Source organism: Stylophora pistillata, chromosome 10, assembly GCF_964205215.1.
Source record: "Stylophora pistillata chromosome 10, jaStyPist1.2, whole genome shotgun sequence".
Taxonomy (NCBI): Eukaryota; Metazoa; Cnidaria; class Anthozoa; order Scleractinia; family Pocilloporidae; genus Stylophora; species Stylophora pistillata.
This window is the reverse complement of record NC_142528.1, coordinates 11,494,790-11,782,158: the sequence shown is the minus strand read 5'-3', so window position 1 is coordinate 11,782,158 and position 287,369 is coordinate 11,494,790. Positions and strand designations below refer to the sequence as shown.

Below are 287,369 nucleotides of genomic sequence, written 5' to 3'. Positions count from 1 at the left end.
CGCTGGCCTCAAGGTTATAATCGCACTCTTCAGACTCAGCAACAACGTCATTAGGGACGGGAGCAATTGTCTCAGCTGTCACATCATTTTCTTGAGCTACAGACGAGGGTATGTCCATCTCTACTGATGTGTCTACAGCAGGTTGAGCACCCACGGTCGTCTGACAGTTCCTAGCTAGATGTCCACCTTGACGGCATCGGAAGCATTTGCCCCTAAGGGGACACTCCGCCGACTTATGACCAACTTTATGACAAGTAGTACACTGGAGGGGTTGCCCCCTATACCAAATTTTACAGCGGACGCCACGGATAGAAATAAACGGTGAAATGACATTCCTAATAACCATTTGGACAATGCGTGACCCGGTGGACACTGAAGGCCTTCCGGGCCAAACCTGATTGCGAACAGATTTGACCGTACCATATGCAGACAAAGCTGTGCTGATGGCGTCGTTTGATCCCTCAAAGGGAAACCAAGAGACTACAACAGTAGTAAGCTGGGGAGGAGGAGGAGGGGGTTTAACCACCCTACACTCTACATCACCCAACTTGATGACACCTAGCTCCTCAAAAAATAACTTAGCAGCATCGCCGTTCTCAGCAAAAGTGACTCTCGCAACACGGCCAGGACATGCCTGCACCGCAGCCACCCGATGGTCAGACTCACGGTCAAAAAAACCCAGCAACAAACCAACCGCTTCCGAGAAAAGTACCTCCTCAGGGAGCCCCTGACAGTCAACGTCGATGGTCCTATTAAAGGACACGACCATGCTGAAACTCGGACCCAACCCAAAGACAAGTCAGAGGGATGGGTGACCGAAACAGAGAAAAAGCAAAAAGGAAAGCAAGTTCAGATCGACCGAGAAATCCAAAAAAAGGGATGGGCGATCAAAACGGAACCAAAGAAAACAACCACTGCCAGGGAGGAAAAAGTCGCAAGTTTTCCCTCCCGGCAGGTACTCACTTATCCAACTCAGACCTCGAAAAACACCAGAACCAACTTCAAACTACAAGAGTATGAAGCAACACTTACCATGCGAGACCTGGGCCTCATCAGTGCAGTGCTAATGCTAGGATGGAGGAGAACCAATATGGTCACCCCAAACGATCCAACCTTTGTGGTATCGTCTAAGCCATGCCAGAGTGCTCAAACTAGAGTACACTAGCGAGCATGCGCAATTGCAGAGCAATGACTCATCCTAGTTAGAGTGCTCAATTTGGACATGAAAGCAAAGCTTTGTATGCCAAAGAGCTATATCTAACTGCAGACAGTACTGTTTCGGCCTTCTGGGCCTCATCAGTGCAGTGCTAATGCTAGGATGGAGGAGAAACAATATGGTCACCCCAAACGATCCAACCTTTGTGGTATCGTCTAAGCCATGCCAGAGTGCTCAAACTAGAGTACACTATATATATATATATATATATATATATATATATATATATATATATGAATGTGTTGCTTATGCAGTCTTAAGTAAATATCTTACCATTCTGTACTGAAGTTTCAGCATCATAGCTCGTTTAGAGTGCCTCTCGAACATTGACACACTCAAGCCAAGAGTCTTTGCAACGTGGTCTTGTATTACAGGCTGCAGTTGTTTGTGATCACCGATCAGAACCACTTGTTTTGCTCTAGAGCACGTGATAGGCACGAGTGATTCAGGCTCCATGCACATGCCACATTCATCGACAATGCATTGCTGGATGTTGTCGCAAGAAGAGACTATCCTAGGACTTCCCGAAGCTACGCAAGTACATAAAATGATTTGAACTCGAGACTCTTGAAGTGCCCACTTTTTAGCCAGTCCAATGGTCTTGGGGAAATAAATTGAAAAAGCCATCATTTATCTTAAGTGATAAAAGTAATTGGCTGGACATGAATAATTTGTCTTAATTCTAACATGGGACAACTAGGTCAAACCGTTTACAAATCTCTTACCTTGCAGTAATCGGTGACTTCCTTCTGGCCTATTGTTTCATTCATCTCTTTACAATAAGCGAATCCCTCTTCATATTTCCTTAGCTCCTCCGAATAAGGACATTCAGGATCTCTAATCACGTGATGAAGGGATACAGACCTTATTTGGTCACTGGAAATTTTCATTTCGTCATCACTCCTTGTTGTTCGAGCTGGCTTCAACTTGTTTGGAATTGGAAACTCTTTCTGCTCAACTTGATCACTGTAAACTCGGAGAACTTTCAAATCTGGTATTTTCAAAAGGAGCTCTGTTGGAGGAAGATAAATCTTAATGTCAGCTGTTGGGATTTGTCAGGGATTTATTTTCGATCGACCGAGAATTGATACCTTCTAAGCTAACTACTTATTACTCAAGTTTTGCGTAGCCAAATTGAAATTAAGTGATGGCGGACACCCACACTTTAAAGAGCGTCTCCATTGTCAGAATACGTTGTCGCTAAACGATTTAAACTTTTGTGCTAGACGACACTTTGGACCATATGACATCATGTGGCCTCCACAATTATCAACAGTTAGTTTTTTTGTTAGCGAGAGTTCTGGGGGATGGGGGCGGAAGCGGTCGTGCACACAAGAGCAACAATTGTGAAAGACTGATTTAACATAACGGCCGCAAAAAAATCATTTCCAAAACATCTAATATCTGTTTTAATTTTTTCGCATGCTAAATACGTTATTCCTAATGTCATACCTCAACATGAGGTTGGCCCTTTCATGTAAGCATAATCCAGGATGAAAAAACTAAATGACTTTATTAAAATTAAATTCGAAAGCGAACATGATAAAATTAAATGATACTAAAATCGAATTCGAAAGCAAACAACATCAGGCTGGTTTAGAGCATTTTCTGTTAGGATGAAATGTCGTTCCGGAGAAAATTACTCCGGAAACTCATGGAGTGCTAGCACAATTTGATTTCTCATGAGACAGAAGTCATGACTTTTTTTCTCGTCATAGCCTACCTGTAACCACATCCACAGACTTATTCGACGGTCCACAATAAATAACTTGAGGCGGTGATTTATGTGCTCCATCGTTTTCAGTTTCACCAGTCTCTTTTTCCAACAACTTGCAAGACTTCGTTTTGTTTTGCTCTGCAAACCAGTAGGCGATGTGCACTCCTGTTACGGTTTTCCCAGTACCTAAGCATAAGGGTTTTTGTTTGTTTGTTTGTAATTAACATTTACTTGTTAGTGTGTTGTCACGAGATTGTCCCTGGCATTGTAAGAAAATGTCTCTAAGCCGATAACTGACACTTTGATCCACGAAACTAAATTCTACACGCAGATGGTAGCTTTTTATTCCGTGACGACTCAGAACACACCTCGAAACAACAACTTCGTGGCCGAGACATACTTCGTATAAGAAAAACTATTCAGTCCTCCTCTTACAGCATCTTCTAGTACATTGTTACTTCGACATGTTCAGTTGAACTAAAAGTGCTTATCAGCCAGACAATTCGAAGGCCTCCTACCGATTTTCTTCGTTGATTATAAAAAACATGATTCTTACCTGGTGGACCCTGTATAAGTGTAAATGGATTACAAAGTGCTTGTTTGACTGCGGTCTTTTGATATGTATTCAACCTCTTAAATCCATACTGCGTCAAAAAAAAGCTGGTAGGGAGTTCACCATAATTTTCTGACCAAGACCGAAAAAGAAAAAAGAAATTACTTTGATTTAATATAGCGAGGACGCTAAAATCTAACAGTCCTGAAATAAAGTTAAAACTAATTAACAATTATTCCACGAGCGCGCGTTGGATATGAGATGATAGATAGCCAACGAGGCGCGTAGCGCCGAGTTGGCTATAATCATCTCATATCCAACAAGCTCGAGCGGAATAATTGTTTTATTAAAAACGTTAAATTAAATTATTAAGTTTTATTAAACCTTTAGCTCCCTTTTAATTTTAAGCTGACACGTACGCTTGCCATATTTGTAGATTATGGTATATTGGCTGATATACCATAATGGCTAAGCCAATAAAAAGTCTTGAATTGCATTATCCAATGATCTAGTTTTTAATAATCCCAAATAGCCATACCTTTTGACGGTTCGTCTCCTCTGCAAATAGCATGAACTACCTCAGATGAGTGTTCCAGACTGCACAGCGCCGCATACATTCGTCTGGAGAGTTCAAATGAAAGTTGATCATACCAAATACCCCAAAATGTAATAACATAAAATACGTAACGGATTGAACAAGGCAATTATAGCCTATAGTTGCCTAATTCAATCTGGGAAAAACAAATTTATCGTGATGAACGTTCGGTAGTTCTCCCTATGTTCAAAAACTGAGGTTGTTAGTTTCGTGTCATGCTTTATCTAAGTTCAGCATAGTTGTTTAAATACCTTTCACATTTCTTGTGAATTTAACACATAGCTAATCGAAATGCCTATAAGGTTTAAATTACTTCAACGATGAGATAAATAAAGCGCACTTCGTTACCAGGTATCTTAATAAAGTATTGTAATTCATTTACCTCTGAGGAAGTGTTCTGTGGATGAGCTCTAAAGTACATCTGTAACTTTGTTCGTTGGAAAGTCCTTCTGGTATGTTTGATGCCGATTGATGGAGGTCCATTTTAACTTTTATCTCCGATTTTTTTTTCAAAACGTTAACGTTTTTGATAATACAGTGTGCCACCCAAAAGTCACTTACTGTTCTATCTGTGTTTGAATGATGTAGATTGTCTTTGGAGGACTGTGGAAAGGGGAAAACCTAAAATCAGCATATCATGGCGATGGTATCAATGTAAAAGAGGTTGGTTAAATACCTTAACGCCGTTTTCACTTTCCCCTGAAGGAGGTGACGTTTCGCAGTAGGACATGCGGATACATACAAGATCTCCGTTATGAAAATCCAGCTGTCGACTATCACAGTAGCTTAAAGGTAGCTTAAACACTCCTCTTGCATTTTCAGCCTTGCGTTTCCATGCCACGTTAAGGTTCTCAATGGTGAAACCGTCATTCTCTCTGACCGCTTGCGTCGCTGCTTCCATTGAAAGAACTGGTTCCCAAGTCTGAATGTATTCTTCAATGCTCTCATACCGTTCCCTTGATGCCTGGTGTCTAGTTGTGCGCGAAAATGACTCCCTCGGATACTTCCGGTGTTCAATGCAAACATTAAGATGGTTATCCACCTTAAATATTTGGACGTTAGGTTGGAGAATTCCTCGTATCATGTGAGGACAGAGCTGTACCGACAGGAAATCGTATTTTCTCAGTATGACTTTCTTCTCGTAAAAATGGTCTACCATCCCCTCAGATGACGGCTGTGCCTTGTCATTTTGATGAGGATGCTGGTAATAGATACCACGCACTTGGTCAGATGAATTTGTTTCAGTTGAGGTGTCCTTCTCACGGTTAGAAGGCATGGTGCTTAGCTTCTCTTTCGCTTCCTTGATTGTAGATATTAGCTTGTCCTCATCTTTAGCTCTAACCATATTCAAAACAGAAACCCAAATATCAGGGGGAATTTCGATCACTTCGTCAATTCCTCTGTGTTTAGCACTGGATAACTCTGGGGTTTCTCCTTTGTAATCCGGCGCAACGTACTTTCTGATTTTCCATTTGAGAACGATCGATTGCTCTTTACCTTGAATTTCTTCTTTTTCATCCACGGTCAGTAAATTAAGGTGACTAAGGGCTATTCTTTTGTCCTTACTTGACAAGAGATCGTCTTCTTTATTCGAAATTTGAAGACAAATTGACTGATGCTGAATGGATTCAACGAAGACTCGTGTCTCACGACACCGTTGCTGAAGCTGGTTCGCCATGTGGATCTTCTTGCAATACTTTTCAAATTTTCGTGCGTTGTCTTGCATGAATGTATAGCGTCGACAAACCTTTAAAACTTCGTCTTTACTAGGGAGATTAACTGCGTTGCAGCTGGAAGATGTCAATACGAGACCAATGAGTAGGCGATGCACCACGATATCAATATACCGCCTTATTGGCGACGTGAATCGTGTGTATCGAGGTATTCTGAGAGAGTAGTGGTAAATGTTCTCAGGTGATTGATCTCCTTCACAAACGCATCGAGATTCAGCCTGCAGACGTCGAAAATGAGAAACAGCTGTAGCAATTTGTGGATAGTTGCTCTCGTTGCAAATCAGGTATTGAAGTGAGGGAAAATCGTTTGACTCGGCGGCTTGACATATTGCACACCAAACTTGCTTCTGAATCTTGAACTTGATGCTCTCATCATGAAGAGCCACGAATGATGTGGTGTTTGTTGTGTCTTCCGTGAACGTTGCGGATAACGTCAGTGACATTCTTGTATACTTTCCGTACATTTTAATCCATTCGGCCAATCTGTGATCTTTTGGTGGCAGCTGTATTCTGAGAAGTGCTAATTCAGAATTCCTATGTGACAAAAGTTTGGCGATTTCTTCGTTTGCAAGAATCATCCATTCTTCCACTAGCTCGTGGGCTTCGAAGTCATTTCCTCCGTTTTGCCAGTGATCAAATGCTCCATCTCCGAGGCGATGAATTCTTCTCTTTTGTGCTAAGGAACTTAACTGCCTAACTTTTCTCTTTATGCCTTCTGGTATTTCTAATGTACTCTCATCTATTTTATCAATAATCATCTGAGCCTCAACATAATTCAACCGACAACAGGATCGAACGATTGTGCGTTTTATCTGTGGGTCACCAATTTGTTTTCCTTCTTCGTCTAGAGTCACGAATACTGATACTGCTAGACGGTCCTCATTGGGAAGTAGGCTGCAAAAATTCTCACTTAGTGGGCGCGGAAGCATTGGGACATTTTCATGGCCGTGGCCAGGATAATATGAGGTACAGCGTGCGAATGCTTCATCATCTATTGGAGTGTTCGGTCTGACGAAGAAACTGACATCAGCAATGTGTATCCCCACTAGGAAAGTTGAGGAAGATATATCCTCTATCGTCAAGGCATCGTCAAGGTCTAGGGATGAAGGAGGATCAATTGTAATGGCTTCAGAAACCCGGGTGCGATTGTTAAGTTCTGCTTTTGGAATGGACCATCCTGGCGGAAAGTTTTCACCCACATACTTTAGGGTCTGTTCTTTAAATTTTTTTCTTACCCCATGCTCAGCATACGCAATTTCCATGCTACTTTTCAAATCTTCTCCTTTGGACAGTGCTCGCACAACGATACCGAGGGGGTTGCTAAAGTCCCTTCTCCACTGGAGGTATTTTACAACAAAAAGGTACTTCCCATTGAGGACTTTCTCTCTTTCCAACATTCTTACTTTTATGGCTCTTCCGTACTGATCCTTTTTGTATACCGGAATATTCTTACAACTCTTGTCTGTAAGGTTTACCAGTTTAGTGGCTGCTTTGTTGATGGGCACCATTACTGCAGGACTTTCGTAATCTGTTGTACATACAAACTGTCGTTCATGTGGACTTATTATATGTTCAAGTACACCTGAAGAAGAAGGAAAAATTCATATAAGTTTCAAGCCGGCCATGAGATCAGTAATAAGAATATGCTGATGTCATGTATTCATCAAGCTGTTAGCATACGTTTGTACATGATGAGAGAGAATTTCCCAGTCCCAAAGCAATGCTTTTGTCGATTCAGACAATCTCATGTCTTTTCATTGGCACCTATGACATGTTTTTCAACGAAACGTATTTTAATGGACCAATGCAACATTTACCAGTATCAACTAAGATTGCGGAGGGTATCTACGATAATTGTGGGGAGAAAATCGCGCCTCCTTACCAACAACTCTTCCTTGGACGGCTGGCTCATTTTCATCGGTCTTTGAATGGGCTTTCCTTTCACCTATCTCTACAACAACTTTGTCCCTATCAAATGCTTGACGAAGCTTTCCTTTGATTTGAATGGATGGCGTCTTGGTATCTTCAACCTCTGCATAACCCACGTGCAACTTTTCAGGACTTAGACGAAGATTACAGACAATATATTTCTCAGGTTCGTCCGCGATCAGTTTCATCAGGACAGAGGGATCAAGAAAATCCTGTTGCCTCGAGGAAATCATGACTCGTTTCGCTCTTTCGGAAGGAGAACTGTAAAAGCCAAGGTTAGTAAGGCGCACTTCAACACGGCCGTTTATGACTCGTACCTCTGGGAACAGATCTTTTATGTCGGCACCACCCTTGAATCCAGAGCGTTGCACATGCTCGATTGGTTGCTGTTTCAAGTCTCTCATCGTTTGGAGGGATGGGAATTCGGAGTCTTCAAAAACTGATCGGCGCTCTTCGTCTATTTTCAGTGTTTCTTCGCATTTTCGGACAAATGCCTGAATTATTTCGTCCATATCTTGAGGAAATACCGTTTCGTCCTCAAGAAGGCATTCTTGAAAGTAATTTGAGTCTGCATTGTCGTCGTCAGGCTCTTCTTCGTCCTGATCCCTATCCTGATCCTTAAGGTTGAGAATCGGTCGATCCCTGCCATCCAAGTCATCATTTTCCGCCGAGCCTTCATTTAGGATTTGCTGGCCACTTGCCCCTCGGCTGTCGCTCCTTGTTTCTATGACTTTCCCCACGTTTTGCTTCTCCACTTTCACCTTTACACACACGTCATCTTGGGTACTTTCTATTGTCTTGTCTTCAGGTGCTTTTGCATCTAAGCCTTTCTCAATCTTTGGTAAGAAACTGGGAATAAACGCCCTAGCTATAGGATTAAGCTGGACACTGGCAACAGAAGCCCTTATTTCTGATGTTAGCTCTTCCATTGTTGTTCCATGTAGGCCACCTGCCTTATAACATCTCTTGATGTAGTCTCTCCAGATTCCTCGACATTCTCCCATTGTGCAAAGAGAGACAGGATCACCAACTACTGCAATCATGCATCTCGCTCTCGTCACGGCTGTGTTAAGCAACTTTGGGTCTGACAAAAATTCCCAATAAAGTTGTCCATCTGATCCACTGTTAAGCAACTCTTCTTGCTGAGGCTTGCAAGTATGAAATGTACGCACAGTACTGATAAAAAGCACCCGGAATTCTTCCCCTGAAAAAAAAAGTTTGACGAAAGAGTGGGATGCAAAAGACTAAGTAGGTAGGTCAATTTATTTTTCTTGAATGATTTAAAATGCAGGAGACTTTACCTTGTACGTTATGGATTGTATCCACCGTTACATCTCTCAGATCTTTTTCCTTCCGCAAGCTTCTTCGTATGGCTTGCACCTAAGTATTAAGTTCACATCGTTCGCAGAAGATTAGGAAGGTGGATCTGAATCAAAAGGTTACTTTGCAAGTATCAAGAATAATTTTTGAAACATTTGAGTAATGTGGTGAAAATTAGTTAGGAAAGAGGTAAATTAGCATCGCTGTGAACCCATAGTAAACACAAAAGGACATGGTAGTAAGAAGAGGCACATATGTTTTAACAAGGTTTTAAAACTGATTTGAAAGAATGTGCAACGCTTCCGATGGAGCTTATTCTTTTAGATTAGATTCTCTTTATTTCGATTCAACTGCTCTCTTAAAAAGGATATTCATAATGAAAAAGAGGAGTCGTCTACAAGCTGATACTCTTAACTTGCAAGTTGTTATCATTATTAATAACGTTTCCTTAAGAGAGCAATCACTTACCTGGTAACGATAAGAAGACAGAACTGCGATATCAGATAGAATCTTGGGGCCCCAAACAGCAGGCCAATTGTCGGAAATCTCTTTGACTCTCTTCTCTACCTCATAAACCTCAGATAAATTGAGATAGGAATTGCCCTGCTCTTTTGTTTCCTTACCGCGTGCGGAGAAGAATAAAAGGGGGCCATAGTTCGGGTGCGCCGGTTGGGACTCATGTCCGCGAGCAATTAGCTTTTTACCATAAAAATTTTCAGAGGGAAACTTGAGAATATGTTCGTTACATCGGTAGTTTTCTCTCAGCCACAAAACATTGGATTCCTCATTTAATTTGGGATTACCCTTGGATGCCTCAGCCTCGTATTTTTCATAGAGGTCAAACAGCCTTTCAGCCAATGACTTTTGAAGTCCCAAACTTCGCGCTTGAGGTGAATAGACTTCTGGGCTCATCTATCGTAAATAAAGTGATCAACTTTAACGATTTGGGTTACGGCAAAAAATTCAACTGTCATTCTTTCAAGTATTCTCCAAGTCCATAAGTTATTTTTTTTCTTAAGTACAGTTTCTGTTAGCAATGATAATAATAATGATTTCGATAATAGTAATAATAATCATCATTATCATCATCATCATCATAACAGTAATGACGAACAAAAAACTTAAAAAACTTGGAAGTAAGCAATAAAATATGAGAGTAGCCGTCAATATAAAACTTTGGAAATATTACCCCTCAGTCCACATTTGTACCTGCATATGATCTCCCGTAAAGACAATTTTCGTGTTTGTTCCAGCAAACTTCAGTGGGTTTAAGGCCTCGGGTTCAAGCGCTTGAGCGGCTTCATCAATGAGGATATGAGTAAAGAATCCGTGCAACACTTCCAGATCAAGAAGCACTCGCGATGTGCCAAGTGTTGTAATCACTACGCGACGCTCAACGACGTCATCCCGACGGGGCAAAACGAACATACCTTCCTCGATTAAACAATACTTCCTTGCTATCGTAGATGCCGTTTCTAGTCTGAAATTAGAGAAATGAAAATTTATCAGTACTCACTGATACAGGTCTACACAATTAAATGAGCTATGCAATGTTAATGGCCATTTCCTTTAAATCAGATTCACATAATTCAGCTTTTTGTCTGAAAAAGCTCTCAGGTAGCCGTTATAGGTCCCTTGCGACGCAGTCGCTCACGAGAAGTAAAATACCTCAATGAAAACTGATCTGGTACTTTTAATTTTATCTCTTCACCTTCTCATTGGCTGATAAACCCTTAAAGGCCTTGCTGCAGGTGTTCCATTCTTCTCAGTAAGATACTCATGCAACAATTCCACGTGGAGGTCTGCCGCCCGATTTGAATGAGTGCATAACAGAATTCTGTTCGATTTGTCCAGTTGTACCAAGAGACGAACGGTTTGGTTAAGAGTAAATGTCTTTCCTGTCCCGAACGGACCAAAAACGACCAGAGGGAGGGCATTATCCTCATGGGAAGCAATTCTTTCGATGACTTTCTTTTGATTTAAATTTAACCGCTTGTCGAGAAGCCATTGCCAACGGATTTTTACCTGCAATTTCAACATTTCCCTCTGTTTAAGGCTACATATATTTAAAAAACGACTTAAGAATTCAGATCCATACCTAGAAACTATAATTGCTTACTTCTCTTCTGACAGTTCCAACAGTTGGATCCGGGAATATGAGGCGTAACTGTCCTGAGGTAAGTCTTTCAACAGCTTCGTGCAACTGACAAAGTGGCCAACGATTCAGCTGGAACTGAGCATTAACAGCAGTTTCACAAGTGTCGTGCAGCCTCAGTTCCGAGCACAATTTAGACGGTAGTCTTAAAACAACGCAATCACTCCCCACTTTCTCTACTGAAGCTTCGTAAACGGTTCTGGATTCACTATTGGCCGGTTGGAGCCAGACAGAATTGACATTGCGATAAAGGAGACGACCGGCGGCATCGTCTGGTTTGAGAGCGTCTTCTTGCAGACGGAAGACACCAAATAATTCGCCATTTACAGCACACTTCATTCCAGTCATATCGTCCTGAATATTTCTCTGTGCATGTAGCTGGGTATTACTTAAGGTGTAACTACATAAAATAAATAAACAAACAAAAACAAAAAAAAAAACAGGAAAAAGAAACTAAACAAAAACAGAACCAAATTTTATCATCCATTGAAAATCAAAAGGAACCCTCTATATCCACAAAAATAAAGGCGATATCAAATTAACGCTTTGTATACTATTTTATTTCTTATTTGATTATTATTATTCTCATTATTTATTTTATTTATAGACGGTAAAAAAATTCATCAGGCACATTAAATTCTAATACAATGACTAACATCCTAAAACCTTAAAATCCTAATCCTAACATTAACTTACGATATGTCACTTAAAAAACCTGATTTCCATGAATGCCTTGTTTAAAAATTATGATAGAGATGGCGTTTAAATATATATTTATATTAATTCTTGTGTTACAAGGCAAGCTGTTCCAAAGGGTTGCGCCGCTGTAACTAAAACTATTTTTCGTGTAGTTAGTTCTTGGAAAGGGGACAAGAATTTTGTTTACCGAGTCCCTCAGAGAATAGTTTGATTCATTTCGCTTTATGAATTTAGACCTGAGATATTCGGGAACCAGCCCATTTAAAGACTTGAAAACCATTAAGGCGTTCTGAATTTGACGTTGAGTTTCCAAGTCTTTCCAGCTGAGGTTCCAGTGAAACAAAGAATCAACACCTACGTCTTAGTTTGATGAAGTTATTACTTGTTTAGCACGGTTTTGTAGCTTTTCAAGGTTGTCAGACAATGTTTTGCCACAATTACCCCAGACTAAGCTGCAGTAATCAAGGTGAGATTGAACTAGTGAGTCGTGTAATTTAAGTAGGGTGGATTGGGACACAAACGGCTTAACTCGCTTTATGGCTCCAATTGCAGAAGCGATCTTTTTACACAGCTTATCAATGAAGGAATGCCATGTTAAATTTTCATCGATATACATTCCAAGTGATTTAGGAGAGGAAACTTGTTCAATCGGAACATTATCAATGGAGAGTTCTAGTGTATAAGATAGAGTAATTAATCTTTGCCTGGATCAACATATTCAGATTTTGTAGTGTTCAAGGTAAGTCTGTTAGACGCAAGCCATTTGCTTAGCATTTCAAGGTCGTGAGATATACTACACTGAATCAAATGCAAATCAGAATAAGCATATGTAACGTGGGTGTCATCAGCATACATATTAGGTATGCTGAACGAAAGACAGTTAGGCAAATCGTTAATGTAAATTAGAAATAAAAGAAGGCCAGGGATCGTTCTGAATGGCACACCACATTTAAAAGTGGTGAAGTCAGAGAAACAACCGTTGACTGAAACAAAACTCTCCGGGGGCCTTCTATCCTTCGAAATGGAATAGACACGACCCTATGTTTTTATTCCAGTTTTTTGGGAAAGTTCACTCGTAATATGTCAACATATTTTCAGACGCCTAATTCTGAATTTGTACCGACTGCTGGCCCCACTGGAGAAGAATGTATATTATAAAGGCATTGAGTTTAAAGTACAGCTACAACCTTACTTAAACGTACCGTGATATTTCTTCTCTCATGAACCTCTCCTCCGCAAATAGTAATTGGTGCATGACGTTTTTGTAGATCTTAGGGCTTAGGACCTTATCAGTAATTTCTACTTGTCTAGGAAGTATGTGCTTCCTTGACAAGTGTTCTGCCTGAAGAGCCTCTTTTGTCTCGTGGACGAATCTGACCACTTCTACTGACCTTTCGTCCCATATTGTAGACGCATGCGTAGCGAGATGTTCTGGTGCAGTGGGAAGCGTAACGGACTCACTTGTAACATCAGCAGTAAGTTTTTTTACAAGGTAAGGTTTCCTCCCAAAGTCGAATGAAACCAGCTGTTCAAAGCTTCCATACAGAGGAGATTCAAAGGAAACTTTGAGAACCACCTCCACTCGTCCAACAAGTCTTGCTGAGCTTGGAGACTTGTACCAGGGACCTTTCAGCTTGGCTGTGTAACAAAGCTTGTACGTTTCAGAACCATGCTTTTCTTCATAGCAGCCAACATGAATCTCTGATAAGTGATAGAAGCTATGGTATCGATGAAGGAGAAAGACATTTCGTAAGGTTCCTACCTCATGTGGCTGAAAAAGTGATGACACAATGCATTGCGTGAAAGAATTCCAAGGTACACTAATGAACTCTAAATTGCACCACCTGCATCTATCTACCAGAATAAAATGTTTGCAATTTGGCTACTAAAAATGTCCAATCACTTATCAATCACTTAAAACATCAGAGTAGTCATTTTTCAGTTTGATGTCATCGTTTTTTGTTTCTCTAATAAATAAACTATTGCATGTTAGGTGGAGTTAAGAATGAAATCGTAGTCTCAATAAATTTACGTAGGGATGATCCTTAATATTGTGACACGCTTTTAAAGTGTGTCCTGAGCTGAGACTAAAGTTTTTCGTTGCGGTATTTATGACTTCATCATCAGTACTTACCTGGAAGGTAAGAGTGAATGTCCACTTATATTGCTCTTTGTCCCGAAGTTTTACATTGAACTCGGGAGGTGAGCAAATAACCTCGACTCCAGCTAGATACTCCACTCGCTGTTAACGTTAAAGAAAAATAGGCTTTTAACAAATGAATAACTCAATCGAAACTAATATAATTCTTCTTCTAAAAACCATGGTTAATGAAGGTACTTATTATACACCTAGTTGAGACTTTCAGCAACTCAAACGCAATTTTAAATCAGAATATTTCCAAATCCACGAAAAATTGGATGAGTATTTCAGAAACACAAAATTTTCAACTGAGTTAATGTAAGTTTCGAGTTTTCCCCTATTTAAAGGTAGGGATAGAATTGGGTCTTCATTTATGTTGTATCTTTTCAAAATTTAGGTTATAGTTTGTTTATCATCTCTTTAGACATGAAAGTGTACAGTACCTGAGTTGCCAAGGTGATAACTGATAAAAGCAAATTTACCACAGTGTCTGTGGAATCTCACCATTAACGCCAACATAAACTAGGAGACTTACATCTTCCTGAGGGGCTTTTAAGATTTTTGATGCCATTTCAGAAGAAAACAGTTCTTCTCTTTCTTTAATATCTTTCTCTAGTTTCTCCTTTATTTTTCTGTCGTACTCCTTTTTCCATTCGTTCAGTTCGTGCTGGTTGTGAGCATAGATGCACCCTCTACCGAATCTGCACCTCTCACGCGTATAGCAACTGTTAATGAGGTAAGACGAAATAAATCTGTGAGAAAAGTTGTTGTTTCCAGGAAAAAGACTCGTGAGTCCAGTGACGTCGATAGATAAAACTTCTCGAAAAAAAACAACCATCTACATCATTCCTGATGTAACATTGTTCATTGCATTCAAAGTTGCAAATTGTTTTTGAATTCTTCTTTCTTAACTGGACTACCTATTTTTTGCATCGGGTGAGCATAAAAGTACACAATAAATCAGTATCAAAATTGTAATTATTCTACCTTCTACATAAGCGATAGGAGCCATTTGTTATTCCTGGTGGGGATGGTCTGTGTCGAAGCTGGGAGGTAGGCTGCATAGCTGAGGACCTCTGGGTTGAAGCAGATGGCATGCTACTAAATGACCCGGTAAAAGACTCCCGTGGCGTAGGAAGAACTAGATTAATGATAAAAAGTAGAAAAAATAATAGATTTTACATCTACCTCGTGACCCCGTGACTAAATAGAATCACGATGAAAAGATCATGTTTTTGTCTGCAAAATAAGCAACGTTGGAGACCACACCCTCAATTGATGAGGTATGTATTTCTAAGCTTTAGATGCATAGGCTATATGAACGTACATATTCTCCAGTGCAATCAAGTTTCGCAAGCTATAAATTAATAATGGTAGTTGGATAGAGTGGAGTGCAATTTGTATAAATAATCACATGATGTCAAGTACAATTTGAGATATATTCGAAAAAATAGATTTTTCAAAGGTAACCAAATTACAAATTCCAAGATTTAAAAACGCTGATATATCTCAAATTACACTCGGAATCACAAAAGTACTAGTCTGGGATAATTTTTTGGTTTTGATTTTTGACACCCTCGTATTCAAAAACTATCCAGTTGCGAAAATAAAGGCAATGAAGAGGATGAGTCCCTGCTGAATATAAGATAGTGAGAATCTTGATATCACTCACTTCCTTCTCTTTCCATTGTCCACATGGTTAACTCCAGCTCACTGTGGGCAAAAGAGCATGGTATCTTAAGACAACGGTCATGTTTGGAATACTGACGACATTTCTTGAATGCAACTTTGATATTCACATCTTTGGGATACGGTCTTATTTCTTCCCATTGTTTCCAAGTAACACTCCAGAAAGCGTACTTGAACTTTGACCGGTTCTCGCAGCCTTTACATGGTTTGGCTTCAGGGGAAACTCTGGCTGCCCGCCTGAGATTTTCCTTAAGAAAATGGTCGCACACGACGTATACACCAGTAGGGACTTTTCTATAGTCTTTAGGAGAGTTTTTCGAAGGGATATCATTCGTCTTTTGAATCGGTGTTGACGGTCCTCCAGCAGCCTTAAGTACGTTAGACCAAGTGGACGACTGAGAATTTGTAGAGTGTTCCGAAGCAGGACTTTGAGAGGGAATACTGCTTTGAATAATCTCCTCACAAGTCTGTGTGGATGTCTGTGCGGAAGATGTAACTGGAGTAGAAATTATCTCATTACTCTCCAAAGGTGAAGACCAAGTAGAAGGGTTGGAAACTTCTGCCCTCAGTGTATCAGACAAGACTGTCCCTTCATGTTTCACTTTTGACATCAAATCAGTAGGTTTCACAAAGGCTTCGATGGGTGCAATGGGATTTTCCTTCTCTTCTGCAAGGAAGCCTGTGGATGATGTATTTCCTTTGGAACTCGCCTCTTGAATCCCCATGTCAGATGTTGGTAAAAATTGGGGTCGCAGAGAGGGATCACTAGAGGCTATAGGTGTTGTGCAGGAGAAAAGAGGAGATGCAATGTGAACTCCGTCTTTATTGGGGCCTTGATAGGGAATGGGTCCTGACGGAACTGCTTTGGGTGTAGCAATTACAGTTGTAGCTCGGATATGGCTAAATGTAGAGGGTTTGCTCGACTGAACGTCGATGGCAGTGCTCGGTTGAAGACTTGTAATAGTGCTTTGAGTTACGACAGCATCAAAGCCAGGGCACTTATTTACTAAGGAAGTTGTGAACGAAGCCATCGTAACACATTCCGTTATAGTGACCGTCGTCTGGAGCGGCAGGGAATCAGTATCCCTCTCCTGTGTAATGAGCTGCGTGGGTGCTGTGGCGTTGATAGATCGTAACAACCGTAGACTCTCATTCGGAGTGTGAAGGCCTATTTATGAAATAATTATGATAATAAACAAATAAACCAATCGAGTTGGAAAATGAGGCATGCATAACCAGGGGGAAATCTGGCATCCTTTGTAAATTCTCCTAGTTCCCGAGCTTTAATTCTACAAATGAATTAAGTATACTTACTGCCTTCTCGCTGCTTTTCCCATAGATGCCTCTCTATTTCCCCATGAGCATACGTGCACGGTTCCTTTCGACAGGACGTTTTAGCAGCAAAGTGCCTGCATACATTAAGAGGGGCGTCGGGAGGAATCTTACCAGCAGGAAATGGCCTTATCACTTGCCAGTAACGGTAGATGTCATTCCAGACGGCGTAGTTTAACAAGCTACGATCCTCACACCATTGACAGGTCTTAGCCTGCACGTAATCGCACGTTGGCCTTTGGCTCAAAAAGTGGCCACAAACAACAAAAACCTTTTCAGGAATGGGTACACGCGATGCCACAATCGTTTGAGATTTCGGCTGTAGGCTAACAGCAAGAACAGATGACTGACGATTCTCGTCGGATGGGCCAATCCAATCAAGACAGGAAACTTTCTCTAAAAACATCTGTTGACAACCTTGGGAGGGCGATGATGGAGAGCGGCGAGTATTCGGTACAGGAATAAACTCTTCACCGTGGGATACCTCGTATCCATCGAATTCGATAACATTAAGTGTAGACGATAAGAAATAGCCAGAACCGAGATGTGGATCTCCAATAACAGAATCCGTCGCTTGCGAATCATCTTCGTCCAGGATTTCGTCAGATGGTCTATTTGCGTCGTTGCTCGCCGGTGGTAGATCTGATAATGTAGTGACAAAATCGCTTAGCTACAGGTTAGCTTAGATTAAAACATACAAAGGGCACAAAATAATCCAAATCTACCCTTAGGAATTTGACTAAAATAAATTGACAAGTAAGTAGATGAATGAATGAAAGAGATAAGGTGACCCATGAGTCAAGGAATGTCCACTTTTAATTCATTTCTTTGGTTATGTTAACACTAACATAGCTTAAAAGCGTAAATGTCATTCACATATTGAAAACACGTTAGTGAAGTGACTTACCTATTAAGGAACTTTCACTTTTCTTCTGAGCCTTTTTCTTCGCCTTTTTTTTCTTTTTCCTTTTCTTTTTCTTCTCTCTATTTCCAATCTTTCTCCTTTGACTATTTCCTTTGATGTAAATAATACATAATGAACTATAAAGCAACCCTTTAAGCAAGAACGAAATCATTAACATAGGATGGTTTTCTGTTGTTACACTATCATTAAGAGCGGAATTTTAGTGGAGTTTCTAATATAATTGCAAACTAACAAAAAGAAAGCTAGATGAATTAATTCTATTTTAGTTCTCCCTTTTGTCTAACTGTAGGAGTAGAAATTGTGATTGTATAATAAATACTTTAATCCATACATAAGTAGTATTTAAACAGGATGAGTGGCCCAGTTAAAAAATGCTGATTTAATGGGGACCTGTATAAACGATCTAAATATATTAATATATCTATATAAATATAGAACAGACAAACGAACCCACAAAACATGTACAACTGCAACGCATGAATGGCTGAAATATGTCCTGTGCCAACTACGTGGCATTACATTTGATTACCAAAATAAGACAAGGTTTACACTAGAGGAGAGTTTTCCGGATTCGTAAATGTTTCCGGATTCATCAATTTTGGAGTATTCGGATTCGTAGGCGTTTACACTGAAAGGATATTCGGATTCCTGACCGTTTACACACAACGACAACTCCGGGAACATTCGAAATGGAATGGTTACCAAGCCCAGTGTTGTTTCGTCGTTCGATCGACAAAGTGAAAATGCCTCCCCCAAAAAAGGCTAGAGTAGATCCAGATGCCACTGAGGCAAATTTGAGTTGGACAGATGCCAAGCAGTCTACGTCGTCGGCGATTAAGTGTGGCTGACGTTAAACTTCCTTGCAATAATAATTTGCGTTTCTTCAGAAATACTGCGGTACACATGATAACATTTATCGCCTGAACCTGCAACAAGATTAGGCAACCGAAGACCGCCAGCAATGTCTGCACTAGATCCATTTTGGTTTGACCGCAAACTCAAAAGATTGCAGGTGGAAATAATATCCGGATTCGAGAAAAAAAGCGGTTACACGACAAAACTTTCCGGATTCAAAAGTTATCGGATTCAAAGTTCCCACTTTAAATTCCGGATTCGAAATCTCCGGAGACACGACCAAACCGGGAAGGTTTTATTTCGGATTCGTCCACTTTCGTGTAAACGGCAGAATGAATCCGGTACTAAAACGTTTCGGATTCATCACGAATACGGAACGATTTCCTCTTGTGTAAACCTAGTCTAAAGTTGAAGTAGCTTCTTAGATTTAGAGAGTGTAGTTTCTTTTCTTATTCTTCTAGGCGGTATAGTATTGCACGCTTTAGCGTCGTTGAAGAAGGACGATTTTCTAAATATATAGCAAATGAAACTGTCTCAAGATATACCTCTTTCACTGTCCTGAATAGCGTCTAGATAATTGCCCTGTAAGATAATATAGAGATTTAGCCAAGCCTAAAAGCGAGCTCCCACTTAGTGAAAAGTTTGCAATAAAACTTCTTTACATATATTAAAAATTTTTAGCCAAAAATTCAGTATAGATTAAACCCATTGACACTTTTACCATTTACACTTACATGTAACACGCGCCTGTGAAAAGTCAAAATTTTGGAGAAACCAAGAAGGCAAACACAATGCGCGCTAAATTTTTAAAAATCATCTTTTCCAAAAAACAAGCTTCAGCGAAAGAAGACTAATTAAAGAACTTATTTCCGACGAAAAAAGCAATAGGTGCATATTACGTTTTAACTCAAAAATAAAGATGAAAGATAAAAATCGCTAAATATTTTCGCATGTGTGCAAATGGGGATGTGGATCATATTTCAAATTGGAATATGTGAATTTGTCCGCGAGTGAAGAGATCTCAAGTTCCATGGAAGCAAGACTAAAATGGCCAAGAAATATTTCGGGACGACAGATTTATTCAAAACAGTTTTCGATTTGTTTGCGAAAAATGTACGAATTTCTTACGTGTACAAAGCCCACGCGGTAAATTTAACCATGCTTAGATCGTTGTTTACTTGCCTGCAAGGTCAGAAATTGCGCACCGTTATGTTGAAAATTCTGGAAAAACTTCAATTTGACACAAAATCTTCTATTAAACAATACCTTTTGAACACATTGTTATTCGCACATAATATTTACTGGGTCATCGAATCGTCAAATTGTCGCTAGGCCCTGCTTGAAGTCCGGAAGTTCGGTTTCCAATTTACGTCCATAATTCGCATCGCCTCAGAGAATCGTAGTGTCGACTCGAGAGCTTATTCTGTCACCTTTAAGACCTTGAAATCCATTCTTTTCTAAGAAGAGTATTCTATAGCATTGTTACTTTACATTCTGAGTTCCCCAAGGTCTAACTCGATCGCAAATGAACGAAAAATCCAACCTGAAAATTTTGAGGGTGGGCTGCGCGGACGTCATTTTCAAATTTGATCATATAGTACATTCGTGATAGCATACATGACAGAGGGCACAAACGTAAGCTCGTTCAGTCACGTGACAACCAAACGAAAAGAGGTTGACAATATTCCATGGGTATGGGGCTCTGCCTCACGCGCGAGAAGCGCGCGTGGGAGCCCCGCTAAAATTTGAATATTTTGTATGGATTGAGAGAGAGGAAAAGCGCAAAGTACAAAAGAACTGAACTTCAATCTACGAAATTGCACTAACCATTTTAAAGAAACACTCTGCTCTCTTTCGAAAGAGCTTTTCGGAAATGATAGAGATATCCACAAAGGTCGTGACTGGCTGTTCCATCGCTGCTGTATAAAGTACTGAAGCCTCTTCATACATCTTTGCTCGGAATTTTTCGTCACCCCGATTCTTAAAGAACGTGACAGCTGGATTCTGTGATCATTTCAAAATATGTAGCAGATATAAATAAGAAACAGGAAAAGAGAGCCTTTTTGAGGCCTATACCTCAGACCGAACAGGTCTACTCATTTAATTACTCCTAATAATAACAAGCAGGAAATGAGTAGAACGTATAGGTAATCTGAGTCAGAAAAGCTCGTTGTTTACGTTTTTCAGTTATTTTTGGATGATCAGAAAAAAAGAGTCTCGAGAAGTATCGGTTGGCTTCTTTCAAGTAGCATAACTGATGTTTGTATTCGTCGTTGTTATTTTCTTTTAATCTAAAGACTTTTTTTCCCTACACGAAAAAATGGAAAAAACATAGCGAGTGAGTATGTTCATCTTACCATATAAGGAAGCATAAAGGAGTCATCGATGTCTTCGCTGCAATAGCAGAAGAGAGCAAACATAAATTCCTATATGTCCCTGAATAGATTTTTAAAGCACTACCTAAAGCTTCTGTCATGTTACTAACCTTTCTTCCTCATCTAAAGTAGAGGAATATCCACCTTGTGCCATCTTCTAGATGTTGACGAATTTCAAGTCGAAACTACAACTTAGAAAAAATGTAAAAAAACTGAAACGTGTCCAAATTTTGTCTGCTCTGTTTTGCTTTCGATACTATATATCTTAATATTATAGGGAATCGGTTATTAGTCGTGTTGAAGCGAGTTCTGACTTGCTGACTTTGAAGGCACTGAGCATAAATGGGATTTGCACAACTGTAAATACATTGCAAAGAACAAATGCTTCAAGATTGTTAGTTGAAATGTATCATTTCAAATGATTACTCTTGATCTTGCAGACTGTTTACAAGCCAAGGTTTCTACATTTATCTCCGGCAGCTTATTTAATTCATTGATATACATCTGATTGCGAGAGCGTCGACAATGTATTACCCTTTCTTTAAATGAAAACTCTGCCTTTAACTCAACTCGGCTGTTTTGATAATCACTACAATGATGTGTAAAGACACTGTGATAGGGTGTGGAGCTGTGTTTCAATTCAACCTGGAGGCTAAAACTGACACGAAAGATCATCATCTTATCATTGTGCATTTGATGATTCAAATGTGCAATTTTGAGGCAGTAAATTAGTAAACTGAGAGATCTACAACTTCATAGTTTTCGTTCAGACTTCAGCTCATCATTAAGGTTTTTAGTTTTCGTTCCTATTTACGTAAGTGGGCTGAATACTTATCTGACAAACAGCGGACACTGCATATCGACTTTATTTTGATATCACCGTATGCCAGCTCTTACTGAGCCCTTTTACCTCTAAGATACAATGTACTGTGAAAGCCGTGTTCGAACCATCGAAGCCATATTTGAAGAAAACTCGATCCTTACTTTGAGTAATGGAAAAAAGATCCTAAATGCAGACACGTTCTTGATGAAGCCAGATGACTTAAGAACCAGGAATTAGGCTTTTAGAGCTTTGATCATTAAAATTCAAGGTACAAAGGCTCCTCAAAGTATTAATCAATCCATCAGGCATTTAAACTCCTGGCTATGCACATTCACATGTTACTTTGATGGATTAGCTGTCCATTAAAAATCATTTGAGTATTAGATGTAAAGTATAAAAACGCACCAGACAGCAAGAATAGGTTAAACAAGGAACTCCGTAATCTATGTGTATAGTGTCACATGAAATAGCTGACTAAAAATTCCCGGAGATTTTAATTAAAGCACATACTGCGGAGATTGAGAAAGCGTCGATGTAAAGGTTATATATGCAGACAAATGAAAGTGTCCATTCATAACAAAGATGAGCTAAGGCTTCTTTGAGAGCGCTAACACTGTGGCTTGCAAAGCGCTCGATGTTATTCGGCGATATTTGCCTATCAGAGAAAATATTGGTTTATCAAGCTGACGCTCTTTTGGTTCAAAACATCAGTGTACCATTTCTGTGATAGATCATACTAAAAGAAAAGAATAATATCTGATTATTTTCTCGTAGTCAGCAACTAACTTATGGTCTTTTAGATGTAATTTGTATCGCAAACGTTGCCCTTCAAGCTAAATAGTTCTAATTGACATTGCGTGATTACATACAAGGAATCCAAAGGACTCAGTCATAACAACAACTTATTTATATTATCATACCTTTCGATTTAGATTCCTTCATCCGAGCTCTTCTGATTTAGACAAACTATACTATCAATGGCGCAAAAGGGCTTTGCTATTGGTCACAACAACAAAAATGGCCTTATCGAGGAAAAATTTTTAGTCTTGCTTATTTTCCGAGAAAAAAAATGTATTTCCGGTATCTTTTCTGGGAACTTGCTTCTTGACCTAATTAATATGCATGTCTTAGCATGTTTTGTCTCAGAGAAACCGCATTTGAATAATTTCAATATGTTATAGAATTCGATATTATTATTGAGGGATGGCAACTTTCGCTAGACAGCGATATTATTCTTGTTTCCGGACACTTTGGACAAAGTTCAGTATTGGATGAGTCACACTTTAGCGGGTTATCAAAGCGTAACGTTAACCTGTGGTTGGTGAAGAAACAATAAAAACTATGAAATAATTCCGAAAATGTCTTTTGAGGGATGTTTCACCCGTGAAGTAGGTTATTAAATCCAAGGCTATGTTGCTGAACATAGAACTAAGCTAGCCCAGGGTTAATGTCAATTTCTAATTTAGATTTGTCCCCTTGCATTCAGTTTTATTTTGAGTATATTTTTAAGTCATTCAGCTTTGCTCAAAATTGTAGCTCGCTAGCGCCTTGAAAACTAATGGCCCATATACACGCTCTCAGACAGAAAAGAGCCTAAACTAGCCGCGGCAAACCATCTGTCGAACAAGTGACCCATCGGTGTAGGGAAGGAAGACATCATGTGTTATTGCCACAACAAAATGATTTTCATTCGTATACCATGCACGTTGGTTGGGAAAATATTCTCCATAAACCAGGATGACATTTGATGGTATTTTCATGTATTGGGAATTGTAAACCTTAGATGAGTGGGAGTGGGGGTGAGAATCAGAGGGGGGAGGGAAAGAAGTGAAGAGAAGAATGAAGATACCAAAGCAAAAGCGCTGGTAAGCGGAACAACGAAATGGCAACAAACAAACCCGTTTCCTTGTACGTTGCTCTGCAATACAGCTTGGTTAGCACATTTGGCTTCGTATCTTTTTCTCCCAAACTCAAATTGCTGTTGAGCTAATCTTTCTATGGTTCTGTTGATATGATTTATATGAAAGTAGATTGAACACAAATTAGATAAAGGTATAAAAATTGGAAGAGTGGACTTTCCTGCAGAAATCATCATTAAATAAAGGTTTATTCAAAGCAGACGGGTGACCTAAACAATGAAATGGCGGCCATATTGGCGTACCGTGTCATTCCTGAGGGATTTTAGCACTTTTCATGTCTAAACACTTTCTTTTATTGCAATAAATCCACTTACTCGTTCACCATGTAATGATACGCTCTCTGTAGGTAGAATAAGCATACCGTTGGCAATTTGTTCCTGTATGTAAGTTGATTTTCCTTTATAACGGACAGAAGTTTTCTCCGAGGAGTGCATTCAAACCAATTCATAGAGGCTTTAAATGCATTGTATATTACTAACTCCCAAGTCTCCAAAAACCGGACACCTTATCGTAAACTTGCTCCGCCGAGGCTTTTCATCTAAAAATAGATTGTCACAGACAGATATTGAATCGTAGATATGATTTTAATTATCGAACTAGCAATTACAAGTGTGCCTAAAGTGTTTATCTCAAGTTAAGTGAATCTAGGAAAATCCAGGAGAAGGTGATTAGTGCAGCACCGCGTTTGCCCTGACCACTCGACCAGACAGCGCACTATAAGCTTATAATCGTGGCATTGTGAAAACATTTATGCAATTTCAGTGAACCCTGACTAGATATTAACAATCAATCATCACAAGACCGAATTCTCGTCCGTTTTATTTTTGAAAACCTAAAAAAAATATATATGCGTGCATATTTACTTATTAGTTATGGCCTAACGCAAATAAAAAATACAGTGAAAGCATTCCTTTTTTTAACTCTCTGTCTAACTGATTTCTAATAAATTCTCGAATAGATTAACCTTACTGCCTGGATTAATCTCCCTCTTATTCTTTATTGTCAATGCTTTGAATCATCTATGTTGTGATCTGCACACCCTTAACTTCCCTGAACCGAACAGATGTTGAAACGTTTCTCATACAAAACCCCTTGTTCCCTAAGGACCGGAAAGTGCGGTTTAGAATTGAGTAATTGTCAGATTAACGTAGCTTCAGCTTTTAGGCCAGGCAGATTCATTTACGATGCACTTTTTCTTTACGTAGAAATCTATCAACTTTTCCCACATGGGATGGTACATTAGTAGGTTCTTGTTACCTAAATGAAAAAAATAAGAAAGATCACAAAAAAGATGAGTATGAAAATAAAAATTAGAAAATTGGCAGGCCCTTTTGAAGTAGTGACGTTGGGTGTGGTTTAATTTACCAGATTTTATAAAAATCAATGAATGTGTTTGTCTGCCAAAGCCTGCTTGATCTTGCGTTATCCAAAATTTTTGGTACAGGTTTCAGAAGCAAATTATTTTTAAAGAAATATTTTCACTCGAATTTTAAGAACTTTGTAAAAATTTTGAATTACAACTTGAAGTCGGTGTTAATTCCTTGGATCGTTTAATCTCACTGAATAATTTACATTGTACCTGCTTTATAGCTGTTTTAGTTACAAGCTATGACCTGAGTATGATATATCTCTTTCTCACCAATGATGCAGAGCCCTTTACGTGCTCTCGTGAGCCCCACGTTCATTTGATGCTCATCCGTCAAAAACCCCAAATGTTCACGTAACCAATGCAGAGAAGGATCTGGTTCGAGATCGTCTTTATTCAGCGAGCGCACCAGAGATAAGATCACATAGTCCCATTCACTTCCTGCATGACATGAAATTTGTCAAATATTAGGAGTGAAAATACAATTCTAAAAATTTCGCAGCGTTCAAAATGTAAGGAGTATCTAACTCTTAAAATTGGTTTACTACATATTTATTATTGATTTAGCCAAGCCTAAAATCGGAGCTCCAGTTTATTCATTAATTGTACTTCCCTACACTTTGTTAAATTTCTTCAAAGGTTTTTGAAGGGTTTGCTTACAGCAATATGAGATCAGTCATTACTCATTTGGGAGGGGAAAGGGGAATGGGGATGGGGGTTGAGAAGGAAAATTTTGGGTCAAGGGTTTGTCAATTAAGTCGCAAGGTGCCAAATTTCGATGTAATTGAACCCACAAGTTTATGGTGTATGTTTTAAGTCCTACTTCTGAATACTCTGAGTCAATTTCAGTTGGTAATGAAATGCTCTTGGCTCTTTTTTGCGTAATTCTAAACCTGTTTAGATAAATCGCGAAATGAAAAGACTTGCATCATTATCTTTTATTGAATGAGAGTATTGTAAAAAATCGTATTTTGGTGATAATTTGTATGCTTGAGCAACAAAAGTAGGTAAAAATTAATCTTGTTTTTGTTTTTATACTTGGAATTCTTCTAGAAGACAAACTATTTAAAATGTGGGAATACAGACAACACGTAACAACATATTTTAATTCTCAAAGAGGCAAAACAGTATAGAAGCGTTTAAGATGCACGGTCAATTTTAAGGATGAAGCCCAAAAGTCCTCAAGTTTACAATTCCGTTAAAAGATTAAATTAAAGTAAAATATAATCGTTGAGTACAAGCATTCTAAATTGCTACTAAGATTTACCTTGGCTTTTTGTGATGGTTGTGACGAGAATCTTTTTGGATATTATATTTCCTTCCAATGCCTTGCTTATTCTTTCGCGTTGTTCTCTGTAAGGCGATAAGATAACGACATCTGACGGGGACACACCATTCTTGAAAACCAAGCATCTGGCAACGTGGACCTGACGTTAAGAAAAAGTATTAGTATACCGCATTTAAATAATTTCAGTTTTTTAATTGCTAATGCATTTCCATCAGTTGCACTTGCAGAGACTTTTAAAATGCAATACGTTGTTAGGAGCACATAGCTTCTAGGGAAAACGGAGGGGGGATCAAACAGGCGATAAATAATGACCGGTCCCTTAATACAATTTCATTAGTTCAAGAGGCCGTTGATTCTTCATTTATCGAAGGTCTTTCTTATGTTTTTTCTTTTCCCGCACGTTCCTTTATTTTCATTTAGAAGCGAAATCTAGAAACGCTTTAAAGTCGTTTTGAATTTTATCATCCCTTTAAGTTAAGGGGTTATCAACTATTTTAATTCTTGGCTTATATAATATGTTTGCAACCTGCCGTCGAGAACCGCTTATTAAGTTAAACCAGAATAAAAGTAATGTCAACGGTTCATTGAAATTGATCTAGTTTGAAACAATATACGGCCTAAAATATTGTACTTTATACCGATTGTGACATATATCTTATTAACCAAGCGCGAGGGCCGTACTGGGAGAATATCGGCCCGAGGTCTTGACAGTACGGACCGAGCGCAGCGAGGTCCGTACAAAAAAGACCAAGGGCCGATATTCTTCCAGTACGGTCCCGAGCAAGCTTGGTTAATAAGAGATTTATTATACGACTGAAGTTCAAAGGGACACAAGTGTGGTATCATTCGGGACCGTGCGGGACAGTGCCCGGTCCAATACTGGAGAATATTGGACCGGCAATAGAGCATTTTGATTGGTTGATTTTAGTTATTGGCCCTCTGCCCGAGTCGTGTAATAATGAATACTACTTACCACTTTTCGGACTTCTTTCTGATTTGACTTTGAGTCCTCACCGCTATGTGTTGTCTTGATAGGGGTACTTTCCTCTTCGCCCTCGACGTGGCAAAATGCCAGTGGAACACTTGGATCAGGCCAAAAAGACTGCGGCAATTTTGGGTCATTAGTCGGCACAGATTCGTCTGTTTTTAACTTTCCTTCGTAAAAATAGTTTGAAGGAAAACTGCAAATATCTTTTTGCTAGAAGAACAGTAAAAAGGTTTAACTTGAATAATACGCTTTTGAAAAAGGAAAGAAAAGAAAAAGAAAAGAAAATAGGGGGAAGGAGTGAAAGCTTTCGGCACTATGTGTACTTGTACACTAGGAAAGGGTTGCAATAAAAAGTTCTATTCAGATATAGCTTAGTCCTTAATGCTATCTTATTAGGAACAACTGTTGTTTCAGAGAAATATCTCAAGAGGTCAAAATTATTTCTGGTTTTTTTTGTTGTTTTTGAAACTTTGTTTTTTTGTTTTATTTTTTGTTTTGCTTTGTTTTTTTTTTTACAATGCAGGAATCGATATTGGGGAAAAACTTGGCTAAAATACTTTTATGTTTTTTGACTATAGTCTTTAGACTCTAAATCATTCTTCAAGCTAGTACCAGAGTCTAAATTTCTGATAGGCAGGAAGGTAGGTAGGTAGGTAGGAGCGATTATTAAGGCCAGCCTGAAAAGAGATTGCTAAATGTATGGGCTCATAATTTATTCTCTAATTCGTAAAAAGAGACCCAAGGTTTTAAAATGTTCGATTACCATTCTGTACTGAATTTCCAGCATTTGGGCTCGGTCAGAAAGCCTCTCGAACATTGATATGTTCAAGCCAAGGGTCATTGCCTGTTGGTCTTTAACGATGGGCTGTAACTGTTTATGATCTCCGATCAAAACCACTTGCTTGGCCTTTGAGAAAGTGATTGGCACAAGAGATTCAAGTTCCATGCACATGCCGCATTCATCAATGATACATTGTTGGGTGTTATCACAGGAAGCTACCATCCTACGGTTACCAGCAACTGAGCAGGTGCACAGGATAATCTGGGCTCCTGATGATTGAAGTGCCCAAACCTCAGCTTTTCCAATCAACTGAGCATGAGAGAATCAGTGAACAACAAACTCATGAGTTAATAAAGAAATGACGATGTAATTGTAGATAGATCATTGAACTAAACAATCAGTCCAAAGAAAAAATCAATTTACCGACCGACTCACCCACTTGCTGAAAGAAAGAAAAAAGAAGAATGAATGAATGGATGTATGCATGAGACAGAGGCTCACCTTGCAATATGTTTCTACATCTTGATCGCTGGTTCTCTGCTTTTCCTTCCTATTATCCTCAAACTTCTGTTCATACATTCTAAGTAGATCGGCATATGGACAGGGATGTTTTCGAATAATGTGATGTAGCGAAACGTTTTTCAGTTTCTCAGGTATTTCGGTTCCATCATCACTGGACTGCTTAAGATACTGACTTTGGTTAGGGATTGGAAACTCTGCTTGTTCCCTCAGGTCACCATAGACACGAATGATCTTGAGGCCAGGAATTCTGATCATATATTCTTTACAGAAATAAATCGAGTAAAGAGGAAGTAGTTTTCAAAATACTGGGTAGTCATTTTAGGACCATAAATCTTAAGGATAGACTGCTTTATGATCGAATCTTCTTCCTCAGTTTAATGCACACAACTCCTCTTTTCTTATCTTGTCCGGCAATTGAGCTAACACCACTTTTATTTGGGATAATGCCAATAACTATTTTGAGCTTTGATTTCCCATGCGGTGCTCTAAAAATATGCAAGTTTAATTGCACGACGTAAAACGATATGATACTTGTTATCCAGATCTCTCCGCGATTATAATGACTACAGAAAAAAAATAGGCTAATCTACTCTCATGGAAACTTACCAGCAACAACGTCTACTGATCTGTTAGATGGACCACAGTAAATAACTTGCGGGGGTGCTCCCGGTTTGTCTGGATTATCAGGATCAATAGCATCCTGAGAACTGAGACATCGATACCCTTGCTTGTTTTGTTTCGCGAACCAGAAGGCGATGTGGACGCCTGTTACCGTTTTACCCGTACCTACACATAGACGAAATCGAACACAAAATTGTTACAACAAAAGAAGGCTGTGTCATTTATTATACAACATAATTTGATTTTATTATCTGAGTTTAAAGTGTAAATTAGGTACCCTAAAGAGGTTCTAAGCCTGATGTTTCGAGCTTTAGCCCTTCGTTGGAGAAGATATATAAATATCCAAGCAGATAGCTGGACAGACTTCTGGGTATAGACAGACGCGATCATAATTTTTTTTACATCACGAAAACTTTTACCTCAACTGCAATTCAATAAATAAATTTCACAGAGAAATTGGATTTATTCATTTGAAAAGAGTCCTCCCCTTACTTTATGGTGTTATTAAAAAAAAAAAGAAAGAAAAGTAAATACCTGGAGGTCCTTGGATTAGGGTAAATGGCTTAACAAGTGCTTCTTTAACAGCGGCTTGTTGGTACCTATTCAGTGGGTTAAATCTGCACTCGGGATGCTCTGTCACAATTGAGTGGTTAGGTGGAAGCCAAGACTCAACATTAAACCTCCCTGATAAAGTTTCAAACACAGAGAACTTCTTTGGAGTTAATCATGCCAGCACGTTTTTATTTAGGGTAGTTTTGAGTTATGAAAAGATAAGATGTTAATTCAAATATGTGAGTTTATAGATATCATTTTTGTCGTTTTCCATGAGCCCTTGAGTGTCTTTGACCAGGTACCAGGTGGCGGTAACCTGTCAAAGGTTGCCAAGGTTTCATTTTCCACATGATTAATTCACCTTTCTCCTGTGTTTCAGCAATGCTTATTATTAAACTAGTGATGGATATAATCCTGATAAGCCAACTCTCAATCATCTAACTACTGACCTTCAATTCGCTCCTTCCCCATACATATGTCGTGAGTTAGTTTGGACGCATTTTTTAGCTCTTCGAGAGCTGCGAACATCCGTCTAAAAACGAAGAAAAAAAAAAAGAAAAGAATTTAACAATGAATTCTAGCGAGAGATTTTTGCTAGTAAAGTCCCACTTTTCTATCTTTGGATGCAAATCTAAATTACCAATTTTTAATTCGTAGTCGCATTCGTAGATGATGGTTCAAGTTCTTACTTAGTTTGTACACGAAATCTGAATTCGAAATGTTTCCTATTTTGTGTTAATCACAAGCAAGGTTGGATAAAAGGAAAAATAACATCTCAATCTTACATTGGGATTAATCATTCACTTCTCCTTTGTTAAAGTTACATATTGCAATCAAGGGCACATGTACGGGTAATTGAAGAATCTCTTCTGAATCAGCAATATCAGCCAAGACAATGGGAAGAAGGCGTCTAACCCAAGAGCAGAATAAATAGGCCTTTACATCAACTTTAGAATTGCTATTTTTATTTGCTAATGTACGGCAGTATGCAAACCGTTAACAAGTTAAAGAATTGTCAAAGCATTTGAAGTGTCTGAGATCACTTAGCCAGTTTGATTCTTACTGATTTGATTTACCTGTGAGGAAGGGATCTGTGGATGACGCTTAATGTACTCAGATGGTTGTTATCCAACAGCTCTTTCGGAAAATCTGATGCTGATTGATGAAAATCCATTTCAACCTTCCAAATGGGCCCATTGGACTTTTCAACATGTTTGACAACGCAATGTCCCACCCAAATACTCGATGAGGCTACTGAGTTTCCTTTCATGGATGACGTAGCGCATGCATTCGTGAAGCCAGGTTGCTCTTCAACAGCGGAATCCATCTTCTATTCGGGGAAAGAGAGTTAAAATTCGTTTTGAATATACCCACTATTCAAAAAGCTAAACTGATATGTCTTAAATAGATATTAAGTGTGAGTTGATACTGAGACAATCCATGTGACAAACTTTCCCTCGATGATCTTGCATTGCGAAGGGTAGCACTTTGGCTAACAAGGACTCAGTATAGATACTAATCAAAAGCAGGACAGCGCGAGAAATGTGCTAAATATGATGATTTATTACGACGGAATAAAAAGTGCCATTTTTAAAAAAAAATCCAAATCCTTCTAAATCCGTACGGGCAGACAATAGAATCAGACAGAAAATCATTAATAAAAGTAATATTTGCCGCTAGCCGCCAAGCCGCCGATCGCGGAAATATGGCGACAAAGTGTGTTGTAGGAGGACGTAGCAACGTGCGAAATTTGCAAGAGGGTATCGCGCTTCATACATTCTTCATACAACACACCTAGTCGGCATATTTCGGAAAATATCGACGACAACCTTCCCAAACAAGTGAAAATGTGTGAAATGCAGACTTTCGTGTTCTCCATTTGACAACACATTACCCGCTAGAGCCATTCCTCTTTAAACTGAGCCATTGAAGATTTGAAAAATTAAAAAAAATTTACACAGAAATACTCTAAAAAATACGCTTATTTCGTTCCGCGAAAAAAAATTTTGGGTTTGGTTGCACTTTAAAGCAAAACAGCTTTTATTCTCTTTCTTATCAATGTCTTCTGTTGTTTCTACCTAACAGCGCTTGCCCATTTGAACAATGTAAGAACACACGAAGATGAAACCGAATTGCTTGCATTACGTTGTCTATTTCTTATTGTAATGCCTCGAAAGAGGAGTTTCGAACACGGTAAGGCAAACTGGCACTAGGTTTAAGCACCTTTCATTTTCTTAAGGATAAACAACTGAGAGCGAATTTGAGCAGTGAATCACTTTTTAAAGTATGAATTCCTGTAAAAGATTTTCCTACAAAACATCTAGAGATTAATGTTTATCAGTCATTTTGAAAACAAATGAATACGTATGTAGTTACCTGATATTTCCCTATGTCACTGGAAAAAGAATGTGTTTTCGAATTCTTAATGTGAGTGTCATCTCGGACGCGGATACAGACAAAATCCCCTGGGTGGAACTCGATTTGACGAGTTGTGCAGTACTCGTTTTTGAGGCTAAAAGAACCTCGTGGCATTTCCTTGACCTCTTCCCTCCAAAGGACGTCTAAATCGTAAATGGTGAACTCGTTAGCTTCGTCTACAGCTACTGTAGCGGCTTCCATGGCAAGAACAGGTTCCCACGCGGCGATGTACCGATCTAAACTCGAGTATTCTCTCTGAGATGCTCTGTATCTCGTTGTGGTCGCAAAGCACATTCTTGGATGTTTGCGATGCTCGATGCAAATATGGACGTTGGCACTGATCTTGAAAAGCTGAATTTGGGGGTGTAACATTCCATTTGTCATGAGTGCACTCAGCTGAACCTGCACTACATCAAACGTCCTCAGAGATACTTGCTTTTCATAAAAGTGTTCCATCCTTGGATCACATTTTTCCCTTTTGCCCAGGTTTTGTTGGTTCCCGAAAACCTCTTGGCGCTCTGCTTCAATTTCTTCAGTCAAGATTTTTGCTTTTACGTAATCACTCCCTTGAGCTGCCTTCACGAGTTTCTGCCAATTTTTCACGGGTAAGTTTAGGACTCCCCTCGTTCCATTATATCCACCAGATAAAAGAAGAAGTACTTTCTCTCTTTCTTTTTCGAGGATCTCAACATTTCCATTATCGTTCACTTTCGGAGCAATGTATAGCCTTAATTTCCACGTAAGAAATATTTCTGAACTATCCGGATTGATAGAGAATTCGAATGGATTAAGGCTGCTAAATTTAAGCACAGTCTCTTTCTTTGGCACATGCTGGCATTCTCGGCCTGTTATTTCGAGTCTCATTCTCTTGTCCTCGATCATGGCAATAATTGCTTTTGTTTCGCGGCTTGCTTTCTTCAGCTTCTCAGCCAGATGACCTCTACCGCATGCTCTGTCAAACTTCCTGGAGTTCACCTGAGAAAAAGTAGAACGACGACACGCATGTGCAATCCGATCCTTTGAAGGTCGTTCTGCACCGTGATCTTTGGAGATTAAATTCAAAACGAGCCTGTGTACTTGGATGTCGATGTACCGTCGAATGGGTGACGTGAAATGCGTATACTTGCGCTTCCTCAGGGAAAAGTGGAAAATGTTTTCGCATGGTTGATCTTTCTCACAAACGTATTGAGCCTTCTGCTGAATACGTTGAAACTCTGACTTTGCCACAGCCAACTGAGGAAAATTGCTTTCGTTGCAAATCAGTCGCTTTAGCTCCGTTATGTCTCCAAATTCTGCAGCGTTGCAGACATTTGACCAAACTGAATGTGGAACTTTGAAATCCGCGACGTCTCTTATTTGAGCATCTTTCGTCATCTGCTCCAACTCTAGATCCGAATAAAAGCCACGAAGGAACATAGAATACTTGATAACTTGTCCATTCTTCTTAACCCATTCCTTTAATCTGTGATCTTTGGGTGGCAGTTGAATGCGTAAGGATGCTAATTCTGGAGCTTGGGAAGAAATAAGTTCTCCTATTTTCTCATTGACCAAGATCATCATCTCCTCCACTAACTCGTGCGCTTCATAATCATCTGGTTCATTGCTGTTGGACCAATGATCAAAGCTAGCTTCCCTAAGCCTCAGCTTTCTTCTTTTTTGTGCAAGGGCACTTAAGGTCCGAATATCCCTTTCAACTTTTTTCGGTATTTGCAGGTCTAAGCTTTGTTGACCATCAATGATCTTTTGGGCATGAGAGTAAGTGAGCTGACAAGTGGACCTTACAATTGTGCGTTCTATTTGTGGCCGACCCACCAGTTCTCCATCTGCTGACATGTCAAGAAACACTGATAAACATAATCTATCTTTACCAGGAAGAAGGCTGCAATGATTCTCACTGAGCTCACATGGTAGCATTGGAACACTTTGGTAGTCGCCTCCTGGGTAGTAGGATGTACAACGAAAGAGTGCCTCTTTATCCAAAGAGCTCCCAGGCTTCACAAAATAACTTACATCTGCTATATGAATTCCAATCCGATAGAGGGAATCTGAGAGGAACTCCAAGGAGAGTGCATCATCAAGATCCTTGGAGTTTTCAGGATCAATAGTAAACGCGCCATCAATTACCATATTTGATCGCCTCTCCCGTTCCTGTCCTGGTATTGACCAAGAAGATGGAAACCTCCTCGACACTTCTTCCATACAGCTCTTGTTGAATGACTTTCTAATTCCATGCTCTGCAAACAAAATCTCCATGCTAGTCTTCAAAGTGTACTGTTGTGGTAGTTTTCGAATAAGGATGCCTAAAGGGTTAATGCAATCTTGTCTCCATTGTAGATACTGTACGAGGAACAAATATTTCCCACTAAGGAATTCTTTGTGGTCCATCTCGTCAACTTTGACTTTCCTCTCATTACCCTCGCGCATTTCCTTGTAGAGGGGTACACCTCTCACACCTTCTGCTGACAGTATTACAATTCTTGGAATGGACTTATTGATTGGACGCATTAGGTCAGGATTCTCATAATCAACCTTGCAGACAAACTGACGTTCGTGAGGGCTGATTATGTGGTGAAGCACACCTATCAAGGAAAAAGGAGGAAAAATAAGAGCCCAAAACATTCTCAGGTTAATCCATAACACATATTTAGTTCGTACGAAAGCGGAATGCTGATGCCATTGACTGACAATAGACCTTTATTCAACGATTTAGATTGCATCCAAATACTATCATTTTCCATTGCCCAGCAGTGATTTGAACCCATGGGAAAAATAAAGCCAAATACATAAAATGGGCTTACCCTCGATTTTTCCTCGGCGGCTGGGAAGTTCATCAACGGACTGCTTTTCTTCAACTTTCACAACAACATAATCCATGTCGAACACTCTCTTAACTCTTCCCTTGATTTTGATGTCGGGGGTTTTTGTGTCTGATACCATAGCATAAGCATTGTGAAAAGCCTCAGAATCAAGACGAAGTGTAGAAACAAGGTAAGTGAGAGGTTGATCACTCACTAAATTCAAAAGAACTTCTGCATCGAGGAAATAATCCTGCTTAACTGGTCTGGTAAGTCGTTTCAGTCGTTCAGATTTTTTCTGATGAAATCCAGGATCTACCAGGCGAGCCTTTTGCCTGCCTTTAGAGTCGAAATAGATTTGGTAGTCTTCTGAAGAAAGGCCAGAAAAAGTTAACTTCATTTGATAGCTAGGTTTGTCCGGATGATCCATCACTTGAGATCTCTTTGGTTGCAGAGTTGCAGCATCCTGCAAGGAAGGAAATTCTTCATTCTGTATTGAATTTTCGAGTGCTCTCGCCTCAGTTTCTCTGCACTTTTGTACAAGTGCCTGTATTATCTCGTCAAAGTACCGCGAAAAGACCGTTTCATCTTCAAAACTTTCTCGACGAAAGTCTTCAAAATCTTCCAAAGTACCCTGGTCGATGCTACTTTCATCGTTCTCAAGCTTCGCGGTTTTTCGGACTTCTGAAATCACCATAAGTTCATCTTGTTGTGAAGACGAATCACCTTGCATAGCGTCCACACAGGGTTGGTGTGTTGCTTGCTGTTCCTCCTCTCCTTCTTCAGCCGTAAACCTTCCTGGCCCAAAATCTACCTGCGCGCTAGATCTTTCAAACTCTGACATAGTAATATGATTATCCAGGCTCGTTTCCATCGCATTTTCATCTTGCAACCCCACAGTATTCTTTTCATTCTCTTCCTTAGGAGGTTTCAGTTCGCTGTTGGCACTTGGAACGAACACTGCTGCTGCAGGGTTTAAAGTAATGTTGAGGAGAGGGGCATCTAACACTTTCCTTATTTCTCTATATGTTGCTCCAAACAGAGATCCTAGTTGATCACATCGTCTGATGTAGTCTCTCCAGTTTCCTCTACACTCACCAACACTGCACAGCGAAACAGCATCTCCAATGACGGCTACTAAGGACATCGCTCTGGTTACAGCCGTGTTCAAGAGTTTAGGGTCAGAAAAGAATTCCCAGTAAAGTTGCTGAGTTTTATCCTTGGGACTGTGGAGCTTTGGGTAGGTGAGGGATGTGCGAACAGTGCTTATGAATAAGGCGCGAAATTCCTTTCCTGTAGAAATAAACGAGTTTCGTGAGCCGAGTCACCAATCTGACGTCACGTAAAGCCGAAAAGTGGCTAAAGTTTTGATTGTTCTTAGAAAAATGACAATTTCTGAACTCATTTCCTCAGAGTGAGACCTATCAAAATTAATTTAGAGTCATAGATACAAGTATTAATTAAAACTAACATTCCAAGCCCTAATAATTTAATTATTCATGAAGAATTTAAACTAGATGAACATCTTATTATCACACCTTAAAAATAACCAGAAAAAAAAACAACAAAAATAACCAGAAAAAGCAACAACAACAGCAACGACAAAAGAAAGTTAAAAGAATCACATCCTATAAAGTTTCAATAAAACATTTCAGCTTCAATACGGTTAAAAGTTCACTAAGCTCAGTTAACTTTCGCATGAACACTTTAAGTACGTATACCAAGGTAGCCTTTCAATATCACTTGTATCTCACTTCAATCTCAGCTCACTTCAATCTCAGCTCACTTCTAATAGGATCATGGCCTTCTAATCTTCTTTTTACGGCTCGTACAGTACGATCGTTTTAATATTTTGAAACACTTAGGGCTCACCTTGGACGTTGTATATACTTTCCACTGTTACATTTGCCAGTTCCTTGCTTTCTTTCCTTAGGAGAGTTCGAATTGCTCGCACCTACATATTATAAATTGTGCAATTATTCTTAAATATGTTACGAACTATTTTGTATAAGAATGTTGTTATTAACTAGAGAAGGAATTATTAAAGTTAGGTGATTGCCAAGTTCAATGACACGATGTAGTGACACTGAAATCAACTTAGGTGTAGGAATGGTTTTGTACAAAACAAACAGCTAAGTTAAATACCTGACTCGTATAAGCAGATATGACTCCAATCCGAGAAAGATCCTTATATTTCCACTCTATTGGCCAATCATCTGCAAGCTCCTTGACCCTCTTTACAACTTCTTTAACTTCCGTTTCGTTGATGTACGAATTTTCTCTGGCTTCTTCCATACCGTAGACAGAAAAGAACAACAGTGGCTGTAACCTTGGGTGTGGAGGTTGTTCGCTGCTGGCTTTCAGCCCTTCTCCGTAGAAGTTATACGAGGAAAATTGTAGTATTTCCGAGTGACAACGGTAATTCTCGGTCAGAAACATTATCTCGTTGTTCCTCTCTGGTTTTTCTTTGTACATAACATCAAACAATCGCTCTGGCAACGACTTTTGCAGACCCCATTCTCGAGCATAAGGTGAGTACACTTCTGGACTCATCTGAAAAAAGAAAAATTAATATATGGATCCGGCAGTAGGACTCATTGTCTTCCGGTAGGAATGCAAAGGAGTGAACAACAAAGATCATATATCTGCATAGTTAAAACAATTTTCCAAGGGAAAATATTCATTTTCATGATTCCCTATAAAATGATTTAAAATCTGCGGAAGCATAATAACAGAAAGAGAAGCCCCCGAAAAGCTTCTCCTTACGTTAATCGTTGAATTCTTTGGTTCATCGCAGTATCCTAGTAGTCTCTCCTTTTTTCCCAAATGCTAACAGTTTTTGGGTCATTACAATACTTTTACATCATGTTTGATATTTTTTTGAATAAAAAATGTGAGCTCACAATTACCATCTCGCCTTTCTTCCTTGCATATCATACCTACTATATCTTCACATTTGAGTCAATCACAATGTCTCTGTTAACAATGTTTCACCTGCATATGATCTCCGGTAAAAACAACTTTTGTGTTTGGTCCGGCTAGCGCGAGTGGTATGAGTGCCTCGGGTTCCATGGCTTGGGCAGCCTCATCGATCAAAATGTGTGTAAAGAAGCCATGGTTTAGATGTAGCTCAAGCAGATTCCTTGATACAGCCAATGTGGTGATTATTACACGATGTCTCATAACCTGTTCTCTTGTGGGAAGTATGTAGGCGCCGTTTTCGATTAGGCAATACTTTTTAGCAATTTCTGAATCAGCGTTCAGTCTGAAATTTCGCAAAGGGACAATTTTTTGTTAGTAATGCCAGCAACTCTCACAAGCTCCAAACTATAAATCAATCATCTCAAGCGTTAGGCAGTTATTCAATAGTTTAACTATTGTACAGGCCAAAAAGTAACTCAAGGTTTGCTGCTTACGTCTAAACTACAAACAGCCCCTCTCCGCGCTTATTCCGTCGCGTGAGTCCAAAAAGACAACACAATTTGGGTCAAGATATTACGCGTAGTATAGCTTACGTAGGCACAAAAACACTTCAGACATGTACATATCATGGCGTCCAGCAGTAAACCTTTTGTAAAGAACTCTGAAAAAGTCGCATCAATCTTGCTCGAAAATTTTCCACCAACCGGTGACCCTCTCACACTCTAATGCATAAAATAGTGGGAAAAGGATTCTTTTACTATCACCTTCTCTCCGTGTGATAAATCCTTAAAGGCTTGGTTGCTTTAAGTCCTTTTTGTTTTGTTAAGTACTCGTGTAACAGTTCAACATGTATATTAGCGGCACTGTTTGTATGCGTACACAGGAGGATGTGGTTGCTTCTCCTTGTCACCAACTGACGGATTGCTTGATTTAGGGTGAATGTCTTTCCGGTACCGAATGGTCCGAAGACAACTATAGGTGGCGATGAATTTCCAGGTGATAAAATGCGCTTTATCACATCTTTTTGATTGTCATTGAGTTTGGAGTCCAAAGGAGGCCAGTTTTGTAAATGAATATCCTTTAAGGCAAGAGGGTCTCACTTAGTTCAATATGTTATTTCTAACTTTGTTGTTCCTTTCTATATAAGTGAAGTTTATATGTCGCCCTCGCAGGAAATGGTTCCCTCCAGAGTATGAACTTGACAAAGGAGAAACAATTTTGTAACGCGGTGAGCTTCCAGCAACGACCCTTACAATAAAGTTTCCCTTAAACATGGTGGCAGTCTGATAAAGCTAGAGAATCTTCTATTCAATAACACCATAAATTTGTTTCTCCAACCTCGCTTTCATGATAAAAGATGTTACTCATGCCATGAAGAGTTTGTACCACTTCTTCAAATGATCTCGACGGACCATGCATCTACGCAATTTACAAAAATACATGATTACATGAAAACGTTTTGCATCAATAGTAATACACCCACCTCCCGTCGACTGACTTTAGCTATATTCCTGTCTGGAAACAACAAATTGAGATGGACGGGACCCAGTTTATCGATTGTGCCATGCCATTCGCAGAGGGTTTGCCGATTGAGCTGTAATTGAACATCAACTGATACACAGGAATCTTCTTTTAGGAACAGTTCAGAGCAAACTCGAGGAGAAAGTTTCAGGGTTAAAAACCCTGATTGGAACTCGACATGTTCTACCTTCACCTCGTACACTTTCTTTGAATCGCTATTTCTTGGTTTAAGCCAGGAATATTGCACATTTCTGGTAAGGAGCCTTCTCGCACAGCCTTCTAGTTGATGGAATCCATGCTCCTGGAAACTCACAATGCCAAAAACCTCGCCCTTTTCAGCATATATAAATCCAGATCTTCCGTCAGAGACACTACTTTTGCATTGCAAAAACACATTATCAAGAGCGTAGCTATAAAACAAAATCGTTTCCATTTTTCTTAGAGTTACAAATGCATAACCTCCTGCCAAACACATTTCCATACATCTAATTTTTCTATTTAACTCGTGATTATTTCCAAAAAATGACCTATTGGCAAATTAAAGCATTCTCTTATTATATATTTCTCTCCCGAGGCTGAGAAGGAGGAGACTTCATTTCCAAAACAGCAACTAATTATCGACCTATGAGCCGATGTGATTGCAAGCAAAATAAAAAATGTCTGAATGAATGCAGTAAATGGATCGATTGTTGATTTTAATGATAAAACTGCTAAACCGAAATTATTGTACTCATTTCCTCTGGGATAAACTAATTGCGGCCACAAAAACAGATTTTAATAACTTTTTTTTTAAATGATAATAATGATAAGAAATGTTGATGATAATGACAACAGTTTTTCAAGATAATGATAACTATGTTTTAGACATATTTTGGGCATAGTCAAAAGCTGTTGGCGTCATTTTGTGTTAGCACCGCCCGCAAAACTGAGAAAAGGCCTAAACATCCCTATTTTTTAGTTTTTCAAATACCGAAACAGGGTTGGCAAAGGAAAGGAATAAGCAAAACTGTATGGCCAGGGCCTTAGCTAGCATGAGGCAAGACGAGGCAATTACCTCGTCTTGAGTTTGGCCTTTTCCTTTTCTTTCTCTTGCACAAAGTGAACTTCCACACTTGCCCAAGATTGACTTTTCTAAAGAAAAGTGCCTCGGAAAATGCTTGAAAGAGCATTTCTGAGCCTCTAGATTTCAAAATTTTCTCGGGGAGGCATGCCAGACCCGAAACTTGTCTCGTCTTGTTCTAAAGTCTGGGTACGCCCTTGCTGGCTATCTCAAAAAGGGATTTCATGACGTAAGAAATACAAAGTTCGTCTCGTCTATTTGAACACACCTTGAAATAGCCTTTTTCCTGAAAAGCTCCTCCGTGAACAACAGTTGATGCATTACTCGTTTGTAGTTTTCCATGCTAAGGCCTCTTTCGACTATTTGCAACGAAATGACATTCTCAATTCTCTCCGGCAGTCGGTATTTCTCCAGCAACAGCACATTATGATCCCCCGTGTCAGTAGTCTTTGGCCAAGGTACGATGTCTATTGACCCTTCTGTCCACACAATGGGATCCAGCCTGAGTTGCTGTCGTATCTCTGAGATTCCCCTCAGGGCATCCCTTTTTGCTATGTCCACGTTTAAACCTTGTAATAAGTACGGTTTTTTCCCAAAGTCAAACCTGAGGCACTGTGTAAACGTCTGATTGAGCTTTGTGGTATTGAAGGAGACGGTGATGACTACTTCCATACGGCCCTCTCTCTCATCAGAATCGCAAGGAATGGAGTAAGACCAACGCTGTTTAGGCAACTCATGGAAAATGCATTCGTTGTTTACAAAACCTTTAACCTCAGTTAGCCGATAGTACTCGTGATAGCGATGAAGGAGGTCAATTTCGCGCAACTTTCCAACTTCACTTATCTGATTACGATTAAAAAAAAACATTTATTGAAAATCATGATAATCAAAGTAATAGTAATCAAAGCGACAATGCATTATTGCGCATTTCGTTATTAGTTATTTTACCTCAAATGTGACAGAAAATATCCAGTAAAGTTTACAGCTGGCGCCGTCATCATCATCAGGTAGTACGATCTTCACCACTGGGTCATTATTGCAAGAGACTGTGACACCAGGGAGGCTATAAACCATCTACCGAGGAGAGGAAATGAGTAGTTATTGAGTTGATTGGAGCCAGTTTGTCACTAAAAATCATTAGAATTTAAAAAGACTATGTTCGATAAGTTTTAAAAGCGAACCTTTAAAGAATATGCAAATGAGGGTTATTGGTTTACTTGACCATGCTGTCTGTACTCCACCCGTTTTTACTTTTTTGGACGGAGGGAGACAAAGACATGTTTCGACATTCTCGTGTTGTCTTAATTTCCAAATGGCAATTGCGCAATTAGAATTCTCACTTTATATATACATTTTCAAATTACGAAGTTATATTGTGCTGGTCAGTTTCGTAAACACTTATGCAATAGCAGTATCGTGAAGTATGCCAGACAAAACCAGCGGCATTAACGATGACAATGGCAATGACAGTGGCAATGACAGTGGCAATGACAACGGCTCTGACAGAGACAAAGGCAATAACAACGACAGAGACAGTGACAAGGACGGGGACAGCGACAGAGGATTACCAGTAACAGTAACGACGAAAATGGCAATGACAATGGCAAAGACGATGGCAGTAACAGTGACAGTGACAGTGACAAGGACAACGATAACAACAGCGGCATCGACAGCGATGACGACAGTGACAGCGACAGTGACAGGGAAAGGGACAGCGACAACGACATCGAGAGTGACAAAGAAGATGACAATGACAATGATAGTGTTGATAGAGGCACCTCGCTTCTTGGTATGGCTTCATCCCTTTCTGCTTTCTCCGTGGTTTGTTCCTCGTCACTTTCATTTTCCTGGCCCTCATCATTGTATTCCATCCATGACTTCAGTTCTTCTTCTCCGTGAGCATAGGTACAAAATTTTCCATATCTACACCGCTCACCAGAACTCCACCTTTGAAGAATTCAATTAAAAAAACGACTCAGTGAGAGAGAGTTACCTTTCGCCAATACTAGTTTGTTCAAGACTGTCACTAACTGTGAATATATGAAAACGATATCTAGGGACTGCGGATTAAGAAATGAATATCAAAGCGATCTTTGCAGTAATGAGGTTAACATTACTTGAGTAGTATTAAAAATAAGGCCTGAAACTTGTTTTGAATCTAGACCCGAGAATTACGAAGCAGGCCCTTAATGGAATAACGGTGTCTCAGTTGGAGGAAAGTTGACAACGGACTTTACAAGATCCTGAACAATTGTTGGAGGTTTCCTCCAACTTGTATTAAGCAAAAGAGACAAATACGAGAGAGAGCAAGGAAAGCTTTGATCTACGACGGTTCATAGAGTGTTAACGTGCAACAGAAGGAGTGAGTTGTCAAGGTCACATGTCAATCTTTAGTTTTGATTCCGGAAAAAAAAGTTCAGTTGATCTTCTCTTATGTAAATCCTGCCATTCACCGTTGCTGAAAATAAACGGAGCACTTGCAAAATTTATAGCATCATATTCAACGTTTAACTGTATGCTGTCGATAGAGATGTGTATTCGACTTACCATTTACACAATTGAAATTTCCCTGGGTAAACTTTTGTTGGAGGAGGTCTTGGGTGACTAGGAATGATGGACGATTCCTCAAGTCGTTCCCGAGGGTTAGCCAAGTTTGCGAGATAATCTTTGCTTTGCGTCTTTTGAACCATAGAGGTCTTTCGAAAGGAGACTTGGTCTGCGACGAAAATATCAACGTGGAGTCAAAAGTAATGCATGGAATTAAATTGAAACAATTTATTCGTTTATAACGATACGGGAAGAATATTACTGAGGAGATTTCATTGAACATAAGGCAATGTTTAGCATGAACTGTTAACCTACCTGATTTTCTTTCCATAGTCCAAAACTGTAGCTCCTTCTGGCCATGGGCAAAAGTACAAGGATCGTTTCGACACTTAAGGCCCTCAATGAAGTACCAACATGGTCGGAAAGGAGTTTTCGAGCTCACCTCATTTGGATAAGGTCTCATTACTTGCCATTCTTTTTTGGAACTTCTCCAAACTCCGTAGAAATGTTTTGACGAATCCTTTGAACACCTAAGACAAAGTTTCGGACGCTGGAAGGCTCGCCCTCTTCTATTATCTTGCAGAAAGTGTGCGCACATGGTAAACACACCCTCTGGAAGCATCTTTGTCGACTGACCTGATCTATTGTTACACAATGTGTCAGGGGTAACGCTTTGAGCTGCTTTTTCTGTACTCTCTGTCTTTGCTGTCAGAGGCCCTTCTTCCGAAGCCTTTCCGAACTGTAAGGCACGATGAATTTGCAAAGGAGAAATTTCCTCAAGACGTTCCCATTGAGATTTTGAGGGTTTCGTTACGACAGATGTTTCTGAATTAGCTTTGGTGGAGAGGGTACTTACTATTGCTGCTTTAGCACGACCTTGAGTTGAGCAGTCTTTTCTGGATGTCTGCCTGGCTTTCGTCGCTTTCCATTGGCTTTCATTTACCTGCCCTTCCTCCTTCTGCTTTTGTCCTCGGTAAATGTTTAAGTTCCAGTCTTTGCAATGCCCGATGGCGCCGACGGCTGAGCTCGTGTTCTGGCCTTTTGAGGACTCTTGATGTATCATGGCCTTGGGGTTCTTTTTACGACCTTTATCGCCTTCAGCTGTTCAAAGATAAGTTATGACAATAAAGTGATGGCCAGTTATGTCCTGTCTATCTTAATATGCTCAGTAGATAAATTTCTAAGCGTGAACAAGAAGTAACTAATTAGAGAGCTGGCGTTTAGACTTCGACCACATCATTTACAACTCTCGACCCCAGCCCCGTAAACCATTCGTTTAACTAGTTCAATGGGTCTTTTACATATTTTTTTTTTATAAAACCACTCGCTCGTATTTATGATTATATGTTTCAAAAGCAAGAGGAAACGGGAGAATCTATTTCTCATCAATATTCACCAGTGGCAACCTTGGACGTTCTAGATCTTTCGCTGACTTTTCGCTGTTTTGGTCTTGCGCCTGATGCAATGGCAGCTGAGAAAAGGAAAAAAAGATTATATGACTTTTTTTGTATGCCTAAATTACCTTTTCTTCCTAATTGAAGAAGTGCTGATGTCACACGAAGGAAGAGAAAAATGACTTAGGCGAGTTAAATTTTCACCAGTCTTGTGATGAATTAAGTAAAAGAAAAAAATCATAACACTCAGAGTGACTGTTTGAACATCATCAGAACTACCAGTTACAGCTTAATCTACAGAATAGTTATGTTATGGACAGCACATCAACGGTTAAATAATTAGATATAAAAAATCTGCGAAGAACTTTGGTGCGCATTCCTGACAGGTTTGCGACATATAATTATTGGAAATTACAGTATACGTACCCTGAAGATTAGGCTTTTCATCACTACTGATTCTTTTAAAACTTGTCGCTTCCATAGCTTTTGTACAATAACAAACAAACAATTGCAAAATTTAAATTCACGATAAAACAATTAATAGCATTGCAATCATATGCCAGTGATTAAAGTAGCAAGTTATTCGAACAAGTAATCGGAGCAGGCTAAGACTCAAAAGGTAATTCAGACCCTTATCTGGCTCCTGCTCGTGACAAATATTTCACATCTCCTTTCATTCTCTGACTTGACCAGTTGTTAAAGAAATGCGCGAACAACTTTTAGGCTCTGACAGGATTCAAAATCTTGACCCCAAAAGACTTATGCAGCCGTTTAGCCAAATTTTTTTTCTGCCCCCTCCTGCTATACCCTTGAATGATGACACCGAAAGTGAATAAAAACGTTTTGATTTAGCTGAGTGGTGTTCCCGGAAGCTACCATACTACTATCCGAAAAAGGGTCAATAAATTAACAAATACTAGATGAATTTATTACATCCATTTGAAATCACTGGTAATCCTTGCAATCTGATTAGCTCTCATTGGAGCAGTTTTTTCCCAAATCGCAGCCTTTTTTGCTCTTAATCGCATATTTTCCCAGCCAATAAGAAATCTTTACTTTAACGCGACAACCACTCAGATTTCAAGGTTTATTTAAAGAAGCCAATAATGTTGAAGGAAAATGAAAGACAGCTTTTGCAACTTTTTATCCTACAGCTCAGTTTTAGATCAATAAACTATTTCTACTCACTGAGAAATCCCGTATTTTAGCGACTGAATTGTGGGATTTAAAAAAGGGTGCAATAAAGTGATAATTCACAACCTCATGTCCTGAAATTTTGGTCTGAAATCAAATTGTGATTTCAAATCAAACTCGCGTTATGCACTCGTTCGAGTTTGAAATCACTCGTATGATTTCAGACCAAATTGCACTCCACTCAACTCAATTGCCATTAGAAATCAAGTAGGCAGCCTTAAGGGAACAACCTAGGAAAACAGATAGTGGTACTTAACTATCATCGAACTAAACAGATATGAATAGCTACAGCTAGTTTCGAACGATTTTCACCTGATTTTACATCGTACGAGGGAAGTAGTTTTTCTTCATCCAAGGCACTCTCTTTCTGTGGTGAAAAAATGAATAGAAAAGTAAAATACCTATCACCATATAATAAATTTGGCCTGGATTGAGAATATCGCGAGCTTTTCTTTTCTTTTGTAAAAGATTATTCTTAGGAGAGTACAAGGAAACGGAAAAAAACCAACAGCCAAGACTAAGTCAAGTTGAAGGGCCATAGAAAAGGGCAAATCCTCCCAAATGGTAGCCAACTGAACATACGTACCAAATCCATACTGTAACAGTGAAGAGCTATAATATGATGGATGCATGTGCCACTTACTAGCTAACTATTAATAATAACATAAGGACATCTGTTTAGGAAAGACTAACCCCGTCTTGCTTCTGTCCTTTACTTTCACTATCTATTTCTATTCTATGCTTGATTTCAATGCCAATTTCCTCCACTTCCTAAGGAAAAAAAATTCAGTCAATCAATACGTCAGTCAATTACTTAATCGGTCGGTCAGTCTAACGGTCTATCATTTAGCCACCAGTGGTTCAACAGATTCTTTTGGAATAGTTTTGTTGCCTAGGGTCAGAAAATGGGAAGCTTAGAGACGTAGCTCTATACACTCCATAAGACTACAGAACAAATAGCGATCGAAAAAAAAAACAACAACAACTACTTACTTTCATTCGGCGATGTTCTTCACACTTTTTTTGTCTTCTGTTCATAGCCTAGTTTCATTAAAGGGCAGTATCTATTAAAATCTTCATCCTACATGATCCAGGGAACGCAGATAAATCATGGTTTAGCCCTTATTTATTAGGATAAGCCAAAAATTGAGAAGTCACATTGTTTCACTTTAATCAAAGAATAAGACTTCACAATCAACAACTATCACTATTCGCATAGCGACCTTGTGAAATCACCTGAAGCCACTAGTTTTCATATTACCAATTTCTAACTATTTGCAGTACTTCTGGTCTATCACCATAACACGTACCGGTTTCTTATCTGGAACAACTTTAACAGGCGATGGAGCGTCAGATACCTGAAGATGAAATATAAGATTTTACTTAAAAGTGAACGTTCTTATCGATTGATCATTTATGAAATTAAAATCCTCTTCAACTTGATTGGCAGATCTAGATGAACTGACTGACAGACCATCAATCAGATGGATAAGGTCAACTTAAAATCTCTTCAAGTCAGATGCCTACAGAACTTTCTAATCATATTGTACAAGAGTTTATTATTTACTAACTATCCAGGATATTTAAATGATATGTTTACGTTTATATCTACGTCCTATAACTTACGTGGTAGTTACATCTTCTTCCTTCCAAAACCTAAAACTACAACATATGGCCTTCACTCTTTCACTTACTCAGCTGCTAACTTATGGAACTCTCTCCCGGACACCTTTAGAACTTCCAATTTTCCAGACTTTCGGCACCAAATACTTCAGTATGACTAGTTTGTGTAACTATACTGAATTTAGTAGTATGATAATATTTAAATAATGTTCATATGTAAATATTTATCTTCATTAATGTATCACTATTCATTTATTCTAGTTTAGCTTAATCCCTTTACTTCATTTTAATCATTCGAAGATATTAGCTTACAGCTACTCTTAAATTCGAGGTAAATTCGTAATGGTTGTCACACTGAACCCTTGACTGACGGACTTTTTATCTAAGTGATGGCTGCATGCTCTCATTGGAGGGATAAGACTGAGTGACCTAGACTCAGCCAACCTTTTCGTTTTTTGATGATGACTGACTGACTGGCAGACAACCTCACAAAATCACAGGAGATTAACGAATCTCTTTACCCAAAGGTAATGCTCACCGCTGTTAACGTTGATTTTTTCTTTTTTGTGCCCTTCTGATCTTTATTCTGTTTTGGGATAGTGGCATCAATGCTTTCCATAAGGTTTCTTGCCTCGTCATCATCAGGGTGATGTTGTAATACTGCCAGAAGACAAGTATAGGTTGTAATCGAGAGGTATGGAAGAGGGCTTTTATATTATTTTATATTTATATTACAGAGATCACACATTGAATCGAGCGACAAGATGCATACCTTTCTGGCAGTTTTCCTTCGCTTTGAAGCTCTCACCCTTTGGGATAATAAACGGAATAAATTCAATTTAAAAAGGGCGTGGCTGTTACCGCAGACGGCTTTAAATTCTGCTTTTTAATCAGGGAAGGTGCGACTTGAAAGGGAAGGGGGGAGGGAGATGGGAAGCCACGACAGTTGGTATATAGGTTGATATATGAGTATTATTGAATAGGAATATTAAAAAAGAAACTCCAATTTTCGGTCTGATAGCGTGCATTTGAAACTAAAAAATCCATCAGATTTCAGTGGGTAGTTTCTCAATTCCCCTTCCTCTTTATCTTGAAACTTTGTTGCTCACTGCTCCTTAAAGTGAAAAGCACTAACTGAACCTTTATGTGGTCCCCTGAAAGTTGAAAATGAACAGCTGTGATTGGAAGACTACGTGATCACTAACTATGGAAAAAAATAGACATGCCACAAAAAATTAAAATGTGATAAACGAATCCATTGTAAGCTACAAAGGAAATTTAGAAACAGCATCATCGAAACCCACCAATTCAAGTTGACATCTGGCTAGATAAAAATGAGGATCACGATTGAACACACTGAAAACGCGAACAACTTCAATGAAATGTTCAACAGCTTCCCTAAATGCGCCATTTTTGAAAAGTGCGATTCCAGAGGACATAAGATCAATCCTTAAGTCCTTTGCTAGTTTAAAGCTCTGCGAAACAAAAAGAAAACAAGTCATGAAAAAGGCAATTACTTAGTATCTTACAGATCAACAATCGGAAACAACAACAACAACAACAACAACAACAGCGTTTTCTTTTTCACTCGACATAATTAAATTGAATTATAATTCTTCGATTACGTTATTAAATAAAATTATTTCCTAAATATTAAGATAGTAGTCTTAAATACTAGAAATTTAAAGCAAAGTTAACCAGAGGTTTTCTTCTTAGCTCCCTTGATAGCTCTATATGTAGCTCAAAGATTTACAGACGGTTCCAGGTTTGTACATGATGATAATTGTCTACTGGCGAGTAGACGTATGGTACGCAAAGGAAAAATTGTTATAAGTTCGCCAAAAGTTCTTCATCTAAATGTAGAGCATGAGGAAGTGGGGTTGCTACCAGGGCAGTGTATCAATCGACTCAGCAAGTCAGTAGTTTCCTGCCAGTAAGTATAGATGAACCTCCCCATAAAGCTATTAAAACTGAAGAGTCACTTATTATTACAAGGGAACGCTATTTATGAAGTTCTCATTTATGGTAAAGAAACCTGGCTGATACTTCTTTTTAAAATTTCTCTTAGTCTTCTAACGTGAGGCTTTGCAACCTGAAATATAAAACGAGAAGGGAGAGTAATAAATAGGATCATGCTAGATATCAATTTGGTTGTCAGCCATTATCGGCTGAGCGTCGTTACTTTCAGAAGGTCCTCAAGCATGAATGTATTTTGTATAAGAGAAAGTCGAGCACATAGTTCAATTCTTCAACATAAATAGTGCTCAGTAGGGTAACATATGCACAAGCACACACAGAGTTAAAGCTTTAAGACCATTTTTAAAACCTTATTTCTTGTTCAGGTTAGTGGATCAAGAATATCTATACCGGGGAGATACACAAGGTTGCCTAATACTTGAGTTACAAAGCTTTCAAAAAGAAAAAAATGTTAAAAATAAGAGCTCTCAGGGAATATTTGACTCGTTTCTTTATATATTTGATCTATCTATTTATTCACTCCCTTTTTTTCCAATTAAATAAAGAACATTTGTGATGTAAATGTTGGCCTATCGATTATCAATCTCTGCATGCCAAAAGAACACAAGATGTTATGTGGTCACTTGCAATAGGCTCTATACATCACCGCAGAAAATTCATCAAGGATACTTGACAGGGAAATTCTCAGAGCTAGAATTTATCCTCAGCCCTCTTCATTCTCCTGAGCAGGTGTATGGGTATGGTCTTTGCCAAGTCATACACTGCACGCATAAAAGCGGCAAAACGTTTCGATGACAAGTTATCTCACACCAGTCTCCTTGTTCAAGAGGAACTTAGTAAGGTAAAATTTGTCAAACTTCAAATGTAGATTGTAAAAGGGACATTTATTAGGAGAAATTCTAACTAGTGTAGGTGCGGCTCGATTTAAACGCTTGTAAAGAGTAATCCTTGTATAAAATATTGTATTTACCTCGAAATGCGTCGCCTTTAAGGACACAGCAAGCAGAAAAGCCGCTGTAATATCACCTTTTCTCTCGAGGGTGATTAACATTAGCAAGGTGGCACGACAAATTCCGTCTTGGAAACCTTCCTCTTTGCTCAGATTTAGAGCTGATGTGGAACAAAAATACATACAATAACATTTGTTGCCATCTCAAGTCATCATCGATAGATCATGAAAGTTTAAAATAATAGATTCAAATGCATAATAATAATAATAATAATAATAATAACAATAGATTCAAATACATACAATAACATTTGTTGCCATCTCAAGTCATCATCGATAGATCATGAAAGTTTAAAATAATAGATTCAAATGCATAATAATAATAATAATAGATTCAAATACATACAATAACATTTGTTGCCATCTCAAGTCATCATTGATAGATCATGAAAGTTTAAAATAATAGATTCAAATGTTGGGCAGCTTGTGACTTACACTTGAAAGGCCTTATCTTGAACATGAATAGGGAAGGATGCAGTATATTAAGTGATCATATTTACAAAATACCAAGTGGATGTGTAAGTATATTTACTGTCGGTTTAAAAAAATGACCTGTAACCATGTGAACTGACAGCTCTATAGGGAAACGTTAAATCATAAAATGTATTGTAGACCACAAATAAGTGTGGCTAGCCAAGTCAAAATGTGTGTCATTACCTGCCTCACTTTCTTTAAAAGATAACTCATGATTTCCCTACATGATTGAAGAAGAAATATTTAACCATTTCAGTTTAACCTTATTTCTCCTTCATCTTAGGGGTTTTGATGGGGAAGGAGTATTTTATATATCAATAACAATGATAATGACAATAATGATAGTATTAATATTGATAATGATAGTAATTATGATCATGATAATAAATGTCTGAAAATATATAGCGGAGGGGAGTTCTTACCCAAAAAAGGAAAAACATTGCTCTTTCCATCATGGCCATCACTCTATGCTGGATATCTTGAGAGCTGTTTTGATGTATATTTACCAAGGTTGTAGGTGTGTCCTGTAGGTAATCAATGACGCCTCCTTTTTTAAACTTTAAGGATCTTCTCATGAGCAAAACATTTAGAGTTCCAAAGAACTTAGACAATGAAACTGTACGATTGCTGAATGTCAATTTTTTTAGAGCAATTTATTCTACGCCAAAGCAAGAGAGAATCAAATTAAACTGGCTTGAATATCTTTACCTTGAAGTTCAAGTTACCTGTATGAGTTAAGTTTAATGGAGCTCAGCACTCATGTGTGCTTACACAAAGTTTGTGCAATATTAAGTGATATAAACATGAAGACTGACCAACGAAAATAAAACTCACCGCCTGAAGTGGTACCACATCTCCTGGTCGCTGCGGTGAGTTCACGCTTCTAGTGATACGTATTAGAATAGTTAGATTTATACCCAGAGTGTTGATTATGACATGACATAGACTGTGGTAAATTTAGTTATGTCACTGGACTAATTCCTTAGGTCTCATTTCATTTGCATGTTTGTTCCTCAACTCGACCATTCCTAAATGGTTTTAACACCTTTAAAATAATCTATTGTAGGTAAACTGCGGCATGCAAGGTTGATCATGCAAAACAACAACTCGGTGAAGCCAAAACATGCCAAAGAGAATTTATTTATATATGCAAGTCTCTATCAATATATCACCAATTCATTGATCTAACAAAATTGATAACAGAATGAATAACAACACTTTACCTCTCTTTCTCTTTATTTTTGCGTCTTTTACCACGAGGCATGACGAAATGTTAATCTTAGTTTCCCAGATTGTTTTTGCTAACTGTGCGGTAAACGAGGTAGAAACTGCATGAGTTTTTGTTGAATCTATAAGAGTGAGGTAGCTAAGAACTTATGAATCTTAATCAACAGCAAGCATGTATTTTTGATACTGAACAAGAGTGATCATCTGATGTCGAGTCCAGTCTGCCACTGAGAGATAGGGTAAGGGCCCACGTTTGATTTTGGTGTTTAAGCCCCAAAATATGTCTATAGAGAGCGTTATCGGCAGATCAAAGTCAGCTCAGCTCATTCCCACTCACGCACTGATTAATTGACAGCACCTACAACTGATATGTTGTTTCACGACATCGAGACAACAAAGGCATCTGAGATAACAAAGGTATTTTCGCTGTTCTTATGAAAACTTAGCTGTTTTTATTACTCGGGCTTCTGTAGGAAAGTTCGAGTCTTAAAATGCAAGCCGTTCTTGGTCGTCAAAAGGGGGTTCATGGTCCCAGGCGTTCCTTGCGTAAACCGCGGAAACTGGGGATGAGAGTGCGACAGCTTGTGTTATCATGTGCTCGCTCTTCGTAAGCAACATAATTTACAGAATACTGTGCTTCGCGAAGACCGCTTTGCAAAGATTCCTGTCTGATACGCCCATCTCATATACAAACACACACGTCGTTCGTGGTAGGCCCAGCTAAAGGATGTCGAGCGTTTTCAGAATGGCTTGGTCCACGAGCTCTCTAGCTTGAAAGCTAGCCAAATGTGGAAAGTTCATACTAGTTCTCACGAGATAACAAATGAGACTTCAAACTACGAAAATACTGGCAAAACTGTGACAGCCGATTTAACAACAAACTATAATGCTGAGATGAACACCTCACTTGCTGAAAACATCAAGAATGCTCGTTAAAAACTTCGAAGTGGCGCTAACAATAGCGAATTGGATGAGGATAATGACAGAAGAAACTTGAATAGTAAGGTTAAATATCTGAGCTTAGCTCTTCCGTTAAATATTCTGTTTCTGTTCTTGGCTTTTATTGGGATCAATACTTGTAAAGTACAATTTGGTATTTCGTACATAATCACTATTATTATGGTACAAGCGATCGTGAAACCTCTGACGTAAAAAAGTTTAAGGCTAAAGTCTATAATTATTTTTTAAATTTGTAATTTTTAATTTTAGCATATTATGATATATTCATGTATTTAGTTGTTAGCATTGACGGCGGAAGAGCCCTAGGAGCTGTTCAAATAAAGTATGTAGTATATGTATGTATGTATGTATGTATGTAGTAGCATGTTGGTTTGCTCTTCTCATGGAGTTGAATTTGGTTAGTGAAGACACCATGAATGGATGTAGTCTACTAGAAAAAGTTGTCAATATGACAAATGTACATAAACATAATAATGTTACAGTGTCGATAAAAGTAGAACACGGTGTCGCCCCAAAATATAAATCTTTCGATGAGGAAGTGGTATCTGTCGAGTCAGCTTTTCAATAACGAAGTTGAATAATGAATCTAATTTTCTTTCAGACAAAACTATATTCTCGTAGTATCTCTTGGTCAATTCGTTTGCAAGTCTTAAGAACGTATCGCCAGCGAGGATACAAGCCACAATTTGCCGTTTTAGCATGAAATGTAAATGTCTCAATAACATTCAGACGCTAAAACTTAAATATTCGTCATTTGATTGAGAGGTCAATCATCTCTGTTTGCTACTTACTTGGAATTCATCGATCGCACTTTACTGCATAAAATAACTATCTTTGCTCGGTGCTTCAAAATAGAGACGAAAACTCTTGGGAGATCAGAGATTTATACATATCTGTGGATTTAAATTTCGTCACGGTAAGGTAGAACTGCATAGACTCTTACGTCACAAAAGCCAATTCTCGGAAAATTTAAAATATTGCTTTTCTGAGAAGAATTATCAATCACCTGAATAAATTTGTTTACCTTATCCACTGGCTGCGTTACGAATACACTCACCAACTGTGTACCTGAATCTTATTGAAGAAACGTTGGTCTGAGTTTTCACGACCCAAATGCCCAAACGATATCATATTTGTGCAACTACGTTTGTGACGAAGAGAAATTTTTCAAACTCTTGCGATTCAAGGAATCGTCCATTTTCTCGGAACTGATACGAATTTTCCTGTGTATTTACATATTCAGCAGTTCCCGGAAAAACTACAGGTAACCGGAAATGATCTGAAAACACTAGTACTTAGAATAAACCGATGGATACAAACACGTCGCGGCAAACATATGACAAGAGCATCATATGTAAAGGTCATATTTTCAGTCATCACATCTTTCACATTGAAAACCACAACCGTATTAAATGAAACACAAACGTGCCAGCAATTAATAAGGATACCGACATTAATTATGGACAAGTCGCGTTGAAAAATGTGAAAAATAAACTTTAAATCAGAACTAAGATAACTAAAAAGAGATGCAACACCGGCTGTTAGAAAATGGTAACTTACTCTTTCCCAAAGTCGGTGCAATTTCGTTCTAAGTAGATATTGAGGTAGGTTTAAATTTATTTTGAGCCTAACATAGACATTCCTCGATATAAGTTTACGATATTACGACTCTTCAATATTTTCCCATACATTTCTTTATATTTCAAACAAACGACCAGACAGCCGCTTGTGTGGGCCTCCTGTGGTACATAGAGCCCCAAAACGAACGCACAAGCACCACGTGTAACAATCCAAAGTGTTTAATTTTATAAGATACAAAAATGGAACTTAGCCGGGTAGTGATAAACTAGGTATAGTTGCTGAATACTTGGTGTGATTGCGATAGCAAATGCGGTAGACTGAATTATGTGTTCGAACTAGAAGGTAACAGAAAACGAAACGAAGGTAATCAATCGACTTACCAATGATGACACAGCACAATGACCTATTTTTGAAATAAACTGGACTAATAATAAAGGAAATGATAAACTAAATCGAGCGTAAAACAATATAGGTAACTTACTTTGGTAGAGCCCCTGGCGTACTTGAAACGCTCGGGTAGCGGAGTAGACCAAAACAATTCTACAGTAGCGGAGCGCACGACCTCTTGCCAGCTATCGAAAATGGTGCTTTTTTTCTAGCCAGCCCGTAATATGAGCGAATGACTGACATAAATTGCATAACAGTTTCACACCAATTACAGTAATCGACAAAAATAAACCGTGACGTAGATAAACATTAACTAAGCATAGACAATAGGCTGTTAAGCAATAATCTAAAGCACAAAAGAAATAAATAGCGTTTCAAAACTAACAAGGAAGGAGATACCGTAACAAACCGAGTTAACGTTTCGTTAATCACAAAAGGTCTGATACTAGAATCTGGTAGAGAGAGACCTCCTGATCAACGTGAAGTAGCTCGTAGAGTTGAATTTTGGTATACGTTTAAGGAGTTCTAGAGTTGAATTGTGGTGTTTTAAATTACAGAGCTCTTTTGTCAAATAGTCTATATTTAAACAAGGAAACAAGGCTGAGATCTAAATTTACCTTTCAGCTTTAAATGGACAAGCAAATACGATTAAAAATTGATGGAGACTTCACAGCCAAGTAAGCAGAAGTGAAGCACTTGACAAGATGACAATAAGGACTGTCAAGTGACTGCTGACGCCAGCATTTTTGTCCTATACTATTTGAAATATCAAGTAGATCAATTTCCGCGCGCTTGGTTTTTTTTTCAGATTTTTTGCGATTGTGAGAATATTACCATTAACTCAGCAAATTGGTCTTATTTGCATCTGAAATTATGACATCTTTTTAACCAGTATCTTAAGCTTGTTGGAGCACACTTGGTAATGAGAGAGAGCGGTGTATCTTCTGTCAAATGTTACTTTGAATAACAAATGATTGTTGAATAATAATTTTTTTACTGGATTAGGAAATACAAATTAGTAAAAAAAATAATCGTATCATAATTCTAACTACTTCGTTTGATGATATCGTAATTGTACCCCCTGGAATACATTAATAATACAAGTTACATTTCTTATTTCTTGTGCGATTGAAGCTGGTAGATCAGAGAAATTCTCTTTCAATCGAAGAGATAAAAAGATGTATTAAAAATTATTTTTAATGGTAAAACCATAGACGGTTTCCAAAAAAAAAGATCATAAACAGACACTCGGGAAGACTTTCTCAAAACACTTTCTTTTACAACATTACTATTTTAATTTGTGACCAAGCAAACAATTTGTGTGCCCTTATCGGAAGTTTTGGGTCGTTAAAAATATGTTAGTCTTTCAACGACCTTTCTTTGGTCGAGGACGGACAAACCTTGTTCTAAACTAATTACATCCCAATATGGCAAGCCAATTGTAGCAATATTCAATAAATGGATATTTCAATTCAAAGAGTTTAGTTTAATTCAACGCGTAAATTTATGTTTAGCATACTATTTTTCGGGTTCAACGTCCCATTTTGCATTCAACACTTTCTGCATTCAATACACTTGGGTATCATTCAATGCGATTGCTTCAGTTCAACCTCTTTTTATTTCAATAGCACATTTTGCGTTCAACACTTTTTATTTCGTTCAACGCAATTTATTTTCCTTCAACTATCTATTGCACAGCGGTTGACCGAAAGAACTCTTTGATCTTCCCCAGTCTTCACAGATTTCTCGCTTGCCTTTCTAGCCCGCCATTTTGAAAAAAAAACAACGAGTAGTTGTCAGGACAAAATAATGGATCGCTCATATCTTTCGAAGTTGTCATCTTGCCTTGGAGAAGCTTCCGAGCTTGTGAAAATGTAAAATGGGGTTGACAGACCTACACGACTCCCCAGCGTGTGTTTAGAACAGCCTATTCAAAGTTTGGCCTTCACGAGTATATCTGAGCGACCGTCCTCTTTTGTAAGATACGAGGAGCGGATTTTTGTATATTTCGCTCAGTAGTGGTTATAATAATAATAATAATAATGATATAGATCGATTTGTATAGCGCATTTCCATGTAAATGCTCTAATGCGCTTTACAACACTGTGCGAGGGACTTTTCCAGACTGCCGGTGGCAGTTTACAATTAATAAAGGATAAATTTAAACAGATGCCCCACTCCCCTTTCCCAGTAAACAGGCCAGACCACATCACTGTAATCTCGTGGGTTCTTTAACGTCCCCTGCCGAAATTAACTAATTGATAGGTGCAGGAGACGGGACCTCCGGATTTACGTCCTATCCGAGAAGACGAAGCAAAGTGAGTGAAGCGTCTTGCTTAAGGACACAACGTCAAGCCCCAGCCAGGACTTGAACGCGGGCCATCTGACCCAGAGTCCAGCGCACTGACCACTGGACTACTCACGCCTCACTGTGGTTGTGTTTCTATCAAATGCCAGTGTCTCAGGAGAATTTGCTTTAGGTTTGGCACTGATGGTTGGTATTGTGTTACAAAAGGCAAGATTCGCTGGTTCGTCTTCTGTTTCTGTTGAAGAGCTAATTTCCTGTTTTTGAAATTCACCTCTGAGAGGGTTGTGTTAATGAGGTCCTCTGGATGGCCTCTCTTTAGCAAATGCGCTTTGAAATTTGCAATTTTCTCCTCGAATATTGTTTGAGAAGAGTTTGTTCTGAGAAGTCTAAGGGCCTCCCCTTTTATGAAGCCTTTTTTTAACTCCTTGTGGGTGACAGGAACTATAGTGTGTATACTGAAATGTCTCAGTTTCAAATGGGTACGCAGATCAAGGATTGCGTCTTTTTCGAATCGTTCGCCTTTGTAGATGTAGGTGTCCAGGAATGTTGTTTCCTTATCGGAAATTTCAGCTGTAAATTTTACTGTTGGGTGACGATTGTTTGCTTTTTCAATGAAACGTTCTATTGTTGCTTTGTTTGTACTCCATAGCGAGAAGATGTCGTCTATGTAACGTTTCCAAACAAGCAGTTTGAAAAGGCTTTTGTCAAGGATTTCTCTACCTTGTTCATGAAAATATTAGAAAAGGCGACTCCCATTTTCGTGCCCATAGCCGCACCATGTGTTTGAAGGTAGTGGTTTCCATTAAACTGGAAAGAATTTTCTTGGAGAATTAGCCTAAGCGCTTGTTTTAGTAGTTGTGTAGGGATAGGAGTTCCGTTTCTGTAGAATATTTCGTATACTCTGCATACAGTGTCTATTCCCTCCTCTTGTGGTATATTTGTTTATAAGCTCGTAACGTCCATTGAATCAAGTATTACGTTCTCCGGGACTTTCGTATTTTTCTGTGAGATTGACGAAGTCTGTAGTATCCTTAAGATACGATTTTTGTTTTTGTACTATCGACTGAAGGAGTTTGTCGACAAATGATGATAGTTTCTCTGTAGGGCCATCACACCCTGACACTATTGGTCTGCTGACCGGGGAAGGTTTGTGTATTTTTGTTAAGGTGTAGAATTCTTGATATTCGAGGCGGATTTGGGGTTCTACCAGAGTTAGTAGAGGGAACTAACTCTGGTTTGACAACGCCATTTTTTAGTTATGTCGTCTATATGAGTACCGTTGTAGGGGTCTGCAATAAGTTGTCTGACCTCATGGTCCGTCTCTTTGACCATGGGTCATGCAAGAGGCCTGTAGTTATCTTTGTTATCTAGTAGAGTTTGGCCTTCTAACATTTTGTCGCGTTTGCTCCTGACTACAGTTGTTGTTCCTTTGTCGGCCTTTTTGAGGTTTAACACAGAGTCACGTTTCAAGGCCCAGAGCGCCTTGCGTTCGACCGTAAGGAAATTGTCTTTTGGCTTTGTTATTTCTAACTCTGAAAGGTCACTTTTAACCTCTTCTAAATAGCTTTCAAGGACTACTGATTTTTGTATTGGTGGTCTCCATGTAGGTTTGACGTGGCAGGGATGAGTTTTTTGTCCTCCTCTCGGAATATGTAAATCAGACGCATTCTCCTTGCGAACTGATCAAAGTCACGCAGTAGTTGTTGTCTGATCTGTTTCTGTTTTGTAACGGGTGTTGGAATAAATTTAAGCCCTTTTGCCAGTAAATGAATCTGGTTGTTTGTAAGTTCTTTATTGAGAGGTTTTTTTGTGTGCGTTTTATTCGCCTCTATTTTGATAGTTGAACGTGTTTGGCGTCTGACTTTTCTGCGCTCCCTGCGCTTGTTAGTCGCTAGCCAGCGCTTGGCTTTTGAAATTTGTTTTTTTGCCCCATGTTTGTCTAGGGAGTCAGAGAATACACGTGTGTACTTTTCAAATTCTTTATTCTCCGTTGTTCCTATTCTTTTCATCATACTGCCGAACTGAGCGATTTGTTCCTGGAGATTAACAGCTATCTTTTGACTGTCTCGATCGTTACATTGTCAGCTTACGCCACGCGCGCTGATTCGATCGTACTACATTTCTTAGTGTTCAGTGTTCCAGCCGTTTTGGCTCGTTTTCTTTTCTTTATTTCGGTCTTAAAACAACCGATTTCACGTTCTTGGAAGCACATGATCGCCTTTACTGTTTCTTGCTCCGTGTTGTTACGGATTTGCTTTATCTCTTTTTTGAAATCCTCGTCCGCCCTTTAGTTTTGGCCCTCGCCCTAAACAGTGTTCCAGCCTTCCGTGAACTACCGAGATCAAGAAGGACTAGGCAATAGTGGTCAACCGCTGTGCAATAAATAGTTGAACGAAAATAAATTGCGTTGAACGAAATGAAAAGTGTTGAACGCAAAATGTGCCATTGAATTAAAAAAAGAGGTTGAACCGAAGCAATCGCATTGAATGATGTCCAAGTGTATTGAATGCAAAAAGTGTTGAATGCAAAATGGGGCGTTGAACCCAAAAAATAGTATGCTACACATAAATTTACGCGTTGAATTGAACTAAACTTGACTCTTTGAATTTAAATATCCATTTATTGAATATTGCTACAATTGGCTTGCCATAATCCCATCGAGGGGAATTAATATATTCCTGGTCCCTCGATTTTTTTCTGTCTAGCGTTAAGTTGAGGTAAGATATTCTTTTGGTTGAGGTTGTCTAGACTTCGGAAGAGGAGCTGTTTTATCTATTACATGTGCTATAGTACTTGGACTAAAATCATTGCTTTGGAGCCTATTTTAGGGTTTGTTTGACAGTCTAATTATTTACAAGTTTTGCGTTGGGTAATATGTTTATTTCTTCGGCCAGTCAGTCTCATTGACTACACAATGTCTTTTTTCGAAGGATTCGATCAAGTTCTTCCACATTGAATTGTATGATAGTAGGTTCTTGTTACCTGAGAGTAACAAAAAAGAAAGAAAGCTGACGTGAAAATCAACTCAGAAAGCAGACCTGTTTTATCCTTTTTGACATCAGCTAATGAGCAATTGCTGTTTGATGTCAGTTTACATAAGCAAAGATTGAGCTGGGAGGAGAGGATCCACAAAATTTGGAAAAATTGCAAATCTACCACACGATTCTCCTTATTTATGGTGAAAGATGCTAAATTCGATCTATTATTCCTTTGATCAATTCCTGTTATCTGCTCCATTTTTCCCATTCTTATAAGTAGTTCACATAATGAACTAAATGTAATGAAAGATTACCGGTAGGTGATTAAATAAATGCATATTCATGATAAAATATCAACGCGAATATGTCATGGAAATAGATAAAGTAAATAATGTAATAATAGTTTTACTTTCTTACCAATGATACAAAGCCCTTTACGCGCTCTTGTTAGCCCTACATTCATCAGGTGGTCGTCTTCTAAAAATCCCAAATGTTCACGAACCCAATGTGATGATCCCTCTGGGCAGTGTTCATCCCCACTCAGTGAACGGACCAGAGATAAGATGACGTAATCCCATTCACTTCCTGAGAGGGAATCAAATTTGAGATACATCTTTCATGTATGCGAAACACTACTATTTCACTTCTCTATCATTTAGGCGTCTATTAAATTAAACGTATTGGTCCTAAAAAAAAAAACCAACTATTAGGTAATAGATAAGTAGATAAAAAAAAAAACCACATAAAGGGGCGTTAGTGAATAGATCGTTGTTTTTTCTTTATAGGCTAGATAATTCAAAATCGTCGAGAAGCACGACAGAATACAAAATTTTCATTATGTGTCGGCCGCCGTCTAATAAAAATTCCTTGATTTCTTAGCCGCCTTCTTTTCGTTTAGTAATGAGTGTAAGTCGTGAACACTTAACCGAACAAAAAATTAAAAAAGTCACTTCTGCAAAAAAAATTACTAGAAAAGACACTTTAATAGACATTTTAGCATTCCGAAAAAACATGGTTTACATTTCTTGCTGGTTGGGCACTTTTGCAATCACCACTTGGCGCGTGTTTACCACGCCAAACAACATCCATGTTGCTTTACATGTACTTCCAAAGAATGCTTAAGATAGAATTTCAGAGCCTCGACGTACAGCCTTAAGGCGGGAGGGAAAGAGGGAAGGGGAGGGGAGGTGTGCATGCCCCGAGATCCCATGAAGGGGCTCTCGAATCAACTTTTTTCTGAGTGATGACTTTTTTAACATTTAGGTCACATGAAACAGACAGTATTATGCTAACCGACGATGGTAGACGAATCAAAAGTTGCTTTACCCTGACTCTTTGCAATAGTTGTAACTAAGATATCTTTGCACTGTGGGGTTTTGGCCAGCTCTTTTCTTATTCTCTCTTGCTGTTCTCTGTAAGGTGACAGGATAACGATTTCTAACGAGGGCACCGTGCAATCCTTGATAAGGCGTTTCGCCACATTCACCTGTCAGAAAAGGCGCCATTGACTACTATAAGATTTACGTTTCGCAAGGTCACAGTTCCGTCTTGGTTGAGCAACACAAGCTTTAGAACAGCAATGTGATTTACAGATATAGGTCTAACGCTAAGTACATATCAAGTTCCTTTTACGTAACATCATAAGTATAACACTAATACTTTTTAAACACATGGATGGCTACTTTTCATATTTCTCGGCGGCTATCCCATGTTTTGTGTCTAACAAAGTAATAAAACAACTTTACTGCTTTGTGCTTGAGTTAAGAGTCATTTAATATTTCCCCAAGAAATATCTCTCGTGCTTTAAAACTGTGCATTGACTTGTTCTCTCTGTCAGCAATGACTACATCAGACTTACCGCTTTTTTGACTTCTTTGACATTCGCTTTGGATTGCTCATTGCTAAGTGCTGTCTTAATAGGGGTAACCTCTTCTTCCCCCATAACATGACAAAATGCCATAGGTACGTTCTCAACAGGCCAAAAGGATTGTAAATGGGTACCCTGATTCTTTACAGATGCATCCGTTTCCAGCTGATTGTTATAGAAGTGCTCGGAAGGAAATTTGCAAATTTCTTCGTGCTTTAAGACATAACACAAAGTCGTAAATATAAAATAGCCATCATGATATTTCAATTTGGACAGTCACTGCCTTTTATGTGACATTGAAACTCTTAAAGCTTGTCATTCTATAATTTCTTTTTAAGGTACCTGTAGAGAATGAAATGAACTTCCCAAATACAAGTAAGTGAACTGTAATAGCATCAACAGTAATAATAAAAATAATGGTGATGACAGTTATGATCATAATAGTTAAAATTAATTAACTCTTGCCTTAGAAGGCAAAATTTTTTAGAAACAAAGATTGCATGACTACATGTAAATCTCTCATTGACCCTCCTGAAATTTATAGTGGTCAAAATATTCTAGAGTTCGTCTCTTTAAATATATTGAGAGAAAGATTATAACTTTCTTGGTAAACTAGCAAAGTTTTTAAGCAAACTGATATAAATTTCGGCTCTTAACTATGCTAATCAAATATTTCACAATGTAAAAAAAATGGCTATTTTTCAATTTCCAAGACGTTGCCACAGCCCCTACGGACTGGGAAACAATTATGGCCCCCTATGCAAACGGAAAATTATTTCGAATCAAACCAAATCTGAATTAGTTTTTTCCTAAGTAAAGTCTTTGTGCTGACAGAGTTTCAGACAAAATTATTTTTGACACGAAATTGACCAGGTGGAAATAAGAGAGACAGCCTCTTAAGAATTCTCTCGTGCAGATTTGATATGTGCTTAGTAACGGATGAAATTGGAGTGACCTTCCTGGATGGAAATCGGTAAACTGAATTATGATCTTTGTAGGTAGAAGGTACATCTAAAATAAGTAACCATGTAACTGATTCATAATCGAAAACATAGATTACTAAATTTACCATTCTGTACTGAAGCCGGAGCATCTTGGCTTTTCCAGAGAGTCTTTCAAACATTGAAACGTTGAGGCCCAGATTCTGTGCCTTTTTGTCATGAATGATGGGCTGTAACTGTTTGTGATCGCCAATTAATACCACTTGCTGCGGTGCCAAGAACGCGATTGGCAAGAGTGATTCAAGTTCCAAGCACATGCCACATTCATCCACAATACACTGCTTGATATTTTCTTCACATGATTTTATTATACTAGACTTGGCGGCAACTGCACATGTGCACAAGATAATCTGCACACCATTCGACTGAAATGCCCATTTCTCTGCCTGTTCAATAAGCTGTGGGGTAAAAGCGATAAAATAAACAAAGTCGTGAGAGTGATTGTAGATACATAATCCTTATAAGAAAAACAAACAAAACAACTAAGAAAAAACAACATTTTTAAGTTTGAAAAAACATGTTTAAAAGTTGTCATGTCAATTTCAAATGATCATTGTACAATTTGACTCATTCAAATTTTACAAATGTTTTATGGGATCACCAGGTAAAAGTACCCAACACAGATACGTAAGCTCTTGAATATTATACAGTGGCGGCGGTACAGAAGGGCAAAAGTGTGATTATGAAATAATCCAGAAAAAAAAAAAACAGTGATAATATTGTAAAAACATTACGAAGTCAAAATAGATGATAGCTATAATACTAATAATAAGAAAACTATTATAAAAGAAAGAGAAACTTCTAAATATTTTTAATTATTCATTTTAGGACTCTCCTATTTACTATTCATGGCCAGAAAATGATATACACAAAAATGATGCATTACTATAAGCGACTGACTTTGCTCGATTTCTTTTTGTCAACAATATTACTTACATCACGGTAACTGTCTACGTGCGCATCTTCGGTCCTTACACCTTTCTTCTTATCTTGTTTAAATTTTCGTTCATATTCTTTAAGTTCATGAGCGAACGGACACGTATCCGCACGGATGACGTGGTGTAGCGCCACTTCTTTCAGTTTTTCATCTAATTCTTGAGTTTCATCATCGTCGCTGGAACTTCTCAGAGGTTTACGTTTGTTAGGAAGTGGAAACTCAGCCTGCTCCCTTAAATCACTATAGACTCGAATGATTTTGAGTTCAGGAATTTGGAGCAATTTTTCTTGATAGGGAGGGAAGATGACAAATAAATAGATGAATGAATAACTACGATGAAATAAAATAAAATGAAATATCAAATATATCAGTGATAGTTTTAAGAGTACTTCCTCTGATGAGCTGAATTAATCCACAAGGACCTTTGCGAACGTTTAGAGCAAACAGACCAATTACTTGAACAAGGGGTTACGATCAATCTGGTGGCGAGGAAGACTAGACTAGAACTGAGCTATGATAACTTCCGTATTCAGGCACGGTAACAAAAAATAATATTTTGCGAATAGACGACCAGCACTAATTGAATGCTTTTCTATTTTTCTTTGTTTCAGCCTCGATATGAAACAAAATGCTGTGGAGATTGGATTGTGATATAGAAACTTAAAGAGTTTTTACGTTTTAAAAGTAATTTATTCAGTTTTAGAAGAAACAAACAAACAAAAGCCCAAATGCCAAAAACAAAACAAGAACAGACAAACAAACAAAAAACTCAACCACGCGAAAAAGAAATAACACCAAAAACAGGAAAAAAAGGAAGGAAAACGAAAACTAAAGAGATTGGAGGGAATTGTTTGATACGTGCAGGGATGAACAGACTGAGAGAACTTTCCGTACGTTGTAGGTGTTGAAAGATCGAAGCCAAGAGCACTATGGTCAACATCAGAAACGCCTTTCATTAAGGCGAGAGTGAAGCGAGTGTGTGTATTTGGCCACTTAAATTTGGAATATCCTCCGCAAAGTTTAAGGGTTTCTTTGGTCCAACTTGCAACTGTGTTCCTTGTTACATGTTTATGTGACTTAACAAAAATAATGATAAATTTTGTGTAATCAATACGAAAATCTTTTGTTTTGGTCAGTGGGTTACAACGAGAAAAAAGTACTAGCGCTACTTACTTGCCACCACATCAACTGACTTATTAGAGGGACCGCAGTAAATCACTTGTGATGATGAACCGTCTGATTCAACCAGCTTCTGTTCTGACTGTGAAAAATTTATCTTGTTTTGATGTGCAAACCAGTAGGCTATGTGGGCGCCTGTCACTGTCTTGCCGGTACCTTGAATTTGAAATAAATAGATGATTGAAGGGGAATTAATTTTGACAAAAAGAGAGCCAAATACCCCAAGGAGTATATGGCAATTCATTGGAAATTTAATATTTTTTGAAATTCAAAATCAATTTGGGCGTTAACGATGTATTATGGAAAAAGCACAATTACATGAATCGGGTACACGAGGAAATACCGAAACAAAAATGTACAACCAACTGACGAAGACGTGACACCTTCCGAGAGATTTAACTTTCTTTTTAATCGTGTAAGGAGAGACTGAATCAAATTTACTAATACCATATACGTACCTGGAGGGCCCTGGATGAGCGAAAATGGTTTCCCAAGTGCCACTTTCACAGCTTCATTCTGACAATCATTCAAGGGCTCTAATTGACATCTGGAATCCTTTCTCGAAATTGAAAGATCAGAGAAAGGCGGCAATTCGAAATCCCCTGATTGAAGAGACAAATTCATTTTTAACGTTTTTTTCTGAATATATAACTATTGTATTTGCTTATGCTATTGAGTTTTTTTTTTATTTAGTTAACAAATCAAAAACAATAACAAGAACTACAAAAAACAAACCGAGGAAAGAGAAGAGGACTCAAACAGTTCATTTCCTTAAGATGTTCGTGCTCTCGAATTAAAAATTATGTCAAATTTTTTAACCGAAAAGTTGACGGCCGGTACAATGTAATAAAAAGGTGATTAGGATTTCAAAGGTGTTTCCTTTATAGCGAATTTATTCGATCAAGTTGCACTCCACATCACAGCATAATACATTCCGGTAATGCTGATAATTAGCGGCTAAGACTATAAACCCTGGTTAACTATGTACTTCTAACCTTGACTAAGCTCATGCCCCAAGCAAATCGCCTTGACTCGTTCGGGAGCATTTTTCAGCCCTTTCCGTAGGACTGCAGACATTCGTCTAAGAAAAAGGAGGAAAAGAAAGTCGTTAGTCGAGCGGCAATGAACCAAACTAAAAATTAATGAAGTAGCAAGTATTGACTTCATGAATGTTTAAATCTGCCAATGCTCTTCAGATAATTATGCCCGACAAGTCACACGTCTTCGATGTGGGAGATTTACTTTTTTTTACTAGATATGATTTTAAGGCATTTGTTGACGATTGTAATGAGCCTAGCTATTCAAGTTCCAGGCTGTCGCCAAATTTCTGAATGACACTGTTCTTTCCAAATAACCATAAATGATCATGAGGATCTGCAAGAAAAGCTGTTTGAAAAAATCAGTACTTTCGTGATCATTAGCGAACGTGGCCACCCGAATCGTGTAATAATAGATAATTATTGAGATCATGATCATAAATACGAGCGTTATCCGATAAACAACGCCTATTTTATTACCTGTGGAGAGGAGGTCGATGAATAACAGTTAACGTACTCAAACTGCCTCCTTTCAACAGCTCTTTGGGAAATTCCGATGCTGACTGACAAAGAGTTATCTTCACTGACCCAATTTCCGAATCTTGAGCGAATTTCACTTCCCCAACAATACCGTGTCCTAACCATATACTTGATGACTGCGACCTAGGCCCGTAACTCGAGTTACTCGCCAAGGATCGGTTGGCTTCTAACTGCGTCATGGTGACTTGTACTTCACTTTCAAGATCTGAATCCATCTTTATAGAGATAGAGAAAATCACCGTTAGATTCGAATATAGCATATATATTTCATAATATATTTTTTCAATCACTTGGCCACCTTACGGCTTGTTTACTTTGCCGTGCGTTTCGTAAAAAGTTGGACTAATGAAGGTCAAGTCGGAGCACAGGTAAGCTTTCAACTTTTTTGGCTTTTGATTACATTTGCTTCTACTTAGCGGAGAAGAGTTTTCATATCATTAGCCGTCTTCTTCCTCGTGTTACAACTTTTCTGTGTGTTGATGAAGTGATCCATAACATCTTGGCTTTAGCCCATGCCAGTTTCAGAGATTTCCAATACAAGATAAAATTCGCTTAGTGAATGACCACGTACCCCTGCGTCTTCAATGATGCAATCAGTCGTTTGGTGACTCGTTTGGGAATTTCTTTGCAAAAAAATGAGATTATTCTTAGGTTTCTTTTCGCTTGTTTTAGTGGTAAATTTTGAATTTTCAGGCTATCTGGAACCGAAAAATAGCCGCCATTTCGAGCATTTCCGTGGAAACGCTCCGTATGGTAAAATCCTGACAGGATAAAAACCAATGTGAACGATCAGATTTAATCAAGACTAACTTGGCGTTTAGCCTAGTATGTACTCTAATCGACAACGATATTCATTATCACAGTGGTCAAAATGTGCCAAAACATACACATTGGCAATTCCGATTAAGCAATTATGAAAGAAACCGTTCGGAAACGCCATGGCGCTGGAGTTCGAGAAAAAGATTCTCGCATTCTTCTCCCTTTCATTTTCCACATAAGGTTACATCCGTTTAAGATACAGGCTGATAGCTTAATCCGAAAGAAGAACTAAACTGGATGTCCCATTGAAGCTTAGAACTGAACAAATTAAGTATTTGTGTAAGCTACATGGTATTATTTTATTACTGAAGTTGAATAGCTACGTATTTACCTCTGATTTCTTCCTCTCGCTTGTTCCCAAGTTTGACCTCCCCATGTACATCTCCTCCTTTACCCGAACACAAACAAAGTCTCCCTCATAAAATTTGATTTGGCGGGTTTTGTAATATTTGCGTTGAAGGCTGAAATTTCCTTCCTGTTTTCCACTGCTATCCATCCTCCACCAGATATCTAAATTGTGTATGGTTAACTCATCGTCCTCGTCCACGGCTACTGTCGCAGCTTCCAAATCAAGAACAGGCTCCCAGGCCACTATGTAATCGTCTAAAGTCGCCTACTTGCCAGAGACTTTAAAGCATGACGCGGTAGTAAAACATTCCCTTGGATATTTGCGGTGCTCGACACAAATATGAACGCTTGGAGTAATCTTAAAGAGTTGAATTTCTGGGTGGAAAACCCCGTGTGTCATATGTGCAGTCATTTGAATCTTTATGGTATCATATGTCTTGAGAGAAAGCTGTTTCTCGTGACTATGCTCCATGTTTGATCTAAGCTTTCCGCCATTTTGAAGGCTTTTCTGTTCTCGGTGTCTGGTAAGCCAGGGAGGACGACTTCGCCGATCACACTCCATCCGTTTAATTAGCGAGGTAACGAGCTCGTAGTTTTCTTCTTGAAGTGCTTTTAAAAGTTTTTGCCACCTTTCTCCTGGCATGTAATAGACTTCACGTTCTGGTAATTCGTCAGATAAAAGGATGGAAACCTTTCCTATTTCACAATCAAGTTCCTCCACGGTGTTTCCTTCTGGAGCGATATATAGTCTCAGCTTCCAGGTCAGTACAATTTCCTCGAAATCACCTCGCTTAGCACTAAATGGTTTTAAGCTGCTCAGATTAATTACCCTCTGTCTTTTGGTGACCTGGTCGTATTCTTGCTCTATAATTTCTAAACCTATTTTCACATCGTCGACCATGGAAACGACTGCTGTTGTCTCGTGGCTTTTTTCTCTTAGCGTCGCTGCCAAGTAGGCTTCATTACACGCCTTGGTGAAGTTTATGGAATTGGCATGAGCAAACGTGGAACGACGACACATCTCAGCGACTCGAACGATCGTGGGTTCTTTTGTGCGATGGTCCCCAGGTATCAAATTCAAGACGAGTCTGTGTGCCACTATGTCAATGTATCGTCGAATAGGTGACGTGAAGTGGGTATAGCGATCCATTCTCCGAGAGAAGTGGCCAAGTTTCCCCTCTGCTTCACCTAGATCTTCCTCGCAGACGTATTGAGCCCTTTGTTGAATACGCTCAAATTGTGATTTTGCGATGGCCAACTGAGAGTGATGCTTCTCATTGAAAACCAACTGGCGAAGCTTGACTTTGTCTAGTGATTCTGCAGCACTACATAACTCAAACCAGACGGACTTTTTCACTCTGAATTTTGGAAATCCTGAAATGTCGACGTCCTTTGTCATTTCTTGAAGTTCTTCATTGGAATAAACGGCGTGAGGAAACAAACAAAACTTTATAAATTTCCCGAATTGTTCGAGCCAGCTACTCAATCTGTGCTTTTTTGGTGGAAGCTGGGTCCGCAAGGGTGCTCTCTTTTCAAGTTGTGAATGGAGGAATTTTGCTATTTCCTCATTGGCAGCAATCATCATTTCCTCCACAAGCTCTTGTGCTTCATAATTACCTAGCTCGTCTTTGCTTGACCAATGATCATAGGCAGCTTCTCGAAGTCTCCACTTTCTCATTTTTTGTGCAAGGTTACTAAGCTGGCGGATCTTACTGGCTGTATCCTTTGGTAGGTTCTCAAATGAGAAATCTTGACTATTAATAATTTGTTGGGCTTTAGCGTAGGTGAGCTGACAGTTGGACCTGACGATTGTTTCTTGTATTTTAGCGTTTCCCACGAGTCTTCCATCATCTGACATGTCAAGAAAAATTGACAAACACAAACGGCGTCTGTCAGGAAGCAGGCTGCAATGGTTTTCACTCAGCTCGCGTGTTAGCATCGGAACGTTTTCAAAGCCATGCCCAGGGTAGTAGGAGGAGCAACGAAGTAAAGCCTCTTCATCCAAAGGAGTTTCAGGCTGCACAAAGTAACTTACGTCAGCGATGTGAACTCCTACACGATATAATCCTGAGTCTGGAAGCTTTTCAATGGAGAGTGCATCATCTAAATCTTTGGAATTCTCACGATCAATCGTGAACGCTCCATCAATTTTCAAACGTCTCCGCTCTTCGTCAGCTGGGATTGACCAAGATGGTGGAAACTCTCTTTACACTTGTTCTTCACACTTTACGTTGAACAACTCTCTAATGCAATGTTCTGCAAACTGAATTTTTATGCTATCCTCCAAGGTATACCGCTGTGGTAGTCTTCGGATGATTGTGCCCAGAGGATAATTACGGCCAGCTGTCCATTGTTTAAATTGAACAAGAAACATGCACTCCTCTCCATCTTCACTTGTTCTTTGTTTACCTTGCGTTTTTGTGGTAATGGATCTTTCTTCAAACGTTGCTGAACTTCGTGCCAAAATTTTCGGCACGGACTTATTGATTGGAATCATTACGTCTGGTTTCTCAGAATCGATCATACACACAAACTGTCGTTCTTTATGGCCGATGATGGGGTGCATCACACCTACAGTCAAGGTCCAAGATATAAAGAGCAGCAAATGGTATCAGTAAATTGAACTTTCTAGTGAGAAACAAACTCTTAATAGGTTTCTGACAAGTTTACAAGCTCTCCTTTTAAAAGGATCCTTAGAGCGGCAAACATTTATTTGAGTGTAGACAATCCGCACCCATAACACTGCAGTTTTTCTTTAGCTTAGGGCTCGACCCCACGTACATCTTGTGTACATAATCTTTTAGCAACATGCTACAATATCCGACGCAAACACCTTGAAACACTGAGCGACTTACCGGCAAACTTTCCTCGCGTTCTGGGAAGATCACCACTTGGAAGAGGCTGCTTATTTAGCAGTTTAACGACAACTTCATCCATGTCGAACGCTCCTTTGACTCTTCGATCAATTTTGATGTCTGGGGTAATCGTATCTGATACAACGGCAAATGACAGGTGACCTGCCTTGGAATCGAGTTGGAGTGTGGCTCTATAATACATGAAAGGTTGTTCCCGTATCAATCTCCGCAAATGCTCTAAGTCAGGAAATTTTTTTTGTGTGTCGGATTGTGTTAGTCTTTTTAGTCGATCAGACTGCGTTATTTGAAATCCAAGATCTTTAAAGGGGCGAACTTTCTGACGGCTGTTGACGCATTTCCCTTTCCCTTTCCGACTTTTATTCGAAGGTTCTTCGACGTGGGATTTACTTCGGCTTACTGATGAAGCTTCCCGGAGTGAGTTACATGCTCCTCTTTGTGAACATCGATGACGTTTTCTTACTTTATTCCACTGCAAGAATTCCTGGATTCCCTTGTGAAATAAATCCTTATCTTTACTTTCAAAACGCTCCCTACAAAACTCTTCTAATAGTTCCAAGGTGCCTTGATCGACGTTGTCTTCTTCTTCCCCGGACTCATCCGTACCCTGGTTATCGCGATGCAACGAACATGCGTCTTAGCTCTCAAAGAAACCACCATGCGAAACATTTTCACAAGGTAGAATTTTCTCTTCTTTCTTTTCTCCTTCTTCTGGCCAAAATTCCTCTGAATACAATTTATTTTTCATGTCATCTATTTCATTTCCTGCTCCGTTTCCTTTGGCTGGATCATCCAATCGATCCTTCACTGTTTTTTCTTTGCGGCTCTTTTCTGTAGTTTGTGACACTTTTCGGCTTCTTTCTTCCTCACCAGCATATGCGATATTTAGCTCTTGAGGAATGTGTTTAGTGTCATCTTTTAGATGATTGACGTTTCGCTCCTTGCCCTGGACTAATGGCCCCTCCTTTAAAATGCTAGAGTCTTTCTCCCACTCAATTTTACCATTCATATCTTTTGTTCTTCTGGATGTTTCGATCAATGTCCGTTGTTTTGGTATTGCACCTGACGCAACATTCACTGTGGAGGTTGAGTAAATAAACATATTCAGCTTTGTGGCACATCCTCTGAGGCTGCTGAAGACATGCAGCTCGCGACAATACATGTCCAATTTTTACAAGTCTGATACTGACAAAGTCATCGCTGAAATTTGATGCGTTGTAATGACTATATTTAAAAAGCAAAAAACCAAAAAACAAAATTTAATTTTAATAAGACAAGGACTCTCTGCAATCCTTGATAGTTGGTTGTTGCTTCAGTTGAACAGTTTTTGAAAGGATCTTAATTTGTAATATATCTTGAGTTTTCCGAATGGTTTAAGTTTTCTCACTTATGTTGAATACTTAATAGTTTCAGTCATTTATATATTATTATCTACATTCACCACAGGACTGTGATCATCATCAACTACGATGGAGTTTATGGCATAACCTATGGCAGACCAATTTACGGGGAAAACGTTGACGAACGAGACTGGGCATACCTCGTGTTTCAGCCTGTTTATCGCTAATCTCCCTTTTGGGGCTTGTCGCATCTGTGGCGCGAATACAGCAGAAAAATTTAACGATTTAAAATCAGCATTGCAAAGATTATGTCATAACATTATCATTACATGTGAGATATCGCACAGCTTGAGTTACTATGCTAGGCAGAGAAAATTGAAATGAAATTAGAATTAAACATAAATCGAGTTTATTGTAACGGGAAGGGATGCAGCTCTCTGCCCCAATTATCTATCGAGTCGACCAACGTGAGGTTTTGTAATACAGCCACACGATAGCGCTAGGATTACAACTCGAAAAAGATTTAATAAAATAGATAACTGAAAATCAAAAGTAATATATCGGTCTTGAAAGGCAACAGAGTAACTGACAACGTTTCGCTCGGATTTAGGCTTGATAGCTAAGGCAGTTGCTTAGACCACTCCAAACGCATCTGATCCTGTTTAAATCGTGTTCACAGTTAACCAAAGAAACGCATGGTACATGTTTCTGAACCAAAAATATGCTTGAGTTTTGGAAAGTGTTAATACCTGGTTCGACATCATAATTAGGAATTGCCCGCTCTCCAAATAGCTTCTTGTTTGACTGCAATAAAAAAAAACTCATTAATTAAAAGAAAATTGTGCCTTTGTCCCCACGCACTTTGCATGAAGACAAGTTCAGGACAAGGAGTAAACAAAATGCAATAAAGCGCATCTGACAACCATACAACTACCAATTATAAGCTATAACGATGGTTACTGTGTTTCCATAGTAGTATATCCGATATTATAACATAAATGAAAATAGGATAAGAAGCCAATTCAGTTTCCTAGCGGATGCTAAATTAGGCTATAGAGGCTATAAGAGGACTGACTAACCAATGAGGTCAATGTCATAATCACAATCACTACATTGATGTATTTATGTCATGCAAGAAATAGAACCCATTATTTCCCGGCTCTATAACGTGATAAAGCCACTTGGGATGTTGGGAGAACACTCGAAAATCACTCACATTCAACTCATGATTTATAAGCTTTTCGATTGTTCTCCCAACATACCGAGTGTCTTAATCACGGAAAAATGTCTTTACAGCTCAAACAGCATATCTTTAAAGGAAACTAACCTCCTCTTGCTTCTGTTCTTTACTTTCTCGATCTTTCTCGGTTTTAATTCTGTATTCTTCAACCATTTTGTTCAGTTCCTATGGAAAAAGTTTGAACTCATTAATTAATAAATCTAGTATTAACCCTGTCAACCATTATCATTAATTACGTATCTTACTTTCAGTACTGTAAATGTTTGAGAAAAAAAACTTTTGGTACATTTTTAAGTGGAGTACATAATGCACACGGGGGTCTTACGTTCCATAAGAACAACGATTGTGGTGCAGATCTAGCGAAGAACTCCTTACTTTCTTTTTCCGGTATTCTTCATTTCGCTTCTGCTTATTTTTATTGACCTGTGTTACAAAGAAATATGACATATTTTTAGTCATCCTCAATGAACTTGAGACCACATTTGATGGTTGAGGCTCTTCTCAAGCTACGTCTAAGAACACTGGTTATTTTCCTCGTAGATTTTGGCAGTTTCAATTTTTGATCGAGAGAGACAAAACTACGAACTCGATACAATGACTGAGCTCTCGGAATTGTATATAGAGGTGCATGAAACGTACCGATTTCTTTACAGAAATATCCGGTTCAGGTGCTGAAGCGTCTATATTCTGAAAGGAAAGTATTATTTAAAGTGAGATGTCACAACTGATCATTATTCGACCATTTGCAGGATCAAAAACTTAAATCTAGAGACTTATTTTCTTTCTTGAGGAAGGGTTGTATTCATGGGATTTTGCGATTCACAATCAATAATCTGCGGAACATTATTTATTAGCGCGATGCACGCTATCAAATATTGCAGCTAGTTTTGGTATCGTTCTAACTTGGCCGTTTGTTTCTGATTACACAATAGATGTTTCAACACGACGAAAAAAAGGATTCGGTAAGCCCTTCGCTCTGACGAGGGGCTGACGCTCTTCAAGTCAGCTATTGAGCCTCTTTACAGAGGAAAATTTCATTATCAATTCAGTACATGCAAAAAATAAAAGGACATTTGAGAACTGAGAGCTTGTATTTTTCCAAGGGTTTTATTGTGTAGCTACTCACGGCTGCTGACGTCTTGTTTCTGCCATTATTTCTTTCACTCTGTTTCTTAATTATGGTATGCATAGCGCCACTTGTATCATCATCTATGTGTTTGTCTTCTAAAACTGTCATAACAGAAGTGCGTGATATAACCAAGTGGAATAAGGGATGGACTAATTTTGAATTAAAAAACGTAGCTCCAAGCTTTTTTTGACACTTCATTTATGTCTGTTTGTGAAGCTTCTTAAATAAATTCTGTCGTACGTTTGGTAGAATTCTGATTCATATTTTACTCTAAACAGATGAGCAATGCCAAAACATAAATTGTGACGTTGAACCCTTCATGTTTACGCTTATGATACTGCCACTTCCTAGACGGTTTTCTTTTCATTACAATATGATCTTGATCTTGATAGACAACATGTCAGGATCTTCATCGAGATTGGTGTAATTATAAAATATGAATGATAGAGCGTAGGACTGTAGTTCGATAGCATCTGAAGTAACACATTTATGACATAATAATATAGAGGCATACCTTTACAGCAGTTTCGCTTTGTTTCGAAGTTATCGTTCTTGTCGACGAATAAAAAGAAGCAAAAAATGAATAAATACGTAAACAAAGCTAACGCAGGAACAAACAAAAACGTTTGAAAATTTAATTCGTGGTCGCTAGGAGTAGTAACTCAGTTGTATGGGGTAGAACATATTCACTCTAATTTACATCTATATCTGCAGATGCTTCTTTATCCAGATGTGGTCAAGTGTGTGTTCTATAAATTCATTTTTCATGATTTTAAATGAAATGAACTTGATAATTATCCGATATATTGGCCTTTCTTTAAAATATTTGTTACGAAAGGATGAGTATCTCATAGCTAGCTGTGAGTGACATATCATGTATATCAATCTGAGAAACGACCGCAGTTTGCAAAGCTTTTCCCTTATGCACTTAAACTCATATGAAGTAGAGGTTATAGCGAGGGCTCTCCGGAACCGTTGCTTAAGTGAAGGTCAAAACAGACAAGAAGCTCAGTCTTACTGTCACCACTTCAACTTGTCCCTCGTCATATTGGTTCCTTGTGCAACAATGAAGAAATAATCGAATAAATCAATACATTATTAATCAGAAAGGAAACATAAAGTGATAGGCAAACAGACAGATACTAACTGACTAGGGACTCGCTGTACAAACAGCCTTAATGACTGTTTGACTGACTGAATGAATAAATGAATGAAAAAAATGTATAAAAGAGTGAATGGATGAATGGAAAAATAGATAAATAAATGAAGGAGTGAATGACTAAAATGATGGATGAATGATTGGATAGATGAATGGATGAATGGATATAGATGGAAATCAACTCTGACTTGGCAAAATATTACACCGAATTACACTTTAATTTGTTCTTCCTAAATGCTGCATATTATAACGACTAAGTATCTTAAGTGTACAAAAGTTTCTATCCGTGAAAGTACAAATAATCTCAATTAGAATTGAGAAATTATCCTATAAGTGCTTTACTAGAAGACGGTGGAGAGATTAAGAAATTCTTATTGTCTTAAAAAAAGCTTTTAAGGATTTAATCATTTAATTTCTATGCATACTACTACCGGCAGAGTTGTGCCGGTAATAGTATGCATAGAAACCAAATAAAACAAGATTTTCCGTCAGATTCTATGGTTTTAAATCGATTTCTTGATACAACAAAAAAGAATGATTTTGAATAGGGGTCACGCCATCCATAGTGATGAAACTCATGCGACCTCCTCGTTTAAGAATTTTAATTAAAATTCCAATGTTCATAAACATCTGGGAATCCTTGACCCACCTAACTATCAGTAATCTGTCTTCTTGCTATCGACCAAAGCGTTATCAATTCGCATTTTAAATCCTGTTGCAGTCAGGGATGTAGCGAGCGGTGAAAGTCACATTTTGTATTATTGAGGTGAGTTAAGAATCGTGGCAAGGAAGATGAAGACAAAACACTCAAGTATGGACCGCTTCGATGGGAGATGAAAAGACAGTACAAGGGTTACAAGATCAATGGAAAGATCCCTCAGGATGCTCCTAGGTTCTAGATGCAGAGAAATCTTCAGGCTAATGCAGAGATCGGTCATTTCATGGCGAAGGACTTTGGCCAGACTGCACTGAGCAGTTTACAATTTTTTAAGAAAATATTTTTGCAAATGCCTCCAATTTCAGAATCAAGGCAGACCACAACATCGGGAGCTATTTTCCCTACTCATTGCGATAAGTGTGTAATTAAAGCAACTAACTAAGCGATTTATTGCAAATTTGATAAAAGCCACTTACTGTGGTCACACCTAGCCTTAGTAGTAGCTTCAAAACTCCGGAGGATATAACTTAAGTAAATTTCAGTAAATTTCAGGCTGAATTAATGGATGAAAGTGTGGGTAAGGATGGAAGTCGGAAAGAACGAAGAAAATACTAAGGAAAGAACGTAGGAACTGAACGAAGAAACAAAAATCGATTAGACTGACGTACAAAAAATGGATTATTGAACTTACCCCTCCTTCTCCTTGTGTTTGTGTTTCTTACCACGGTCCATAGCAGCACCTCAAGGACACAACCCAAACGTCTTGCAAGTTCCTCTCTAATCAGCACGGTAAAACGATGCATTTGAATCAAGAGACTCGTTCGTTATGAGTTGAGTTCTGTTTGGATTGCTAAAGTGATCGTTCTTCTTAGTTTTTACTCTGATTTAAAAAAAGGAGGATATGGCCAAATTATGATACCATATTTCCTCTACGCGGACGAAATTGTGCTCAGTTTATGACATAACTTAGATTGATCAAGTGCCGAATGTATTTTTGCCTGTATGCCCATAAAAAAATGAAACATTTTCCCGTCCTGTGAAATGGCGCTACAAGGCACGAATTCTCACAATTAAATTTGTTAAAGGCCTTGGTTTTGAACAGTAAAAACAACGACAAAGACTTTGCTTCTCCGTAACATTAAATTTTCCAGTTAAAACGCAGTTTAACTAACCGGTTGCTCCGTTTTAAGCCTTTAATTTCGCGGTTAAAGTAAAAGAACTTCAGGAATTCTGGACTAGGATTCCACAAACTGCTCGCCGGGAAGGAAAAGTTGGCACGTTTATTTCATTTAGATATTGACCGAAAATCTTTTTTACATGAGGACAAAAAAAAAACACTTGCAAAGTGAATGTGCCTCAAGATTTATAGCAATTCCGTTTGCTGCCCTTGATTTCAGCTTTCATTTCATAACTTACGCCAAGTTCAAGCGTTTTAAGCTCTTTCTGCAAAATTTTAACGTGGACTCCATGAAAGCTTTAGTCCAAGCTAAGGCAACAGAAAGAATTTTGGTGGAAGGAAAATAGAGCACCGCAGGTAAAAAAAATAGCTGGATGGTGTACGTTTGAATCAGTGCACACCGTGACTCGATGTTATTGTCTTCCTATTGCCTAGATTTTTGCCGCTTTAATCGTGGTGCGACCAAATAAACCACAGTAAACCACAATTTCTACAGGTTTAACGGCTAATCATGTTCTCCCAACATCCTGCGTGACTGGCCGGGATGCCTGCGGAGCTCGTGCTTTTTAAACTTTTCTCGCGTTCTTCCAACATCCTACGTGATTTGTTAGCCGGTAAACCGATAAAAAGTAAGGCGTTTTGCTTTATCATATTTGGTCGCTGATTTCATTATTAATCGAACACACTAGCACAGACACAGGCATTTTTTAAAAGCATAATTGTGAAGGCATATCTTCTTGTGCTCTCTGAAAAGCATGATAAAAAAAACTGCTGATGTAGTTATTGGTCAATAAGCACAAATTTTCATCTATTCATATTTGAGTTCCAGGGCCAGAAATCATTTTCATGCAAAGGCCTCGAGAGCCAGAAATTACAAATTATGCCACGTCGATTACGGTCACAATCTAGTCGATTTCTTGGTTTGTTTCAGTCGATTTCTGCCTCGAAATACATTTTCTACGCAATGGAGGGTTAGTGATAGAGCACTTCGATAACAAACCAGAGCGTCTGAAGTTGATTTGCTTAAATATTAAAATGTCCTACTTCATACTTAATTAAATTTCTTATTCCTCTACGCTCTTTATTTCCCTGCCTTCGGATCTTCCAAATAAGAATTTTCCTTTCGAAACGTCAACCATATCCGTTCGTCTAAACTCACCTGGAACTCGTTGATACTACCAAATGCTGTAAAATGAAGGAAAAATGCGATGTAGTAGCAATGAAAACTGAAAAAAACCCTGTCTTGCTTGCTGATTCACGAAATGCCACAAGGGCATGAGAAGTGTTCCCCCTCACTCAGCATCTTCTTATAAACATACGTCACAAAAATTGAATTCAAGGAAAAGCGGAAGTGATCTCACGGTGAATATGATTTGCTTTGTTAAACCGCTGATTGAGTAAGTACGCACTAGTAAATGTCATTAGGTAAATGTCATAAATGTCATAAATTAGTAAATGTCATAAATGTCATTAGGCAGACACGGACCAATGAGATTTAAAACGCGGGAAAGAATAAAACGTGTTGGACTAGCTGTAAACAGGAAACTATGCTCTAACTTTCGTTGGCATGTAAAATAACGAACCAGCCGATTCTCGGAAACACGCCACAATCACGCCCACCATTAATTAATCGAAGTTTCTCAGAAAAACCACGTACCGGTGAAATTCGATATTCACGGCGTACCGCTATCGAAAAAATTTCGACAAAAATAAAATTGAAACGTCCTGAGGTCACACTCTTGGTCAGCTATTCTTTTGTGATAGAAATAGAACTCACCTGGAAAAAAATTAGTAAGAAAAAGAGGAGGTCAAAAGGATGATTTGTTTATGATGGTTCTAGTGATTGTGAGATAGAATTCCGTGCCGTGTAGTATTTCATTAAAGGTCAACGATTACCAAACAAATTCGGGCACAAAGAAAGAGAAAACGGAGTTAATTATTTATTGTGTTACTGAGAAATCAACTCGTCTATGAGAATAAAAGAAATGAAACCACTTTCGCTGCTGAATCTGAACTCAGTAATGCAATTTCATAAGTTCCCTAAAAAATAATTGGACGATGGCATGACGAGCTTTGCCCACCAAAAAAATTTATGCAAATTAGGCTAAGCCGGATCTGAGTTCCGCCTGGCAATTATTAACTGTAAGAGAAGATCTCAGTTCGCGCCCACAGCACGTTCAAGGTGTTGCGGATGAAGTTTCTGTAATTACTTTTTGGCACTTTTCGGCGTCAAAATTGCATAGTTTGGGTAACCCAAAACCCTTAAGCTGACCTTTCTTGTCATAACACGAATGTTTTCCAGAAAGGGACACGCGGTAATGTCAGTGTCACTCGTGTGCAGGCATTTTTCCAGGTAAAACCCTCGCGTGGAATCAACTCATGTTTACTTTAACGCTCCTTTTAGGCGCACAATGTAAGCCAAAGCAATTTTATAGTTAAACGTAAAGATCAGAATATTTTCTTCTAAGGATGATAAATGATCGACGCTGAACTAAATTATACGTTGAAGAAAATGCAAAACAGCATAACATGCAAAATAGAAAATTTGGAAAAATACGAAGTTACGGAAACCGTGAAAATCTTCGATTTTTAAGAAAGGAAATTTTTATAATTCCAAGCTAAGTAAGCTTTTCTAGTGTTTCATTCTTTAAGGCTTTGTGTAGAGCGGGGCCTTTGTTTTATAAACCGTAAAACTTAATGACAAGTCGAAACGGCTCGCTCTTGGTTATGATACCAAAGAGTAGAGGGACACCGCGGTGATCTTCGAGGTGTTTGATCATCGTCGCCGCTCGTGGTGTACTTCGCTACTTAGGTGAGCGAGATCGACGTTCTTCCTCTCTTTAATTCTGACAGCTGTGTGAAAGACCTGATCCTTACAATGAAAAACGGTCGATTGTGCTTTTTCAGTGGCGGCTTTAAAGCTCGTCCATATTCAGCGCTTATCCTAAACATGGCAGCTCTAGCTATCTACAAGACACGCTGCGACGTATTATTCGTCCATGTTCAACACAACAACTGCGCTAGTGAGATAGAGAATCGAAAGATCACATTGTTGCGCTCCAGGCAGAGTGCGCGAAGTTTGCAAAGTTCTACAATGGACAACAGATCGTACGGCCTCCCGCAAGAGTAAGGACAAGGTCTATTAGTTACAAGCAATGGATAAGTGGAATTGCAAAAAGTTTTAATTCGTCCGTGCATCGAAAGGCCGATGGTATGTAATTTTGCTCTTTTCCGTTCTTCACACACTCGAATAGCTGTTAAAATTAAATTTAATTGCGGGTTGTGCAGTCAAAATGCAACGTCGCCCAACATGGTTTTAGTTAAACCAGTGTCTTATGAGGCGCTTCCACCAAAATAATTTAGAAGGGAACAACAGCGCTAACCGATTTATTATCTTCTCAAGAACATGTCAAAGTCTATTAAAACGCAGAAATTAAAAATAGTAAGAATTGGTGGTACATGCTAAAAATCATTAAAGAACAGTTCTCAGTTTGGCTCGATAGTGCTGTCACTTTGCACTAGTTGTTCATAGTGACTTACTCATTAATTTCAGTATTTGTTCGAGCTTTTCTTCGACGAAATAGGGGACATACAAGAAATCGCAATTCACCTCTAAAACAAAAATAATAACAAGCTCTTCTCCCAATTGGACACCAGATATGACTGCGTAGTAATAATTGCGTAGTACGCGAAGTTGCAGTGTGAAAAAAATGAGTGAGGAAAATAATTCTAAGTGCTGTACAGCGCGATTTTTAACATAGATTACCTAGCTAAAAGACCTGCTTGTCTTAGATATTTATGATAATATAGGAAGGTCCCCAAGGAATACTAATAACCCGGCGTGTAATTTTGTGATTGACAAAACCTGATAACTCAGGTTTATGTTTGAAAGGGCAAATCATTTAGTACATTTCACTCCAGAAGTAAATAATCTCTTAACTTTCGTAATTATTATTTTGGTTTCAGGCAAATGGTGTCGAGTTGAAAGATACTAAGTTCCTGAAACATACATCCAAGCTTTGTTGGCAGGCATGCCGAATGCTTTTATAAACGTGCGAGGGAAAAAATGCATTTGCGGCCCCCTGTATGGAGAGAAAAATCCAAAGATTTTTATTACAGGGATGGTAGAGTGAATGATGTTATTTCTGGTCTGAGTCATCAAAGTTCTGTTCCATTACAGTTGAAGAAAAGCTATCGGGGGAATATGGAGGTAGCTGCAAGTAGTAGCTGTTAAACTCTCAACAAGCTTTACAGGCGGCCAAGGAAAGAGCATGGGGCAAGAAATCAAGCACGATTCTCACCCAGTAAACTAAAATGGTTGTTGGAAATTGAGAGGGACAAGCAACCAGAGAGTTTGAAGTAATCTGGTGGCCTGATCTTTTCTCAGGCACTAGAAATGGGAAACTGACCTTGCGATTTTATGTTCCTAAAGTGATACTTTGATTTCAATGATGTGTAGTACACAGTCTAGTTGACTTGTTCGTCATGTTTCCATAAATTTAGTAGCTGTTTCTTTGCAGTTTTTGTAAGTTTGTTTTAAAAAACGATAAAATGTGTTTTGCATTTAGAGGAACAAACTTGTCTGTAGAAGGCTAAGATTAAACCCTGAATACAGCAAAATGACCCTGTAATATTAATGCAATTCATGTCTAGCTGGGCGCACTATACTCTGATGCCCTTCATTCTGTTGTAACCAAATTCAGAGGAAAAAAAACACCTGGAGAAACTCTTAGAGGGATAATATCTGTGGACTTTCACCATTTCTATGGTCATCCGGAATGACAGAATAAAGCAGTAACTGTTCACAAGTCTTAATTCACTTAACTGAAAGAATAATGAGTTGGAGGGAACTATAGATCATTTTTTCCCAAGCATCTCTAATAATTCATGATGGAAATCATAATAACATTGATAACAATAATAATGATAATAATGATAATAATAATAATAATAATAATAACAATGATGACAATAATAATGATAATAATAATAATAACAATGATAAAAATATTTACAATAGTTAGAGAAATAATGTTCATTATCCTGATGGTTATAATTCCTATGATTATTTCCATTAATCTAATCATTATTATTATCATTTATATTACTATTATGATTATTTCAATGTTTATCTATGAACAAAATGTGTTATTGTTAGTCTAGCTGAATGAGTATCCAAGTGATTGAAACTGGGGCAAAAACAAATTAAGAAAAGACAGAAAAACCCCAAAAACTGTTCAGGACTGCAATTCTTGAGTTGGCTCATTGTGAAAGGTTTTGGGACTTCACTAAGCTAGTGCTGTCTGTTGTGGGCCCTGTGTCAAAGAGAGATGAGTAGCAGCTGAATTAATAATAATAATAATACTAAGAACAATGATAGCACTGATTGACCAAAGTCACCCTATGACTAATAACAGCTGATACGTGAGAAACAGCATAAGCAACACACTTTTCAAAACAAAAAGAGCAAGCTAAAACTGCCATCAGATAAAAATAACTGTCCATAAAAGACTGACAGCATAGAGCTGAAAAAAATAGGGACTGGTTCTGCCATCAGATAACAACAGTCCATAGACTGACCACCCAAGAGAAACAGAACAGATTGGTGGTTCTGCCATCAGATAACAACAGCCCATAATGGACTGACTACCCAAGAGAAACAGATCCACCTGTTAGTTCTGCCATCAGATAACAACAGTCCATGGACTAACTACCCAAGAGAAACAGAACCAGGCAGGTGGTTTTGAATCAGAAAACAACTATTTAAGACCTCTGTACAAAGTGTCTTAGAAAATCTTCTGCATTCTAACAATCTATTGAAGAGACAAACTATCAAAAACACTTGAATTTTCATTTGGGGGGAGGGGGGAGAAATTAAATGAAAATCTACTTGCCTGAGCATGCCATCCTCACTGAGCAGCCTATTTCAATTTGAAAATGATGATCACAATCATAAAGATAATGATAATGATAACAGTAACAATAACAAATCATTATTATTATCATTTATATTACTATTATGATTATTTCAATGTTTATGTATGAACAAAATGGTGTTATTGTTAGTCTAGCTGAATGAGTATCCAAGTAATTGAAACTGAGACAAAATAATCTCAAGAAAAGCCAGGAAAACCCCAAAAACTGTTGAGGACTGCAATTCTTGAGTTGGCTCATTGTGAAAGGTTTTGGGACTTCATTAAGCTAGTGCTATCTGTAGTGGGCCCTGTGCGAAAGAGAGAAGAGTAGCAGCTGAATTAACAATAATAATAATGAAGACAATGATAGCATTGATTGACCAAAGTGCCTCTGACTAATAACAGATGATACGTGACAAACAGCATAAGCAACACATTTTTCAAAACAAAAAGAGCAAGCTAAAACTGCCATCAGATAAAAATAAATGTCCATAAAAGACTGACAGCATAGAGCTGAAAAAAATAGGGACTGGTTCTGCCATCAGATAACAACAGTCCATAGACTGACTACCCAAGAGAAACAGAACAGATTGGTGGTTCTGCCATCAGATAACAACAGCCCATAATGGACTGACTACCCAAGAGAAACAGATCCACCTGTTAGTTCTGCCATCAGATAACAACAGTCCATGGACTAACTACCCAAGAGAAACAGAACTAGGCAGGTGGTTTTGAATCAGAAAACAACTACTTAAGACAAGCCCTCTGTACAATGTGTCTTAGAAAATCTTCTGCATTCTAACAATCTATTGAAGAGAAAAACTATCAGAAACACTTGAATTTCTACTTGGGGGGAGGGGGGTAAATAAATGAAAATCTACTTGCCTCAGCATGCCATCCTCATTGAGCAGCCTATTTCATTTTGAAAATGATTCAATCACAATCATAAAGGTAATGATAACAATAACAAAATCATTAATAATAATGATAATTATAATAATCATAACAATAACTACAATGACAAAGTTCGTGTTAGTCTGGCCTCTACCTTGCAGAAAATACAGCCCACCAACTGAAGCTGAATTCTTTAAAGGCATTGTATTGCAATTGGTCATTGGGGCACTCAAGCCACCTCACCACGACAAGGTACGAACATTGAGGTGGAAAAAAGGGGTCTGTAAAATTGACTCCATGCTGATTCGAGATGAGAAATCTGTGTTTGAAGCTTCTTCAGTTCTACTCCAAGGAAATTTACTCTAGCTGATCTTTCGGTAAGTTAGGAAGCGAGCTCTTCGGAGTCGTGACTGAGTTTGGCGCCAAAAGATAAATTTTTCGCGCCTTCGGGCTCAAAGTCTAGTGTGGCGGAGTTCACCAGATTTACGATAGTCATAACTCCCGCAGATTTAATAAGTTCGTCGGGTATTATTTTATTACGAAGAAGATAGACCAGCTATTAGACCGAACGTGAACACAACGTGAACGAGGTCGGGAATCCTGGCTAACCCCACTACTCCGAACGATGATTTGGCCGGCTGAAGTTCCCGCGTCGCCACATTTTGGATTTGGTCGGGAAATATCTTAAATACATCGCATATGAAATATTTACGCAAACGAACGTCACATACCTCTTTCAAAAGTAGATACCAATGCTTGCAAGGGTCAAGTGTGGCACTTGTAATCCTGCAAAGACTCTGCGTGGTTAAGTTAGCCGGTGGAAAGCCGCACGTCGAAAATCCGACTGCCTCTATGACTTCATTTCGAATGGTTTCGAAATCGAAAACATGATACTTTTCGACATTTCGACATGAAAAATCTCGTCGAGGTTTAATATTATAATATTGGTAAGAATTTAACCAGGATACGAGGCCAAGTCGTGTGACCGCCACAGGTTTTGTACCAAAACAATAACATCGTGTACTACGATTGCAAAGCGTGAACACTGATCGATCCACCAAGTGACGCAATACTGGAAATTCGATACGGTTGTTATTCAGGTCGTACGGCACATGAAAATTGCGATATCTTTTGTTACTGTTTTATGGCAAACCAAGCGAAAGAATCATACCTAAATAATCGAAAGAGAGGCTTTTTCGAATACGGCGCCTCGCCGGTATTGCCTCTTCTGTGAAAAGGAAGGATCTTTGAAAGACTACGTGATTAAAGATGTCGTTTTAAGGAAAAAGGCAGAAACAGAGAAAACGCAGTATTTTATGACCATTACGCGCACAACAAACTTCATTTCATTTCATGATTTTGATTTTCATCGCCAACAGATGACCCCGCGTTAACTCGCACGCAATCGCGTATCTCTCGTGGATTCGTGGGCGCTAATCTGTATAATTACATTGTGGTGTAATTAATGTGATGACATCCACCCAACGCCTTCTTCCCCAAACCTCGGCATCAGTTTACGATGCCTGCTGAGAATTTTTTTCTTGAGCAAAGCTCGTCATGCTTTAAAACGATTATAAAAACTGCTTATTATATTATTGTGTCAATTTCACATTAGATGAGTTGCTACTTGGGTTGGCACGTCATGTTCCTGACAGGGTTATTCATTTCATCCACGTAGCATAGACGAACCGGCTAAAAACATCTAGTCACATTTAAAATTAAAATTCAAGATCTCACACCGTTAACTTGTAATCAAATAAATCCTAGTCTAATGGGATACCTAGCATAATTGATCGAGATGATAAGTACATGTAGACTAAAACGCTTGACTATCTCATGGTATCACCTTATCTCTACCACCCAATCACTGAAACTTCTCAGGTAATAAACCTCGTCAGTTTAAAATAGCCCAGCAGCTTACATCCGATTCACTTTGCATTCGTTAACAGAAAGAGCGAACATTTGATGAGGGCAATTTTTTTTAAAAGGGAAAGCAAAACATGCACGGTTTTGAGAAACACCGTCGTGTGAATATCGTTTATTTAATAACTGGTTCATTTAACATTAGGTTAATCTCTTCCTTTACACAGTTAGTAATCCGAGCCTTTATTCAATGAGATTGGTTCGTTGAAGTAAATGAAGATTATTAAAACGATTGACGGAATTAATCTACCTTGCACTGATCAACCTTTAGCAGATTAATGAAGTGAATAATTACGTTAATATCTAAGTAATCAACATCGTATTCCATTCCACGCTGAAACGCTTGACCAAGAGAAGTCAGAGGTACTTGGAAACTATGACAGTCATTTGTAGGTCACTCCTTGACAAAGTAAGAGGACAGACTGACTCAAAAGCAAAAGGTTCAGATTAAGGAAGGCAAACGACACTTAACGAGAGCATGACCGCCGCTTGAAATCCTACTAGGCCCTTAGCGATGACGTTTTAATCAACTCTAAGCGGAATTTTTTCGCCCAGGATATAGGGAATTCAGGTCTTACATACCTATATACATACATACATACATACATACATACATACATACATACATACATACATACATACATGCGTTAATTGACCACTCCCCATGGGGGCTTTTCAGGGACAATTCCCACCCAGAAACCACCCCAGGGAAGGACATCCATCACACAGTAACTAATCTCGTGCATGGGAAATTAACGTCTCCTACCCCTAACCCTGCAGGAGACGGGACCTCCATTTATTCGTCCCTATCCGAGAAGAATAGAGTATCTAACCATTTCTTAATAGAAAGGTAGCATATTCTTCTCACTTGTTTTAAGACCTTGAGTGTTGGTCCGGCCGGGGCTCGAACTCTCGATCTCCCGCACAACACTCCAGCGCTCTATCCAGTGACCTCACTTTTCCTTTCCTCGATCGTTTCTTCGTCTAATTCCCCTGATATGCTCTTATTTCCCCTCGCCGTGAGGAAATATCTCACAGAAAAAAAATAACTGCTATGAAGAGAACTGCAATGCTGGGACTTGATGTTGTCTTACACTTTTAAATAGAAACAGTCATCGGATAACACTGAAAAATCGCTATAACATTGACTCTAAGTGATTAAAAGTGCCTCTTTCCCAGCTTAGACCCTCGTACAAGTCAAATACAATCTGCGGAAAATATTCTAGCGCCACTTTAATCTCTTTGAAGCAAATGCTGCTATTCACATTGTAGTTCTTATCATGTCTCCCCGTTTTATTTCTCTGGGAATTTACCTGTCACGATACTTAAAACACTTATTGGTACTGAATAAATATAAATCTTATATTTATATTTTGTGGGAAGACTTTCTGCATTAATTAGCCTCACTGTGAACGATTGCGTTGAACACACGTTAAATAAGAATTGATTCGTGACGAACGTCACACTATTCTTTGAATATTTGCAACAAAAGATTTTACTGTTCTTTAGTAAACTTCAAGTTTATTCAAAATGGCTTTGTACTGTAATCAAATACGTTTTAACTGGATTACTTCACTGAAACTAGTTAAACGGTGTGTTCCATGGTTCTTGGTGGACAAAAAGGAATAATTTCTCTTCTGTTTCAATTCCTTTGTCTGATGCCTCGTCCCGTGGTCTGTAAAACTACATCGATTGGGGAGACTGTTTGCGCCAATCTTCAATCTTGTGACGGTGACACTCTTGGTGATCGTTAGAGTAATTCTTAGCTGAAATTGCCCTTGCAATGTGATTGCGAAGGTCTTTACGACTGGGACAGTATCATCGGTTTCTCTTCCGCGGCTTTTTTGAATCAGGGACATCGCGAAAGAGCTCTCTTTCTACACTGAAACTGGTCGAGACAACGCTTTACTTCTCCAAGGTTAGTGATTTTTTTCTGAACCAACTCAAATAATTTCTCCAGGATAAGTTTGTCCACATACTGGCCAATCGTCGCTGCTGCTCCTAGAGGATGGTAAAGGTGAATGGCACTCAGGGGAATCTTGACATAAAACCTTGTTATGTGCGCGGAGATTCGCCTTTGGATTGATTACATATCTCTTTATCCAGCCGCTTGAGTATGCTTCTTTTGGCCATTGTGAGGCTGTTAACTGTTGCACACTTCTCAACTGAGGTCAACACCATGGTCGACAAACACCTTCACACAGTGTATTTGAATGTCAGTGGGACAATCTAGCTTCCGGGTATTTTATAAGCGGAGGCGACTTCTCGTGGAGTACTCGTGCAATGTGCTCGCTTTCGAAGTGCAGCCCCCCTTCCCATCCTGATGCAAGTGGAAAAATTTAAGCAGATCGATTAAGACTAATTGGCTTGCAGTCAGCTTTTTTTTTTTTTTTTTCGGCGTCACGCTTCAGATTTTGGGGCTATCACGCATCACGTGTGACTGGTTAAAAAAATCTCCGTGATATGTGATTTAATAAAAAGATCAGCGTGATGTGTGCTTGGAACCCCCCAGCCCCCCCCCCCCCCCCCTCCCTTTTGCTCAGAATTACCGAACAGTTCAGGTATGCTTTCTATCAAAGCTTCCGTGGCAGGTCAACATGGCGTGACAGCCAGGGTCAAGACCTTTCGACATTGGGTGAAATCAAATCGAGTAAAGCTGTCCCTCAGTATGCGAAAAGCTGGAGGGATTCCTCCACTAAAATACCTAAAAACTTACAATAGTTTCGCGGGTTATGCAAAAATCGAATACTACTGATACGTTTGATTACATTTCAAACTCTGTTTTCAAAAGGAACTCTCACCTTTGCTGGTCCATGAAGGCAATGCCGAGTTTAATTGCTTACGATGGTAAACGGTTTGCCAAAAAATTGGATCGGTACATTACCACCATTGTGTTCAAAGACGGGAGACGTTGTAAATACATAATTTGAAAGAGTATTTCGGTATACTAGGTTACGCACTTATAGTTTTATCGAAGGGCTTTCTTTAATATGAAACATTTTTAAATATTTGAACACTTCTCCGCGCGTACATTGCGTAAGTTTCTACAAAAGATCAAACGATCAGGTGTCTACAAGGTCCACTCCCAATTGATAAAGGCAAAAAATCAGCTAAAAATAAAAGAAACTGCCGACCATTTTTTGAAAACCTCTTGTGATTCAACTCCTTTCAGTGCAAGGCCTTCTTTACAAAGCATGTGGAACTTAAAAGAAGAAACCTCCCTATCATGTCCTCGAACTCGCCTCTTTTCCCATCGAAAAAACCCAAGAAGTACTGGTTTTTAACAGAACAATTTTCAAGGTTTTCTTCGAGGAACTCAATCTCCGATTTTTTTAAAGACGATTGAAAAGTCGCCGCCATCATAACGCTTTCTAGTGTCTTAGTCAAAAACTGTTTTCAGCTTTAAATGTCATCCTTTCGCGGGCTTTCGCTATATTCCCGGGTTTCATAATTTCCCCGCTGACCAAACTTACCGTTTACTCTTACCCTCGACGAACGCCTTCGATATAGCGTCACCCCGCTGAATGACTAGGTTCTTTTAAGAAGACGTCACGTGTACAGCCGATTCTACCGGAAGTTGAGGAATGTATGCTAATTTGGCAAAACAGTTTCGTTCTAACACAGTCTGGGTTATTCATGTACTTTGTGTAATCCGAATTCGACTTACTCATTTCCTATTATAAGTTTCAGTAATCGTGTGATTTTGAAAAAATTAATCGCATATTTGTTGTATTCGGCGTTTTATCCATGTAAGTATCATAAACATCTACCGAACGGAGGTTACGCTGGGAATTAGCATCTACGTGAAGGAGGTAAGATACCACGATTGATTTTTGTTATCTTTTAGTTCTAAGAGAGCTTTGTCCACCTGAACTAAACTTTGGCTGAAGCTAGTTCAGATTTCAGCTACACTACACAACAGACAGTAATATATTGAACCATTAGGTTTATTTTTCATGTTTTGGCCGAGCACCAGAGTACAATAATGAAGAAACAGATATACAAAACCGTTGCATTCTCAGTAATCGTCATCGCAGCACACGACAAAAAGACATACCGAGAGCTCAGCAACCACTAACAAACATCGTGGTTAGAACGACGGCCAGAATAAACCTGCCGTCAAAAACCCCGTAGGGAAAAAGAGAAAGGAAATCTGGGTAGAAATCAGGCCCAAGCTCACGTAACCTTCCTACTAGGCTATATGCATACTTACAATAAATAAATAAATAAACTTAGCAATAACTGAGATGGTGTCGGCCTAGAATGATTGCCCACGTGCAATCACAAGCTTTAATACTCATATCACTATACCCATAATGCATCTATACTCAAGGGCCCAGGCCCTTGCCCTGTTGCTCTCGTGCCGCAGAAATATTTAATTTCCGGCTTATTCGTTGGCACTCAAACGCCAGAAATTTTATTTTCTCTGTCAAGCCCTAGCATAAGAGTTTCTTCACAGCGTGTTTTATTGTAAAACATTTGCGAAACGCGATGCATGATGACATCCCGAGATTCTTGCAAGATAATCCTAGAAGTTCTGAGATGTTCCAATCCCTCTTCAGATGAGAGGTTGCAATGCGCCGAAGGTTCTTGGCGCTGAATTAATTCCTTTCCCAACTTCGAGATTAGACGAGTTAACAATAGTGATATGCTCAAGTTTCAAACTACTTGGTGCTTTTCAGTGGCCATTGATCAACATGTTTATCTAAGTCAGGTGAAAGGAGGACCTTGACAATGGACGTAAGACCCACTAATGCGTTTGACAAAAGTCCTGCTTTTGAGACATTTATATTAAAAGGGAATGGGAATTTTTCTTGTGTCACAATCAAAGTTATTTGATCCCCCCTCCCACCCCCTACGGTATAATCCAACTCTTAATTAAAGAAAAATTGCGAGCTTGCAATGTTGATGCCCCCTAGTAAGGCGCCTGTATTGCAGACTATATTCATGTGACGCATCCAAGAGAAGCTTAGAAGTTCTTAGATATTCCAATCTGATGGGAGGCAAATCCTTGAAGTTTTTATTACGGTTGCTCTGCTTAGATCTCCAAATCCTGACCTGAATATTATTAATATTCAGAGAAAAAGAGGTCTTTCTTGTTTTTTCCTCTGAAAGTTGCTTTCTTCTTCTTCTCTGTGATTGACTTTATCACAATGAAGCATTATTTATTTCTCTATGCATGGTATTTCTTCCTAGAAATGCTATCAAATAAACCTTAAGTACATCTCTGTAGGAGAGTTTTTATCCTCCCTAGTTCATTTTTTCCTTAACGCAACCTTCCATAAAGTACGGCTTTAGGCTCAACAGGCATTCGTCTGCAATTCGTCTTGTGAAAAATGAATTCTGCTCATTTCAGGTTTTCTACATCTGCTATGTTCTCTTTCCACCATTATCCTCGTGAATTTCGCCGTTTTTGCCGACATTGTATTCTTGTTAGCTTTCTGTCATCGTTTGTGTTCAATAAAGCAGCGATGAGAGAACAACGTCATCATTCACTTTGATCTTAGGAGCTGTTCCGATATCTGGACGAGACCAGAGTTTTTATTTTTGAAATGCGCTGATGGTTTTTGCTATAGGATTAATTCCTCCCCCAACTTCGGGATTAGATGAACTTAAAATAGTTACAGGATCAGTGTTCCCCATTGATCAATATGTCAGGTGAAAGAAGGAACCTGGCAATAGACGTTAGACCCCGTGGGTTTAATAGAGATCCTGATTTTGAGGCATTCATTTCAAATTTAAACAAAGTTGCAGTAGTTGAGAAATGATGTACAATTCTAAAAGTGATCAATATCAGTATCAACCAGGGCAGAGTCGCTGGAAAACAGAAGTGTTTTATTTTTCTGTATCCAGCGTAGCACAGGCTCTTTTGTAGAACCCTTCAGTTTCAGTAAATACATGCAGAGGGTATACTTACAAGAGTGGCTGAATAACCCTAAATAACTTTTCACATTGAATATCTCGTCTGAATGTTGTCAGAATTGTGTCCATTCGTCCTTGTGTTATCCGTACCCGTCTACAGTTTGAACATTTTTAAGGAAACTAACCCTTTGAGGCGGCACATAACCGATGCATATATCAGTAACCCCCGCCAGCCTAGAAATGGTCCGAATCGAATAGAAAACGGTCGTTTGGGAATCAGGGCAGTATTTTGCAAATGGGGATATCCCGCTGGATGGGGTCGCATTGTTGACGACCATATTGATTATCGTGAGATTGCGTTTTCAATGGAGTTACCGGATTTCGGGATTTTAGGGGTGAGAAAAAAAAATCCAGTCAATCAATACCTCTATTAATTACTTAATCGGTCAGTTAGTCTAACGATCTGTCCTTTAGCCACTAATGGGTCAACAGATTCTTTGGGATAGTTTTGTTGCCTAGGGTCAGAAAATCGTAAGCTTAGTGACGTAACTCTATACACTCCATGAGACTACAAAAGAAATAGCTATGGCTACAAAAAAAAAGACAAAACAAAACAAAAAAACCGCTACTTACTTTAAATATATGTTACTCACCAGCCGGGAAGTCAGTATCGGGAAAACTGTGCCCGAGGTCTTGGATACCGCCCGAGGTCGTAGGCCGAGGGCGGTGCTCAAGACAGAGGGCACAGTTTTTCCCAATACGGACCGACCAATGCTGGTGAATAACATTTTTTTTTTCTAACACATAACGAAGTGACTGCCAAAAGAACCTGGATGATTTAGGGCTACAATTACGAGTTTAATCATGGAAAAATCCTCCATAAACTTAACAATTTGTTAGCGAGTGGATGATAAAGAAAACAGACGTTATTCAAATTAAAGAGAAAGCTTTCATCGATCATGAAATGTCTCAAAACATATAGTGGAGGGAAGTTCTTACCCAAGAACGGAAAACCAGTGCTCTTTCCATCAAGGCCATCACTCTAAGCTGGATATCTTGTGAGCTGTTTTGATTCATATTTACCAAGGTTGTAGGTGTATCCCGTAGGTAATCAATGACGCCTCCGTTTTTAAACTTTAACGATCTCCTCATGGGTAAAAAATATAGGGTTCCAATGAACTTAGACAATGAAATTGTTCAATTGCTGCATGCCAAGTTTTTTTAGAGCAATTTATTCTACGCCAAAGCAAGAGAGAATCAAATTAAGCTGGCTTGAATATCTTTACCTTCACCTTCAAGTTAACTGGATGAGTTAAGTTTAATTAATCTCAGGACTCATGTGTGCTTCCACAAAGTGTGTGTAATATGAAGTAATATCATAAAGATGAAGACTGACCAACGAAAATAAAACTCACCGCCTGAACTGGTACCACATCCCACGGTCGCTGCGGTGAGTTAACGCCTCTAGTAATGCGTATTAGAATAGTTACACCCAGAGTGTTAATTAGGACATGGCATAGACTGTGGTAAAAGTAGTTATGTCACTGGACTAATTCCTTAAGGTCCCATTTCATTTGCAAATTTGTTCCTCAAGTCGAACATTCCTAAATGGTAATTAACACCTTTAAAATAATCTAGGTTAACTGGGGCATGCTAGGTTGACCATACAAAACAACAACTCGGTGAAGCCAAAACATACCAAAGAGAATTTATTTATGCAAGTTTCTATAAACATATCAACAATTCATTGATCTAACAAAATTGACAACAAAATGAATAAGAACACTTTACCTCTCTCTCTCTCTCTCTCTCTCTCTCTCTCTCTCTCTCTCTCTCTCTCTCTCTCTCTCTCTCTATTTTTGTGTCTTTTACCACGAGGCATGACGAAATGTTAATCTTAGTTTCCCAGATTGTTTTTGTTAACTCTGCGGAAAACAAGGTAGAAACTGCATGAGTTTTTGTTGAAGCTATAAGAATGAGGTAGCTAAGAACTTATGAATCTTGATCAACAACTAACGTGTTTTTTTTTTTATACTGAGCAAGAGTGATCATCTGATGGCGAGTCCAGTCTGCCACTGAGAGATGCGATAAGGGCCCACCTTTTATTTTAGTGTTTAAGCACAAAACTATGTTTATAGAGAGCGTTATCGGCATATCAAAGTCAGCTCAGTTCATTCCTACTCACGCACTGATTATGACAGCGCCTACGACTCGTATGTTGCTTCACGGCATTGAGACAACAAAGGTATTTTCGCTGTTCTTCTAAAATCTTAGCTGTTTTTATTTCTCGGGCTTCCGTAAGAAAGCCCGAGTCTTAAAATGCAAGCCGTTCTTGGTCGCCAAAAGGGAGGTCATGGTCCCAGGCGTTCCTTGCTTGCGTAAACCGCGGAAACTGGGGATGAGAGTGCGACAGCTTGTGTTGTCATATGCTCGTTCTTCGTAAACATCATAATTTACCGAATGCTGTGCTTCGGGAAGGCCGCTTTGCAAATATTCCTGTCTTATACGCTCATCTTACATACAAACGCACACGCCGTTCGTGGTAGGCCCGCGCTAAATGATGTCGAGCGTTTTCAGAATGGGCCGGTCCACGAGCTCTATAGCTTGAAAGCTAGCCAAATGTGCAAAGTTCATACTAGTTCTCGCGAGATAACAGATGAGATTTCAAACTATGAAAATGCTGGCAAAACTGTGACTGCCGACTTAACAACAAACTTATGTTGAGATGAACACCTCACTTACTGAAAGAATCAAGAATGCTCGTTAACAACTTCGATGGTAGTGGTAACAACAGTGAATTGGATAAGGATACTGACAGAAGCAACTTGAATAGTAAGGCTAAATATCTGAGCCTAGCTCTTCCGGTAAATATCCTGTTTCTGTTATTGGTTTTTATTGGGCTCAATACTTGTGAAGTACGATTTGGTATTTCATACATAATTACTATTATTATTGTACAACCGATCGTGAATGTTGGTTTCCTCTTCGCATGGAGTTTTATGTGGTTAGTAGAAGACACAGTGGATGGAAAACTAGAAAAAGTTGTCAATATGACTAATGTACACAAACATAATGATGTTACAGTTTCGATAAAAGTACAACAATTAAGATCTCGTCATGCAAAGCTCATGTGAACTCTCCTCGAGCGCATAGTTAAATTGAATCTACTCTCTCTGACTGCTAATCAGCCTTCATCGTTTTCATGCACTCGAATTTTTGAAAACCGAAAAGAATTGCTGCGGTACCATTCTGACATTTTGTGCTCTTTCTAATTTGCAAAATCCATGATCAGCCCGTGGGCATTACCGCTGTATAATGCCCTGCTCTGATCTCGCCTTTAGCCAATCAGAACGCGCGTTATATCGGCCACAAGCCTAAGCTATGTAACAAGTTGGAACAAAACTGCAAAATGTCGTAATTTCTCAGTGCTCTAATATAACATCGGTTTAGCTTTGTCCGCGCCTTTTCATCCGGAATTGATCTTGTGTTACTGTCTATAATCGGTGAGAATCGCCCCGTAGAGCATTTGAAATTTCGCTTTCTTTGCGCTATCGCCACAAAATATACATCATTTGATAAGGAAGTGGTATTTGTCGATTCAGCTTTACAATAACGAAGTTGAAAAATGAATCTGTTTTTCTTTCAGACAAAGCTATATTCTTATAGTATCTTTTGGTCTCTTCGTTTGCATGTCTTAGGAACGTATCGCCAATGATAATTTCATAGGATACAAGCCGCAATTTGCCATTTAAGTATGAAGGTTAAATTTGTCGCTAACATTCAGACGCTAAAACTTAAATGTTTGTTATTTGAAGTGGTCAATCATCTCTGTTTGCTACTCACTTGGAATTTATCGATCGCACTTTACTGGGTAAAATAACTACCTTTGCTCGGTGCTTCAGAATAGAGACGAAAATAATGGGGAGATCAGAGATTCATATATCTCTGTGGATTTAAATTCCGTCACGAGATGGTAGGACTGCAAAGACTCTTAAGTCACAAATGCCAGTCCTCGGAAAATTTTAAAATATTGCTTTTCTGAGAAAAATTACAAATCACGTGATCAGATTTGTTTTCTTCATCCATTGGCTGAGTTACGAATACACTCACTAACCGTGTACCTGAATCTTATTGAAGAAACGTTGGTCTGAGTCTGAGTTTTCACGACCCAAATGCCCAAACGATATCATATTTGTGCAACTATGTTTGTTACGAAGAGAAATTTCAAACTCTTGCGATTCAAGCAATCGTCCATTTTCTCGGAACTGATATTTAATTCTTTTAATTCAACACAATTTGTATAGCGCTAACTCCACTAATTGACCAAAGCGCTTTACAATTCATAATATTAAAATAATTTAAAAGATCCCACTGGTAATAAAATATGAATTTTGGATATGAATTTTCCTGTGCATTTACATATTCAACAGTTCCCGGAAAAACTACAGGTAACCGGAAATGATCCGAAAACACTAGTACTCAGAATAAACAGAAAGGATACAAACACGTCGCGGCAGGCATGACAAGAGCATCACATGTAAATGTCACATTTTCAGTCATCACATCTTTCACATTGGAAACCACAACCATATTAAATGGAACACAAACGCGCCAGCAATGAATAAAAGATACCGACATTAATTATGGACAAATGAATAAAGGCTAATAGTCTCGAAAGAAACTGTTTGGGGCTGCGTCGGTGGGAGTAACGAAATAATTTGGATATATCAACAAAGTTGAAGTGGTAAATTGGCCACCGTAACGATTAAAAAAGCTGACGTTTCGAGCGTTAGCCCTTCGTCGGAGCGAATAGAGGAATTGTGGGTTGTGTGTGCTTGTAAAGGCAGAGAATGGAGCTACGTTATTGGTGGGAACATGGCAACGAGAAAAACAAGAATAAATTAGTAGAATGAAAAGCGTTCGTTAATTATGGACAAGTCGCGTTGAAAAATGTGAAAATCAAACTTTAAATCAGGACTAAGGTAACTGATAAGAGATGCATCAACGGCTGTTAGAAAATGGTAACTTACTCTTTCCCAAAGTTGGTGCAAATTCATTCTAAGTAAATATTGTTCTATTGTCATTTCACAACTGTAATCAGATGCCAATAAAAATGCCAGTACTTTGGTAGTACTTTGGAAGTACTTTGGTAGTACTTCAAGTGTACTTTTGTCAGTACTTTGCTTAATAGGCAAAGTACTTCAAGTACACTTGAAGTACTTTGTTTTTTAAACGCAACCCATCTTATATGGGTAGTCAGGAAGGAGATATCATAAAAAAAAACGAGTTTCCTTAATCATTGCCACAGAAAAGGTCTGAAACTAGAATCTGGTAGAGAAAGACCTACTGATCAACGTGAAGTAGTTCGTAAAGTTGAATTGTGGTATACGTTTTAGTAGTTCTAGAGTTGAATTTTGGTAATACGTTTTAAAATACAGGGCTCTTTTGTCATGTACGCGCTCTGCATTTCAACATGGAAACGAGAGTGAGATCTAAATTGACTTTCACCTCCCAATGGATTAGCAAATGCGATTAAAAATTGATGGAGGCTTCACAGCTCAGTAAGTAGAAGTGAAGCATTTGACAAGATAACAATAAGGAATGTGAAGTGACTGCTGACGTTAGTATTTGTCCTATACTATTTGAAATATCAAGTAGATCAATTTCCGCGCACTTGATTTTTATTTTCGCGATTATAAGATTATTACCATGAACTCAGCAAACTGGTCTTATTTGCTTTTGAAATTCTGACACCTTCTTAATTAGTATCTTAAGCTTATTTGAATAATAAATGGTTGTTCAATAATAAATGTTTTACTGGATTAGGAAATACAAATTAGTAAAAACATAACCGCATCATAATTCTAACTACTTCGTTTGATGATATCGTAATTGCATCCCCTAGAATTCACGAATAATATGAGTTACATCTTAAATTTCTTAAGGGATTGAAGCTGGTAGATCGGAGAGATTCTCTTTCAATCGAAGAGATATAGATATGTATTAAAAAATATTTCTATTAGTAAAACCACAGATGGTTTCCAAAATAAGATCATAAACAGACGCTCGGGATGACTTTCTACAAAACACTCTCTTCTACAACATACAGCTTCTACACACAGCCATTATTTATGTAGCCAAGCAAACAATTTGTGTGTCCTTATCGGGAGCTTTGGGTCGTGTAAACTACGTTACTAAGTCCTTCTTCGACCTATCTTTTAGCGAGGCCGGGCTGGCAAACCTTATTTTAAACGGACTTTATCCCATCGAGTGGAATCCATATATTCCTGGTCCCCTGATTTTTTTTTTTTTTGTTAAGCATTAAGTTCAGGTAAGATATTCTTTTGGTTGAGGCTGTCTAGATTTCGGAAGAGACGCTGTTTCTTTTTCACATATGTTATAGTATCTAGACTAAAAATCATTGCTTTTGAGCCTATTTTAAAGTTTCTTTGACAGTCTTTGCATGTTCCGCGTCGGGTAATATATTTAGTTCCTCGGCCAGTCAGACTCATTGACCACACAGTGTCTTTTTTCGAAGGATTCTATCAATTTCTTCCACATGGAATGGTATAGCAGTAATTCTTTGTTACCTGAAAGAAACAAAAACAAAAAAAGAAAGTTGATGTGAAAATCAACTCAAAAAGCAGACCTGTTTCATCCTTTTGACATCAGCTAATGAGAAATTACTGTTTGATGTCAGCTTACAGGGGTAAAGATAGAGCTGAAATAGGCTGTTTCTTAAAAGCTTTTCCTTTTTTCTCCGCTGGGAGGAGAGGATCCACAAAACTTGGAAAAACCGCAAATCTGTTGCCCATGATTGTCCTCAATTACGGTGGAAGATGCAGCATCTGCTGCATTCTTCACTTTTTTATATGCAGTTCACAGAATGAAAGAAACGTAATGAAAGATTACCGGTATGTGAGTAAATAAATACATATTAGTGGTAAAATATCAACACGACTATATTTCATGGAAATAGATGAAATAAATAATGTTATAATATCTTTGCTTTCCTACCGATGATACAAAGCCCTTTACGAGCTCTAGTTAGCCCTACATTCATCAGGTGCTCGTCTGCTAAAAACCCCAAATGTTCACGGATCCAATATAATGATCGCTCTGGGTGGTGTTCATCCTCATTCAGTGAACGCACCAGAGATAAGATGACGTAATTCCATTCTCTTCCTAAAAAGGAATGAAATTTGAGTTAGATCTTGCAAGTATGGGGAACACCATTACACTACTTTTCTATCATTTTAATTTCCATCAAATATTTGTATTGGTCCAAAAAAACAACCAACTATTAGGTAATTGATAATTATTAGTTAAAAATCCGCAGAAACGGGTGTTAGTGAATAAATCGTTGTTTTTTTTTTATGAAAATAAGGCTGGATAGTTCAAAATCGTCGACAAGCACGACAGAATACGAGATTTTCAGTAGGTGTCGGCTGCCGTCAAAAAAAAAAATGTCTCGATTTCTTAGTCGCCTTCTTTTCGTTAAGAAAGGTGTGTAAGACGAGAACATTAAACTGTAATGAAAACTGAAAAAAAATGTGCTACAAAAAAAAAACATAAGAGTAAACAACATGATAGGCTTTTTCGCATTCTGAAAAACATGGTTTTACATTTCTCGCTGCTTGAGCTCTCTTGCAATCACAACCTGGCGCGGGGAGTGGTTTTCCATTTCTCGTTGGTTGAGCACTCTTGCAATCACAACCTGGCGCGTGTTCACCACGCCATATTGCTTTGCATATACTTCCAAAGAATGCTTAAGATAAGAATTTCAGAGACTTTACAGCCTTAAAGGGGGAGGGGAGGGGAGGTGTGCATGCCCGAAGACCCCAGGCGGGGGCTCTCGAATCAGCATTTTTCTTAGTGATGAGTATTTAAAATTTAGTTCACATAAAACTGACGATATAATGCTAAACGACGATGATAAACGAAACAAAAGTTACTTTACCTTGGCTCTTTGCAATAGTTGTAACGCAGATGTCTTTGCACTGTGATGTTTTGGCCAACGCTTTTCTTATTCTCTCCTGCTGTTCTCTGTAAGGTGACAGGATAACGATTTTTGACGAGGACACCCTGTAATTATTCACAAGGCAATTTGCCACATGCACCTGTCAGAAAAGCCATACCCAAAAGTCAGAGTTGAGCACCATCGACAGCTATGAGATTTACGTTTTGCAAGGTTACAGTCCCGTCGTTGGTTGGGCTACACAAGCTTTAGAACAACAATGTGAGTTATAGATACAAGACTAACGCTAGGTACATATTAAGTTCCTTAGTTGGTAACACCATAACTATTTAAAACATATAGATTGCTCCTTTTTTACGGCGGTTCTCCCAAGTTTTGTGTCTAACGAAGATATAAAACAAGCTTACTGCTTTGTGCCTCGAATTAAGAGTCATTCAATATTTTCTCCAGAAACACCTCTCGTGCTTAACTCTAGTACAGCCACTGCTGACGGAGAGAGCGAGTCAAGTCACACTTACCGCTTTTCTGACTTCTTTATCATTCGCTTTAGATTGCTCATTGCTAAGTGCTGTCTTAATGAAGGTAACGTCTTCTTGCCCCACAACATGACAAAATGCCATAGGAACGTCTTTAACGGGCCAAAAGGATTGTAAATGGGTACCCTGTTTCTTTACAGATGCATCCGTTTCCAGCTGATTGTTATAGAAGTGCTCGGAGGGAAATTTGCAAATTTCTTCGTGCTGTGAATATATCAAAGTTATAAGTGTGAAGCAGCCATATTTAAATTTGGACAGTCACTCGCCTTTTTTGTGATATCGAAACTCTTAAAACTTGTCATCATATAAATTCTTTTTAAAGTAGAGAATCTAAAATTGATTCACGAATGCTAACTTTATGGAGTGCTGGTAACAGTACTCGCTGCTCATAAGGGGAAAATTCTGGGAGCATAGAGACATTGAAGCGCCAAACTATACGAAGAGAAGAACAACCGTATGTAAATTTTGGTAGCTTAGATTTGATATGTACTTAGTATGTGATGAGATTAGAGTGACCTTTCAGATCTTCTTTTGTAAAGGCATGTCCCTCAGGATTCATGATTACACAAAAAATTAAGTCAATCTTGAGGGCGGGTAAACCATGACAAATCATTGCAAAGCTATCACATTTAGAATAAGTAGCCGTAATTGATGTAGAACTGAAAACGTAAAAACGTAAATGTTTTAATTTACCATTCTGTATTGAATCCGGAGCATCTTGGCTTTTCCAGAGAGCCTTTCAAACATTGAAACGTTGAGGCCCAGATTCTGTGCCTTTTTGTCACGAATGACGGGCTGTAACTGTTTGTGATCGCCAATTAATACCACTTGCTGCGGCGCCAAGAACGCGATTGGTAAGAGCGATTCAATTTCCATGCACATGCCACATTCATCCACAATACACTGCTTGATATTGTCTTTGCATGATCTGATTACACTAGACTTGGCCGCAACTGCGCATGTGCATAAGATGATCTGCACACCCGTTCGCTGAAATGCCCATTGCTCAGCCTCTTCAATAAGCTGAGTGGTAAAAGAGGTAGAGCAAAATAGTGTTAGTAAAAACAGATACATGTCTCTACATACATAAGTTAAAGAATTAAAGAGGGTGCATCGATTCTCTGTGACTCTGATTTTCGCGCCTAAGCGCTTGTCAGACAGAACTTTATTTAAAGAAGAACATACCTCCTCATATACAAATTGGATAAGTAGCTAATTAATTCACTGGTGTGATGATCTAGTCTACGTGTGGAATAAAGTTTCTATAGAGCTATTGTTGGCAACTTATGAAATTTGTTAAGTAAAAATTATTCTCGTGGCGGCATTTAGAAATGAGTTCTGTTCTTCTGTTTAGTAAACGCTGTTTCTTGGCTCTAACTAAATAAAGTTTTTCTGTGAGGCACAAGTGGCACCGCTTGCTTTTGTTGCTGTAGGCCGGGGCGATCGCTAAAATACTCCAGTTAATTGTGAAATTGGTGTTGTTGTCTTTGAGTGTCCAGATATGCTTTGATAGGTCCGTGCTGTTTGAATAGTTTCTGTCCCGAAAAGAAAGTTTATGTTGTGTGTAGCGTTGTTTAAAAGTCCCTTCTGTTAGTCCAAGGTAATTCTTTCCGGTTATGTCGCTTTCTGTTGTTACGCTGGCGTTGTAGACGACGCTTGAAGTGAGGCAGTTGTTTTTCAGAGGGCAGACAGAAGGGACTTTTAAACAACGTTACACACAACACAAACATTCTTTTCGGAACAGAAACTATTAACTATTTAACGCCTTGTTTAGGATTTTGGTCCGATTTACAGTTGTAGTTAAGAGTGGGTCTACCCTTTTCTTCTTTTATCAATGCTTGCCGCATTGCCTCTTCGGTTGCGCCACCCATATTAGCATATTCAGTTTTTTTATCTCTTGGTTTTTAGGTTTTGTCTCTTGTGTTTTGTCTATTGTTTTCTTTGTAGCTTGGTTTTTTGTCGTCACATATAAGCACCAGTTGATTAGTCGTCACCTGTAATTACGTAATCACTAGCACTTCGATCTTATTTAAAGCTCTTTTTTTATTTCAAAAGTTGTAAACAACTGAAGAAGGTCTCTGACAGAAACGTTTTTATTAAATTTAATATCTTTTTTACGTCAGAAATTGTCCATCCTAGCATATTTTTAAACTTTCTATATATATACATATACGAGAGAGGCCTACTGGACCGCACAACTTTGTACACGTAGTCCCCATGGACTTAACAAAAGATGCGAATTCAGATCGAAAAATCGCGTCCGCTATGATACGTAATTGGGACACAATTTACACAATGCAATTGAATTCTTCGCTACCAGTTGTGGTTATTTCGCCCCTTACACATTCTTGCCTTTTACTCATTATTATATCGTATTATTTAGGTATGTAGTGCATTACGTAATATTATTTATATTTCTTACGTTTAGTATAAATTCAGGTCATTCTGTAAACCTACTAGGATTTTTAGTTTTTAATTTTTATGTAAATACGTTCCACCTGAAGAAGGCCGAAGGCCGAAATGTCGCCGCATTAAAGCTGGAACAGTTAGAAGTTTGCTTCATGTTTCAGCGTCTTACACTTAACTTAATTTACATTGAAGCACTGTATCCTCCTTGGATGCTTCTGCTGGGAGCTCATCGTTTGGTGCGCCTTTTCATTCTGTATATATATATATATATATATCTATATATATTGTGGGAGGAAAAAGACAAGTAAACTACAAGTTCATCCCTACAAGCCTGTTTCGTGGTCGCCCACTCAGTGGGCGCCCACTCAGTTTCGTGGTCGCCCACTGAGTGGGCGACCACGAAACAGGCTTGTAGGGATGAACTTGTAGTTTACTTGTCTTTTTCCTCCCACAATATATACTTCGCTCTACTTCTATGTATTGAGCACTGTTCTACGAAAATCAAGTCACACTTTATATATCTATATATATATAAGCAGAAATGTAATGGTCAAGAGGCCAACTCCAATGTAGCTTTGTTGGTTTATTAGCTCGACGTTTCGACCGTCTCGGTCTTCCTCAGGAGCATACTAATTACATGAGCAATATTCAAATTTAAAATTCGTGTCAACAGTAAATATTTCATGACGTAATAATATAAAAATAGAATAGATAACAGCGAAACGTGTTATGGTGACTAAAATAGATAAGTTAAAGTAGTTATAATTCATGTATTAAGCTTATTGATAGTAGGATTGAGTCTTAAATCCGATAATTTTCTCTTGCTTTTCTGATTTCTTGATTTTGACTTCTAACTTTTTCAATAACTGTAAGTTTAAAATGGTCGACTCCACAGTTTTTTAAATGTCTGACAGGGGGTATGTTTTTATGTCCACCCTTGATGTCGCTACGGTGTTGATTGCCACGGTGGTGAGTTGGGTGACCTGTCTCGCCTACGTACTGATCGTTACATTTGCTGCATTCTATCAGGCATATCACATTGCTAGTCTTGCATGACGTGTGTTGTCGCAGTGTTATCGTTTCTCCTGTAGTATTGCTTTTAACTGACCCTGTAAATTGTCCGTATGTTTTGCAGCAGTTGCATCATATGTCAGCCCTACAGGGCCAGAATCCGGGACGAGTGGAATGCAATGGTTTCTGCTTTTTATGTTTATGAGAGAAATGAATTTCGAGATTTTTGTTAGTTTTGAATGATCGACCACAGATTGTACAGGTAGTGTCAGATGGAACTTGAATGTGTGGATTGCTTATATCGAGTGGGGATTCATCAGTGGAGGGGGCTGTGTCAGCGGCTATCGGCGATCGCAGTCTTTTGTGGGTAAGCATCTGTGTTAAATCAAGCCCTTTTCGATAGGCAACGAGAGGTGTTTCTTTGAATATGGCCTGTGTGTTGGACGATGTCAAGAGTATTTGATGGTGCTCCTTGAGGATTTTGTGGATGTTTGGCAGTACTGGATTGTAAGTTATTACAAGTGGTACACGGTCAGTGGAGTAAATAGGTTTGCTTGTGAGCGCTTCCTGCCTTGATGTTCTCCTTGCTTTCATGATACATTCCCTAATCAACTTATTCTTGTAACCTCGCTTAAGTAGTATGTTGTGTAGCTCACGTGCTCGTTTTTCAAAAAACTCCTTGTCGGAGCTGATGCGTCGTAGTCTCAATGCCAAGCTGTACGGTATGGATGTTTTAGTGTGTCGTGGATGACAGCTGGTCCAGTTTAGGTATTGGTGGGTATCGGTAGGTTTTGTGTATCAGTCTGTGCTAAGTTCGCCGTTGTTTTTGATGATAACTTGAACGTCTAGAAAAGGGATGCTTGTAGTTGATGTGGTTTGTTCAAACTTGATGTGTGGGTCAAAGGAGTTACATTTGTTAAAGAAGTTTTTGAGTTTTTCTTCGTCGTGTGTCCATATGAAAAAAATGTCATCGATGTATCTGAACCAGACAAGAGGTTGGTCAGTAGCTTCTATCATAAAGCGATTCTCAAGGCGCCCCATGTAGAGATTTGCGTAGCTCGGCGCCATCCGTTTTCCAATAGCTGTTCCTGTTTGTTGAATGTAGTGTTTGCCTTGGAAGGTTAGGTTATTACAAGTTGGAACGAGATTGATGAATTGTCCGATAGTTTCTCTTCTGTTGTTTTCAAAATTATCAAGGCGCATGAAGTGGTCGCATGCTTCCATGCCACCATCATGTGGGATGTTAGTGTGGAGGGATTTTACGTCCCACGTTACTAAAGTAGTCTCTGGCGGTAAGGTATGACTTTTGTTCAGTTCGACAAGTTTACAGAGAAAGTCGTTGTTGTCCTTGAGATGGGAGGGTAGTTTCTCGACCAGTGGTTGTAGTTGATCATCAATCCACTTAGAGATGTTAGTTGTGGCAGATTTGATGGTGTTACAAATCGGTCGAGCGGGAGGCGGGCGTTGCGGTTTGTGAATTTTAGGTAAGAAATAGATATTTCCTGGTTGAGCGTTTTCCATTACCAGATACTGTGCTGTATTGGTGTTGATTACACCCTTGGAGTGGGCCCCTTGTACAGTTTCTTTTACTCTGATGACGAAGTCAGACGTGGGGTCGCTGGCCACATGTTTATGTACCTTGTTACCGTTTTCATCAGTACCATTTAGTTGCTTGTAAGCTTCTGTTAGATAGTCCCTTTTGTTTTGCACTACTACTGCTGCGCCTTTGTCAGCTTGGAAAATAACAATACCACTGTCACGTTTAAGCGATTTAATAGCTTTGCGTTCTAGCCTAGTGATGTTAGAGCGTTGCGCGTTGTGGGGCGCAACAGTATGACGACAATAGTAACACAGAGCTTGACGATGAAAACACCTACAAAAAACCATTGAATTGGACGCCATCTCCGGGCAGAGATCTAGCCTTAGACTGCTATTTAAATGGAGTAGATCGTGCCATCTTGCAACACACGCCCCACAACGCGCAACGCTCTAACATCACTAGGCTAGAACGCAAAGCTATTAAATCGCTTAAACGTGACAGTGGTATTGTTATTTTCCAAGCTGACAAAGGCGCAGCAGTAGTAGTGCAAAACAAAAGGGACTATCTAACAGAAGCTTACAAGCAACTAAATGGTACTGATGAAAACGGTAACAAGGTACATAAACATGTGGCCAGCGACAGAGGCTGGCAGGGAAAATATTTGGCTCGGGGCCATGAACGCAAGCCAAATATCTTCCTGCCCGACCCGACCAAACTAATCAATAAGACCCCTAATTGCTGAGATTTTGAAAATTCTGTTTCAACCTCGATAGTTAACAATTATTCCACGAGCGCACGTTGGATATGAGATGATAAATAGCCAACGAGGCGCGTAGCGCCTCGTTGGCTATAGTCATCTCATATCCAACAAGGGCGAGTGGAATAATTGTTTTATTAAAAACACTTAAATTAAATCTTATGAAATTTTTTAGCTCCCTTTTAATTTTAAGCTGACGTGTACGTTTACCATATTTGTAGTTCATGGTATATTAGCTCATATACCATAATGGATAAGCCAATAAAAAGTCTTGAATTGCATTATCTAATGGTCCAGTTTTTAAAAATATGCGATAGACGGGTGAGTATTCAATAAAAACTTTTCCTTTGTCTTTTCGAGTCAGAACCATAAATACACAAAATTCATCGAAAAACTCGACTTTTTTAACTATTTTATTTTTTTCCTGTAATTTTTTGCTACAATGCTGAGTGAAAGTAGGGCCGGAAGCCTTTTTCCTGACCGGCTCGCGTCAACCCGTCCGGCCCAGCACAGGTTAGCTTTCGCCATTGTGTTTTACGGGCTTGCGCGCGCGGGACCGGAAGGGTCTAATGATAAATAATTATAAGAAGATCTACAAAATCGAATGATTATTTGAAGTGACGAACAACTTTTAAAGCTTGTAAATCGGCCACAATTACTTACTTCACGGTACCTGTCGACGTCCTCATCTTTGGTCCTTAAACCTTTCTTCCTATCTTGTTCAAATTTTCTCTCATATTCCCGAAGATCACGAGCGAACCGAGACTTATCTCCACGAATGAAGTGGTGTAGGGACACTTCTCTCAGTCCTTCATCCGATTCTTGAGTTTCATTATCGACACTGGAACTTCTCAGAGGTTTATGTCTGTTAGGAAGTGGAAACTCGGCCTGCTCCTTTAGATCGCTATAGACTCGAATGATGTTGAGTCCAGTATGTTGGAGCATAATTCCTTGAGAGAGATGACAAAAGAGATGGAGGAAGGAATAAATTTTATGACATGAATGAAATGAAAAAGATCGGATGCGTGAGTGATAGTTTCAAGGGTACTTCCTCTGAGGAGCGAAATCGATCCGCAAGGATCTTTACGACCTTTTAGAGCAAATAGACCCAACAAACTGTTGGCGTGAAAGTCTGGAATAGGACTGCGCTATGATAAGTTGAGTATTCACGAGGATTAACAACAAATAATATGTAGAGAACAGACGTCCAGCATTGAATAGCTACTCTTTTTTTTTGTTTCAGTCTTGATCGATGTTCTAAAAAAATGCTATGGGGATTGGACTGTAAAGGAAAGTTAACGTTTGTTTTTAAAACCATTTGTGCAAGAGTACAGGAAGAAGAACAATCAAGAAAAAGCCCAAGACGCCAAATGCAAAACAAAAACATTAAAAAAGACCCAGAGTTCCTTTGTTTCGCTTGGGTCTGCTTTACAAAAGGTTTCTTACTTGCTACCACATCAACTGACTTATTAGAGGGACCGCAGTAAATGACTTGTGATAATGGTATCAACTTGTCTACATTATCTGATTCAGTCGGGTTCTGATCTGATTGTGAAAAAGTTTTCCTGTTTCGATGTGCAAACCAGTAGGCTATGTGAACGCCAGTCACTGTCTTGCCGGTACCTGAAATTTAAAAGAAATAGGTTGATTGAAGAGGATTCAATTCTGACAAAGAGACAGGCGAACATTCTAACGAGTGTGCAGCAATGAAGTGAATGTTGTTCAGAATTCAAATCAACTTAGGGGATTGACAATCTTTTAGGAAGATAGCACCAGTAAACGGTTGAACGAGGAAAAGGTATTTTCAAGCAAGAAATTCGCTTCAATTGAACACATATGTTGACAATGTAGCACATACCTGGAGGGCCCTGTATGAGGTAAAATGGTTTCACCAGTGCTTTTTTCACAGCTTTGTTCTGATACGTATTTAAGCCCTCTAATGAAAATTTGGGATCCTTTCCCAAAATTGAGAAGTCAGAGAAAGGAGGTAATTCGAAGTCCCCTGGAGAGAGGAAACAGATTCATTTGAATGTTTTTCTGAATATGTATCTCCATTGTAATCGATGTTATTGATTTTATTTGAAACCGAACAAGTGGACAAGTGGACCTGACAATTGTTTCTTGTATGTCAGGCTGTTCCATGTATATTCCATCATCTGACATGTTAAGGAAAATCGACAAACACAAACGGCGTTTGTCATAAAGAAGGCTACAATGGTTTTCACTCAGCTCACGTGGTAGCATCGGAACGATTTCAAAGCCATGTCCAGGGTAGTAGGAGGAGTAACGAAAAACAGTCAGGAAATAAATTTGCAGCTATCACAGATAGTAGGTTGTACTTAATTATTAATTCATTTCGACTGAGTGGTCAGCGTGTTCTACGTGGCGGACTAGAAATCACTCTATACGAGATATCCTTATATCATATTCAGCTTAAAGTTTTGAGTGTAAAAATGAAAACTACTTTCCTCAAATAGCAACCATGTTGATAAGTTGATTACCTGATGTTATGTCAGTAATTAGTCCAGATCAACCAAATGATAATGTACATGCGAATCTTTTGGCTTCAATCAGCTCTTCCCGTAAGTTTCTCGTAATCTCAAATGAAAAAATATTTCACTTTTGAACCGAAAACGTGGTGCTAAAAAGGCATTAACTTGTCTGTTTAACGATGGCATTGTTTAACGATGAAATAATTTATTTGTGCACTGTCAATACTTTAAATTCCAGTTATGTATGTTCTTCCAACCTTGACTAAGCTCGTGCCCTAGGCATACCGCCTCGACCAGTTCAGGAGCATTTTTCAGAGTCCAACGCAGGACTGCAGACATTCGTCTGGTAAAAAGACAGTAAACAAAGTCGTTAGTGCAGCACTAGAGAACCAAAATAGAAAATTAATGAAGTAGCAAGTACTGAATTCATGAGTGCTAATGAAAGGCATTAACTTCTTAGATAATTATGTCCTACAGGTTCTCCTCTATGCGGAAGATTTGCCGTTTTTAATAAAAGTGAGGTATGGTTGTTATGTAATTGCAGACGATCGGGATAAGGGTTCTCTACAATCACCGACTTAAGGTATGGTAGACCTTCATAAAACTGCCATAAACTATTACTACTGGTGATTATTAGCGAATGTAGCTACTTGGATTGCATAATAGAGGATCACTGTCTGGAAATAATTACTTGCATTGTGCCATTAACAATACCTTTTTATTACCTGTGGATTGGAGGTCGATGAATGACAGTTAACGTACTCAGACTGCCTCCATTCACAAGTTCTTTGGGAAATTCCGATGCTGACTGACGGAGATTTATCCTCACTGACACCATTTCCTTATCTTGAGTCAACTTAACTTCTCTAACAATGCAGTGCCCCACCCATAAACTTGATGATGGAGACCTGAAGCTCTCAAAGGATGGGGTGCCTTTTAACTGCGTCATGGTAAGTTGCCCCTCATTTTCCAAATCTGAATCCATCTTTTTTGGAACATAATCACCGTTAGGTTCGAATACAACAAACATATTTCCATATCATGTTTCAGTAGATGTTGTGGGTACAGTGTCAGTTGCATGATTAAAAGGCATTAACTATATCACCATTTCATGCAAGTACATTATAATCTGCAAGCAGGCCACCATTACATGAGGGTATATTATAAGAGTACACGAGCAAGCTACATGGTATTACTTTACTAATGAAGATAAATGGTTGTATATTTACCTCTGATTTGTTCCTTTCGCCTGTTACTAAGTTTGATTTCCCCATGTACATCTCCGCCTGTACCCGAACACAAACAAAGTCCCCTTCGTAAAATTTGATTTGGCGAGTTGTGCAATACTCGTTTTGAAGGCTGAAAAATCCTTCTTGATTTCCACTGCTATCCATCCTCCACCTGATGTCCAAATCGAGTATGGTTAACTCATCATCCTCGTCCACAGCAACTGTCGCAGCTTCCAAATCAAGAACAGGTTCCCAGGCCGCTATGTAATCTTCTAAAGTCGAGTACTTGCCGGTGGCGTGATAACTTGGTGTGGTAGTGAAACATTCTCTTGGATATTTGCGGTGCTCGACACAAATATGAACGCTTGGAGTAATCTTGAAGAGCTGAATTTCTGGGTGGAAAACCCCGTGTGTCATGTGTGCAGTCAGTTGAATTTTAACTGTATCAAAAATCTTGAGAGAAATCTGTTTCTCGTGGGTATTCTCTATGTTTGATCCAAGCTTTCCGCAATTGTGAAGGTTATTCTGATTTCGGAGACTGGTAAGGCATGGAGAATGCTTTCGCTGATCACCATCCATCCGTTTAATTAGCGAGGAAACTCGCCTATAGTTTTCCTCTTGAAGTGCTTTCAAAAGTTGTTGCCAACTTTCTCCTGGAAAATCAAAGACTTCACGTTCAGGTAATTCCTTAGATAAAATGATGGACACCTTTTCTCTTTCACGATCAAGTTTCTCCACGATGTTTTCCTTCGGAGCGATATACAGTCTCAGCTTCCAAAGAAGCACAATTTCCTCGGAGCCACCATGCTTAGCATCAAATGGTTTTAAACTGCTTAGTTTAATTTCCCTCTGTCTTTTAGCGACTTGGTCGTATTCTCGATTTGTAATTTCCAGCCTTATTTTCCCATCTTCTATCATCGAAACGGCTGCTGTTGTCTCGTGGCTTTTTTCCCTGAGCTTTGCTGCCAAGTGGACTTCGTTACACGTCTTTCTGAAGTGTTTGGAATTCGCACCAGCAAACGTGGAACGACGACACATCTCAGCAATTCGATCCATAGGGGGCGCCCCTGTGTGACGGCCTTCAGAAATCGCATTCAAGATAAGTCTGTGTACCACTATGTCGATGTATCGTCGAATAGGTGACGTGAAGTGTGTATAGCGGTCCGTTCTCTGAGAGAAGTGGCCAAGTTTCCCCTCCGCCTCATCTAGATCCCCCTCGCACACGTACTGAGCCTTCTGTTTAATACGCTCAAATTGCCTTCTTGCGATGGCCAACTGAGAGTGATTCTTCTCATTAAAAATCAGCTGACGAAGCTTGACTTTGTCTAGAGATTCTGCAGCGCTACAGAGCTCAAACCAGACAGACTTTTGCACTTTAAATTTTGGAAATTCCGAAATGCCGACAAGTTTTTTCATCTCCTGCAGTTTTTCAGCGGAATAAACAGCGTGTGGGAACAAAGAGAACTGTATGAATTTCCCGAATTGTTTGAGCCAGTCTCTTAATCTGTGCTCTTTGGGTGGAAGCTGGGTCCGTAAGGGTGTGATCATTCCAACTCGTGAATAGAGGAATTTGGCTATCTCCTTATTGGCAGCAATCATCATTTCCTCCACAAGCTCGTGTGCTTCATAATCTTCTGGCTCATCTCTACTTGACCAATGATCAGAGGCAGCTTCTCGAAGTCTCCTCTTCCTCATTTTTTGTGCAAGGTCACTAAGCTGGCGAATCTTATCCTTAGTATCCTTTGGCACTTTATTAAATGAGCAATCTTGACCATTAATAACTTGTTGGGCTTCAGAGTAAGTGAGCTGACAAGTGGACCTGACAATTGTTTCTTGTATGTCAGGCTGTTCCATGTATATTCCATCATCTGACATGTTAAGGAAAATCGACAAACACAAACGGCGTTTGTCATAAAGAAGGCTACAATGGTTTTCACTCAGCTCGCGTGGTAGCATCGGAACGATTTCAAAGCCATGTCCAGGGTAGTAGGAGGAGCAACGAAATAAAGCTTCTTTATCTAAAGGGGTGTCAGGCTGCACAAAGAAACTTACGTCAGCGATGTGAATTCCTACACGACATAATCCTGAGTCTTGAAGCTTTTCTATGGAAAGTGCATCATCTAGATCTTTGGAATTCTCAGGATCAATCGTAAACGCTCCATCAATTTCCAAACGTCTTCGCTCTTCATCAACTGGAATTGACCAAGTTGGCGGAAACAGACTTCTCACTTGTTCGACACACTTTTTATTGAACAACTTTCTAATGCAATGCTCGGCAAACTGAATTTCCACGCTATTCTGCAGGGTATGCTGCTGTGGTAGTCTTCGGATTATCGTGCCCAATGGATAATTACGGCCCTCTCCCCATTTGACAAATTGAACAAGAAACAGGCACTCTTCTCCAAATAAATCTTCACGTTCTACCCCATCTTCACCAGTTCTCTGTTTACCTTGCCTTTTTGCAGTGATGGATCTTTTTTCAACTCTTGCAGAACTTGGTACCAGAATTTTCGGCACAGACTTATTGATTGGTATCATTACGTCATTATTCTGAGGATCGATCCTACACACAAACTGCCGTTCATTATGGCCGATGATGGGGTGCATCACACCTATAGTTAAGAAGTTCCAAGGGATAAAGAGTAAGTTTGCAAGTTCTCCGTACATAGGGATAATTAGAGCGGCAAACATTAATTTGAGGATAGACAATCTGCGCCCATAGCCCTGCAGTTATTCATCGCCTTGGGGCTTGACCCCTACATTGCGTAGCACGTACATCTTGAGTATATAATCTTTTAGCAACAATCTACACTATCCGACTCAAATACCTTGGACCATTGTACGACTTACCTACAAACCTTCCTCTGGTTCTGGAATAACCATCACTTGGCTGCTTATCAAGCACTTCAACGACAACTTGATCCATGTTGAAAGCTCCTTTGACCCGTCCACTGATTTTGATGTCTGGGGTAATCAAGTCTGACACAACGGCAAAGGAAAGGTTACCTGCCTTGGAATCGAGTTGAAGTGTGGCACTATGATATCTGGAAGCCTTTTCCTGTATCAATTTCCGCAGATGCTCTAAGTTAGGAAGTTTATTCTGCGCGTCAGATTGTGTTAGTTTTTTACGTCGATCAGACTGCGTTGGTTGAAATCCAACATCTATAAGGTATACTTTCGGATGGCCGTTGACATATTTGACCTCGTAATCACTAAAAATAGGTTGAGGGTGATCTGATTTCCCTTTCCGACTTCTATTTGAAGGTTCTTTGACTCCGGATTCACTTCGGCTTACTAATAAAGCTTCCTGGAGTGAGGGATATTCTCCACCTTGTGAAAGTCTCTGACATTTTCTTGCTTTGGTTACTTCGCTCCACTGCAAGAACTCCTTGATAATCTTGTCAAAGTAAATTAGATACTTTTCTTCATTTTCAAAACGTTCCCTACAAAAGTCTTCTAATAGTTCCGAGTTACCTTGATCGATGGCCTCTTCTCCCTCCCCTGACTCATTCGCACCCTGGTTATCGCGATGCAACGGACATACGTCTTGGTTCTCATGGAAGCCATCACGCGGATGGATAGATAGAATTCTCTCTTCTTTCTTTTCTCCTTCTTCTGGCCAGACTTCCTCTGAATTCAAACTATTTTTCATGCCATCTATTTCCTTTTCTGATCCGTTCTCCATCACTGGATCATAGGAGCAATCCTTCACTGTTTTTTCTCCGGTGCTCTTTTCTTTAGTCCCTAACACTTCTCGAGTTCCATCTTCCACGCCAACACACGTTAGTAGTTGCGACGTTTTGTTCTCCACTTCTTCAAAGCTTGGAACGAAGACAGGAGCTTCAGGATTTAAACCACTTGTTAAGAGAGGGGAAATCACTTTCGCCTTTATCTCTTCGAATGATGCTCCAAACAAACTTTCTTGCTGCTCACATCTCTTAATGTAATCCCACCAAATGCCTTTACAAGCACCAGCAGTACACAACGAAATAGCATTTCCCACGACAGCTAGCAATGACTTCGCTCTGGTTATCGCAGTGTTTAGGAGTTTAGGATCAGACAAAAATTCCCAGTAGAGTTGCTGACTTTGTTCCTCAGTTCTTTGAAATGTTTGACATGTGATAGAAGTGCGGACGGTGCTGATGAATAGGGCACGGAACTCTTTTCCTACAGCAAAAAGAACGCAAGTATGTAGTTGTCGTAGGTTCTCGATTTAAAGTATTAAGTTATGCATATTTACTCGCGGTGCGAGCAAAAAAATAAAGATAAGGCGAAGAGGCGGTGTCCTACCACATATGAAAAAAGAGAAATGACTGCTTTTTTCGTGATATCGTTAAAGCAATAAGGTGCACACAGGCTAAAAATACTTAAAAAGACAAAAAATGAAAACACAGGTATTGGAGCTTATCGAAAGAAGAATCAACAAACAAACGTACACTTACCTCCATTCCCAATGTGGTAAAGATTGGGGTTGGGAGATTTGGAACCCAGGTCCAAAAACATCTTGGTGTTTCACATAAACCGATAGTATTCTAAACTAAATTGTTACAATTCTTTAAATACCTTGTACATTCTGAATTTTCTCCACTGTTACATCTCGGAGCTCAGTACTTTCTCTCCTGAGCGAGTCTCGAATGGCTCGTACCTAGGTGATCCAATGGCGATAAAATGAATTGGCATTAATAAGGTAATAATGAGAAATAATATGATAATAGCAGTCATAACAATAACATTGATAATAATAATAATAATAATAATAATAATAATAATGTAATAATAAAAATTATAAAACTGAGCTGAAATAACCAATAGACACACAAAATGAGTTTAATTTCGTATCGTGAGAAGCTGAAGCACTAGAAGCAATGCCCTTCCCGCTTTCTATACTTTCATTTCTAGCCACGCTACCACGTTACGAATGACAGACCACCGCGTTGCTAGGGGCCGCGTGCGCGTGTGTGAGATGAGATAAGTTGAGTTTGTAACAACGAGAGCGGTGAAAGCGGTGTTTTTGTAAGTGTACACCCGCGAATAAAAATGTTTAAAACGAGTCAGTCGAGTTTAATTGTCGTTCGTCAACGACATTTGGTCCTTCAAGACGGATATTGTGCGAAGTCAAGCGAAAAATCGTCGTGTACATGTAACTACGTGTATATACCACATCATATATCATCGAGCCGTGTGGTTGAATAGTGTGAAGTGTCATTCAAGTCACGCTAAGATGAGTGCCTCGACAGAGCAGAAGACGAAACACGACGACTGTTTACGCTAAGTGAGTCTACTACTTCAAGTAAACTTTCCGTTTTAAGAAAGAAATTGCAAGGCGAGAAGTTACCCCTTGAACTAAAAACAGCTGCGCAAACGCTCGCAAATGAGATTGACTGTCCGCGAGCCGAACAACAGCAGAGTGCCAAGCTTTCGGAACTTCAAAAGAAATCTGAGAAATCAAGATTGGAATATGAGTTCGAAGATGCCATCGCTCAGGGAGAAGGTATGTCGAATAAAGGTGATGTTGATGAAGAGTTGAATGAGTTATTTTTAGGCAGTGTGAACGATCGGGTCTCATGCTTAGACCTAAAAATTACTGGAAACCTTGTAAAAAAGGGACATGTGAATCATCTATTGCTAAAGGTCAAGCTGAGTTGAAAACTTCTGCCACAGGAAACCCTAGGGGGAAAATTTCGAAGAGAGATCAGTTGTTTGAGAAAATGCAGTCAGCCTTTTTGTAAAACCGTTAAACCAAACGTGCCGAAGTTGAATAGAAATTCACTAGAGTTTTCAAAATTCAAAGCAGCATTTAATGTTGAGGTAGACAAAAGGGAAGTTTACGATGCAACGAGGAAGCTTAAATTTCTGCTAGACTCTGCAGAAGGAAGTGTAAAATCATATCTAGCAAAATTCATGCCAGGTTCAGACAAGTAGGAGGAGATATGAACTGCGCTTTAGGAGCTTTTTGGCCGTGTAGACACAGTTGTGTCAGCTGCAAAGAAGCAATGAGATCAATTTCCGAGTTAAGTGAAAGAAAATTGTATGTAGATCAGGCAGTATCAAGAAATAATTTCTGAATTTTAGGCATTTTTAAAGAGCAGAAATTCCTTTATGAGCTTAACTCGCAACTCCCTGAGGCAACTGTTGCTAAAATTCCTGTCCAATTTTGCGGTAGATGGGCTGAGTTTGTTGAAGGAAAACCAAAGTTGCTAACCTGGGATTCATTTGTAAATTGGCTGGAAAGAGAGGCAAAAATCAGTGAGTCCAAGAAGCGCTGGATACCAGAGAAGAGATAGTCAAAGCGTTCAGATACATCTAAAGTTGAAAGGCGCACGTAAGCTGACGAATCACAATCTGGGCTGTTTGTAGGAACCACTGGAGAAACTTTAATTACGCACCAGCCATGAAACAGTTAGGACCCCAATTCACTAGTCCACTAATCACATTCTGCAAGAGTGCAAAATTTTTAAGGAAATATTGACTAGCGAATAGGTGAAAGTTGTTGAGGAACACAAACTATGCTCATGTTGTCTTCAGTGTCGCCAGTCAGCGTACGTGGTTGGTGAAGCTGGTGGTCGTCCTTTGTTTGAAGTACTTCCTATAGTTATCTTCCGAGAAACAGGAAAACAACAAGTGATGGCATTGCGTGACTTAGGCTGTAACACAGCACTTACAGATAAAAGTTTAGCGCTTTCACTTGGACTTCAAGGCAAAGAGCTAGATCTCGTGATTCAAGAAGTAAATGTGCGGAAGGGGTTTACTCCCCATCACGTCAAGAAATGCCATATCGCACGGGTGGAAAGAGAAAAAGTCCAGTACCCCTTGCGAGATGTGAAAACAATTCCTGGCCTGAATGGTCCGGATCAGACGTTAAAGTGGATATATCAACAAATTTGAAATTGTAAATTGGCCACCGTAATGATTACAAAAGCTGACGTTTCGAGCGTTAGCCCTTCGTCGGAGCGAATAGAGGAATTGTGGGTTGTGTGTGCTTTTAAAGGCAGAAAATGGAGCTACGTTATTGGTGGGTGCATGGCAACGAGAAAAACATGAATAAATTAGTGGAATGAAAAGCGTTCATTGATCCCTGTAGGATTTAGACTGCCGGTTTGAAAGGTGAGCTTTTGTTGAAGATTTTTACGGCTTTCCGTGCCACCTAAGTGCAAGGAAAGACCGCAGATTGCCATATGTTGCTTAGAATGATTAGGTAAATTAAAATGTCTGGCGACTGGTTTCGATGTGTCCTTGTCATTCCTTTCCACGTCTCGAAGGTGTTCTCGGAATCGGTCACCTAGTCTTCTGCCTGTTTCGCCGATGTATATCTTTTTGCAATAAGTGCAAGTTATGCAATAGATTACATTAGCGGAGGTGCACGTGAAGTGATCGGTGATCTTAATGGATCGTTTAGGTCCCGATATTTTATCAGTGTTGTGAATGAAAGGACACGTTTTGCATCGTGCACGAGCGCATTTAAAAGTGCCTGGTTGCTCATTAGTCTGAAAAGAACTTCTGACCAAAAATTTGCCTAAGTTTTTGTCGCGTTTGAATGAAATTAGCGGAGGCTGCGAAAAGATAGTGCTTGTCTCTGGATCGTTTTGAAGTAATTTAAAGTTTTTAAGAATGATGGATTTAACTGAGTGGTTGTGAGGGTGAAACGTGAGAGTGAATGGAATGCGGTCGGAATCTTCCTTATGCGACGTTTGTAGTGCTGAATGTCGATCAATAAGTTGAGTGCGGTGGTAACCCGCTTGAACGACGGAAACAGGGTAACCACGTTTATCGAAGAACTGGCACATTGACTCTGATTTGTGGTGAAAATCAGAGTCATTACTACATAAACGACGAAGTCTTACAAACTGAGAAAAAGGAATGGAATTCTTAATGTGAGATGATTCATCATCTCACGTTATTCATCACTTTTCAATGCCATCATTTCATGATGGCATTGAAAATATTCATCGCGCGACGTGGACGACCGTAGAGTATTGATAGTGATAACAGAACAAACTTTGTCGGTGCAAATAATGAGTTGCAGAAATGCATTGAACTATTAGATGAAGCAACCTTCTGAGCACCTATGGAAATTGAGTGGAGGAGCATGGGAGAGACTAGAATAGCACACAGAGAAGACGCTGAAGGCTATTCTGGCAGACAGGAAGATTTAAAAATACGTGCTGAGAACTGCGCTATTTGAAGCAGAAGGGATACTAAACAGTCCACCGACCACTCATGTGTCCAATGATGCAGTGGAAATTGAAGCGTTAACCTCAAATCATTTCTTGCTGTTTCGGGCGGACCCGCGTTATGAAGATACTGAATTTAGTGATAGAGAGATCAACTCAACAAAGACGTGGCGACGGTCCCAAATACTAGCTTATTTCTTCTGGAAACGCTTTACCAAGGAATACTTTCCTAGCCTGGCACAGAGGAAGAAGTGGAAAGAGAAGAAACAGAACCTCAAAGAAGGAGATATTGTCCTAGTTGCTGAGCCTAATCAGCCGCGAGGTGTGTGGCCATTGGGCAGAATCGTGTTTACTTACCCTGGGAAGGATAGGTTAGTTCGACCAGTTATAGTGCGTACTCAGCACGGAGAGTATAAGAAACCGATTGCTAGACTTTGTTTATTAGAGGAAGTGGAAGTGTAAATCCGTTAATCGTCTCGACGAACGTTGTGTCTCCACTAGGAGCGGGGATGTCCCCTCCGCTCCTTGTACTTTCTTTTCTAGCCGCGTTACTATGTTACGAATGACAAGCTAGGTCGTTGCTAGGGGCCGCGTGCGCGTGTGTTACATGAAATAAGTCGAGTATGTAATAACGTGAGCGGTAAAAGTGGTGTTGTTGCGAATGTATAACCCACGAATAAAATTGTCTAAAACGAACCAGCCGAGTTTAATTGTCGTCAAGCAACGACAAGTAATGTTACCCATTTAGTTCTATCTATTGAGTTATTGCCGAATTACTTTAAGGCAAATAAATGTACGGGGCAATCTCCTTGCAAAAGGTCCTAATGCCTCTTTATTAAGCGTACCTGAATACTGTATGCGGATACCACACCAATTTGAGAAAGATCTTTCTCTCCCCATTTCACAGGCCAGTCACTGCTTATTTCCTTGACCCTCGTAACAACCTCCTGAACTTCTGCCACGTTGATGAATGAATTTTCTCGTGCTTCTTCAATACCGTAGGTACCAAAAAATAAAATTGGTCCAAACTTTGGGTGAGGTAGTTGTTCACTGCTGGATATCAGGCCTCCTCCGTAGAAATTCTCAGAGGAAAATTGTAGAATTTCAGGATGGCACCGGTAATTCTCTGTCAGAAATATTACGTTACAAGGTGATTGCGTTTCCTCAAAGTAAAGGTCAAACAATCTTTCAGGCAGAGACCTCTGCAGACCCCAGTGTCCAGCATAATCGGAATATACTTCTGGGCTCATCTGGTAACAATAAAAACGTGAAAAAAAAGTAAATCCATTGCAACGAATATAATCGAGTAATTTTTCATCATCGTGTGCCATCCTATTAATCCTGGAAAACAAAATTGCCACCAACTGAAAATTTTTATGCAAGTAATTTCAAGAACTTATTGGTTGCTGATTTGCTTTGATGTTGGGATTCAAAGGAAGATATCACAAGTTTATCCTACTCAGCATGAGGTAGAAAATACAATTATTGTCTCCTATCTTATATAAAATGCCTAATTGTTGCTCTTAGAAGTTCTTAATAAACCATATCTTCTTTCATTGTGAACTCGGTACAGAACAGAACTCCTGTTGGAGCAATTTGCTCTCTCGATATCATTTTAAAGATCACGATAGTCTGTCTGCTAGTGAACACAACAGTAGGAGATCCGTATAACAGAGGGGCGTTAAGAGAACCTTTCATCGAAACGCATCAATCACATCTGCACATGTAGATTGCTAACCAATCACAGCTGAACAGAAAGGGTCAAGGTGGCTCGCGTACCTAGTCGACTTTATTGTTTTAAGAGGACTTGTAGGTCGTCGAAACGTTAAAATGTGACCTTATCGTGAGACAAACGATTGAATTTACAATGGCACAACCTTTTACTTCTGTTATTTTGATAGTTAAATCCTTTAAATTGTAAAACGAATGGTTTAAATGCAACAGACAATTTAGCTTCTCTCATCACTCCAAATGAGGGACATCGACTATTTTAGCTATTGAGACGTTGCAATCCTGATCTCGTTTTAGGTAAACAGTCCAAGACTCTAATTATAATTGGGTACACTTCTACCCCACCTGCATATGGTCACCAGTGAAGACAACCTTTGTATTTGGTCCAGCTAACGCCAGTGGTATTAATGCCTCAGGTTCGAGGGCTTGGGCAGCCTCGTCCACTAAAATATGCGTGAAGAATCCGGATTTTAATCGTAACTCAGTGAGGTGCTTAGACGCTGCCAACGTGGAGATCACAACATTGTGTTTTGTCACATGGTCTCTTGTGGGAAGCACGTAAGCATCATTTCTGATGATGCTGTATTTCTTAGCAATGTCAGAATCAGTATCCAGTCTGACGTGGGGGGGAGGAAAAAAAGAAATATACAGTAATAGTGTCATATCAACAATGGAAAAAACGCCCATTATAAACTTATTATTTGCATGCACACCTTTTCCGGTTGAGTTATAATCTAGGAGGTTTTTCTTACTTGAGCTCGCAATGTAATGATCTCTCAAACAAAGAGACTAAATGTAAGTCTGGCATTGATTAACGCGTGGCGTGAATGACATGACTTTCATAAAAGTTAACTAAAATTACCTACCTTCTCCTTGGGTGATAAATCCTGAGGAGCTTCAGCTGCCTCGCTTCAACTGTCGACAGTCGCTTCAACTCAGTCAAGTAAACGTCAAACAGCTTAACGTGTATGTCAGCCGCGCTGTTTGTGTGAGTACACAAAAGGACGTGATTGCGTTCGTCTTTCACCAATTGACGAATTGCGTAGTTTAAGGTGAATGTTTTACCAGTACCAAAAGGACCAAAGACTACAAGAGGATGGGATAATTCTCCAGGGGATAAAATGCTTCTTATCACCTTCTCTTGGTTGTTATTGGGCATAGGGTTCAACTGTGGACACTTCCATGGGGGATTTGTCTCAAATGACTAGAAGGAACAGATATCTGTGAGTTTGGAGACATTAAGAGACGAATTCTACAATAGAGGTCATGATTTAGTCACGTCTGAAACGCATATATAGCTCATAGCTCGTTGGGGGGAGGGGAGGGGGTGGGCTAACTAGTCTGCAGGTTCAAGATGATGGGTAATTAGAGATGGTGGTTTTTACAAGGGTTAGGAGCCTTTTAAAACAGTACTGAGAGCAAACTGTTTTCTGACGTTTCGTCCAGATCTAATAAATTCCGTATACAGCATGTGTTAATGATTGTGAACTGCAACTTTAAAAATCGCGTCTGATTCAGGACTTCAAATACAGTTTTTTTTCAACGGCAGCGTTGGCTTAAATGAGTAACAGTAAGATTACATTTTGTTAAGGAAATGGGGTGGTGGGAGAAGAAGGAGGGAGCTGAATAGAACGTGAGAGATATTAATAGCATTTTCCTGCATCCATCTCACATACATGCATATAGTTGGTAAAGAAAATCTACATTGGTTGATTAAAAGGGGTAAAACATCCATCCCGAAGTTAAAAATTATTTCTTAAATTGTTTGAAGTTAGCCGTCCGGGAGAATTTCCTCGCCAAAATTTTAGAAGGATACTGTCAGTTTACGATCTGTTGGGTATGATTCTCTAGTTCAAGGCTAAAAAAAATTTCTTCAGAACATCTTTCATCTAACTCAGTTATATCATCATGAACGATGTTGACTTCGATACTGATATGATATCAGACGTAACCGAACCGGAAAGAGGAAAGCAAATAATCAAGCGATCGTATTGATTGATTTAACGTAATTTACTCTTGCAATATAACAAGATCATTATTTTTTCGCTGATCATCTACCTTTTCGCTGACTTGTACTTGCGGCAAATTCTTTCCTGGAAAGAGCAAATTGGAATGAGCACGTCCAGGCTCCATTTTATCGATTGCCGCATGCATTTCGCAGAGAGGTTGTCGATTCAACTGAAACTGTACATCAACGAAAATTTCACCAGTACCAGGTAAATTCAAGTCTGACCACAATTGAGAGCAAAGCTTTAGAATGATGCAAACTCTGTCGACACTTTCTACAGGTGCCTCGTACACTTTATTTGAAGTACTGCCAGTTTCCTTAAGCCATACGGACCGTACATTTCTAAAGACGAGTCGACTTGCTGCATTGTCTGGTTGGAGGGATTCATTTTCTTGAAATATCATCTCACCAAAACATTCGCCATCCCTTGCAAAAATAATACCACCTCTCGCGATACTTGTCTTCACTTTCAATGGGACTCCCTGAAAGGAAAAACTAGGGAAAAAGGGGATTTCCAATAATAGTTTATACATTCGTTGACCCCTTGCTAACTGTCTCTTTTCTTCATACTTCGGAAACTTAGTGAAGAGAAAGTTCACGCGGTGAAAGGTTGATGTTACAAAACACTCACAAAACTGAAACCTATATTTATCATTACATTGTTAAGCAGTTTTTCTACCTGTTATAGCCTTCGTTTCGGTTTGTCTACGTCGTGATCGAACTTCCCATGAACATGAACAACAGATGCCGAGAAAAAGCCATTCTCAGCGGGGCCTAACGCAATTCATAAACTGTGAAACCAGTAAGTGAGTAATTCGAAATATATTAGCAAGCAAACCAAGCGATAGCTAGCCTATTATATATTTGTAAAAACTGGAGCACAGTTATTGAATTTCTAGCCTTCTGATTGGCTGAGCAGAGCCGGGTTATGAGCTTGAAATCTAGCTCCGAGCTCACCAACTTCTAAAAATATCGTCAGCGACGTGAAAGAAAATTTCTCTGAGCGAGCGGTGAAGAAATGGCTGGAAAAGCCGTTGTGCCCGAGAGCTTTACAAGTAAAAAAATAAAAGAACTTAAAAAAAAAAATGCTACTCCCATATCCACCAAAAACAGCCACTTATTCGGTATGAAAATATTTCAATTTATTATTTATTATCCAACTACACTTAGACGAGTACAAATAACGCCATAGACGAGAACAAATATCACGCGGTATTTGTACTCGTCTATTGTAGAGTACCGATTAAACAGGTTTTCTCGCATCGCGCAAGCGAAGAATTGGATTGTAGTTACGAAAAAAAAAAAAAGAGTGGCGGACAATTTGAATCATATTTCCGACAACGAAGAGTCAGAATGGCTGGCAAATATAGGTCAAAGTTTATTAGCTAAATCGAACGAAGAAAAACAGCTTGACGACCAGAAAATTTCTTCATTTATTGAAGAAAATAGAAACAGCAACACGACAACGCGCCAATTCCGTTCCGCTTCGCATACTTCTGTCACGCACTTCCCGTAAATAAATATTCGCGAAATTCGCCCGCACTGAGATAACAGTTTGGCGTGTTGGATAATAAATAGCTTATTAGACGTTTTGTTGTGAAGTATCGCTGAGTATTTTTACTCGTTATTTGTATTTTGACTCGCCCTACAGGCTCGTAAAAAATACTCAGCGATACTACGCAACTAAACGTCTAATAAGATATATGTATTTAACGGAAAATTTAGCACTTATTATTTGCTAAATGCACGATGGGATCTGTTCGCATTTGTCAAACCACATAAATGCTAGTCGGTTCAGTCACCTTTTTTTTTGTGTTTTAACTAAAACCGTATTCTACACAGGCTGGCTGATGATGAGATAATTATTACCGACTCAGCGCTTCAAGCCGCGTTGGTTAGTTATCATCTCACATTAGGCGCGCCCTTGCAGAGCAGTTGTTACATATTTTAAATCAAGTAACCAAGCGCATATATCTGTACCTTGAAACTGCCATTTTCATAAAAAGCTCTTCGGTAAATAATAGTTGGTGCATCACTCTCCGGTAGTTTTCTTGTGTTAGGTCTCCGTTAGTTATTTGCACAGTAACAATATTCTCAATCCTTTCAGGCAGCTGGTAACGTTTCAGCAACTCTTCATCTGTTCCGGCGTTCTCTGTTGGTCTGATTACGTCCACTGATCCCTCCTTCCATATGGTTGGACTCAATTTGAGCTTTTTTCTGTGCTCTGAGATTTTCTTTAAGTCATCCTCTCTTGCTATGTCTACGTTTAATCCTTGCAATAAGTGCGGCTTTTTTCCAAAGTCAAACTTAAGGCATTGTGGAAACGTTTGATCGGACGTTGTGGTATCAAATGAAACGGTGACAACAACTTTCATTTGGCCCTCTTTCTTCTCTGGATAACTGGGAAGCGTGAAAGACCAACGCTCTTTAGGCGTTGAATGAAATATTTCCTTATCTTCAAGAAAGCCTTTAACGTCAGCAAGTCGATAACACTCGTGGTACTGATGAAGAAGGTCAATTTGGCGCAGCCTCCCAACCTCACCAATCTGAGTTTGTTAGTGACAGAATTTTGTTAACTAAGTAACCAAATATAAACGAACATCCAAATAAACAAAAACCCATAATAAGACAAACGTATTTTAGATTTTGAAGTAAAATAACTGATAAACCGGTAAATCCATAAAAAAATTGAAGCATATTGTATCTGGTTTACTTTCATTTCATAAAAGCAGTAGAAAGCACTTTTATCAATTTAAAGGCGTAATAGCCAATGCGGAATACTCAGAGCAAACGCGAAAAGTTTGTAAATCACTTGAATACCTTCGCAGGAAACAAATGGAATTTTTGATCAGGGCACCTTTGTCAAATGGTTCTATAAAAAGCACGACAACAAGCAGATCTTTTTGCTGCAGAAACTGGTCGGAAATAGTCTGCTCCTAACGTTAAGTAGAATGCAATGTTCACGGAGTGTGTTTAACCGAATTGGATATATTGCCTTGAATTAACTCATCAAGTTTGTTAGATGACTTTGTGGCATGGTTGGCATACTACTAAGAAGAAGGATTTTACTGATTTACCTTGAATGTTACGTTGAAGACCCAATCAAATGTGTAGTTGACGTCATCGTCATCACTTGGGTTTATCTTAACCACACAGGGTTTATCACATGAGACTGTGACACCGGGGAGACTGTAAGCCATCTACCAAAGAACCCAAAATAGCATTTGAATCATGAGAAGACAGATGTTAATAGGAAGGATTCGAGTTTCCAATTTGTTTAAAACAAAAACCTTATAAGACAGTGATTGAATGATAAAGCTTCTGTCTCAATATTTCTTTCACTTTCTTCAGTTTCTTGGAGTCATTTCTAACGATTCAGTAGTTATTGTAAATAAGCAAAGGACAAATGCATTTCATTTAGGGGGTTGCTCTTCCTTATCTACTGTAATGTGGCTGCTGCTGCTTTTCAGACATGAAAGTGAATGATGATGATGACAATGATGTTGGTAATGATATCAGTGATTGTGATAATGACAATGACAACATTGGTTAGTCTTTCCTCCTTGCCAAACAACTCATTTACGTTGCTGGTTTAATTGCATTGCTCTTCGCACCTCGCTTCTTGTCAGGACTTTATTCCTTTTTCCCCTTTCACTATCAAGTCCTTCCTCGCAGTCATTTTGCTTGTCCTCATTCTTAGATTCCTTCCATGATTTAAGTTCCTCGTTGCCATGAGCATAAGGACAAGATATTCCATTCCTGCATATTCGACGAGACTTCCACCTTTATAGAATTTAAAGAAACGTCATTAGAGAAAGTATTAGAGCAACACCGTCCTGGCGCTAGTCCTTATGCATCTGCGGTGAGTACACAGCATTTAATCTGCTTTATACTATACATTTCTCTAAAGTTGGTGGTCATCTCTAGAAAAAAACAGCACTATCATAAAGGAGGCCTTAACTAAAATAATATAAAAGGAAAAGGCGAGGCCTTTAAAGAACGCTTGATGGAAGCTGAGATAGTTAGTGCCTTCAATTTGCGCTACAGAAGCAAAGGGCTGTTCTGAGATCGAAATTCGAAGGACCGATAATCGTTGACCTTGAACATGCAACAAATGTCCATTGCTTCTCACGATCTATGATTCAAATTTCTTTGAGAATAATTTTAGGATTAATTTACCATTTACACAACTGAATCTTCCCTTGATGAACACCCACTGGAGGAGGCCTTGGCTTAGTGGCTATTAATTCGGGACTGATGAACGATCCCAAAGTGAGTTCCTGAGGCCTAGGAAATTTTTCAAGGTAATCTTTCTTTTCCAGCCTTTCGCTCTTAGACGTCCTTAGACGGGAAACGTTATCTGAAAAGAAAGTATAAAGTTAATTCCAGCAATCAAGTGATATGCAAAATACATTCTCATGGCATAGTTACCTCAGAAATTGAAATCAAAAGCTCTGTGAGCTAACTCGTATCATATATTATAAAAAACTGGATCATTGGATAGTGCAATTCAAGACTTTTTATTGGCTTAGCCATTATGGTATATGAGCCAATATACCATAATCTGATATCTGTACATTGTAACATCCGGTTTCTTCCTACAAAATAAAGTCGAGAATATTTGCCTAATATCTTGAGGGCCTTTTTTTTTTAATAAAACAGTTATTCCACTCGCGCTTGTTGGATAATTGTTAATTGTCTGATTGATGAGAGATCAGGTGGGCCATATAAAGTTTCTTAAACCTGTTAAATGTATTTATTTTTTCCAATGCCAAGGGGACAGTTTCCCATATAACAGAAGCAGAGTACTTAAAAGTAAATTTGCCTTTGTTTGTTCTGACTTGTGGTCGGTGGAAATTAAGTTTGGCGGATTGTCTGGTGTTATAGGAGTGGACAGCTGTTATAGGTATTAAAAAATTATGGAAAATTGCAGGAATAGTTGTTGGATTGTTATATAGTTTAAATGCAAGTAGGCGGATTTTGAATCTCACAACATTTTCAAATTTTAAAATTTCAAGGATTTGGTAGTAAGGGGAAGAGGGTTCCCGTTTGTTTGCAAAAAAGATACTTCGGATGCATTTATTTTGTTTAGTACTGATCTTCTATAAATTAGTCTGATAAGTGTGGCTCCAACACATTGCACCATAATTAAGATAAGGGTAAATAAGTGCATAATACAGTTGTCTTAGCATCTTTAAATTTAGGTAATTCCGCAATTGGTAGAAGATTCCAAGGTTTTTTAGTCAGTTTGCTTTGTACATGCGCTATTTAAGTTTTCCAATTCAAATGTTCATCTAAATGCCTAAATATTTGATACTAGCTTTACGATCAATGTTTGAAATATTAATATTGTGTATAGTTGGCTTCTGTGGAGCTGTTATTATCATAAAGTTTGTTTTCTTCATGTTGATAGACATAAGATTATATATGCATAAGATTATCAAAATGTTGCCTCCTTTTTATGCTTATACTGTCTAGTTAAGATTTGTTTGGCATAAGCGTAAGGATAAGCATAAGCAAAATACTTTCAGGCAATCAGTAAGCACTATACTACTTATACCAACCATGTCCCTATTTAACATAACATCGACTGAGCGCTTGTGCTCAGGTTTATGTGGCAGCTGTGCCCACCTGCGCGTTAGCTTGTTATATTTATGCTTATGCTTGTGTTGCAACTGAGTACCACGCTTGAAGCCTGTTTCGCACTTCTGAGATAATTATTAGCACGAGGATGAAAACAAATACAAGGATGTTCACACTAATAACATACGCATACACAGTACGAGTTACACCATTGAAGAAACAGCATATCGATTGATTGAACTTATGCTTGAGCTTATTTCATTGCAGTTCGCACTTGTGAACCACTTTCAAACGTCGATACAGCTCCAGGAATACCAAAAAAGCCTCATACAAGTCACTTTACGAGCGGTTGGCCGTGAGCGACAATTCAATATCGGACTATCGGCGAGCAGCGACTCGAGTCGTCTGAGCCCGCGGTTGAAATAACCAAAAGATCAGCGTTTTAAATGTAAAATTAATATTTAGATAAAGTTTTATGAAAATGTAGTGTTGTGCCTGAGTGGCCTTCCGGTAAAAAGCAATACGGTAGATAACGTTCTCAGGGAAGCGACGTAGGTGGTTCAAATCTGCCGCACTCGAGTAAAACTTGCGTTTTGCTAGACTTCCTTTCTTTGTTTTCTTTTTCGAACACAATAATCATTTTTCTGGATATATACATTCAAAAATAGAAGTATTGCCGCGATAAATGAAATATACGCTGCAAGAGAAAAAGGTGTATTCGGAGATTGGGCAAACTTTAATTCACAAATGAAAAACCTATACTTTTTTACTCTTTCAAGATTATCATTGGCTTCTTTTTCACCCCAACACTATTCTTAGGAACAAAGGTCGCCATTTCGTTTGGTTATCACTCGCCGAAAACTATCAAATGCATTCAAAAGTCTAAAATAGAAAAAAGGTTGCAGGAATCGACCAACCGAGCGATCCTACAACTCGCTCTTGGGCATGCACGCAATTCACGAGTTAAAAAGGATGATAGATAAAGAAATCGATATCATTATCTAACTGTGCTTCGTAGGGCACAAATAACGCCCAAAACGGGTACAAATATCATGCGGTATTTGTACTCCAGAGAACTGGTTCGCCGGGTTTTCTCGCATTGCGCGAGCGACGAATTGGATTGAAATTACGAAAAAATGGCGGACAATTTAAATGATTTTTCTGACGACAAAGAGTCAGAATGGCCAGCGAATAGTTAAATCGAACGGAGAAGTGCAGTTAGACGACAATGAAATTTCATCATTTATTGAAGAAAATACCGCGCCAATTCCGTTCCGCTTTGCACACTTCTGCCGCGCACTCCCCGTAAATAAACATCCGCGAAATTCGCCCCCACTGAAATACCAATTTGGCGTGTTGAATAATAGATCCCTTATTAAATGTTTTGTTGTGTAGTATCGCTGAGTGATTTCACTCGTTATTTGTATTTTGACCGGCTCTCAAGGCTCGTCAAAATACGGCCAGCAAAACTCGCAAAAATACTCAGCGATACTACACAACAAAACGTTTAATAAGATGTATTCACGAACTGAATGAATTGTTAGATTGAAATTGACAAAGTTTACATTTGGATGAACTCACCGCACTGTCTCGCAGATATTTTCGGCTTCGTCTGATTTTTGCTTTTGACAGATAAGGACGGAAAATGCCAGTCCCGGTCAAAAGTCTCTTTAGCATTCGATTGACTGCCGTATTTTTTACAACCCTCCTTGTTTGGCTCTTGAGGAATGCTTTTAGTGACATATTTGCGATGATCGACGTCTCCCTCCTTGGTCTGCACCAATAACCTTCTTTCCTTTAAAAGACTGGAATCCTCCTCCTGTTCAATTTTACCATCCTTATCCTTGGGTCTTCTGGATCTGTCTATCAATTTCCGTCGTTTTGGTATTGCACCTGATGCAACATCCGCTGTGGAGATCGAGTAAATAAACATATTCAGCTTTGTAGCACATTCTCTGAGGCTGTCGAAGACTTGCAACTCGCAACAATACACTTCCAATTATTACAAGTCTGATACTGGTAGATACATCGTTGAAATATGATGCATAGTAATGACTATTTATAAAAACAACAACAACAAGACCAAAATAGATATTTTTTAGTGAGACAACGAATTTCTGCAATCCCTGATAGTTTGCTATTGTCTCATTTCACAAGTTTTATTAATAGGATGTTAAATTGTAACTGATGTAATCGTAACTGGGTAGACCTCGTGTTTCAGCTTCTTTATCGCTTTTCTCCATTTTGGAGCTTGTCACTCCCGTGTTGGGCAGAAAAATTGAAATGAAATCAGAATTTAACGCAAATCGAGCTTATTGTAAGTGGAAAGGATGCAGCTGTCGATCCCAGTTATCTATCGAGGTTTCATAATAACAGGAGCGCCAGGATTACCACGCGAATAAGAATAAATCAAATAAATAACTTAATAAATGAAAGCCACATGCTAATCTATCGCTTTTGAAAGGCAACAAAGTAATTGGCAGTGTTCCACTCGGATTTAGTCTTGATATCTCCTGCAGTTGGTTAGAGTACTCCACAGGTATCCGATCCTGTGCAAATCATGTTCACAGTTTACCAAAGAAACTCAAAGTGTGCCCTCAAAATTTTTAGTATTTGCGATATAAATATGTTTCAGACGTGTCTCTGGTGTTATCATATTTCTGTTTCTGGTGTTATCATATTTCTGTTTCTGAGCCAACAATTGTTTGGGTATTGGATACCTGATTCGTCATCATAATTAGGAGTTGCCTGTTCTCCATCTAACTTCTTAGGTTTCTGCAATGAAAAAATTCAATGAATTGTACATTTGTACCCACGCCCTTTGCAAGAAGACAAGTTCAGGACAAGGAGTAAGCAAAAGGCAATAGGACACATCTAACCAACCTTACATACATACATCACTATAATGATACAAGCTATAATGATGGTAAATGTGTCTTCCTAGTGGTACATGTAGATCCAATATTATAACATACATGAATAACGTTTGCATTGACTAACTCCATTCAGTTTCTAGGCGGATGCTCTATCAGGTTATAGAGGTTATAAGGGGACTGACAAGCCAGTGTTGTGAGTGCCATTATCACAATCACTATACGCAGACATTTATTTCTAAAAGCAATCAAAAGCATTTTTCTGGGCTCTGTGGCTTGAGAAAGGCACTTGGGATGTTGGGAGAACAATTGGAAAGCTCATATATCCCTCACCCTCAGCTCGTAATCTAGAAGCTTTCTTCGCGTTCTTCCAACATCCATCCGGAACAATGTGTTCCACTGCTTAATCAGCGCATCTTAAAGAAAAACTAACCTCGTCTTTCTGCTGTGCTTTACTTTCCCGATCTTTCTCAATTTTTATCTTGTAATCCTCAACCATTTGTTCCCTTTCCTATGGAAGTATTTTGATCGATTGATCAATAAATCTACCAGTAGCTTTGCCAACCATTAAGTATCTTACTTTCAGTATAGCCCATGTTTGATAAAACAATTTAGGTACATTTTTAATCATAAAAGCGGAGCGCATAATCATGTACACCGGCAACGGTTTTACGCTCCATAAGAAGAACAATTGTGATGCAGATCTAGCGGAGAACTACTTGCTTTTATTTTCCTGTAGTCTTCGTTTTTCTTCTGCTTACTGCTCTTGACCTGCATAACAAAGAAACATGACATTTGTTAGTTGTCCTTAATTAACTAGAGATCACATTTGATAACTGGGGCTGTTCTTAAGGTACTTCTAAGAACACAGATCATTTTCCTCATAGCTTCTGGCATATTTCAATTTTTGAGCGAGAGAGAAAAAACTACGAACTCGATGCAATGACTGAGCTCTCGAAATTGTATATGGAGGTGCATGAAACGTACCGATTTCTTTACAGGAATATCCGTTTCAGGTGCTGAAGCGTCTATTTTCTGAAAAGAAAGTATACTTTAGAGTGAGATGTCACGACTGATCATTAGTCGACCAATTGCGCGATCACAGAAAGAAATCTCTTATTCATGAGAGCTAGGAGTAGTAGTACAGTCGTATGGGCCAGAATATATTTAATCTAATCTACTTTTACAGCTCCAAGTGCTTCTTTCAGACTTGGTCAAGTGTGTGTTCTATAATTTCATTTGTTGCAATTTTAAATGAAATGAACTTGATAATTATCCGATATATTGGTCTTTCTTTAAAATATTTGTTACGAAAGGGCGGGTATCTCTTGAAAGCGATAGCTAGCTGTTGGTGAGATATTATGTATATCAACCTGAGGAAAGACCGTAGTTTACAAAGCTTTTCTCTTACAAACTTAAACTCTTATGAAGTAGAGGTAATAGTGAGGGCACTTTAAAGGCCGCGTCCGGAACTGTTTTTTAAATAAAGGTCAAAACAAACAAGAAGCTTAGTCTTACTATCGCCACTTCAACTTGTCCCTCGTCATTCTGGTTCCTGTAAATGATTGACAATGGCGTAACAATGAAGAAATAATCGAACAAAAAAACACATCATTATTCAGAAAGCAAACATAATGATAGGCAAATAGGCATATAGAAACTGACTGGGAACAGGCGGTACAAACAGACTTACCGACTGTTTGACTGACTGAATGAAGAAATGAACGAAAACAATGTATAAAAGAGTGAACGGATGAATGGAAGAATAGATAAATAAATGAAGGAGGGAATGAATGAATTGATGGATGAATGATTGGTTGGATAGAGGAATGGATATAGATGGGAAGCAACTTTGATTTGGCAAAATATTACACCGAATTGCACTTTAATTTGTACTTCCTAAATGCTGCAAATTACAACAACTAAGCGTCTTAATCGTTGAAAAGTTTCTATCATTAAAAGTACAAATAATCTTCAATGGAATAAGGGAAATTATCTTAAAGCGCTTTGCTAGAAGGCAGTGGAGAGATTAAGAGATTCGTGTTTCTTAACAAGAGCTAGCTTTGATAGACTTTTTCCATTTCGTTTGTTTTCAAAATTCTCGCCGGTGGTAGTATGCATGCTGAGAAACCAGTAAAACAAGATTTTCCATTATATTCTATAGTTCTAAATTGATTTCCCGATATAACCGTGAGAAAATAATAATTTTAAATAGGGATCACGCCATCCATAGTGGTGAAATTCATGAGAGCTTTTTATTTGTTTTTTCTTTCTCTGAGATTGGACTAGCCGAGTTTGAGAATTTTGATTATAATTCCTTTATGGATAGACATCTCGGAATCCTTTGCCTTCTTAACTAGTAGTAATATGTCTTATTGCTATCAACCTAGGCACTCTAAATTCGCATTCAAATCATGTTGCAGCTCAGGGATGCAGCGAGCGGTAAAGTCACATTTTGTATCATACGTACGCATTTTTGTGTTATATCGTTCGAATAATTGATGAAAATGACAGAAATAGAAATGGTCCGGAATCGAGACCTAGGGAACTCCACACTTGGAGTGGCTTTCTTGGAAAGTATTCTGTTCATACATATGATCTGACCACGAACTCCTATAAACCCTAATTTACTAAGCAGAGAAGAGTGGGTTACTAAGTCAAATGCTTTCTTTATATCAGTTTAGCATCTATAATAATGATTGATTACATCAACAAGAGCAACTATTATTGAATGGAGATGCTATCGCCAGATTGACAAGAACCTGATTTGATATCTATACTGTGCTCGAAGACTAGGACTTCAAAGACAAATGGTCGGTAAGACTGATAGTGGTCCATAATGATAATACTTATGATAATGACAATAGTAATAATACTAATACTAATAATGATAATAATAATAATAATAATAATAATAATAATAATAGTGATATTTTGAGTTGCTACGAGAGCTACGACTGGTCGAAGTCCTCCTGCATGGTATTCGCCAATCAAGCCTGGATCAGAATATGTCTCAGAGGATGTCCAAGCATTGTGGGACATACCAACTTATGGGGAGAACCAGGAACAGCAAGCTAACAGAATCGATGCAAAGATAGTGAACCATAAAAGTAAGGAAGTAGTAGTCTTGGAGATAAGTTGTCCATGGATTAAGAACAGAGGAAAGAAAGATGAAGAGAAGTCAGTAAAGTATGGTCCACTTCAATGGGAGTTACAAGAACAGTACCCTGGATATACAGTCCAGCAGCACAATATTATCATGGACGTGCTTGGGGGTTGATCAAGGACTATGGAAGAGGGATTACGGAAGTTGTTGGGAAGAAAGACAAAAGATGTGCTACGAAACATACAGAAGTGTGTAGTGTCAAGTACGTTGAACATTGCGAGGAATTTTAAGATCATAACATGAACAGTAAAACTACAAAGGAAACTTTTGAAAGGTTTAACACTATAAGAACATTATATAAGCATGAAGTTTATTCCTCGTATGAATATTAATTGGAGGGATAGTTTTAAACATTGAAGGAAATTTAAATATTGAGTTCTGTATATTAGAAGATTAATCGACTTATGTAGAGAATTTAGTTTATAAGTTTTAATAACAGTAATCTTATTCACAGAACGTGACTTAGTTGTTATGTATACTAATAATAGATTGTGAGTTAGCGATGGTATATTAGTATTAGTTGTATCTTAAATAATTTTCCATGCTAGCAAATAGGTTTTTGTATTTTTTATAAGTGCAAAGATGTGTAGTTTCATAGGTTACGCTGTGCGCCCTATGAAACTTTCTTTTCCTGGCATGCTGAAGTTCACTAAACTGTGTCATAATAATAATAATGGGGATAACAATAATAATATGATGGATTCCATTGCTCCATGACCTACAGCCCATGGCGAGGGAGTTTGGCCAGACTGCACTGAACAGTTTACAATTTTTGAAGGAAATTTTTGCAGATGCCCCCAATTTCAGAATCAAGCCCAGACCACAACATCAGGAGGTATGTTCCCTACTCTTTTGCGATAAATGTGTAGGTGATGATTGAAGCAATTAACCTAAGTGATTTATTGCAAATTTGATAAAAACTATTTCTAGTGATCACACATAGCTTCAGCAGTAACTTCAAAATTCCGGAGGATTCAACTTCAGTAAATTTCAGTGAATTTCACACTGAACCAATGGATGAAAGTATGGGTAGGGACGGAATTAAGAAAACCAAACAAAATACGAAGAAAGAACGTAGGAACTGAACAAAGAAAAAAAAGTCCACTAGACTGACGTACAAAAAAAAATGGAGTATTCAACTCACCCCTCCTTCTCCTTATTTCTGTGTTTCTTACCATGGTCCATTGCAGCACGTCTAGGACACCACCCAAACGTCTTGCGAGTTTCTCTCTAATCAACAAGGTAAAACGATGCATTTAATTTTATAAAGATAAGAGTCACGAGACTCGAGACGCTTGTTATGAGTTGAGTTCCGTTTGGATTAATAAAGTGTTCGTTCTTCTTATTTTTACTCTAATGAAAGAAAGGATGATATGGCTGAATCATGATACCATATTTCCTCTTTGATGACGAAATTTTGTTTAATTTATGACAGAGCTTAGATTGGTCTCAAGTCGAATATATTTTTGCCTGTATACCCATATAAAACTAAAACATTTTCCTGTCCTGTGAAATGGCGTCACACGGGGCGAATCCTCGCATTTAAATTTGTTAAAGGCCTTGGTTTTGAACAGCAAAAACAACGACAAAGATTTTAGTTCTCCGTAACGTTAAATTTCTATTTAAAACCGGTTGCTCCGTTTTAAGCCTTTTTTTTTTTTGCGGTTAAAGTAAAAGAACTTCAGAAATTCTCGACTAGGATTCCACAAACTGCTCGCCAAGAAGAACAGGATGGCACGTTGTTGAAGTGACAAACGAACTGGATTTTCATTTAGATATTCAAGCGTTTCACAAGTGTTTTAAGAGGAGATCCGTACAAAAGTCAAACAAAAACGAATTTTTTTGGTAAGAGTCAAAAATTCAAATTGTCTAAAGTTTTGCATACAAGTAGCTCCTAATAAGGAAAGAGAGGCTGTGAAGTTTTTTCTCTCGAAAATTGAACATTTTCGCTCGCTTCGCATTTCAAAGATATTGCGTTTAGTGAAATCTAACTAACGTGTGCTCTTTTAGGATTCAGTAGCCACGCGAAAAAACAGTGTGCTCTCTTCAGTTCCAAAAAAATGTCGGTGAAGAAAACCTCTTTTTTCATCATGCGCCATTTTTTGGAATTCATTAGTATCCGTATGTAAATTTCGAAGGAATGATCTTCAAAATGACGTAAAGATTACTCTGGGAAAATGTTTTCTCGCGACGCAGTAAACTATTTAAAATAGCACACGGAAGACATTAAATCACGCAAGATATTGATTACGTGACCAAAAAGCTAGGGTGAATTCCTGTTTTCAAAATGACTTCAGATCGAACACCTTCTTTTGTTAAGTGACAATTTCTTTTACCATTTCAATTTTGTTTTTGCAAAGATATTTTAGTCATCGTTCTATCTAGTACGATTGTGCACTAGTGCGAGTAACGATATACGATAAAGACATGTTTAATTTTCTATTTGTGCTTACCCTTGCCTTTTAACTAGCTTTCGGTAAAAACCAACAAAGTTTTTGTAAAGAATAAGAAGATGGTAAGTTTTGAGCTCGGTAAAGAAATATAGAAAGAAGTTTTCCGTTTAGTCACGAGTATGGGACAAGGAAAAAACTCTGAGACCCAATGAGGAATCGAACCTCAGACCTTTGGACTCCATGCTCCGGTGTTCTACCACTGAGCCACAGAGACTCTATGGTGAGCAAGGCCCATTACCAAGTTCATATTTTACAACAGTTTTCATTGCGAGATTTTTGGAGGAGCTAAGTGAACCAAGTGAGGGCTCGTATCACTTAGTTACTATTAATAAGACTTAATAAGCACAATTACGTAGAAAAGATATAAGAAGTCTAAATATCTATTTAGCTCCGTCTGATTTTGCCTTTAGTTTTACCCTGTTGATTTTCTCTGCTAGAGGGGAAATACTTCTCAACTACCACAATGTCTGTTCGCTTTGCTTTGTTTTGGCAAGACAATTAAATTTACAAAACTGCAAAAAAAGTCCACGTAGCTTTTCTTAACTGTCACTGCTCTTGACAACAAGTAACCTTTCGGGGCTTCTGCCGACGAACTTCAACTTCTTTGTTCAGGCTAGGTAAAAACACTGTTGCGTGTCGACAGCACTGTAATAGAGAATTCACAACTAACAGCAGCTGCAGAGACCATCAAAACGTTGTCATCCATTCCCCATTTGCCTTACATTGGCAACCCATGGCAAGGCTTGTTGGCATACCGACATAAAGCTTCTTCCTCTTAACGGTGACCCGCGAAATATCGAGTACAAATGTCAATTTACAATTTAATTTAAAATTTTAAAAGCTGAGAATTCTTAACTAATTCACAAATACAGTAATACTTGAAAAAAATTGGATGTGCGTGCAGAATAGAAATTTCAGACGCCACTTTATTCCTCATTACTTGTTGCTGGCTTTCGTTTTTCTGCTCTGATTTACTCATCGTCATCGCTTCGGTTGACCTCTTGGTGGTCGAGACTTCGCTTCGAGGCCAGATGAGAAAAAAAAATTAGAAACTTGCCTGCTTCTAAAAAATCAAAGCTGTCAAATAGTCGCTCGACGTTTTCGTCTTTCTCAGACCTCATTACTCTTAAGACAATTGCGGCATCTGCCTTTTGTCCTGTTTGTTCACCAGTTTGAAACTTAGCTATCAAGAAGTCATTTCGCTTGTCAGTGATACGAGTATCGCGGGAACGACTCTGCCTTAGGGCCCATCCCATTTCTCGGCAGTTTCTACAGATATCTGTGCAAATGCTGAAAAAAATATGAAAACGATGACGGCAATGATAACGACAATGACAATTATAATGATACCGATGATGTTGAGGATGACAAACATGAAGAAGACGATGATGACAGCTACGATGACGACCACAATGACTTTCAGTGAAGGTCAAATTTATGTCTAATAAATAAAACTGCATTTCTTTAAAAGTAACAAGCATATGTAACAAAACAATTATTGTTTCTTTTTTTTTGGGGTGACAGGGTCTATGAAACCCTACCAGAACCTAGAGGTACAAGGATGCCGGTTCTCTGAAATATAAATTTGATATCACTCAGCTAACGCCTTTGTCTCCCTCGACATCTTTTCCTTTGCCGTGGGAAGTGATCTCATCTGGTATTCTGCAGGTGTTCTGACTCCATTGCCATCCAGCGCTAAGCTCAGAACGGTGGAATGCACAAATTGTCAAGACGTTTATATCCTTTGGACTCATGCAAAAAATACCTGCCTGGCAAGGATAAGTTCACTCTTGTTCTCGACTTCGGTGAAACACGATACACTTTTATGATCCTGCACATCCTTGTTGCACGACATCAACGAAGTCACCTCAATAAATTTATTCCTGCCTCGTCGGTCACACGAGCGAGGACTTCCAACTATAAACTTAAATGAGCAAGAAGCTTTCATTGCTTTCACTCTCGCTTTTAATAAGAAACGTCAACAAACATCACAGTTTCACTCAAGCAGAAAAAAAATAACATGAGTATAAATGGAGGAAAATTCTGAGCTAAATGAATCGGATATCTAGACTCATTATTTCTTTTCCACGTATTTGTGTCCATTAAAATAACGTCGACCTACCCCACTCTTAGGTCGTAATTATTCTGCAAAAACGGGCACGACGATATGTAGCGAAATTATGCAAATTAGATCACGCAACCCTTACTGACTCCTGCTAAGGCCTCTGTAGGATGACATTTGGTGGATTTCTGTTTACTGTAGGCTAGTTAAGAGGCACGGGTTAGCAAGTTAAACAAGAAACACAAACTTAGGATTCGTATGCGAGAGACCAGCAAAGTTCTTATCAGTACACCGTTACTCGCAACGGTGCTTAATCGATCTAGACAGACCGATGGCAAAATATCTCTGCGGAAACAAACTTCAAAGGATGAAAGGCAATGTAATGTAACGAACTGGGTATAACTATGTCATTTGTATCTAAAAGAGTTCTACTGTTCGATCGTGAGTTATTTTGAAGGCAGGAATACTCCTTAACTTTTGGTCACGCAATCAGCATATTCAGCGCTCTAAGGTGCGACCATTTTGGTCGACATGGCGAGTGAAAAAAATATTTGGCGACTAAAATTCTGGCGAAAGTCGCCAATTGGCGACCAACAGATTAAAAGAGAAACTTACTTGAAAAATTATCAACAATAGGATGAATTTAATCAATAGTACAAGCGCTGGCATCACCTGCGTTTCTCTTTTCGCCATTCGTCGTTCAGAAACTCGACTGCGTAAAAAAATGGCAAATTCGATCGATTTGAAGGGGCAATTGGCAATGTTGCACGGTCTCAGCAGCTTTGTAATGTTGAAAGAAATCATTTTTGCTACTACACAGTCTCTTCCTTTACTTTCTACTTTAAACATTTGCCCAAAGTAGACTTTATGTCATTTTAGAGATCATTCCTTCGGACATGTACATACCTAATTTAGTGGAATTACAAAACATGGCACATGGAGAAAAAAGAGATTTTCTTCCCCGACATTTATTTTTGTAACTGACGGAGGGGCACGTTTTTTCGCGTGGCTAAATCCTACTAAGCAACCAATTCCTACACAACTTACATTTTACAAAAGAGGACGAGTCTATAAAAGAGCTCACGTTGGTTAGATTATTTCCCTAAACGCAATAATGATCTTTGAAACGCGAAGCGAGCTAAAGTGTTCAATTTTCGACCTGTCATGACCCGATCCATCCATACCAGATGTTGACAGTGAAAAATTCATTTTTCTCAAAATAAAAACATATTCGAGCGGAAATAACTTCACAGCCTTTCTTGTCTTACTATGGGCTACTTGTATGCAAAAATTGAGACAATTTGAATTTTTGACCCTTGCCAAAAAAATTTCATTTTTGTTTGACTTTAGCACGGATCTCCTCTTAAGCACTTTCTGCAAATTTTAAGGACTCCATGAAAGCTTTAATCTAACTAAGGCAAAGAAACAAATTTTGGTTAAAGGAAAATAGTGTACCGCGAGTAAAAAAAATAGCTAGACGATATTTGAATCAGCTCAGTGCACACGACTCGATGTTATTGTCTTTCCATTGACTAGATTTTGCCGCTTTAATCGTGGTGCGACTAAAATAAACCACAATAGACCACATCACAACAGGTTTACCGGCTAATCACCGGCTAATCACGTTCTCCCAACATTCTTGGTGGTTGCACTTCTTGGTTTATAAACTTTTCTCGTGTTCTTCCAACATCTTACGTAGTTTGTTAGCCAGTAAACCGATAGAAAGTAAGGCGTTTTACTTAATCATATTTGGTCACTGTTATCAATAGTAGTATAGGACTTGGGGCTCTAAAACCAAAACGCTAAAAATGGTAAAAAATCAAGCTTTACCAAAGCAATTTATATCATTCTTCAACCGATTCGCAGCGATTCATTTTCAATAGGCTCAGGGCGACTTGATTTTCACCCTCTATATAACCAAAAATAGTGAAAAATGAAGCTCTATCAAACTGTTTTGTATTACCATCAACCCTGATTATTCACAAAAAACACTTAAAGAAAACTCACGTTAACAAAATATTTAGCATAAAAATCAAAGTAAAACTTGTGAGTAAACTTCTTGAGTAAAGATTGCTAAAATATTTTACTCACAAAATAAAACTTGTGAGTAAACTTCTTGAGTAAAGATTGCTAAAATATTTTACTCACAAAATAAAACTTGTGAGTAAACTTCTTGAGTAAAGATTGCTAAAATATTTTACTCACAAAATTTATAATGAAATTTATAATGATGGAAATCATGAGAAAAAATGAAATCAAAATACACTTAAAGAAAAATCACGTTTACAAAATATTTAGCATAAAAATTAAAGTAAAACTTGTGAGTAAACTTCTTGAGTAAAGATTGCTAAAATATTTTACTCACAATAAAAATTAAAGTAAAACTTGTGAGTAAACTTCTTGAGTAAAGATTGCTAAAATATTTTACTCACAAAATTTATAATGAAAACACTTCATATTTATCATCCTATGATTGGTTGAAGGAAATCATACGTGATTCTCAAACAATAGCCTGTTATTTCAGTAATTTGAATGACGAAAATGAACTAATCCGCCCCATTCGAGGTCAACCACGCGGTACTAAGGTGGATAATAACCTCTCAGGAGATGCAGTGATCCCAGACATGTCCAGACTTGTCAGCGGGGAACCCCCTGGGGAACCAGGTATCATGCACTTTATATTTGAAAATACACTTAAAGAAAACTCACGTTAACAAAATATGGAATGTAATAAAGAAATTCATGATGCTTTAATAAAAGCGGAAACATATTGCTGTCCTTTCTGTGATAAAGTTATCCGGAAAAATAATAAGCCCATTGAAGAAAAATGTTGTGTGAATCAAAGTATTCGTTTAGATAATGGTTTCTTCGTTTGTATTAATTGTGGGCAAGTTCATAGCCAATATTTCAAAGATCCTACCAAATTCATTGATTTCTATAAAAATTGGTTCAAATTTAGCAGAAAATCAGTCTATAACAGAAAATACTGTGTAAAAAATATCATTTATGATATTTGTGATAAAACCTGCATTCAAATAAATAAAAACCACATAGACAAAATTATAAAAGTATTTGATCTCATTGAACAAGTTCAATCACAAATAAACAGTTCAAGAAAAAGAATGATATCATTAAAGTTTATCATTGGTAAACTAATTCATATGATGAATTTAACACCAAATGAAATAAAAAGTTTAAAATCAAAAAAGACTATCAAACAATGTGAACAGTATTGGGCCCAAATATTAAATCTCATCGGAGACAAAATCGTTTCAATCCTCAATCAACAAATTTCGAATTATAACTCAATAATAATTTATCTGCATCAGGGGCTAGATCAGTAACTACACCATCGATGTAGCTCATCATTTGTCGTAATGAATCGATGTCAAATTCACCACTTCTCAATGTATTTTTGATACTTATTAACAAATGTTGATAACTTTGGTAAGCATAGGTGCAATTCTGAATATTTAAATCTAGGTTTTTATGAGCCATAAATCCTTGGATAAGAACAGAGATTGTTGATATTGCAACTATTGAAATACCTCCTGTCGCTACAGCAGAAGCAATACTTCCTGTTGCAAATATGACAGATAGAGAGTTACCAATTAGTTTGATTTTCTTGAATCTTTTCATTAACTTTTTATAAGCCCAACATTTACGATGGTAAACCTTATAATAAGTTTTTAACTCTACAATTTGGTCTTCAGTCAGTTTGCTTGATATGTGATTCCAATTGAATATTTCCTTTTTCTTCGCAGTCATATAAATATTAGATATATTAATCTTGTTTTGCTAACATGATGTAACTGTTGTTTGTTCCATCGAAAAGTGTATTACTATTATCAGCCTGTATTTTTAGTGATGTATTTGCTTTGAAATATAACATTACTGTGTTGGCTATTGTCACCCAAGAACCTTTAGTGTTTTGGAGTTGAATATTAATATCACCGCTAGTAGTCATGAATGGTTTATCTAGAATGAACTTGAGATGTGACAAATGTGCACTTTTCACACCATCGATGAATGTGACAAGATACAAACCAGCATTATTGACAATTAGTTTTGAAGTATCGCTTGAATTCACTGTGAAATCAGCATTACTGCTTTGAGACACGTTGGTGCTATGATCTGATGTTCCATTCACATAAAAGTATACTCTCGAATTATTATCATGTGAAAGTTTGCCTCTATACCAATTTTTTTTTGTTGCATTTGTTAATGCTGTTTTACTTGCTTTAGTGTCAATGTTTGTTTGCAAAGATGTTTGAACATTGTCAACATATTTCTTAGTCGCTGGGTTTCTAGCCGTTGTTGGTTCTTTATTCAAAACTGCTTCTGGATAAATGTACAGTTTGCTATCGAACAACGCATACCACCTATCATAAACTTCAACTGGTATGTCGTTATGATATCCCTTCGAACCATAGATTAAAACCCATATATCTAATTTTTGGTCATATGCCTGGCCTTGTTTAAATTTAACTACAATATCCCACATCAAATAATTTGGTGTTGTATTGCTCCATTTAGTCATATGAACAAGGCTTTTAATATGATTTGAAAATCGATTTGATCGTTGTCTTGTAATTGTCTCAACAGAACTTGCAGCGGCCAGAGTTACTGAATTATATTCAATTTTACTGGATTCCCACCATATTTCACAAACAGCTGTGTATTCCGATTTTGCTGCACTGTACATATTTACTCCAAATCTGCTTGAATAATAACCTTTTGATGAATCGAGTTTTAGTTCAAATGGTTTTACCTTTTTATGGAAGTGATGAAAGTCTTTGTTAATCATTAATTTCCCAGTGATATCGTCTTCATCACTGAATTCGTTGCCTATAACACCATTCATGATATAATCCAGATCATTATTTAAATTGTTACTAATACTATGAGATAATTGGTCGTTCACAGATGTGTCTACATATGTTTTATTACAAAGATCACTTCCAGTTGTTGGTGATGCTGAATTAATTGCTTTATTGTTTCCAAGGTTGAGATTACCAGTCATAGATTGAGAACCATTTCTTAACATAACAGCATTTGAATCTGGCTTTTTTATTATATTTGTGATAAATGTTGTTGTATCAAGCTTTGCACTCAACCCATTCGTCACAACACTCACATCAGCCTTTTTATTGAGTTCAGTGTTGAACTTATTTAAATTAATAACACTGGTTCCATTAGCTGGTTGATCTGAAATGCCTGTTATTTGTCTGTTGAAACCACTAACACTTGTGAAATTTAAAGCCTTTTCAATATTACCACCTTTGGTTTTATCAAGATAATTACTTAAATCAACACTTCCAATATCATGTTTCTTGGCTAATTCAGTGTCAACATACGTTTTATTACATAAATCAGTTCCAGTTGTGGGTGCTGCTGAATTAATTACTCGTTTATTTCCAACATTAAGGTTACCAGTCATTGTTTGAGAACCATTTAATAGCATGACAGTAGACGAGTCAGGTTTTTTCACTATCTCATTGTTGAATGTTGTAGTGTCTAACTTTTTATTAAGTTCAGATGTGACATAATATTGATTCACAGCTGATGAAGTTTGAGATGGTGTATTACTTAGACCATTTATTTGCCTGTCAGTACCACTAACACTTGTGAAATTTAGAGCCTTTTCAATATTACCACCTTTGGTTTTATCAAGATAATTACTTAAATCAACACTTCCAATATCATGTTTCTTGGCTAATTCAGTGTCAACATACGTTTTATTACATAAATCAGTTCCAGTTGTGGGTGCTGCTGAGTTAATTACTCGTTTATTTTCAACATTAAGGTTACCAGTCATTGTTTGAGAACCATTTAATAGCATGACAGTAGACGAGTCAGGTTTTTTCACTATCTCATTGTTGAATGTTGTAGTGTCTAACTTTTTATTAAGTTCCGATGTGACATAATATTGATTCACAGCTGATGAAGTTTGAGATGGTGTATTGCTTAGACCATTTATTTGCCTGTCAGTACCACTAACATTTGTGAAATTTAAAGCTTTTTCAATATTACCACCTTTGGTTTTATCAAGATAATTACTTGAATCAACACTTCCAATATCATGTTTCTTGGCTAATTCAGTGTCAACATACAATTTATTACATAGATCAGTTCTAGCTGTTGGTGCTGCTGAATTAATTACTTTTTTTATTTCCAACGTTAAGGTTACCAGTCATTGCTTGAGAACCATCTAAAAGTAATACATCAGTTTTATTAGCTTTATTTACAACAACAGAATTGAGTTTTTGTAAATTGACTACATCTGTGTTATTTGTTGGATCAGCCACATTAATAATCTTGTTGTTTTGCATATCAAGATTACCTGACATGGGTCGTGTTCCATCAGTATGAAGATGATCGTCGGTATAAGCTTTTGTACAAGCATCTTGATTATCGTTTGGATTTTTCAAGTTCTTAAGTTGTTTGTTTTCCATGTCATAATCACCAGAAGCAGTCAATTTAAACCCTACACCTGGTAATCCTCGTTCACCTCTTGAAGTATCACTACCAGATGATTTATAATTTAATAATCCATTTGAATAACTCATTATATATATTAATTACATTATACTTTTTCATCAAAGTTCTTTGAAGTAAATTTTTTCATCTTATCAAGATATACGAATGAATAAGGCTCTTGTGTTGCTTTTTGATAACTATCTTGTGGAATTCCAGTTTCTCTACATATCATATTTTTTTCATTTTTGCTTGGAAAATCATAAATACAAAAATGACTGCAGTTCAGTCTTATATCCTTTGGTGTCTTATAGAAACTCTGACTTAAGTAAATAACTGAACAGTTCTTATGTCTTCCTCTGATGAAATATTCAATCAGTGGATTTTGTTTCTTTTCACACACAAAGTCATCAAATATAACAATTTTCTGTGATTCATTATCCATTTCAGTGACATGAATAATTTCATCATTGCTTACTTCAAGAATTGGGTAACCCACCTCTTCTGAAATAGGCTCAAATGTTTGCATCATATGTTGATATTTTGTTTGTTCAAGGTTTTTAGCATAAAGATATATTTTATCGAAATACAAAAGTCTATAGATCATATCAAGAAGCAAATTAGTTTTACCAGAACCACTTGGACCACAAATAAGCATTCGAAAACATCTATCTGGCATTAATTTATGTGCCTGCTTGAAGTTAACATTATTGTTATCTTCAACATTGTAATTAGGTATTCTCATTATAATATATACTTATATTATATATGAGTCTTAAAAAATGGCAAAAGTTAGCGAAAAGTAAAACTAATCTTGTAAACCAAATCAATAGAGTTCATGATGCTATTAAGAAAACTAACATCAACCAACAAACAAACCAGACATTATTTAAACAAATGTTTGAACCAGTGACTGGTAAATTAGATGAAGTTATTGAAAGTAATTTGAATACACCTCCAATTAGAAAAAAATCAAAGAAAAAAGGTAAAACTCCACACATTGATTATTACCCGGAAGTGGATCCGTTTGAAGGTATGGATGTAGAGGGTCTTTTAGATGATGATCGTGGATATGAACCATATGATGAAAAACAAATTCCAATATCACCACCACCTTATGCTTATAAGGAACCACCAGCAGTGGTGCGAAAAGTTAAGCCTTATGATGGTGATCAATCATTCGGTGAAATGTTGGATTCATTTGAAGAACCACCAGAGTATGACTATGAAGAAGACATTGATTATGGCCTACAAGATTCAGATGCCGCAAACATGATTTTAGATGAGCTCAATGTAATTAATTATGATATGATCTTGATAAAAGTTTATCAGAAATACCTAGTGAAAGAGGTAAAAGAACAAAATTAACCCGAATCATTAAATACGCTGAATCTCGAAGGAATCAATTAAAAGGATATAAAAGTGATGTTACCAAAAGATATAATAAAGGTGAAATAAATGATGCAGAAAAGCAATTAGAAAATAGAAAAATTGATATAAGACGCTCTGTGATAAACAAATATATCTCAGATAATAAGAAAAAGTTAAAGACTATTCAAGGTTCAGGTGTTCATTTTTACAATAATCCCAAACAGCTTGTGAAACAACTCGAACTCATCATTGGTGAAATGATAGCCGGCAATAATAGTATTAAAATGAGAAACACAGGCCAAGCTATTCTTGATACTCTCTTGAAGACATCAGTCATAAACAAGAAACAATACACAAAAATGTTCAATAATTATTTCAAAATATAATGTAACCATATCATATAATGGAGAGAGAAATTGTTTTGACAAGTTATAACAATAAATCTGGAAAAAACAAACCATCAGATTTTACAACTCGTTTTGTTCAACCTATAACTCTTGACAAAAATCGTCAGTATGTTATTGGTCTTAACAGAATTATAAACATGAGTTTCACATGGTTCAATGTCAACAGTTCACTCAATAACCGGAAGCTTAAATATAGTAAAGATAACGGTACATCTTTCACTGAAATCGAACTACCAGCCGGTGTATGGAGTTATGAAGATTTCGACAATTACATTAAATCTCTAACAAAAGACAATAACACTTATCCCACAACATTAGAATTTGATAAAACAATTTTTAGAGTTGAAATAACACTGGCTAATAATTATCAACTTGATCTTCGAGAGAGTAACTTTAATGAACTTATTGGATTCAATAAAGCATTACTTACATCAGGAACCCATGTTGGTGCAAAAGTTCCCAATTTATCACAAGATACTGATCTTCTAAACATTCATTGTGATCTCATTAATGAAAGCATGGTTGACGGCCAAGAAACAGACATAATTTACAGCTTCAGTACAAGTGTAATCCAACCATCATATGGTTTCACTCTTGAACCACAGAGAGTCACTTTTAGTCCAGTAAACAAAAGCAGAATATCAACCATTCGTATTTAGATCACTGATGGAAAACGAAGAACTATTGATTTGAATGGACAAGACACAGCTTTTTCACTATTGTTAAAACCACTCAATTAATATAACTAATTAATATAATGAGATTGATTGAGTACAAAAAAATTTATCATCCAAAATTGGGTCGTTTTGTCTATAAACACAAGGGTTCTGGTATCATTATTGATAATTTATTTAAACCAATAAAAGCCATATTCAAATCAGTTGTTAAACCATTTGCTAAAAAAACTCTTGATGCAGGTGTTTCACATGCTGGAGAACGTCTTGGAAAAGCTGTTTCTCAAAAATCTGGTGATTATATAATGAAAAAATTACATTCAATACGAAACACAAAACCAATAGAACCAAAACAAGAGAGTTCTGTTACAAAACCAAAACCAAAACAAGAGAGTTATGTTACAAAACCAAAACCAAAACAAAAAGAATCAACAGACATGATTCTAAATCGACTGATAAGTGGTGATGGAATAAGACGTAGAAAATAAAATAATCTAACATATAAATATAATGTTTAGAACAAGTGAATATATACAACGAAACGAATTAACTCGAATACAACTCGATAATGTTATTAGCAGCCCAGCTAATAATAATGCGCAATCTAAAGCTGATTACAAATTCACCGTCAACGATCGAAGTAGTTTTTTCGATTGGTATAATGCTTACTTTGAGGTCCAGTTTCAAGTTCAAAAGCTAGCTGATGGTACTGCTTTCGGAGCAGATCGAGTGTCAGTAATCAACGGTGCTCATTCACTTATTCAACATATGACTATTAAAAGTGGAGGCAAAATGGTTTACGATACGGATAATCTTCATAAAGTAGTCAACTTGAAAAATTTGATTGAATACAGTGATGATTTCTCAAGAAGCGTTGCCAAGAACAGTCTGTGGTACCTTGATACAGATTACAGAATTGCTAATGCAAATCAAAACGGTGGATTTGAAGCTCGACGATTGTTAACAACTGGAAACAATGATGTAAACGTAATCATTCCTCTCAACCGTTATTCATTTTTCGAAGAGCTTGAAGATCGTATGTTACCACCAATGCAATTACAGTTCACTTTAACTTTGTTAAGTGACGCAAATCTCATCCAAAAACTGGCTGCTGTTGATGATGGTCGTGTGGTTATTGATCGATTTTATTTATGGGTTCCACGATTGATTCCAAAAGATAGTCTTTATCAACAGTTTCTATCAAACTTTATGAAAGTTAATAAGTGGACTTATAATCAAGAAATGTTCCAACAATCAGCTGGTACTAGATCATCAGGCTTTTTTCAAATCAGTCCATCCATCGATAATGTAAAACATGTATTTGTCTATTTACAGAGAAATAAAGACAATAATGATGAGTTGAACCCATATGAATATGACACTTTCAACATTAACGCTGATCGTGGAAATGGTTCTTACCTTACAACTTGTCGTTTAGAATATGGCAATGGTGTATTTTATCCTGAAGTGGAATACGATAGCGAATCCAAAGTAAGAATATTCAATGATTTGATGAGTTATGCAATGCGTAAAAACGATTATAATTCAGGGACACAACTCAATCTAAGCAATTTCAATTCTCTTTTTGGAGTCATTTATTTCGATCTCACTTTTCAAACTGAAAAGGTTACAAGAGATCCCAAACAGCTTGTTTTCAGATACAAACTGAATGCACAAGCAGCTGCTGATAGTGTTTTTACAGTTAATGCTGTTGTACTCTATGAACAAGAAGTTATAATAAACAAAGTTGGAAATGAACTGTTGATTGTCTAAGACCACAATTGAATAGACTCCCCAGCTAAATGGCCTGACACCATTAATTAAATAGCTAAATGACCTGACACCATTAATTAAATATGTTTTATAATATGAATTGTATAACATATAATTATAATGGTACAGTTATTTGAAATCGATGTAAAACTATCACCAAATCAAAAAAAGAATTTGAGTAAAGCATATCATAACAAACAGTCAATAACATTGAGATTATCCTCAAACTCATTAAGTGGAAATGATAGACTCTTAGTTCCAAAAACAGTTATGAACAGATTACAAAAAAGTAAACAAATGAAAAAAGGTATGGATATAAAATTATCAAAAACAAACATTAGAAACCAAATTGGAGGCAGCCTTTTAACATCAATACTCGCTATGGGAAAAAGTCTTTTGCCAACCATTGGAAAAACATTAGGTCTTTCTGCTTTGGCTGGATTGGCTTCAGAAGGTGCTTCTCAAGTTGTTAAATCAATTTCTGGATCAGGTTTTCTCATACCACAGAATAAAATAGATCAACTCATTAAATACAAACATTTATTAAGTGAAAAACAGAAAAAGGACATTCTCGATGCTTTACAAAGTGGACGAGGTGTTTATATCATACCAACAGAGACTCAACATGGAGGAGCTATTGGGACTATCCTTGCTTCAATTGGTATTCCATTGGCTATTGACTTTGTTAAGAATTTATTTTCTGGTGGATCAGCTCCCAGATTAGGCCCACCACCTCCATTTATTGGTAATTGGCCAAATGGTAGAACTTATGGCAGAGGTAAAAAAAAATACAAAATTCCATAAAATAATCCCTTTAACAAACTTTGATCTACTTGAATGGTGCAAATATCTGAAAATTCCAATCAACAATGTTCTAAGCAGAGATGAAAAGGTTCCTCACAATCACAAACAAGCACTTTCCATTTACAATCTCGAACCATCTTACATGTCAGGATCACATTGGGTAACAACTTTTGTTAAGGATAATGTCATCAATTACTTCGATTCATTTGGAATGCCACCGTTTCAAGAAATGGTTTATCATGCTAAAAAGAAGAATATCACTTTATTACATCAAAACAATCAAATTCAAAACATTAAAACATCAACTTGCGGATACTTTTGTTTGTATTTCTTAAATGAGATGAACAAAGGTAAATCATATTTCGATCTTCTACAATTGTTTGATATACATGACACTATGAAAAATGAAAGATTCATCGCAAAGTATTTTAATTTAATATAAGTTATTTATATATGAAGTCTTATTGTGTAAAACAGAAAAAAGTTACTGAATGTGTCCTAGGAAGTGAAAGATATGAACCAACAAAAAATGGTAGAATGATGTTGAAATGTATTTGTTCAGACTGTGGTAAAACTAAAACAAAGTTTGTGGGTGGATCATTGTTTGATGTAGGAAACAGTCATTCAATAGGTGAAATGGTTTTCAAAGGATTGGCCAACAGTGGTGCTTATCTTGCCCGAAAAGGTGCTGCAAAAACTATCAAATCAGATTATGCCAAGAGTAAAATCAAACAAACAGCCAACAAATATCTCGATCAAGCTCTTGACAGTTTCACCAATGATCTGAGTAAAAAGATAAGTGGAGGAAACATTGATTATTCGCAATGGTTTCCAATGGAAATGTATTCACCACAAGGTGTTCATGATCCAACTAATCCACTTTACCAAGGAGGCGCTCTTGATATTCATAAACTCATCGGTAAATTACCTAAACCAAAAAGTGGTTGGACTCTTCCAGGTCATAAATACACAGGACCTTATAACGATCTTAACAAACAAGTCAAATATAATCCCACAACCGGTGAAATATTAGAAATATATGATAAACCCACTGGAAAGACTGATGCAATTGCTATGCAGCATGATGTTGATTACAGTGTTTGTAAAGGTGATAAAAAATGCAAAAATATAGCTGATCGTAAAATGGTTAAAGCATTAGACGCAGTACCATGGAATGAGCGTCAATGGGATCATTGGCTAGCTAGAAATGTCATCAATACAAAACAGAAATTAGGTCTTGGTGTGAGACAAAAAAACGTGAAAAGCCGTCGAGTGAAATAAATTGGCAAGTCAAATTAGCAAATGAATTACACAAACCCATCAAACGTAAATTCACTCGGCGGCGTATAATTGTAAACCACATCGATGAAATATGGACAGCAGATTTGGTTGAAATGCAGAAATTCAGTAAATGGAACAAAGGCTATCGATATCTTCTCATGGTTATTGATGTATTCAGTAAATACGGTTGGATTGAACCTTTGAAAGACAAGAAGGGTGAATCAATCACTGAAGCTTTTAAAAGAATATTCAAAGAAGGAAGAAAACCAAAGTTCCTATGGACTGACAAGGGCAAAGAATTTTATAATAAACATGTTGAAGAATTGTTGGATAAAAATAGTGTTAAATTGTATTCAACCGAAAATGAAGAGAAATCGTCTGTTGCCGAACGATGGAATAGAACGATTAAAAACAAGATGTGGAAACAGTTTACTATCCAAAGCAATACTCAATATCTCGACATTTTACCGAAAATTCTAAGTCAGTACAATAACACCAAACATAAATCAATAAAAATGACACCAACAGAAGCGTCTAATAAAAAGAACGAAGGAATAGTTTATTTTAATCTCTATGGTGATGACAATATCTTAACATCATCAAAACAACGTATACCAAAATATGAAATCGGTGATAAGGTTCGAATATCAAAGTATAAAAGACAAGTATTCGATAAAGGCTACATTCCAAATTGGACAGAAGAGATATTTATTATCGACAAGATACAGTACACGAATCCAATCACTTATCGATTGCGAGATTTGAACAACGAAGAAATCAAAGGAAGCTTCTATGGACCTGAATTATTGAAAGCCAAACAAGAAATATTTCGAATCGATAAAGTAATAAAGAGAGATTATAAAAATAAACGAGCTTTGGTTAAATGGAAGGGATGTAATAATAATTTCAACAGTTGGGTTTCTTTCAAGGATTTACAAGCTATCTAGGTTGCGTGTTTATAAAGCGTTGCCTTCGACACATGAAATAGACTGCACTCGTAGTAATTGCATACGTCACAGCACAGCTGTGCCGTGACGTCATATGTTGTTAGAGATCCATAGGAGAATCATACATCGGATTGAAATTTAAGATAATTATGTTTCAAAACGTGGTAATCAATAAAATCAATTATTTGGTTGAAATCATTGCTTACAATGTAATTATCTTTGTCCTCAACCCTCTTTCTGAATTGTACCTGTTCAGGTCTCATTTCAATCTTTTTACCCGGTCTCTTTAATTCACAGTAAATGACCTTTTCATTATGAATAATGATGATAAGATCAGTGATTCCTTTATGATACACCTTTTGCATCTTTTTATTACGACTTAGAAACTCCCCGAAAGTATGAACAATGAGAACATGTGGGTTATTCTCATAATGTTTAAAAACAGACATCATAAGATCGTATTCAGACATTATACTATATCATTATACTAAATTGTAATGCCCGTATGCGTAACTATTGATACCATCCTTGAGAATATATCGTTTATCATCAAAGCAACTTAATGATACTTTATTTAATTCATAACTACAGATTTCATGTTCGTTACTACGGATGGTTTTCATCTTGTGATGCATTTGTTTTGAATTGAATAGAACATCTTTGTAATTTTCATGTTTGATGTCTTTTTTAATCACGTTCTTCCTAACACCTTTCGCTGTACGACTGCCTTGATTATTATTCTTAATGTAACTATACATCTTCGATCTCAGACCAATAAATTCAACTACTGGAACTCCGGCAGCTTCATCTTTCATTTTACCAATCACTTTCTTGTTCTTTTTGTAAAAGTATGGAGAGTTTTCAGGATAATCACTGTTATCAAACGTATGTCTATCCTTCTGGAAGTCTTTGTATACATCGTCCGCTTCAATTTCATAAGTCAGTGAATCAGTGTCTGTAAATAATAACTTTGCTTTATTGCCATATCTTTGTTTGATGTAAACATAATGGAAATTATACATCAAAGTCTTTGAAAGATCAAGAATACACATACCAATATAAGCTGGTCTGTTTAAAGTTAATGTTTCTTTTATTTTGTGTACAGCAACCAGATTCTCATTGAATATTTTACTTGACACAAATGTTGGTCTAGATGCTAATTTCAACAACTTATTCTTGTCAGTGATGAGTCTTACATCAACACGCTTTCTAAGATTTTCCATCGTCTTTCCAAATACAGAATTATTCATTAATTTGAAAAAGTCTTTCTCGAAAGCATTCTTAGCTTGAGTTCTCTTTTGTGTATTAAAGTCGATGTATTGTTTTAACCAGGGTGACTGATTAAATTCAAGCGCTCTATGGATAGTTTTTAATTTCATTCCAAGATCAAGATATAACTGAAGATTTCGGTAATGCAGAACGTATTTCTCTTTGTTTGACAATGTTGGAATCAATTTTGATACAAGACCTGTTGATATGTTAAATTTCTCTGCGATTTGTTTACTGTATGGTGACAACATGTCTGGCGTGACTTTAATCTTTTCTGGTGCTAATGGATAATCATTATGCAAATCATGTAACTCTTTTGGGTATTCAAGATCAACTTCTAGTATCAATCCCTTTTTACTATTTTCTTTATATGAATCAAGGTTGAGTTTATCAATCTTCTTCCATTTGAATCCACCAGTCGGAAGATATTGTGACATAGCCCAACCATACAGATTATTTGCGTCAAGGTACATAATATACTTTGATGGTTCATTTTCATTGTAATCGTTCATGTATTGGTTGTTTGCTTTTCCATATCGATTCGCAATATAACTTGTACCACCTCTCATTCCTTTTTCAATAAACTGAAACATATCAATATCAGTCATTAATTCAAGTTTTATATTAGTCATTTTCAACATAGCGTCCCAAGATAGTCCAGGGCTTGTGAAATAGTGACAAGGGTCGAGTTTATAATATTGTTGACAAGTTTGTCTGAAGTTTTCAAACACATCAGCCAACAACAATATGTCAGATTTGAGGTATAAATCATGATAATCACCCATTGTTTTTAACTTGAATTTTTTCCATACATTCTGAGCATGTTTGTAATCATCATCTGAGATATGTTCATTATTCAGTATGCTGTAAAATTCGTCTTTTATTGGTAATTCTGTCTCATCGAATTTATCAAAGCTATCCATGTAATCATAAGGGTAAACACCTTTTCTAGTCATGAGCTCGAATTTGGTTTTCTTAAATTGTTCTGAGGTATATTTGAAAGCTTCTTTAGGCAGATTGTTGACTAGTTTATCAAGACTAGAACTCATGAACTGAAAACTGTCGATGAAAGTGAGATTATTTCCAAGCATGAAAGCCATATACTTTTCCATGTTATTTGGAATTACGTTAATGTTCATTTCACATTCTTCTCCTTTCTTGTTTGTATATCTGTTGTTCTTAACAATCTCTCCAATTTCTTGCATAATGAAATGTGAATCGTAACCTCTCAGATTATGAAATATCACAGGTATTTTATCACTGATCCGAAAATTCAAATTACAGTCTTGATGAGCTGAGCCTCTGAATTTTCCAGTGATGTGACAATGATCTCTCACTCTAATATCTTCATTGGTATACTTCTGTTCACAAATATGGCATGTATCAGTGTTTTGAATTTTTTTTTCATCTTCTTCAGTCATTTTAAGCGGTTTGTTAAATTTGGATTTGATAATCTTTTTACAATATCTTACCTCTTCAAGCATGTGTTCCATGAATTTATAAACAGCTTTCTCGCCACGATATATTTGAATAGGTTTCGTATAATTGTCATCGTAAGTGCAAACAACTTTGTAGCCATATCCACAGTCAGTATGTTTTTGATAAGCTTCAGTGAAAGATTTTACATCAGTTTGTTGACAACCTTGGACTTTTTCGGTTATTGCTTCAAAGTCAGCGTAGATTACAAATGGAAGTGGTAGTTGCTTATGATGATTATTGAATTTTAATATGTTGTGGTCTTTAGTCGGCATCTTAACAGCTTGAACTCCATTGATTAGGAGACAATTAGCTTTATGGTTAGTTAAGACTCTTTCAGAACTAAAACACTGTAAACAATACATACAGAAGTGCTTTCTCGCTTTATGTTTAGTTTGGCTATACATAAACCTATTAAAATCTTTAATTAGTATGTAATGTGAATTCTTATTTTCTTCTGTTATTAATAAAAGATTCATATGATTTTTATTCGTTTCCTTACTGATGTATATTGGGTATTTTTCTTTATTCTCATAGCCAAATACGTTGACGTTGATTTTATTTTGTTTTTCAATCTTGTTGATTTGATTAATAGTCACCGGAAATTCAATTCCTGTGTAATCTAATTTCTCAACAAAAGCTCTGTCAACTTTTTTGATCCTCTCAGGATACTTCTCTTGTGGATTTAAGTGTCTTATATGGCACCAGCGGAAACATTCATTATCTGTATTTTTTAGATTGATCAAACCTTTCATATGATGTCTAAGTTCTGATGGAAGCTCAATGTAAGATGAACCTTTGGTTGGATTATATTTCACAATATTTATGTAGTGATTATCAACTGATTGAATGCGCCAACCAGATCCTTCAGAAATCCATTGTGCGATTTGTAATGTTATATGTTCTTCTGTTAATTTTAAAGAGTCTACTATTTCTGTTCCATTTATTATTGTTTGGGGTTTGCTATTAAAGTATGCCGTTTTTGTTTGAACTTCATCACCAATATGTTTCTCAAAGGTAATTTTCATCGTCTCTGTGAATTTGAAACCTTTCATTTTGCCTAATACCTTTTTAAGATATTTACCAACAGCTAATCTTATGCTTTGCATTTGAAGTAATGGATCTTTATCATTTTTTATTTTTATTTCATATGATTTAGTATATCCTTTCAAGGCCTTATTTGTCTCATTGATTTTTGTTCTTGGTAGAGGAACAGGGTTTTTTGTTCTTGGTAGAGGAATAGGTGGTTTGATAATGTTTTCTTCATAATCTTGAGCCATCTGTTTCACATTTTTGAACTGTGGAGCGAATTTAATTTACGCTTCAATGTTTTGGGCTGATATTTTGGAACAGGTCTTAAATTCATGATTATTTCAACCAGTTGATCTTTTGTCAGATTCTGTAATTCGTTTCTATTCATGCCTATATATTGGTTAGATAATTTTTGTTTCATTTGATTTTGTGTATTCAATATTTCAAAAGTTTCCTTCATATTTTGTAAACGCGAATTTTCTTTAAGTGTATTTTGATTTTCTGTATTCAATATTTCCATAATTTCCTTCATATTTTGTGAACGTGAATTTTCTTTAAGTGTATTTTGATTTTCTATTTTGTTTAGAATTTCCATAATTTCCTTCATATTTTGTGAACGTGAATTTTCTTTAAGTGTATTTTGATTTTCTGTATTCAATCTCCTGAGAGGTTATTATCCACCTTAGTACCGCGTGGTTGACCTCGAATGGGGCGGATTAGTTCATTTTCGCCATTTAAATTACTGAAATAATAGGCTATTGTTTGAGAATCACGTATGATTTCCTTCAACCAATCATAGGATGATAAATATGAAGTGTTTTCATTATAAATTTTGTGAGTAAAATATTTTAGCAATCTTTACTCAAGAAGTTTACTCACAAGTTTTACTTTAATTTTTATTGTGAGTAAAATATTTTAGCAATCTTTACTCAAGAAGTTTACTCACAAGTTTTACTTTAATTTTTATGCTAAATATTTTGTAAACGTGATTTTTCTTTAAGTGTATTTTGATTTCATTTTTTCTCATGATTTCCATCATTATAAATTTCATTATAAATTTTGTGAGTAAAATATTTTAGCAATCTTTACTCAAGAAGTTTACTCACAAGTTTTATTTTGTGAGTAAAATATTTTAGCAATCTTTACTCAAGAAGTTTACTCACAAGTTTTACTTTGATTTTTATGCTAAATATTTTGTTAACGTGAGTTTTCTTTAAGTGTTTTTTGTGAATAATCAGGGTTGATGGTAATACAAAACAGTTTGATAGAGCTTCATTTTTCACTATTTTTGGTGATATAGAGGGTGAAAATCAAGTCGCCCTGAGCCTATTGAAAATGAATCGCTGCGAATCGGTTGAAGAATGATATAAATTGCTTTGGTAAAGCTTGATTTTTTACCATTTTTAGCGTTTTGGTTTTAGAGCCCCAAGTCCTATACTACTATCAATATCAATATAACACAATAGGACAAGCATAGGCATATTTTACAGGCATAATTCTGCAAGCACATATTCTTAAGCTTACTGAAAAGCATGATAAAAAATTGCTGACGTTGTTATTAATGAAGAAACACGAATTTTTATCAATTTATATTTAAATTCCAGAGCTAGAAATAATTTTCATGCAAAGGCCTCGAGTGAGTGAAATTACAATAATGCCATGTCGGTTACGGTCACGATCTAGTCGATTTCTTTGTTTGTTTCAGTCGATTTCTGCATTGAACCATATTTTCAACGCAGTGGAAGGCTAGTGACAGAGCACTTCGATGACAAACTAGAGCGCCCGAAATTGCATGAAATCATTTTCAAGGCCTCGAAAGAGTGCGATTACAAATTATGCCACGTCGATTTCGGTTACGATCTTGTCGATTTCTTGGTTTGTTTCAGTCGACTTTTTCCTCAATGGAGGGTTAGTGACAGAGCACTTCGATGACAAACCAGAGCGTCTGAAGTTGATTTGCTTAAATATTAAAGTGCCTTCCTCCATGCTTCATAAAATTTCTCATTCACCTACGCTCTTCATTTCCATGTCTTCGGATCTTCCAAATATGAATTTTCTTTTCGAAACGTCAACCATATCCGTTCATCTAAACTCACCTGGAACTCTTTGATAATACTAAACGTCGTATCAGGGAAGGAACAATGCGTCGTAGTAGCAATGAAAACTGAAAAAAATAAGCTGTCTTGCTTGGCGACTCACGAAATGCCACTAGAGCACGACAAGAGATTCCCCTTACTCAGAATCTTTTTATAAACATACGTCACAACGATCCAATTCTAGGAAAAGCGAAAGTGAGGTCATGGTGAATATTTATTTGCTTTGTTAAACCGCTGCCTGGGTAAGCACGCGCTAGTTAAAAATAAATATCATTAGGCAGACGACGAACTCGTAAGATTTAAAACACGGGGAAAAAATAAAATGTGTTGGACTATTTTTAACAGGAAACTATGCTCTAATTTTCGTTGGCATGCAAAATAACGAACTAGCTTTCTCGGAAACACGCCTAGTATTAATTATTTAAAGTTTCCCAGAAAACCCATAAGATACCTAGAAACAGCAGGTACTGGTGAAATTCGATATTCGCGGCGTACCGCTAAAGAAGACATTTCGACAAAATTAAAATTGAAACGTCTTGAGGCCGCATTCTTGGTCACCTATTCTTTTATCAAAGAAAATAGAACCTTTGTGAAAAAAGTAAGCAAGAAAGAAAGGAAGTGAAAAGGATGTTTTCTTCATGACAGTTGTAACGATTTTGAGATATAATTCAGTGTGGTGTAGTGAACATTTTATTAATGCTCAACGATTACCAAATAAATTCGGGCACAGAGAGAGGAAACGGACTTAATTGCTTATTGTGCTTCTGAGAAATCATCTCTTCTATGAGGTTAAAAAAAATAAAATCACTTTCTCCCTGCTGAATCTGAACTCAATACTGCAAGTTCATGAGTTCTCTAAAAAACAGTTGGACGCTGAATCTTTAAAACGATTATAAAAATGCGTATTATATGATTGTGTCAACTTCACATTACATGAGTTGCTACTTGGGTTGGCACATCATCAGTACTCCTGACAGGGTTATTCATTTCAACCAGCTAAATTCAAGATCTCACTCCGTTTAACTTGTAGTCAGATAAATCCTATTCTAATGGGATGCCTAGTTGATTGATCAAGAGTAAGGCGTTTTGCTTTATGATATTTGGTCGCTGATTTCATTATTAATAGAACACACTAGCACAGACACAAGCATTTTTTAAATGCATAATTGTGAAGGCATATATTCTTGTGCTCTCTGAAAAGCATGATAAAAAACTGCTGAATCAGATGTAGTTATTGGTCAATAAGCACAAATTTTCACCTATTCATATTTAAATTCCAGGGCCAGAAATCATTTTCACGCAAAGGCCTCGAGAGCCGGAAATTACAAATTATGCCACGTCGATTACGGTCACAATCTAGTCGAGTTCTTGGTTTGTTTCCGTCGATTTCTGCCTCGAAATACATTTTCTACGCAATGGAGGGTTAGTGACAGAGCACTTCGATAACAAACCAGAGCGTCTGAAGTTTATTTGCTTAAATATTAAAATGTCCTACTTCATACTTAATTAAATTTCTTATTCCTCTACGCTCTTTATTTCCCTGCCTTCGGATCTTCCAAATAAGAATTTTCCTTTCGAAACGTCAACCATATCCGTTCGTCTAAACTCACCTGGAACTCGTTGATACTACCAAATGCTGTAAAATGAAGGAAAAATGCGACGTAGTAGCAATGAAAACTTAAAAAAACCCTGTCTTGCTTGCTGATTCACGAAATGCCACAAGGGCATGAGAAGTCTTCCCCCTCACTCAGCATCTTCTTATAAACATACGTCACAAAAATCGAATTCTTGGAAAAGCGGAAGTGATCTCACGGTGAATATGATTTGCTTTGTTAAACCGCTGATTGAGTAAGTACGCACTAGTTAAATATAAATGTCATTAGGCAGAGACGGACCAATGAGATTTAAAACGCGTGAAAAAATAAAACGTATTGGACTAGTTGTAAACAGGAAACTATACTCTAACTTTCGTTGGCATGTAAAATGACGAACCAGCCGATTCTCGGAAACACGCCACAATCACGCCCACCATTAATTAATCAAAGTTTCTCAGAAAAACCACGTACCGGTGAAATTCGATATTCACGGCGTACCGCTATCGAAAACATTTCGACAAAAATAAAATTGAAACGTCTTGAGGTCACACTCTTGGTCAGCTATTCTTTTGTGATAGAAATAGAACTCACCTGGAAAAAAATTAGTAAGAAAAAGAGAAGGTCAAAAGGATGATTTGTTTATGATGGTTCTAGTGATTGTGAGATAGAATTCCGTGCCGTGTAGTATTTCATTAAAGGTCAACGATTACCAAACAAATTCGGGCACAAGGAGAGAGAAAACGGAGTTAATTATTTATTGTGTTACTGAGAAATCAACTCGTCTATGAGAATAAAAGAAATAAAATCACTTTCGCTGCTGAATCTAAACTCAGTAATGCAATTTTATAAGTTCCCTAAAAAATAATTGGACGATGGATCTTTAAAACGATTATAAAAAATGCTTATCATATTATTGTGTCAATTTCACATTAGGTGAGTTGCTACTTGGGTTGGCACGTCATGTTCCTGACAGGGTTATTCATTTCATCCACGGAGCATAGACGAACCGGCTAAAAACATCTAGTCACATTTAAAATCAAAATTCAAGATCTCACACCGTTAACTTGTAATCAAATAAATCCTAGTCTAATGGGATGCCTAGCATAATTGATCGAGATGATAAGTACATGTAGACTAAAACGCTTGACTCTCTCATGGTATCACCTAATCTCTACCACCCAATCACTGAAACTTCTCAGGTAATAAACCTCGTCAGTTTAAAATAGCCCAGCAGCTTACATACGATTTACTTTGCATTCGTTAACAGAAAGAGCGAACATTTGATAAGGGCAATTTTTTTTAAAAGGGAAATTAAAACATGCACGGTTTTGAGAAACACCGTCGTGTGAATATCGTTTATTTAATAACTGGTTCATTTAACATTAGGTTAATCTCTTCATTTACACAGTTAGTAATCCGAGCCTTTATTCAATGAGATTGGTTCGTTGAAGTAAATGAAGATTATTAAAACGATTGACGGAATTAATCTACCTTGCACTGATCAACCTTTAGCAGATTAATGAAGTGAATAATTACGTTAATATCTAAGTAATCAACATCGTATTCCATTCCACGCTGAAACGCTTGACCAAGAGAAGTCAGAGGTACTTGGAAACTATGACAGTCATTTGTAGGTCACTCCTTGACAAAGTAAGAGGACAGACTGACTCAAAAGCAAAAGGTTCAGATTAAGGAAGGCAAACGACACTTAACGAGAGCATGACCGCCGCTTGAAATCCTACTAGGCCCTTAGCGATGACGTTTTAATCAACTCTAAGCGGAATTTTTTCGCCCAGGATATAGGGAATTCAGGTCTTACATACCTATATACATACATACATACATACATACATACATACATACATACATGCGTTAATTGACCACTCCCCATGGGGGCTTTTCAGGGACAATTCCCACCCAGCAACCACCCCAGGGAAGGACATCCATCACACAGTAACTAATCTCGTGCATGGGAAATTAACGTCTCCTACCCCTAACCCTGCAGGAGACGGGACCTCCATTTATTCGTCCCTATCCGAGAAGAATAGAGTATCTAACCATTTCTTAATAGAAAGGTAGCATATTCTTCTCACTTGTTTTAAGACCTTGAGTGTTGGTCCGGCCGGGGCTCGAACTCTCGACCTCCCGCACAACAGTCCAGCGCTCTATCCAGTGACCTCACTTTTCCTTTCCTCGATCGTTTCTTCGTCTAATTCCCCTGATATGCTCTTATTTCCCCTCGCCGTGGGGAAATATCTCACAGAAAAAAAATAACTGCTATGAAGAGAACTGCAATGCTGGGACTTGATGTTGTCTTACAGTTTTAAATAGAAACGGTCATCGGATAACACTGTAAAATCGCTGTAACATTGACTCTAGGTGATTAAAAGTGCCTCTTTCCCAGCTTAGACCCTCGCACAAATCAAACACAATCTGCGGAAAATATTCTTGCGCCACTTTAATCTCTTTGAAGCAAATGCTGCTATTCACATTGTAGTTCTTATCATGTCTCCCCGTTTTATTTCTCTGGGAATTTACCTGTTACGATACTTAAAACACTCATTGGTACTGAATAAATATAAATCTTATATTTATATTTTGTGGGAAGACTTTCTGCATTAATTAGCCTCACTGTGAACGATTGCGTTGAACACACGTTAAATAAGAATTGATTCGTGACGAACGTCACACTATTCTTTGAATATTTGCAACAAAATATTTTACTGTTCTTTAGTAAACTTCAAGTTTATTCAAAATGGCTTTGTACTGTAATCAAATACTTTTTAACTGAATTACTTCACTGAAACCAGTTAAACGGTGTGTTCGCCATAGAAAAAGGTTAAATTGTGTCCATCTAGATCACGCCTTCCAGAAAACGATACATGCGGTGGGTGGTGCGTTGTCAAATGCAATCACCACCTTAAAGCTAGGAGCACGAATTCGATGGAGGACTCTATCACTCATTACCATATCATCTACATAACTAAACCCTTTCCTTTCATAGGGAGGAGGTATGTAACTTGTTCAAAGTTTTAACTGTTCGCCGTAAAAGCCATCACCCCATTCAGACCCTTATAACTGAGATTCGTGTTCCTGTCAATCGTGATTGTTATGCCAGAGAAAGTTTCTTGTACTAATCATGATCTTTTATGATAGACTGAGGTCATTTGATGAATCATGAGACACTTTTGACTGCCCGAGTTCCTGTGGTAATAAGGAGAGAATGCTTTGGAAAAACAGCATACATATGTATAAGGAATGCAGTAGGTAAGTGAAAACTCGTATCACATATCAAACGTGTGCATGATGATTTCCCTCGGTGATTTAAAAAATACTAAGGCCCGGTTCAGACGCCGTACTTCAGCGGAGCCGAATCGAATTCAACGTATTAAGTTCATGTGAAGCACGACGTCTGAATCAATTGGGAACGGCTAATTTAATTTAGATCGGCTCGGTCAATTAATCCCGCCTGACTCAGCCGGGAAGAACGGCTGTAGACCGGCCTTGATTCAGACGCCGTACTCCACATGAGCCGAATCAAATGCATAAATTATTGAAATTAGTATAATGTATTGGTGGTTTTTACATATGAGCACGCGTAAAGGAGTGTTGCAGAGGAAAAATGGCGGCTTGGCGGGCTGAGTGAAATGATGCTGACAGATATTGAATGGGCGCCCTATTCTACGTCTTTCGAACTGACTGATTCTTCGCTCTGTTGGTTCTTTGGTCATGATGTCGTTGTCCTCTGCATCAGCAACGTCCTTTCCCGCCTCTTTTGTGTATCGTATAACGAAAAAAGCGACAGCATGGTAATCTTTGTTTTCTCCAAAAATTGAACATTTATTGCATATGGGAATTTCACATTTCAAGGAAATATGTTTGGTCGCGCCGAAACACTTACTTATCAACTGCCGCACTTTATTTAGGTACTTCTTTAGAGAAGTGACCAAATAAAATACTTAAAACTTCCTTACAACGACCATGCCATTCAATTAACTCTCGTCAGTTATTTATAACACTGCGCCGGCCCCGGCCACAAATTTACTTCAGTTAATTAATTTTGGCCGAAATAAGTTCGGCGTCTGAATCAATTCAGCCAGGATTAACTAATTTAGGTCGGCCTAAAGTTGAATTCGATTCGGCACGGCTGAAGTACGGCGTCTGAACTGGGCATAATGCTCCCAGATTTTGTCTTCTCCACTGTTGTTTTATTACAGAAAAATTATTGTCAATCTTATATTCCTGGAGAGAAAATCCAGTTCTGCTCCTGTGATTTGAAGCAATTATGCCTATTCTTATTAATGGATAAACTAGATGCTCAATTTTAAAGCGATAAATGGAGAATAAAATTATCCTTCTTAGGTTGTTTTTACACTCCTTTTAAGAACCTGATATTAGCTTTTTGAAAAAATAAACTAAAAAAAGATAAAGAACTTGGCTTGAAAGAGAAATGCGAATATCCTCTCACTCTCACCAAGTCCCCCGTAATCCTTTCAATTCCTTTCTTTTTACTCCTGACCTACAAAACGTGTGCTCAAATCAAACTAACATCTCTGGAAGATGATATAAAAAATGGTCAAGGCTTGGCTTCGTGAGTAAAAATTCTCCCCCGACTTAAATTTCATTTCAATTCAAATAAAAAAAAAATCTGTGACTCGAAGTTCACCCAGTTATGACCAAGGCCAATCCTCGTTCACAAGACAGCCATTATCTTCGTAGTGCTGTAACAATCTTTTCCACGCAGGATCCAATTCCAGAAGATACTTGTTTCCTTAAGGGAACAAGATGAAGCTTAGTTATTCTAGTTATTCTAATTATGGTGCCGTATACTACAATCCTAAAGCTTTAAATGTAAACTCAACAAACATGACGAAGAAAATGTGATAAGGATTTAAACCAAACTTCAGATACTCAATTACAGAAGACCCTCGTGAGTGACCATGTCACGTTGATTTTTAATATGTATCTCATTTCTTTAGAGGATGAGATATGATTGCTGAAAAGACTGCGTGACAACAAAACCAACCAAATCTTAGATTGTGTACTCGATTTTCACCTGATCTAACGAGAGTAAAACTGCATATCTCACCTATAATGCAGAGTCCTCTACGTGCTCGAGTGAGCCCCACGTTCATCTGATGCTCATCAGTCAAGAAACCCAGATGTTCACGAAGCCAAGAAAGGGAAGGCTCGGGATCTATTTCGTCACGCTTCACCGATCGAACCAAAGATATAACGACGTAATCCCATTCACTCCCTAAAAATTGAAAGAGGAAGTCAATAATCGAAATTCGAAACTTTACGAGAGCTGCATCTTCTTCCAACGCGCACTATTTTTTTTTTTCTATTTTCAGACCTCCTTTTTTCTGTTTATTTTTTTTTGGTATTCTTAAGAGAGTCTTCTGACAATAGCCTTTCTTTTCATTGCCTTACCTTGGCTTTTAGTGATTGTTGTAACTTTGATATCCTCATACGCTCCCTTTAAGAGTTCACTGATTTTGCTTCGCTGCTCTCTGTAAGGTGACAGAATAACCACATCTGACTTCTGCACGTGGGCCACGTAACGGTTAACAAGATGTTTTGCTATTTGAACCTGTTCGCGAGGAAAGAGAAAGAAGTGAGACATGGTGACTTATTAGCCACGCAAAGCTTCAGTCTAGCCAAAGGAACTCGGGTAGACAGTTTTTAATCGAACGATGAAGGGTTAAGGTTCCTTTGCGACTCTCCTTTGACGGTTACAATTTACTGTACATCACGTTAACATGCTAAGACAGCAATATATGTCTGAGATATACAGAGATTTTAGGAGGATTTAGTCTGGACCAGTGTTCGTCCTGGGAATAAATATACTCTCCAGATAGCGGAGTCTCCGGCAGAGGGGGTCGGGCGGTTCCACTGTGCTTCAGGAAAAGTTGCAGATTAGCCATATCATCGTCTTTGGAAAATCCTATTATCATATGATAATTTAACCGTAACCCATGAATAATGCCTCTTGTGTGATTAAAAATCTTAGAACAGGCTTGGAAAATATTCAAGTTACTTGAAAATCCAGCTAAGAGGACTTGAGCTGCCTTTGATCACCTCATGACCTTTTGTTTGAAAAAATTTTGATACAACTTCTTCCCTAAATTTTTTCTTACTTTCTCAAACTTAGTGAAAATTTACTTACCGCTTTATGAACTTCTTTCATATTTCTCTTAGACTCCTCGTTGCTCTCTGAGGTTGCTATGGCAGCAGACTCCTCTTGCCCTTCTACGTGACAGAACACAATTGGTAGTTTCCTTTGGCGGCGCACTTGCGCGGGCCAAAAGGAAACTGGACTAGGAGCACGTGACTTCACCACGTCAGCAGTACGTAGCTTTCCATTATAAAATTGTCTCGATGGAAATTCACGAATTCCATCGTGCTAGAAATGGGAATAGACTAGTTTAAAATATGTCTTTGTTAAGAAAAAAAGAGTTTAAGTTGCATTTTTTTCCTACAAAAGAAAATAAGCTGTTTATTCCTGATACTGTAATCTTGTTTACCACCAACACAATAAAATAAATCCTTGGACGGATAAGTCAGTTTTCGTGGACATCGATTCAGAAAACTATGCGTATTGCAACTACACCCTTAAAGTAGTACGTTGGATGCTAACAAAGGTAACCAAAACACCGCATCTTAGGTGGGTAAGATTTAAGATTGTCCTTAATCTATATGAATATGTGGCGTATGCAGTCTTCAGTAAATATCTTACCATTCTGTACTGAAGTTCTAGCATCATAGCTCGTTTAGAGTGCCTCTCAAACATTGACACACCCAAGCCAAGTGTCTTTGCAACATGGTCTTGTACTACAGGTTGCAGTTGTTTGTGATCACCAATCAAAACCACCTGTTTTGCTGTTGAGCACGTGATAGGCACGAGTGATTCAGGCTCCATGCACATGCCACATTCATCGACAATGCATTGCTGGATGTTGTCGCAAGAAGAGACTATCCTAGGACTTCCCGAAGCTACACAAGTACATAGAATGATTTGAACTCGAGACTCTTGAAGCGCCCACTTTTCGGCCAGTCCAATGATCTTTGGGGCAAAATTTAAAAAGTCATCATTTATCTCAAATAGATAATTGTAGGGAGATTTATTAACATTCTTTTTGGATTATTGAAAAATAATATAACCTTTAGTTAGTTACCCTGATTGTCTCTCTAAGAGAGCCATACGGAACATATCACTATGTAAATCTCAATCACCTTTAATAGGTGACTTAGTTTATCAATTAAATTACGAGAGCTCAATCATTCCAATATTAGAGAATTCCCACCAATCAACAACCTTCCCATCTACTCCGTCTTCACTTCTCATATTGAAGCATTAGTCAAACATTCACAAATCTCTTACCTTGCAGTAGTTGGAGACTTCCTCTTGGCCTATCGTTTCCTTCATCGCTTTACAATGGGCAAATCCCTCTTCATATTTCCTTAGCTTCTCTGAATAAGGGCATTCAGGACCTCTGATCACGTGGTGAAGGGATACAGACTTTATTTGGTCACTGGAAACTTTTAGTTCGTCATCACTCCTCGTTTCTCGAGCTGGCTTCAACTTGTTTGGGATTGGGAACTCTTTCTGCTCAATCTGATCACTATAAACCCTGAGAACTTTCAAATCTGGTATTTTCAAAAGGAGCTCTGGTGGTTAAGATGAAACTTCATGTAAGCTGTTAGGATTTGCGCGGGATTTATTTTAAATTGACTTAAAATTGATATTTTACGAGCTAACTACCTATTACTCAAGTTTTGCGTCACCAAATTGAAAGTTAATGATACCGGTCACCTGTACTTTAAATAGCGCCACCATTGTCGGAATAAGTTATTGTTAAACGATTGAAGATTTCCCGATAGGCAACACTTTTGACCATATGACGTAATATGGTTACCACAATTATCACTACGTAAAAGCTCTCTGTTAGCAAGGGTCTTAATGGGGTCTTGCGCAAAAGAGCAGCAATTGTGAAAGACTGAGAAATGTCACGCGATCTAACAACGCATTTACAAAATTTCATTTCCAAAACAGCTAATATATATCTATTCCAATATTTACGCATGCAAATTACTTTACGCCTACCACAACAAACTTGAACATGAGGTCAGCCCTTTCATGTTAGTATATTCCAAGTCAATGTGATTAAATTATATGAAAATCAAATTCTAAAGCGAACAACATCAAGCTAGCTTAGAGCATTTTCTGTTAGATTGGCTTGTCTTTCGTGGAAAATTACTTCGGGACCTCATGGAGTGCCAGCGCAATTTGGTTTCTTGTGAGACGGAATTTCTGACTTTTCTTCCCACCACAGCCTACCTGTAACCACGTCCACAGACTTGTTAGATGGTCCACAATAAATAACTTGAGGTGGTGATTTGTGTACTCCATCGCATTCAGTTCCATCTGTCTGTTTTTTCAACAGCTTGTAAGACTTTTTCGTCTTGTTTTGTTCTGCGAACCAGTAGGCGATGTGTGCTCCTGTTACGGTTTTCCCAGTACCTGAGCAAAATTATTGTTTTGTTTGTTTGTTCGTCAGTAACATTCACTCGTAAGTGAGTTGTCACAAGGTTTCATTGCTGCCACTTGTACTGAAGTTCAGAAATGGGTATGCGAGGGCTTTTTTCAGTTGTAATAGAATAAGTGACGTGGTATCTTCCCGTACATTATAACTTAAGTATAGTACATTGTACTAAACAGTGTTTATAAGTGAGATCATTCTAAAGCCTCTAATCGCTTTTGGACGTTGATCAAAAAACACAGACTCCTACCTGGTGGACCCTGTATAAGCGTGAATGGATGACAGAGTGCTTGTTTGACCGCGGCCTGTTGATATGTATTCAACCTCTTAAAACCAAACTGTGTCAAAAACAGGCTCGTGGGGAGTTCGCCATGATTTTCTAACCGTGACCGAAAAAAAAAAGCATTACGAAGGTTTAATATCATACGGACGCTATAATCCAGACGTTTCGCGGAGATTCCTATAATTAATACCTTTTGATGGCTCTTCTCCTCTGCAAATGGCATGAACAAGCTCAGATGAGTGTTCCAAACTGCCTAGCGCTGCATACATTCGCCTGGAGGGTTAAATAAAAGTTAAAAAAAAAACAAATACTCCAAGACGTAAAAAATAAGTAATAGATTTAACTAAGCAACCAGTGGAGATAACTTTTTTTTATCGTGATGAAGCGAGTTAATACCAAGACCTCATATGTTGTTAATTCAGTTTGTCAGTTTGTTACACTTCGTATCGTGTCAAGGTTTAACTGTTCAAGATCCGCATAACTGTTTAGATACCACTACTTTGCTTGCTCAGTCAACTCACAGCTATTTGAAAAGCTTTTAATTATAAGATTCGAATTACTTCAACGATAAGAGAAATTAAGCAGAGGGCTTAACCAAGTAACTTACGATAGTATAGTTATTCATGTACCTTTGAGGAAGTGTTCTGTGGATGAGTTCTAAAGTACATCTGTGGCTTTCTTCATTGGAAACTCCCTCTGGCATGGTTGATGCCGATTGATGAAGGTACATTTTAACTTTTACAATCCGTTTTTCTTTAATAAAGTTTACACTCCTAATAATACAATGTGCCACCCAAAAGTCATTTGCACTTGCACTGCCACTTGAATCAGAATGTAGACTCTCTTTGGAGGACTGTGGGAAAGGGAAAAACTGAAATAAGCATGCTACATAGCAATGCCATCAACGTACAAGAATAATGAGTTATAGTAAATACCTTTCCGTGGCTTTCACTTTCCCCTGAAGGAAGTGACGTTTCGCAGTAAGACATACGGATACATGCAAGATCTCCCCCATAGAAATGTAGCTGTCGACTATCACAGTAGCTTGAAGGAAGTTCAAACTCTCCCCTTGTACTATCAGCCTTACGTTTCCAAAGCACGTTAAGGTTTTCAATGGTGAAACTATCATTCTCCTTTATCGCTTCCGTCGCCGCCTCCATTGCAAGAACTGGTTTCCAAGCCTCTATGTACTCTTCGATGCTTTCATACCGTCCCCTTGATGCTTGGTGTCGAGCTGTGTGCGAAAATGACTCCCTTGGATGCTTACGGTGTTCAATACAGATATTGAGGTAAGAATCTACCTTAAATAACTGGACATCAGGTTGGATGATTCCTCGTATCATGTGAGGACAGAGCTGCACAGACAGGAAATCGTATTTTCTGAGTGTGACTTTCTTCTCGTAAAAATGGTCTACTGTCCCCTCAGATAACGGCTGTGCCCCTTCATTGTGATGAGGATGCTTGTAATGGATTCCATGTACCTGGCCAGATGACTTTCTTTGAGCTGAGGTGTCCTTTCCACGATTGGAAGGCATGCCGCCTAGCTTTTCTTTTACTTCCTTGATTGTACCTATTAGCTTCTCCTCATCGTTAGCTCGAACCATATCTAACAGAGACACCCAAATATCAGAAGGAATTTCAATCGCTTCGCCAATGCCTCCGTATTTAGAAATGGATAAATCTGTGGTGTCTCTCTTGAAATCTGGCGCCACATACTTTCTGATTTTCCACTTGAGAACTATCGATTGCTCTTCACCTTTAGCTTCTTTTTTTTCCTCCACGGTCAGTAAATTAAGGTGACTGAGGGCTATTCTTTTGTCCTTGCTTGCCAAGAGATCATCTTCTTTGTGTAAGATTTGGAGACACATTGACTGATGCTGAATAGCTTCAATGAAAACTTGTGTTTCACGACACCGTTGTTGAAGCTGAGTCGCCATGTGGATCCTCCTGCAATACTTTTCAAATTTCCGTGCGTTGTCTTGCATGTATGTATAACGTCGACACACCTTTATGATATCATCTTTATTGGGGAGATTAACTTCGTAGCTGCTGGAAGGCGTCAATACGAGACCAATTAGTAGCCGATGCACCACGATATCAATATACCGCCTTATTGGCGACGTAAATTGTGTGTATCGAGGTATTCCGAGAGAGTAGTGGTAAATATTCTCGGGTGGTTGCTCTCCTTCACAGACACATCGAGATTCAGCCTGCATACGTCGAAACTGTGAAACAGCTGTGGCAATTTGTGGATGGTGGCTCTCGTTGCAAATCAGGTATTGAAGTGTGGGCAAGTCGTTTGACTCGACTGCTTGACATATTGCACACCAAACTTGCCTCTGGATTTTGAACTTGATGCTTTCATCATGAAAAGCTTCTAATAGTGTAGCGTTTGTTGTATCATTCTTAAACGTTGCAGATAGCGTAAGTGACATTCTCGTATACTTGCCGTACATTTGAATCCATTCGGCTAGTCTGTGATCTTTTGGTGGCAGTTGTATCTTCAGAAGTGTTAATTCAGAGTTCCTTCGTGACAACATTTTGGCCATTTCTTCATTTGCAAGAACCATCCATTCTTCTACTAGCTCATGGGCCTCAAAGTCATTTCCCTCGTTTTGCCAGTGATCATATGCTCGATCTCGGAGGCGATGAAATCTTCTCTTTTGGGCCAAGGAACTTAGCTGCCTGACCTTCCCCTTTATGTCCTCTGAAATTCCTGATGTGCCCGTATCTTTTTCGTCAATGATTATCTGTGCCTCAGTATAACTCAACCGACAACAGGATCGAACAACTGTGCGTTTTATCTGTGGCTCGCCGACTAGTTTTCCTTCTTCGTTTATGGTCACGAATACCGATACTGCTAGACGGTCCTCATTGGGGAGAAGGCTGCAAAAATTCTCACTAAGTTGGCGCGGAAGCATAGGAACATTATCATGTCCGTTGGCGGGGTAGTATGAGGTGCAACGTGAGAACGCTTCATCATCTAATGGAGTGTTTGGTCTAACAAAGAAACTGACATCGGAAATATGTATCCCTAAGAAGAACGTTGAGGGTGACACATTCTCTATCGTCAAGGCATCGTCAAGGTCCAGGGATGTGGGAGGATCAATGGTGATTGCATCAAAAACCTGGGTGCGATCATTGCGTTCTACTTCAGGAATATACCATCCTGGAGGAAAGTTGTCATCTACATACTTTAAAGTCTGTTCTTTAAATTCTCGTCTTACTCCGTGCTCAGCGTACGCAATCTCCATGCTACTTTTCAAGTCGTGTCCTTTCGATAGTGGTCGCACAACGATACCAAGAGGGTTGCAGAAGTCTCTTCTCCACTGAAGGTATTTTACAACAAAGAGGTACTTCCCACTGAGGACTTTCTCGCTTTTAAACATTCTTACTTTGATAGCTCTTCCGTTGTGATCCTTTTTGTACATTGGAATATCCCTACAAGTCTTGTCTGTAAGATTGACCAGTTTAGTGGCTGCTTTGTTGATGGGTACCATCACCCAAGGATGTGCGTAATCTGTTGTACATACATACTGACGTTCGTGTGGACTTATTATGTGTTCAAGTACACCTGAATAAGAAGGGAAATTCAGACAAGTTTCTAAGTTTAAAAGTTTAAAACTGGTTAAAAATAACTAGATTTCTTTTAGCTACTGTCGAACAATGCTTTTGTTGACTCGGAAAATCTCGAGTCTTTTCACAGAGATGTATGACGTGTTTTCTCAATAAATCGGATTTTAATGTTTTTATGAAGATTGTGGAGGTTAACGCATTAAAAGAAATTCATTGGAGGGAGATAAGTACACCTTCTTACCAACAACTCTTCCTTGGACTGCTGGCTCATTTTCATCGGCCTTTGAACGGGTTTTTCTCTCAGCTAGTTCTATAACAACTTTGTCTCTATCGAATGCTTGACGGAGCTTTCCTTTGATATAAATAGATGGTGTTTTGGTATCTTCTACTTCTGCATAGCCCACATGCGACTTTTCGGGACTAAGACGAAGATTGCAGACAATGTATTTCTCGGGTTCATCTGCAATCAGCTGCATTAAGACAGAGGGATCAAGAAAATCCTGTTGCTCTGAGGAAATCATGATTCGTTTAGCTCTTTCGGAAGGGGAACTGTAAAAGCCAAGGTTGGTTAGACGCACTTCAATACGGCCATTTATGACTCGTACCTCTGGGAACAGGTCTTTTATGTCGGCACCGCCATTGAATACAGGGCGTTGCATGTGCTCGATTGGTTGCTGTTTCAAGTCTTTCACCGCTTGAAGGGAAGGGAATTCGGAGTCCTCAAAAATCGATTTGCGTTCTGCGTCCATTTTTAGTGTTTCTTCGCATTTTTGGACAAAAGCCTGAATTATTTCGTCCATTTCTTGAGGGAATACCGTCTCGTCCTCAAGAAGGCAATCTTGAAAGTCGTTTGAATCTGCATTGTCCTCGTCGTCCCCTTCATCCTTATTCCTTTCCTGATCCTCGAGGTTAAGAATCGGTCGATCTCTGCTGTCCAAGTCATCAGCTTTGTGCGATTCTCCACTAAGGATTTGCTGGGCACTTGCCTTTCGAGTCTTGCTCTCTGCTTCGAGGACGTTCTCTACATTTTGCTCCTCTATTACCTCTTTTACATGTATCTCCTCTTGGACACTTTCAACTATCTTGTCTTCAGGTGATTTTGCGTCTAAGCCACTCTCGATCTTTGGAAGGAAACCTGGAATGAACGTTTTAGCTTCAGGATTGAGCTGGACACTAGCAATAGAAGCACTTATTTCTCTTGTTAGCTCCTCCATTGTTGTTCCATATAGGCCACCTGCCTTATTACATCTCTTGATGTAGTCTCTCCAGATTCCTCGACATTCTCCCACTGTGCACAGCGAGACAGGATCGCCAACTACTGCTATCATGCATCTCGCTCTCGTCACGGCTGTGTTTAGTAATTTTGGATCGGACAAAAATTCCCAATAAAGTTGTCGATCTGATCCACTGTTACGCAATTCTTCTTGCTGAGGCTTGCAAGTATGAAATGTGCGCACAGTACTGATGAAAAGCACCCGGAATTCTTCCCCTGAAAAGCGAAAGCAGTTTAATAAAAGAGGAGTAGGAAGCAGAAGATAAAAGTAGGTAAGTCTATCTATTTTTCATTTTCATTAGATGATTTAAAAATACGGAAGACAATACCTTGCACATTATGGATTGTATCCACCTTTACATCACTCAGATCTTTTTCCTTACGTAAGCTTCTTCGTATGGCTTTCACCTAAGAATAAATTATTCATCGTTTTCAAAAGAAGAATCTAAATCAAGAAGTTTCTTTGCAAGAATGAAGAATAGTTTCTATATCATTTCAATAATGTTTTTTTTTTCATTCTGGTATGACAACTGGGGCCTATCCGTACTAGCGACAAAATTTTTTCTTTAGACAAATTTTCTTTTATCACCAGCACTTTACAAGTGTGGGTGGTTTGTCGCGACTTGACAAATTTTGGCCGAAGCGAACAAATTTTCAAACGCACCGCCGACAAAATTTGTCCCGTGTAAAACCTTGGCAAAATCGACTAAATAAACAAAACCGAAATAAACTTGTCGATCATTCGTCGTAAACGCCACCACCGGTGTGGTAATTGAACTGAGTCTAGTCTACCAAAAGATTGCAGTAATTGTCTTTCGTTGCGAAACTCGCGGACTTTACAACTTCAAACAACTAAAGATGAATCCTGGTAATTAGAGTTTGAATCCATATGCAAATTTTGAGCAGGTCAGGCGCTGGAGACAGCCAGGGCAAGATACAGCGGTGGAGTGATTTTCCAGTCGCCACTTTAACAGTCCAACAATGAAGCGGTAGGTGTGGCAAAAGATTCAGAAGTGCCCACTCAAAGCAAAGGGAAAGGAAAAGCTAAATCGAATAAGATTACAGTGAAGTATAGTATCGTTGTTATTTTTGGCTGTTAACTGAATTTGAAAGATTTAACAGCTTCGACATTTTTCAATGCAGATATAAAAGAGGAGACAAAAGTTTGTCAAGACAAAATTTGTCCTTTGATTTTGTCGGGTCAATTCTAGTTTTGTCTACTAGTTAGGATAGGCCCTTAGGCAGGAAAGGGGAAATTAGCATCGCTGTGAGAACAGCGGCAAAAGTAAGGAGAGGCTCTATTTAAAAAATCGACAGTGGTTTAGCATAACAGGACGGAAAATGCGCGCACTGTAAGTACCCTCCCAATGTCCCATTTAAAGCCTTAGAAAAGTTTTCTAAGGCTTTGTATGGGACAACGGAAGGGTACTTACAGTGTACGCATTTTGCGTCTTGTCATGTGATCTGTGTTCTTATCAACAACGATATTTGTCATCACAGCGGACCAAAATGTTTAGCACCCACCAGACGCAGTGCAGTCGCTTCGTTTTTAACACAATATTGACGTAAACAGAACGATTCTTTCAGAGCATGCATCGCCAGAAATCGAGGACATTTTGCTCCCGCATTCATTGGTCAGCGGATTGGAGTCGAAAGAAAATAAAGATAGTGGTTAGGAAAAGTTCCATATTAAATATTGAGCGATTTAAGTTCTCTGGACCTTCTTTGTGGAGAAAAAAGCAAAACAAAAAAACAGCTTTGAACATATCTCTTGGTATTTTTAAGGCAGAGCGACTTATAGGAATTTGCTCTCTGATGTAATGCAAGCGTCAATCTGTACAAAGCTTCAATGTCCATTCAAACTGGCTTTATTTGTAATCGTCTACGGATGTCGGACATTTCGGAAATTGTAGCTTAAACCACTTGCATTAAATAATGGGAAGATCTAGGCAAATCTAACCTGAAAAAAGCTTTTTCTTCCAGTTGAAAACACAGTTTAACGAACGTACTATACAGATCTCTTTCATCTGCTTCCTAATTTTCGCGCGAGAAAATAAATTTGTTCAAGGCTCTACTTTAGTATGAGAGGGTCTGGATTGAGTTTATTTCCCGTCAAACATTGCTGAATAAGAAAAACAAATATGGCGACAGTTTAAAGGTTTCGCAGAGGGTTTTTCTTTTAACGCTTTCCCTTCTGGTGCGTTCTCAAGGATAGTCTCAGATCACAGACTCCACAGAGCAAAAATAGCAATTCTCAAGCTCTTTGGAAAGTATCTTATTGTCAAGAAATGTTTCTTTTTATGGACGATTTGCTTACTTCGAACTTCCCTTTATTTAATACGAGTCGGAGCTAGTTGACTTCTTGGAGGGTTGCTCCTCAAATCGACAATCCTTTGCCTTGGATTACGCTATATTTGAAACAGACTAAAGGAATGACTAGCCTCGAATATCGAACATTGCTGACATTGCTGGAAGTAAGTAGACAAACAGCTTTTGAATTATTTTTATGCTAGAAGTACAGCTTAATCTCTACTGAACTTGTTTCGAGTCGGAGCTAGGGAATACTCTGACTCGTATTTGTTGTATTTTGGATTTTTGTGGAAATCCCATACATTTCCTTACACAATTTCGCCGCCATTAACTCCTCAATACGCACGCGCGTCCGGCATTTTGACCCAAATTTCTGGCAATGGACACATTCCGTGACGAGTTGAGGCAAGCAGCGTTGTCTATACCGGCTTTTATGGACAACGGCAAATTTTCCAATCAGATTGCGACATTACTGCCAGTTGTGGTAAATGAAGGTTTTAAAACCGATCTGAAAGATAGCTCAACGCTCGACGTCTTGATCTTAGATTAACGTGTTAGGTATTTTTTTCACGGACTGAACCTGGCAAGGCCTCTCTCTTTTGCCTTCCACATTTCGATTCAATTGCCTACTTCAAAGGAATATTTTTAATGAAAAAGAGAAATCGTCTACAGGCTGATAATCTTGTGACTTCTTATCGTAATTAATGACTTTTTTGATAAGTACAATTACAAACCTGGTAACGATAAGACGACAAAACAGCGATATCAGTCAGTTTCTTGGAGCCCCAAACAGTAGGCCAACTGTCGGCAATCTCTTTCACTCTCTTCTCTACTTCATAAACTTCAGATAAGTTGAGATATGAATTGTCCTGCTCTTTTGTTTCCTTACCGCGTGCGGAGAAGAATAATAGGGGGCCGTATTTTGGGTGCGCCGGTTGGAACTCATGTCCGCGAGCAATCAGCTTTTTACCATAGAAATTTTCAGAAGGAAACTTGAGAATATGCTCATTGCATCGGTAGTTTTCCGTCAGCCACAAAACATTGGGTTCTCCATCTTCATCTTGTTTAGGTTTACTCTTGGAGACCTCAGCCTCATATTTTTCATAGAGGTCAAACAGCCTTTCAGCTAGTGACTTTTGAAGTCCCAAACTTAGTGCTTGGGGCGAATAGACTTCTGGGCTCATCTATCATGAGATGAAAACTAAAAATGTTTCACTCCTTTAAGTAACGAAGAAATCACCTGAACTGTTATTCTCTCTGAAAAAGTTTTCGGTAAGTCCACTACTTGTTTATTTACTAAGTTCAATCTATATAAGCGAGAATGATAATGATAATGAAAATAACTATGATGAAAATAACAATTGTAATAGTAATAATACTACAAATGAAAATAATAGACAAAAACCTCCAAGACGTAGCTGCTAAACAAACATCAATATAAAACTTTGGAGCCCTGGCCCCTGAATCCAAATCCGTACCTGCATATGATCTCCCGTAAAGACAATTTTCGTGTTTGTTCCAGCAAACTTCAGTGGGTTTAAGGCCTCGGGTTCTAGCGCTTGAGCAGCTTCATCAATGAGGATATGAGTGAAGAATCCGTGCAATACCTCAAGACCAAGAAGCACGTGTGACGTGTTCAGTGTTGTAATCACTACGCGATGCTCAACGACGTCATCCCGACAGGGCAAAACGAACATACCGTCCTTGATCAAACAGTACTTTCTAGCTACCTCAGATGTTGTTTCGTGTCTGAAATAGGATAAAATGAAAATTGATCAATACTTACCCACAAATCAGCAATACGGGTCCATGCAATCAAAGGAGTTATGCAGCGTTCATAGTCACTTATCGTTTTTTATCAGATGTGCACAGTTCAGCCCTCTATCTAATAAGGCCCCAGACATACCTAGCCGCTTATGAGAAGTTAAGTACGTAAATGAGAACTGATCTGATTCTTTTAACTTTATGCATTTACCTTCTCATTGACTGATAAACCCTTAGAGGCCTTGCTGAAGGAATTCCATTCTTCTCAGTGAGATACTCATGTAACAATTCCACGTGAATGTCTGCTGCCCGATTTGAAAGAGTGCATAACAGAATTCTGTTCGACTTGTCCAGTTGCACCAAAAGACGAACAGCTTGGTTAAGGGTAAATGTCTTTCCTGTCCCAAATGGACCGAACACGACCAGGGGAAGAGCATTATCCTCAAGGGAAGCGATCCTTTCGATGACTTTCTTTTGATTTGAATTCAACCCCTTGTCCAGAAGCCATTGCCAACGGATTTTTTCCTGCAATTCCAACATTCCCATGTGTTTAAGTTACATAAAGTTAGAAAACGACCTAAGACTTTCGATGCATATCTACAACTTAGAATTGCTTACTTTACTTATGACAGTTCCAACAGTTGGATCCGGGAATATGAGGCGTAACTGTCCTGAGGTAAGTCTTTCAACAGCTTCGTGCAACTGACAAAGTGGCCAACGATTCAGCTGGAATTGAGCATTAACAGCAGTATCACAAGTGTCATGCAGCTTTAGGTCGGAGCACAATTTGGACGAGAGTCTTAAAACAACGCATTCACTCTCCACCTTTTCCACTGGAGCCTCGTAAACCGTTTGAGATCCACTATTGGCCAGTTGGAGCCAGACAGAATTGACTTTGCGATAAAGGAGACGACCAGCGGCGTCATCTGGTCTAAGAGCGTCTTCTTCTTGCAGACGAAGGACACCAAATAATTCACCGTCCACAGCACACCTCATTCCAGTCATATCGTCGAAGATATTCCACTGCGCATGTAGTTGGGCATTTTTTAAGGTGTAACTACACAAAATGAAACAACCAGGTAAAAAACTCACCACTAAACAAAAACGGAATCCTAAAAATTAAAGGAAACTCACTATTCATCAATATTAAGGCGATATGAAATAATTTTTTCGTACGCGAAATCTAATTCAATTTACCAAACAAGCCGCTTTTAGCTTCCTTTTGACCCTTTGTAAGCGCTTTTATGATGATAAAATCTACATGTGCTTTCTTTCCTTCGTAATGGAATATACAAGAGCCCTTTTTTTCGTTTTTGGAAAGTTCACTCATTATGGATTAGCATATTTCAAACGCCTTATATGTACTTACTGACTGAGTGGGAGAGCCGGACGGGAAAACATTTGGTAGCAAGGTCCGTGCGTCATAAACGAGAGCCAACTGTTTTCCTGTCCAGCTCGACCGAACTCAGTCATAGGACTAATAAGTTTTGAAAATCTCGAAAATCTTCTTTAACCTGAAAAGGAAACGATAGACTGGGGCGCACGGAAAAGTCCTTAGAAAGGAAAAAATAACAATTTATCCTTTGTTTTTCCAAGTCAGTGCAAGAAACTCACAACGCATCGAAAAACGTGACTTATTTTGTCATTTCTGTTCACAGCTGTCACTTAATTTTTTGCTACAACAGCGAGCAGTAATTTGCAACAAAACCTTATAAGTGCAGGACAGCTTTTTCCACACCAGCTCACGTCAACCCTTCTGGTCCTACACACTTCGGCTGTCACTATGGTTTTCTAAAGAATTGCATGAGTAGGGCCGGACGGGTCATACGATGATCCTGATTGTGTACCTACTGTAGCGAAACCCCACAGGAGCAAAGTAACTATTAGAAAAGCATACCTAGCTATTGATTATTGAGTTTGAAGTTTATCTAAAACCTTCGTTATAAACATACCGTGATATTTCTTCTTTCATAAACCTTTCCTCCACAAATAGTAGTTGATGCACCATTTTTTTGTAGGTCCTAGGGCTAAGTACATCTTCAGTAATTTCTACTTGTCTAGGAAGACTGTACTTCCTTGACAAGTGTTCTGCCTGAAGAGCCTCTCCTGTCTCGTGGACGAATCTGACCACTTCCACTGACATTTCGTCCCATATTGCAGACTCATGCGTGGCGGAATTAACTGGTGCGATGGGAAGCGTCCCTGACCCACTCGAAACATCAGCATTAAGCCTTTTCACAAGGTAGGGCTTCCTCCCGAAGTCGAATAAAACCAACTGTTCAAAGCTTCCATACAGAGGAGACTCGAACGAGACTGTAAGAGCCAGCTTTACACGCCCAACCATTCTTGGGGTATTTGGAGACTTGTACCAAGAGTCTTTCAGCTTGGCTGTGTAACAAGACTTGTAACTTTCAGAGCCATGTTTTTCTTCAAAGCACCCAACGCGAATTTCTGTTAGGTGAAAACAGCTGTGGTATCGGTGGAGGAGTAAGATATTCTTTAACGATCCTACCTCATCTTGCTGAAAAAAGTGATAAAACACAATGTATTAAGTTAAAAGAATTTCATGTCACGCCATTTGAACTCCGCATTGCCCCACCCGCATCTTTCCACCAGAATTCTGAATATTTCAGACAATTTTAAGTTTTGGTGGCAATTTAGCAACCAAGAATGTTCAGTCGTCACCTTTTTTCTATATTCTAGCTCTCAAATATATCTTAGCCCGCACATAAATTGCTGCTGAGTCGATTTTAAAATCAGATTGTTGCTTCAAAAATATATGTAAGGAATCATTTGTCATTGTCACCATAATTATTATATTCATTATCATTATCATAATCATTTGGCATTTCAAAAGTTATAGTAGACATTTTTAGGTATGATGTCATCGTTTTCTGTAATTTCAATAAATATACCTAAGCATCAGTGTCTTCATTGTTATAAACTTACCTGGAAGGTAAGAGTAAATGTCCACTTAAACTGCTCGTTATTTCGGAGTGTTGCATTGAGCTCAGGGGGAGCGCATATAACCTCAACTCCAGCTAGACATTCCACACGCTGTTAGCGTCAGAAAAAAAATTATAACAAATAGAATCCAAAGCAAAACTCTAAAGGAATCTTTGCCTCTCCGAAAGCCATAGACATTATCGATAAACGTACAGAGTTTATTGGATCGGTGTGATCCATTTTGTGTTTATACCCTCTCTTTACTAAACAAGTCCTGACTCATAGGTAATAATCATTTTCAAACTTGTATTGAAATAATTTCAAACGCGTTTTTAAAATCATGTCGATATACGTTTGCGAGATTTTCTAATCCACGATTTCATCGATGGATTGGGTTTTTCAGAAAAAAATATTCAGCTGGATTAATAGAAGTTTCGCTAGAATTAGACTCTATTCACTCTTAACATCTTCTCCAAAATTGACATCGAAATAACGTGGTTAGGCTTAAATTTCGTTTGTCTCTATGTTTATTTGTTTCTTTCTTATAAATTTCTCCAGATATGAGATCCGAGCTGCGAGTGTATACGATAGCTGAAAAAGGAGATTGAGTAACAAAGAAATCTCGTCAGTAAAATCATCATGAAGTAAGTTACTTACATCTTCTGGTGGTGCCTTTAAAATTTCTGCATAAAACATTTCCTCCTCTTCTTTGATTTTTATCTCAAGGTTCTTAGTCGCTCTTCTGTCGTACTCTTGTTTCCATTCGTTCAGTTCCTGCTGGCTGTGAGCATAGAGGCACCCTCTGCCGAATCTGCACCGTTCACTTGTATAGTAGCTGTTATTGAGGTAAGACGAAATTGCAGTAAAGGATATTATTACATCGCTCGCAGCGCCCGCGGGCAAGATGAAGCGAATCCCGTTTTCTGATTGGCTACCCGAGTGGGCAAGATTGGCCTATCTTGCCCGCTCGGGATTACCTGCATTGATCCCGCGCATGAAAAAATTGAATTAGAACTAAGTTCGTAATTCTTGGACAATTTCGGCGATGGAAACACAGATAGTCAAAAAAGGAAAAAGGAAACAGAAACGACTCTCGTGAACTTTTTGTGCCACAAATTCAGTTGGCTTTCTTTCCCGGCTCTTGAAGTAAGTCACTCGTAATTCTTAATGAAGTGAAATCCTTTTTTACTATAATAAATCCTTTATTATATTCGTCTCGGTCTATAAAAATGCAAAAAAAAGAACTCGGCCAACATCCAGCCATCTTGACCTCACGCTTGGTTAATAACACATATATCTTTTTGAGAAACGCTAATGTTTCTGAGAAACCTCGTATGACTCCTTGATATAAGCTGATAAAATGAGGATAGATGACTTTTCTGAGCCTGTCAATGCATGTGCATAACATCCATCTGCTACACTTCTAAAAATACCATTGCTAAGTAACCAAGAATCTATCCCAATATCAACTCCAGATGCGCAACGTTCATTTTCAGTGTAACACAACGAGGTATTTTTGGGTATCAACTGAGCCTAGAGATTTACGATACATTGGTGTCATCAATTTCGATAACTCTTTGGCTGAGGTTTCAAAAAAACCATGTTACTATTGCAGAAGCGATATTTTAATCGTATCTACCAATCATATTACCTCTTGCACAATCTGTAGGAGCCATTTGTCACTCCTGGTGGGGGTGGTCTATATAGCAGCTGGACTGGAGGCTGCTTGGCTGCGGAATTTTCATCAGAGGCAGATAACATCCCACCATATGATCCGGTAAGAGTTTCCCGTGGGGTAGGAAGTACTAGTTCAAAGTTAGAAAGACAAATTGGAGTTTTCATATTCAACTCATTACTAATTAGAATCATTGGGAGTAAGCAATAGCTGTGTCAAAAAATTAGCAACGTGAAAGAAACGTCCAATCCAGTATAACACTCAGGAATTCATATGTATGTAGTTCCCTTAAATAAATATACAATTTGTGTTAGCAGTACAATAAGTTTGAGACGTGATGTATCGCGCTGATACCCCTCCAATAAACTTTATGCATGGTGCAATGAAGGATCCTTTCGATGAGCTGTGTAATAGAGATTAAGTGGGATAAACTTCTAAAGAAACTGATGCTGCGACGTTAGGGGGTTTTATGGGATTATTTAGTTTATCGACTGAGCTCTTAACTAAAAGAAAATTGGCAGCCGTAGAGAATTTCTAAAGCTTTTTAATAGAAACTCTCTAGGATGGCCAATTTACATTATAATAATGAAGGAATGATTATGATGAACTCAACAAGATAGATCCTTGCTGAATATTCAACAAAGAGCATATGTCTGGTACTTACCTCCTTCTCTTTCCATTGTCCACATGGTTTTCTCCTGCTCGCCGTGGGCAAATAAACATGTCTCCTCACGGCAGCGCTCGCGTTTAGAATACTGACGACATTCTTGGAATGCAACAGTAATTTTCACCGTTTTGGGAAACGGTCTTATCAATTCCCACCTTTTCCAAACGTCACTCCAAAAAGCGTACTTAAGCTTTGACCGGTTTTCGCAACCTTTACAAGCCTTGCTGTTGTCGAAAATACTTGCTGCCCGATTACTATTTTTCCAAAGGAAGTCGTCGCACACGACGTACACACCTTTAGGGACCTTTCTATAATCATTAGAAGACTTGGTTGAAGGGATGGCAGTCGTCTTTTGAATCGGTGTAGACGGTCTTCCTGGAGTCTTGAGGGCGCTTGACCAAGTGGGATATTGAGAATTCGCATGGCCTCCTTCACTGAGACTTTGAGCAGATACAGCTTCTTGATTAATCCCCTGGAAAGTAGAAATGGATGTTTGCGCCGAACGGTGGATTGGAGTTGAACTTCTTTCAGATTTCTCTGAAGATGGAGACTGGCCGTCATAAGGTAAGACTGATCCCTCAGGTTTCACCATTGGTATCATGTTAGTAGGTTTTACAGGGGGTGCAGCTTGTGCAATACGTTCTTCTGACGCTTCTGCTCCTGTTAAGGCCGCCTGTGAAATCCTAATATTAGACACAGGTAAAGGTTGAAGAGGCAGTTGTGGCTGTCCAGGTGCCAAGGGCATTGCGCAGGAAACGAGAGGAAATTTAGTGTTTATACTGTCTTCAATAGGACTTCTATAGGAATCGCTTCGTGGAGTAGCCGTTTGGGATGCAAAAATGGCACGTGTGGCCGAGAGAGGGCTGCTTTTAAGAGGCATGCCAAACTGAACTCCAGGGGAAGTGTTTAATGGCAGACTTGGACTCATGCTTTGAGATAGGACAGTACCGAATCCAAAAGATGGATTTGCAGTAGAATCTCTGCAAGAAGCTGTCATAAGATATCCTGATCTGTTGTTAATAGCCTGAGCTGGAATGGAATTCCTATTTTTTGCCTGTGTCATGAGCAGCGTGGGTGCTGTTGCGTTTGTGGATCGTAACTTACGAAGACTCTCTTCAGGAGTGGGAAGTCCTTAAAAATGTAGAAAATTATAAAATATTCAATAATTGGTGACCCAAGTCTTCAAAACACCTTTTAAAAATGTTCTTCATCCTCTAAATTGTTAATGTAGCAGAAACAGACAAGAATAAGTTACACTTACTGCCTTCTCGCTGCAATTCCCAGATATGCTTTTCTAGTTCCCCATGGGCAAAAGTGCATGGCTCTTTTCGACAGGAAATTCTAGTTGCAAAATGCCTACATATATCAAGTTCAGCTGTGGGTGGAATCATACCAGCAGGAAATTGCCGCATTACTTGCCATTGATCGTGGATGCCATTCCAGGCGGCGTACTTTAGCATGCCTAGATCTTCGCAGCTTTGACAGGTTTTGGCCTGCGTATTGTTGCAAGGGGGCCATCTTCTCAAAAAATGATCACAAACGACAAACACCTTTTCTGGAATTGGTGAAAGATTGTTCAAACCAGTTAACCTATCCGCAAGCGTATCGGTTGTTACTGTAGTTTTACCGCTTTGGAAAGTCTGGACGACTGAGGCTGGTGCTGGATTCCTTTGTTTCTGTTCAGTGAAAGGAGAGTCAAGGAAAACAAAGGAACTACCTTGTTGGACAGGAGTCTTGTTTGGTGATGGATCAGGAAATGTTTCTCCAAGTGGCAAGTGAGGTGCTCTAGAATTTCTCCAGAGAGCACCATAAGAGCTCTCTGACACCTTGACAGGCCCTCTTTCCAAAGTTGGGAAGTCTTCAGAATTGAAAAGGTTTGGGGCTTCCGTCTTTGTCTGGCTTAAGTCGCTGACTTTGTCTTCAGAGGTAATAGCAAATGTCTTGTGATCTTGTGATGCCATAACTTTTTCAGACAATAACTCGGTCGGTCTAGCTTTTGCATCTGTGATCGGAATTTTTGCCATCTTTGCTGCACCGCCTTGTGGTAAGCGTTGCCTTTCAACGTTTGGCTGAATACTAACGCGATTGGATGACTGACAATTTTCTCCACTTGAAACAATGCAGTCAAGACTGGATACCCTGTCTTTGGACTGCGTTCGACTGTCTAATGAAATTTCATTTCCTCCCATTTGCGGTTGGCGGCGATTATACTGTACAAGTGTAAATTCTTCACCGTCAGACTCTTCGCGCCCATCAACCTCCGATACATTATGCCTAGATGTTAAGGTAGCTGTGTTGTTCATATGGAGATAGCCAAAGCTTATATCTGGATCTTCAATGACGGAATCCGTTGCTTGCGAATCTTCATCGTCAGGGCTTTCATCAGGAGATGAATTCGTCTCGTTGCTCACTGGTGGTAGATCTGATCACATAGAGAAAGTGTCAGTTCAGTTACACAGAATAAATGACACACTTCATTGAGGTCAGATTAGGTTGGACGAAACAAGAAAACAATTCCATCACCAACTCAAAAAATGATGGAAAGTAGGAGAGAAAATTAGGCAACGAAATTTATAAGAAAGGTGTGCTGTGAAAATGAACGTACTTGGAATTATTGGTTTTTAACGTGTAGCTTTGCTATCAGTACTATATGCCAGTAGACCTTATGGTAGAAATTAAATGAAGTCTATACATATTTACTCCCATGTAACATGATCTCGCGATAATGACAGGAATTATAATGTTATGCACTACATGCCCTCTTATATTTTTTTTGTAAATGTATTAACTCGATAACCTATCATAGTCGAATAAATACAGCAAAATATTACTCATAATGATAAAAAGGGATGTACTGTAAAAAGTTTTAGATCTCCTGACCTACAGTGTGACCTACAGAAAGTCTTTTTTCTCTCAGAATATAAACTGCTATGACTTACCTGATGATTTCTCGCTTTTCTTCTGGGCCTTTTTCTTCGCTTTCATTTTCTTTTTCTTTTCCTTCTTTCGCTTCTTTTTCTTCAGTTTACTTCCTTTGGAATGGCAAACATGATCTGTAGAAAAACATTGGATGAAAAAGGAACATAATAACACGAAATGGATGAATACGTAATATAAATTGAAAATATACAGAGAAAAAGGAGAAAACCAAGAGAGAACGTATTAGAATGGTACCTTGTTCTTTGCTTTGAAAGCCTCCTACTTGTGCGGGATCCAGATCTACAAGTTCTTCTTTCGCTTCTGTATAAAGAGAAGGATACCCTCATATATAAAGTTCAAAATGGCCAAAATCATGACAATACTAATGATTAAAGAGGAAAAAATTTCTCACCACTTTTCAAAACAGGCAAAGAAGAGTCTTTTATCTCTTGCACACTCTGTTTCTGTAAGATAGATATGGCGCATAATGCTAGTTAACATGAAGGAAAACAATACAGCATGTTGCAGAAATATTGAAAATGAAGTCTCAGCAGTAATTGTAACCCACAAAGCTATTTTTTGAGAAAAACAAGGGTTTTAATTATAGGTGCATATAAATATGTGCAAGAAGGAATTAAGAGACAATGAGACTTAATTTCAATGAAAGCCATTTTTCTAAAGGTTCATGCATTCAATTTCCTTGAATAGTACGACCCTGTCAAACACATCTCAAATTGAGTAATTGATTTAGTGCAAAAATCAGTTTCTACTTTATCAGTTGTTTATTACAGCATTCAGTGGCGAATTTAGCCTTCAGCGGTACGCATCAAGAACAATATAGAGAACTTATAGTTACCTCGCTCAGAAGAGGACCTTCGGTTGCTGGATGCTTTCGTTCTTCTGTAAGAGGCTCTGACTTTCCTATGTTTTGCTTCTTCTGGTTAAAATAAAGACGGAAATAATAATTTTCGACTTCTGTTCCCAAGCCGAAAAGTTCTCGTTGTCTCTTGAAACCAAGAATTTAGTCTGAGGAACATGTCTAATAGTTATGAAATAACTATTCTTAATGGAAGAAGAAACCGTAAAGTTACTCCTACCTGACAATTAACAATATTACTGGGAAGTATTTTCTCCTTGGTTTGAAGTGTATTTTGGTTTTTCGCGTTTTGGAAAACTAGGTGAGAAGCTTTTAGTTCTGAATTTGGTTATATCAACTAAGTTGAAATTGTAAATTGGCCACCGTAGCGAATACAAAAGCTGACGTTTCGAGCGTCAGAGCGAATGGGCTAACGCTGTGACGAAGTGCTAACGCTCGAAACGTCAGCTTTTTTATTCATTACGGTGGCCAATTTACAATTTCAACTTAGTTGATATAACCAAATTACCTTGTTACCCCCACCGACGCAGCATTACAGTTTCTTTTTAGAAACTTTCAGCCTTTATTTTTAGTTCTGAAGCCAGTAGAGGCAGGATGAAAACATAGTTGCTAATGATATATACCTTTTCCTTTGCTTCTTTCATTTCCGTTTGTCTCATTTGCTGCTTTATTTCGCTCATAAGACTTAGAGCTTCTACATCATTACGTCGTAGCCAAAGTACTAAAGAACAAAACAAAAACAAAAAATCAAAGTAAGAGAACCCATCAGTTCAAAACGTATTTAACGAACAATGTGCTTGGATTCCTCACGCAATAAGTATAAGTAATAACATGATTTCGAATGCAATTTGGTGTTGTTAAGCGCGAGTAAATTTTTCAAAGATAACAAAATTGCAGAAGCACGTATGGCAAGTGCGATTTGTATTCTCTGAGAAATTTCCAAATACATATTACTACAAATTGCGAGTGGAATCATTTAATAACTTGTTACTAATTTAAATGAAAAAATATCACTAATAGTCAAGACAGAAGAAATTTGAAAGCGTGCGCGCGCTACTTGTAATTTGTCCTCGTGTTACATGAGAATGCACTCGTTTTCAGCCAATACATGTTCATCAGTTAACTTGTCAAGTACACTTTTAAATCTCGCTTCTTAGGCAAAGCCGAAGCTCAAGGCCTCTTCAAACCTTAAGTCCTCTTCACGATCATTGTATACTCTTTATAATAACAACTTTGGCCTTAGTCATCGATCGACTCAGACAATTTATATGACTGAATTGGAAGTGATAGTTTATGGACAAATGTCCCGGCCCATATTATCGGAGATTATCTCGAACCTTGCGAAATCAAGTTCTCAAGAATTCTGTTTAATCCCCCCATTCCTTACCCGGGATCGAATCGTTGTCAGTTGCAAGTTGGCTACCTACCGTTTGTTAACGTAACCCACTTAACGCTAGCCACTGCAACCGGCCATTAGACTGTGTCTAAAACAAAATTGCCTATTTTTTCTTGACTGTTGAAAGAGCTTGGGTCGTATGGCAAACGGCTTCATTACTGTTTTTTTCTTAATATCAGTACTGTTGTATCTTCAGAATTATTCAAACTTGTATTAATAACAATTATTTCAGAATAATAGCCTTTAAATGCTTAAGTAGCACAAAAGAGATTTGTAGGTAAAAATACCGTCTGCACAAACATCTTTCGCTTCTTTACATCGTCCCTGCAGGGAGGCATAACAATGGAGTAATCAGTTACCCTAATTTCAATATATCGACACCCTTCCTAAACGCAGAAGACGAAGGCCGATTGAAGGAAAGGAAAAGTTTTAGCATGCTCAAAGTTAGCGTGTTTTAAGAAAACTTAGTCAGCTTGAGAAGAATTTAATGAAACTTTTCCCATCTTTTTAAACTGAAATTGCAGTATAATGTCTTACCAATTGTAAAAGACACTTAGCCTTTCTTAATTGGACTCCGGGTAAAATCATGAAGTCTAACAAGTGCAGAAGCTCAGTATAACAATCCAGAGCCAGTTCACGGGTCTCTGGGTTAATAGTCATTTCGTTGGCAAGTTCAAGCGTCTTGTAGAGTACTACCTTGATCAAAAAATCACCCTAAAGGAAGGGGAGAAGAAAACATTAATAGTATTCACTCATAAACGTCAGATTATAATCCCGATGGTCTATCTTTATCAGCTTAATTAGGCCTCAGCTACATGAAGCAACTCCGTAGGGATGTTGCCTTAGAACTCCACAAACTCCACATATTGACCAGGCCAAGGGTCAGACAATCTCCTCTCGATCTGTGGCATAGCGCAGTAGATGTGACCATTCCGTTGTATGTCTCACGTGAAGAGTTTGGTTGTCAAGGTTTATGTTTTATATTAGATCTAAATTTTGAAGTCACTTATGCTTTGGCCACGTCTACGTTTCGGATTCATTTGATGTCAGAGTCTGTCGTTTCATAAGACAAAAATATAAGGAAATTAAATCTGTTAAATGTTCTCTCCACACAAGGAGTTTTGTTTGGATTTTAAGCCTTGTTTATGGTTTGACCTTTAATATTTCTGTGGTATATTTCTACTCTTTGTATTTGAAAAACACATTTTGTGGCTACTACTTTTTTGCGTTACATGTAGCAGTAGGTGCGATGACGGTCCCTGACGCTTGACGAGCCCAATTCCGCTGAGACAGGTGTTGAGGACAATGATTGGATTATGCTATTGATGCGTTATTAAAAAAATTAAATGTCTTAAGTTTGGAAAATAATGCGAAGGGTTAGCTGGGACATATTGCAACTTTGGTGTCAACCTGTCACCAACCTTTCGAAACTCTTCCTTAAGTTTCGTCTTGAGATCATTTATAACTGCTCTAGTTGTTTCACACTGCAAATGAAATACGAAGAACCTTATTATTTGTTCGAGAAAATTTCGTCTTAATACCTGTTTTTATTAGAAATATAACAGGAACTGTACTTCAGTCATCATTTGCATATCAAAAAGCATATCAAAACAAGGACACATCATGTACGCTGCTTTTGAAATTAGCTAATATCAGAGCAAGTTTTTCATTTTCACTCACATTGGGTCGTAAATGCCTGCACCATACCGCTATTGGAAAGGCTGCAACGTAGTCTTTAAGACTCATGATTGCTTTCACCTTGATGAAAAGTGATTTTGCCAAGTTTTTATTGTTGGTTCCATCGGCTATTTCGATAGCTAGCAAGGAAAAAGAAGGATCATACGAATAGCTTGGTTTCGAATCATAGTCACAATTCTATTATCCCAACCGCATTGTTGAGGGATGTGGATAACTGATTCTCTGAGTTACTGATACTTTTATTAGCCATCTAGGCATGGTGGGCAATTTCAATAACTTAATAATTAACCAACAGCATGCATTTGAAAAAGTCCTTTTTTTTTGCCAATGTTGCAAGTCATATGATTTTAAAATCATAAGCTACTACTAAAATCAAAGCTAGATGCTAAATTATCTTTGATGAAATATTTTATTCTTATTATGGCTTCGAAAAAAGGAGAGAGAGGAAAAGGAGAAAATAAAATTAAACTAAAATTTTTTTAAGTCCAGGTTTAAACATTTTATAGAGAATAAAAATCAGCATTTACCTCTTTCACTGTCATGGATGGCCTCTACGTATTTTCCCTGATCATGTAAGAAAACAAAAATAGTTGTATATGACTTTATGCCGCATCCTTGCAGAACCTAAGGAACTAAACTCACCATTTTAAAGAAACACACGGCTCGTTTGCGATACAGCTTTTCGGATATGATGGCTATATCCATGAATGGAGGAGCTTGTTGGTTCAACGCTAAGGTATAACACACCAATGCTTCGTCATATAGCTTTGCACGAACGTTTTCATCGCCTTGCCTCTTGAGCTCTTCAACAACTGTATACTATGGATGTATATAAATGAAATAAATAAAAAATACAAAAATTACTGGAACAAAATAGATTTCGAATAGATTAATTAATCAGAAAATCAATCGATTAAAGCTTCCTCCGTCATATATGTATGTTTCAAAGACATTTACACCTTGGAACAGGTAATGAGCGGTAGTGAGTTTTCGGTTTAAATTTAATTTTCATGTGGTAGTTACAATTGGTGAAATTCCATATTTAAGCGACATTTCAGAAATATTAAACGGGCATAAAATCCAAATGAAAATTTAAGTCGGGTTTAAGGAACTTAGACTTGACTTAAAAAGATACTTTTATTTAACCAGGTTTAAGTTCCAATTAAATGTGCATTAAAACCAATGAAAGATTTTGGTCAAGTTTAAGTGACCTTAAATATATAAAATATGCTCAAAGATTTTGGTCTAGTTTAAGCAGCCTTAAATCAACTAAGAGAATTAGGACCACTTTAAGTAACCCTAAATGCATCATTAACGAAAAATATTCCAACTTTATTTAAAATCACTAAAAATATTTACAAAAGTCTGATAAAAACCCTAAACCCACTGAAAGATTTAAGGTCTGCCTTAAGCGACTCATATTATTTCTTAAACCTTCTGAAAGATTTAAGTTGTAAGCGTGTCATCTTAGATGACACACCGATTTAGAGCAAGTTAAAAATGTTTTAAGGACCGTTCACTAATTTTGGGTCAGAGGAGGAGGGGCAGAGAAAAATTAGGGGGGGCATGCGCAAAGTTTTATGACCCTTACTCCGCATGCGTCGCGTGACCACTCAATGTCTCCCACATGGATACCATCTACACACCCGTTTCATATATAATTGCGATCGACTATTTACTCTTTTAACAAGTAAATTAAACCTAACATAATTAAACCCTCGTGTACCTACGCCCATACGAATACTAGTTAAACCCTAAATCAAATCCTCGTACACCTACACGGTATGAATAAGTTAACCCTGACCCTTAAGACAATATAAGCAGAATTTAAGGCTGACGTAAACCGATGTATAAGTTGCTTAAACCTCAACTTAAACTTAGTAAACTTAAGACAGGATTAAGAAACAAACATTTCGGTTTACAATAGCTAAACAGTACTTACAGTCAAACCAATCCCCTTACAATAACATTAATGAATTGGTCATTTGAATATTGAACCCGTTAGCCGTATCGTTTCGAAAAGACGCGTATCATTGTTCAAACTAGTAGTCCATTTCTGAAGTCTGATATTTGACGAGGATTCCTGAAAATGTAAAAACACTGCAAAAACAATCTTGCGATGGCTTCGCCCGTAAACAATTTTTTTCGACCATGAATACACACAAGAATTTCTACAGGTTCGTCAAGATGTAAATAGGCGAAAAAAGCTCTCGATAACATTCCATTCACAACATTTACGAGAAGTTCTACACAACACTCGAACTCACCTTTCCCGCCATGTCTGACGCCATGTTGAATCCAATCTGAAATAGACTTCTGATTTGAACAATGATCCGCGCCTTTTCAAACCGAATACGGCTGTTGGGTTCAATGTTCAAATAATCAATCCATTATTCCATTCTTGAAACAGTTAACGGGTTCCATGTTCAAATATTCAAGTCGTTATTGCGCTCCAGAAACAATTAGCGGGTTCAATATTCAAATAATCAAATCATTAATGTAATCCTGAGGGGTACGCTTCACTTAGTTTAACTGTAAAAGCGTGTTTCAGACGAGTTTAAGTTCAATTAAATGTAACGTAAACGAATACTTTTGTTCACAGGCATTTAATGTCAGCTTAAACCTACATTAAGGTTCAGTTTTAAGATAGTATAAGCTCGGTTTAAGGCAGACTTAAACCAGTGTATAAGTCGCTTAAACCTCAGCTTAAACTTAGTAAACTTAAATTTAAGACGGGATTAATCCACGTTTAAAACAACTTAAATAAGCTTTTTCGCCTGGTGTTATCATTATTATGATAACAGAGACCTAACCAAAGATCCCTAAAGTGATACTTTTCTGAAGTCTCCATTAAAAATTTGAATACAGCGTGAGTCAAAATGCCTTACCATGAAAGGACCTGGTATAAAGTCCTCCACATCCTCCCTATGATTAATAAAATTAACGATGAGAAACAAGAAGTCCATCAAGTTAATTATGTAACTTTTGTGTGTCGATAAGTAAGTTTGTCTGATTGTTTGTTATGATGCTAACCATTCTTCCTCGTTCATGTCAGAAAAATGTCTGCCTTCAGCCATCTTCTGGATGAAGTTCAAGTAGGAACTAAGAAAAAAAAAGGAGAAATGAGAGAGAACACCTAGTTTGTCGTGTTTTCTTTGTAATGAGGGACGATAGCCTAGGTCTATGAGGAATTAATAGGGACCTTAAACAGCCACGACGGAAACGGCAACGAGGACGTGGAAAAACAAGAGATCTAATTGGTAGAACAATAGCTCAGCACGTGCGTTTTGAAACTTTGTACATTTCTTAGCCGTCCTATGCAAAACAAAAACGTGAAATCTCCAAAACTTGCGTCGTCTGTGAACCGAAACCGCGACGGAAAATTCATTTAATTTCCATTTGGAACTCAACGCTTCTTCTATACGTCATGCTGAAGTTCAGCTGTGGCGCCGTATGAGACAGTAAGCCCATGCAGCCATTTTTGAAATTCTGACTAAGAGTAGAAATTCATTTTTTCACCGAAGTCTTCCTTGGCGTTGCCGTCCTGACTGCTTAAGGTCCCTAACGTTATGTCCTGACATGTTGAAGCGAGTTCTGACTCGTGAATCAGTAGAAGGGACTTACAGCAAAAGCGCGCGTGCTTTGTCAGGATCATGTAAGCTCTCAGAAACGCAATAAGTTTTATCACAGAGCAGTAAAAGATGAAGTTTTTTGTAAATTCACCTTGATTTAAATAATTGCTTTCAGGAAACATTTGTTGATATTGCTAGAATAACAAAATACGTATATGAGAACGATCCTTCGCAGTAAAGCACTATTTGAGCAATAGTGAAAATCAGACCTGAAAAAAATTTCAGGCCTGTACGGGACTCGAACCACTGACCTCTGCGATACTAGTGCAGCGCTCTACCAATTGAGCTAACAAGCCAACTGGGAGCAGGCCATCAAATAAATTCGATATAAACCCGTAGATGATAAATCAAACAACAACAAACATATGAAACATATGTGTGAACTGCGGTTATGAGACGTATATATTTTCACTATTGCTCAAATAGTGCTTTACTGCGAAGGATCGTTCTCATATACGTCTCATAACCGCAGTTCACACATATGTTTCATATGTTTGTTGTTGTTTGATTTATCATCTACGGGTTTATATCGAATTTATTTGATGGCCTGCTCCCAGTTGGCTTGTTAGCTCAATTGGTAGAGCGCTGCACTAGTATCGCAGAGGTCAGTGGTTCGAGTCCCGTACAGGCCTGAAATTTTTTTCAGGTCTGATTTTCACTATTGCTCAAATAGTGCTTTACTGCGAAGGATCGTTCTCATATACGTCTCATAACCGCAGTTCACACATATGTTTCATATGTTTGTTGTTGTTTAATAACAAAATAGTTCATCTCTGTATCCTTTACCAGAGTACATGATATTCTAAATTTCATGCTCTGAAATGTTTTAGCCGATTGTAAATACTTGTAGCTTGGTCAAGCTGGGCTTTTTATGTTTATGATAAGCTCAATAATACGTCAGATCACGATAATTAAAGCGTTCTGAGCTCTTCTGAGATAAACCATTAGTTTAATTATCCCGCCAATTCAGTTCTCTTATTTCACCGGATCCCCAAAAATTGAATCGTGAGAAGCTACAGAGCTGCCTCAGAGAATCATAACTCAAAGGTTACGAAGTGAGATTGCCAACCAAGCTTTGTCTGAAAATCTAATCAACTGCGTCCCTTTTTTCAGCGCACGTACATTGGCAACATGGAGACTTCGGCTTGCATGTGAATGGGTCAATTTTAATGTCGCGATCGAGTATTTCTTTAGTACATTTATTTTGCTGCGCCATTAGAGATCCCAATTCTCGTTTTTTAGCTTTTGGTTTTCGGTTTTCGCGAAAAATACTAACGGGTTTTCGGACTTGATATATGATGCGGTTTTCTCGAATACCCGCTAAACGCAATTTTGTGCGAATTTCCCGAATTTAACTGGGCTCCATTACTAGCTGCTGAGTCCGCAGAGACCACGCTCGAGGTCCTCGAGAGAACAGCTGAAATAAAGCCTATAATTTAAGCAGATTCTAGAAGATATGAATGCGAAGTCTATGGCATTCACAAATACTGTGATGAAATTAGTGTAGTTTACTCTATAAGCTCCACTTTTCACCACTGTAACGGATCGATCTGGGTTTTAATAACTGGGATGTGAAAATGTAACGCTTTTGACAGTTTTGCATGCGGTTTTCGGTTTTGGTCGATTTTTGTTCCGGTTTTTCGGTTTTAGTGACTTTTTTCTACGGTTTTGCGGTTTCTAATAGGCCCCAATGCCCCCCTCAAGAAGGCAATTTTAAAGAAAACGAAGTAATTACCTTGTACTAAATATGGAGGAATCTTGACCATCTTAAAATGTAGTAACGCTATGATTAATATTTAAGAGAGCTTTTAAAGCAACGATGATCAATGCTTAAGGCAACAAGGTCTTGTAAACCGATTCATCAGCAGTTTAAATTCCTGTCAAAGCACATTCGTAACTCGAGTAGATTATCTATCAATAAAAATGCATCATACGTTCATGTTTTTGAAGTCATAGTGCACATAACTACGTGCCAGTTAGTAAGGATTGCTAAACAAGGAACATAATAATCCGTTTAAACAGAACATACCTGAATTTTCAGATTCTACCTTCCCTTCGCCATTAGAAGCCGCTGAGCATGCGCAAGGTGTTTCTTTTGAAAATTATTCAAAATAAATTTCAATCAATATTACGTGCTTAGTTCGTTTTATTTCTACATTTTCCTGAGGTTAGTCATACGTTTATCAAATCAGCACTATTTTCATATCATATGCACTTTTTCGCAAAGATTATTCTTAAATTAAGCATATAATATTAATCCAGGTTGTTCCTTTCCGCCTCATACAAATGAATTACAGGTGAAAAATTGTGTATCATGTTATCTCGCAGTGAACCGTCGGTGTAAACTGTAACCTCAAATAACAACTAACAATCTAACAAGAGAAGATCTAGGCTTCCTAGTAAGCTCTGATACCATTTCGTCACGCGTTCGATGTTTACCCGGCCATATTTGCATATGAAAAATTACACAGGTCTATAGAATAACACGAGTTGAGCGTTAAAGTTCGATATCTAAGTAAAAAAAATAGTATTAGTTTATTAGTTCCTCCTGTTCAAACCTAGCTTTCGTGTTTGAGGACTTAGTCGCATCGCAGACGTTTTTCATTCAAGCAATATAGTTCTTCTCTACATTGTGTAACGACATGCAAGGAAACTCAGTCATAACAACTGCCGTATAATTATAAGTTGTTCAGATTTTCCTACCTTTTATCGACGTCTTATCTTCTGAGTTCTTCAAGCTCAGAAAGCCTGGAATTTTTAAGAGAGCATGAAGCCTTCCATAGTTTTACAGGATAACAAAAAAGCAACCGCGTCAAAGAAAAATTTCAGGTCATTAATATTTCGGAGAAAAGTATGTATTTCCGGTATCTTTTCTAGGAACTTCCCTCTTGACCCGATTGGTCGACATGTTCCAGCAGGTTTTGCGGTAAACATTACCGCATTTGACCAACACAAGAAAAACACAGCTATCCACTTATGATTGTTATCAAAACATTGCTAAAAACGTTCGAAATAGGTGAGGTCATTCATCGCCAAAATTAACACTTTCGTTACTTTTGCCAGGAGACATCGACAGTGTTATTGTCTACTGGTGCGTTATGCAAATTTTCTCCTTAAGTGAAAGGAAATTTACGTGCTTATCGAAGCATAACGTAAACCTGTGGCTGGTGAACAAACTATGTTTAACAAATAATTGCAGACAAGTTAATATAGCAATATTTTATTAGATAAGCCGGCCTTTAAACAAAGGCTGAATTGTTGAACACATGACTAGGCTAACCAAGAGTCAATGTGAATATCTTATTTCGATATGTACTTTTAATTTCTCCCTTTGTTTTGTGTTGCTCAAATTTGCCTGATAGTTTCGCAGAGCCCCGCAAAAAATAGCTTATTTATATACTATTATACAAAAAGATTTCGTAAAACAGCCGCTGCTCACGTGCACCGTTTTCCGCATACCTGGTCCCAGAGAAAAAGAAAGAAGAAATAATCACGGTATTGCTACATTTAGTGATTCCTTAAAAAAAAATTAGATTCCATGATGCGATGCGTCTGTTCATTGATAAATCATGGTATGACTTGAGGTCAAAATGTGGGGAGAAAAAACTGACAGCAACCTCGTGTGTCACGGATATTCTTATCGCATTTTGACGGTCTCTATGATCTGCTGCAAACCAGACGCACAGCAACGTCGAATCTATTTGTTTAAACAATAAAGTAGTAGAATATTGTTAATGGCGCTATATACGCGTTAGTCCTCTATATTAAAGTAAAAAACAATTAGTATAGATATATTATTCAACTTGTCTCAGAAATCGAATATCGCTTTAGCCGCTTTCCGTTTTGACACAGATGAGACAAACTGTGCCAACTGAGACAATATTCTAAGTTTGTTAGCCCATAAACCGGGATACATTTGATGCTATCAGTAATTTGTCTCGTCTTTGGTAATGTAGCCTGAAAATGGAGAGGACATGGGGAAGAGGGGACTTGAAGGGAAAGGAGAGCAGAGTGAGGATTTAAGGCAAAGGCTTTGATGAGGAACTTTAAGCATCAAACTCATGAAAACCTTGTTCCTGATCAAGTTCCTTGTACGTTGAGTTTTAATATCGTTTAGTTCGCATCTTTTTCTTTTAAATTCACTTTTAAGGTATTATTTCGATGTTTTATTTGAGGTGTATTTTGAAAAGCATTTTTGGAAAAATATATGAGCAAAATTAACTACTAAACAAAACTAACCTCTGAACCAACATTCTCATTCAAATTGAAACCTTTTGCAAAATAAGTTATATTTTTTTTACTGACTAACTTTGAATTTCAAAAGCATTTAAAGCCTTTTTCAAAAGCTTCGTGTATTTTCAATTTTTTTATAAAGCAAACCGTTTGACTGATCCCTCTGGATGAAATATTGCACTGCACCACGTACCCACATCATCAATAATCCGTGGAAAAAAATATTTTAGAAACTTCTCCCCCTTTGTAGAAGTATCAAGACTTTCTATCCTTTTTTGGATTTTCAATACATTATAATCTATGTTGTGTTCTATATTTGACCAATTCGAGTTACACAGGCAAATTTGATTTGATGAAATTAAATATTAATACGTTACACTCGCAGTATCCCGAATCCTTTTTCAACAAGGAGTAGCGCATTCGGTTTCGGATGGATCAGAATCCCCCTTAACAGAGGCAAGAAGACTATCCTGTTCATTTGACGCGTTTTAGAGTGATATTACATATTTTGAAGCAGTTTAGAAGTGAGTGATGTACTTACTAAATTATATCTAAAAGAGTGATTTAACGTACGCTAATTTTTTCCTGAAAAAATGGTTTAACCAAAAAAAACAAGAAAGCTTAGCTTGAATAATCTTCAAGAGTTATCCAGACTATGTTTGACATTATCAACAGTGAGTAATTGAATTGAAATTGCTTCAGCTTCGAGGCCAGGTAGACTCATCAACCATGCATTTTCTGCGCTCGTAGGATTCTACCAATTTCTGCCACATGGGATGGAGCACCAGTAGGTTCCTGTTACCTAAATGAAAACAAAATTGATTACAAAAATACTGAAGAAAAAAAAATGGGAAAAGTGGCCAGCACTTCAGATATACTGTGACGGTTGGAGATATTCATATCTATTTTTGTTAAATCATCGAGCTTCTTGGGCCGCCAACGCCTGATTGAATTTGTACTTTCCTAATTTGAGTTAATTTCGGTGTCGTTTAAAAGATAAACTCGTTATAGTTCTTTAAAACGGCGGAAAACTGATGTGAATTGCAAGAAATAGCCGATGTCAGCTCAGCAGATCGTTTAGCTTCATTCAGTGATTTTACTGACCCTGAAACTCTCGTCCATTTTACTTGTGTATGCCTAAACTTTCCAAGGAATTGCTTAGTTATAAATGAAGGAACATGACAAATATCTCTCATACCAATGATACAGAGCCCTTTTCGCGCTCTCGTGAGTCCTACGTTAATTTGATGCTCGTCCGTCAAAAATCCCAAATGTTCACGAAGCCAATGCGGAGATGGATTTGGTTCGAGTTCATCTTTATTTAGCGAGCGAACCAAAGATAGGATTACATAATCCCACTCACTTCCTGCGTGACATGAAATTTGTTAAATATTAGGAGTGAAAGCACATTCCTCAAAATTGCTTAAGTATTTCAATAGTATCTAATGAGTAGTGACCATAATCTGACGCTTGAAATTGGTCGACTACGCATTGATTTAGCCAAGCCTAAAAGTGGAGTTCTAATTAATTCATTGTATTTCCCTCATACGAAATGGGAAGACTAACATCATTCATTTTTATTGAAGCAGGGTATTGTTCACAAACACATTTCGGTTACCGGCATATTTTTAATGTTTGCTATAGCTGTAATTGTTCCAGGAGGTGACCTAGTAAAGTGGATATAAGAACAAGACGTAACAAAATTCAACTCTCATGGTAGCAAAACAGTAACAATAACAGATGCACAGCTGATGATAAGGGTGTAAGCTGCACAAGTCTACGGCATTCCCGTTGAATGTAGAAATGAAGGAAATGTAATGGCTAAGTAAAAGTAGTCTAAATTACTGTTACCCTGGCTTTTTGTGATGGTTGTGACAGGGATATCTTTGGATATTATATTTCCTTCCAGAGCTTTGCTTATTCTCTCGCGTTGTTCCCTGTAAGGCGATAAGATAACGACATCTGACGGGGACACGCCATTTTTGAAAACCAAGCATCTAGCAACGTGGACCTGGCGTTAAGAAAAAGTATTAGCTAACCACATTTAATAGATTTAATTTTTTTCATATAAATCAGTTACATTTGCAGAGACTTTGAAATACAATTGGTCTTAGATAAAGTTTAAGCAGTTCAAGAAGCCGTTGATTTCTCAATTGTTGTAGGACTTTCTTACCATAAGGCTTTTAGTGGTTTCGGCGCACCCCTTGTTTTTCATTTTGGCGGCAAAGAAGCAAAAGCGTTTTTTTTGTTTTCTTAGGTTTAAAGTCATTCTGAATTTTGTCCTGTTCTTATGAGAGATTCGCATATCTACCAATTTAATTCCATTCTTAAATCAAATTTTGCAACCTGCTGTTTGGAACTCCTTATTAAGTAAAAATAGCTATGAAAAGAAAATGTCAATGGTTCAATGAAATAATTCTAATTCGAAACAATGTATAGCTCAACCTATTCGTACAACTTTTAATGCAAGCGAATTAATGCTGTTTACCACTTTTCGGACTTCTTTCTGATTCGACTTGGACTGCTCACTGCTATGTGTTGTCTTAATAGCGGTACTTTCCTCTTCGCCCTCCACATGGCAAAATGCCAGGGGAACATTTGGATCAGGCCAAAAAGACGGCCGTAAAATTGGGTCATTGGTTGGCACGGATTTGTCTGTTTTCAGCTTTTCTTCGTAAAAATAGTCCGAGGGAAACCTGCAAATCTCTTTATGCTACAAGAACAGCGAAAGAGATTGAACCAGATAGTAGACTCTTACAAAAAAAGGAAAATTGAAATAAAATAAATAAGGAGGGGAGATAACTTATGTGTAAAAAAACACTAGGTAAGTGCTGTGATACAAAGCTCTCTCCAATGGTAACGGTACCTACGCCTATAATGTTCGGTTGGGACTATTAAGGTCGGTCTGAAGGAAGATTGCCTTATGTATGGACTCGTAGTCTATGCTATGTGCATTAAAAATAAAACTTCACCGAAAACAAAACAACCCAGTATAATGCAATGTTTTATTACCATTCTGTACTGAATTTCCAGCATTTGCGCTCGGTCACAAAGTCTCTCGAACATTGATACATTCAAGCCAAGCGTCACTGCCTGTTGGTCTTGAACAACGGGCTGTAACTGTTTATGATCACCGATCAAAACCACTTGCTTTGCTCTTGAGAAAGTGATTGGCACGAGAGATTCAAGTTCCATGCACATGCCGCATTCATCAATAATACATTGTTGAATGTTATCACAGGCAGTTACCATGCGACGGCTACCAGCAACTGAGCATGTGCACAGGATAATATCGGCTCCTGATGATTGAAGTGCCCAGACCTCAGCTTTGCCAATTAACTGAACATGATTGAATCAGTAAACAAGCAAACAATGAGCAGATGACGATATAATGATTTGAAAATAAATATATGTAGCAAGATGTTAATCGTCTTGTTACGAGCGTGGGACAAAGAAAAATTTTGAGCCCCCAAAGGAATCGAAGCCACAGAGACTATTGTGAGCAAGGCCCATTACGAAGCAGGCGTCCTGCACACTGATACGCATCCTGCATACTGCTCGGATTGGCAATGTAAAAAGTCTCATTTTTGTACAGAGTCAGAAAGATCGTGGTAAGTGTTAGGTCGGTAAAGAAATAAAGAAAGATGTGCTTATCTTTCTATATTTGTTTACCGACATCAAAACTTATCATGTTTTTTATTCTTTACAATAAATATGTGACTAAAGGAACGGAAGAAAGAAATATACCGTCTAACACCGATTGACTAAATGGTTGTGTCAACGAGGGAATGAATGAACCGACAAATGAACAAATAAATGGACGAATGGATGAATGAGTGAATGGAGAAGGGGATAGATAGCTGCGCGAAAAATCAATACAATGGTCATCTTCTGAACTTGATCGGTGTTTAAAAAAAGTACCAGTATATGTAGTTGAATCAGACAACTTTCGTTTATAAAACATCTTTATTGAAGATTTTGTGATTCTACCAGAAGCTTTGTATCTTATAAATACTCACCTCGCAATATGCATCTACATCTCTGTCGCTAGTTTTCTGATCTTCCTTCCTATCGTCCTCAAACATCTTTTCATAACTCTCAAGGTCATCGGCGTATGGACATGGATGTTTTCGAATTATGTGATGAAGCGAAACGTTTTTCAGCCTCTCAGGTATTCCGGTCCCATCGGCGCTGGATTGTTTCAGTGGCTGGCGTTTGTTAGGGATTGGAAACTCTGCCTGTTCTTTCCGATCACTGTAGATGCGGATGATCTTGAGGCCAGGAACTTTTATCATGTATTCTTTATAGAAAGCAAACGAGTTAGCTGATCCTTAAGATTGATGATTTTTTTTATTTTTCATTGGAGTTTTATGGATTGGAATATTTATTCTTCGATGCATGATACACCTGTCCATGCGTTCTAGTACTTCAAATTTATCTGAACCACACCACAAAACGTCTGTTTACTCTCATTAAGAATGTATTTAATAGTATTTTCACTCCAATTTCCTGTAAGCCGCCATTTTCGATTATAGCAAATCGAAATGGCGAATTTTTCTATTCTTAAACTTACCGGCCACAACGTCTACTGCTTTGTTGGAAGGACCGCAGTAAATAACTTGCGATGGTGCCTTCACTTCGTCTAGACTTCCCGGAAGGTTTTGTTTGTTTCGTTTCGCAAAACCGAAGGCGATGTGGACACCTGTCACTGTCTTACCCGTACCTTCAAAATGACATAGATGCATTGTTCTTAACAATGACCAAAGTTCCAAAGTTCTCCAAAAATGGGGAAAGGAGTGTGAGCACAAGCGTCAAGAGGCACAAAGTTAGTTTTTAGCTTCTTTTATATGAAAGAAATACCTGGAGGACCCTGAATGAGGGTAAACGGCTTCTCAAGAGCTCTTTTAACGGCTGCTTGCTGATATAGATTCAGAGGCTTGAATCCGCACTTGGGATGGTCTCGCACAATTGACATATCAAGTAAAGGTAGTGGCTCAAACCGCCCTAATTAGTTAGAAAAACAGAGATCCTTTTCAATTTTCTCCTGCAAGCACTTTATAATCCTTTGATCCACCTAAACGACCGAACGATATATCCATAACTTAGTTTGTGCCTTGAAAAACGTCCCCTGATGTTTGCTTGTTGAACTTATTACCCCAAAATGATAAATAATTATAGTTCAGGACATTTTTAGTAGGCTTTGGAGCAATTTCCTCGAGGATAGGCCATGGAATCAAATCTACAAAGATTTGTATTTGTGCCTTGCCTTGAGTTGAAAATTTTCCGCTTTTTGCGAGGCACTCGTTCCCTTCCACTTTCCCCTCGATTTTGTCTTTCTGTATCCTATACCCTAATTTGGGATAAGTACCACAGGTGCCAAGAAAAGGTGACCCACTAGGTTGCACATAAAAGGGTTCAACCTCCCTCCCCTATTTCAGTGTAATTCACCAATGAATTTTTTTTTTTTTGCATGTTTGTTTTGTGAAAAAGTTAACAGTGCAAGTACACAAAGCTTACTCTAAACTCAGTGACTACTAACCTTGACCGCGCTCTTTTCCCAAACAAATGGCGTGAGCCAGTTTGGATGCTCCTCTCAGCTCTTTCAGAGCTGAAAACATTCGTCTAAAGTAAAGAAGGTAAATATAGTTTTGCTCATGCGTTATCCTGAACCTTCGCACAAGTATGCAATTGAGCAGACTTAAAAAAAAACATCGATTCATTTTTATCACCAAGGCAGAATAATTTACGTTTCCGGCAGATTAAAAATTCTGGGTATATGAAAGAACGCTAAAGGGCAGCATTGTCCAAATGTTTAGAGAACCTTACAATCATATATTATAATATTAGCATAAAATATATAAAATCATAGCAAGGTGTTACTGTGGACCGAACATTATCGAAGTGTAATGTAAGCCAAAGATGAAGCATATCCGGGTATTTCGTAGCAAGAACGAACGAAATGGGAAACATGAGACCTACATCACGAGCCAACTAAGCCCAAGGGTTGTTATATCTAAATCCACGCGGTGAGGCGTATTGAAAGCAATTTTTCTATCACTTTGTTACCTTATCTGAACTAAGTTACCTGTTTGGAAGTGATCTGTGAATAATGGTTACTGTACTCAGTTGACCACCATTCAATAGTTCATCAGGAAACTTCGATGCTGACTGATGAAAGTCCATTTCAACAAACAACATAGTGTTCTCCTTGGAAAATTCGGCACGTCTAATGACGCAGTGTCCCACCCAGTGTCCCACCAATGGCGCTTCAGAGGTTTCTTCAGATAAATTGTTTTCCAAGGATGGCCATTCAGCTGCCACCGGGTTGCAAAGTTGTTCTTCAAGATTTCCACCCATCTGCTATGAAAGCAGGTAAAAATACATGTTAGGCATTTCAAACAACCAAAAAGCTGAGTTCACCTTTGAAATTGCACAAAGAGATTACTTTAAAAAAGTTGTCTTTCCATTCACGAAAGGAACTGACAGCAATGAATCAAAAATATTCTTCATTTCAAATCTATTATGATAAAACTATGATAAAACTTGTAAATTTTAGACGATTTTTCTAATGTCTGCAGTATAAGCAACTATTCGTTATTTCTGTTTGCCAAAGCACGTGCACGAGACTGTGAAGGACCATATGATACAAGCTGGCACTCATTCCACACGGCATGAGGGAGTAATGGATAGAACTCCTTCCTCAGGTTTCCTTTACATTGTGATATATCAAAAATATTCTACCATGAAAGAATAGCTTGTTATGTACTTTACAACTAAGGAAAATCGCCATAGGTTATGCTCATCAGATGTGCTTCCAAGAAGTGAGAGATGGCGGGTCTTCTTCTGGCTTTAAAAAAGATCCATACGGTTTCCAAACCGCATGTTATGCTGAATTATACTTTTTAAGTTTGAACGAAAGACGCGTTTTCGCCATTTGACATATTCCCTTTGTTCTACAATTTTCATACGTTAAACGAAAAAGCATATGGAAATGTGGCTGTTAAAAGAATCTTTCGGGGTCAAAGTATAAAAAAAGGCTTCTTGCTTAAGATGGATGTAATCAGAATTAACAGAATTAAAAGGCTTCTTCCTTAAGATGGATGTAATCAGAATTAACAGCTTGACCAAAAAATTGGGAGACATGCACTCTCTCCACTTAAAAGCCTTCTGTTGTTGATCATAGCATTAACCAACCACCATGTACATGTGAATAAAGGCTGATAGTTTCGAAAGAAACTGTTTGGGGCTGCGTCGGTGGGAGTAACGAAATAATTTGGATATATCAACAAAGTTGAAATGGTAAATTGGCCACCGTAATGATTACAAAAGCTGACGTTTCGAGCGTTAGCCCTTCGTCGGAGCGACGACGAAGGGCTAACGCTCGAAACGTCAGCTTTTGTAATCATTACGGTGGCCAATTTACCATTTCAACTTTGTTGATATATCCAAATTATTACCATGTACATGTGTTATGAATACATGCAAAGGAATCGCATCTCTTGGCATTTTGCTTCGAATACATAAGTAATTAGTAACACACTAGTGCTCGTCCATGCCCTGAAAAATAACCTTTAGAGCTTGATAAAAAAAATAGCGTTTTGAAAGAAAGTCTGCAATTACCTCTGATGTGTTCCTCGTACTGGTGGTAGAGGAACAGCCCTCGTAAAAATCTCGGACGCGGATGCAAACGAAATCCCCAGCATAAAACTCGATTTGACGAGTCTTGCAGTATTTAGAGTCGAGGCTGAAAGAACCCACCGGGATTTCACTGGTTCCAGCCCGCCACTTCACCTCTAAATCATGTACGGTAAACTCGTCACTTTCCTCTACAGCTTCTGTGGCGCTTTCCATGGCAAGAACAGGCTCCCAAGCAGTGATGTAGCTTTCCAAGGATGAGTAGCTCCTTCGAGATGCTTGGTACCTTACAGTCGTAGCAAAGCACTCTCTTGGATATTTTCGGTGTTCAATGCAAATGTGGATCTTGGAATTGATCTTAAAAAGCTGGATTTGAGGATGTAACATTCCACGTGTCATGTGGGCACTTAACTGAACGTTTACCATATCAAAGGTGTTCAAAGACAGTCGTCTTTCATGAAAATGTTCCACGTTTAAAGCGCTTTTCTCAGTGTTGCTGGGAACAAACCGTTTTCTGAGAGCCCTTTTATGATCTGCTTCAGTCTCTGTAATCAACATCTTAGCTTCTGCGTAATCGTTGTCTAGAACTGCTTTCAAGAGCTTTATCCACTTTTTCACCTCTACGCTTACGAATTCTTTGGTACCAACCAATCCCTCAGTTAGCAGGGAAGCAACTTTATTTCTTTCGATTTCTGGGTGTTCGATGTAGTCCTGCAGTGACTCACTCACTTTCGGAGCAATGTAAAGCCTTAATTTCCAGATAAAGACTATTTCCGAATCATGTAGTATGAAATCATATAGGTTGACATCGCTGAATTTAATTTCTCTCTCTCTTTTTGACAAATGATCGTATTCGCGGCTTGTTATTTCCAACCTAATTCTCTTCTCCTCAATCATTGCGATGACTGCTTTTGTTTCGCGGCTTGCTTCTTTAAGCTTCGCAGCCAAATTGACTTTACTACTTGCTCTGTCAAACTTCTTACTGTTGCGCTGAGCAAACGTGGAACGGCGACACACCTTAGCCACGTAATCCTTCCGATATCTTTCTGCACCGTGGTGATTGGAGATTAAATCCAAGACGAGTCTGTGTACTTGGATGTCAATGTATCGTCGAATGGGCGAGGTAAAATGGGTATAGCCCTGCTCTTCCAGAGAGAAATGGAAACTGTTTTCTTGTGGATCCCCTCTTTCGCAAACGTAACAGGATTTCTGCTGAATACGTTGAAACTGACAATTTGCAACAGCCAGCTGAGGATAATTTCTCTGTTCAAAAATTAGCTGCTGCAGCTTCGCTTTGTCATCAGATTCGACGGCGCTGCAGATTTCTGACCAAACGGAATCTGGCACTTTGAATTCCCTGACCTCTTTCATTTGGTCGTTGTCGGTCATCTTCTCGAGGTGTTGGTTGCCACGGAGAAACAGAGAACACTTGATAAAAGGCCCGTATCGACTCAACCAATCTTTCAATTTGTAATCTTTGGGTGGCAGTTGGGTACGCAAAGGTGCCACCTCCGGAATATTAGCGAGAAGAAGTTGACCTACTTTCTCGTTTGCCAAAATCATCATTTCCTCCACTAACTCGTGTGCTCCATAACATTCTGGCTCATCACTGTGTAACCAATGATCAAAGCTAGCCTCTCCGAGTCTTAACCTTCTTCTCTTCTGTGCAAGGACGCTCAGGGCCTGGATATCACTTTCAACACTTTCAGGGAACTGCTTCTGAGAGCTTTGTTTAGCATCAATTACTTTTTGGGCGTCAGAGTACGTGAGCTGATGGGAGGAGGTTACAATTGTGCGCTTTATCTGTGGCTCTCCCAAGCATTTTCCATCTTCTGACATGTCAAGCAACACTGATAGACATAAACGATCTTTCCCAGGAAGAAGGCTGCAATGTTTTTCACTGAGCTCAGGTGGTAACATTGGAACATTTGGATACTCCTGCCCAGGGTAGTAGGATATGCAGCGAAATAATGCTTCTTTATCCAAATGGCTACCGGCCTCTACAAAGTAACTCACGTCCGCAATGTGAATTCCTACTCGGTACACAGAGCGTGATAGACGTTGCAAGGAAAGAGCATCATCGAGATCCTTAGAGTTTTCAGGATCGATTGTAAACGCTCCTTTGATTACTTCGCGGCTCTTTCTTTCTTGAGGTGGTATTGACCACGAGGAGGGGAACTTCGTTCGCACTTGTCTTTCACAATCATCGCGGAATGACTTTCTAATTCCATACTCTGCCAGAAGAATCTCCATACTAGCCTTCCTAGTATATTGTTTTGGCAATTTTCGAATAATGATGCCTAAAGGGTAAGTACAATCTGACCTCCACTGTAGAAACTGCACGAGGAATAGGTATTTCTCACTAACGAATTCTTCGTGGTCGATCTCGTAAACCTTTACTTTCTTCTCGCTGCCATCTCGTATTTCCTTGTAGAGGGGCACACCCTTAACACCTTCCGCAGATAAGATTTTAATTTTTGACATGGACTTATTGATTGGAAGCATCAAATCCGGATATTCGTAGTTGACCTTACATACAAACTGTCGTTCATGAGGGTTGATGATGTGATGAAGCACACCTATAAAAAGGATAGACAATAATAAGCCACAGTCAATAAATCTTATTTGCAGAATAATAAGCAGTAAGTTTCTTTTCCTGTAGTGCACCTTCAGATCCATTTTACAGAAAGCCAAATTACGACAGGAACTGAGATAAACTTACCGACAATTTTTCCTTGACAGCGAGGAATTTCATCCATGCAAATTGACTGATTTTCTGCTATATTTACGACAACATCATCCATGTCGAAAACCCTTCTTGTTCGTCCTCTGATTCGTATGTCTGGTGTTTTTGTGTCCGGAACAATAGCGTAAGTCATGTTGAAAGCCTCGGAATCGAGTTGAAGTGTAGCAGCACGATAAGCCTCAGGTTGTTCACGCATCTGTCTCAGTAATACCTCTCGGTCAAGGTATTCGTCTTGCTTGACGGGTCCAGTTGGTCTACTATGTCGATCAGAATGCTGTCGATGATACTCGAAGTTGACCAAGCTATCAATGAAGGATTGATAGTCGTTAGATGAAAGACCAGAACAATTGGAATAAACTCGATTGCTCCGTTTGTCAGAATCACTCTTCACTTTGGATCCTTTTCGTTTTAGCGACTCTGCATTCCTCAGTGAGGGATATTCTTCATTCTTTATTGATTGTTGAAGCTCCCTCTCCTGAGTTTCTTTTTTCTTTGCGACGAGTGCCTCAATTAATTTGTCATAGGAGCTTGGAAGCACTGTTTCGTCTTCGCAACCTTCCCGCCGAAAGTCTTCAAAAGGGATCAGATTACTAGGCTCTGCATCATCTTCGGCCTTTTGGTGTGGAAATAAATCATCTTGCGAATATTGCCCCGAAGACCCATCTTCTTTCTGCTTCTCTTCTACCTTAGATGAAACCTCTTTCACCGTCAAATCTTTCTTTAGGAGATCTGTTTTACTCCCTGATACGGTCATTGGACTCTCGAGACCGTGCTCGGCTGAACTTTCTTCTTCCAACCCGATGGTTTGCGTATCTCCCTCTCCTGGCGGATGATCGCGCACCAGCGGTTTGAGCCCTCCGTCGCCTTTTGGAACGAAAACGGCTGCGTCAGGGTTTAGAAAAATCTTAGAAAGAGGGGTAGCTATAGCTCTCTCTAGCACTGCATATGAAGTTCCAAACAGAGATCCTTCTTGGTTACATCTTCTGATGAAATCCCGCCAATTACTCCTACACTCACCAACAGTACACAAGGAGACAGCATCTCCAACGACTGTTACCAAAGACATAGCCCTGGTTACCGCCGTATTTAACAGTTTCTGATCAGAAAAAAATTCCCCGTAGAATCTTTCATCATTACGTCTGCGAAACTGTGGAAAGGTGAGGGATGTGCGTACAGTGCTGATGAATAGGGCACGAAATTCTTTTCCTGTGGCAAAGAAATTATATGTGATTTCATATTTAGTGTTTGTTCATTATCACCTCCCACTTTCTTTTCAATGGATGACGTGAGTAACGAGAGGTCACTTTACGATCCCCTTCATAAACGATTTTCAAAACTTTAATTATCAATGTGAGACACAAAAGATTCAAATTAACTTATCGAAATCACTTTAATTCGAGTAATCTGATTTTTTTCAGTATAACTGAGATGTAACATTTCAAATAAAAATCGCAGCTTGGCGGACTTGTTTTGAAATTCTTGCACAGTCATTATACATCAGTGTCATTTCTAGTAATACAAGTAAATAGATAATCCTCACGGATTAACTTCATTTAGGATAAGCGCAGAAGAGAGGTTAAAAGAAAACAGGCTTTTACGGGATACGAGCTCGTGCCCCTCAGATACTAGTTGGGCGCCATTACCAAGTGAGCTTGGAAGCCACATGTTGGAGGACAGGTAATTAGGAAGGCCATGCTTTCCCTAAAAAGAAGTCTCACCACATTTAAATGAACAAATCATCTATAAACCCGCAGAAAAAACACAAGGCAAGAAATAAAAGATCATCGCACATGAGCTGCAATTTATGAAAAAGTCAATCTTCATTTTCCAGTACATTCGATATCAACCAAAATTTCTGATTCTTAGCTACCTTGGACATTATCAATTGTTTCCACTGTGACTTTCTTCAGCCCCTCGCTTCTGAGTGCTTCTCGGATTGACTGCACCTGTTTTGTGCAGACATGAATGAAAAGGATAATTGTACATGCTGCGCCAATTGAGGTAAATAAATTATATCGATCTCATTTTTAAAGTGTTGACACAGCTACACTTTAATATTTAGGTTTAAATTTCAGGCCTTTATTACTTCTTTGGTTTCCTCAAACTCCTCTTCAAATTTAGGCTCATGGTAACAAACCAGAGTAGAAAAGAACTGCTCCTAGTTCTTCTAACTGAAAAAAAAAGGCCTTGACGATGAAATGGCTATGAATGAATGATAACAACCAGATCAACTCCGTGTGTTAACCAGATTTATTCCCAACGGTTGAAGCAACTTTATTTTCTTCACTGATAGGTTTAAATGGAAGCATGGTCAACATTTACTGTCATTAAAAGCTTTCACAAAAGTTACCTGACTTAGGTACGTCGAGACGACGCCAATTCGAGAGAGGTCCTTTTCTTTCCACTCCTCTGGCCAGTCACCTGCGAGCTCCTTGACTCTCTTTCTAATTTCGTCTACCTCTGCTGCGTTGATGTACGAATTCTCTCTCGCTTCTTCCATACCGGAGACAGAATAGAATGACAGTGGTTTCAACCTTGGGTGTGGGGGCTCTTCGCTTCTGGCAATCAGCCCTTCTCTGTAGAAGTTATGTGAGGAAAACTGCAGAATTTTTCGGTGACACCGATAGTTTTCCGTCAGAATCATCACATTGCAATTTGACGGCTGCTCTGCGCTGTACAGATGATCATACAGTCTCTCAGGGAGCGACTTCTGCAGACCCCAATCACGAGCATAACTCGAGTACACTTCAGGACTCATCTGGAAACAGTGAACAAAACATTGAAGGAAAATATTGCAATCGGAAGAGAATCATATAAGTACATGATCACCCAAGCAACCTTTCGTAATCGCCTACGGTTCTATTTTTCATCGCAAATGTTCCTTTCAACGATACGTTTGACATTTGTAATGTGTTTTCACTACCATAGACGAGCTTCCTAGAATGAGCTCGCAGAAGGGACGTTAAAACTGAAATTATTTTACCTTAAAACATTAGTATAAATCCCATCGATAGCAACGTTGTACCTGCATATGATCTCCAGTAAAGACAACCTTTGTATTTGGTCCAGCTAACGCGAGTGGTGTTAGTGCTTCGGGTTCTAGGGCTTGGTAAGCCTCGTCAATTAAAATGTGCGTAAAGAAGCCAGTGTTTAATCGAAGCTCGAGAAGATGCCTTGATACAGCTAGCGTGGTGATCACAACACGATGCAAAATCACATCCTCTCTTGTGGGAAGTACATATGCGCCGTTTCTTATAAGGCCATACCTCTTAGCTATCTCTAAATCAGCATTCAATCTAGGATTGTGCGAGATGCAGGAGTTAAACTTTTTGCCAACATACCCATGGGCACAAAAGTAAAAGCAAAATAAAAAAATGTGAAGGCAATTTTGAAGAAAAAATATACGTCTGTTTATGTGATTTACGTAAGGTATCCTAATCTTGGGTCAACCTACAAAGTATGTTATATATAATAGGAAAGACAGATCAAGAAATTGGAGCACTTGGTTTTATCCGTAATAATGCGTATTGGCCACCGTAAAGATTTTGTCAAGCTGAAGTTCGAGCATTAGCCCCCGTCAAGGCAATTGGAATGACGTGACACTGCAGTTCATTTGGAAACTTACCCTTACAGAGACAGAACAGCTGACAATAGCCTCCAACAGACCCTCTTTGAGTAGAATGTGTTATCAACAACTTTAATTGCTTGAAAATCTTTCAATCCGTTTCCAACTAATTTCAGGAGAAAGCGTGCAAAAAGTAAATTATTAGTTATTACCTTCTCTTTGTTTGATAAATCCTTAACGGCCTGGTCGCTTTCAGTCCATTTTTCTCAGTCAAGTACTTGTGCAAAAGCTTTACGTGTATATCGGCTGCGCTGTTGGTATGTGTACAAAGAAGAACACGATTGCCTTCCCTTGTCACCAACTCACGGACTGCTTGATTTAATGTGAATGTTTTTCCGGTACCAAAAGGTCCAAAGACCATAAGCGGTGACAATACATCTTCAGGAGCTAAAATTCGCTTTATTACCTCTCTTTGGCTTTCGTTGAGCTTGGGGTCCAAACGTTGCCAATTAGATAGACGAAATTCCTTCAAAGAAGTAAGGATACATTCTTGACATTAGTCTCGATGTGACGTAAACAGCACGTCACAGCTGACCAAACGAAAGGCTTACATGTCAGAACCCCCTCTACTGACCAATATAGACATCAGCATCATGTAAAGAAAAATGTCGAAATCAGAACAAATCAAGTGCGAAAATTTCATGTTCCGGAATTCTCAAAATTTCAATTATCATTTACGTACATTTTAGTTAATACCACTAGTCATTTCGAAAAATCATGCCCACAAAAGCCACTCTTCTAAATACAACGAATATATTTTTCATTACATTAGGGTTAAAAATAAACTTCTCTACCTCTTGGTTGTCCCGCAATGTAGTTTTTTCTGGAAAGAGTAATTTAAGATGAACAGGCCTCAGCTTGTCGATTGCCTCGTGCCATTGGCAAAAGGGTTGCCGGTTGAGCTGCAACTGTGCATCGACCAAAACTTCACCTTTGTCAGTCAGTTGCAAGTCTAGGCAAGTCTGGGAGGACACCTTCAAGGTCACGTGTTGTGATTCAACCTCGACAGTTTCAATTTTTGCCTCATGAACAATCTTTGAATTGCTACTGGCTTTCCGAAGCCAAGCATACTGTACAGTTCTAGTCAGGAGTCGTCTTGCTACGTCATCTAGGTGGGGGGATCGTTTTCGCTGGAGCTCCAGAACACCAAACAACTCGCCATCAACAGCGTATGTAAATCCTGATCTTTGGTTACCGACAACACTTTTGCAATGTAAAGTCACATCGTGAAAGGCAAACCTATAAATAAATTAAATCAGTTAAGTTTACTTAAATTCACATCGTTTCCTCCTCAAAGTCTTTAGCCTGAAGCGATTGAATACTAATGCAACTCTTTTGTGCCACTTAAAGGGTTTGTGTAACACTCGTGGTTCACTGAAAACCGTATTGATCGTGGGTGTATGAAAAATATTAAGTATACTAGGAGAGATATCAAGTTTATCAAGTTTGACATATAATCAAGAAAAAAGCTAATAACTTATGTAGATATTCTCTCGTTTTTAAGAAATCATTTTGATGTTATCTAGATCTTTGTAAAAAGCGTTAAGAAGCTGTAAAAGTGACTAGCAAGTAGTTGTTTTTTTCACACGAAATAGGGTCAGCGAAATGTCATGAAACACTCCTCTGCACACCTTGAAATCGCCTTTTTAATGAATAGTTCCTCAGTAAACAATAATTGATGCATCACTCTCCTGTAGTTTTCAATGGCTAGGTTTCTCTCAGTTATTTGCAACGGAAGAATATTCTCAATCCTTTCGGGTAACCCATATTTCTCTTGTAACAGGATATCCTGATAATCCATTCTAGTGGATTCTGGGTACCGGATTATGTCCACAGACCCTTCCGTCCACACAGAGGAATCCAATTTGAGCAACTGCCTTATCTCTGAGATTCCGCTTAAGGCACCTTCTTTCGCAATATCCACATTTAATCCTTGTAACAAGTGCTGTTTGCTTTCAAAATCAAATTGAAGACATTGTGTAAATGTCCCATAAAACTTTGCGGTGTTAAAGGAGACACAGACAGCAACTTGCACTTGACCCTTTATCTCGTCAAAAATACTGTGAAGGGTGTGGGACCAGCGTTCTGCAGGAGTCTCGCAGAATTCCACTTTGTCTCCGATAAAGCCTTTAATTTCAGTTAGCCGATAGCACTCGTTGTATCGATGAAGGAGATGAACTTTATGCAGCTTTCCAACTTCAGGAATCTAATGAGGAATAAGTTATAAAATTTAAGAAATGGTGAACATATCTCTAACAAATAAAAAAACAAGAATTCAAACATAACTTAAACTGAACCACAACGCACAAAGTGTACGCGGTGTTCTAACCAAATTCTCCTTCAGAAATAAATCCATCTTAAATACGAACCTTTAAAGGGGGTGAACATTTTACTCATTTACCTCGAAAGTGAGGGTGAAAACCCAGTCAAATGTGTAGGTGCTTTCGTCGTCGTGCCGTTGGATGATCGTCACCATAGTGGGTTTATCACACTTGATCATGACACCTGGAAGACTGTGAGGCATCTAACGAGAAAACGAGTGGATAAGAATGACAACAGGGAGTCTGTTAAACAAACACCGGTAATCCAGGTGGTTGAACATGACAGTAAAGAAATTTCCAACCATGATTAGAGTAAACGAAAAGGGTTAAGTTGACACTAGGAAGAGGGTAAACCGTTACAGAGTAAACAAAATAGATACAATAGACGCCACGGAGACGGTCAACCTTTTATCGAATAAAAGTAATGGATAACAATTGTACTTGGGCACGCCAAATGAGAAAATCACTTTGCCTTTCACAAGACTCTCACAGTCAAAATATTTAGAGTACGCAGTCAGAATCTGAAATGAAGTTGAGATCAGAAATAACTTATTTGGAGCCCGTTGCCAATGCTGCCTCTTTCATTATGGATCATGCCGGACCAACACTCAAGGTCTTAAAATAATTGAGAAGAATATGCTTCCTTTCTAAAACATCAAGATATGGTTAGATATTCTAGTCTTCTTGGGTAGGGACGAATAAATGGAGGTCCTGTCTCCTGCAGGGTTAGGGGTAGAAAACGTTAATTTACCACGCACAAGACTGCATGGGAAATTAACGATTTACTGTGTGATGGATGTCCTCCCCTGGGGTGGGATGGGTGGGTTGGGGTTGGTTTAGGTGGGTGAACATAGTAGGGGACTACGTGTCCTATTGTTCTCTCGCCTGTACACTGTACGAATCTATAAATACAAATACAATACTAATAGTATATTTCAGCGCTTCACTATTTTTGGCACCTTGACTCTTGAAATGCTGTCATCCCTTTCCTTCCCTTTTTCGCGGTTTGGCTCCTCCTTCCTGGTAGTCGCTATTTCCTCACTCTTGCATCCCATCGATGATCTCCGTTCTACTTTGCTAAAAGTAAAAGAGAAAAAGTTTGATTTTTACATGAAATACAATTTTCAATGGGAAAAAATTACCCAATTGTCAGATTTCAATTAGAGTAAAAGGGAGAGCAGCAGAAGATGGCCTAAACCTTTCTTTCTCAATAAAGAGAACATTCCGAGCCTGTGGTCTCGGCATGCTTTGACCTTATGACCAGCATCCTTAACCAGTCGACTATCCTGCCCTCTTCCGCATTTGTAGGGGGTCGTAATAACGACAGTGATGATATGTTAAAACTAACGCAAAGTACTTCAGATTATTGTTATTAAGAAGGAAGAGCATGTTACCCAGGGTTTGCACTTTTTTGAGGAGGCCTTAGCTTTAATTCTGCCGTGTGCCTAAATACCAAGGATCCCTTAATCAGTTCCTGAGGCTTAGGAAAGTTTTCAGGTTCAACCTCTTGTCGTGGTCTGCCATCTATGCTTATCTTGCTAATGGTACCACTTTCTGCAACGGAAATGTGAGTGTCAGTATATGTTACATGAAATGAGAAAATCGCATAATATTGCTACTGATGAATGTGGCATGGACAAAATACAGCCAACTTTATATTTATCCTTGATAATAGGAGGCAATTTATTGCATTTTTAAGATTTCTCTGTACTGTCTGGTACAAGTTGTTCTACCATACAAGTTGCCCTCTCTCCATCAGTCATGTAATATGCCAGACATCGACATACCTAATTCTCTCTCTACTGTCCAAAATTCTAGTTCTTCCTGGCCATGCGCAAACGAACATGGACTCTTTGGACAGTTCCTCCCATTGCTGAAGTGCCAACAGAGTCGGAAAGGAGTGTTCAAGTTCAACCTCTTGGGGTAGGGTCTCATTATCTGCCATTCTTTTTTAAAACTTCTCCAAACTCCAAATAGCAGTTTGGAAGAATCCTTTGAACACCTGGAACAAGGAGTTGGATGCTTATAGTTCCCTCTCCATCTGTTGTCTTGCAAAAAGTGGTTGCAAATAGAGAAGACACTATTTGGCAAAGCCTTTGTGGACTGCAGTCCAATTCCTACTGCAGTTTCATTGGCAAATCGTTGACCACCGGTTTCTTGATTTCTTTCAAGGTGTAGATTAGACTTTTTCTTGTCTGCCGAAGAGGTATCATCCTTCACAAAGTTCTTGAATTGATGGATTTGTAGAGGAGAAATTTGCTTAGGACTCTCCCACTTAGATTTTGTTGTCTTTTCACTGTCTATGGAGGATTTCCTTGCCAGATATGGGCCAGAATTACGTTTGGAAGGAAGTGTGGAATCGCGTGATATTTCAGTGGATCGTCGCGGAAATGACCAGTCTTGTCCAGAAGTCGAATGACTTTCAAGTTTCCTCCACTCCTCCACTCTGTTATCCTGACTGAAGCTTTGAAATTTGGTTTGGTTGAGTGGTCTTCTATTCTTACCCCTTGGATTAACTACGGTCCATCCATGACCTGTTTCACCCGATGCATCTACAATTTTACCCCCATCTGAGCTATTGGATTTAACCTCGACAACTCTGTCGACCTGCTTGACGGAAGTCTCCCCGTGGTCAGAGCTAATTCCTCGACCTTGTATAAAGGAATGTGGCTGCTTGGTTGAAGACTTCTTACAACTTATCCTAGGATTCTCACTGGCGCCATCATTAACAAATACTGTTTGAGAAAGACAAGCTATGAGGAGGCTATTTCTATCACTATTGTCAGTTATGTATACCTTTCTAAACCTGTCGATAACAGCCCTATGTTTTACCTGGACTTGTTAAACATGGCCAATGTTAGTCGAGGTTTGCCTTACGAGCAACGCGTAGATGACAGCTTACCTTATTATTATTTTGAATAGCCATTCCACCTACTATTTTTAAACAAGGCAACCGTAAACAGATGTGCAAAGAGACACACCTCCACCTTTAAAATTCTCCGAACATTATAGAAATGAAGGTGTCATATCTAAGGATGTAAAGCCTAAATATACTATGGAAACTAGCCCTTCCAAGGAGTATTTTTGTGTTTCATCTCACCCTCCTTAACTTTGGCTTTTTTTGATCTTTCGTTCCTTTTTCTTTCTTTAGGTCTTGCTCCTGATCCAATAACTTCTGTTGAGATTAAGTAAGTGAGAGACTTCGGGTAAATATCAAGTATTCACATTTTAAAGTTTTCATGACGTCGATGTTTCACAGTCCAAATCAAATAAAAGATCAACATTTTTTCAATTGCCAGTATGGTAGTTTTGAAATTCGCCGAACTAGTTCAAACAGCACCATTTCGATCAACATTTCTAGTTCAAACAGCATCATTTCGATCAACAGTGACCCGACTGCATTACGACGAAATAAAATCTGAATGGAAAACTTTCTATGGTTCTGTGGTATAACTTGGGATGGACTAAACGTTGTAACGTTGGAACTATGCATACCTTTAAGATTAACCTGTTTTTCACTTGTCTCTCTTTTGGATCCTGTGGCTTCCATTGCTTGTGTAAAAAGGAATAGGTTCAAAACTTTCAAGTTAAAGGGATTAAAAACTATCACAAATTAACAGGAAGAGGATTGTCACGAGTATGTTGTGAAAATGCAATTCAGCGGACTCGAAGTCTACAGTCACCCCGTGATATCTGTGTTCAAGGTTAAGCGTTAGGGCTGTACAGCTAATCTATCGACCTCCAGACCCTTTGTGCTCTACTGAAGTCCCACGTCTAGATATATAAATAGAAGGAGGAAAGAACAGGCAACTCTAAAAAATTTGGATAGTCGCTATCAATATATAGAAATTTTTCGTGCTGATGATGAAAATGAAGATGAGAAAAAATATAGCACACACCCGACGTTTCATACATTCACAAGTAAGCATGTTCACATACTCTGAATGATTATTTTACATCAAGACATACCTACGTTAACATCGAAAGATGGAAGTGATTGTTTTCCAGCCAATTTCACCTCCTGTTAGGGTAAGGAACATTGAGAAAATCACATTCTTCTTTTCCCAATTATACTGTTATTACAATGTAGGCGATAAATATTCGCATCTGATGATGGTAATGATGATGCAGAGTTGTAGACTGAGGGGCTTATTATTTGGTGGACTACGTAATTTTACGTTGGGAACTAAACGAAAGTAATAAACCTAGAAACGAAGGAAGGAACAAACAACAAGAAGAAAAGATTGAAGGTCAAGGAACGGAAAGAGCACCAACTAATAGGAAAGTTTCATTCAAAAGATATTTTTAAAACAAAGTTTGAGTAATCTTGAGTTTTGCTGCTCAGGCTGTTCAACCCATGTAATTATATTCATTTATAAAGAAAAAGCAAACCTCATGTTGCTTTTGCTCTTGATCTTTTTTATTTCTCTCAATCCGTTTGTCGATTTCCATTCGAATTTCCTCTATTTCCTGAGGGAATAAAAATTAAAACTCGATCAATCAGTCAATCAATTTATCAATCAGTCGTCATTTCAAAGCATCAACCAACCATCATTAGTATGGATCTTACCACTGTTCTTGTGCCTACAGTAAATCACTCAGTTAGCTTAGAATGGTTAGAATGGTTTAATTTACCAAACCATTCTAAGCAACACATGGCAATCTGCGGTCTTTCCTTACACTTAGGTAGCACGGAAAGCCGGAAAACTCTTGAACAAAAGCTCATCTTTCAAACCAGCAGTCTAAATCCCACAGGTATCAACGAACGCTTTTCATTCTACTAATTTATTGGTGTTTTTCTCGTTACCATGTTCCCACCAATCACTTAGCTCCTTTTTCTGCCTTTAAAAACACACGCAACCCACAATTCCCCTATTCGCTCCGACGAAGGGCTAACGCTCGAAACGTCAGCTTTTATTATCGTAACGGTGGCCAATTTACCTTTTCAACTTTGTTGATATATTCAAATTATTTCGTTACCCCCACCGACGCAGCCCCAAACAGTTTCTTTAGAAACTATCAGTCTTTATGGCAAAGATAGATCCGAGTTTTTAGATGAATCGAACGAAGAAAAACAGCTAGACGACCAGGAAATTTCTTCATTTATTGAAAAAAATAGAAACAGCAACACGATATTAACGCACCAATTCCGTTCGGCTTCGCATACTTCTGTCACGCACTCCCCGTAAATAAATAACCGCGAAATTCGCCCGCACTGAAATAACAGTTTGGCGTGTTGGTAATAAATAACTTATTAGACGTTTTATTGTGTAGTATCGCTGAGCATTTTTACTCGTTATTTGTATTTTGACTCGCCCTACGGGCTCGTCAAAATACTGCACAGCTCGTAAAAGTACTCAGCGATACTACACAACAAAACGTCTAATAAGATATATACATGCTTGTAGAGTTATATATTCAATACTTAGATCTTATTAACCGAGCGGGAGGTCTGTATGGGAGAATCTTGACCGAGGTCGCCAGTACCGACTGAACGCAGTAAGGTCTGTACCAGCGACCAAGGTCGAGATTCTCCCATACAGACCGACCTAGCTCGATTAATAAGATGTTTATGATATGGCTGTGTCTTATATGCCAATTTTTTATATTCTTTGTACCTTTTTTTCCTAGACCAGTCTAAATGCCAGTCTAAATGCCAGTCTAGATGGGAAAATCTAAACCGCCTTCAATATTGATTTCAGCCAATCAAATTCGTGAATTCAGTAGTTCTCAGTCCTTGTGAGACATAGTCATATAATAAAGTCAAATAAAGATCAGGAATAAGCAATCGAGATAGTAAAGTCTGAGCAGCTGTTTCTAAAACAGGTTATGCTAGTGGTTGTTCTTAGGTCATCGTTTAACATATTCCACAATTTGGACGCAAAGGTGAAGTAAACAACTCCTTACTTTCCTTCGCCGGAATCCTTCTTTCTTTCTCTCCTTCTTGTTCATATTCTGCTTTCAAGAAATGAATTAATAAAAAAAAAAAAAACAAGCGACAAGTCAAACAAAACCTTGTTTTACAATGTCGACGTCGGCTCCTAAGTATCACCTGAAGCGTTCAGGTCATGCTAGTTTAGTGGTTATATACTTTTTGTCCATGATTCCAATCAAAACCTACCTATTTCTTTCCAGGAGATAAATTCAGGTGCTGTAGCGTTAGTTACCGGTAAATTTAACACAACATTTCGTAAAGTCGTACAAAATTAAAAAAATCGTGGAAACCAAATGTACTACTGTCTAGCTGACTGACTGACTGACTGACTGACTGACTGACTGACTGACTGACGAACCAATGAATGAACCTCCTTCATTCTTAGACTTTGTATCTCTTGCTTTGAGGCACGCCGCCACACCATTTTAGTCAGAAGCACCAAAACCATTTGTAATAAAACATGAAACCAATGGGGCGAAGCAATAAAAATGAATATATCTTTCGGCTATCTCCCTCCGATAAATTAACTCTTCATACGCATAAATGTATCAAGAAAACATTCTATGTCGCTATTAAATTTGAAAATAAGAACATACCTAAACGTTTAAGTATTTAAATTTCAAACATTGTCTTTCATCAGCTAAAGATTGTGGTCGAACATGATTACAAAATCAATTTACTTCTATCTTATTAATGCGAAGCTAAACGTCGGAAACTGTCTCTTTCGATCCCCTCCCCAAGATTCTGTTCATAGAACCCATTCATCTATTGCCTCAAGTTAAAATGTCCCAGATCATTTACTTCACGTATCAAAATTTTCGTTCACATTTGTTAAGTCGCTTTATTTCCTTGTGCCAGTTAGATCTCCATAAATCAGTAATCAGGATTTGCAAAATAATTATGTTTACTTGGTACTTACCAGTGGGTATGTAATTAGCAAAATGGCTTCTCTAGCTTAGTGCTCATCGAAAAAAAAAATGTCTGCCTTCAGCCATCTTCTGGATAAAGTTCAAGTAGGAACTAAGAAAAAAAAGGAGAAATGAGAGAGAACACCTAGTTTGTCGTGTTTTCTTTGTAATGAGCGACGATAGCCCAGGTCTATGAGGAATTAATAGGGACCTTAAGCAGCCACGACGGAAACGGCAACGAAGACGTGGAAAAACAAGAGATCTAATTAGTAGAACAATAGCCCAGCACATGCGTTTTTAAACTTTGTACATTTCTTAGCCGTCCTATGCAAAACAAGAACGTGAAATCTCCAAAATTTGCGTCGTCTGCGAACCGAAACCGCGACGGCAAATTCATTCAATTTCCATTTGGAACTCAACGCTACTTCTATACGTCATGCTGAAGTTCAGCTGTAGCCCCGTATGAGACAGTAAGCTCATGCAGCCATTTTTGAAATTCTGACTAAGAGTAGAAATTCATTTTTTAATCGAAGTCTTCCTTGGCGTTGCCGTCCTGACTGCTTAAGGTCCCTAACGTTATGTCCTGACATGTTGAAGCGAGTTCTGACTCGTGAATCAGTAGAAGGGACTTACAACAAAAGCGCGCGTGCTTTGTCAGGATCATGTAAGCTCTCAGAAACGCAATAAGTTTTATCACAGCGCAGTAAAAGATGAAGTTTTTTGTAAATTGACTTTGATTTAGATAATTGCTTTCAGGAAACATTTGTTGATATTGCTAGAATAACAAAATAGTTCATGTCTGTATCCTTTACCAGAGTACATGATATTCTATATTTCATGCTCTGAAATGTTTTAGCCGATTGTAAATACTTGTAGCTTGGTCAAGCTGGGCTTTTTATGTTTATGATAAGCTCAATAATACGTCAGATCACGATAATTAAAGCGTACTGAGCTCTTATGAGATAAACCATTAGTTTAATTATCCCGCTAATTCAGTTCTCTTATTTCACCGGATTCGGAAAAATTAAATCGTGAGAAGCTACAGAGACTGCCTCAGAGAATCATAACTCAAAGGTTACGAAGTGAGATTGCCAATCAAGCTTTGTCTGAAAATCTAATCGAGTGCGTCCCTTTTTTTAGCGCACGTACATTGGCAACATGGAGACTTGGGTTTGCATGTGAATGGGTCAATTTTAATGTCGCGATGGTGTATTTCTTTAGTACATTTATTTTGCTGCGCCATTAGAGATTCCAATTCTCGTTTTTTAGCTTTTGGTTTTCGGTTTTCGCGAAAAATACTAATGGGTTTTTGGATTTGATATATGATGCGGTTTTCAGTTTTCCCTATTTGACCTATTTGGGTTCCATCTGAGCGGCACTAACGCGCCTCCACTGATCTCGAATAGCCGCTAAACGCAATTTTGTGCGAATTTCCCGAATTTAACTGGGCTCCATTACTAGCGGCTGAGTCCGCAGAGACCACGCTCGAGGTCCTCGAGAGAACAGCTGAAATAAAGCCTATAATTTAAGCAGATACTAGAAGATACGAATGCGAAGTCCATGGCATTCACAAATACTGTGATGAAATTAGTGTAGTTTACTTTATAAGCTCCACTTTTCACCACTGTAACGGATCGATCAGGGTTTTAATAACTGGGATGTGAAAATGTATCGGTTTTGACAGTTTTGCACGCGGTTTTCGGTTTTGATCGATTTTTGTTTCGGTTTTCCGGTTTTAGGTGACTTTTTTCTACGGTTTTGCGGTTTCTAATAGGCCCCAATGCCCCCCTCAAGAAGACAATTTTGAAGAAAACGAAGTAATTACCTTGTACTAAATATGGAGGAATCTTGACCATCTTAAAATGTAGTAACGCTATGATTAGTATTTAAGAGAGCTTTTAAAGCAACGATGATCAATGCTTAAGGTAACAAGGTCTTGTAAACCGATTCATCAGCAGTTTAAATTCCTGTCAAAGCACATTCGTAACTCGAGTAGATTATCTATATCAATAAAAATGCATCATACGTTCATGTTTTTGAAGTGATACTGCACATAACTACGTGCCAGTTAGTAACGATTGCTAAACAAGGAACATAATAATCCGTTTAAACAGAACATACCTGAAGTTTCAGATTCTACCTTCTCTTCGCCATTAGAAGCCGATGAGCATGCGCAAGGAGTTTCTATTGGAAATTATTCAAAATGAATTTCAATCAATATTACGTGCTTAGTTCGTTTTATTCCTATGATTTCCTGAGGTTAGTCATACGTTTATCAAATCAGCGCTATTTTCATATCATATGCACTTTTTCGCAAAGATTATTCTTAAATTAAGCATTTAATATTAATCCAGGTTGTTCCCTTCCGCCTCATACAAATGAATTACAGGTGAAAAATTGTGTATCATGTTATCTCGCAGTGAACCGTCGGTGTAAAGTGTACCCTCAAATAACAACTAACAATCTAAAAAGAGAAGATCTAGGCTTCCTAGTAAGCTCTGATACCATTTCGTCACGCGTTCGATATTTACCCGGCCATATTTGCATATGAAAAATTACACAGGTCTCTAAAATAACACGAGTTGAGCGTTAAAGTTCGATATCTAAGTAAAAAAAAATAGTAGTAGTTTATGACTTCCTCTTGTTCAAACCTAATTTTCGTGTTTGAGGACTTAGTCGCATCGCAGACGTTCTTCATTCAAGCTATATAGTTCTTCTCTACATTGTGTAACGACATGCAAGGAAACTCAGTCATAACAACTGCCGTATAATTATAAGTTGTTCAGATTTTCCTACCTTTTATCGACGTCTTTTCTTCTGAGTTCTTCAAGCTCAGAAAGCCTGGAATTTTTAAGAGAGCATGAAGCCTTCCATAGTTTTACAGGATAACAAAAAAGCAAGCGCGTCGAAGAAAAATTTCAGGTCATTAATATTTCGGAGAAAAGTATGTATTTCCGGTATCTTTTCTAGGAACTTCCCTCTTGACCCGATTGGTCGACATGTTCGAGCAGGTTTTGCAGTAAACAGTACCGCATTTGACCAACACAAGAAAAACACAGCTATCCACTTATGATTGTTATCAAAACATCACTAAAAGCGTTCGAAACAGGTGAAGCCATTCATCCATAGCTAGCACTTTCGTTACTTTTGCCAGGAGACATCGACAGTGTTATTCTCTACTGGTGCGTTATGCAAATTTTCTCGTTAAGTGAAAGGAAATTTACGTAAACCTGTGGCCGGCGCGGTGAAGAAACTATGTTTAACAAATAATTGCAGACAAGTTAATATAGCAATATTTTATTAGATGAAAAGCCGGCCTTTAAACGAAGGCTGAATTGTTGAACACATGACTAGGCTAACCAAGAGTCAATGTGAATTTCTTATTTCGATATGTACTTTTAATTTCTCCGTATGTTTTGTGTTGCTCAAAATTTTGCCTGATAGTTTCGCAGAGCCCCGTAAAAGATAGCTTAATTATATATTATTATACAAAAAGATTTCGTAAAACAGCCGCTGCTCACGTGCACCGTTTTCCGCATACCTGGTCCCAGAGAAAAAGAAAGACGGAAGAAATAATCACGGTATTGCTACATTTAGTGATTCATTGAAAAAAAATTAGATTCCATGATGCGATGCGCCTGTTCATTAATAAATCATGGTATGACTTGAGGTCAAAATGTGGGGAGAAAAAAGTGACAACAACCTCGTGTGTCACGGATATTCTTATCGCATTTTGACGGTCTCTATGATCTGCTGCAAACCAGAAACACAGCAACGTCGAATCTATTTGTTTAAACAATAAAGTAGTAGAATATTGTTAATGGCGCTATATACGTGTTAGTCCTCTATATTAAAGTAAAAACCAATTAGAATAGATGTATTAGTCAACTTGTCTCAGAAATCGAATATCGCTTTAGCCGCTTCCGTTTTAACACAGATGAGACAAACTGTGCCAATTGAGACAATATTCTAAGTTTGTTAGCCCATAAACCGGGATGCATTTGATGCTATCAGTAATTTCTCTCGTCTTTGGTAATGTAGCCTGAAAATGGAGAGGATATGGGAAAGAGGGGGCTTGAAGGGAAAGGAGAGCAGAGTGAGGATTTAAGGCAAAGGCTTTGGTGAGGAACTTTAAGCATCAAACTCATGAAAACCTTGTTCCTGATCAAGTTCCTTGTACGTTGAGTTTTAATATCGTTTAGTTCGCATCTTTTTCTTTTAAATTCACTTTTGAGGTATTATTTCGATGTTTTATTTGAGGTGTATTTTGAAAAGCATTTTTGGAAAAATATATGAGCAAAATTAACTACTAAACAAAACTAACCTCTGAACCAACATTCTCATTCAAATTGAAACCTTTTGCAAAATAAGTTATATTTTTGTTACTAACTTTGAATTTCAAAAGCATTTAAAGCCTTTTTTGAAAGCTTCGTGTATTTTCAATTTCTTTATAAAGCAAACCGTTTGACTGATCCCTCTGGATGAAATATTGCACTGCACCACGTACCCACATCATCAATAATCCGTGGAAAAAAATATTTTAGAAACTTCTCCCCCTTTGTAAAAGTATCAAGACTTTCTATCCTTTTTTTGGATTTTCAATACATTATAATCTATGTTGTGTTCTATATTTGACCAAATCGAGTTACACAGGCAAATTTGATTTGATGAAATTAAATATTATTACGTTGCACTCACAGTACCCCGAATCCTTTTTCAACAAGGAGTAGCGCATTCGGTTTCGGATGGATCAGAATTCCCCCTAACAGAGGCAAGAAGACTATCCTGTTCATTTGACGCGTTTTAGAGTGATATTACATATTTTGAGGCAGTTTAGAAGTGAGTGATGTACTTACTAAATTATATCTAAAAGAGTGATTTAACGTACGCTAATTTTTTCCTGAAAAAATGGTTTAACCAAAAAAAAAAAGAAAGCTTAGCTTGAATAATCTTCAAGAGTTATCCAGACTATGTTTGACATTATCAACAGTGAGTAATTGAATTAATATTGCTTCAGCTTCGAGGCCTGGTAGACTCATCAACCATGCATTTTCTGCGCTCGTAGGATTCTACCAATTTCTGCCACAGGGGATGGAGCACCAGTAGGTTCCTGTTACCTAAATGAAAACAAAATTGATTACAAAAATACTGAAGAAAAAAAAATGGAAAAAGTGGCCAGCACTTCAGATATATGAAGGTGTAGTCTGATCGTCCGGGTGATTGTAGTCCTGAGAAGGACTGTTGTTGGTGCTGGTGACTGACGTTTCGACAACCTGTGCGGAAGTCATCATCAGAGTCAAGTGAATGATTGTTGTCAGTAGAATGTTCTTATTCCAGTTCGTGTGAAATGATCGGTTGGTTTTGCCGTGATGTTATTGGCTGTAAGACTCAAGTGACGTAAGTCGGTCGTGATTGGTCTGTTTCGATCTGTCGGTAAAGTTAGGTCATTCTTTTTTCGGTCGTTTGTGATGTTTATGTAGTGAATGAGTCGTTTGTATGGGGCGGGTAGTTGTTGACATCTGTTTAGGGGAGTCTGTTCTAAGTTAGTAAACCAGCTTTCCAGAGTCAGTCGTTGAAAATAGTCAGTGCTGTAGGTTAGGCATTGCGCAGAGTCCCAGTCAATGTTGTGGTTGGTAAGTCGGTGGTGTTCAGCAATGTGATTGCTGGCATCACCTTTCCTCGTCGCCCGTCTGTCTTCAATATCCGCGTCGCCCACAAACCCATCACCACACTACGTCAGTTACTAACGAACGCTAAAGACAAAGACGAACCGAGGAACAGACAGGGAAGATTTATAAGATCAATTGTTCCGACTGCCAAGCCTCCTACATCGGTGAGACTGGCAGAAACCTCACAACAAGACTGACTGAACACAGACGGGCGACGAGGAAAGGTGATGTCAGCAATCACATTGCTGAACACCACCGACTTACCAACCACAACATTACAACATTGACTGGGACTCTGCGCAATGCCTAACCTACAGCACTGACTATTTTCAACGACTGACTCTGGAAAGCCGGTTTATTAACTTAGAACAGACTCCCCTAAACAGATGTCAACAACTACCCGCCCCATACAAACGACTCATTCACGACATAAACATCACAAACGACCGAAAAAAGAATGACCTAACTTTACCGACAGATCGAAACAGACCAATCACGACCGACTTACGTCACTTGAGTCTTACAGCCAATAACATCACGGCAAAACCAACCGATCATTTCACACGAACTGGAATAAGAACATTCTACTGACAACAATCATTCACTTGACTCTGATGATGACTTCCGCACAGGTTGTCGAAACGTCAGTCACCACCACCGACAACAGTCCTTCTCAGGACTACACTCACCCGGACGATCACACTACACCTTCACATGTTACCCCCGGGTTCAAACCATTTACTGCACTTCAGATATACTGTGACGGTTGGAGATATTCATATCTATTTTTGTTAAATCATCGAGCTTCTTGGGCCGCCAACGTATGATTGAATTTGTACTTTCCTAATTTGAGTTAATTTCGGTGTCGTTTAAAAGATAAACTCGTTATAGTTCTTTAAAACGGCGGAAAACTGATGTGAATTGCAAGAAAGAGCCGATGTCAGCTCAGCAGATCGTTTAACTTCATTCAGTGATTTTAGTGACCCTGAAACTCTCATCCATCTTACTTGTGTATGCCTAAACTTTCCAAGGAATTGCTTAGTTATAAATGAAGGAACATGACAAATATCTCTCATACCAATGATACAGAGCCCTTTTCGCGCTCTCGTGAGTCCTACGTTAATTTGATGCTCGTCCGTCAAAAATCCCAAATGTTCACGAAGCCAATGCAGAGATGGATTTGGTTCGAGTTCATCTTTATTTAGCGAGCGAACCAAAGATAGGATTACATAATCCCACTCACTTCCTGCGTGACATGAAATTTGTTAAATATTACAGGAGTGAAAGCACATTCCTCAAAATTGCTTAAGTATTTCAATAGTATCTAACGAGGAGTGACCATAATCTGACGCTTGAAATTGGTCGACTACGCATTGATTTAGCCAAGCCTAAAAGCGGAGCTCTAGCTAATTGATTGTATTTCCCTCATACGAAATGGGAAGACTAACATCATTCATTTTTATTGAAGCAGGGTATTGTTCACAAACACATTTCGGTTACCGGCATATTTTTAATCCTTTAGCAGAACGAATGATTCAAATCAAGCTTGTTTTTTTGCTATAGCTGTAATTGTTCCAGGAGGTGACCTAGTAAAGTGGATATAAGAACAAGACGTAACAAAATTCAACTCTCATGGTAGCAAAACAGTAACAATAACAGATGCACAGCTGATGATAAGGGTGTAAGCTGCACAAGTCTACCGCATTCCCGTTGAATGTAGAAATGAAGGAAATGTAATGGCTAAGAAAACAAAGTCTAAATTACTAGGTTACCCTGGCTTTTTGTGATGGTTGTGACAGGGATATCTTTGGATATTATATTTCCTTCCAGAGCTTTGCTTATTCTCTCGCGTTGTTCTCTGTAAGGCGATAAGATGACGACATTTGACGGGGACACGCCATTTTTGAAAACCAAGCATCTAGCAACGTGGACCTGGCGTTAAGAAAAAGTACTAGCTAACCACATTTAATAGATTTAATTTTTTTCATATAAATCAGTTACATTTGCAGAGACTTTGACATACAATTGGCTTTAGATAAAGTTTAAGAAGTTCAAGAAGCGGTTGATTTCTCAATTGTTGTAGGACTTTCTTACCATAAGGCTTTTAGTGGTTTCAGCGCACTCCTTGTTTTTCATTTTGGGGGCAAAGAAACAAAAGCGTTTTTTTGTTTTCTTAGGTTTAAAGTCATTCTGAATTTTGTCCTGTTCTTATGAGAGATTCCCATATCTACCAATTTAAATCCATTCTTAAATCAAATTCTGCAACCTGCTGTTTGGAACTTCTTATTGAGTAAAAATAGATATAAAAAGATAATGTTAATGGTTCAATGAAATAATTCTAATTCGAAACAATGTATAGCCCAAACTATTCGTACAGCTTTTAATGCAAGCCGATTGCGAATTAATGCTATTTACCACTTTTCGGACTTCTTTCTGATTCGACTTGGACTGCTCACTGCTATGTGTTGTCTTAATAGGGGTACTTCCCTCCTCGCCCTCCACGTGGCAAAATGCCAGGGGAACATTTGGATCAGGCCAAAAAGACGGCCGTAAAATTGGGTCATTGGTTGGCACGGATTTGTCTGTTTTCAGCTTTTCTTCGTAAAAATAGTCCGAGGGAAACCTGCAAATCTCTTTATGCTACAAGAACAGCGGAAGAGATTGAACCAGATAGTAGACTCTTACAAAAAGAGGAAAATTGAAATAAAATAAATAAGAAGGATGGGAGATAACTTATGTGTAAAAAAACACTAGGTAAGTGCTGTGATACAAAGCTCTCTCCAATGGAAACGGTACCTACGCCTATAATGTTCTGTTGGGACTATTAAGGTCGGTCTGAAGGAAGATTGCCAAATGTATGGACTCGTAGTCTATGCTATGTAAATTAAAAAGAAAACTTCACCGAAAACAAAACAACCCAGTATAATGCAATGTTTTATTACCATTCTGTACTGAATTTCCAGCATCTGCGCTCGGTCACAAAGTCTCTCGAACATTGATACATTCAAGCCAAGCGTCACTGCCTGTTGGTCTTGAACAACGGGCTGTAACTGTTTATGATTACCGATCAAAACCACTTGCTTTGCTCTGGAGAAAGTGATTGGCACGAGAGATTCAAGTTCCATGCACATGCCGCATTCATCAATAATACATTGTTGAATGTTATCACAGGCAGTTACCATGCGAAGGCTACCAGCAACTGAGCATGTGCACAGGATAATATCGGCTCCTGATGATTGAAGTGCCCAGACCTCAGCTTTGCCGATTAACTGAACATGATTAAACAAGCAAACAAATGAGCAGATGACGATATAATGATTTAAAAATAAATATATGTAGCAAGATGTTAATCGTCTTGTCACGAGCGTGGGACAAAGAAAAATTTTGAGCCCCCAAAGGAATCGAAGCCACAGAGACTATTGTGAGCAAGGCCCATTACGAAGCAGACGTTCTGCATACTGATACGCATCCTGCATACTGCTCGGATTGGCAATGTAAAAAGTCTCATTTTTGTACAGAGTCAGAAAGATCGTGGTAAGTGTTAGGTCGGTAAAGGAAAAAAAGAAAGATGTGCTTCTCTTTCTATATTTGTTTACCGACCTCAAAACTTATCATCTTTCTTATTCTTTACAACAAATATGTGATTAAAGGAACGGAAGAAAGAAATATACCCTCTAACACCGATTGACTAAATGGTTGTGTCAACGAGGGAATGAATGAACCGACAAATGCACAAATAAATGGACGAATGGATGAATGGGTGAATGGAGAAGGGGATAGCTGCGCGAAAAATCGATACAAAGGTCATCTTCTGAACTTGATCGGTGTTTAAAAAAAGTACCAGTTTATGTAGTTGAATTAGACAACTCTCGTTTATAAAACATCTTTGTTGAAGATTTTTTTATTCTACCAGAAGCTTTGTATCTTATAAGTACTCACCTCGCAATATGCATCTACATCTCTGTCGCTAGTTTTCTGATCTTCCTTCCTATCGTCCTCAAACATCTTTTCATAACTCTCAAGGTCATCGGCGTATGGACATGGATGTTTTCGAATTATGTGATGAAGCGAAACGTTTTTCAGCCTCTCAGGTATTCCGGTCCCATCGTCGCTGGATTGTTTCAGTGGCTGGCGTTTGTTAGGGATTGGAAACTCTGCCTGTTCTTTCCGATCACTGTAGATGCGGATGATCTTGAGGCCAGGAACTTTTATCATGTATTCTTTATAGTAAGCAAACGAGTTAGCTGATCCTTAAGATTGATGATTTTTTTTATTTTTCATTGGAGTTTTATGGATTGGAATATTTAATCTTCGATGCATGATACACCTGTCCATGCGCTCTAGTACTTCAAATTTATCTGAACCACACCACAAAACGTCTGTTTACTCTCATTAAGAATGTATTTAATAGTATTTTCACTCCAATTTCCTATAAGCCGCCATTTTCGATTGTAGCAAATCGAAATGGCGAATTTTTCTATTCTTAAACTTACCGGCCACAACGTCTACTGCTTTGTTGGAAGGACCGCAGTAAATAACTTGCGATGGTGCCTTCACTTCGTCTAGACTTCCCGGAAGGTTTTGTTTGTTTCGTTTCGCAAAACCGAAGGCGATGTGGACACCTGTGACTGTCTTACCCGTACCTTCAAAATGACATAGATGCATTGTTCTTAACAATAACCAAAGTTCTCCAAAAATGGGGAAAGGAGTGTGAGCACAAGCGTCAAGAGGCACAAAGTTAGTTTTTAGCTTCTTTTATATGAAAGAAATACCTGGAGGACCCTGAATGAGGGTAAACGGCTTCTCAAGAGCTCTTTTCACAGCTGTTTGCTGATATAGATTCAGAGGCTTGAATCTGCACTTGGGATGGTCTCGCACAATTGACATATCAAGTAAAGGTAGTGGCTCAAACCGCCCTAATTAGTTAGAAAAACAGAGATCCTTTTCAATTTTTTCCTGCAAGCACTTTATAATCCTTTGATCCACCTAAACGACCGAACGATATATCCATAATTTAGTTTGTGGCTTGAAAAACGTCCTCTGATGTTTGCTTGTTTAACTTATTACCCCAAGATGATAAATAATTATAGTTCGGGACATTTTTAGTAGGCTTTGGAGCGATTTCCTCGAGGATAGGCCATGGAATCAAATCTACAAAGATTTGTATTTGTGGCTTGCCTTGAGTTAAAAATTTTCCGCTTTTTGCGGGCCATTCGTTCCCTTCCACTTTCCCCTCGATTTTGTCTCTCTGAATCCTATACCCTAATTTGGGATAAGTACCACAGGTGCCAAGAAAAGGTAACCCACTAGGTTGATATGGGTACCCTTTTATGCGCATTTTGCACATAAAAGGGTTCAACCTCCCTCCCCTATTTCAGTGTAATTCACCAATGAATTTTTTTTGTCTTTTTTTTTTTTGTTCGTTTTGTGAAAAAGTTAACAGTGCAAGTACACAAAGCTTACTCTAAACTCAGTGACTACTAACCTTGACCGCGCTCTTTTCCCAAACAAATGGCGTGAGCCAGTTTGGATGCTCCTCTCAGCTCTTTAAGAGCTGAAAACATTCGTCTAAAGGAAAGAAGGTAAATATAGTTTTGCTCATGCGTTATCCTAAAACTTCGCACAAGTATGCAATTGAGCAGACTTAAAAAAAAAACATCGATTTATTTTTATCACCAAGGCAGAATAATTTACGTTTCCGGCAGATTAAAAATTCTGGGTGCATGAAAGAACGCTAAAGGGCAGCATTGTCCAAATGTTTAGAGAACCTTACAATCATATATTATAATATTAGCAGAAAATATATAAAGTCATAGCATTGGTGTTACTGTGGACCGAAAATTATCGAAGTGTAATGTAAGCCAAAGATGAAGCATATCCGGGTATTTCGTAGCAAGAACGAACGAAATGAGAAACATGAGACCTACATCACGAGCCAACTAAGCCCAAGGGTTGTTATATCTAAATCCACGCGATGAGGCGTATTGAAAGCAATTTTTGTATCACCCTGTTACCTTATCTGAACTAAGTTACCTGTTTGGAAGTGATCTGTGAATAATGGTTACTGTACTCAGTTGACCACCATTCAATAGTTCATCAGGAAACTTCGATGCTGACTGATGAAAGTCCATTTCAACAACCAACAAAGTGTTCTCCTTGGAAAATGCGGCACGTCTAATGACGCAGTGTTCCACCCAGTGTCCCACCAATGGCGCTTTATAGGTTTCTTCAGATAAATTGTTTTCCAAGGATGGCCATTCAGCTGCCACCGGGTTGCAAAGTTGTTCTTCAAGATTTGCACCCATCTACTATGAAAGCAGATAAAAATTCGTGTTAGACATTTCAAACAACCAAAAGGCTGAGTTCACCTTTGAAATTTCACAAAGAGATTACTTATAAAAGTTGTCTTTCCATTCACAAAAGGAACTGACGGCAATGAATCAAAAATATTCTTCATTTCAAATCTATTATGATAAAATTATGATAACACATTGTAAATTTTAGACGGTTTTTCTAATGTCTGCAATATAAGCAACTATTCGTTATTTCTGTTTGCCAAAGCACGTGCACGAGACTGTGAAGGACCATATGATACAAGCTGACACTCATTCCACATGGCATGATGGAGTAATGGATAGAGCTCCTTCCTCAGGTTTCTTTTCATTGCGATATATCAAAAATATTCTACCATGAAAGAATAGCTTGTTTTGTACTTTACAACTAAGGAAAATCGCCATAGGTTACGCTCATCAGATGTGCTTCCAAGAAGTGAGAGATGGCGGGTCTTCTCCCGGCTTTAAAAAAGATCCATACGGCTTCCAAACCGCATGTTATGCTGAGTTATACTTTTCAAGTTTGAACGAAAGACGCGTTTTCGCCATTTGACATATTACCTTTGTTCTACAATTTTCATACGTTAAACGAAAAAGCATATGGAAATGGGGCTGTTAAAAGAATCTTTCGGGGTCAAAGTATACAAAAAAGGCTTCTTGCACCTATAGATGGATGTAATCAGAATTAACAACTTGACCAAAAAATTGGGAGACATGCACTCTCTCCACTTAAAAGCCTTCTGTTGTTGATCATAGCATCAACCAACCAACATGTACATGTGTTATGAATACATGCAAAGGAAACGCATCTCTTGGTATTTTGCTTCGAATACATAAGTAATTAGTAACACACTAGTGCTCGTTCATGCCCTGAAAAATAACCTTTAGAAGTTGATAAAAAAAATAGCGTTTTGAAAGAAAGTCTGCAATTACCTCTGATGTGTTCCTCGTACTGGTGGTAGAAGGACAGCCCTTGTAAAAATCTCGGACGCGGATGCAAACGAAATCCCCAGCATAAAACTCGATTTGACGAGTCTTGCAATATTTAGAGTCGAGGCTGAAAGAACCCACCGGGATTTCACTGGTTCCAGCCCGCCACTTAACCTCTAAATCATGTACGGTAAACTCGTCACTTTCCTCTACAGCTTCTGTGGCGCTTTCCATGGCAAGAACAGGTTCCCAAGCAGTGATGTAGCTTTCTAAGGATGAGTAGCTCCTTCGAGATGCTTGGTACCTTACAGTCGTAGCAAAGCACTCTCTTGGATATTTTCGGTGTTCAATGCAAATGTGGATCTTGGAATTGATCTTGAAAAGCTGGATTTGAGGATCTAACATTCCACGTGTCATGTGGGCACTTAACTGAACGTTTACCATATCAAAGGTGTTCAAAGACAGTCGTCTTTCATGAAAATGTTCCACGTTTAAAGCGCTTTTCTCGGTGTTGCGGGGAACAAACCGTTTTCTGAGAGCCCTTTTATGATCTGCTTTAGTCTCTGTAATCAACATCTTAGCTTCTGCGTAGTCGTTGTCTAGAACTGCTTCCAAGAGCTTTATCCACTTTTTCACCTCCACGCTTACGAATTCCTTGGTACCAACCAATCCCTCAGTTAGCAGGGAAGCAACTTTATTTCTTTCGATTTCTGGGTGTTCGATGTAGTCCTGCAGTGACTAACTCTCTTTCGGAGCAATGTAAAGCCTTAATTTCCAGATAAAGACTATTTCCGAATCATGTAGTATGAAATCATATAGGTTGACATCGCTGAATTTAATTTCTCTCTCTCTTTTTGACAAATGATTGTATTCGCGGCTTGTTATTTCCAACCTAATTCTCTTCTCTTCAATCATTGCGATGACTGCTTTTGTTTCGCGGCTTGCTTCTTTAAGCTTCGCAGCCAAATTGACTTTACTACTGCCTCTGTCAAACTTCTTACTGTTGCGCTGAGCAAACGTGGAACGGCGACACACCTTAGCCACGTAATCCTTCCGATATCTTTCTGCACCGTGGTGATTGGAGATTAAATCCAAGACGAGTCTGTGTACTTGGATGTCAATGTATCGTCGAATGGGCGAGGTGAAATGGGTATAGCCGTGCTCTTCCAGAGAGAAATGGAAACTGTTTTCTTGTGGATCCCCTCTTTCGCAAACGTAACGGGATTTCTGCTGAATACGTTGAACCTGACAATTTGCAACAGCTAGCTGAGGATAATTTCTTTGTTCAAAAATTAGCTGCTGTAGCTTCGCTTTGTCATCAGATTCGACGGCGCTGCAGATTTCTGACCAAACGGAATCTTGCACTTTGAATTCCCTGACCTCTTTCATTTGGTCGTTGTCGGTCATCTTCTCGAGGTGTTGGTTGCCACGGAGAAACAGAGAACACTTGATAAAATGCCCGTATCGACTCAACCAATCTTTCAATTTGTAATCTTTGGGTGGCAGTTGGGTACGCAAAGGTGCCACCTGCGGAATATTAGTGAGAAGAAGTTGACCTACTTTCTCGTTGGCCAAAATCATCATTTCCTCCTCTAACTCGTGTGCTCCATAACATTCTGGCTCATCACTGTGTGACCAATGATCAAAGCTAGCCTCTCCGAGTCTCAACCTTCTTCTCTTCTGCGCAAGGACGCTCAGGGCCTGGATATCACTTTCAACACTTTCAGGGAACTGATTCTGAGAGCTTTGTTTAGCATCAATTACTTTTTGGGCGTCAGAGTACGTGAGCTGATGGGAGGAGGTTACAATTGTGCGCTTTATCTGTGGCTCTCCCAAGCATTTTCCATCTTCTGACATGTCAAGCAACACTGATAGACATAAACGATCTTTCCCAGGAAGAAGGCTGCAATGTTTTTCACTGAGCTCAGGTGGTAACATTGGAACATTTGGATACTCCTGCCCAGGGTAGTAGGATATGCAGCGAAATAATGCTTCTTTATCCAAGTGGCTACCGGCCTCTACAAAGTAACTCACGTCCGCAATGTGAATTCCTACTCGGTACACAGAGCGCGACAGACGTTGCAAGGAAAGAGCATCATCGAGATCCTTAGAGTTTTCAGGATCGATTGTAAACGCTCCTTTGATTACTTCGCGGCTCTTTCTTTCTTGAGGTGGTATTGACCACGAGGAGGGGAACTTCGTTCGCACTTGTCTTTCACAATCATCGCGGAATGACTTTCTAATTCCATACTCTGCCAGAAGAATCTCCATACTAGCCTTCCTAGTTTATTGTTTTGGCAATTTTCGAATAATGATGCCTAAAGGGTAAGTAAAATCTGACCTCCACTGTAGAAACTGCACGAGGAATAGGTATTTCTCACTAACGAATTCTTCGTGGTCGATCTCGTAAACCTTTACTTTCTTCTCGCTGCCATCTCGTATTTCCTTGTAGAGGGGCACACCCTTAACACCTTCCGCAGATAAGATTTTAATTTTTGACATGGACTTATTGATTGGAAGCATCAAATCCGGATATTCGTAGTTGACCTTGCATACAAACTGTCGTTCACGAGGGTTGATGATGTGATGAAGCACACCTATAAAAAGGATAGACAATAATAAGCCACAGTCAATAAATCTTATTTGCAGAATAATAAGCAGTAAGTTTCTTTTCCTGTAGTGCACCTTCAGATCCATTTTACAGAAAGCCAAATCACAGCAGGAACTGAGATAAACTTACCGACAATTTTTCCTTCACAGCGAGGAATTTCATCAATGCAAATTGACTGATTTTCTGCTATATTTATGACAACATCATCCATGTCGAAAACCCTTCTTATTCGTCCTCTGATTCGTATGTCTGGTGTTTTTGTGTCCGGAACAATAGCGTAAGTCATGTTGAAAGCCTCGGAATCGAGTTGAAGTGTAGCAGCACGATAAGCCCCAGGTTGTTCACGCATCTGTCTCAGTAATACCTCTCGGTCAAGGTATTCGTCTTGCTTGACGGGTCCAGTTGGTCTACTATGTCGATCAGAATGCTGTCGATGATACTCGAAGTTGACCAAGCTATCAATGAAGGATTGATAGTCGTTAGATGAAAGACCAGAACAATTGGAATTTTCTCGATTGCCTCGTTTGTCAGAATCACTCTTCACTTTGGATCCTTTTCGTTATAGCGGCTCTGCATTCCTCAGTGAGGGACATTCTTCATTCTTTATTGATTGTTGAAGCTCCCTCTCCTGAGTTTCTCTTTTCTTTGCGACGAGTGCCTCAATTAATTTGTCATAGGAGCTTGGAAGCACTGTTTCGTCTTCGCAACCTTCCCGCCGAAAGTCTTCAAAAGGGATCAGATTACTAGGCTCTGCATCATCTTCGGCCTCTTGGTGTGGAAATAAATCATCTTGCGAATATTGCCCCGAAGACCCATCTTCTTTCTGCTTCTCTTCTTCCTTAGATGAAACCTCTTTCATCGTCAAATGTTTCTTTAGGAGATCTGTTTTACTCCCTGATACGGTCATTGGACTCTCGAGACCGTGTTCGGCTGAACTTTCTTCTTCCAACCCGATGGTTTGCGTATCTCCCTCTCCTGGCGGATGATCGCGCACCAGCGGTTTGAGCCCTCCGTCGCCTCTTGGAACGACAACGGCTGCGTCAGGGTTTAGAAAAATCTTAGAAAGAGGGGTAGCTATAGCTCTCTCTAGCACTGCATATGAAGTTCCAAACAGAGATCCTTCTTGGTTACATCTTCTGATGAAATCCCGCCAATTACTCTTACACTCACCAAAAACAAAACATCGATTGGTCCCTGTTCTTTTTGTTCCCTGAGACCAGTGGTAACACCTGACATTCCCGCGCACGCCATTGTCTGTTCTGTGGAGCTTTCTTATCACGAACTGTATTCCCTAGTCAAAACGTTAGACTCCATCTTGCGGAAGCAACTCGCGGGCTCACAGGTTTTCACTCCACATCCAGCGGATTACTTCAATTTAATATTAAGTAGATAATGTAATCATCATATAATGGTTTGATAGACGCCTAGCGCGTAATTGTCGCAGCCGCGTCCGTCAGGGTGTATGTCATGTTTACAGAAATGGACGTAACAGCAAACAATCTCCTCGAAAAATCGAAATCTGTATTTCCTTTTGATTAGGATCAACCTGGTTAAGCGTTCAATATTTCTCGGAAAAACAAAGATGGTCCGCCATGAACAAAACGAATCCGAAAACTGTGGTGAAGAAATTTCCGATTGTTTTAAAGTGGCATGAAAAAAGTCAATAATAAACAAATAAAATTTTAGAAATCGAAGTGACCTGAGAGATCGGTCTCTTGTTGTCTTATTCACAAGTCAAAGAATGATCTGTTTCATCTATGCTAGTTTAAATGAGTCAAAAGTCCTTTATCAAAGTTACCTGGGCTCATACTCTTAGTAGCCGAGAGAAAAACCCGGCCCTTAGTGACTGCACTGATATTTATGATACGCACAATTCGATTGGTTCTTATGCATGATCTATAGGAGGACAGACGCATAGATGACATCAACATTAACAACAATTTACTTTTTCAAATAGATTCCATGTTGCCGTTGATCTGTACAATAAGAAGACGTTAACAAAATCAGAGACATACTTGGCCGTGCCTTGAGTGCCGCTTTTTTGTTCTTACCACATTTTGATGTCATCTGTGATCCATTACCGAAAAGACGCACGGAAACATGAAATCGATTGGGTAATGTGATCAGATTCCTTTGCAAAGAACTTAATCTGAAAACGTACCCTTCGCTCCCAATAAGCTTCATAACTTGGTTTGCTGTAGTGCCCAACTAGTAAAAGTCTTTCATTTCGGCAGTGACGTCACTATTACCAGCGAAGATCAACTCATCGCTCGTTAACTTAATAGAGTCCTTTACTCTATTTAGCGACTCTGAGAAGCGATCGCTTCTGACAACACTTTGTACTTTATATTCTTTCTAATTTAATTTTAATTTATTAGATTCGCGACAGGCAGGGACACCGCAACAGCTTGCGCCGATTACTGCAGGCCCATTAGACTCACCTATCACATTCTAGGGGAGGATATCCACCACACAGTAATCTCGTGCGTGGGAAGTTAACGTCTCCTACCCCTTCTATCCCTGCAGGAGACGGGGTCTACGGTCTATCCATTTCTTGATATTATAGAAAGGTAGCAAATTCTCCTCAGTTATTTTAAGACCATGAGTATTGGTCCGGCCGGGGCTCGAACCCTCGACTTCCCGCACAACACAATCCGTCGCTCTTAACCAAGTGAGCTAACCGGGGGACTATTTCAAATAAACAACATGTCAAAGAAAAAGACAGAAAAAAGGTGGAAAAAGAAAAAAAGTTAAAATGCTGACGAATAACTAAAAAACTGTCGGAACTGAGCATAATCATTATATTTTTACGAGTTGTGAGCTGTTTAAGAAATTTGGAACACATAAGCATGTCTTTAACAACTAGTTTATTCCCCACATCTCCCATAGATGTTACTATACTTATCAAAAATACCGTTACAGTATAAATACACAACCTGCATGCACATATATCCAAATTTTGGCATAAGAACGATTTTCAGCGATTGCATAGACCAAATTTTATTTGTAAAAGAGCTGATAGGCTGATTTTTATGAGGAAGGTTGCCAAATTCTAAATATCTTCTTCAGAATGAAACAATTTATTTTGCTGCTAAGTGAGCTTTCAGCTTTTATGATCACTTAGCATTATATTCAAGATGAAGGTTACAATTTTTCTATCAGTTATTATTTGTTTTAAACAGTTATACAGTAAAACTTTTCTCTATGTGGTTCGAACTAAATCAGATATGAGGATTAAATTACTTACATCCAGATTACTTTATCTAGAAAAAGAAACTGTGGGTGATGAATGTTACAGTGTTTGCACATAAAAGATCAAATGTAACTTTCATATGACTGTATAGTGGAAACAAAAGTTCAAAAAGGATTCACCTAGCGTATGTTACAAAGCAGTTGTTGAAAACTGAAAGTGTGCAAACAATGCCTGGAACGGCAAGATGGGAGCACAGGTAAGCAAACTTAGTAAAGATGAGGCGCACGGATTTCTCAGATGATTGTCTCGCTCATCGGCACCATCTTATAAACATAACTAAGCGCCTTTCCTCTATAAAAGGGAGCTAGTGTATTTTAACATTTGTAAGCACGGTTCATGCCTATGAAGTCAGTGTTGCTGTTTATATCCACGGCCAGCTATCGCCGTCAACAAGGCATGACTTATTTTTGTAATGGTGAATCAGGTGGCCCCATAGCTCACATACAGTAAGCAAATTCTTGTTGCCTGCAAGTGAAGAGAAACAGAAAATTGCTAACTTCACACGATTGATCTAAAATGATTCAATCTGTGGCAAATACCTCGTAAGGTTATCGTAAATACTTGGAAATGGCATCAGTCGGCAAAAAATCGAAAGAGTTTAAAGGGGCAACGTACTTATTCGCATGTGCTCGGTTTTCTGATAAAAGGGCGCGGAGGAATGACTTTTTCCTGACAGATACTCTGAATCTAAATGAAAATAGTTAACTTATAATCAACCCTAAAGAGTTTCTTAATTATAAAAGCAGCAGTTAAACAAATCAAACAATAAATTTCTTTTAATCTCAAACTCCTGGTCGATGAGGAAAGTAGCAGACTTTGTGCATGCAGGGAAGTTGCCAATGCAGAAAGGTGTAACCAGGGGTATAAGTATTCGCACAGCGTGGAAATGAAGACTCGGGCTGCTGGTATATAGAGAAAGGTACTGACTGATCGCTCTTTACCTAAAATTGCTAGTCCGTTGATACACAGGACTATATTTCTTAGGCGAACTTATTTTTACCCATCTTACCGATAAGGCAGAGTCCTTGTTTCGCTCTCGTTAGAGCCACATTTATCTGGTGTTCATCTGTCACAAAACCCAGGTATTCTCTCAACCACTGGCGGTCAGGTTCACAGTCTATTTGGGCCTCTGGTAACGACCGGACCAAGGAGATGATTACGAAATCACTTTCACTCCCTACAAGAAAATTTTGGTTATTACCAGATAACCAGATTTTGCTTGCGATTGGTATACGTCAAAGGGTCTCTAGCTCTGCCGCTTTAAGCTTCCATGTGAATTATATGGGTGTTAGAATGCATATTTATTGGATAATCAAACGTTCCATAAGTCCTCTATACACATAAACACACGAAAACAAAGCACCAAAACAACAAATAATGAAAGAAAACAATATAGACAAAAGGCGAGTTTTCGAAAGTAAAGTAAATAATGTACAAGAGCCTAGGAATGGCTTCGATGTAGTCAAGATGCAGAATTATATTTAAAGGTGCATGATGTTGGCTATGTCCGGTGAGGACAACAAGAATTCTCTCCATTTCTCTTTTTGTCCCAGTCGTCTTTATGGGCCCCTCTTGCTTAAAACAGCAAAACAATCGATTGAAGGCTAGTGTGGCAAGAGATGGCTAACCAATAAGAAAATGATTCGATTCACAAAATGCCACTTCCTACCTTGACTTTTGATAATGGAAATAACAGGAACATCTGATAACTTTTCACCCGCGAGTCCTTCGCGGATGACATGACACTGAGCACGGTAAGGAGACAGTACAATAATTTGATTCTTTTTCACACCACAGGAATGGACCAGTTTTCTTACAACTTCCACCTGAAATAAAAAGTCCGATTAGGATTCGTTATCAACCGTGATAGAAAGTTGGGTTCACTGAACAGATTTGATATTTTCGGTAGTTCTCTACTTCGCAAAACAAATATCCCACTAAAAGCTGTTTGAATATGGAGAAGGACTCCATGTTTTTTGATAAGGCAATGATAGTCTAATCTCGCATATAATATTTACAATCTCCTATCAAACGTTCAAAGTTAAGAATATCCAAGAGACTTTTCCTTGTAGTCTGCATATATTCCAGTGCTCTGACAGAGCAGATTACTAAAACAAACAAACAAAAACTAAACCTGTGGAGGCAATTGACAAACGGTGCATAAAAGTATGAACAACAAAAAGTTGGTTAATGACAAATTCTGACTCGCCACTTTATCTTTTTCTTGAAGGTTACTCTTTGATCGCTGATTGCCTTGTTCCGTTGTCACTGCTAACTCCCTCTCCTCACCAGCCACGTGGCAAAACACAAGAGGCACGTAATCTTTATCTTTATGGCAAGGCCAGAAATTAAGAAACTTTTTGCTTCTCTTTGCTTTTTTGTCTCGATCATCAACCGAAGAAGAGGTTTTAAGTTTGTCCTCATAAAACATTGTAGACGGAAATTCACAAATATCTCGATGCTGAAAGGAAATAAAACTTAGAGTTAATATTGGAAAGTTAGGATGTTTGGTTTGTTGCTTGTCTACCTACGGGGCTATTCACGAGTCTCGCAAAACCCGATAACAAATGTGGGACGCGATATCTTCAAAGAATGAAATTAATGGTCTTTGCCTTTGGTTACCAGCCAGCTTATAAGCAAGGTCAAACATAGGCCAACAAAAACAAGCAAGGCAAAGTCAAACAGAAAAGCAAAGAGAAAGTGAAAATTTATTGTAATTTAATTAAAACATACATCTACCAATTTACCATTCTGTACTGCTCTTCAAGCAAGAATGCATGGTCCGAGAATCGCTCGAACATTGATGTACTCAGCCCAAGCGACCTCGCCACTCTATTTTTCACAATCGGTTGAAGTTGTTTGTGATCTCCAATCAGTACCACCTGTTTCGCTTTTGATGAGACAATTGGAATAAGAGTCTCTGGCTCCCGACACATGCCACACTCGTCGACTATGCATTGGCACACATTGTTGCATGCTTCTTTTATTCTCTTGCTTCCAGCAGCCGAACACGTGCAAAGAACTATCTGCACGTGTTCTCCGTTATCCGAGTTTCTAATCGCCCACTGCTCGGCTGTCTTTATCAACTGAAAATGTACAAAAACATTGCAATTTGTTGTAAACTTCCTTCATCAATGAGGAGCATAATTAGATAACCATTCCAAGCTGGAAGTAAACACCGCAATTAATGCAAAATAAAAAGTAAGCAAATGACATCGAATCAGTCGAAAAGTTTCAGTTGGTTTTCCACAGTTGAAAAGTTTTTTTTTATATTTTTAAGGTAAAAAAAAAAATTGGAAAAAGAATAGAAAGCGTTTTATGAATAAGCAGTTCAATTCTTATACTATCTTATCCCCGCTTAACACTGGTTATTGTGAATTGCACCAGCTTAAATAGAGATAAATTACCACTTGCCTTCACTTTGAAGTCATAAAAAGGAATAGAACGAAAAGAACACGCAGGGAAGCTAAAGCAGCTCTGAAACTAGCTGGGCAGCTTCCAAATCGAATATAATACCGTAGAGACTAAACGACAGGACCACAGTTGGAATGTTGTCCGAATCCAGCAGCTTGTTATTAAATTGCACTTTATTTGAACTAAAATTTGAACTAAAATTTGAACATCAACCCAGGAAGACATTATGAATGCGTCAGGAGCTTCATGGAATATTCAGTGCTAATTTAGTTTAATACTCTGAACCTTGAGATATTCTTGGACCATTTCATCTTTTACTCTCTTCTTTTTCCTCTTCTTTGCAGCGAAAATGTTCTCATACTTCCTTAGCTGCTCCGCATACGGAGAGGTTTCCTGGTCTCTGATCACGTGATGCAATGCAACCATTCTCAAGTTTTCAGGTACTCTCAACTCCTCTTGGCTGGCAAATGGCCGGGGCGGTTTAACCTGATTTGGTATGGGGAATTCTTCTTGCTCAACCATATTTCCGTAAGCTCGAATAATCTTAACGCCTTGGATTCTCAACAGATACTCTATTAACAACAAACATATGAAACATATGTGTGAACTGCGGTTATGAGACGTATATGAGAACGATCCTTCGCAGTAAAGCACTATTTGAGCAATAGTGAAAATCAGACCTGAAAAAAATTTCAGGCCTGTACGGGACTCGAACCACTGACCTCTGCGATACTAGTGCAGCGCTCTACCAATTGAGCTAACAAGCCAACTGGGAGCAGGCCATCAAATTAATTCGATATAAACCCGTAGATGATAAATCAAACAACAACAAACATATGAAACATATGAGTGAACTGCGGTTATGAGACGTATATGAGAACGATCCTTCGCAGTAAAGCACTATTTGAGCAATAGTGAAAATCAGACCTGAAAAAAATTTCAGGCCTGTACGGGACTCGAACCACTGACCTCTGCGATACTAGATACTAGATACTCTATTGATAGGAATTCCAAAAAACAACAACAACAACACAAACAAACAAAAAATTACTAATGTGCCCAATGAATGAAAATCGAAAACTAAAACACAAACGAAATATTTATCAAAAGTTAAAAGTTATATCGTAAGCCGAACAGTTAATGTCCATTCAGCTGTAGGAAATATTTTTTTGGCCGAGCAGAGAACTTTATTATGGGTATGGTGCTTGCAAAGCACCACTTACATCCATATATTTTAAAATATCCCTCACCTGCAACGACATCTACAGATTTGTTGGAGGGCCCACAGTAAAGGACCTGAGGAGGAGCTTTGTTGGAAACATCATCCGCTGGGGTCGTTCTATTTGACGGGGTGTTTTTTTCGTTAATCATTGCAAACCAATAAGCGATGTGAACTCCTGTGATGGTTTTTCCAGTTCCTAAAGATTCAGAATATTATTAGGAATTCTTTTAATGATTGGACGTTTTGAAATAACGACAATAAATGCACTGTGATATCTTTGATGACAACAGCAGCGTAATAAATTTCATAATGATTGACTTTTTCCTCTCGATTCACACTTACACTGTCTCTTATTATAGACTCACCAGGTGGGCCTTGAATGAGAGTGAAGGGGGTTCGCAGGGCTTTCTTTACAGCTTGCACCTGAAGATCGTTCAGCCTTTTTAAGCTGCACTCTTCAACATAATCAGCAATCGAAAGGTTTTCTTGTGGTAAGCGGATATGGAGAACTGCGGATTTCAAAAAAGAAAAATAATCATAAACAGACTAAAAAACCGTGTCCATAAGATGTGATGTTACTTTTTTTACTCCTTAGCAAAGGGTGTTGTTTTCCGCGCTGTTTATATCGTTAATGTTATGAGCATAGTAATTGCTACTTGCCATCTAATCTGGTTGCCCTTCCCAGACATATCTCATGAGCAAGTGGAGTGGCTTCTGGAAGATCTTCCATGGTATTGATCATTCGTCTGGAAATGAAAGGATAGAGAATAAGAAACTGTGTCTGAAAACAAACAAAACCAAACCAAAACCACATAAGTGAGTTAGACCTATCAAAAAGATCATTTATTAAATCGGAAATAACTAAAAGGCACAACTACCTGCAAGGGATAGTTTGTTTTATTACTTCCACGGCGCAAATCCTAATCTCGCCTTTCATGAGAACTTTAGGAGTTTCCATTGAGGATTGAAACAGCTGGAGGGTAAAATTAAGAGAGCTTTCTGCTCTAGTGAAGACACAGTGACAGACAAAATATCGTTCCGTTGATTTCCTCTCGCTGGTAAAACTTTTTATGCTATTAGCATTCTTTGCCCCATGTGCATTGTTGTACAAAGCGGAGTACCCAGAGGATGCTAAATAGTTTTCGTCGGTCCGATGTGGAAACTTCTCAGAAAAGCCGCAGGGGAAGGAAGCTTGATAAGGAACCCTGACACAAGCGTAGTCCCCACAAAAAATTTCTATCTGTCTGGTGTCAGTAAATGGTTTGTACAGCTGAAAAGATCCAACTAGATTGCCCTTCTCATTCATCTTCCACATTACTTGGACGTTTTGCAGAACCAAGCTGTCATCATTTGATACAGCGTCCGTTGCAGCTTCCATTTTCAGTAAAGGTTTCCATAGGCTTATATACTTCGTTAAACTTCCATAGCGTGCCAGCGATGCCTTTTCTGATGCAACTTCTGCAAAGCATTTATCAGTATGCTTTCTGTGCTCGAGACACAGGTTGACACCAGGGGCTAATTCAAAGAGCTGAATGCCAGGTAACATGAGCGCTCCCATTTCGTTGGCTGAGAGATGTACTTCAACTACGTCAGAGACTTTTAACACCAGCTCAGTGTGAATAAAATGCAATTCCAAATCTTCTTCTCTTCTTGAAGCTTTTTGATCATCGAAGTCTTCACTGTCACTCCCAGAGTCACTCTCGTGATCATCACTGTCATCATCATTTTCGAAAAAATAGTCATCGCCGTCGTCATCATCATCATCTTCGTTTCCCTCTGCCACTGTTGGCTGATTGCCACCATCCCTTCCTCTTTCAATACAGATGTGTACCTCATCTAACAAGCTACTCAACTTCGCATGGTTATCTTCCTTAACAGCTTCTAATACTTTAAGCCAGAGAAATCCAGGGATATTGTGGGTAGCTTTTGAAAGGTCTATTTCTCTGGGCAAAATAGCCTCAATGGTCATTTTGTCTTGACGGAGATGTTCTCGCTGATCCTTCGTTCGCCTTGCCCGCTTCATATTTGCAGTTGACGCATCGTAAAGTCTTAACTTCCAGTTCAGTTCAATACATGAAGACGACTCACTTACCATCGGTTGTTCAATTGGTCCCAAGTCGCTAATCCTGACCCCGCTCTGATTAGAAGAGTAATACTCGTCTTCGTCAGAAAGAAGCCTTAGGTGAATGAAATCATACGCAATGGCTGTAACGACGGCGGTGGTTCTGTAACCTGCAATTTTAAGATCAAAAGAAAAACGACTTCGGCCACAATCTTTCTGAAATTCTCTCGATTGTTCAGTCAAAAACCAACATCGGCGAATGAGCTTAGAAAGATCCTCTGACTCTAGATCTTGTCCTGCTTTCTCAAGCAACAAACGATGAACTACAATGTCGAGATAACGCCGGATTGGAGACGTGAAACGAGTGTATTCCATTACGTTCAAAGACCAGTGGCTTCTCTGATTTAAAGGGACATCAGCTGCTTTAACATCTACGGCCCCCCTTGCAACAGCATTCAAAGAGGAGCGTGCCACTGAGAGTTGTGGATAGAGGTTATCATTGCAGATTAACTGCTTCAACTTTCTGTAATCTTTTTTGCGACAAGTCTTGGTGATGTAATTCCATGTAGAGATCGGCAGAACAAACTTCTCTACAGAACTAACATCTTGGACCAGGTGTTTTCTCAATGAGAGAGACAGCTTGGCCCAATTTCCAAACCTTTCCCTCCACTCATTGAATTTGTGCGTTTTAGGTGGAAGTTGAACTCGCAGTGGGAGCAGCTTCTCTTTCTTTCCTATCAGATATTTGGCAACCGACGCATTGGCCAAGATCATCATTTCTTCCACCAGCTCATGAGCCTCAAGGTCTTCTTTTCTGTCTTTGTAGTCGAAATGATAAAATGAAGCGTCAGCAAGCCGTACGTTCCTCCTTTTCTGGGCTACTTCACTCAAGGTTTTGATACTTTCTCTGATCTCTGATGTTACTTCAGGCCTTCCCTCGACAGGTTCGTTCATAATGATTCTTTGAGCCTCAGCATATGACAAACGGCATTGTGATTTTACGATTGTGCGGCAAAAATCAAGTTGCTCTTCTCTCTGGACACGACCATCTTTATTCAAATCTATGTAAATAGAAACAGCAAGTCTTTCCTTGTTTGGAAGCAAACTGCATATATCATAGCTTAATCCTTCCGGAAGCATCAATGCCTCGCCACTATGATGCCCTTTGTAGTGAGAGGTGCCTCTTTTCTCTGCCTCGACATCTACCTTACTTCCGCGCTTCACGAAGTAAGACACATCAGCGATGTGAATTCCCACTTTCGTACCATTTTCCAGAGTTTCTACGGTCAGGGCATCATCTAAAGCTCTACTTTCGGGAGGATCGATAGTAAATACATTTAGCACGGGCGGCCGGCTTTTCCTTTCATAATCAAGAAGTTTCGACCATTTTGAAACTTGTCGTTTCGTCTCAAGATCTACATGATCTGGAAAATGTTCCTTGACCATATACTCAAAATCAAGAATTTTGAGGGAATCTTTAAGTTTGTGGCCTCGGGGAATCTTTTTAGTCACAATTCCCAGTGGGAAAGGAAATTGTCGTCTCCATTGCAAATATTGCACTACGAAGAAATGTTTATCACTCAGCGCCTCTTTGAGAGGCAAACGTTCTACGCACACCAGTCTCTCCCCGGACTCTGGCGAAAATTTTTTGTATATGGGAATTCCCTTAAATGATTCGTCCGTCAAGATTGCCATAGGGGTCATCGATCCATTGATGGGGCACATGACCTTGGGATTACCCCTGCTAATGGTGCATACAAACTGCCGTTCTCGGAGACTAATTGCATGGTTCTTGATACAAACTATTTTTCCTTTCAGTCCTTCTCGATAACCATGAGGAGCAGTTTCCTCAATCGAAGGTAAGTTGGTCAGTTCAACTACGACGGTATCTTTATCAAAACTTTGTCGAGTATTTCCCTCGATCAAAACATCTTCAGTTTTGACATCTTGAATCTCCCCATAAGCGATTCTTCTTTGGTCCTTTGTAATGCGCAGTTTGCATTCTCGGTACAGGTGAGGTTGCTCTCGTAACATACGATCAATATACTCCGGCTGGAGGTTTTCCTGCTCTTTGAGTTTATGTGGGCGGATTAATCGCTCCGTACGCTCACTGTACTTGAACGTCATGTTCTCAAGAAAGACATTTGTTATACCACCAACCTCGTTTCTTATGTTGTAGTCTTCGTGAACAACTCTGTCTCCTGCTGTATTGGAATCAAAATGTTTGGGAAAGCATTGGGTACCTCTTTCAGCAGCATCTTTCTCCAAATCAATCTCTTCGCCCTTTGCCTTATCTCCTGATTTCTTTTTTAGTGCGTTCTCTTCACATTTAGCTTTCAAGGCGAGAATTATCTCATCCATGTGCTTTGGGGGAACAGTTTCATCCACATTTTCATATTCAGCAAAGTCATCAGCATTACCGACATCGTCACTTTCAGTCATTTCGTCTCCTGCATCGTCCGATTCAGATGTCTGTTCAGGCTCGCTATCCTCTGACTTGGAGTGATCAGTTGCTATGCTCTTGCTCTGGCCAGTTTCCAGACGCTTACTCTCAACTGAAAAAGTCATTTCGGTTCCTCTGTTTTCATCCAGTGGACTCTGAGATGGCGCAGAGGAGGACGTCCTGTAGGATGTTTTTCTAACATCATAAGGCTTACGCTCGCTTTTATTATTCTCAGCTGGAGCCGAATTTCGAGTATCTGTAGATCCACTTGGCACAAACACCGCAGCATTGATGTTAAGACTACTCTGTGAAATGCTTTCTTCAAGATCGTTGTGTTCGAGACCAAACACTCTCCCCATGTCACTGCATCTCTCTATATAATCCTCCCATAGGGCTTGGCAGTCACCAATGGTTCTCAGTGAAAATGGATCACCAACTACTGCGACGAGGGATTGAGCACGTGTAAGAGCTGTGTTAAGAAGCTTTGGATCTGACAAGAAATACAGGTAAGGCCTCTCATCTCCACTGGCTTCGCAATCATCAAGCTCTTTGAAAGTGTGAAACGTTCGAACTGTGCTGACAAAGAGTGCGCGGAATTGTTTTCCTATAGAAGCCATTAGACAGAAAATGTGAACGAGACAAAGAACAGTAATATTGAACAGCCTATTTTAGGAGTAGCGCACTTTTCCACAAATGACGCATTTTACTACAAAGAAAGAGAGTCACATGTATGCTTTAAAATACCAATTAAGTTAACTTCAAATTTTTGTGGCGAGTTGTAGAATTCATATGCGCATGTGCAGTATTTCAACGAGGAACTGACGTGATCTAGCAGAAAGACAAATCACACAAGGGGTTTTGTATTTGGTACTTCGATAATCACCGTACTTTATAACATAACCAAAGAAAAGCGCGTGCTCTGATTAGTCAATTCAGCGCCCACCATTTGCCCATGGGTGTACGCTGCTGACGCGAGCAAATACAAAGACTAATTTCCGCGCGCGCTTGTTTCTTCTGGTCACGTAAGATTTGTTAAATAAAAGAAAACTCTTTTGCTATAATGTAGAAATGTTATGTTATAAAACAAATGGTAAACACCACAGTGTGCACTATTGAGTTATGGATGCACTTGGGAGGTTTGCTAAGCACTCAAGAAGCTAGAGATGTTCTTGGCTATCGCCTCGCGCGACTCTTACGCTTCTTTCTTGCTTAGCAACCTCCTGCGTGCATCCATAACTCAATAGTGTATGCTGTGGTGTTTACCATTTGTTAATTTTCTGATTCGCCCCTATTCCTCCGTGAGTTTAAAGAGAAATAAAAGCAAAAAAAACAACTAGCAACAACACGGTGATGTTATGAAGGATGCCTTATCGTCTCGCCACGAGCGAGGGACAGCGAATACATTCTGGACACTGATGAAGAATCGAGCCTCAGACCTTTGGGTTCCGGTCGCAAACGCTCTGCTACTGAGCCACGGTTATATCTCGGTGGATCAGAAAAAAGGATGGGCGCGGTGACAGAAAAATATTATTTTCTTTGTCGGAAAATGATGTTGGCCTACCTTGAACATTTTCTATAGTTTCCACATCAACCTGTCCGAGACCATTTTTTCTCAGTCCATCTCGAATTGTCTTCACCTATTGGAAGGTAGAAAATAACATTTCCATCGTGCTGCATGTTTTACATAAGTGGTAATCTTAAAAATTCTTTCTCTTTGGCCATCGTAGCATGATAAGAAATAGCACATAACTGCAGTTACAAACATGACAGTAAAACGGATGTTAGAAAACAAGATTAGTAAACTTTACTTGACGTTTCGTATGTTTCGACATACATCTTCAGAAGTGACAGTTAAGAATACACGTGGCGACTAAGTTTAAATTTGAGACAAGTGACTAATTAATATGACAACGAACAAAAGTTGAGAAGAAAAAATTTGCATATACAAAGATGCAAACTAATACAGATAAAGCTTATCGCTGCTGACATAATCGTTTATCATTATCATTGTTAATTCAGGAACTTAAACCTACTCTAAACGATAATGTCAGCAGCGATAAGCTTTATCTGTATTAGTTTACATCTTTGTATATGCAAATTTTTTCTTCTCAACTTTTGTTCGTTGTCATATTGATTAATTACTTATCTTAAATTTAAACTTAGTCGCCGCGTGTATTGTTAACTGTCACTTCTGAAGATGTATGTCAAAACATACGAAACGTCAAGTAAAGTTTACTAATCTTGTTTACCAACATGAGTTTTACTGTCATGTTGGTAATCTTAAGCATTTATTCCAAATCATTGGTTTTTTTTTTTTCAGTTCAAGTATTACCTGGTAGTGATACGAAGACACCACTGCAACTTGTTTAAGATCTTTTGCTCCCCATTCCTTAGGCCAGCTATCAGCAAGTTCTCGAACCCGCCTTACTACTTCATTTACCTCAGCCATATTGCGATATGAGAAATGGCTTTCATCCAACTCTTCTTTGCCGAGAGCACAATAGAACATGAATGGTCCTAATGAAGGGTGCAGAGGCTGGTTGCTTCCGGTAGAAAGCTTACCACCGTAAAACATGTCGGACGCCAATTGTAACACCTGTTCATTCGACCTATAATTTTCTGTTAAGAAAATTACATTTGAATCCAACGTTTTCTCTGCATGACGTTGCTTGTATTCGTAAAATAGTCGTTCTTGTAGTGAAGTTCGAAATCCCCATTTCTTTGCATCAGGAGAAAATACATCAGGGCTCATCTGCAATCAATGAAATTTAATCATGATAGATGACAAAGACATCGCGAGAATGACATCTCCGGAATGACACACTCCAGCTAAGTTTATTTTTAACTTTTTCAGCAAGGGATGATGTAAAAAGAATTGCGATTTGAAAGCACGTTACTTCCCCAAGTTTACTCTCTTCCGAATTGCAAACCTCAAGGATTTTCCGTCCGTGTTGTAAGAGATTACTTAGATAAGAAATACCTTAAACTTAGCAAAAAGGAGGCATTTCAAAAGACAACTTCAAACCTGCATGTGATCTCCAGTGAAAACCACTTTGGTATCGTTCCCTGCGAGCGTTATAGGAGTTAGAGTTTCGGTTTCCAACGCCTGAGCTGCCTCATCAATTAATATGTGCGAGAAGAAGCCTCTATGGAGCTCCATATCGAAAAGAGCTCGTGACATCCCCAGTGTTGTCACTATGACTCGATGAGATAGCACATCATCACGAGCTGGAAGTCTAAAGGCCTCTGTTGGTTCGCCTTTATCTGAGATCAGGCAATACTCCTTTACTATAGTGGACACTGTTGAGAGTTTACGCAATGGTGTATAAATCCGCAAAGGTCTGGAAGCAGATATGCCATTCTGTTCTTTAAGATATTTATCTAGCAGTTGTACGTGTATGTCTGCAGCGCTGTTTGAGTGAGTGCAGATGAGAACACGATTGTTACGGTTCACGGAGATTCGTCGCACGGCTTGATTCAAGGTAAATGTCTTCCCTGTACCAAATGGACCAAACACCACGAGGGGAGGGGCGTCTGAAGATGGAGCTGCAATTCTCCTGATAATTTTCTTTTGATCTTCATTTAACTTTGGATCAATAATCCAAGGAAGAGGACGAATCTGAAAATTACAAAAATATACATATCATAACTATAAAAAAAAAACTGATTAATGCTTAGAGATTAGCTTTGTAGCCCTCGTCAACGTTCTTAAAGTTCTGCGTTATGACTAATACTACAACGTGGGTAATGCTTACATCCTCCTCTTGACCGACCCTGCTAAAGGCCGGAAACAATATCCGTATATGCTCCGGTCCCAGTCTGTCTATGGCATCGTGCATCTCGCACAACGGAAGCCTGTTGATTTGAAACTGAATGTCCACTGTTATTTGACTGTTATCGTTCAGTCCAAGGTCTCCACAGCATCGTGCAGAAAGCTTTAATATGACACGGCTTTCCTCCACAGACTCTACCAAAGCTTCGTAAACTGTAGAATTTGGGCAATGACTTTGTGATATGAGCACTGATCCAGAGGTTGCGAAAAGATTCCTCAACAACAGTCGCCCATCTGCATCATCTAGTGTTATCGGGCGCGTAACATGAAAGGAGCCATACAGCCATCCTTCTTGGGCTGATAGCACTTCATCTCTCTTTACGACAAACTTTGAGGCGTGTAGATTTGTACTTTGAACGTTGTAACTGCAGAACAAAGAGAACAAATATGGCAAGATTTTCGTAGGTGTGCCAATATTAGACTTCTCATACATATACACCATGCATTCCTGCTTAAATCTTCCAGGCAGAAGACAAACAAAGAAATCTGGGAATAGGAAGACGTAGCGTTGGTCTAGCACTTTTATTTCATACTGCGTTTAAAGCACACTTTTTCGAATAAAAGTTCAAAGGACATGTTTAGATCTAATTTACCTTGCAACTCGTTTGCGAATGTAAAACTCCTCAACGAATAACAGTTGATGCATGACGTCTATGTAATTGTCTTTACTCAAGCCTTGTGATCCATCAAGAAGGGGACATGGAACAATATTCGCATGACTTGGTAACCCATACTTGTCTATTAAATGCTCGTTGTTGAACACTAATGAGCGTTTAGGTTCAAACTTCACAATTTCCCGAGACCCATCATCCAATACTCGCCAATCTGGCTTTAATTTTGACTTCGCTTCGCTATATTCTTCCAAAAACTCCTGGCTTCCAACTTCCACGGATATTTTCACAGCAAGATGCGTCTCTTTACCGAAGTCAAGGACCAGGAATTGCGCAAAGTTTCCAAAAATAGAGGAAGAAAATGACACGGCGATTTCTACGTCACAAACCCTTTGATGTTCTCGGAGATTCGATTTAACTGGGTGGTGGAACTGTTCAGGAATCTCCTCAGTGCTCCATGTTTCCACAGTCATCTGCATTCCTTTCGTACTTTGCGCTTTACAGCTAAACTTCACGCTCGACAGCGTATAGAATTTATGGTAATTTGGTAGGAGCACTATGTCCCGCAGATGGCCACTGACGTTAGACTACGGAGAAAGGAAAAACAATTCATACAGGAGAAATCGTGGAATCATTGCATGCAAAGCTGTTAAAATTTATATTATCCATTGAGCATTAAGCAGTACTTGTATTGTTAAAGAGCATTCTCATCATTTCAATAATAGTTGGTGCTTTCAAATTTTTTAATTTGACTCGTGGTTTCAGTAAAGATAGCAAAAGGAACGTCTACTTAGTGTCTAATTCACTTTGCCCAGCTTTTCTTAAGTCTAACCTCATAGTGGAAACGCAGAGTCCAGCTGTATTTGGTCTCTTCTTTGCTGTTCAGAGGTACCTGTAGCGTGACATCGAGATCGTGGGGATCAAACAATACCGTCACTCCTGGAAGGCTTGGTACTAAGTCCTCAAACTAGAACAAAATCGAAACAATAGCCAGTTGCTCGTAACGACGAGTTTGCAAATATCAGATTTTACTACTAACGTAAAGCTAGAGCAAGCAATTTTTCACCGCATTTTCTTGGTTGCCCAACACTGTGCATTATATGCACCTTAAAACTCTTCTTGAACAACAATAAGTAAATGCATTAAGTGAACCTTTACCAACCTTGTAAGTAGGGGCTGGACGCTTATCATCATCTATCACTGAACTGGTCGTTGATTCTTCACCTTTTTCCTCTCCCTTTTCCGTTTCCTCCTCCTTTTTCTTTTTCATTCTTGCTTCCATTTTTTTCAAATGTTCATTCCATGCTGCCAGTTCTTTTTCACCATGTGCAAGCAAGCATTTCCTATCAAGCTTGCAGGTGCCTTTCCTCCACCTAAAATAATATAATAAGAGAAAAATCTGAATAATTCCTATCTTTAAGATTAAAAAATATATCCATAAAGATGATACAAACGATAAATTTTGTCGCTATCAATTAATCATCACAACGTTGGTGAAAAACTTACTCGGGGCACATTTTGTACTCTTTGCCTTTGTTAGGAATTCGTAAGGGAGCTCGACATTGTCCTCTAAACTCTTTTCTCCATTCTTTAAGTGCAGAGCCAACACTAGCTTTGCTTCTGTTTCTCCTTGCAGTTTGGGGCTTGGTTTTGGACAAAGTTGGTTTATGAAATCCTGTAAGAAAGCAAAATCCTCCAGTTTAAAGTGAGGTGAAAATACCATAAGGAGTTTGAAGAGCGCTACCTTGTGGCGTTGATGTAGATTTATAGAATGATATTATCCCACAACAGCTGCAGATCTTTTCAGTTTCTAGAAGTTAAGTTTTCAGCGAAGATTACAGCAACTGACCAACCAATGAAAAAGTTCTTATAAGGCATTAAGAGTGAAGTAAATTCAACCCAACACATAATGATGGCTTTGTGGCTACCTACGTTTCTTTCTTTCCTCCTCCCATGCTACTCTTTCGGTCTCGCTATGTGCAAAACAGCACTCGTCACCTATAGGGCACCTTTTCTGTGTAAGATATATGCGGCAGAGGTGGTAGGCACCATAAACATTCAATGGTGCTGGACGAATTTTATCCTTGGGTCCTTTTGAGGATTTTTTCGTCGCCCTTGAAACTACAATCCAGTCGTCAGAGGTCGCAGCACTCTCTTGGGAGTCTATAGGCTAAGAAATAAGAAAACAGGAGCATCGTTTAACTTTTCTATGTATCGAAAGTATGTTAAACTGCTTTAAAAAGGAGCGTCTAAACATTTTGAGTACATGTGAGGAATGGAACCCCATACAGAGTGAATTTATAACAATTCCTATCGCTGACCCAAAGAAAACCCTATCCAGGAACTTACGACATGTTTCCCGTTCGGAAACGACGCGATACCCTTAACTGCAGTTAGTGGAAATGGATTTTGGAAATGTTTTCCCAGCTTCAGTTAGCACATGAAGACCATTTAGGAACTCAGTTTTCCTTATGAAAAGAAATAGTACTGACAACCTTGTTAGAAACAGCAGCTGGAAGCTCATCTGTTTGGATTGTCTTTGTAGTTATTTCTTCACTCCTAACAGCTTTACGCAAATCTTTTGCTGGAGTAGAAGTGGTTCCATTGCCTCTATTCTTTCGGCTATTTTTCCTGTTTAGAGTCGGTCTCCTTCTACCTAAATGATATCGATTTAAATGTCATTTGTTTGACAACAAAAACAACTACGACAACAACCCGATGAACCGTTACTTATCAAGACTTTTTCAGAGAAACTTTAATAAGGAGATGAAATCTATTGTCTCGAGAACAAATGAAGGCAAGAATAATATCAAGGGTATTTACTTTTTTTGAAGTCTTCTTCCCAGGCCTTTCTTTCAGCTTCACTGTGTGCGTAGGTACAAAGCTTGCCTTGCCAACAGAGTTCTGGTTTATCAGAGTACCTGCAGAGGCGGTACGCGGTATAACCACCTGGTGGTCTGGGTCGTATTCCACTGATTTCCTTACTTGGTGACTTCCCTTTCGCTCTCGATGGTTGAGACGCTGAAGATTTCGGTACATCACTGACAAAGCCTTGATCACTTTCGTCAAATGTGGGCATTTGGGGGCGACACTGGGCCATCGAACCCAGATCACCAGGACAGGTATTGATGCTACAAACGCTGCTAGCATCAGAATCGTCAACTGTAATCAAAACATCATGATTTTCATTGAGGAGATCAAGAGACGGAGATGGTGCCAGACAGGGAATGCACGGGGCAACCAGCAAAAGCAACACACTCGTTGCTTTAAAGTGTGACTAAAGGTAAAGCTAAACAAAAGGCGACTGAAGGAGAAGTTGAGAGACAAAAACAGGTATTTACCTTCTCTTGCAGCCCTTAAACTTCTTGTTTTATTTCTTATTCTTCGTCTCTTTTTTCGCTCTGGGAAAGCAGAACCTATAAAACAGAATATCAGCGCCTTCACCACACTTTGGTAGGAAAATACGAAAGAGAGCAAGATAATAACAATAACACAAATAAGTGTTAAAACAATAGGTACTTCGTACGTTTCTCAGGCGCAGCTGTTGGATGGAAGTCTTCTGCTCTTAGCGCCCCTTGAAGAAAAAAGTTATCTCTACTAACTTGAAATTAGACTGATGTTTCTTTACCTTAAATACCTCGCCATACGCAATTACACACACCCTTGAAACGGTGTAATTAAAGAAAATATAAAATAAAGAAAGTTAGCATCAAGAAGAATACACAGTGCACCCGGCTCCTCTTTAGATGGTTCACAGAATAGAACAGTAAGTCGGGTGTATATCTTAAGTCAGGTTGAAATCGCCAACTGGTTGGCCAGCTCTATTAGGGCTTCAATGACACTTTGATGAGGCTAGGAGGGCTTAGATGCAGGCACAAAAAGAATAATCTTGCCATTTATGACAGAGACCTATAAAACAACAGTCACTATGAAGGGAAGTTAAGTTATCATCTCTACTCCAAACGGCGAAGACGAAAACAAAAACACCAATAACAACGCTAGATACAAAATGAGTAAAAAAAAAGGAGAAACAAATAGATTGTCGAAAGGTTGTTGGAAGCTGGTGAATTCTGGTAATTGTCTTATATTTTCTTTAATCAGCTGGCCTAGTGCGTATACGAGTCAACTTTAGCGCTTCAGGCATAGCTTAGAGAAATAAAACCACACTCTCAATAAAAGTACATTTTAACAAGTATTTACCAGGCGAATCGTAAGATGTTCGGGGTTCCTCATCTTTCATCTGAGCAGCAGCTTTACCCTGTGCGTAAGATACATTGGAGAAGTATAAAGATTCTATGCGAGAATACTTTTTAGCACATTTTCACTTGAAATGAGCATGTTTTGCTTCGTTTTTGTTTTTTTCTGTTTTTTCCTTTTTTTGTCAAACTAAATGCATAAGGAGAAGAGAGAAGGTCGGTACTTTCAGTAAATGATATTTATCATACGTTCGTCTTCAGTGCTATTGTGTCAGATTCCAGTGTCAAAAAGGAGTAATTTACGCCCAGTGCGAAAAAAAAAAAGAGAAAAAAAGGAATTATTAACAAGAGGTGCCTGAAAATTGACTTTAAATTCTTATCTTATAGTTCTTAGGGCAAGAATACTGAGGCTGTATTCTGGCCCTACGATAAAGCATAATCCTGACAAAGCTAAAACGCCAGTATCAGCCTCTATTAACTCTATCACGAATTTTTAGAAGTTGTTAATGATAATGAGATTTGAATATTTACACTACCGAATTGAAAAGTCTAAATATTTATACTTATGCCTGTCCTTAGCTACTGTGCAAGGAAATAATGTATTGCAGGTTTTCACTAGTCATTCAGTTCTACTTTGCTCTGCTCTGTTCTGTTACTCTGCTTAGAAACACGCACCTGCAGGGGCTTTACATTTTTCATAGGTGGTATTTCTACGATGTCGCTTGATTGATGGGCAGGTAACGATACATCGGAAAGCTACGAGATATAATGTTATTAAAATTTTGTGAGGAACTTTTAAGGGAATTTGAATAATACCCAGCAATATAAAGCGCTTCAGAAAAGTCTGAAGCGTTAAAAATTGAAGATTCTTAGTCGCACGGTGGTATTGGTGTAATATAGGGTTAACAATCATGCACTGCCATCACATACCCCTGATTATTTGGTTGTTTTATGTAGCAATACTGACTTATGCAAAGCAGGTTTTCATATAATCCTACTTACTGACTGACATCTGGTCATTAACTCTGGTCTGTCATGAAATTGCTTATCTGCCATCTTATCCCTGATGTCCCATTTGATCACAGCCAGCCCAGCATTCTTTGGAAAAGAGAAACGCATGCGTTACTTAGTGTGCCATCGCCAGGAAAGGCTTGTGGTTGACATCACTCGTCTTCGTACTTTTCCTTTATGATCCAATTCTCCGTAGAATTGTAATTATAAATACCTCTTATGTCTTATACCAATTTAGATAGGACACTCACCGACTGAACGCTAGATTAAATAGTTTAAATCATCACATAGCTTACCTTGGGATCCATTGTTTGCCATTCATTTACTAGTCTCAAAGCATCTTCAAATTCCTTAAACTGAATTTTTATCTTGACTTTTATGTTGAACGCAACGGTACTTGTGCGATTGGTCAACTCAAGAGCTGAGAAATAGTAAAACATAGAGTACTGGTATTAAAACGGGGCAAAGTTAAGGAGCATAAGATTGTTATTGTTGTTGTTGTTGTTGTTGTTGTTGTTGTTGTTTTCAAGCACTTGAAGAAGTTTAGCAAGAAATTGCATCATAAGCTCGCAGAATTCATATATTGAGAATAGTTGAAACGTTTCATACCTCGGTTACAGTCGCGTTTGGCTTGCAAGAAATCTCCCTGATGAAAGAAAAGAACCATATCATAACCTTGGAGGGAAACAATTTTTCCGGTTACAATTGTCCAAGTTTTTATACATAATAGCAATCAGATGGGTTAGACTGCCTTAAAGCTGTCGGCCACAACCCTATTCAGCCTGCAACAAACAAATGCCACGATAATATATTTACCAGTTTGAAGTAGCACTGGGCCCGTAATTCATAGGCCCCCACGACCACTGGAAATAGAGTCAAGACTTCTGTAAAGAAGCTCACAGCTATTTCTGTCAGAGAATCTGCGAGCTTCAGCTCTCCCTGTTGCATTAGTATATCGATTGTTCTACTAACTTGGTGATATCCCTGAAAAGAAATCAGACAATGTTGTATTATTATTTACTTTTGATTCTAAGTAGTAGCTCGTGTGATTAAGTTAGAGGGTAAACTTGAAAAACAAAATTAAAGTTGAGTTAGAAAGAGTGTACTAATGAAAGGAAAAAAACATAGAGAGCACAATCAAAATTATCATGGTTCCTGTTTTTAAGAATGTGTATGTATGTATGTAAGCGGTTTGAACGTGGTTTGTTTATTTTCCTCGATAGCTTAATGTTCGAAGAACTGAAACGGTCAAATTAACCTTCTTGCTTCTCATCAGAGAAAAACACATAAACGCAATACGTAAGATAATTTCTAAACTAAACTAAACCTGGAGATTTTCATGCAGCAATCTTCTACACGAATTTATTTCAGCTAACGTTTCACTAGAACATCTCGATCATAAAAGTGTTTCTCTGATAAAGAGTAAGTCTCATTCTTTTCAAAGAACTATCATGAACCATTCTTTACCTGTCCACACAACGATTTTACTTTCTCCCTTAACCTTTCCACAATATTCTTGTCTCTTTTCATCTACAAACCAGGTGAAGCATGGTTAGGAAAATGCAGAATTATGAAAGGATGTGATAAAGATCGAAATGAGATTTAACCTAAGTGCACGTACACAGAGCGACAAACAAATGATTTACAGAACTGAATAATAGCTTGTTTCAAAGCCAGTTATTCTCAAACATGAACACACAGTACAAAGCAACATGCCTTATTCTCCGACAAGTCATAGAGTGCAACACAGGTAAATCGAGTACCTTGTAAATCAATAACCGATTGCACAACGTAATATTTACAAAAAATGACTGTTATAAAAACTCAACACGCGCGTTTTGAGTTCGTGCAAAACAAAAACTTTTCCTCGAGAAACCTGCATTTTCATGTTGTGCTGTAGAGAATATCTGGCGACGTTAGCGAAAGGGAAGCGCCCTCTTGAGTACTCGAAAACATGCGCGCACGGGGGGGGAAGGGGAAGTGACAAAGAAAAGCTGAAATAAAATTGAAAGGTTCGATTGTGGGACAAATTAGTTTACTTATTGGTTATCAGAGGTTATCATAGCCGAGTTTGGTTTACTCCTGCTAGAAAGGGTTTCAACCCGGTTTGATTTATTGAACCATCTTAGTCATTTATTTCATATTTCCCACTAGCGTTTATGCTCTGTACGAAACTTACTGACAATAAAAGCGTCCAAGCTTAAAATTTACCGCCTTATGAATGAATTCAAATGTTTGGAGTTTTGCGACAAGAGCTAGAGACTTGCCTCGGGATCCAGGAACTTGTAGATGATTGAATTTACAAAAGCTTTCACTACTTCACCCTGTGATTCTAGTGCGTGTGACCATAGAAAGGTTATATGCTCGTTTTCTCCTCCAATGATTTCTCTGACTGAAAAATAAATTAAACATCAAAATGACTGTATGATATTTCCACTCGTTGCGAGAAAGTTTTCGCTTCAAATACGATTGCATCTACCTTTTTCCCCAAAAAATACTGGAAAGAAAGACTACTTCCCGATTTACTTACCAGAAATACAATCCCGCAAAACATGCTGAACGTAATTCTGGAGGTCAAAAGAACGAAAAGAAAAAGAAAGGTTTGTTAATGTACATGTAGCTTTTAAATCAACGTAGCATGCGTTAGTAGCAGTTTTGTACTAATTTTGAAACAGCGAAGAGCAAAACCGATGAAGGATTGGAAAGAAAGTTAGCCAATCTTCCTCGTATCGCCACTGTCTACATTTTCATCGAGCGCTTAAAAAAAAGTCACAAAAGGGTAGCCGTTTAGAGATAGAAAACGATACTTACCAGATGAAGTAAGCATTCAGCTCTTTTGCATAAAATAGCAGTTCCTAATTCAGGAGAAGAGAAAACTTCTGAGTGACGAAGAGCTACTGTAAAAAGCGCCGCAGCTGTGTGATAGTCTTTAGTCGACATGAATTTCTCAGCATTGTTCACAGTTTCCATAGGATTTGACGAAACAAGAGCTGATCGTAGCAGAGCCTAAAGGGAAAAATAAACTTTAATTGTATGGGCCCTTTACATCTGTTAGAGATATGGACACTCGATGGGGATCAATCCACCATCCTCAGAAATGGCAACCGCGATGTAAACAGAAGTAGAAAAAGGACTCCCCTAAAAGAATAAGTAGTATGTCTCGAGTGGCCTCAAAAGCTTGAAGATATGCCCTAGCCTCATCCACATCAACGGGGTGTAATGTTATTCAAATGTTTATTAAATTCTCTCCTCACACACCACACCTAAAATTGAATATCGGTTGTAGAGAGCGCTATTTATGCAATACTGCGAGGATCGTGCATCATACGTATCTATAACCGCAGTTCAAAATAGATGAACTTCATATATATTCATCGTATCTGATTTATCATCACGGGTTTATTACGAATCAACTTAACGGCCTGCTCCCAGTTGGCTTGTTAGCTCAATTGGTAGAGCGCTGTACTAGTATCGCAGAGGTCAGTGGCTCGAATCCCGTACAGGCCTAATTTTTTTTCAGGTCTGATTTTCACTATTGCATAAATAGCGCTCTCTACTGCGAGGATCGTGCATCATACATATCTATAACCGCAGTTCAAAATATATGAACTTCATATATATTCATCGTATCATAAATAGAAATATATATATAATACCCCTAATTTTGGAAAGTAGGTATCTTGATGCATAGATGCATATATATATATATATATATATATATATAATATATATATAATTTATATGGCTGAAGGTCAGAAGAAGCATTCAAAAAAGTTGTAGACACCTTCTTTAATTGCAAAAGGAGGATGAAGATGTTAGATGTTAAAGCTATAAGAATCAAGTTATACTAACCGGCGATATGGGAAATGGTAGGTCTCTTAGCTTTGCTTCAAAAGCCATGGTCCTGCGAAGTTACGTTTGTAATTAGAATCGCCATGACTTTAAAATCTCGATTTATTTTCCTTTCCTCCTGAGTGCAAATGTTTAAACTGCTCATATTCTAGTTACTTTTAACGAAAATAAATGAAACATTAGCTTACTAATTGAATGACCGATCAATAATTGTAGTTCAGAAGAAGTTTTCAAAACGATTTGATTTCCCCTCTTTTCAATTAAGATCGCAATTTTGACCATTTCCTGAATAAAACGACTGTTTTAATATCCATCCATTTATTTAAGATTAAATGAATAGATAAGTCTTGAAAATATACGACATTTTTTAAAATCATGTTTCGACAGGGCTTCTGTCATCTTAAGTCCTAAGTTATGAAAAGTACAAAGTTAAATTGACAGTGTACAATAAAATGTTTATGAGACAAAAAAAACAATATGAGAAATAAAACACTATATGCAATTTAAATCAAAGAATGAAACTATTCACATTCATTTAGAGCAACCTGCACTTAATCATCAACTCTATCATGCTAATGTAAAACTTGCCTTGTAATTGCATATATTGTTTGAACTTTGTACTTTGTATAAATTAGAACTGCAGGAGGATGAAAGAGATTTTTTCGTCTATGAGCCGAACTCAGCTATAAGCCGAGACCCTAAACTTCGGTCTGTTTTAATTGGGTTCTTAAAACATGTGAACTGAAAATACTCGGCTATAAGCCGAGACCATATTCAGAGAATTCCATTCTCGAAAAAACTGAAATGAACACAGAAGTTTCGAAACAGAAAAGTGTTTCAGTGCAGTATTGCCGTCGAAAACAATTCCGAGATAACCAGAGAGTACGTCATCAGTAAGTCTATGGTCCGAGATTTCGGTAAAGTTTTATGGAAAAATCGCTTGGCTTGAATAAATAATTTTACATGTGATCGATTTTTAAACAATATCGCCTAATCAAGATTACGGCTATTCTTCTTCGATGAATAGCGCTATGTTTCGGTTGTCTGAGCAAGAAACAATACTTGCCAACACGGCGTACACGGGGGATTACATGATTGACAGTCAGATTGACAGGCCTGTATGAAGTTACGTATGTTCTCTTTCTCTTTTCTAGCTTATTTGCATTTTCCCGTGCGACGTTTTTCCATGATGGGCGCGATTCCATAATGACAAATATGTAAATAAACACAAACTGTCGATGTAGATTATAGCATTGTACCGCTCTTTATGTCAGGTGATTACCTGTGGCCAGAGTACGCCATGACCTACTTCGAGAGGTATCTGGTCGCGGCCTTATCAATCAAGGTATCCAAAGCAGTAGCTCGCACTAGGAGAGAATGCCTCTGGTACGTGTGTATTTTCGCCAGACTTGTTGTTGGCTTTCAGTGTGGATCTCGAGTGTGGCCGTGAACCCGCCGGCTCTAAATAGATAATTTGAGTTTCGATGCCATTCAGTTATTTCATTACTCGGTTCCGATTGATGGAATTGTTTCAATCTACATACATCACAACCAGTATCTAAACGTCGGCGAAAAAAGCGACTTTTATGAAGCGCTTGATAACAGATGGAACAAAGCAAGAGCAATTAAGTTTACGTAACCGTGACTACACGTAGTCACGGCGTGATGCACATCACACAAACAATGCTTTGACGTGTTTAAATTTTAAAAAACCATTTACAAACCATTTTTTCAAACCATTTTCAAACCATTTACTGCATTAAATTTTAAGTCACTAAAACGAAAGACGCAAGAATTTCTGATAAAACAGCATCCTCCGTCTTGTAGATTTAAGCCAATACTTTTTCAAAAATAACCACCAATATAATGAAAACGCTGGTGTGAGCAGACTATGTAAACAACACGAGCCGAGGTAAGGCCAAGGAAGTTCGAAGAAGAAAGCTATTCAACCGAGTAGAAAATGAAAAGCTTCGGAAGGTTTAATCCACATTTTACCGCGTATAACCTTCTGATATCGAGTAATATTAAAATTAAACATTGGAGTTCGTAATGAAAAAGGGGTACCCTGACGCTTGGAAAACCATCGAAGAAATCTCAGGCCCTTCGTGATCAAATTTCCCTCATATTTTTAGATTTCAAACATCACCTAGTCAGATTTTGAAAAGAACATTGGTCTACAAGCGATAGCATCGCGATTGTTCGATACTACTACAAATCATTCCTTCAAAGAGGTACTAAAACTTTTCACACGATCTGTTTTATTCTGAAACACAAATCAGAAATATACCAAACGAAAACTACTCACCCTAAAGCAAAATATTTCCTACATTGTGAATGAACACATCGCCATTTTTCTCAGGAAAGTTTCACTTCTCGATGCTGTTTGCTTTTCTTATCTAAGCTTTAGGACTAACAAACTAATAGATATGCAAGGAAAACATTGGAAACGTTTTCGACGGCATTTGGTCGAACATCGCGAGCCCGAGCAAATTAACAATATCCCAGACTTTTGTCTAGTCTAGGAGAGCTGAATCAGAAAATGCAAATGAGGCAGTCATGCACTCAGCACGTGGGACTCATAACAAGTGAGTGATTGCAAGTGATTAGGAAGTGAACCAAATCATTTATAATTGAACACCGGTCATTTTTGCTGTCAACTCATTTCTTTGCGAATCAAAGTTGAAAATATTGCATTTCGTTGATCAAAACTTTCATTGTGCAACATATTGCATTGTTGGTGGAGGTAGATAGGAAATGTTTTCGTCGAATTTTCTTACGACTTAAGCTAAAATGTAAAGGAATAGAAAACAAAAACTGAGCTAAATTTACAAGTTTAATGCGAAATTCAAGACCCTCAGTGATGTAATTTACTATGAGTCACCACTGTATCAATAAAACCTCTAAACTTCACTTTATCTTGCTAGTTTAACTCGACAGTGTCGATTTTGAGACGAAGGATCCATGCATGCGAGAAATTAATTCTTTAGACGCATAGGCTTAAATTAAATCGGTCATTTCAGTGAAGATCAGCGGAATTCCTGTCTTGAATCACTGTGGTCCAACAAGCTGGTAACTAAATTTTAATTGCCTCTCTTGGAGAGTTGAATTGTCACAATTTCTTTCTCGAATTGTTACTGTATAATAGGTCACGCAACGCTAAATTGTCTTTGAGGACCCTTCCGGTTCATAGATCAATAAAATTCATATTAAGTCAAGAGTGAGCCAAATCATGTTCGTATGTTCTTTATTTCTGAAAATGGCTCTCCTAGAAGGAAAAAACGATTTCGTAAAAATGAACCATGCAAATTCTCGAGCTTAGACTGATTACGATAACGCTCACGACAGCTACTTCACATTATTTTCGGGCGCGGCGACTGCCAAGGATGTTAATTTTTACAACAACTTATTATAGCTTCTGAAAGGATAACATAACGGGCCCGTAGAGCTTTTCTGTTTTCATTCAAGATGGGGATTTCAAAAGTTTTCAAAATGATACAATAAAAATATTAGCAAAAGGAAGAAAAAGGACTGGTTTGGGTGCCAGAACCTGCTTTCCTATCCTTTAAATTTTGATTTTAAAACATAGCTTTGGGCCTGTTAAGTTACGGGACTTTCGAGAAACAGGTCGCTGATCTCAACTCCTTAATGTCCCTCGGGAAAAAATCTTAGGTTAATTTGTGGGAGGAGTTTTGGCATTAGCGCCACTCTTCAGACTAGATGGTATTCTGTTTCCACTCACAATAATGGAATTAAATTTAAATTTTTACTACCATACGATTTGTTTGGGTTTCATTTCAGATTTGTCTGCCAGTACGAGCTATCAGTGACCTGTCTAGTACGGATGGAGCAATTTCTACTCATAACAAACGCAGAGCAAAGGGAAATTTAAAAAATAACACCTTCTACCTTCTCTATCAGCTGAGGGATTTCTGTCGGCTTATTTTGGTCCATATTTTTAAATAAATATTAGTGGACCAAGTAATGATAGTTATTTAATAATAACAGCAACAAAAAGGATTAGAAATCTAACAATAACAACGTATCATAAATAGCATCATACACTTGAAGCATTTTCAAAAATGTCTAGGGTTTAGGCTAATGGTCATTCAAAACAGGGTAATACTTTTAGTTAGTTCTGAGCAAAGACTTAGTTATCTAAATACATTTCGGTGCATCTTCATGTTTGAGCCGTTACCATTCGTAAACTTTGCTTAGAATATCTTATTGAAGTTCAGTGGACATTTTGTTAATCATAAACCACTACATTTTGAAGCAGTATTTACTAAATGAACTTAAAAACTCCTATTTAGCCAGCTGTCGATTAAGCAGATCAAAATGTGAATTTTATTTGAGTGACCCTTTTTGTTTCGATTTATGTTTGTTTCATGTTTTTAAGGGTGTAAATATGTCAGTTATATCCATCGACAAAAGTCTGCGAATATTAACGATTTTGGACTGTCCTTTCTTGAAATCAATTTTGTCGACAGTAAACGTCTCAGCAAGTACCCTTGAACTTCAATCCAATTCCAAGTCACAAGAGCGGCCTATCAAAGCTTTTCTACATTTTAATAAGTTCACTTTACCAAACAAGGCTTATTAAAATTAGATACCACCTTTTGAAGTTTTATAAACTCAGTGGATGTTGACTCATTCGGTTAATAACCTTTAAGATTCACCATCGAACATCCAACAGTTAAGTGTCAATTAACGAAGTACAGCTTGAATATCAGGAGTTTTTCTTATTTCGAATGTAGCACAGGTAGATGGCGAAGTCAACAAATTCAATAACAGTTAAAGCACTGCAGCCGAGAAACAATCCAAGAGTACCACCAATCTCTCCTACAGGAAACAAAAACGTACAGTTAACTTATCGTTAACCGATATCTACTAAAACAACTGAAAATCAGGTCGTAGAATTTATATTATGACAGTGAGCGAGAGTGTGAATCAAACAGGGGAGCTGAGGCCCCATCACAGGCATTTCCAGTCCAGAATTAACCGGTCCCCAGGAAATAAGACTGCCTGTACATATGGATATTATTTACCGTATGAACGTTTGGAGGGAGAACAAATACAACCTGCCTGGGATGTCAAGGTAAGCCGACTTTCAAAATATATGAACTTCATATATTTCATTGTATCTGATGTATCACTTTCACGGGTTTATTACGAATCAACTTAACGGCCTGCTCCCAGTTGGCTTGTTAGCTCAATTGGTAAGAGCGCTGCACTAGTATCGCAGAGGTCAGTGGTTCGAATCCCGTACAGGCCTGATTTTTTTTTTTTTCAGGTCTGATTTTCGCTATTGCTTAAATAGCGCTATTTACTGCGAGGATCGTGCATCATACGTATCTAATACCGCAGTTCAAAATATATGAACTTCATATATTTCATTGTATCTGATGTATCACTTTCACGGGTTTATTACGAATCAACTTAACGGCCTGCTCCCAGTTGGCTTGTTAGCTCAATTGGTAGAGCGCTGCACTAGTATCGCAGAGGTCAGTGGTTCGAATCCCGTACAGGCCTGATTTTTTTTTTTTTCAGGTCTGATTTTCGCTATTGCTTAAATAGCGCTATCTACTGCGAGGATCGTGCATCATACGTATCTAATACCGCAGTTCAAAATATATGAACTTCATATATTTCATTGTATCTGATGTATCACTTTCACGGGTTTATTACGAATCAACTTAACGGCCTGCTCCCAGTTGGCTTGTTAGCTCAATTGGTAAGAGCGCTGCACTAGTATCGCAGAGGTCAGCGGTTCGAATCCCGTACAGGCCTGATGTTTTTTTTCAGGTCCGATTTTCGCTATTGCTTAAATAGCGCTATCTACTGCGAGGATCGTGCATCATACGTATCTAATACCGCAGTTCAAAATATATGAACTTCATATATTTCATTGTATCTTATGTATCTTATTGTTATTTACCCATTTTATTATTTAATAACTTATCCGATATTTGGATATTAATCTAGTTTCAAACGTCATATTCCTCTCTAAAAATCTTGAAGAACCATGTAAATTATATATCTATATATTTATCCGCACTGATAAATCCAGAATAGTGCTCAACAGTAATGGAGCGGTAATAACAATGTTTTTCTACTCAATAAAGTTACGTGTGGACTTTAATACAGGCCTGTTTCGTAGACCGACAAGAAGTCGGTCCACTCATCAGTTAAATTCATCAGTTAACTGATGAGTGGACCAACTTCCTGTCGGTCTACGAAACAGACCTGTATTAAAGTCCATATGTAACTTTATTGAGTACCAAAACATTGTTATATATGCACTGATGAGGCCCAGAAGGCCGAAACAGTACTGTCTGCAGTTAGTTATATATATATATATATATATATATATATATATATATATATATATATATATATTACGAGAGGAAAAAAGGACGTAACTACATTTCCCGACAAGCCTGTTTCGTGAATCGCTTCACTCTTCAGGGGTTTTAAACCCTGAAGAGTGAAGCGATTCACGAAACAGGCTTGTCGGGAAATGTAGTTACGTCCTTTTTTCCTCTCGTAATATTTATTCTGCTCTGCTTTAACGTATTGAGCACTGTTCCACGCGAAAATCGACTTACAGACTTCCTATATATATATATATATATATAGAAAGTTTAAAGAATTGCGAGGATGGACAATATAAAAAATTTTAATAAAAAGCGTTTCGGTCAGAGACCTTCCTCAGTTATTTACAACTTTTCAAATAAAAAAAGAGCATTAAATAGGATCGAAAGGCTAATGATTACGTAATTACAGATAACGACTAATGAACTGGTGCTAATAAACAAAAAGCCTAATTACAAAGAAAGCAATGGACAAAATACAAGAAACAAACCCTAAAAACTAAGAGATAAGAATACTAAATATGTTAATATGAGTGGCGTAATCAATTGCAAAGAAGCAATGCGGCGAGCATTAAAAAAAAGAAGGCCCACTTTTTACTAAACTGTAAACCGTAACACATTCCCAAAACAAGGCCTTTGGAGCCCGAAAGGGCAAATTAGCAACAAAATCCCTGGAGGGGCCCTTAAATGATACTAATCATAATAAGATCCCTTGGCAGGGCCTCTGAGTCCAATCCACACCTGAAGGGCCGACAAAATCCAAGAAAAGGGCCTTTGAACGGTCAATTAGTAGCGCCTAATATAAGATGGAAAATTAATTATAGCAAATTCTATTTTTCGAATGAAATTCTTTTCTTTTATTAAAACCATGGGGTGCCAAAGAGAACAACTGAGCACTCCAAGAGTCTCTTAAGAGTCTCTTAAGCGCTGTGACATTCCCTGCGCCACATGAGAAGCGATTGCTGAAGACCGTCCCGCATGGCGCTCGCTTGTGAGAGGGGAGTGCTGGCATTCGAGGTCAACTGCATCCGTAAGGAGGATCAGAGTCGCCAGAGAAGAAAGGAAAGGAATTCAAACCCTCAACCTGGTCCAGTCCCCAGCATCCCCTGCCCGCATTGCGTCAGACACTTCCGCGCGAAGATTGGACTTATCAGCCATCTCCGCACCCATCCCGCCCCCCAGTGATTCGAAGTCACGGTCTTCTTCGCCAGCGAAGGACGAACATCAGCACTTCAATCCTATTTAATACTATTTTTTTATTTCAAAAGTTGTAAATAACTGAAGAAGGTCTCTGACCGAAACGTTTTTTATTAAAATTTTTTATATTCTTTACGTCAGAAGTTGTCCATCCTCGCAATTTTTTAAACTTTCTACGTTCGTGTTGGCTGTGAGGTTTAGACTGCGAATCTTTATTGATCCTCCTTGCGCGGTGCACCTTTGTTGGCCTGAGAGTTCCATTAACGACTTGCTATATATTATAAATTAGTGACAGGAAGATCGTTTCACCGTGAAACGAACTTGACGGTGAAACGATCTTCCTGTCATTATAACCGCTATTGAAACGCTCTGCAACCCGCATCGAGCACTTTTTCACAGCCACGACTTCTCCTAGTCTGTTTAGTGGTAAATAGTAGAAGCAGTTACTAGCAATAGTTCTGAAGTTTGAAAATGATTGTCAAGCGTTTCCTCGCATACGGTGATTGCGCCCGCAGTGCACGCGGCAGTCAAAGTTTTAGTGTCCTAACGTAAGTGGTACGTTTCATGTGTGCCTAAATGACGTTGTTTATGTAGCCGCAACAACTGCCACTCGAAATGAACGGATTATGGGTATTTTTCTTATTTTTTTCCCAAGTTAAACAAATATAAAGGCAATATTAAAATTGTTATAGCCTATTCTAATACTTGGCTAGAGACTGCTGGGTTAAGTTCGACGAAGAACAAGCTATTTAGTGTATAATTTCACAGCTAAAATCTTGCCTGGTTGCGAAAATAAGCCAGCGAGTTGCCGGGCGCGGGTAACCCGGTTTTGGCGCCAAACTTAAAGTTTAAAACCCAAAAATGTTGCAAATTTTTTAATTTGTTACTACTGTATCTGTTGTAGTATCTGTTTTTTCTTTTTAATCGTTTGTGGGTTATCGATGAGGTCTCCATAGAGAAAAGTTCCCAGATTTAAATGCCTTTCGTGTGAACACTCATTCTCTTGTAGCAATAATTTGTATAAACATTACCGAACTTTCACCGATCACCGTCCCCAACCCCAGGTTAGAAGAGCAATGCATAAGCGCTACATCGTAATATTCTTGAAAAAACGGGACCAGAGAGGCGAGTCCAGATTATTGTTAATTCTTTAGATCAAAAGAATTACGAATGCTTGTGTTGAAAGGCCAAGTATTGATGGTTATGATTAGAGACCAAAATAACAATCAGCCACTCTAGGAAACACGTCGATCAACATCATCCTTGTTTTTTCGAGTATGCAATGGTAATACAGCTTTAAGGTATGATTGACTAATTTAAGACTGCAAAAGTCTTCCAGTACATCAAGCGAACAGCATCAAGAGAACAGTGAGCCCCATTTACTTTATCTCATTTTTCGTTCATAAAATATCATGATCAGTGAAAGATAAGTAATCATTCAACATACCCATGAGTGCCGTACTGTCATACTGAGCCGTTTGCTTAAAGTGTTCATAACTAACAGAGGTGTAACCAACTTCAAGCATTATCAGGTTCTTTCTGCAAAGGTGAAGATTCACATAGACAAATTAAATTAAAAAAATGTATACGCTTATCGTCATTGTTGTCACCATAGATATTATTAGAGCCGAGATTAGGCGCTAGCCAAGAGGTAAGGTGGAGAATTCCTCTCTTATGAGAGAGATCCCGTTAGTGAAAAATGAGAGCTTTTGTGAGCAGCGATGGAAAGTTTTCTGTAATTTTCGGAATCATATGAAGAAATAAAATCATTCATGGGATTTTTTATGATAAGAGAGACTTCTGGAAGGCTTACGAACATGCCACCAGCAAATCAAGTATATACGGTGAGATTTAGATGCTGAGGTGCGCTACCTATTTGTCTCCTCAACCAAAAGTCACATCTCCCTCAACATCTCCTAAAGTTATCACGTGTTCAGCAGACACAGCAGATACAGCATTCCCTCCCCTTCCACACATGTCCAAGGGATGAGATCATGAAGCATTTACCTTTTGCTTATGACTATCAGCTGCTGTTACGTCCTCTTTAGCAGTTTACAATCAACGTACCTGAGATAGTCATCAGTCTTGTCAACTCCCTTCATTTTCAAGTAGTTGATCAGCGATGGGTTTGGGTAGGCCGCAGCAGATGTTTTTGTTTCGTATTTGACCACGTCACAAGCGAGAGGGCATTCACACTGGGTACCGCTGATCAACTCTTTTACAGATGGTGCGTAAGATAAAGAAGTTATTTATTTATTTATTTAATCACTTTCACCAGAGTGTGGTGAGGGTCGCACAACAGAGCGAGGCTCCAAATTAAGTGCGCCCTATATCCCACCCATCCCACCCCAGGGGAGGACATCCATCACACAGTAATCTCGTGTGTGGGAAATTAACGTCTCCTACCCCAACCCTGCAGGAGACGGGACCTCCATTTATTCGTCCCTATCCGAGAAGACTAGAATATCTAACCATTTCTTGATGTTATAGAAAGGTAGCAAATTCTTCTCAATTATTTTAAGACCCTGAGTGTTGGTCCGGCCGGGGCTCGAACCCTCGACCTCCCGCACAACAGTCCAGCGCTCTATCCATTGAGCTAACCGGGAGGCGGAAGTTAGTTCTAGGTTACGTCATAACTGTCATATAGAGTAAATGTACTGATGAGTAGTTTCTAAATATTTCAATAATAATTAGCGACAAAATCAACTAGCACTACTCGCTGCCAATTTAATCGGCTGATTTTTCTTGATTTGTGATTGCAGGATTTCGATTCAGTTTATCTCTATTATCAGAAAACCGCTACGATAATCTTGGAATGTTAGAAGGATGGACCAATAGCCCCCCAAACCTACCAAAGCGCAGGTAGACAGGCAGACACTACATGCAGATACTACAGACTGACAGAAAGATGGGCTACGAAGGAAGGAGGAGGAATGGAAAACATGTCAATTATTCTTACCTTCATACACCTTTAAAATACATTGAAAGTCATCCCTGTAGCAGATCCGCTCGCTCAAGCGATCTTGGTAAGAAAAGAATTCCTTCGTCAAATGAAAGGAAAGACCTATCTACCATGACATTTCTGTTTCATTACTTCACATATCAGCCACGAAAGGATACGAATGAGAATGTTATCTTCGAACGCTGATAGGAACATCCATACCCAAATGTTGACGATCGAAAGACCAACAATCAGAATGGCGCTGGGGCGCATCAAAAATCGGCATTACTCCTCACTCACTCCATACATTGAAAAACAACGAAAACTGGGGAGAAAAAAGTTCTATGATACTTCCGAAAATTAATAAGTTCGATGAATTAGATATAAGAGGACTTAGTACTGAAGAAGAAATATATGTCAGTATCTGAGCAACCTCACCCACTCCTCACCTAGCCCAACAACAGTCAACTGATGACAAGTGAGGGTAAATGTTGGGTTAGGGGAGGGGGGTTGTGTAGTTGCTTAGACACTGACAAAAATCCACCAGATCATTGCAATTATTTACCTGAGCCCACTAGCGAAGGTAACCTACAGCCACATTTCTTTGCTGTTGTGTTTGACAAACATTCCTCATAACATCCGTCAGAGTCATACTTCGGAAAACCAGCAAGCCTTTTTGAGTCGGTGCACTCCGTCTCGTAGGGCCTTTTCTTGTTTCGATACTTTGAGACAAAAACAAACGAACAAACGGTTGAAACGAAGCAAACGAGCACAGTACTAAACAAGAGAGTCTTAAGTACTTATAAATAAAGGCTGATAGTTTCTAAAGAAACTGTTTGGGGCTGCGTCGGTGGGGGTAACGAAATCGTTTGAATATATCAACAAAGTTGAAATGGTAAATTGGCCACCGTTACGATTATAAAAGCTGACGTTTCGAGCGGTAGCCCTTCGTCGGAGGGCTAACCCTCGAACGTCAGCTTTTATAATCGTAACGGTGGCCAATTTACCATTTTAACTTTGTTGATATATTCAAATTATTAAGTACTTATAGCTGTCTGATGCGAGTAGATTTCGTGAATAGCGACCGCTGGTCAGTTTTGATCGGTGACTCGTCTCAAAGCGGTCACAAAGCGAACACAAGTAGACCAATAATTGGCCCAGCCATTAATACAAACTCGAATGTTACCAGCATCAAGTAGAATTTTTCGTGTGGTTTAAACTTGACCAGGGATCTGGAGAAAACCTCCGAAGCGGGGTCGGGAACATTAAAACCCGCACACAAGGCCAAAATCGGGAATCAGGCTAAGATGTAATGATTGGATGTCAAAACTCTCAACGCTACGTCATCAACGATACCTCTCCTTTACTAGATATATTAAGTATCACATGTACTTACCACTTTTCGTTTAACGTTGATACGAACATAACTCCCGGGAGCCACAAGGACAGTATCTGCAGAGTTTATATATACTCCCTGATCATGAATAATGACGAAGATCCCCTCGGAAAGAAACCCAGCCAAATGGTCATCCAAGTGAAGGTCTAATTCTACATGTAGCTCCCATGCTGAGTCGCTACGAGACACTTTCCTTATTTCCTTGCCATTCTGCCCTGAGTTGAATGTGAAGCAGAGACCCAACTCTGTCACAGTAGGCAAAAAATCCTCGTTGGAGCACCTGGAATCCAATGAACCGAAACGACATGTTAGATTTCTCTGCAGATCTGGACCATAGGCTTCCTGGAATTTCTTGTCGTCGAAAGATTTCTTGTCTTTCCTTATAACCTCCAGAAGTTCTCTCTTGTATTCATCGGTGCAGTTACTGAGAACCATAGGAATGTCTTGGACGTGTGATGCGCAGCAGCATAGCAGGGCTTCTCCACATGGCCTTCCATTTCTTACATGTGCTGTTGCATTACAGACGGGTAAGTCTAGCCCCAATGGTTCAAACATTGCATCATCGTCTGTCATGAAAATTTTGCTCTTCGTGAACTTTGTCATGGGACACAAAGTAACCGCAGGAAAAACCATTGTATCTGGGTGTTGGATCCTCATGACTGTAGCAATGGGGAATTGAAAATACTTGCTAATGCTTTTAGACATGAGATACAGGATCAAACAAATTGAAACCAGTAGTAATACAAGCCACAATATTCGCACATAAAGAGAAGCCCGAAAAAACATATTCCGGAAACCATGAAGGCTTGTGTTTTGAGCAAAATCACTCCACTTTTCACTTTTTGGACTTTCCACTATGCCTCGGGGAGTTTCTTGAATGTAAAACGATGTAGCTGGACTGTTTTCAATAACTTTGTTTTTGGAGAAAAAAGAAAATACAAAGTTAAAACAAACATGTAAAAAATTTGCTGTATCTGTCTAATTATCTAACTTTTTATCCACTTACCTTATCCAATGATTTATCGACTGATAAATTAATCAATTAAATAACTTATTCGCCCGCAAGCTTTGCTCCTTTGGTTGCTGAGAAAAGCTTCAAAACGAAGTTCTTGCAAAGACCATATCTGCTTGTTTTCTGTGTTAATTATTTAGAGTATGGCGCTGTGACTTGACGTTCCGTAATATTACCATACCTTGCTAAATTGATATCTGAAAAGTTGCCAGCAGTTATTTAAAGAACGAGGAAACAGATGTTTATTCACTCGGAGCATTCCAATTCAATATTCCTACGCCCTATCGTATTTTCAAAGCCCCTGCAAAACACACACATTTGGCTTGAAACGTTGCTTCACTGAATCAGTTAAGAACTGACCGAGTTTGTCACCGCGCCAAGTCCATGCATAGTGTGAGGTATTCACTTCCGAACTACGGTAGCCGATAAGCGCGCGGATAGCTGAAGGCACTTGCTTCGATATTTCTCTTAAGATTAGATAGGAAATGCTAAGAGTTACTTGTGAATGTGGTATTTGGGGGTCTACGCAAAATTCTCAAGTTATTATCCTAGGACAACTTATTCACGAAGATTTGAACTACATTGTTTATATTTTCATCTTTTCATCAGTTTGATTTAAGTGACTGAGCATTCATGAAAATTGAAATGAATACTTTCAAGTTCGTTAAGTCCGATGAAGAGTGACTTTGTAAAAGTTCCAATATATCCATTGACATCAGATGGGAAACAATAAGAGACACTTGTGAATGTGGTATTTGGTGTGTATCGCAGAATTCTCAATTTTTTATCTCAAGAAGATACATTTACGATGAGGAGAACTACATCGTTTAAATTTTCATCCTTGATTAGCTTCAGCTCGTTTAAAATGAGTAAACTTCCATGAAAACTAAAAAGATTACTTTTGATATCTCTGATAAAGCGCATTTTAATCGTTCCCTTGTTGTTCAAAACTACATATAATTCAACTGAATTTTCAAAGTTCAATATCCAGGTAACAAAAAGCGTTTTGCTTGTCGAATTAGTTCAATCTGCTTGTACACAATGCACATGTTTGTAGAGTGAGTCGACAGGGGTTAGTCCTAATGTTATTTCATTTCTCTCAATTAAAAAGGAAATTCATTATCACGAATAAGAAAACTCAATTACACCGATTGTGGCTCGTTACTTACTTGTTACAGAACTGCCGTCGACATCGGTCGAGCTGTTTAAAGCCTTTTCATTTTTCCCAGCCTTCCCTTGGTCATCCGTTGGAAAATCACCCATAGCTTTCATGTCGCTAGGTTTTCTGTCCCATGAGTGTTGAAGAATAGGGGCAGGTTTTTCCTCCAGTTCCATTTGGCGAGAGATAGCGTAGGTGGTTTGCCTGATGACTGACTATTGGGATTTATAATCTATGAGCTCGCGCATGAGTGGTTGAAAAGCCCCACGTGACTTAATATCCCCCAGCTATAACTGGGGAATATCCAAAGATACATGTACACCTCAAATGAGAATTTCAAATTTTCAAACCTCGCGTTCAATACAGAGAATCTGCGTTTAAAATTTAATTCGAGATGAGAGAGCGTTGTGTGGTTGTTACAGAAGAATGAACATGTTTTTTGTTCATAAAATCGTACCAGAGAACACTGAAAGTGAACATGCCATGCGTCAACGGTTTTTTCCTGCGCTGAACTGTTTGTGAAGGATAAGAACACATTTCGTGAAACGTTTAGATCGAAAAAGTTCACACCCCAGAATTAGACAGTTATATTGTGCTCCACGTACCTAGTTTATTACTTCCCATTTTATCTCTAAAAGGTTTTCTCTACCGTGGTTAGAAAATTTACAGTTGTTTGTGCAAATAAGAACACTTTGGGAGAAAAAAGCTGACTCCTTATAAAGTTTAAACAAGCGCGCCTTCTCGCGATCAAACTTACTCTGAATAACAAATATTCTAATCCTATTTTCAACCAGATTGTCGCGTTTTGCGAAATACTTTCATTTCAAATATAACATTTATCTCATAATGTACCAATGAAACATATTGCAATCCAAGTCCAATATTACCACGGAAAGAGTCATTCTCCAACAAGGCAGGTTAGTTTCAATAACCATGTTATTGGAGTATCTCACGCAATACGCACCCGATATTTAAACTCAAAAAGCAGTATCAATTATTTATAGTGCTATTTTTAAGTAATGCTCACAATATAAGTGCATTGTTAGTTATTTTTGAATGTTTGTGTATTTGTATTCTGACAAAACATAGTCTTGATTCGCGCTGGTTGGATCTGAGATTGGTTACAGCTACAATACTGCTCTCGCTAGAAGACAAGAAAATATATTCACTCGTTACTTTCTCTGCTGATTTTTATTGAATGACGTTCGTCAAAAATTACCCTTATCAAGTACGAAGCTTGAATTTCGCAAAGGTTAGATTAGATTTCGCCTCCCGGTTAGATTAGATTTCGCCTCTCGGTTAGCTCAATGGATAGAGCGCTGGACTGTCGTGCGGGAGATCGAGGGTTCGAGCCCCGGCCGGACCAACACTCAGGGTCTTAAAATAATTGAGAAGAATTTGCTGCCTTTCTATAACATCAATAAATGGTTAGATATTCTAGTCTTCTCGGATAGGGACGAATAAATGGAGGTCCCGTCTCCTGCAGGGTTGGGGTAGGAGACGTTAATTTCCCACACACGAGATTACTGTGTGATGGATGTCCTCCCCTGGGGTGGGATGGGTGGGTTTAGTGGGCCCGCAGTAATCGGCGCAAGCTGTTGCGGTGTCCCTGCTGGTTGGCGAAGCTAAATGAAATAAAATAAAATAAAATAAAAAATAAAAAGGAAGGTCACGGTGGCGGTATCCATGCGCCATTCTTGATGTAGCTTATGCTGCCGCTCTACCTTGTGTTCTGGCGGGCTCGCACTTACGTTCAAAGGTCCAGCAAAGGAATACGTAGATTCTTCGGATTCACGCGTTTAAGTTAAAGTAATAGGTAAGTTTGTTCTTGACAGAAATATTTATTTCACAACGCAGAATGGGTGTTCTGGAGAAGGCTCCTTCTTAGCTACGTCCTGGCTTAGGATTTCTAGCCGCCATTTTGATACACCAGCTTGAGTTCAAAGAAGCTTCGGACGACTCAAAGAAGCTTCGGTCTTGGCTAACAATATCCACCTAGTGTATAAGACAACCAATTTATTTCCTAGCAAATTGCCCCGTTAGGGGGCTTTAGTGCGGGCGATAACGTTTGGAAACTTCCTTCGAACAGCACGAGCCTCAATATTAGGATTTCTTCTTGTGACGAGTGCGGCAAAAGTAAATGGCGAAGTCGATAAACTCAATAATGGTAAGAATACTGCAGCCGAGAAACAATCCAAGATTGCCACCAATTTCTCCTACAAAAAATTGTAAGGGTACTGTAAATAAATGGCATTTGTTTCAACGGATCCCTTCCGTAAATTAAACAACTTGTATCTAACCACTGAAATGAATTAGTTTCCCCGTACGCAAGAGAGGATAAAACTAGAAAAGACTAAATCTCTCATGAAGGCCTAACTCCAAAGACAATCCTTGTCCAATCACTTGTGCTTGAGGTTTCTGGTCTCCTTGGGTAACGAAACATGTTATTCTACTGCAGCTTGGATGCATTGACTAATAAGGAATGGACGCCTCATCAGATGTTCATGGGGAAGTGTTCGTGACAGAGCATTGTTTATTCTGAGACAAGGATTAACTTATACAAATCGGGAGTGTTCTGAAGGTAACATAAGAATGATACGACCCACGGCTAACAGCAGTTTTCATTTGAGTAACGAAAGTGATCCTAGTCTCCTTCGCAGCCGTTTTTTTTGGGCTGTCACGCAACGCTCCCCCCAAGAAACGGCTGCTTAAACCCGAACCACGTTCATTTCCTTTGTTTTGAGATCATGATGTAACAAAATAATCCACCAATCACGCGTCGCCTTTTGTTATGAAGAAAACCAATCACGTATCAGTGAGTTATCAATTTTGTAAATTTCCCTCGCGAATTCGACGGAAGTTGCCAGATATCGCAATGATTTACTATGGATGTAACTGTCATCGTCAGTCTTTCTACTTATGTTGGCAGCACTTACTCCTATGCTTTGTAAATACTTCACTTGATCCTCCATGAGGCTTACCAGCGGAGAAACAACAACAACGATATGCCCTGAAAGTTTGGTTGTGCGGTCGAACGCTAGTGGAAGAGCTTGGTAAATCAATGATTTTCCAAATCCTGTAGGTAGGTTGACAAATACATCTTCACTTTTCAACACATATTTTCCAATTGCCAACTTCTGATGTTCATTTAAACTTGGGATTTGGAATTTCTCACAAACCAAATGGAAAGCTTTTTCGGTCGACGCCATTATTTTCTTCACACTCAAACACCGATAGAACACGAGCTGTGATTAACCAAATGGTCTTGGCGCGACTGCCTCAGGATTATGTGAGGGGAGCCGTGATTGGCTAAAGCATGGAAAGGAATGTGGTTCGGGTTTAAGCAGCCGTTTCTTTGGGGGAGCGTTCTTTGGGGGGGGGGGGGGGGGCGTTGCGTGACCGCCCAAGAAAACGGCTGCGAAGGAGACTAAAGTGATCCTGGATTACTTTGGTTTTGCTTTACTTAGCTTAGGTGATTGGTCTAAAAAAAAACTCGCGCCACTTTCCCAAGCTATCAAATGCAAAACTTAAGTCAATCCCAACTTGGTTACTCGTATTTTCCCGCGCTTTAGGTAGGTTGTCAATTTTTATTTAGAACTCTCATTGCTTGATGATGATGTCAGCCTTTCTTTTGACTGGTAGTTGTGGTTCCTTTTGTATTGGTTTTTAGACAATCAATTGAAAACTGCTATAAAAATGCGTCTTGGAGATTGGTGTCGCAGCTTGATCTTCATTTGACAAAAAAAAACATCATTGATGAAAGGGAATAAAACGAATTACACTTGTTTTCACAAGAAAACACCTTGGCCAAACATTGGTGTTTGGCCAAGGTGTTTTCTAGTGAAAATCACTCACAGACGTGAAAATCATTCTCAGACGTCCTACAGAGAAACTGAATGATACTATCTCAAGGTCTTAAATCACAACCACAGCTGACCAAATTATCAGCATGTTACATTACGGCTACCAAGGTACCCTAATGTTAATTTTCTTCAGAAAATTGTGAGAATAAACTGAAAAACCAACCTACCCATGAGTGCCCCGCTGTCGTACTGGGACGTTTGCCTGAAAGCCTCATAAGAATTTGTCGTGTAAGTAACTACGAGGTTGATCAGGTTCTTTCTGCAAAGCAAAATTGCACACGCACAGAGACAACAATGTAAAAACATTAAAATAGGAGAAAAAAACATCCGACCAAATTTCTTTAATCGGAACGTTGTAATGTATTAGTATACATGAATGCAAATCTGTGTCCGTAAGTGAGCAAGTTCTTTTCATGCGCTGCAGCTACACCCCCTCAATTTTTCTGAGTTGCTGTCGAAATAAACTTACTAGGGCGAAGAACCTATACTTTTATACCTCCATTTGTCAGACCCTGTACAATACCCATTCAATATTATAGCGAGAGAGCTTCATGAAGGACGTCTTTGCTCCATGAAAAACATTCAATTTATTGCAAGACTCACTCTGAATTAGTTATGAAAGATAGCTTTCTCGAATTTCACTGAAAACAAAGTAATCAAATAATAATAAAACGAGCATCTAAATAAAAACTAAGTGAAAAAATTTTAAGGGATGGATAGATATTTGTTCCCTTGGAATCCGCTCAATGGCTAGCTAGATTAATGAGAATCATTCCACGTACAAAGTGTGAGGTAGGTGAAAAATATCTTTGAAAAGTTTACTCAGATTTCAAACAGAAATATAAAACTTATAATCTGAATGAACTTATTCACCTACAAAAACGTAGAAACAAAAAGGGCGCACTTAATTCACGAAATACAGACATTAAACAACAAACACCTAGGTATTCGCTTTTTTAGTTTCTTTCATCGAATGCTTCACATGCTCTTCAGCATTGAAGCTACATTTGACCTACCTGAGATAGTCATTTGTCCTGTTATATCCTTTCGTTTGTAATATTTTTATGAGCGATGGGTTCGGAAAGGCCGCCGTAGTTGTTACTGTTTCGTAACTGACCACGTGACAAGCGAGGGGACAGTCACAGTCCAAGGTCCCTGCGACCATCTCTGTGTCAAGTAATACATGTTATTATGCATTAGACTTTCAATGGAAAATATGATTGGTCGAGAGGATTCAATCAATATAAAGTAGTGTGTGAATTTGACAGGATTACCCAATGTCTGCAGTGGATATTACATTAATCATGTCAGGTTCAATATCTTCCTGGTTTTCAAGCCCCTCATCCATTAAGAGTTCTCAAACTTTCATGAAAAAATGTAAAGCCTGTATTGAATTCCGTTTTTGCAAGATATCATGAATAATTAGACCTTATGTTTATGTTATGATAACTCAGAGCAAGGTTTTGATAATTCATTATATCTTGCTCTACCTCGTACAATATCTGCCTAGCATGAACTGATCAAATATTCATTATCCGCTGATAAAAGTTCCCATCACTTTTAAAGTAAATGACGTTGTAATTGAAATATATACAGTCAGATATCAGTTCGCTGGTTAGCGCTAAAGTATAACTATCGTAATTATTTTGGTCATGAATCTCATCTAAGCAGGACACCAGTCCTTAACCCCGTTTCCTGTATAATTATCACCAAAAAGTAAATGGTTTGAACCCGGGAGTCACATTAGATCATGATGTCTGATCGTCCAGGTGGGAGAGTGCTGAAAGGAAATGTTGTCAGGAGTCGTGACTGAAGACGTTTCCCAAATAGATTTCAATTCAGTTTTCAGAGTGTGAAATCACTGTATCATATCACAAAACGTTTGTCTAAAACAGCCTTCTTTCGGCGTACGGAAAGACAGGTAGGGGGGGATGACATAGAGGTAGACAGACACTAAGTCGGACCCAACAATCGAAAAGCAACAAATTATTGAATGGGGTGTCCAGACAAAGATAAGAGATGAGGTGGACCGGGAAAGAACCTGTTTATTACACCCACCAGAAAATACGTCGTTAGGGCATGGTTTGTCATCCCTGAAGCAAATTCGGTCGTCAATTAATTGATCTAAGTGAAAAAAATATCATCATCATTAAACCATTTCATGGAAAGGAAATGGGCCCACAGTTCTTAGCACTTCTGTTTCATAAAATTGTACCCCATGTATATGTCCTTGCAAGATGTTATCTTCAAACATTGACTGGGACGCCATGGGCAAAATAAAGTGGATCAAATTCCGAAATAACTTTAAAAGTGTTTCAATCAATTACATACACGTAAGACATACGGTATGATGATAAGTGTCTATATTTCTTGTACCATAACCCTATTATAGCCACAATCTGTAAATTAATTTTCCTATTGATTACCCTGAATTTAGTTCAAAGAATTCAAGCAAGTGTATCCAATGATCGATGACTAAATCCTCATTACATTTCTTTTTCACGAAGGACAGTGTTAACAACCACCAACCACTTGGATAGTGTGAAGAGATACGTAAGATTGATACAAAAAAGTCATGATCACCCAAGAATATTCAAACTGCGAAATGAAAACATTAGAGCTCTGGCAGTTCAGTTGATTTCTTACCGGGGTCACTTGGTAATCTACAGCCACATTTCTTTTCTGTTTTATTTGATATACATTCATAATAACATCCGTCAGAGTCGTACTTTGGAAAACCTTTAAGCTGTTTTTTGTCGCTGCAATTTGTTTCGTATGGCCATCTCTTGTTTATATACTTTGAAACAAAAAACAAACAAACAAACAGTTGGAACAAAAACAAACGAGCAGACCATGAAACAAGACAGTCCTCCATCTTAAGTTTTACTTCTAATACCTCCACAATGTGTCAGAGTTTGCGAATGGTGACCGCTGCTCAGTTTTGATTCGTCAGTTATTTTTAGGTTGATCTTACCAGTTTTTTTTTACTTATTTGGTGTAATCGTTAAGGTGTTATCATTACACCTATAACATGCTAGAGATCGGATAAGGATTTTCAAATGTTTAACTTCTACTCGAGAAGTTTTGGTCCGGTCAATCCGCAAGTCTGTTACTAAACATACCCCCTAAACAGCTTATTTTTAGTTTTACTGAAACTATCTTGAAGAAATTAAGAGAAACCTTTAGTTGTGTTGAGGAGGAAGTGTTGAATCCACCCTTACCCCTCTTTGTACGACTCTGGGTTGATTATTAATGATGATAAACATCTTTTTGAATTACCTCTTTCCGTTTCACACTGATCTGAGCATAACTCCCTGGGGCCACCAGGACATTTTTTGCGGGATTTATATAAACCCCTTGATCATGGACAATGATCCGGATTCCCTCGGAGAAAGTCCCAACCAAGTGGTCATTCAAATTAAGGTCTAGTATCAACGACAGACCAGTCGATGTGTCACCGTAAGATACGTTAAATGCTTCTTTGCCATTCCGTCCTGAGTTGAATGTGAAGCAGACCCCACGCTCAGTCATAGTTGGGACAAAATCTTCATAAGAGCACTGACCGTGCCGCATTGCAGCGAAAAAGCATGTGTTGTAAATAATCATTCGCCGCAGACTTGGACCGTAGGCCTCGTGGAATTTTTTGTCATCAAACGATTTCTTGTCTTTCTTAATGACCTCCTGAAGTTCCTTCTTGTAGTCATCAGTGCAGTTACCGAGAGCCATAGAAATGTCCCTGGCGTCGTGCTCTGAGCAACAACATAACAAGGCTTCCCCACATGGCCTCCCCTTTCTGACATGCGCTGTTGCTTTGCAGGCAGGTAAGTTCAGCCCCAGCGATTCAAATGCAGGATTATCGTCTCTCATGAAAATTTTGGTCCTCGTAAACGTAGTCATCGGGCACAAACTGACCGCAGGAAACCGCATTCCCTCTTTTGGGTAATGGATTCTCATCACCGTAGCAATGGAGTACTGGAAGTACTTATGAATGCTGCTGTACATGGAATAAAGGACCCAGCCGGTGAAAGCTAGTAAAAGAACAAACCAAAATATCCGCACATAAAAAGAAGAACGAACAAAAACGTTTCTGACGCCATGAAGGCTACTGCTTTCTGCAAAATCACTCCACGTTTCTCTTCTTGTACCTTCACCTTTGGCATGAGGACTGTCTTGAATGAAGAACGTTTTCACTGGATTATTCTCAACGGTGGCTTTTTGCAAGAGGAAAAAAAACAAAAATTTTTCAAATCAGCCGGCGGTGTGAGGACCATAAGCATAATTATAGATAAACCATAGTTACATGTAAACGTGATATCTGCAAATAGTGCTCTAAACATATCAAGAAGCAGCACTACTCAAGAATATTTGATTTCTATTATCGCCATCCACGCTCTCTACCTCCAACTAAAGAAATGTTCATCTGTCGATTTGTCAACCACACTTTGACCAAGGCAGTGTTGTTTACCTCACGAACGAACAGTTTAAAATAATGCCTCACGATTGCTCAGTATAGCGGTCCAATTAAAGCACCATTAAGTAAGCTGACGGCTGATCCAATCTCAAGGTTAGAAACAAACAAAAATAACCTCACGATCCTCAAAATAACCAACGACTATCTTATGTTCGAAGAAGAATCCAGCTTTGCCGATATTTAGTTAAGAAATACTTACTTACACAGAGATGAAAGCATAAAACGCATTGCCAAACGATATAATGTGAAAAAACCATGAGAACTCAAACAAGGAAAAAAATGTTGGAAACTTTTGTTCTCTGTTCTGACTGTTAGCACTTTATCTAATGGCCACAAATGTTTTGTTAATTGATTTCTAGTATACTTATTTACGTAACGGTAGAGGAAAGTAAAGGTCCAGTTTACAGAGACGAACCCAAATGTGGGACTGTAGTTCATGCTAAATTCGACGTTTGAATTAGTTGAGTTCGTTCAATGTGAGTGACAAATTACAAAAATTACAAAATCGCGCAGCCAGAGTAATAACTAAATCACCTTTTGATACGAGCTCCAACCTCCTTCTAGCGATGCTTAAGTGGGAGAAGCTGTCTCTTCGTCGTAAAAAACAGAAACTTTAATTATGTATAAAAAATTGAATGAACTTGCCCCACAATATCTTCAATGTCTTTTCACTCAACGCCATGTTAATGATTATAACTTAAGAAATCTTGAGGGAAAACTCTCGCTGCTCAAGCCAAATACTAATTACCTGAAACGAAGCTTTTGTTATAGCGGGGCTTGTTTGTGGAATAACTTGCCCCAACATCTGAAAGGCGTTGGTTCTATTGCGCAGTTTGAATGGGGTATTAAAAAGGTATCTGAGATATCGGATCCCCACACGACAATCATGTAAAACAGTTGTAATAGTTTTAGTTTTTAAATTACCTTTAGCTTAACTGATGATTCTCCGTGTATAAATAAAGTTTACATTACACATTACATTACATTCAACTGAATTTGGTACGACCTTCAAAATTTTTCCGTCTGCTTCGGACGTACAGAACCTATGAAGATTGATTGTGGGACAAACGTCGATCTTTTCATGAATCAAACTCAATATATTCAAAAGCAATTTCTTTATCTGAAATCCAGCTGATCGAAAGATTTATTTCTGCTGCTCTAAATTTGGTTTGACGGTCGAACTTTTCTCGTTTGGGTCGACCAAAATTGCAATTTAGTTCGTCTCACGTGAAGCTCGACGTTTTAACTATGCCTAACATTGATTATCACCTTGTGAGATTTCAGAACTTAGAGCTTAGCTGTTCCCCTCTACGTAGGAAAAGTCACTGCGGGAGCAAACGTTGTAATGACAGTTCATAACATAATGGAAATAATCTACGATTATTTAAATTTTTCCAAATATGAGTCGACCAAGGTTAAATTAGCCAGGTGTTGCATTAATTTCACGATGACATTAACAGAAAAAAAAAAAAAACTAGCCTGGGAAGAAGTAACTTTTCATCTTAATCACGCGCTTGGTAACTCAAGCATCCATGTGCAGTTTATGAATATTAAAGTTTATCTAGTGTCGTGCCAAAATTCAATAAAGCTAACCTACAACGTCGTGCTAAAATCGAATAGAAAAGAGAGTTGTTTTAAATCGCCAATCGAAGGCGCTCGCTCGTTCCATCTAGGTATTATCATACATTCTCGGCGTCCAGAAGTTCCGTTACAACCTTTTCGATAGGATATCACATTAACGAATTTGGTATTAATGCCTTCTCCAGTATCTCAGGCGTATCATTAAGGACAATATTCATGAAAGACACTATCACACTATTTACATTTTCCTCGCTAATTTCACCTCAGTTGACTGAACACGGTTGAAAAATAATCCAAAATCATTCTCGCTCTTTCGGAAATGTTTCCTTTAATATTAGGATAGCATGCTCCCTCCTACAATAATCTAACAACAAACAGATGTTTGTTTTGACAGATGTACGTATTCTATAATTAAATTCGCTAGCTTATGAAATTACTCCACTTCGCAAACCGATGTCCTCTGAATTTGAAAGGCGCACCTGATTACCATTAACTATGTCATTCGACTATAAAGATATCTAATACAATGAATATATGAAGTTCGCCATTGCATAAATAGCGCTCTCTACTGCGAGGATCGTGCATCATACGTAAAGATATCTAATTCATACGAAGAAACAAATTCAATGGCTGAGTTTCTAGAAATAATCTTACCTTGATTAAAACCATTGTCAGCGTCTGAGCTCGTAAACACATCAATAACATGACTTGAGGCAATGCTGTTGTTTGGACCACGTTGAAATTTTTCGGTCTTCTCTTGGTCCTCGACCCGATAGACATCCACAGCTTTCTTATAACTGGCTTTTCTATCACGAGATTTTTGGGGAAATGTTTCTTCCATTAAGATGTAAAAAAATGCTTGAATTTCTGCCTTGTCGTAAATTATTCGGTGAGTCACGCGACAAGTAGTTTCTAACTAGGGAGTCACAACATCACGAGCGATGAGCCGGACGAGAAAAATTAGCGCAAAATATGAGTGGTCAGTGGCGGTAGAAGTTCTAGTACTTCATATAGAGACAAATCAATTGTAGTTGCAGCAAAAAATCGTGTTATTAATCTCTAAATGTTATCAATATACTTCGCTAAATTAAAAATTATACACTTTTTCAAAAGTGTTGACTATACAAATATGTTTTGCTGCTTTAATGACCAACGGAGGTATCGGTGGCTTCGGGAAAGAAACCAAGAAGAATGTTATTTACGTTTTGTAACTTAATGCGTGACGAAATAAAAAGTTTCATGACTTTCGGTTGCTTAAAATATTAATCAAATTTGGCGCAAATTTGGTTTCCGCAATCTGGTTCGTCAGTTCAGTAAGACTTGTTATGGATGAAGACCAAAAGCCAACAATGTTAAGATATTTAGTGATCGACTTCTTGAAAGAAGAGCTCAATGGCCTTTTGTGGCTACT

The 287,369-nt window shown here is 38.5% G+C and overlaps 12 protein-coding genes, 4 long non-coding RNA genes and 3 pseudogenes across 34 annotated transcripts in view; 5 read left to right on the top strand and 14 right to left on the bottom strand.

Moving 5' to 3' along the window:
• Window positions 1-23,166, bottom strand: part of LOC111336086 (3'-5' exoribonuclease HELZ2-like) — a 27,135-nt gene extending 3,969 nt beyond the window's left edge. The window contains exons 1-25 of one of the 3 annotated variants that reach the window (XM_088734714.1): window positions 22,977-23,166; window positions 21,344-21,424; window positions 21,216-21,252; window positions 20,686-20,862; window positions 19,404-19,440; window positions 17,986-18,093; window positions 17,061-17,720; window positions 15,730-16,914; window positions 15,045-15,198; window positions 14,593-14,782; window positions 14,052-14,159; window positions 13,120-13,688; window positions 11,183-11,618; window positions 10,775-11,088; window positions 10,273-10,543; window positions 9,532-9,975; window positions 9,045-9,123; window positions 7,697-8,947; window positions 4,758-7,396; window positions 4,464-4,684; window positions 4,025-4,107; window positions 3,490-3,618; window positions 2,940-3,119; window positions 1,942-2,228; window positions 1,490-1,816 (exon numbers count right to left, since the gene is read on the bottom strand). In XM_088734714.1, the coding sequence (XP_088590840.1) occupies window positions 1,490-1,816; window positions 1,942-2,228; window positions 2,940-3,119; window positions 3,490-3,618; window positions 4,025-4,107; window positions 4,464-4,684; window positions 4,758-7,396; window positions 7,697-8,947; window positions 9,045-9,123; window positions 9,532-9,975; window positions 10,273-10,543; window positions 10,775-11,088; window positions 11,183-11,618; window positions 13,120-13,688; window positions 14,052-14,159; window positions 14,593-14,782; window positions 15,045-15,198; window positions 15,730-16,914; window positions 17,061-17,720; window positions 17,986-18,093; window positions 19,404-19,440; window positions 20,686-20,862; window positions 21,216-21,252; window positions 21,344-21,387 (9,930 nt within the window). In that variant the 5' untranslated portion in view covers window positions 21,388-21,424; window positions 22,977-23,166. Of the gene's footprint in view, window positions 1-1,489; window positions 1,817-1,941; window positions 2,229-2,939; window positions 3,120-3,489; window positions 3,619-4,024; window positions 4,108-4,463; window positions 4,685-4,757; window positions 7,397-7,696; window positions 8,948-9,044; window positions 9,124-9,531; window positions 9,976-10,272; window positions 10,544-10,774; window positions 11,089-11,182; window positions 11,619-13,119; window positions 13,689-14,051; window positions 14,160-14,592; window positions 14,783-15,044; window positions 15,199-15,729; window positions 16,915-17,060; window positions 17,721-17,985; window positions 18,094-19,403; window positions 19,441-20,685; window positions 20,863-21,215; window positions 21,253-21,343; window positions 21,425-22,711; window positions 22,795-22,976 lie in introns of those variants that run through there. The other 2 variants (XM_088734715.1, XM_088734716.1) reach the window with 2 other exon arrangements.
• Window positions 23,167-24,540: 1,374 nt separating this feature from the next.
• On the bottom strand, window positions 24,541-55,808 carry LOC111336080 (3'-5' exoribonuclease HELZ2). 7 transcript variants are annotated; one of them, XM_022942111.2, is made up of 38 exons: window positions 54,006-55,808; window positions 52,251-52,332; window positions 51,862-51,910; window positions 51,450-51,551; window positions 51,211-51,247; window positions 50,515-50,654; window positions 49,603-49,659; window positions 48,872-49,042; window positions 48,340-48,376; window positions 48,106-48,227; window positions 47,255-47,302; window positions 46,938-46,985; window positions 46,638-46,715; window positions 46,257-46,311; window positions 45,177-45,233; window positions 44,753-44,827; window positions 43,672-44,457; window positions 43,357-43,525; window positions 42,588-42,756; window positions 41,758-41,883; window positions 41,078-41,652; window positions 39,712-40,159; window positions 38,993-39,306; window positions 38,301-38,571; window positions 37,452-37,859; window positions 37,179-37,260; window positions 35,310-36,599; window positions 32,470-35,090; window positions 31,170-31,423; window positions 30,543-30,625; window positions 30,076-30,225; window positions 29,527-29,706; window positions 28,900-29,180; window positions 28,381-28,707; window positions 27,603-27,827; window positions 26,609-26,768; window positions 25,615-25,782; window positions 24,541-25,232 (listed from the first exon to the last, which is right to left on the bottom strand). In XM_022942111.2, exons 2-38 carry the CDS (start codon window positions 52,289-52,291, stop codon window positions 25,129-25,131), a joined length of 10,308 nt encoding a protein of 3,435 aa, XP_022797846.2. In that variant the 5' UTR covers window positions 52,292-52,332; window positions 54,006-55,808; the 3' UTR covers window positions 24,541-25,128. The 7 variants fall into 7 exon arrangements, with proteins under 7 accessions (XP_022797846.2, XP_088590844.1, XP_022797847.2 ...); XM_088734718.1 differs by having other exon boundaries at window positions 51,862-51,907; XM_022942112.2 differs by having other exon boundaries at window positions 55,277-55,808.
• Window positions 52,836-56,659, top strand: LOC111336084 (uncharacterized). The gene is made up of 2 exons (XR_002695406.2): window positions 52,836-53,254; window positions 55,807-56,659. It is a non-coding gene; the product is annotated as an uncharacterized LOC111336084 (long non-coding RNA).
• LOC148721808 (uncharacterized) lies at window positions 56,154-59,945 on the bottom strand (annotated as a pseudogene).
• Window positions 59,946-60,090: 145 nt separating this feature from the next.
• Window positions 60,091-79,079, bottom strand: LOC111336082 (3'-5' exoribonuclease HELZ2). The gene is given in 22 exon segments (XM_022942114.2): window positions 60,091-60,472; window positions 60,886-61,053; window positions 61,795-61,954; window positions 62,327-62,548; window positions 63,405-63,734; window positions 64,273-64,559; window positions 65,447-65,608; window positions 65,911-66,054; window positions 66,448-66,533; window positions 66,970-67,244; window positions 68,180-70,767; window positions 71,052-72,146; window positions 72,610-72,660; window positions 73,159-73,213; window positions 73,737-73,814; window positions 74,025-74,072; window positions 74,289-74,336; window positions 74,776-74,879; window positions 75,293-75,329; window positions 75,797-75,833; window positions 77,287-77,372; window positions 78,932-79,079. Coding segments are annotated over 21 exon segments (6,120 nt in total). The 5' UTR covers window positions 77,328-77,372; window positions 78,932-79,079; the 3' UTR covers window positions 60,091-60,368.
• Window positions 79,080-80,851: 1,772 nt separating this feature from the next.
• LOC148721807 (uncharacterized) lies at window positions 80,852-82,339 on the top strand. The gene is made up of 2 exons (XR_015992839.1): window positions 80,852-80,983; window positions 81,739-82,339. It is a non-coding gene; the product is annotated as an uncharacterized LOC148721807 (long non-coding RNA).
• Window positions 82,340-84,042: 1,703 nt separating this feature from the next.
• Window positions 84,043-85,594, bottom strand: LOC148721806 (uncharacterized). Its single transcript, XR_015992771.1, has 2 exons — window positions 85,313-85,594; window positions 84,043-84,599 (listed from the first exon to the last, which is right to left on the bottom strand). It is a non-coding gene; the product is annotated as an uncharacterized LOC148721806 (long non-coding RNA).
• A 12,435-nt stretch (window positions 85,595-98,029) lies between these two features.
• Window positions 98,030-160,133, bottom strand: LOC111346790 (3'-5' exoribonuclease HELZ2). 3 transcript variants are annotated; one of them, XM_088736290.1, is made up of 29 exons: window positions 159,583-160,133; window positions 134,995-135,080; window positions 132,203-132,239; window positions 131,672-131,719; window positions 131,408-131,455; window positions 131,118-131,195; window positions 130,532-130,586; window positions 129,393-129,719; window positions 126,408-126,588; window positions 125,843-126,011; window positions 125,306-125,428; window positions 124,209-124,774; window positions 122,279-122,723; window positions 121,087-121,424; window positions 120,566-120,836; window positions 119,335-119,739; window positions 114,882-114,963; window positions 113,169-114,485; window positions 110,319-112,930; window positions 109,815-110,074; window positions 109,347-109,432; window positions 108,456-108,599; window positions 108,044-108,220; window positions 107,261-107,547; window positions 101,574-101,903; window positions 100,863-101,084; window positions 100,327-100,486; window positions 99,384-99,551; window positions 98,030-98,956 (listed from the first exon to the last, which is right to left on the bottom strand). In XM_088736290.1, the coding sequence occupies exons 2-29, from the start codon at window positions 135,033-135,035 to the stop codon at window positions 98,853-98,855; spliced, it is 9,081 nt and encodes a 3,026-aa protein (XP_088592416.1). In that variant the 5' UTR covers window positions 135,036-135,080; window positions 159,583-160,133; the 3' UTR covers window positions 98,030-98,852. The 3 variants fall into 3 exon arrangements, with proteins under 3 accessions (XP_088592416.1, XP_088592414.1, XP_088592417.1); XM_088736288.1 differs by lacking the exon at window positions 159,583-160,133 and adding an exon at window positions 157,973-158,127; XM_088736291.1 differs by lacking the exon at window positions 159,583-160,133 and adding an exon at window positions 157,886-157,906.
• LOC148721805 (uncharacterized) lies at window positions 115,140-117,203 on the top strand (annotated as a pseudogene).
• LOC148721804 (uncharacterized) lies at window positions 147,688-149,128 on the top strand. Its single transcript, XM_088736296.1, has one exon. The coding sequence runs from the start codon at window positions 147,805-147,807 to the stop codon at window positions 149,065-149,067; it is 1,263 nt and encodes a 420-aa protein (XP_088592422.1). The 5' UTR covers window positions 147,688-147,804; the 3' UTR covers window positions 149,068-149,128.
• Window positions 151,844-157,879, bottom strand: LOC148721803 (uncharacterized). Its single transcript, XM_088736292.1, has 2 exons — window positions 154,841-157,879; window positions 151,844-153,952 (listed from the first exon to the last, which is right to left on the bottom strand). Exons 1-2 carry the CDS (start codon window positions 156,122-156,124, stop codon window positions 152,582-152,584), a joined length of 2,655 nt encoding a protein of 884 aa, XP_088592418.1. The 5' UTR covers window positions 156,125-157,879; the 3' UTR covers window positions 151,844-152,581.
• Window positions 160,134-162,001: 1,868 nt separating the features above from the next.
• Window positions 162,002-223,411, bottom strand: LOC111336066 (3'-5' exoribonuclease HELZ2). Of its 2 annotated transcripts, none has more exons than XM_088736281.1 (38): window positions 223,326-223,411; window positions 195,156-195,218; window positions 192,528-192,596; window positions 192,383-192,419; window positions 190,137-190,313; window positions 190,022-190,058; window positions 189,477-189,613; window positions 189,218-189,280; window positions 188,334-188,510; window positions 188,084-188,120; window positions 187,024-187,121; window positions 186,380-186,460; window positions 185,936-185,987; window positions 185,779-185,844; window positions 185,544-185,657; window positions 183,866-185,026; window positions 182,602-183,735; window positions 181,914-182,067; window positions 180,920-181,097; window positions 180,266-180,373; window positions 179,269-179,837; window positions 177,935-178,373; window positions 177,528-177,841; window positions 177,031-177,301; window positions 176,287-176,736; window positions 173,572-173,650; window positions 172,211-173,458; window positions 169,329-171,967; window positions 169,023-169,246; window positions 168,584-168,666; window positions 168,361-168,489; window positions 167,909-168,091; window positions 166,952-167,238; window positions 166,307-166,633; window positions 165,737-165,973; window positions 165,001-165,160; window positions 164,657-164,824; window positions 162,002-164,338 (listed from the first exon to the last, which is right to left on the bottom strand). In XM_088736281.1, exons 3-38 carry the CDS (start codon window positions 192,569-192,571, stop codon window positions 164,238-164,240), a joined length of 11,763 nt encoding a protein of 3,920 aa, XP_088592407.1. In that variant the 5' UTR covers window positions 192,572-192,596; window positions 195,156-195,218; window positions 223,326-223,411; the 3' UTR covers window positions 162,002-164,237. The 2 variants fall into 2 exon arrangements, with proteins under 2 accessions (XP_088592407.1, XP_022797830.2); XM_022942095.2 differs by lacking the exon at window positions 223,326-223,411 and adding an exon at window positions 195,830-195,965.
• LOC111336068 (3'-5' exoribonuclease HELZ2-like) lies at window positions 196,331-223,466 on the bottom strand. 2 transcript variants are annotated; one of them, XM_088736286.1, is made up of 31 exons: window positions 223,326-223,466; window positions 222,651-222,713; window positions 220,542-220,641; window positions 219,808-219,854; window positions 219,594-219,641; window positions 218,079-218,156; window positions 217,656-217,707; window positions 217,182-217,238; window positions 216,787-216,861; window positions 215,474-216,421; window positions 215,081-215,240; window positions 214,646-214,763; window positions 213,767-213,889; window positions 212,997-213,571; window positions 212,160-212,604; window positions 211,518-211,831; window positions 210,766-211,036; window positions 210,091-210,498; window positions 209,611-209,686; window positions 207,717-208,946; window positions 204,980-207,573; window positions 203,445-203,719; window positions 202,899-202,981; window positions 202,220-202,363; window positions 201,933-202,082; window positions 201,379-201,659; window positions 200,372-200,698; window positions 199,848-200,072; window positions 199,211-199,370; window positions 198,558-198,725; window positions 196,331-198,161 (listed from the first exon to the last, which is right to left on the bottom strand). In XM_088736286.1, the coding sequence occupies exons 5-31, from the start codon at window positions 219,636-219,638 to the stop codon at window positions 198,058-198,060; spliced, it is 9,486 nt and encodes a 3,161-aa protein (XP_088592412.1). In that variant the 5' UTR covers window positions 219,639-219,641; window positions 219,808-219,854; window positions 220,542-220,641; window positions 222,651-222,713; window positions 223,326-223,466; the 3' UTR covers window positions 196,331-198,057. The 2 variants fall into 2 exon arrangements, with proteins under 2 accessions (XP_088592412.1, XP_088592413.1); XM_088736287.1 differs by lacking the exon at window positions 219,808-219,854 and having other exon boundaries at window positions 220,541-220,641.
• Window positions 223,467-224,765: 1,299 nt separating this feature from the next.
• Window positions 224,766-230,863, bottom strand: LOC148721802 (3'-5' exoribonuclease HELZ2-like). 3 transcript variants are annotated; one of them, XM_088736293.1, is made up of 7 exons: window positions 230,692-230,863; window positions 230,138-230,418; window positions 229,141-229,467; window positions 228,614-228,838; window positions 227,971-228,130; window positions 227,277-227,444; window positions 224,766-225,646 (listed from the first exon to the last, which is right to left on the bottom strand). In XM_088736293.1, exons 1-7 carry the CDS (start codon window positions 230,861-230,863, stop codon window positions 225,543-225,545), a joined length of 1,437 nt encoding a protein of 478 aa, XP_088592419.1. In that variant the 3' UTR covers window positions 224,766-225,542. The 3 variants fall into 3 exon arrangements, with proteins under 3 accessions (XP_088592419.1, XP_088592420.1, XP_088592421.1); XM_088736294.1 differs by lacking the exon at window positions 228,614-228,838; XM_088736295.1 differs by lacking the exons at window positions 224,766-225,646; window positions 227,277-227,444 and adding an exon at window positions 227,463-227,784.
• Window positions 230,864-230,953: 90 nt separating this feature from the next.
• LOC148721801 (3'-5' exoribonuclease HELZ2-like) lies at window positions 230,954-237,416 on the bottom strand (annotated as a pseudogene). The gene is made up of 5 exons (XR_015992549.1): window positions 236,201-237,416; window positions 233,464-236,057; window positions 232,232-232,503; window positions 231,684-231,766; window positions 230,954-231,114 (listed from the first exon to the last, which is right to left on the bottom strand). The product of XR_015992549.1 is annotated as a 3'-5' exoribonuclease HELZ2-like (transcript).
• A 1,505-nt stretch (window positions 237,417-238,921) lies between these two features.
• On the bottom strand, window positions 238,922-264,488 carry LOC111321640 (3'-5' exoribonuclease HELZ2-like). Of its 4 annotated transcripts, none has more exons than XM_088736282.1 (36): window positions 264,273-264,488; window positions 263,250-263,428; window positions 261,968-262,019; window positions 260,927-261,121; window positions 260,646-260,682; window positions 260,383-260,507; window positions 259,583-259,645; window positions 258,932-259,099; window positions 258,725-258,761; window positions 258,412-258,536; window positions 258,107-258,202; window positions 257,780-257,860; window positions 257,109-257,166; window positions 256,435-256,482; window positions 256,250-256,324; window positions 255,732-256,070; window positions 255,401-255,564; window positions 254,841-255,078; window positions 254,415-254,583; window positions 254,071-254,281; window positions 253,741-253,875; window positions 252,891-253,495; window positions 252,221-252,662; window positions 251,491-252,084; window positions 250,798-251,217; window positions 250,027-250,102; window positions 244,839-249,069; window positions 244,621-244,706; window positions 244,326-244,469; window positions 243,989-244,156; window positions 243,024-243,310; window positions 242,072-242,410; window positions 241,534-241,785; window positions 240,994-241,150; window positions 240,334-240,501; window positions 238,922-239,789 (listed from the first exon to the last, which is right to left on the bottom strand). In XM_088736282.1, exons 2-36 carry the CDS (start codon window positions 263,267-263,269, stop codon window positions 239,686-239,688), a joined length of 10,509 nt encoding a protein of 3,502 aa, XP_088592408.1. In that variant the 5' UTR covers window positions 263,270-263,428; window positions 264,273-264,488; the 3' UTR covers window positions 238,922-239,685. The 4 variants fall into 4 exon arrangements, with proteins under 4 accessions (XP_088592408.1, XP_088592409.1, XP_088592411.1 ...); XM_088736283.1 differs by having other exon boundaries at window positions 255,404-255,564; XM_088736285.1 differs by lacking the exon at window positions 256,435-256,482.
• Window positions 264,489-265,941: 1,453 nt separating this feature from the next.
• Window positions 265,942-276,290, bottom strand: LOC111321641 (bile acid-sensitive ion channel). Its single transcript, XM_022924582.2, has 7 exons — window positions 276,054-276,290; window positions 273,873-274,783; window positions 273,042-273,198; window positions 272,495-272,557; window positions 271,603-271,750; window positions 270,983-271,074; window positions 265,942-266,806 (listed from the first exon to the last, which is right to left on the bottom strand). Exons 1-7 carry the CDS (start codon window positions 276,217-276,219, stop codon window positions 266,694-266,696), a joined length of 1,650 nt encoding a protein of 549 aa, XP_022780317.2. The 5' UTR covers window positions 276,220-276,290; the 3' UTR covers window positions 265,942-266,693.
• LOC148721800 (uncharacterized) lies at window positions 266,800-272,451 on the top strand. The gene is made up of 2 exons (XR_015992550.1): window positions 266,800-267,062; window positions 272,298-272,451. It is a non-coding gene; the product is annotated as an uncharacterized LOC148721800 (long non-coding RNA).
• Window positions 276,291-277,215: 925 nt separating the features above from the next.
• On the bottom strand, window positions 277,216-286,896 carry LOC111321577 (acid-sensing ion channel 2). The gene is made up of 7 exons (XM_022924497.2): window positions 286,613-286,896; window positions 283,186-284,117; window positions 282,553-282,703; window positions 281,965-282,030; window positions 280,923-281,073; window positions 280,074-280,165; window positions 277,216-278,259 (listed from the first exon to the last, which is right to left on the bottom strand). Exons 1-7 carry the CDS (start codon window positions 286,797-286,799, stop codon window positions 278,147-278,149), a joined length of 1,692 nt encoding a protein of 563 aa, XP_022780232.2. The 5' UTR covers window positions 286,800-286,896; the 3' UTR covers window positions 277,216-278,146.
• Between the last annotated feature and the right edge of the window lie 473 nt (window positions 286,897-287,369).

Coding starts and splice junctions, on each gene's coding strand:
- LOC111321577 (XM_022924497.2), bottom strand. CDS start 286,799: ATGGAAGAAACATTTCCCCAAAAATCTCGTGATAGAAAAGCCAGTTAT. Junction 284,118..286,612: donor TGACAATGGTTTTAATCAAG/GTAAGATTATTT, acceptor TCTTGCAAAAAG/CCACCGTTGAGAATAATCCA. Junction 280,166..280,922: donor AGGACAAATGACTATCTCAG/GTAGGTCAAATG, acceptor TTTGCTTTGCAG/AAAGAACCTGATCAACCTCG.
- LOC148721803 (XM_088736292.1), bottom strand. CDS start 156,124: ATGGCTCAAGATTATGAAGAAAACATTATCAAACCACCTATTCCTCTA. Junction 153,953..154,840: donor TGGAACACATGCTTGAAGAG/GTAAGATATTGT, acceptor GATATGTTTCAG/TTTATTGAAAAAGGAATGAG.
- LOC111321641 (XM_022924582.2), bottom strand. CDS start 276,219: ATGGAACTGGAGGAAAAACCTGCCCCTATTCTTCAACACTCATGGGAC. Junction 273,199..273,872: donor TCAACGTTAAACGAAAAGTG/GTAAGTACATGT, acceptor TTTGTCTCAAAG/TATCGAAACAAGAAAAGGCC. Junction 271,751..272,494: donor TATTTTAAAGGTGTATGAAG/GTAAGAATAATT, acceptor CATCTGTAAAAG/AGTTGATCAGCGGTACCCAG.
- LOC148721804 (XM_088736296.1), top strand. CDS start 147,805: ATGTTTAGAACAAGTGAATATATACAACGAAACGAATTAACTCGAATA.
- LOC111336080 (XM_022942111.2), bottom strand. CDS start 52,291: ATGCCTCGTGGTAAAAGACGCAAAAATAAAGAGAAAGAGAG. Junction 48,377..48,871: donor CCAGATGTCAACTTGAATTG/GTGGGTTTCGAT, acceptor ATTATCCCAAAG/GGTGAGAGCTTCAAAGCGAA. Junction 39,307..39,711: donor CTAAAGTCAGTCGACGGGAG/GTGGGTGTATTA, acceptor CTTGCCTTAAAG/GATATTCATTTACAAAACTG.
- LOC111321640 (XM_088736282.1), bottom strand. CDS start 263,269: ATGGCGTACTCTGGCCACAG. Junction 241,151..241,533: donor TTCAAGAAAAAGATAAAGTG/GCGAGTCAGAAT, acceptor TTTTTATTTCAG/GTGGAAGTTGTAAGAAAACT. Junction 240,502..240,993: donor TTCCATTATCAAAAGTCAAG/GTAGGAAGTGGC, acceptor ATTTTCTTGTAG/GGAGTGAAAGTGATTTCGTA.
- LOC111336068 (XM_088736287.1), bottom strand. CDS start 219,638: ATGAACAAGAAGGAGAGAAAGAAAGAAGGATTCCGGCGAAGGAAA. Junction 207,574..207,716: donor CTGTCAAGGAAAAATTGTCG/GTAAGTTTATCT, acceptor TCCTTTTTATAG/GTGTGCTTCATCACATCATC. Junction 198,162..198,557: donor AAAAGGGCTCTGTATCATTG/GTATGAGAGATA, acceptor GTTTTCATTTAG/GTAACAGGAACCTACTGGTG.
- LOC111346790 (XM_088736290.1), bottom strand. CDS start 135,035: ATGGACCATGGTAAGAAACACAGAAATAAGGAGAAGGAGGG. Junction 122,724..124,208: donor ATGAAAATGGCAGTTTCAAG/GTACAGATATAT, acceptor CTTTTTCCCTAG/TTTTTCCTTTCAGGGAGTCC. Junction 100,487..100,862: donor ATAAAGAAGTCAGAAAAGCG/GTAAGTGTGACT, acceptor CTTTTCTGACAG/GTGCATGTGGCAAATTGCCT.
- LOC111336066 (XM_088736281.1), bottom strand. CDS start 192,571: ATGGCTGAAGGCAGACATTTTTCTGACATGAACGAGGAAGAATG. Junction 186,461..187,023: donor TGAAAGAAGCAAAGGAAAAG/GTATATATCATT, acceptor TATTTTAACCAG/AAGAAGCAAAACATAGGAAA. Junction 164,339..164,656: donor TAGAGGACTCTGCATTATAG/GTGAGATATGCA, acceptor TGTTCCCTTAAG/GAAACAAGTATCTTCTGGAA.
- LOC148721802 (XM_088736293.1), bottom strand. CDS start 230,863: ATGCATCTATGTCATTTTGAAGGTACGGGTAAGACAGTCACAGGTGTC. Junction 230,419..230,691: donor AGCAGTAGACGTTGTGGCCG/GTAAGTTTAAGA, acceptor CTTACTATAAAG/AATACATGATAAAAGTTCCT. Junction 227,445..227,970: donor AACCATCACAAAAAGCCAGG/GTAACCTAGTAA, acceptor CATGTCACGCAG/GAAGTGAGTGGGATTATGTA.